The sequence below is a fragment of the Hippocampus guttulatus genome, chromosome 2, assembly GCF_054856545.1.
Source record: "Hippocampus guttulatus isolate MCC_2025c chromosome 2, RoL_Hgut_1.0, whole genome shotgun sequence".
NCBI classification, from domain to species: Eukaryota; Metazoa; Chordata; class Actinopteri; order Syngnathiformes; family Syngnathidae; genus Hippocampus; species Hippocampus guttulatus.
Window position 1 is genome coordinate 26,650,228 of NC_141262.1, and position 244,459 is coordinate 26,894,686.

A 244,459-nucleotide genomic window follows, 5' to 3' on the forward strand; every position below is an offset into this window, starting at 1 on the left:
GACCAATGAGACAATGTCAAGGTCACGTCACTGAACATCAGTAAATATGCCAAAAACCAAGGTTGACCCTTAGGGGCTCTCCATTGTACAATCTAAAGTAGGTACAGTGAAACTCCTTTACAACGAAATCATGTTTGCAGCAAGAAATTTTTCACAACAGGGGTTTTTTCACTGTAGCAAATTTGATCTCAGATATAAACACACATACACACACACACACACACACACACACATACACACGGACAAACGTATGTGTACTCTTTATTTTTATTCCAATAGTGCATAAGTATGAGCATACACTTATTTGACACTTCATAATAGTCAGTATAGAAATAAAAAAAGGGAAAGAAATTGCGAAATTTACGATCAGCATTCACTTTCACCTTCATCAATTTCTTGGAAAATGTATTTTATTTTGCTTCCTCTGTCTTTCATTTTGATCACTTTTACCCTCTTCTGGCGTCAGAGCTCTTATCTTAGCGGCTTGACATCCAAAGGTCTGTTTTGTAGCCATTTTAGCAATGCAACGTTCTTGCTGCGTCTGAAACTAACAATAACAAATACTTCCTGGACTACAGTGTATGTGTAAACCAGTGTGGTGGTTGCTGTTGCCGTTTCCGAACGAAGCAGTAGAGGTCGCTGTTGGATTAGACTTCGTTGTAGTGAATCTCGTCGCGAGGCAAGAGCAGAAAAAAAGATTTCGTATAAAGCAACAGGGGGTTTTTTTCGTTGTATGGGGGGCAGGAGAGTGGGAATGGTGTTAATGCATGAAGATTTTTTCACATTAGGGGGTATTTTCGCCCATGTAGGTTTCGTTGTAGAGGAGTTTCAGTGAATCGGAACGTGAAAACCAACAATGCTCACCCGGTCTTGGCAAAGTTGGTCCAGTAGGTCATGACGACAGCGCTGAGCATCACATCATTCTTGGAGAAGTTGCACGGGAACAAGTCCGTGGCACCGATCATGGGCACCCCGAAAACATACGGTATCTCGTCTCCGTGGGCGGCGTCGGCCCACTCGGGCCGCGTCTCCGTCTGGCAGTGGTGGTAGAAAGTGTAAAAGTAAACGGGCGACTGGAACTCGGCGTGGAGCTTGGCGGTGGCCACCGCCGGCGCCACCCACTGGTGGTCTGTAAACAGCGCCAGCAAGGTCTTGCGCCGCATGTCGCCGTTGTCCCTGTCTGCCCAGTCTGTGTACATGAACTTAATGGTCTCCCTCAGGATGTCTTTGCCTGGAGGAGGAAAGAGAAACTGTGATCAATCATCAGTAAAGCTCGTTGTCAGAGCCCCACTGACACGAATGTGACAGAGATGCACTCAAGGCCAAAAGGTCGAACGGGTCTCTAAAGGAGTGACAGGCAGGGCAAGCGCACTCTCCATCTGGGTTTTTTTTTTTTTTTTGATGGAGGCTTGCTATGTCGGCAGTTGGATTCTGCTCGAAAAGACGGCGCTGTGATTTGAAGATTCCACACTCTGGGATGGCGGGAGACGGCAAAAGCACCCGCAGAGCCTCAAAGCATGGACCTACCATGGTGACAGATCATCCTCATGACGGGGGATCTCCTTTGTATGCCAGACCACTTTATTTGCTTCAGACACTTGAGTGGCTTTCGTCGCTCATCTTTTCCCCTCCCAATGTTGAAATGATCGCTGTTATTTTGTTGGGAATAAAAGCTCTTGGTTGCCGAGTGGTTAGCGCGTCGACCTCACAGTGCAGAGGTTGTGGGTTCGAGCCTGGATCCGGCCTTCCTGTGTGGAGTTTTCATGTTCTCCCCGTGCCAGCGTGGGTTTTCTCAGGGTACTCTGGTTTCCTCCCACATTCCAAAAATATGCACGGCAGGCTGATTGAAGGCTCTAAATTGTCCCTAGGGTTTGAGTGTGAGCGCGGATGGTTGTTCGTCTCTGTGTGTCCCGCGATTAGCTGGCAACCGGTTCAGGGTGTCCCCCGCCTACTACCCGAATCGGCTCCGGCACCCCCTGCGACCTTTGTGAGGAAAAAGCGGATTGGAAAATGGATGGATGGATAAAATTTCTTACCCTCGGGGTATCCATAGAGGTTATCAACAAAGTTGGAGATGGTATAGTCAAATGCCGCCGCTGAGATGCCGTCATTGTCCTCGCTATCGTCGACAAACTTCAGCCCCTCTCCTTGATTGACGCCAATCAGCATGTCGTAGTTCAGGAACTCCCCCTTGAGGCCGTGAGCAGGAAGGAAACGATCAGTGCCGGACATCGCAAGGCTCATGCAAAATATCTTCATTACCTGCTGCATGAGGATCTCGGGATCGTCAGGCACCACGTCTCCGTCGACCACGGGGCCGAAGGCGATGTGGTAGCGAGCCGGCTGAATGTCCTGGTCCACGAGCTCCCTGAAGTTCTTGCGCCTCAGGCAGTCCACCAGGTCAGCCGTCTCGGTGTATGTGCAGCCCACCTTGCGAGCCAGGATCTTGGTGTACTTCAGGGGCTGGTAGTTGACAGACCAGCTGGAGATGGCCGTTCCACTTTGGGCAATGGCCCTGTGGAAGAGGCCTGGAAAGAAAAGGAGACCCTAAATGTTGTCGATTTCACGAGCATATGGAGTGGAATCATCTGCTCATTTGCATTTAAAATATTCTCCAAAGCTGGCGGATGAAGCCTCACATGCGGTATAATGTAAGGGATGCTAATGAGAGGGTTTGGAATGAACTGTCAGACTGCGGTGGTCTCCCTCGTCTTCCTTAAGTCTGTCTGACTCAAGTTCTGTCACTCCGACTGCCCAAGTGGCTCGTTAGGGGGCTGCCCGCATCACTCGTTTTTCGAAACACTTTTTTTTTTCTTCATCTCGCCGCCTCGCTGCGTCGGAGTACCGGCCGCTAAATTATTAAGCCCGGCTGCAGAGCCCCCCGTTTCCCTTAGAAATCAATTACCGTACACTGAGAGAGAAGTATGGCGGCAGAAGGAGAAGGCAGCTTTTCTTCAAAAACATTTTTTTTGGTTTTTTTTTGTGACTCGCCTTCCTCCATTTAGCTGCCATGATCACGCCGGTTTAACCACGACTGTTTTTATTCCAACACCCCTCACTCATTCTCCCTCCAGTGATTCACAACAGTTTTGAGAGCATGATGGCGGATGGTAGACGGACTCCTTACCTGCGGCTCTGGCGGAGAAAACTGGGGAGTGACAGACACATAGCATCGAAAGGGGCCGATGCTGGAGATGGAGACGAGGACGATGGCAGCGATGACGTGATGACAATGAAGACAACATTTTTTAGGGGGGGGGGGGTGTTTGTTTTCAGGGAAGGAGGCAGCAAAAGGAGACAATGGGTTAAGACATGTTAGCATTCGATGGCTGCTGAAGGGGGCTACTCTGATGAATCAACATTTGAGGACAAGTCTTGCAATCCAGTCCAGTGATTCCCAAGCAGTGTGTCATGACACATTTAATCTAAATGATTCACTACAAACAATGTACCTGTGATCATCTATCTATGCCGGTGAGGTGTTGTGACAGGCAGATCAATAAAAATGCTCTTCCATTACCTGTTGCCATTCAGACAAAGGAATGACGGGCTTGCGTTCAACTCAACAGGCTCCAACTTGATCATTATTTTAGACAGTTCTTTTCTGTTTTTGGCGGTGTGCCATGAGATTTTTTTAGAATGTAAAATATGTGCCTTTAGGGTTGGGAAAAACTGCTAGTCGGTGTGCATTCAGCTGTCTCGTCAAGTAATCGGCAGCAGTGGTGCCTTCGGATATGAGTTTAGTGTTATTGTGAATTCCACTTGACTTCTAGACAGCCCAGCCTGGCAGGGCATGGCTTCACTGAGAGGTCTCAACACCTCCTTCTGATCATCAGTATGACACTAGTAGTGGCGGTTCTACGCAGAGGATGAAGAATACTAGTTATTTTTATACAATGCATGTTCATACAGCAATTTGCTTAGCACTGCACAAAGGCAGGAAGAAGATCAGCATCAGCTGGGAAAATGAGTCTTCCAGAAACTAGTTTAAGATAAGATAAGATAAGATAAGAAAACCTTTATTAGTCTCACAATGGAGAAATTCCCAATTCACAGCAGCAAAGTTACGAAAGGGAAAGAAGTAGAACACGTTTAATGAATTTAGTGGGATTTTGTACAAAAAAGTACCGTATTTTCCGCACAATGAGGCGTTTTGGAATATAACCTTCAATGAATGTTTTACAGTGTGCCTTATAGTGCGGAAAATAGGGTCATGCCATAATTAGTTAGTAGGTGCGTTTATGACATGTAGCAGGACATCATACAAAAAAGTAGAACACTGATGTTTTGGGGGCGGTTAGCTGAAAAATCAGAAACACGGTGAGTGTGTGAGCGTCTGGCTGCGGGTCATAAATCGCTCAGATCTGATTCCAGAACAAAGGAGATTGCTCCGTGGGCCTCTCGCTGTAACAGTAGTTGCTAATAGGGAGCAGGAGGTTAGCTGGATGTTGGTTTTTGGTGGAGCCCAAAGCTCAGTGCAACGGACCATTGTGAGAAGCACGGGCTAGGTTATGAGCGCTAATGTCCCCTGTCAGTCCACGGACAAGGGCACAGACTGGATCAAACACGGGCACTGCTTTGAGTTCAAATCCGATGCGGTTAGCTTTAAATGCTCAGCTTGAGAGCGTCACACAACAGCTTCTGGGACTTTTTTCGAATCTGAATTAGACACGTCCTAAATGGTACCACTGCCTTGGTATCAAAGCATTTTGTTCTTGCCCCAGACAGGGGCGATCAAAGACAATTGTACCCTCCGAGTGGTGTGAGAGGATGAGGAGGTTGACACAGGATGCCCCAGCTCCCGATCCAAAAATGGTGATCCTCTCTGGGTCGCCGCCGAAGTGACCGATGTTCTCGTTGAGCCAGCGCAGAGCCTGAATCTGGTCCAGGAGGCCGTAGTTGCCCTTGGCCGACTGGTCACCGGTGCTGAGAAAACCTGCAGACGGAGAGCAACGGCAGCATGACGTTAGCATCTACAGCGAATCTCTTAGTCCCATTGTTAAGAGATTCCGAGACAAGGCCCCCCAGGGGAGTGTCCTGAAGCCTCGTCGGGGGAAAATACTTACGAAATTCAAGGCCATGATTGGACTAGTCAGCCACCTCCATATTTACTCAAACCCACAACACAACCAAGAGAGAGTCCAATGAACGCAACTCAACTCAACTGTATTGATAGAGCACTTTAAAACCGCCATCGCTGCCGCATAAGAATATCTCTTATACAATGCCAGTGTATTGTTTTGTGTGAGAGTCCTGTTGTAGTCCTGGTTCTTTTGTTAACAACCTCACAGGAGGAGTCAATAATCAGGCCAGAAAACAAGTTCAATTTTGTATTCTCACCGAGTGATCTGTCGTCTTAAATTTTAAGCCTTTTCATCTGTTTTTCCAACTGTGTTGGTCCAATATGAGGAAATTCTCAGTTGTGTCTCCAGACCATCCAGCCCTGACTTCAATTGCTCTTATAAAATAGTTCAAATGGGGAGACTGAGTGATGTGTCTGTCATTTGCCCACACACACTGTGGCTAAGAGAGCCCCATGGTGAGAAACACAGGGTCTAGCAAAGGAAACTATAACAGGCCAGTTATTTCAAGGGTCTGCATCATGTAAAATCAAGTTTTTGGAGGTTTTAGCCATGTTAAAAATGTTAATGCCTCACTCATAACAGCCCCAAAGTGGTCTTTTCTTCCAATCAACGATCTCTGAGCATTCCTGCTGTCTGAGCACCAGTTCCACCCAATGCCCTCAAAAAGATTGAGTCCTCAGTCTTACATGTAACAAATCGAGGAGCCACAACCGTACCGCCTCTGCAGATTAAACACAAGACCACTTTCTCGAGCAGCCAGCGGGACTCCTGACTAGTGTATCCGGGAAAGAAACGTGATGAGCGGCCACCTCGGGCCAAGGCGCAGGACTTCCGGGCTGGAGCGCCACTCCTGTGCGCTTGCCCGCATAATGTGTGTCCAATGAAGGCGCGCACAGAGCAGCCTCCCTGACGATTTTCTTACTATTTACTGTTCCATGGGTGGTGCGCATAGCCGTGATACGGGGAGAGGCGGAGTTTCAATGAGCTAGGGTGGGGGTGGGGGGGGGGTTTGGAATAATAGCCACCAATATAACTCATATTGCAAAGGAAATATATAATCAACAACTGTATATGCCTATAGGTAACTTTGGAAAACTTAAAATAACATGATATAGGCCACGGGTCTCAAAGCTATTTGAAAAAACAAAACAAAATAATAATATCGAACCGGTAACATTTCGTTTTTGGAGTGCATGTGGGCAGAGAGGCATGCTCGCAGTTTTCCCAAGACCACATACTCATGTTGTTCAAACAAATTTAATATCTAACAATCCTGAAAGTTTGCCAGTTGTACTTTGACATTTGCCTCCATAATTGCTGCTTAATATCTTCGATTGTTCCGACAAACAGGCCAGTATGTTCTATTCATCCTCTATTGATCTTAATTAGACCCTTCATTAGATGTGCGGAAAAAAAGGTCACCCATTAAATGCATACAGTGAAGGTCCATCATTCAGACAAGGCCTATTACAATCACACAAGTACATAAAATGAAACATCAATAGGGATGTACTCCGCGGTTTCCTTTGAACAACGGCATGATGGCAGAAGCGGCACGGAGAGAACAACTGCAGCAGTCCATTTGAGCCCATCTCGCCGAGCACATTTATTCGAATCTGACAAGACGCTCGGACAAAAGTGACGTTGTGCTGCGTGTGAGATGAAAGCGAGAGAGAGAGAGAGAGAGAGAGAGAGAGAGAGAGAGAGAGAAAGGAGGATAGTGGGTGTTCTGTGAGACCTGAACAGAGGAACACTGTTTCATCCGACTCCAAGACAGGGTGCACAAAGTCCGGACCTCCTTCGCCATGCAAATACACTTTTGCCCTCGAAATGAAGATGTGATGGCAGCAGCGCCCCCTGCTGCTCTGGTAACATAACGAAAGAGCAGATTGATTGATTTCAAATGGACATCGCAGTGCCGTAAAGCGCAATTTTCAAATTGTAAATTTGGGCTATTGCTTGTGTTTGTTAAGAAAATATATGGGAAGAGGGCCTTGGAAAAAAAAAAGATCATATATTCAATCGCATTATTGAGAAGAGGAAAAAAAAATTGCAAATAAGTCAAAATCATCCAGGGAAGCGTCTCTCAGGCAAAAATAGACCACAGAGAGGAGGCGTGGTTGTCAAAACGTGGGCCCATTCATCCGCTATGTGTGTGTTTCTCTCTCCTCTCAAGGGATTTCCTTTTAAGCTTTTTCAACATTGTTTTGATGTCTTCTCAAGCTGCACGACGCGTGTGTGGACGCGAGCGAAAGCAGGCCAGCTCCCGGCAGAGCACACGCGCTTGTTTGCATGCGTGTGTGTAGAACGTGCACTGTGCCCCCCCCCCCCCCCCCTCCCCCGCGAGCTTGAACTCCCAAGGTGCGAGGTGCGCATCATCACTTGAACTGATTTCACCAGCAGGTTCCTCTGGGCCCACGGAGTGCGCACCCACGCACCTCTCAAGGTTGGCAAAAGCTCGTATTGACATCATCAGTTTGTGCAGGTGTGCCTTTTTTTGGTTGTTTTTTTTTTTGAATGGCAATTGGGTGTGCCAGCTAAAAATCCAGCACTGTGATTGTAATGTTTGTTGGTAAAATGCTGCACCACTTGAAAGAGAGCTGGCCTAGATTTTGGGACTCCTCCACCAACCGCCTCCTCCTCGTACTTGGCTGCAGCGCGGTGCACTTGAGCCGAGCTTGGAGCTCGTTCAGCTTGTGTCATTCACGCCGTTTGCCACATTTTGTTGAAAAAAAAAAGCACAATCAGTGCAAAGACTCTTTTGCCCTCGCATGTACATTGCGTGAATCCACCATGCCAGCAACATGAGCTTTTTGTGTTGCTGTCCAAACAAAACAAAAGACATCAATCACACATGCCAACCCAATCGGATTTGCATGAATGATGGCTCTGCCTGATCATTAATGGCTGGCCTCCTTTTGATATAGAAGGAAAAAAAACAAATTTTAATAAAGGCACCAAAAAAAAAAAAGGCACAATTGTATGCCGCCTGTCAATATGGGAAAACGGGTCAAATTGAAAGAAGAAAAAAAAATGTATCCCTCACTTCATGTTCATTTTAGAAAATGGCTGCAATTGACCTTAACAAAAACATTTTTATGTTATTTTTTAAATATTATTTTTTAATTTTTTCATACAAATCGATACCAATGGACTGTCCTGATATCTGCTATTTTTATGCATTATTAACCAATTTAAAGTGTTGAAAATAGCTCAAGAGCCACTCTAGAAACTCTCTTGAAAGGTCACGTGTGGTAGAAGTCACTCTTCCGTCACTCTGCAGGAGACATGAAGTTATACTATTGCAACTGCATGTCTGCAAACTGCAAATTTCCCCAGGGTGGGACAAATAAAGGTTATCTAATTGTTTTTTTTTTTTTAAGATGAGAACAAGTGTAAATAGATACATTTGAGTCAGCCTGTTTTGTTAAAAATGGATCACTGCACGCTTCAATGCAGAAGGAACTGGTCACCCACAAAGGTAAAAAGAATGATGAGGTGTTTGCTAACTGAAGAGGCAAGATGGCATTTATTATTATTATTATTTTTTTAAATTTCCTGCACAGTACGGATTTTGGGGTTGCGAGGGTTCCATCTCAAACCATCCATCCAACCATTCATTTTTCTGATCCGCTTTATCCTCACAAGGGTCATGGGGGGAGGAGGGGGGGGGTGCTGGAGCCTATCCCAGCTGTCTTCGGGCAGTAGGCGGAGGACACCCTGAACTGGTTGCAGGGCACACAGAGATGAACAACCATTCACGCCCACAATCATACCTCGGTACAATTTAGAGTGTTCAATCAGCCTGCCATGCGTGTTTTTGGAATTTGGGAGGAAACCGGAATACCCGGAGAAAACCCACGCAGGCACGGGGAGAACATGCAAACTCCACACAGGATGGCCGCAGCCGGAATCGAACCCTGCACCTCTGCACTGCGAAGCGGACATGCTAACCTCAGCAACCTCAAAACAATGACATGAAATTCGAAATCTGCTTAAGTATACGTGTACAAAAGGTTATTTTCTCGATCGCCAAAGACGACAAAGTGTTGCGCTACATGTGTTTGTGATGAAAAAATACAGACAAAATTGTTTCATCCACTCTTCCAGTCAGACTCCATGACCTTGACAATTACACGTCGTGAAATTACGCAAACGACTGACCCGCTTCTCCGAGCGCGCGGACGACTGAAAGTCGTGAGCGCGCGGGCAACTGGAGGTGTGGGAGGGATAAAGCAACGGTACCAACCGTGTCTTCTGGCGCAGCGCAATGGGCAACGAAGCGAGCAATTTGCAGAAGCACAAAGCGAGAGCACCTGTCAAGACATCTTCGACAGTGTTTATCTCTGAGCGGCGCACCCTTTCTGGAAGGAAATGGACCACGTCTGAATAGCTCTGAATAAGCCGCCTTTCCGCCAAGTGTGAATTCACGTCGCTTCAGCTGGCCGGCGTACGGTCGGAGGCAAATCAACCGTGTCAAAGCTCGCGTTTGTAAATCAGTCGCCGTCACCGTAAAGGATATTAAACGCGTTGCCAGGCCGTAAAGGCCCCATCGATCGGCCGGCCGGCGCCAAAAGGGAGAACGAGAAATGAGAACGGAGGCGACCGGCCACCTTTTGTTCTTGAATGACGTGGATTGGGTAGCGTGGAACGCAGATACGCCGCGCTGTACGGACGAGCGGCCGCTCAGTAGCAACGAGACTTCAAGTCACGCCCGGGGGGTTAGGAAGTGGTCTCAATGAGAATTCGAATGAAAGGAACGTGCCGAGTCAAAAGAACTTTGGTGAAATATTGAAAGGTAGCGAGAGGCTGACACGCCGACTGCCATCAAAGGCATCGAAAAGGCCTTGATGAATAATTTACAAAGCGGCATAAAAAGATGCAAACGGAGGCAGCCCAGACCCAAAATATACAATGTACAGATTTAGAATTTAAATCAAGGCAGCTGCCTTAAAAGTTGATAAAAGATAATGCACATGAAGAGAAATGTTGCTGTTAAGGGAAATGATTAAACTCCTGAATTTCAACAAACAACCGTCCATTTCAAAAACTGCCTATCATCCGGCCCAAAGCACGGGACACTCGCACTCACCCTAGCCAGAGTTTCTCGCTATTTGACTGATTGAAGTTATCAGGGGGAGGCCGGCTCCCTATTTGGCAGGCGGGAGGGGGATACGCTTCGGCTCTCAACCCGCCGGCCTAAAAATACATCGGTGCAAAAACTGGCACTAAAAAATAAGGGAAACAAAAACCGAGATCTTTTCCCAGCAAAATGAAGAAATAGGACGTTCATCCGCTCCAGCCTTCCAAAAACACAACAAAATTGTTGTCGGGTGATTGAAACAGTTTTTTGTCACACTCTCTCCTGCAACACAGATGTTGCTGTATGTCAGACAGCCTGACAGACTCGTCATTGAGATGTCTCAGCTCCTCTCAGCTCATCAGTGCAGCACTAGTTAAGTCATTCTTCGAAGAGGATAAAGAATTTATGCAAAGCACTGCAGTGTAAAGCAGAGGTATGTATTGTACTATATTTCGCCTTGATTACAGATTTTTAAAGTGATCCATGAAATAGAAAAAGAATGCCATTTTCACACTCCTCATATCAATTTAACAATGTGTACCACCAAAAATAGATACGTTTATCCTTCCCCTTTGAATAATATTGGGTTTTCCGCTGCTGTCGTTTTCCTCCGCCCTCCTTCCTCGTTCACCTCCATCTCTCTCTTCTTTCGGCACGTCAGGGCTAGGAATGATTAGTCCACTAATGAGCTCTCACTATCCCTCATTTACCCTCGGAATCCATTCCTTCTCTGATTATAATGAGGAAATGACAAGGGGGCCTATTAAAGATTAATTGGTCTGTGACAGGAAAAAAGTGGAGTGCAGATGAGAGAGGGGGAAAAAAGGTTACATCACTGAAAATAATCAACAAAAGTTAAGCTCTGCGGTTTGTTTTCGCTCCAAGAGTCACTCCGTGAGTTCCAAGCTTTCGCCGGCATCGACAAACAACCATTCACATGTCGAGCTTCGAAACTTGAGAATGGCGACAACAGGCGCGCTAACCACCGCTTCATATGTCAGGGAGGCCGACTTGTTTTTCCTCACAGGCCGTGAGCATCCTCTCATTGTGCCTTCCAAATCAGGCAGATGCTTTGACGGACGAGCGGCCCGCCACACTTGGCAAGACGGCGCTCTGATGAAACAAGCAGAGTGACGCGATGACAACACGGATCGCTTTCGCGGCCTCGCCGGGCCCTCGTGGCGTCTCACTGTCGAGGTGTCGCGTCCTCGCCGAGCCGTCGGAACTCCGCGAGGGGAGATGGAGCAGTTCGGGACGTCTCATTAAAAGACGCTCGCGCTCGTGCCTTTTACTTTTTCCGACACATCTCCGGGATGGCGCGTTAGGATAATTAATGACTTGAAAGATTTCCTCGAAGAGCTCCAGGATGTCCGAGCCCAAATGCTTTGTTCTCACTTTGAGTAAGAGCGTGGCCGAGAGGCACTTTTACCGACGTTTCCCCAAGTGTGCTTTCTATCAGCGTCTGAGGTGTAAACATCTGGACAAAAGGCAGACGCCGTTTGTCAAAGACGCGGCGTCGCTTCGGGTTTCCGAGGACAGGCGTTGATGAAAACCTTGACGGATGACGCCCGGCCGTCTTCCAACGTTGCGCAGAACAGGAATCTCCAAACGACGGCCCGGGGGGCCATTTCTGGCCCGCCGACCAATTTTTCATCGACCTTCGGCATGCCCGGAAAAATATCGAATACAAAAAATGACATTTGACATGGGCCACAAGTTGAGTTCATAAAGGTGAAGGTGGGAAGCGTGAAGAAGGAAGCGTGGACTGTAGAACTTGTCGCTCTATTCGAAGATACAAATAAATGATGAAAAGAGTCACACAATTCATCTTCAAAACACTGCGGTGAATAAAGGGAATTCAATGTGAGAGGCAAAGATAGTTTCTTCCACTTTGTGCTCCGTGGGCTGATTTATGAAGACATTACATTAATGATCCTCAAGAAACTGAAAAATGGTCACCTGACGACAGTTGGCTCTTTTTTTTTGGGTTCTGAATGTGGAGATGGGAGTCGGCTGCTGTGAAGTGCAGAGCTGGATCGATTCTGTGAGAGTCAAAAAACCCCTCTCATGATCCTGTTTTTGTGCGTCTCCAGCAGGTGGTAGAGGAGGGCTTTCCCTCCAGCGTGCTCACCTGCTGCCAATGCGTTCGTCAAGTCAGGATTGTAGTGAAGGACTTCCGAATCGCCAAGTCTCTGTCGGATGATTGACCTTGTTTGCTGCTCGTGCTCAAGTGTTCTTTTCGAGACCTCACGTCATTTTTGCTCTCTTGTCTCTCGCTTGTAAGTAGTGTTAGATATTATTTTGTCTTTTCATCTTGCGCTTGTTTTGTTTCGTGAGATTGGACTCTCGACATTTCCTTCGTATTCTCGGCTTTACCATTACCTTGCCTTTGCGAGGGCTTTTTGTTTATGCATTGTTTTTCCTGGCTCTTCGTGACCCTGCGATTTCTGTTTATACTTTGTCGCTGTGCTTTTGTTGATAAATAAATATTTTTTTGTTCTTTGTACGTTTGTGGGATCCGATCGCCCTTCAGTTTGTCCACGGACCGTGCCCAAAACTGTGCCGACACAGTTTTCACAGAAAGCTGATGAAATGAGACAACACAAACAATAAATAATTCCTTTGTTGACTGACTTTAGTGTGTTTCAAAAACGTTGACCAAGTGGCCCTTCCATCCTTCCTTTTTTTTTCTGTATGCGGCCCTCAAACATAAAAGTTTGGACGCCCCAATGCGCAAACTGAAGCCTTTACAAAACCAGCTGCATTTCAATTCACTTGAATATGGCGGGAAACTTATTTCAGCAGTTTAATCACACACGCACACACACACAAACACACATACACGGGATGGATGGATAGGAAGCGACAGGCACACTAATGACAAGTGAACACACTACACGTGCATGCTTGGCATTTGCAAAGCTTCCATTGAGAGGTTGTCTATTTGTTACATAATTAACATTTGCAGGCACACGCACACACAAACACACATACGCGCACGCCCCTTCTTGTGTAATTAAATCACCATCATATGCGTCTATTTTTAAGCAGCGTAAATATCTGTTGACTCACAAGCGAGGTAAAGCTCACACTGCACACATTTCCACAACGAGCAAGGATATTTACATATTTTGAGGATGTGATTTACGATGGATTCATGATTTTTTTAGCAACCTTGATAAGGGGAGATGGAGGTGGCGCTCCAGATCATCGATTTTTGTCATATTTGGGCTCAGCCGCACGCAAGCGTGATTGTGGCGCGGCTGCTTGAGCTCACGTCACAAATTTGTCTCTTTGATGAGAAGCTGCGAGCGGTACAGGTGTCGGGATCGGGATGGAGATGCGATGAGGGATAGGAGGACCGCGACTCAGGCTTGCCGGTGCGCCAAATCCTATCCTTTCACTTTGAAATATGTCGAGATACGTATCGAATCGTCTTTGATTGGAGAGATAGATCTGCGGAGGAAATGGCATATTCACAGTCCTGACAAGTTCATTCGAATGGACCACCTAAAATGACAACAAAATATTCATTGCATCGTTCCCTCTCTACCTGAGCCATGCCATATCGACTTGAATCTTATACCCACTGCGTTGTAATTTCCCCATTGCGGGACAAATAAAGGATATCTTATCGTATTATCTTATCTTGAACTGAAAAGAAGATTGTTACACTTTCAAAAACTCTCTCTCTCACTCTCTCTCTATATATATACAGTATATACTGTATATATATATACAGTATATACAGTATATACTGTATATATATATGTATATATCCATCCATCCATCCATTTTCCGAACCGCTTGATCCTCACTAGGGTCGCGGGGGGTGCTGGAGCCTATCCCAGCCGTCTCCGGGCAGTAGGCGGGGGACACCCTGAATCAGTTGCCAGCCAATCGCAGGGCACACAGAGACGAACAACCATCCACACCCACACTCACACCTAGGGACAATTTAGAGCATCCAATCAGCCTGCCATGCATGTTTTTGGAATGTGGGAGGAAACCGGAGCACCCGGAGAAAACCCACGCAGGCCCGGGGAGAACATGCAAACTCCACACAGGGAGGCCGGAGCTGGAATCGAACCCGGTACCTCTGCACTGTGAAGCCGACGTGCTAACCACTGGACTACCGGGCCGCCCTATATTTATATATATATACACACACATACTATATATCCATCCAACCATCCATTTTCCGATCCGCTTATCCTCACAAGGGTCACGGGGGGTGCTGGAGCCTATCCCAGCCATCTTCGGCCAATTGGTGGGGGACACCCTGAATCGGTTGCCAGTCAATCGCAGGGCACACAGAGACAAAAAAAAAAAAAACATCCGTGCTCACACTCACACCGTGGGACAAGTCAGAGTGTTCAATCAGCCTGTCATGGACGTTTTCGGAATATGGGAGGAAATTGGAGTACCCGGAGAAAACCCACCCAGGCACGGGGAAAACATGCAAACTCCACACAGGGAGGCCGTAGTTTGCACTGTGAGGTCCACGCACTAACCACTCGACTACCGGGTGGCCACACACACACACACACACACACACGCACATGCACACGCACATGCACACACACGCACACGCACAAGACCAATAAGTGATCGATTCAAAAGTGGGTTAGTTTGAGATGTTAAGTTCTCCGCTGGCATCTTACAATGGTCACCTGCTGGCCAGTTGAGAGGGTGAGGACAGACTTTTTTTTCTCTCGCAGAATGGACAGAAAAACAAAAGCAGTCATCGTGTGGTCGCCAGAACACGAAATGCTGTTCTTCCATCCGTCTACCACATCCTGTGCTGGAAACAAACCAGGATTTACAGTTCCCAAGCTGAAATGGACCGCACCAGTAATTGTTGGACTCGGGTTCCGTCACGGCTTGCCTCCTCCTCTGCATTCACGGATGCACGTCTCTCCGCGGCAGTTCTGCGACGGATGGATGTGTCCCGCGGGACACCTGAGGCAATCACGAAGAGTTGATTGCTGTCCCACTTTCTTCCCGTGTCCGTCCTTTTCCAATCTCACCCTGGCAGGACGCTCGGCGCGCATCCAACTGCTGCCTTGCCTCCATCAGGGCGCATGGACCGAACTCTCGTCTCCTCTTATCCTGGGAATATCGTACTCCCCGATTATTTGCCTTTCCAACTGTCCACGAGGATTTAAATTTGATGATTTATCAATATTCAAATTACGGCCTGACTGATGTGGATTTTTATTTTTTTTTAAGCTGATGCACATTCTGATATTTGACAGAGAAAAATCCGCTAACCTATTTGTTGGCCGATTATTGTTTTTTCAAAGTGATATACAGTAGGAAAATAAACAGATTCCCCCCACGTGTCCTTTTCCACGTGTACGTGATCAGAGAATTGCCAACAGTCCTTCCAAAGGCGGTGGGAGAAAATCAAGAGCACGCCGCAAGGAATTTGAGCACTTGACACAAACTGTATGATAGCAAGAACGCTGGAGGGCCCCCTGCAGTGTTTGGCTGCGTTCACTTCATGCATTATCCATGCGGTGGATCTAATGTATAAATCAACAGCGGGTGCTAATCTGCAATTGTCAGGAAGCAGAAGCTGAGGTTGCTCAGGTTTGATAGTTACCGCGTATAGTGGCGAAAAAAAAAGTTTACACACCCTGTTCAAATGCCGGGTTAAAAAAAAAATTTATTAGATCTCTTCGAGAGAGGAAGCAAAACCAAATTGTCATGTGGTTGCACAAGTGCGCACACCCGATCGTAACTCGGATCCGGTTGTGTTTCGAATTAAAGTCAGTGCACATTTAACATGGCATACATTTAAAACGACTCAGATTAACACCAAGTGAAGTTCAGCTCTTCTAACTCATTCACTCTCAAAGACGTTTTTAAACGTCTTTTCAGACTTGGTCCAGAATTGGTTGGTACTGAATGAGCTAATGGGCTTTGTGGCAACACCGACTACTATTTCGATCTGTTCATAATTGCATAGGTGGAGTGAATTATGAGCAGTTCATAATAGCAGTCAAAACAAACATCTGTAATTTATTTGGGGTTTATCAGAGGCGCTTATATGGTGTCAGGTGTGCCACATCCCCAATTTTAAGAGGGTGTGCACACTTGTGCAACCAGGTTATAATTATGATAATTTATTTTTATTTTATTCACAATTGAGTTGCATAGATTATAGGTGACCTTGAAAAAAACATTGAAGTGATTTATCTTGGTTTCACCTTTTTATATCACAAAAGCCTGCCATTTGCACAGGGGTGTGTAGACTTTTTAAACCAATGTGGGTTTTCATTTGCATGTACATGAGTGGGTGATCTAAAAAAACAAAAACAAAACAAAACTATAAAGCCCCACCCCGGCCTGTGATCCTGCACCATATTCTCTGGCCTGACACGGAGGGCAGGAAGGCAAAGGAAGACTGCCAAGCAGTCAGATCAAGCGCCGAATCCCGTTTGCTCCTTCCGCCCCTCACATCTGCTCAGCCAGGATAACCCCCCACCCCACCCCTCCACAAAGTCACCTGGACATCCACATCGTAACTTTGGACTAGTATTTCAAACCTCGGGGAACTGTGTTGTATCTGTGTATTTTGGAGCATGGGGGGTGAGTAATTGTGCGGAAATGCTCCCAGTGGCCCCAGGTGCTCCTTCAGCCGGGTTTGATGGGATGATAAAGGGGCGATAGCGAGACTGCCGTCAAGTACGCATCCTCCCGCATGAAACTATGGCGCGCCTTTGGAACATACAGTACATGATGGACGCAGCGGCGTGTCGAGTGGCCAGGCACGCAAAAAGGCCAAAGGCGGAGGAATGGGCAGAGCGAGAAAGCGGGAAAATGAGAAACGACGCAGAGATAAGCGGAGATGTCTTCAGATTGTGCTGGAGGGCCGCCGGCACGCGTCAGGGCTTCTGATGTCACCGTCGGGGTGGGGGCATACCCGACAAGGGCACTTTCCCACAGAGATCCATTCAAATTGGACCCATTCGAGTGGATAATAGCTTGATTTTATGCTCGCAAAAAACAGCCTGGCGTGGCAAAAAATTGTAAAAAGAAGTTCACACTGTCCCGCCAGTTTTGACTAAACATGGAGAATGTCGGACTCTAATGGTCACGTCCGTATCGTGGTGATTCCCAAAGTTCTTACAGTCAGGTCCATCCAATTTTCAGCATGCTCAACCGGATTCAGGTCAGGTGAATGACTTGGCCATTGCCAAACACTCCGCTGAGAGCCTTCAAAAACGCTTTTGGTGGCCTTCGGAGTGTGCTTCGGGTCACTGTCCATCTGCGCGTTTGGGTTTGGCTGAATATGAGCCGATATTATTGCCCACTTCAAAATTCATCCAGATGGTTTTGTCAGCAGCCATTGAATGAATAAATACAAGGCGAGCTGGTCCATTGGCGGCCATTCACGCCCACGCCAGGCGTCACTGTTGAGGTGCTTCGGCGCCTCGTGTCAAAACGCGGCAGAAAACAAACGGCGTCCCGCAGTGTCACATTAACCGGGCGGCACTCAAGCATCTCCGCCGCCATATGTTGTTTACCTGCGGCGCAGCGAGCAGACAATTCGCGGCTTCCAAGTCGGTGGGAGCACATTGCGCAAGTCGCTCGTCCGCGAAGGCGTGCTTGGATGGACGAACCTCATCAATCACCCTCGGGATGAACTCAAACGGAGAGCGGCGGCGCGGCGGTCGACCGGTTGCCACGTCCGCCTGTCAGTTTTGAGGTTGGGCGTTCTGATCTCGGCTCCCACCGCTTCACGGTACTCATCCTGGGTGTTTACGTTAGATTGGAGCCTTCTGAGAATATGCCCCAAATACAGTAAGCCGTTCGTCGCCCCCCCCCCCCCCCACCCCCACCTCCCGCGGGGAGGAACGGCGTCGTCCCGCGGTTATCCCGGGAGCGCTTCGCGCGACGACTCAAAGCGCTGTCATCTCAGCGTAAGGATGATCAATCCCGGCTATTAGTGGCCCGCAGTTCCCCGCCGACAACGCTTTTGACAGTGAAACACGCATCCGCCTAATCGGGTCCATAACTGCCGTTTTTGCCGGGCACTTGCAGCAAAAAGAAAAAAAAAGTGGGTCGCGATGAGGAGGGACAATGGGGAGCGGAGATGAAGGAGCCCTGATGAGGAAGGCAGGCAGGTAACCAAAGTGGTAAAGTCGCAAACACGCCATTGAGTAAACACCTGCGGGGATCGCTGATTGACGAGTGGCGAGGAGAATGTCAAAACTGAACAAGGACGACTTTTGACAGCACACGTGTCTGTGTAGGCGTGGATATGTGCATGCGTGATGCCCTATGGTGGCTCTGAGTTGCAAAACGCGACCACAAATAACTAAATACGACAACAAAAATAAAATAACAAACAAAAACAAAAACTAAACACAACAGCAGTTTTTTATAGTCTTGAAATTTTCCAATTGCTGTTGTGATTTTGTTTTTGTTTATTCATTTACTGTTGTGATTAGTTTTTGCTTTTGTGTTTTTTCGATTTGCGGTGGTGATCAGTAATTTTTTTCATTTGCTGTAGTGATGACTTAATGTTTAGTTTTTGTTGTTTTTTTCGCTATTTTTATTATTTATTATATGGTTGTTTTTTTTAAATTTGCTGTTTTGTTTTTAATTGAGTGTTGCAATAATTTTTTGTGGGTTTTTTTCATTTGTTGTTATGGTTATTTATTTGTCATTGTGTTTTGCACTTCAGAGCCACCGTAGACAACAAGATTCATGCCTCATACTGTACAATAATAACGTTTTTTTGCATCAATTCTTATGGATGTTGCTATGGAGACTGAGAATTTAGTGTGCATAATGTACACGTGTAGATGTGTATTGATCTATTGTGTGTGTGTGCGTGTGTGTGTGTGTTCATCATGGCCAATGTGCTTGAGCTCTTCTGTTCATGTGTCTCGAATATTGTCTCAAGTCATGTCAGGTTACTCTCACGCGGCTGCGTGATACCACGTGCGCATACAAACACGTACACACACACTCGCGCGCACACACACACACACACACACACACACACACACATACACACACACACACACACCTGATTCGGAGGACCCTGAGGGGATTAGATTGGCATGGCAACACATAGATGCTGAAATGTGATTGGATAAAAAAAGTGAGATTGACACACTTATTAGAAGCAAATGAAGACAATATATTATCAGGAATAAAGCCGGAAGGCCTTTCAGGTCCCGCTCGCCCCACTAGTATCTTAATAGGAATTCATTAGCTTTTACGACAAGCACGCTTTGTGTGTGTGTGTGTGTGTGTGTGTGTTGTGTGTGTTTAAGAGCAATTTAAAACACAATTAATTCGAAAGCCTACATTTTGTGTGTGGCACTCCTTGGGGATAAGATGGTGCCTTAACTGTGGCGAGAATGTGTAACAAACAAACACACACACACACACACACACACACACACACACACACACACACACACTTCAAGAGTGTGCAACAACACGGGCTCTGCCGCACACTGAAGCGGCTCTGCGGGTTTTATTTTTAGCAACACGGGCAAATCCACCTCCCCCCTCCTGCTCTCCGGCCTCCAACTCATCTCTCTCATGCCACCACTTCTCTCATCTCTCACCCTCATCTTTGTGCGTGCGCGCTTTGATGCCCTCTGCTCCCGCCGTCATTGATCACGTGCAAATGCGTTGTCTCACTTTCATCTCCCTCCCCTTGCGCCAGGTTTTTTCATGACATCTGTCGCCACGGCAGCCGAGCAGCGATGAGGTCAAGTGCCGGGCGGGCCATTATGTATTTAACGCTGCACGATTCCCTGCAAACTCACATGTGCGGGGATCAGGGGGCTTCCTGCACGTCTGCCTGCTGCAGACGATTGTTGTATGCTCTGTTTTTTTTTTTTTTTGCCCCCAATGTCGTTTGGGGTTCCACTGGGGTCCATTTTGGGGTCCTTGCTGTTTTCATTGTTTTTGCTGCCCCTGGCTTACATCTTACCAATGGATGGTCATTCCTTTCACTGCTATGCAAATGACAATCAGATCCTGCTACGCAAAAAGGAAACTTTCTCCTGAAGGCCACTTTTATCGTGTCTGGAGGAAATCAAAGCTTGGATGGCATTGAAGTTTTTCAATTTCAATTAAAAGGAAGCAGAAATTATGGTGTCCATTCCCAGTGGCCCCTGTACCCTGTTGAGTTCGTATGTGTTGCTGCTCCGCGCGTGTTAGATTAGCAGCTGGTTGGAGGTTTTGAATCACCCTCTTGCACTTCCGTTAGACAAGAATACTTTGGTGTTTAGACCGTATAAACAATGCTTAATTCTCTTTTGTTTGTGTCAGTTTAACAGTAAACTTCAGCTGAGGGTGATCAACAGATTTACGCAAGCATGGTCGGTCATTCTCTTGTTTGTAGAACTGCGCAAGCGAGAAATTCTTTTGGCATTCTCAGTCTCCCAATTTAGTGAGCGACACACAGCCTGTTAATCGGAACAATCAATACAAAAGCTCCGTGACTCACCCAGCACACCGAGACGATAATTCATGGTCACGACGATGACGTTGCCGTAGGCGGCGAGGACGCTGGCGTCAAACATATTGCCAGTGCCTTCCATGTACGAGCCTCCGTGAATGAACAGCATCACAGGCTTCTTCCTGCGGTCACGAATATCTGCAAAAGGAGAAGCAAGAACACATCACGGGCTCAATGACACTTCATTGTATCGTCTTTGATTACCGTATTTTCACGACTATAAGGCGCCATTAAAAGTCAAAAATTTTCTCCAAAATGGACAGGACGCCTTATGATGCGGAGCGTCTTGTCTATGCGCTGAGTTCCAAAACCTGACTGACAGCCGACACGCTGTTTATATAGAGAAAAGGCGGAAGTGACTGTGGACAGGCATGCGGCAAAGAAGTCGGCCAATCAGTGAAGGGTGGGCGTGTATATATACATATATGGAGAGAAAGAGAGAGAAAAGGCAGACGTGAGTGACAGGCATGCGGGGAAGCAGGCCGCCAATGAGTGAAGGGTGGGCGTGTAAGTGGACGCTAAAGGGACGCTACAAGCAGGTACCAACACCTGTATAGAGTGTGGCTATGTGCATTGTTGCAAAACAACTTCGGTTTTGGTTTCTAAGAACCCCCGAAAATAAATTCTACAAAGAGACACGCCTACGAAGCTCAGTTCAAACTTCAAGCCATCGGTTATGCTTTTGGCATGCGTGCCCATCTCACAGCAGCGGTGAAAAACCAAGTCAAGCAAATGAACTCTGAGCTTGCCGTTATTCCCGGAGGCTTGACTAAAGAACTCCAACCGCTGGACATCGGCATCAACCGGGCGTTCAAAGTAAAGTTGCGAGCGGCATGGCAACAATGAATGAACACAACTTTACAAAGAGTGAGAGGCAGCGCCGGGCGAGTTACGCCACAATTTGCGAATGGATTGTGGCTGCTTGGACGAACGTGTCTGCTTGCACTGTTGTTCGAGTTTTTGGCAAGGCCGGCATCATTTCTGTGGAGCCACATGGCAATGAGAGTGACTGACAACGAGAGGGAACACGGCGTTTTTGATGGATTACCGGTACTTGCACAATTGTTCAATTCTGATGCAGAGGATGAGGACTTTGATGGATTTCTGGGTGATGATTGATCGAAAAACGTGAGTACATTGTACGATGGCTAAATAAAATACAACGGAACTCCGTTTTGCTTCGTTGCCTTTTTAAAAACGTGTTTTTAGCTTGTATCTGTATGTCTTGGCATGCTACCGTATGCTACAAGCTAACGTGTTTTTAGCGTGCGCGCATGCATGCCGTATGTTTAAGCTGGCGTATGTTTTACCACTTTAAAATCGCGCCCAATAATACAGTGCGTTTTGTCTATGTGTAAAATACAGAAATAGCACCCATTAATGAGACTGCGCCCAACCATACGGTGCGTCGAATGGTCGTGAAAATACGGTACATGTTGCTTTTGATAATAAGAGCAAATTGTAAGGTCGGATGAAACTCCAACATTTGATTGAGGAGCCCTGCTCAACAAAAAGTAGTTTGATCAGTACTTTAAAGTAACAATTTAGGGTAATTTAAAATAATAGCGCAAGCAGTCTTGCTGATTGGGAAGTGATGTGCATCTTCATTACCATCCAGAGATGCTGCAAAAAAATGTATTTCTTGACTCGCATCTTTTCCTCACTGTTGCTTTGTGGGGGAGCAGGGGGGTAAAAAAAAAAATAGCTTGAGGTCATTTCGGTTGTCGATAACAACTGCACAAACAAGCCAAGGTTTCCTTTTGAACGTCTCCAGAAAGTGTGCTGAACACTTGTATCTATTTGTTTTTGGACTCTGATAATGTATCTTTTCAGATCAAGGCCAGCGAGACGTGAATGCAGAAGAGAAGAACTGAGGCAGCGGCGGGGCAGGAAAAGGTAGCATCAGCAATGATGTCTGCCACTGGTAGACAAAGAATGGGAAGAGGTGGGGGGGGGGGGGGGTGGACATCAACATCCAATGTTGGGTGTCCCGCATCCATTCCTGTCCTTGCTCATGACAGACCACCAGCTGTGTTTCTATCCCACATTTCCATAATCCCCCCCCCCCCCCCACCCCCCTCACCTTGGCTCGCGCCTCGACTCTCTTACAAATGCATAAATCAGTGGCTCCGGCGCTGAGCTGCAAGGACGGTTACATCAACATCTTTCTGGGTCAATTCCCCAGTGGTCCATTTCCAGGAAACATATTCTCTCTCGGATGCTTATTGTTGTGCGCTGGCAGGGCTGCGGCAACGGGAAAATGACCCAAAAGTATTTCACGCGAGCAGCAACACGCCGTAATTGTCGTTTAGAAATCGTCTGGATGCCATATTGGCTTGTGATGAGGAGAAAAATCAGCTGTTGTTGCCATAGTGACCTGGCATCACCAACGTCGGTGCTCCAGTCATGCCTTTTCTTTGCATTGGTCTTTACACTTGCCCCATGCTGAGCTATCAACTTTACACAAGGCCCTTTGACTCACACTACACAGTGACATATCGTTCTCTGGAAACAATGCATCCCAAGTACCTGTTTGCAAATCAATAGGATCGATCCCTTTCGTTGACGGACGGCTCCCCTGCAGCTGCATTCAAGCTCCTCTGGCGAAGCACGTATGCAGCAATTGCTGCACATTTACACTGCACTGTAGTCATTGTGGAATCCTGAGTGGAAGCAAAACTATACAACTGAAGTAATGTGGTTGAACGTGTAGTAAGTGCCAACGAGGCTGTGTTTAGAAATTGCTAATGGCATTCTTACTAATGTTAAATAGGAGTCAGCACACATTTGCCTTGATTTCAATTGCCCCTAATAAAGTTCAGCTGTTCCAGGAGTTGCTGAAAATTCCTGCAATTGCTTCCTATGTTGTACTTTATATTTATTGCCAAAGAAAGAGGCACTTGATAGGATGGCAGGATCTGTGCTGAATCCAATTTAAGACGATTCAGACTTAGATTGGTGCAATCTGAATACAGCTGCATCTCCATTCATGAGGATGTGTACACTTTTGCAACCATACCTCAGTTGTGTAATTTTACTTCCCCTCTCGAAAATATATTTTGTTCTCAATTGAGTTGTGCGGGTTAAAAGCTGTATTAATGGAGGGAATGTTTTGAAATTATTTGTCTGTCTTGTTTTTTGATCGCACAGAAACTTGGCAGTCCAAGAGAATCGTCCTGGGAGTGTGCAGATGAAAGCGGTCCAAAATGAGCACAGTAAATACGGCGCAACGAGGGTGAACACGCCGACCCCGCTCGGAAAACTTGAATAAGAGGGGCAGAGATGGCGCAAGTCAGCAGAAGGCTGGCACCCCGAAGAGCCAGATGCTCTCAAGCAGAACGGTAGACAAAGGCACCATTAGGCCTGCACTTGTGTTCGGCTCACCACCCGCGACGAGCCCCGGGACGCCACCTTCTGCTCCCCTCGCCATTCAGCTGCTTGACTGATGACTGATGAGCAGAGTCTTGAAAAGCAACCACATAGCTTCGCCATTCAATCTGCTAGCTTAATGCACATGGCCATTAGCATTTACGTGGCAGCGCTTTAACCCTTTAAGCAACGGATTGAAGACATTGCAGCAACACCAGACACACACACAAAAAAAAAAGTGACATCCATATGTTCTTTATCCTCTGCATAGAACAACACAATATTGGTGCTGTACGGATGAGCTAAAAGAGGAGCTGGGAGAATTTAAAATTTTGGCAGAGATTTTCGCAAGCATTATGGAAGTTGACTTGTTTGATTTGCTTTCACGGGCCACGTAAAATGATGTGGTGGGCCAAATCTGGCCCCCGGGCCTTGAGTTTGACACATGTGCTCTTCAGGATGAGTGGCGTTGAAAATGGATGGATAAAACTATTTCTTGCATACTCTTTATCACGCAACCCACCCAGGTTCACAGTTAGACCCATAGCAACATGCTTAAAAACCAAAATGCTTTTATTCGGCATTCTCCGGCGAGTGACGTCATTTACAGAACGCCGCGTCGCTAGTCAGCCATTATACTGCATTGTTAATTGTCCCATTCACTGGTCTTTGGGATTGTTATCAAGTTATTCGGCGCTGTGTGGCGATGCACTGTTCACATTCAGGCAAAGAGTTGTTTGAGCAGCCAAAAAAAAAGAATCGGGCATGTAAAACGACCAGAAAATTGGAATGATCCACTTTCATTCTCACAAAGCGGATGAATTTCACGCCGGTGCCGATGAGCATTCTTCTTACAAGCCCTTCGAAGACCTCTGTTTTCTCAACCGGATTTGCAAAAAAGCTAGGCGTGCTGATTATTGAATGACTCTGGATGTTGTTTATGAACGCATTCGTTTCCAAGTATTATACGTGGATGTAATCCTGTACGAAAACATTCAAACTATGTGAGTGCATGGATGGAATCATCTGTCATGGTTTACAACTGACAATGCTGGAGATATAAGGTGCGCAGTGGCCAACAGAACTATGTTAGCAATGACAATGTAGGACACTAATACACTATAATGTGTGCTCTCAGTGCTAGCGGGAATATATCGACCAAGTGGGTCATCCCATGGTGCGCAATTTACAGCACGGCAAAGCATCGAAATGCAAACAATAACGCGAGGGTAATACCCGCAGCCTATATATCTTACTGTTCTTCCAATCTCAATGGATCTCGTCTCCACTCCACGTCCGGCCATTCAGGCGCATTATCCGCATCCTGAGCATCTGGCTCGTATACAGTATGTATGTTCCAACATACATCTTGCTAACAACCTCCTCTTTCTGCAACCCTTGGAAAACCTGGATCCCTTCGGATAAGTTCGAAACGTCGCTTTCCCAATCAATTTATAACTGGCCTTGTACACTTTCCATGGTGAGCCCCGCTGTTGTTGTCTTAAAGTGACATCACACTTTCCGGGTTTGACGCTCGTCGGTATCTCACTTCCGGAAAACGATTACTTTGTTGAATATATGGAATAGCAACTATTTTTTTTATGCTTTATTTAATGTATTTTCTTTAATTACTTCTGATATAAACATATTTCGTTTGGGATTTTCTAAAATGACTTCACAGTTGACCTTTTAAAATCCAATCAACTCTAAAAGTTACAGTGCATTTTGGGGTCAGCATATATTTTGGCAAGTAGTGTATGCCCATGTGTGTCAGTGACGAGACGAGTGTCACATGCGTGCGGGTTATTGGGAGGCCACAATGATGGAGGACCAGATTTGGAGAGAGACGGTGATGAATGGGCCCTGATGAGATGCACAGTGGCAGAGCTGGCCCACAGGCCGCGACGCTGCCTGAAAGACCGATCGTTAGTGCGCAATGGATCGCGGGGCCGACTGATTGCAGCCGAGATGTGTTCGTGCGTGTTTGTCTGCATGTGTGTGTGTGTGTGTGTGTGTGTGTGTGTGCGTGAGCGTGTGTACGTCGAGAATGTATGCCAGCTAAGGAAAGGTAAAGTGGATGTGACTGTGTTTAATGGGCATTGAAACGGACTTGGCCTTTAAACATCAACCACACGTGCACAATCTAAAAACATATACGGGGATAGTAACGTAAGCGTAGAGTTTGACAATCGACCAATTTGAAGTACTTGTATCATGACGTCCTTTTCAGTCATCTTGCCTAGCCCTCTGTATCAGCCTAGGTTCTTCTAAGTACCCCTCTGCCCTTTTGACACGTGGTGTTTCACAGGGTTCTATTTTGGGGCCCTGCTGTTTTCACTGTGTTTGCTGCCCTCAGTTCCATCCTTTGTAATTTCTTCCACTGCTGTGCAGATGACAATCAGATTTATGTCCCGCTGAGCAAAAAAAGATGCCTTAAGACCACTTTTGTCCTGTCGCGAGGAAAACAAAGCTTGGATGTCAGAGAATTTCTTCAATTTCAACGCAAAGAAAACAGAAGTTATCATGTTTGGTCCCAGTGGCCCTTGTACATCCCATCCTGTTGTCCTGGGTCCCCTAATGTCTTACCAAAAGCCAAGTCTCGACTGTGGGTCTTAAAATGGACAGGCAAATTGGTGCTGTTGTGAAAGTCAGCTTCTTTCATTTTAGGCAGCTGGCTAAGGTAAAACCCGGCCTTTCTCAGCAGCATTTAAAAATGATCATCCATGCCTTTGTTACATCTTGGCTAGATTACCGCAATGCATTTAATTTTGGAGTCAGCCAGTCCTCCCTCAAGCATCTCCAGTTGGTCCAAAATGCTGCTGCTCACCTCCTAACTGGAGCTCGTAAGAGGGAGCACATCACCCCGATTCTGGATTCCCTTCACTGGGCCCCAGTACATTTTATAGTTCATTTTAAGATTCATTTATTTGTCTTAAAATTTGTAAATGGTCTCATCCCACCTCACGTGTCAGCAGACGTTACTGGAGGAACCGAGATACCGTTTTCAAAAAGTTGAAATGGCCTTGCCCCCCTCTTATCTTCCTGAGCCCCTTCCCCGCTTTGCATGTGTTAGTATCATTCATTTGTGTTTTAATGTACTCTTTTCACTTTCTTTTGTAAGTGGATTATTGGTCTGCATATATATTTTTGTCAAGATTTCTATAACTAACGATATATAACATACCCAAACAAAAATGCTCCGTTTTGAGAAATTCATTAATTTGCTAATCAGAGAGAAACACTGCTTTTGCTGCTGCTGCATTCGGCACAAGAAGCGCAAGTGAGGCAAAACCTACATTTATTTAAAAAATAAAAAAAGGTGGAGCGGATGTGGTGAGGCGGTGCGGCAGGGAAGAACAGCAACCTGCTCTGATCAGGATAAATAACACCTTGAAGAACACAACGCACCTTGGCATTCAAGTGTTTGCGCCTCTTCCTCGCTGGCCTCCCATTACGCGGGATCCATATCAGGTTGTTTACGGAGCCTCCGGCAGGAGCAGAAGCTGCAACTGCCTTGTCCCCCTCCCCGCTGTCTTTGCTCATTTAGGCCAAACAAACTGGCAGCTTGCTTTGCTACTTTTACGAACTAAACCCCCCTACCAGATTTCAGCCTCTCTTTGTTGCCATGTCAATCAAACCTGCCCTGGGCCTTTTTTTTTTAATCCTGTCCCATTCAATTTAAACTCTTCGCAATGGGACCGTTTCTGAAAATTGATCTGTTTTCAAATTCGTCCTCATAGGGCCTGATGACATCATCATTGGTTGCTCTCTGGTCAGGGTGATTATTTGATTCAAATTGTTTTGTCATGTCCGTTGATAAAGATCAGGGATCCACACTATTTTTTTATAGGGGGACACAGCGCCCCCTAACAGAAAATTTGAGAGTCACAAGTAGAAAATTGACCCGAAATTACTGATGAATGCTTTGACAATAAACAGGAACTATCCCGTTTATTTACATTGGCACTGTTTGTTGTTTTTCACTCCAACCTAATTGGTGCCCTCCTCGCTAACTCCATCTCTGCTTCACTGTAGACGATTTATTTTATTTTATTCACGGTGCTCTCACTCCTTACGGAAATCCGCAAATTGAGCGGATGGGCAGGTCGATCCAAGCTTTCGGGTGACACAGAACCAACCACCCGTCTCGTCGCCAGCACCGCATGAGACAAAGACGGCACAAGTGCAGGCGTTCTGGCTTGCTTTCCCTCCTTTAACCTCTTTTTCCTTGCATGCCCCGTGTCGCTTTCTTTGAGCCTTAAGCCTCTTGGACTCACGTTGACCCCCCCCCCCCACACCTCCCACCCCCCTCGCCGCTTCTCTCCCGAGTCTTTCATGTCGGCTCGCTTGCTTTTGTTAACGCACAAAACATTTCATCCATGGATTGTGACTTTCTAAGTATGCGCGACAGTCCCATTTTCAGCCGGAACGGAAAATATTCTCAAACGCACAGAAAGGAGAATCTTGGCTCGTCGCTTTGAGGTCAATAATGGGAGATGAAAATGCTATTTAATTATTTACAATATTCATTTCGATTCGAGAAGAGGTTCCTATCAGGATTTTGTGGAAAATGACTCAAATGTAAGCGTATGTTATCTTATTATTATCATTTTATGTTTGAGCATCATATTATGACATGTTAAGATGACCTAAATACATTCTGTTGTTTAATAATTGCTTAGACATATTTTATGTTGATAGCCTCTGATTGGCTGAAGAAAACGAAAGCAGGAAGGGATTCCATTGCCGAGAAGTGTGTGTTTTTCGATCGTGCTGCGCTGCAGGCGTTTTGAAATAACGCTGCGTTCAAACGGAGTCCATCTCTCATTTTCCCGTTTCTTAAAGTAGAGCCATCCATTCATAAACAACGAACCCCTCAACTTACACAAATATTTACCATTACTTCTCATGCGACAATTCCCATACCGTTATTTTTTTTTTTCGTTTTCTGTCATGAAAAACAAGAGTCCAACTTTACTGAAGTGCCAAGTGAGGACTGTAAATAGTAAAAAGTACATTGAAACGAAACGGCACTATGGATTCGACATTGGAAAGATGGAGGCAGCGGGGCGAGGATGAAACCGCTGGCAGGTTTGGGCAGAAACGAGGGCGGACAACGGGAACGCGTTCCCTTTCCTCGCTTGCTTCCGTCCACACGCGGACGACGCGATGAAGCGTGACACCGTCCTCGGGCAGCCTCCTCTTTCTCCCCCCTATGCCTCGCTCACACGGTCGTGCCCTTAGCCAGCCGTTCACCGGCCGCCTGAGGTCCGAAGTGGCAGAGAACCAGTGAGCAAGGACTGCGCTTTGATGAACACTGCAAGACTTCGATGACTTCCCCCAGCGAAGAATGCATGAATCCATTTCGCGAACGTATACTTGCGGTCCAGTCTGTCCGTTCGCATTCCAAATGCTGATTATTGTGACCCCCTCCAAAAAAAAGATTACATGACGGCATTTCTCATGTATTTTCGATTGAGCTGAAAAAGGAGAAGCTTTGACGGCTCCAGGGAGGCTGTCAGAGAGGGTTCTCCCTCTCGAATGCAACAGTGCTGCCTTAATTGGGACACTCCTGCGACAGCTACTATCCACTCAGGACTAAACACAAGGAGAAAGTAAAAACAAAAGCACCCCCCCCCCCCCCAAAAAAAGAGAGAGAGAGAGAGAGCGCTCAGACTGGGAGAGTGACACTGTGGCTGACTTGTTAGTATTTCTGCCTTACGGTGCAGACGTGCAGGATTCGATCCCGGCTCCAGCCTTCCTGCGTGGAGTTTGCAAGTCCTCCCCGGCCTGCGTGGGGTTTTTTTCCGGGTGCGGCGGTTTCCTCCCATATTCCAAAAACACGCATGGCAGGTTAATGAAACAGTCTAAATTGTCCCTAAGTGTGAGTGTGAACTGGCAACCGGTTCAGGGTGTACACCCGCCTACCGCCCCGGAGACAGCTGCAATCGGCTCCAGCAGGCGTGAGGATAACGGGATTAGAAAATGGATGGATAGATGCATATGTATATATATATTTATCCCACTTTAATGTTCATCTTGATTAGGATCCTTTGATTTAATCTCATTTTAATCATTTTTTTCCTTTGCCTCTGCCACGCAATCTGGATTTGTCGTCGATAAGAGTGTCATGTTGACACAAATAAAGTTGCCATGCTTAAAAGGATTTAATCAAATAATTATGATGAGAAATGGAACCATGTCTTAATGACCCTCAATATCACACTGTAATTAAAACTCAGTTGCACTGCGCGGTATTCTTATCGCCGGCAGTGGTTATTGGAAAAATCCAAAGCTCATACGCATGCATCAACTGTCAACGCCCGGGGACGGGCGAGCGCTTGGAAATAAAATAATCAGGCTGTGAAGGAAACTCGTTCACAATATTAAAAAGCAAAACATATTAATCAAAGACCCTCTTTATTTCCTATTTGTTTTTGCCAGGGGATTTCCATATTGTTGGGATCTACACCTCCCAGAGTCCGAGTTGACAGTTTCCAAATTAACAGCTGGAGTAGGTCATTTGTTTCTGCACTTTAATTAATTGCTAAATGCTAACCTCCCACACTTCACTCGGCTGTCATTATTTCCGTTGGATGGAGGCCACGTGAGCTGTGCTGTCGCCGGAGCTCGATAAGGATGCTCATTTAAAGGCGCGGCCGGGAATCATGTGGCTGGAGGCGACGGAGTCAGAACGGAGCAGAGCGTGTTGGGGTGATGAGCGTGATCAACCCCGACAAGCCTCGTGATGACCTTTCAACTGGCCCACCCGCCTCGTTCGTGTGCGCAATGTTTGGACGTATCACAAAATAAGGTAGCAGACCTTTTCAACTGCTCACTTTTTAGTAGCACACCTGATTGCCGGTGTATACCCACAATATCGTTTCACAGAAACAGAAACCAAACGACCTGCGGTTATTCTCTGTCCAGTGATGCCAGTGACTTACATGTTTTTTCCTTGAATATGTTAATTTAAATTTATTTTTTATTTTTTTTTACAGTCAGGACTAACGTAACCCATTATAGTTCTCTACAAGGTCATAATTGGCTACTGCATAGTAATGAATAATGATGACATTCAGCTCACAGAAATTGGCCACTTTACCATTCATTCACAATCAAGTTGTTGTACCACTCACTGCCTCTTGGGGGCGTCAGTGAGTGACATTTGACAACACTTGTATCGGAAGCATATATATCCATTCATCCGTCCATTTCCCGATCCGCTTTATCCTCACAAGGGTCACGGCGGGGGTGCTGGAGCCTATCCCAGCCGTCTTTGGGCAGTTGGCGGGGGACACCCTGAACCGGTTGCCAGCCAATTGCAGAGCACACAGAGACGAACAACCATCCGCGCTCACGCTCACACCTAGGGACAATTTAGAGTGTTCAATCAGCCTGCCATGTAAGTTTTTGGAATGTGGGAGGAAACTGGAGTACCCGGATAAAACCCACGCACGCGGGGAGAACATGTAAACTCCACCACACAGGGAGGCTGGAGCTGGAATTGAACCTGGCACCTCTGCACTGTGAGGTAAGCATATACAGTGGGGCAAATAAGTATTTAGTCAATTCTGTCTCTCATGGTTGAGCTTTACCCATGTTGGCAATTACAGGCCTCTCCAATCTTTTTCAAGTAGGAGAACTTGCACAATTGGTGGTTGACTAAATACATATTTGCCCCACTGCATATATATATATATATATACAGTATATATACCTGTATATATATATGGGGTTTTTTTCAATCATGATTTTCCTTTGCGCATGTATGGGGAACAAAATTAAAAATGAATTAAGACACGGGGCCAACAACTACGCATTATGCATGATAGAAGCCAAAAGGAAGGAAAACTGGCAAGTATTGTGGGATTTCACAAAATGTGTTTTTGCCTGAGAGAGTGACGTCACGTATGTGCCATGTCGCGTTTAGGGCCACGTGAAAAATCACAAAGGAGGAAGCAGAGAGATTTGTGTTTTCAGGCTGGAAATTCAGTAACTATTTTGCGGATGTGTCAGCTGAAGAAAATATGAAGGTACGTTGAATATTCTGTGCTGTTGACAAAGTGTTATCTAGCTTCAAAAACTGGACGATGTGTCAAATTGAAAAAAAACATTGATGGCATCACATTCGAGCTAAAAGAGAAAGACCCTCAAGGCTGTATGGCTGCATGAGGTCCCCACATTTAATCACCAAATTAATAAAAAATGCACATTATAAATATTCGGCCATGACAAAATACACAGTAAAATATGTCTGGCCAAAACAGACTGCCATCAAACAATATATTTATGTGGATCGAAGACTAGAAAGGCTATTTTAAAATAAAAATAATTTGCCATTTCTGACAAGTAAAACCAGATGGATCTTTTTTTGAAATAACAATACAAACTTTTATTCAATCAAAAAAAGGCATTTATTTTATGTGTAATAATAAAAAAAACACCTCATTCTTTAAAATCACCATTATAAATTTCCATTTAAGTGTTGTCAAGTTTATGTCGACATCTGTTTCATCCAAAAAACAAAGTAACTTCTAATTTGACTTTGTTTGTTGAAAAATAGTTACTTTTAAAACCAAGTACTGTATTCAGTCCCAAAAAAAAAAAACGTTGTTACTTCTTCAAGGTAACTGTGGCAACACCGCTTCTGTAAACCCCCGCAGGAAGGCCATCCAGTCTTGAGCTTAAAATGGTGCTCATCTATTCTGAACCAGTTTGACGCCCTAGGAAAGAGCCTCAAACATGTCCAAGAAGAAAAAGATTCCCTCCACACAACCCCCAAGAGGAAAAAAAAGTGCCAAGAAACAAGAAGGATGATAAAATCAACTCCACTGCTGCAGCGAGGAGATAAACGGCTAACATCCTCCAAGGGGGGCCACAAGTGTCCTTGGATGCCCCCCCCCCACCCCCCGAACCAACCTGATATTATTGGCCAGCGATATATTTGTGGACTGCGGAGCAATTTCACCCTTGAGCTGAGGGATTGAGGTCCAATCATGGTGTGCCTCGTTGTCGTAAGGGCTCATCTACATTTTGGGGACAAGGCTGCCGCGGTGCGTTCAAGGTCGCTTCGGACGTGGTGATGAAAATGGAAAACACACACGGTGACTTCCAGATCAAGAGTGGTCATCTTAGCCATGGTTAACGTCAGCACATTTATGCCCCTGTGTAGATCGTCGCCACCTTGTGATGTGTGTGTGTGGGTGGGTGTGGGTGTGTGGGTATGTGTGTGTATGCATGTGGATGTGTTTTCCATACACACCCCCAAAAAAGACTGGAGAACAAGAAAAAAGGCAAAACATGCATCAAAAATACCTTCGTCTCGAGGCTTGTTGGCTGCAGATTCATCGTGTTTTTTTGTGAGCGGACCTAGGGTTCAGAAAAAAAGGGGGGGAAAAAGAGAAAAGAGAAAATTCAAAAAAGATTACTGGTAAAAAACGTTTAAAAAATGAAAAGACAAAAAAAGAATAAGAAAAAATAAGAAAAGAAGCAAGAGCAAAAAGGACAAAGCAGTCAGAGTTGTTGTTGTTTTGTTTTTGGTGGTTGTTTCAAAAGAGGACAAAAACAAAATGCATCACAGACACATTAATCACAAGAAAAGACACAAGATCAAGAAAGTTGATGATGTCGTCATCTCCTCTTTTGCTTCTCTCCTCCTGCGGGAGAAATGCCCTCGAGCCCTCCCCCCTCCGATCACTGATTAGTGCGTTTGAGTGGGTCTACGAGCTGAGGTGCTGACACTTTTAAGATTTCTATCCCCAAATTTCAACGGAAAAAAAAGATCTGTAGTGGATAATTAGCTGATTTGATACCCTCCCTATTTGAGCTGCTAATTAAGCAGTGAAAGACAATCGGCAATTAGTCCACCGTAGGGCCACACCGTCAACCCAAACCCCCCAGCAGTCTTCGATGACGCTGCTGCGCTGTTGGATTCTATGCCTGTCACGGTTATACGCGTGTTCGGGGGGAAAAAAAAACACGTCTGCGGGGGTGATGCAGGGGCGCACTGTCATTATTCACAGAGTCAGTCAATAATTACACAACACAACAAGAGCGGCTGATTGAGGAGTGCGGGTGAAAAAGGGGGGAAGAAAAAAAAAGTTAATTTGTTCCCTGTCTGCCCACTGGCTGCTTTTGGGAAGAAAAGAACCAAGAAAATCAAGCGTTTATTTGACGTACTTAGGTTACCTTAAAAGAAAATGACAGCAAATGACTGAGTAAGTGACCGTGTGTGCCGTGTATAAGAATGAGTGTGTGTGTGTGTGTGTGTGTGTGTGAGAGAGTGTGTGTGCACGCATGTGTGTATGTGACTATATATATATATATACTGTAGAAATATATATACTGTATATATATGTGTGTGTGTGTGTATATATAAAAAAAAATTCCTCGTCTCACCCCCCCTCGGGTGGTGTCCGTCCCTCATTCAGCTCGGGTCCTCTACCAGAGGCCAGGAAGCTTGAGGGTTCTGCGCAGTATCCTTGCTGTTCCCAGCACTGCACATTTCTGGACTGAGATGTCCGATGTTGTTCCCGGGATCTGTTGCAACCACTCATCTAGTTTGGGGGTCACTGCCCCGAGTGCTCCGACCACCACAGGCTCGACTGTCACCTTTACCTTCCAGGCTCTCTCCAGCCCCTCTTTGAGCCCTTGGTATTTCTCGAGTTTCTCGTGTTCCTTCTTTCTGATGTTTCCATCACTTGGGACCGCTACATCCACTACAACGGCTTTCCTCTGCCCTTTATCTATGATCACGATATCTGGTTGGTTCGCCATTACCATCTTGTCAGTCTGGATCTGGAAGTCCCACAGGATCTTCGCTCTGTCATTCTCCACCACCTTCGGAGGTGTTTCCCATTTTGACCTTGGGGTTTCCAGTCCATACTCCGCACAGATGTTTCGGTAGACTATGCCAGCCACCTGGTTATAGCGTTCCATGTAGGCTTTCCCTGCCAGCATCTTACACCCTGCAGTTATGTGTTGGATCGTCTCAGGTGCCTCTTTGCACAACCTACACCTTGGGTCTTGTCTGGTGTGGTATATCTGGGCCTCAATGGCTCTGGTGCTCAGGGCCTGCTCCTGAGCAGCTAGGATGAGTGCCTCTGTGCTGTCCTTCAGGCCAGCCCTCTCGAGCCACTGATAGGACTTCTTGAGATCGGCCACTTCAGTTATGGTCCGGTGGTACATCCCGTGTAGGGGCTTGTCCTCCCATGATGGTCCCTCTTCCAGCGCCTCATCTTCTGTTCCCCATTGTCTGAGACATTCTCTGAGTACGTCATCCGTTGGAGCCTTCTCCTTGATGTATTCATGGAGCTTGGATGTTTCATCCTGGACAGTGGCTCTCACACTCACTAGTCCCCGGCCTCCTTCCTTTCGGCTTGCGTACAGTCTCAGGGTGCTGGATTTGGGATGGAACCCTCCGTGCATGGTTAGGAGCTTTCGGGTCTTAACGTCCGTGGTCTGAATCTCTTCCTTTGGCCACCTTATTATTCCTGCAGGGTATCTGATCACTGGCAGGGCATAGCTGTTTATTGCCCGGGTCTTGTTCTTGCCATTGAGCTGGCTTCTTAGGACTCGCCTCACTCGCTGGAGGTATTTGGCCGTAGCCGCTTTCCTTGTTGCCAGTTCGAGGTTGCCATTGGCTTGTGGTATACCGAGGTACTTGTATCTGTCCTCAATGTCTGCTATTGTTCCTTCAGGGAGTGAGACCCCTTCAGTGCGGACTACCTTTCCTCTCTTAGTCACCATCCGACTACATTTCTCAAGCCCGAATGACATCCCGATGTCGCTGCTGTAGATCCTGGTTGTGTGGATCAGGGAGTCTATGTCCCTTTCGCTCTTAGCATACAGCTTTATGTCATCCATGTAGAGGAGGTGACTGATCGTAGCTCCATTTCTGAGGCGTCTTGGTGATTACTTGGCTGAGGGGGTTCAGTCCTATGCAGAACAGCAGTGGGGAGAGTGCATCACCTTGGTATATGCCACATTTGATGGACACTTGGGTAAGTGGCTTGCCATTGGCTTCAAGAGTGGTTTTCCACATCCTCATCGAGTTCGCAACGAAGGCTCTTAGGGTCCTGTTCACCTTATACAACTCCAAGCATTCAGTGATCCATGTATGAGGCATCGAGTCATAGGCTTTCTTGTAATCAATCCAGGCTGTGCACAGGTTGGTACGTCGGGACCTGCAGTCTTGTGCGACAGTTCTGTCAACCAGGAGCTGATGTTTGGCTCCTCTGGTATCTCTACCAATGCCCTTCTGTGCTTCGCCCATGTATTGATCCATGTGTCCACTTATCTTAGCCGCAATGATGCCTGACATGAGCTTCCATGTTGTGGATAGACAGGTTATTGGCCGATAGTTGGATGGGACTGCACCCTTTGAGGGATCCTTCATGATCAGGATCGTTCGCCCTTCGGTTAGCCATCCTGGGTGAGTCCCATCCCTCAGCAGCTGGTTCATTTGTGCTGCTAGGCGCTCATGGAGTGCTGTGAGTTTCTTTAGCCAGTAGGTGTGGACCATGTCCGGGCCTGGTGCTGTCCAGTTCTTCATATCTGAGACTCTTTCCTGTATGTCTGCCACTGTTATGGTAACTGGGTTCTGTTCAGGGAGGTTGCTGTGCTCCTCTCTCAGGGTCACCAGCCATTGTGCACTGCTGTTATGTGCAACCTCCTTCTCCCATATGCCTTTCCAGTACCTTCAGTTTCCAGTCTTGGTGGGTCAGCTCTGTTGTTAGGACCCTGCCACTGAGCGTACACTTTCGCAGGTTGTGTTGCGAACAGCCTGTTTATTCGTCTGGCCTCATTCTCTTTCGTGTACCGCTTTAGGCGGCTGGACAAGGCTTGGAGCCTTTGTTTGGCAGTTTCGAGTGCTTCAGGTATGGTCATCCGGATGTAACTCTCGGGTATCGGCCTTTTCATCACACCTCACACCATCACACCACGGTGTGATCGTTACGGTCGGGATCGCCCTCAGTGCTGCATTCACACTTTCCATGAGACTTTCAGGTGGTACTTCACATAGCCGTTGTAATCGGTTTCTAGGTTGCCCAGCTTTCATTCTCGCCATGATCTTAGCTTTCAGGTCAGTTGCTCCCTCGCTCAGCATTTCATTCATTGGGGCTGGCCTCCCAATCTCATCATCTGCATTCATTGGGGCTTGCCTCCCAATCTCTGGTATGACCTCCTCCTCTGATCTGGCAGCCTGGGGCCCTTCACCATGGAACCTGCGTTGTACCTCATCAATCTCAAGTTGTGACAGCAGTTGCCGTTTGTGGATGTTGGAACACTGAGCTACTAGTTGTTTCGTGGTCAACCGTGACTGTGGGTTTCGAAGTAACCATTTAGCCCACATTCTCTGCATGTAACCCCTCTGACTAGGGTTGCTTGAGTAGTAGCATTCCAACAGAGCCATGTTATCGCATCTCGCCCATCTCCGCTTTGTTCCAGTAGCCCATTTTTCATCAAGGTGCTCTGGTTCCCCAGCACCTGACGCAGACCTTGTTTGGCCGGGCGACGTCTGAGCCGGCATGTCATTCATTTTATTGTCTCTCATCATTGTATGAGGTAGGCATTAGCGTGAAGGATCTTGCCCAAGGACCCACACTGGATGGTGTTATGTGCTCATTATTTTTTGCCCCAAGCGGCATTCGAACCACCGTCTCCCGTATGCCAAACCGATGCCTTACCAACTGAGCTATCCAGCCGCGATATATATATATATAATTTTTTTTTAGCAAAAGTGGGGGTTATGTAGCAATATTCACCGGTTTGGTGACACCCCGTCAAGAGGAGCACTTGATGGTATTTGATCGATATTACAATGAGCGGCTGCGAAGGTGAGAGGTGGGAATCAAGGGGGAGGGGGGCACAGAAAAGAAGACAATGGCGCCGTTTTATGGAATGCAATGGAACTTTCATTTCAGTTTTCACACTGTCATGGAATGTAATACGCACCTTTCAAATCCGTTCAATAGAGTTATGATAAACTACTTTTGTCTTGTCTTTTTTCCCTTTCAATGGATTTCATGGAATGATGCCCTCTAGCTATGCCTGTCTATCTGCAGGATTATGCAAATCCCGCCAAGACCAATTTCACGACATAAACCCAAAGATCGGCCCACTTGAAATCGGGTCAAATGTGTGTCGACAAACGTTCAATCGTGCAGGGATTCGGCCTATCAGAGAAGCGGATGACACCACCGCCATGGATGACCCCACCGCCATGGATGACCCTCTGCGTCAGGACACAGAGGAGAAGGGAGGTCAAATTGCTGAACTGTCATGAGGAAGGGGGGGGGGGGGGGGAGCGCCAAAATGTAAACAGATGATTTTGGCGGCCATGTCATGTGAAACCGGGTGTGAACGGGAAGCAAACAAGGCAGACGCGCCGAGTGATGGGGAAGTCGACGGAATGACATTTGCAGAACGGTAATCATCAAGTAGGCGTGAAGGTTAAAGCCATTTTCTACCCACGGAGCCCGCTGCACATTGAATACACACAAACACACACTTTTGTCGGATTAGGTATTCATGCTTTCACCACTGCCAAACCTGACTGCAAATCAGATCAAATAAGGCAACCAAAACAAAAAAAAAGGCATTTTCCATTCATTTCACTGGAGGAAAGATGATTCTCTCTCTCCATATGACCAATATTTCATCTGCACATCTTTCATGAGTGGAGGTAAAAAAAATACATATTTCTAATTCATGATATTTCCTTGAGTCCAGATTCTGTATTGCAAAAATTAGGTGCACTTTTGTTCCCGAATTTCCCAATAGGAGTGACCCAAATTTGGACCTTTTGGACCTCGGAGGAAGCAGTAATAAGAGTACCACATCGACATTTCTCATAAAGTCGACCAAAATAATCCAATAGTTAGACAACTTTATTTGGTCTGTCAACTCCCACGAGTAAACGCCGCACTTACGTCTTCTTAATGAAAAACAGCTTCAACACCCCCCCCCCCCCCCATTCTATTCACTTTGCAGTGATTTCTTAGAACTCCCTCCATGGGTGAAAGGTTTATAAAGGCATTGAAACTCCAAAAAGGATGTTTGCATTCTCAAGGAGAATTTTGAAGACATTGCGGCAAATGGTTCTCACGGATGCTCCGTGTTCTCTCTTCCCAACTGGATGCCGTGGCTGTCCTCCACTTGTACACGAACAAATGGAGACGGCATTTATCTATCTATATATATATATATATATATATACACACAGTATATATATATATATATGAATATGGAGCAGAGCTATCAGTGGTGCTGAAATGTGGCTTTAAATGATTCACAGGCTCTCCCGCATTGAGCACTGTGGGAGGTACGGGCTATTGGTGTGTGCGGGTACGTGAGCGGGAAGGAACTAAGGATGGTGGTGGTGGTGGTGTAGGGGGTGTCGATTTGCATCCATTGCCAATTTCATGCTCAGCTTCAGAGAGCCTGGAGGGAAGAAGAGCTGCCCCTTTGAGGGGCCCGTTGACGGTGGAATCGTCGTGGTATACGTACGCACAGCGCTGCAGCGCAGCATCCCGTCATATACGGTCCCTCATTGCGTGGTGACTACAGTGTGTGTCATTGTGAGAATATCTCGAGGGCTCCTAGATGCGGAAAGCGGCTTGGTATGCAGTTTGAGGTCCATGTACCGGTAGGATCTTCGTTCTAAGTCGCACAACAACTACGGCATCCTCGTAAGACACGTTACAAGCGGAGCAAACTGTGCAGAGGCGCACGCGTATGAGTACACGGACCGCAAGATGGACAGGACCGCATTCACTGCCTGCGTTGTGCATATTTGTCAGCTGGAATATAATCAGTGAGTGCCGCCAGTCTATACTCAATATACTGCACAGTACATCAAGTATATTTTTCAATGGGCAGGCCAAGAGGAGGATCTCGCCCAGCTTAACTGTGAACAAGCAGAGCATTATAGCGTAAGTGTGTGACAAACGGATATTGTGTCGCAATACGTCGTGGCTACTATGTGCTGCGACTGTGAGAAAGGATGATAGCCCACCGAGTGAATGGCAAAGGCCACGTAAGAAGGCCACGGATTTTTTTTTTCTTCGCTGGATATCTGTAATTAGATTATGTTGCTATCAAAACCCCTTTCTCCAAATTAATTTGCTGAAAATGAAAAAAATGAGCTGCAGCAACCGAGTCACTGAAAAGTGAGGACAAAGAGCATACGAGTACAGACCTTGCGCTGGAAATGAGGATATGGAATAAATGCTCAAAAGTCTTTTCATAGCGGGATGTTTTGGGAATGCTTCCCGCTTAAGGTTGCTTGAGGACTTGAAAGTGTCACAATAAAGTTTTCTTTTGTCCACTGTCACTTACTTCCTTGTCCACGTGGAATCAAGAGTTCGCCACAAGATGGCCGACTGCACTTGCTTGAATACTGCTGACCAGGCAGCTCCGAACGACACCTGCGCCATCTTAATGAGATGGAACACAACACCTGCATGACAAATTCCGCCTTGTCAAAGATAATAACACTGCAGTTTATTCAAAGTGTTTGACAGCGTTGCGAACTCCGGTCACAATAATAAACACGTTCTGAAAGCAATCCCTCTCTCGCAGACTCAATCAAACCCGAACGTTATTATTCTCAGAAATTCATGCCTGAAATGAAGTTTTTAAGAGATATATTCAGTCACTGGGATAAATGGAGCGTGCGACGTGGTGGTAACACTCCTGTGATCTTTAATAGAACACAATCAGAGGTACTTCTTGCACCCGCACTTAAATCAGACGCGCTTGCAGATTGTGTGATTATTTAAGTGCCGTTGAAAAGTCAATTCACTCCGCCGAGCCTAAATGGATCATTGAAATGAACAAGCAAAGTCTTATTACGGTCTCTATTGCTCATCTATCGGCGGGGGGAAAGCTGCAAAGGGATAATAGCGACGGCGCAAGACAATGAGAGAGATTATGAGCATCATGTCGAATGCAGGACAAAAGCCCACCTCAGGGTACGAACCACAACTTCCACCCCCACAATATAGCTCGCTAAAAATCACAAAAACTGAGTTTGCTAACTTTCATTTGGAGCCAAGAGGAAAGGCCAAATGGATGCAGCCTTCAATGCCTGATACTACTCTGCCCCACTGTCGGACGGTGTTCCACAGAGTTCAACGTTGGGGCCCCTGCTGTTTTCATTGTATTTGCTGTCCCTGGGTTCCATCTTAAGAAAGCATCGTATTTCTTTCCACTGCTATGCAGATGGCAGTCAGATCTATGTCTAGCAAAAAGTACGATTTCCCCATCAAGGCCACTGGATGGTAGTGAACTTGGACGAAAGAAACCAGAAGTTATGGTGTCTGGTTCCAGTGGCCCGGTACATCTCACACTTTTGACTTGGGGCCCCCTGGCATCTTATCTCAAGTCAATTGTCTCAGATTTGGGTTTTAAATTGCACAGTGATTTGAAATTGGATCCACGAATTGGTGCTCTGGTTAAATCCATCTCTTTTTTTTTGGCAAAGATGAAGAGCTTGTTCCAATCAACTTGGTGCCGACTAAGTAGGCTCTGATCCACAAAATGAGAAACAGACACAATGAAGCTGTGCGCTAAAGTTTGAATAAAGTCTACTTATTAGGGTAACTCTTTCTCCAAGCTGGACTGGGTTCTACCGCCAAGAAAACTCTGCGTTAAATGGTGGAGGGGAGAATTAGAAAGTCGTGTCCAGAATTATGCAGTAAGACACACGGGAGATGAGACGGTCTCTCACAACTAAATGGAGTCTCGGTGAACAAAGTCCTCAAATACGTGGGGACGGTGAGTGGATTTATTTCTGCAATTAATCAAATTGTCGCCGGGCAAAATGCTATTTGTTTGCCTCTTGGTTTGGCTGCAAAACGCATTCGCTTGCTTTCACACACACAAACGTAGAAATTCTTTTTGTGCAGTTTTGTTTCTTTTAGAGACGCAACCGAGTCTGGCAAGAGAGGTAAAAAAAGATGAGCGCGACCATAAAAGGGATTTTTGAGGGCATCGGCAGTCATACATCACATTTTATTGCAGTGGGCTGGCACTCACTTCTTCCATGATTCACTTATTTATATTTTTCCTTCTTTTCTTCTCGCTTATCGGGACATCTCCGTGCCAATGTCGCAGCAGTGTCAGTGCCGCGACGGGCCTGCATTACCGCGTTAGCATCGAGCCGCTCCCGATGGATCTCGAAAGGAAATTGAAATATTGCAAGATTGCGAAGTGTGTGTGTGTGTGTGTGTGTGCGCGTGCGAACCGGGTTGACGCGCGGAGATGAATGGCGTTGCGGATGGAATAATTATGAGCACGCAGGCGGCTACCACGCCCAGGAAGCCTGCCGCTAACGAGGTTGGGATGAGAGGTTGACATGCCGGAGCATCGTCTGGCAGAGCTCCCCGAAACACTCAATCAGGAAAAACGATTTAACCCATTCTTTGTCAGGCGTTTCCAAAGCAGAGTTTGATCTTGTAAGACAGTGGTCCCCAACCCTCGGGTCGCGGACCGGTACTGGTCCGTGGGTCATGTGGTACCGGGCCGCACAAAAAGAATAAATAACTTACATTAGAACAACGTACTTTTTATTTATTTTGGAATCGCAAAGATGTTTTATTTGGAAAATTTACCGGATTCTCTGTTACATCCGTCGACAGCATGTCACTCTTGGCAGGACAGAGGCCAAGGTGCGCTTCTCGGTCACGTGATAGGTTACCGCTAAAATGAAACCCAGGAGCTAGCAAAATGAGTAAAAAAAATAAAAATAAACATCTTGGAAAGTTTCTTTGGGAAGGGGAAAAGGCCCAGCAAGGAAACTTTCAAGAAAAAGACGGCTATTTTTAATAGACAGTATCAGGAGTCCTACTTAAATTTATCTCAACGGGAGATTCCCACGCACCGCACCCACTTTGCATTATATGAGGCGATGGTGAGTCGTATTTTTCATGTACTTTGTATCTTATTTTGAAGGCACATTTAAACATTACCATAGCGACGAGAGAGCGTTGTGGCCAGATAGGACGTTCCCCGTGTCATGATTCGTGTTTATTATTCTGTTTCGAAAATACCGCAGTTTTCATGCAGGTCATCTCATATTATTTTGTTGTATTAATCCGCCACCCCTTAAAGGCCGGTCCCTGAAAATATTGCATGACATTAAACCAGTCCTTGGGGCAAAAAAAGGTTGGGGACTGCTGCTCTAAGACATGCTGAAGATTGTGTAACATAACGTAAGATAAGATATGATAAGATAAGATAAGAAAACCTTTATTTATCTCACAATGGAGAAATTCCCAGTTTCTTAAGCAGCAAACGTGGGAAACTATAAAACAACAAAAAAGAGACTGGGAAAGGGATTTTGATGGCAAAATCCATTTTCGGATATGGGAATCACCTGCTATCTGCAAAATGGGTTGCTGTTTTTGTTGTTGTTTACGCTTTTTGTTGTTGCTGTTTATGCTTAAAGTTGGCAATGCCCTCCGTTTTGGAAGTCTACAGTTCAGTTCAGGTTGGAAGTAGAACGCACGGGGTGAAGCGTGTACTTTGTCTGCGTGTTCCAAGCTAGCTGGGAATGACCCCGCCCCCGACACACACGCCCCCACGCAGAAACCCTGCGACGTCGCCTCCCTCCCATCAATCCAGCGTGACTCTGCAGGAGCAGGAAGAACAGCTCTCGCTATGATGAGAGCAGCCTCCCATGTCGCTCTTCGGGACCGACATGAGGTCCGAGTAGGTTGCTGACGTGATCTCCTTCCAAGGAATGAAGTAAGATCGGCAGCCTCCCGCTGATATAAATCACGTTCAAACCAGCATGAATACAAATAAAAGAATGTGCTTCTAAATAATACAATGAACTAATGGCAGGATATTTTAAAAAAGACCACAGGGGAGACTTTTCTGTGATCAGTGAAGGAAAAAAAAAGTGCAGGCGAGTACTGCAAGTGCGAGAGCAAGTCTGCACTCAAAAGAAAGAAGTCAAATAGAGAGATGTGTACTCTTGCTATCACAGACACATGTTTCCCATGCACCTTTGCTATTTAGATTGAAAAAAAAAATCTATCCACAGTATCGGTGAATATTGACGTCGAAAGGTGGAGGCAACTTGACCTTTGAGGAACTTATATTTAGATGCCCGAGCATGCTCGGTAGATAAGCGGATGGATGGATGAACATATTTTAAATTAAACCAGCGACTAAACTGTTGTGGTAACTTATTATCTGCATTTACGGATGGATAGCAGGGGACAGAATAGGACCTTCCCCAAACTGTTCGAACCAAAATTGAATGACAAACATGAAGAAGATTCGAGGGGCATTAAAAGGGGTCTACTCCATTGCATGATTGATTCTTAAATCTACTCAGAGGTATGACTGACCAAGCTCCAAACTCAATTTAACCAGTTATCCCAATTAAAATGAATTGGAATATCATAAATTGATTCCAACTCCCAAAAAGAGGAAAGAACAAGGCTCTGTACGGTATAAAAATTTGCGATCAAGGAAGGGGATGATACCCAAACAGGGCTCAACTAGAGAGGAAGGACATGTGACATGCCAAGTCTCCAACTCGTCATCAGAACTCCTCTCCATTTATCTAATTTCTAATCTGCTTCTCCTCACAAGGGTCGGAACTGACTTCGGCCAGTAGGCAGGATCCACCCTGAACTGGTCGCCTGCCAATCACAGGGCACTCACAATCGCACCGAGGGCGAATTTAGTCTGCCATGCATGTTTTTGGAATGTGAGACAAAACCGGAGTACCCAGAGAAAACCCACGCAGGCACGGGGACAACATGCAAACTCCCTACAGGAAGGCCGGAGCTGGAATCGAAACCCTGCACCTTTGCTCCGTGAGGTGGATGTACTAACCAGTCGAACACCGTACCGTCCTATCAGAACGGGATCTAAAGAAAACCATTGTGTGCTGCATTCACACCACCAATCAAACAGAACATCTACCAGGTCTCATTTTGGGACAGAAGGAAAATATGAAATTTTAGTTCGGTATGGGGTCAACGACCCCACAAGTGGGGAATATCTGGTCGGCATAAGTAACGAGAAGCCAGAGGAGAGAGGGGTCATTTTGACCTGGTTGTGTCACTCTACAAAAACACGTTGACATCAGTGAGTTCGTTTCCTTGTATGTCAAGGTACGACTGTTCTTGTAGGAGCGTTATTAAAAAAAACAAAAAACAAAAAAACAAAAACATGAGGGTTAAGAAACTTCTTTGATTGATGACAATCTGCTAAGGCCCTCCCCCTTAAGAGTGTTTGGCCAATCACAGCTTTGCAGTCCTATCAACCACATTATAGAGCTGTGCGCGTGTGAGCGGCGATTGAGCCGACTGCCAGGGGGGAGGGCTTGGCGTAGAGTCCCGCCCCCCACCCCATTTACCCGTCGCCCCTCCCACCCAGCAGCCCTGCACTCACCATCCTCCGTGGGCACGTAGACGTTGAGATAGAGGCAGTCCTCGCTCTGGTTCTGGATGTAGCCAGCCGCGACGTCCAGGTTGTCGGTGAACCACACAGGCAGCATGATCTCAGGCAGCACCCCGTGCACGTTTTGGGGGCACACCGGGGCAAACTGGGTGGCGTTGCGGATCTCCTGCCACGAGCCCGGGGCTTCGGGCGGCTGAAAGCGGCGGTCGCCTATGGGCGCCGTGGCGTAGGGCACGCCCAGGTACTGCTCCACCGGCCCCAGGATCTCGTTGTTCAGGTCCTTCTTGATCCCTCGGAGCTTGCCGTAGTTGGTGGTGACTACGGGTTGATTGGAGGGCTCCACTTTTTGACCGCAGGCCACGTTTAAGAGGAGGGCGAGGCCCAGCGACACGCACCAGTCTGCCATGAGGGAGGTTTGTCTTTTTCGTTCACTTGCAAGTCGAAAGAGGTGCATGGCTGCTTACGGAATAAGCAAAAAGTCGGAGTCCAAAGGCGACTGACGAAAACAGTGAGTGGGGATTCGCAGGGCGGGCCTTCGCGGGGGTGCCAGGTCAGTGCTGAATACGAGCCAAGGCTGTCCCAGTCGCTTCCCCAGCCACGGTTCTGTTACGTTCCATCCCTCTAGGTCCCGTCCCGGTGATTTCATCGACGTCTGCACCTGCATTGAGATACAAGACCGAGAAAAAAAAAAAGAGAGTGATTAGCTGAGATCTCTAAACTTACGACATCTTCCCTGAAAGGAGACGAGCTAAACTCAACTGGGTTCATTTAAGGGAAAATCCTTTTGGTGCACAGCACCGTGATGACTTCGCATGAGCCGAAAATAAATCCGGCCATCGGTATGGTGTCACGTGACCCGGGGAACCTCCCGCAGAGTGAGTTCACTCTTCCGCCGCCTGTGCTTTTACGCACCACGGGCCTAATTTGGATTCATTTAAACTTGTCCCGGTGTAACCTGCGCGAGGACGGCACTAACACCCAAAAGTAAATATAACTCCAAAGGTTGAGATATTGCTCAATCTCCCCCGTCAACGGTAAACAATACGGGAGTGGGGGGTGTATTTTAAGCGGTTTTGTTTGTGGCAACATGCATGCACAGGCGCATGCAAATGAGCGCCTGGGAGCTGTACATCCATTCATGTAATCTTCGGTGCAAATCCTCATGTGACACAGCCCGTCACAAATGCAAGGAGGAGATTACAGTGTCACAATAACATTGTTGGGTGCTTACGCAACGGCGCGGGATGCAGGAACAGCCATTCGCAATGTTTAGTGTGCGGCGAGAGCTCTTTTCCCATTGCCACGCTCTCTCTTTGCTTTATCTTCCGGCTTTAATTGCCTAATTTAAAGTTGCCATTAAGCGCATAATTGCATCACCCGCACCCACCGGAGCAACTTTACGCCGTCGTCTTAAGTCCCCTTCTGCCCATTTCCACACTGCCAAGCGAACAGTTTGCATTTAAAAATCCAACGTCCTGAGGAGGGATGGAGCTTTTTTTTTTTCAGACCTGACACCAACATGAGAATTCACTCTTTTGAGTACCGTATTTTCCACACTTAAAGGCGCACTGGATTATGAGGCGCAACTTCAGTGAATGGTCTATTTTGTAATTTTTTTTATACAATGGGCGCATCGCATTATAAGACGCAATCTACAATGCCTCCACTAGATGGAGCTACGCTCAAGGAAACACCAGCAGAACGATCAGATGTCAGTAAAACTTATTTAATAAAGCAGCGACGCAGTTCACGTAACCAACAGCAAGTTATAACTTTGACTCGTTAACGTTGAACTCTCTTGCTGCTGCTCTATTTCCATGTTCAACTGCGTAACCCGATCGCCTTAAGTTTGAACTCTCCGTTGTCAGCATGTCTCGAGCAAGGAGCCATTCTGGGGTCGAAATATTATCGTAATGACCATACACAAGGCGCATCGGATTTTAAGGCGCGCTGTGAGCTTTTAAGAAAATGGAAGGTTTGTAGGTGCGCCTTTTAGTGCGGAAAATACAGTACTCACAAATACCGAGTACCGACACCGCTGGTATTTTTTTTAGGTATAAACTTCATTCGACACAATGACATTGACATTGTGAACAAAAGACTTCATAGAGCGCCAACTACTGCAGAGGAGGACTTACTCCAGGCCAGCTTTTTTTTTTTGCCTCAAGGATCGGGGCTGGTATCGGTAGCCTCCACGAGTACTCGATTCTTTAAAACGAGCCTCATATGGGCCCAATAGAATACCCGGTATCGGTAGGAGAATAATTTAAGGCCTCTCACCCACTCGGGTGGCTAATTTCTGCCATTTACAACCACATTTCTCCTGCACAGGAAGGAAGGGTGTCCTCTAGCCTCTAAAACAAACAACCCCAAAAAAAAAAAAAAAAGAGGTTTGGGCTCATTGAAGCTTAAAACCCGCGGTGTGCGTTTGGTACAGTGCGTTCAGCCGAAATGCATCTGCAGCACCTGCTTTTGGTTCTCCTTGCATTCCCCTCGCTGACAAGCAAGCAGAAAGAAGACACATCAAAAAATAGAAAAAAAAAGAAAAAAGGGGCAAAGCTTTATTTTATAATGCGGTGTCAGTCTAACTGCAAACTTGCAGGGTGCATCTGAGGTTTTCAATGCAAACCGGCTCAATCTAGCAGACAGAATTGATCCAGCTTGTGTGCTCGCAGTGGGCAAGCATAAGTGATTGATGAGGCAGGGACGCAGGGACGAAGATGGCGGACCCGAGAGCTCGGCTTTTGCTGCCAAAACCTGAAAGGGAAGATTCCAGAAGGGGATTGTGCACTCTAAAGTAGGTCCACAAACGTGACACAAAAGCGCACAAGTGGGTGCACCTTTGGTTGACCTTTCGCCGAGCTCTTGTCGTCGCAGGGCCGCCTCCGGGTGACGCCGTGCATCGCAATCAATTTCACCGCACCCTGATTCCATTGCTACGGGGCTGCGAAGGTGGAACGTGTTTTGAGATGCTTATTCAAAGCGTCACCATGGTAACCGCACCGTGCTAAGGTGAAACCTCCACGTTCTCCGTGAATGTTTAAAAAAAAAAAAAAGTAAGAAGTCTAGTTTGACAGCGTCAGGCATAGAAAGCACAGACACCTGATTTCAAATGTGGAGAGTAAAAAAAATGAATACTCCATAGAAGTACAAATATATACTGTATATAAAAATAAAAAACCTTGCACGTATTTGGGCCTAATCGATTAATCGGCCGACCAATTTAATCGCCTGATACATATACATATATATATATTATATTCATGCATTCATTATTTTCATTGGCACGCTCGCACAAAAATAAGTGACATTCCAAAACTGCGACTGTACTGGACATTTTTATAAAGTGCAATATTTGACATCTCGATAAACAGGCAGGCCTCCTCTTTCCGAAGGATATATTCCATTTTGGGGTTAAGAAGGTGTAGCCTCTTCTTTCCAATTACTGCACCGTCCGCACCTCAAGGCGAAGCCAGCCAGTTGGCAAACTCTGCAATGTTAATCACACACCATTTTGCGTCTCCTGCTGTTTAGCCCAGCCTCTCCCTCCCTCCCTCCCTCCCCCACCCTTCCTCCCTCCTCTCTTTCTCCCCCATCAGCCGCCAAGCTCAGCAGCAACTGGCGAGCTTGCTCAAAGGCACAGCAAGCCCTTGTTTTCGCGTCACTCGCATGATGTGTTTTACAGTCGCGGGGATGCTTGTTTGTTTTGCCAAATGAGCAGCCCCCCTCGACTCGTTTGGATTCTCCTTTTTTTTTCTTTCTTTTTTTTTTAGTCTTAAGAAATGGCGACTCAATGCCTTTATAAGAATACAAGGTGTCCCAAAAGCCACAACACACTTCCTTTTTTTTACCCCAGTTTTGTTTCGGGTATCATTCGGACAGACAATTGAATTCCCTTGCCCGTGGTTTGCCAATTGACACGAGGCCAGCGTTTGCAAAAGCGCCGTCAGCGAGACATTTTTCAACGCCAGTTTGAGAAGGGATCTGGCCGACACACCGCTCCGACGCGTCGTACGATTGACGCGATCCATGGCGAATTTCTCCAAACAGGATTTGTTTTTGACAAACCACAAAGCGGACGGTCTGCTACGACCATGACTGATGAAAACTGTGAAATCCTCGAGCAGGTGTTTGCTCAAAGCTGGAGAAAGTCTCTCCAGAGGGCGATGGATGCTTCGGACAGTGATAAAGCTTGACCTGTCGACGAGGTTATTACAGTTCACAAAAATGATTTTCCAAACCAAAACGGCATCTTATGTTAATAAAACTAACTATAATTATGGTAAAAATGTCCTTGGTTTTCATCATTGTCAATGAATATCATACATGAGCTTGAGGGGCTCATTTCAAATATTTATTTTGGTATTGCTGTACGTCCGTACAAATGAAGGAAAGTCCAACACTTGTTTGACAGTTTTATATTACTTGAGCTTACACTATCCTTACTGAGCTTCTTTTTTATTTTCCATCGTGCACTCAACAAACACTCCATCTTAAAAAAAATTAAAACTAATACTAAAACTACTAAAAACAACTACAACGAGGCATTAGTGAAAAAAAATGCTAAAACGAATAATCATGAACTCTAAAAACGAACTGAATTTAAAAAACAAAAAGTCAAAACCAAATAAAAACGAACGCGATTGAAAATTCCCAAAGCATACGAACCCAATGCACTTAATGCTCACTGCAATGTATAAAAGAGGCCAATGGTTACATATTTATGTTTTGCTCTTCAATTAAAAAAACAACCCCCTCCCAAAAAAACCCAAAACATATACCCTGATCCTAAACCGCCAAATAAATCCTTGTTAGAGCGCGTTGAGTAAATCGTCGCAATACGGCGAACAGCCAAGTTATCGGAAGTGGCTGCAATGACTTGGATGAAGATCAAATCATTTGAGCCAAGCAAAGGTTGGATGCGTCATCTCGTAGTCAATTAAGCCCCCCCCCCCCCCCCCCCAATGCTGCAGTTGGCCGTAATTAATGTGTGAGCGGCCTTTAATTAGCACCAAGGCTGCCTGACATTAGTCACTGCCACTCTCAGACTGAGACTTCACCACGGGTACTCAGATGCATACGTGCTGTGTTGCTCCTGCGTGGATAAAGAGACAGTCCAGTGACATTCCGGCAGAACCGCGTGTGCCGGCACACCGATTAAAAGGTTAAAATGGTGCTTAGCAGGCCCAATCGTGGATGACTCGGCACAGGCGGGAGTGCGTTGTGTGCTCGACCATCACCGAGAACAATTAACACGGCGACAGCTGCAGCCGCTGTGACGGGGCACGCTGTCAAATCGGCTGGTCCAGACGGCCGAAGAAGAGACCAGCGCACCCTCCCTCAGCAAATACATCATCGGATTAAGCTTTCTGGTCCTGATTTAAATTTAGCACCTCGACGTGCGGAAAAAAACCCACACACTTTTATGACACGCCTGTAAAAATCTCTTCACGCAAGAGGTCGGTTGTTCGTTAGCACCCCTGACGTCTCTGACGAATTGACTCCTTTATACGAGTGGAAGTGCGAGCGTCGTCGCCTTCTTGTGCTCCAAAGGAGGGTGAAAGTCGCACGCGCACACTCACACTTGCTCAAATACACGCGGAACAGACGACAGCTGTGACATCAGTAGCATATTTAAAAAAAAAAAAAAAAAAAGCTAAGATGGAGATGCAGAACAAGTATCAGTAGAGCACTAGTCTTCATCATTCTTGGCAGAAGATCAAGAATATATGACTGCGAGTATTGTTGATTATCTACTGCAGTGTGTGGTCAATCCATTAAAAGGGTGATAGCACTGCAACATCGGTGCCATTTGGCGTTAGCACAAAGCTAGCGGACCATAAAGCTAAGCTATGAGGCTCTCAAGTGGCTCAGTGACGGTAAGTGAATCCCTTTGAGCACATTTTTATCATGAAGTCATGACTATTCTCATCTTTGCAATGGCAGAATTTTGGCACAGCTCCTCGGTTGGATCCGTGCAGGCGTACCTAATGTGACGTCCGCTGAGAGTACACGATCACAACACGCGAATACAAAGCTTCTGTCTGATTGCGCACCGCCCACGCAGGCTGGCTGAGGCTTTTTTTTTGTGTGTCTGTGTGTCACACTTCCTTCAAAGTGTTGCTATAAATAGACGCAACGTGCCAAGCTATGCAGTGTGATGTGTTATATAAACTCGAAAGGCGCACGTACACAGACCAGTATCAGCGTACTTGGCGGGGCGCTGCATGGATGGACCGATCATCATCCACCCACCATCCACCCGCCTTACATTTCCGATCCAGCTTCTTTTTTTTCTTCTTTTTTTTGTGGTTTTCAGTCCTATTCAGGTCTTTGGTTCTTCTGCGTTTGTTCTTGTTTCCTGCAGTGTTGGCGTGTGGCAGAAGGCACGGCTGACCTACATTTGAGGAGTTGCAGCCGTGCACACCTGAATTCTGCCGGGTTTGATCATGCTTTCATTGTGCTTCCCGTGCTAACTGATCTCAATGATTTCAGCTTTCATTTGTTTTGTCCTCAGCCATCAACTGGAATCTGACATTGTACTGTTCTTCAATGGGTCGGTGTGAAAAGTGGCCTCTTGTAACGCAGTGTAATGATTGACAATTTTTTTCCCCCCTGGAGATCAGCACAGTTTTAGAGTAGAAGACAAAGACTCTTGAATGGAGTTACCTCTATGTGTGTTGCAAACAGTAATGCATGTCTCTCCCTCGCTCTCAAAAAAATGTACATATAATATACTATACTCACACACACACACACACACACATTTACATATCCATCCATCCATCCATTTTCTGATCCGCTTTATCCTCACTAGGGTTGCGGGGGGTGCTGGATCCTACCCCAGCCGTCTTCGGGCAGTTGGCGGGGGACACCCTGAACCGGTGTCCAGCTCTACGCGCTAACCACTGGACCACCAATGTAGATATTATATTATGTGTATGTGGAACAAAACTAATAATTAATTTTAAAAAATACATGAGGAGACACCATTTGACGATAAAGATAAAAAAAAAGATTTTATGTTGTGTTGCATACGCTGACTCTGTGCTGTTGACAAAGTGTTATCTAGATTCAGAAACACTACCAGGAAGAAGAAATCCATAAAAAACAATTTAAAATAAAAAGAATAGGTTCAGCCAAAAAAGGTTGTCAGTATGTTATTTTAAATTAAACTTCATTTTTAAATGTCACTGTTAAAAATATACTTCCAATTAACTATCATAAAAAAGGCATATGCATTTATTCCAAACCCAGTGACAAGTAACATAAAAGTGAAGGGGACTTAGTGGGGTTCTTGTATGTGTCATCTCGTATCTCGCTCCTATCTTGGCGTCTCATCCCCACAAAATCCTTGTCATGCTTTCCTTCTGTCCTACACGAGCTCACCTTGGAGTGTCGCTTTAAATCTTGTGTGAGCACTTTCATCATTCGCCGCTAATCTGTCAGCCGGCACCACCTGAACGCCCCCCCCCTCTCTTCATCCCTTCTTTCCTCTTCTATTTCCGCAGTGTCGCGGTTCAGCACACACATGACGCCTGACGCTCCGGATGAGTGCAGCCACACACACACACACATGCACGCACGCACGCACGCACGCACGCACGCACGCACGCACGCACGCACGGGCTTTGAGATGCAAACGCTTGCTCAATCTCCAAGCAGGGAATGAATGAGGCTTCATTGAACCATTGCGCTGCTTTTCCACATCCAATATGGCAGTGACATTGCCGTGGAGATCTCCCTCTCCTTTGTACTGAAACGTCAAGATCACTGGAGAGCTATCACATACGCTGACGACCACATGGGAGAGGAAAAGCATGCAGGATCACTGCGAGGATCGATAGCGACGTGTGTGTTTCGGAGATGGAGACTCAATTTGACCAACCCACTTGTGCAACACTTGCATGCGGGTCTCTTTACTTAGAGACGAGCGTACAAGGTTACTGGCCTCGGGCCATGAAGATGTGCGCAATAAAATCCTGCAAAATATGTGGCGCTCACTTGCGGGGATACAGAGTTCAATTATTTTTCACCATTTCAGATTTTGGGGGGATGAAATGCATTCTCCAGCTATAGAGCGCCTCATTGTCGGCCGTGAGTGCTTGCAGGTCACTGAGGGAAGGCAGAAGAGGGAGGGAAAAGAAAAATTCAACGTAACAGTCATCTTGTAGACCGGGCTTCGTGCAGACGTGGCTACTTTAGAGCACCACGTTGTCAGCAAGGTTATTAATAGCGAACGAAAACTAACAATATAACTAAAACTAACGTTGAATAAGCATTGTCATTAGGTATTCCGTATTTTTTTTTCATAATCTCCATGTATAGAAAAAAACTAAAACTAATACTGAAGCTAATAAAAACTAATTTAGAAGCATGTTCAAAAAATACAAATTGGAAAAACCTAACTTGCGTTAGAAACGATTGAATACTAACTTACTGACTTGTGTGCGGGCAGTGTGGGACATGGATGGATGGATACGAACTTAATTGAAAAATATCTAAAGTCAAAACAAAAACAACCCAAACATTAACAGTCATGAAAAATCACACCCTTTTAGAACACTGGATGTCACACGACCACCCAGTGAGATATATTCCACCCACTGCATGCTTCAGAGCGCTACGTTGTTAGAGGTAAATTATGCAGAGAAAGATGGATGACCAAGGATGGGGCTTTATTTTATTTTACTTCAATCTGACTGCACAGTCAGCATATGGCTTCACTCTAGCCTTCCCGCTTTAGAACGCCTCATTGTCACGGTGTGAAAAATCCCAATGATAATCCGGTGGAATATGTTCCAGGACATTGAAGCTTCACTTTGGAAAATCTTTTTAATCAGACAAAATGGGCCATTCGGCTAACGCTCTCCGTCAAATTCCGAAGATTGTGATTTTTTTTTCCCCCTCGACTTTTGAGTGCATCCAAAGTAAGCTTGTTTGTCTGCTACACCCTCTCAACTTTAAAACCACCACCGCGAACCATTTGCGAAACAAGGCGCTTGTAACACGCACGCCTGGTGTTTTATTGTGCCAATAAACCGGCTGTGTCTTCCTCGTTTGTCTGACTCGCCGAGGTTTCTAAAGCTGGATGGCTAACAGACAAGCACGCTGATTGAGATAAATGGCGAGGGAGCGATCAACGTGCGGCAGCCATGCATCAGCTCCGAGCGCCAGACGAACGGGATTGATGGAGCGAATCACGTTGCGTTTGTCCTCTCCTTCCAACGCGCTCTTTACTATTCACGGCGGAGGCCCAAACGCGTCGGAGCCAGCGAGGCTCCCAAACGGCCGGCGCCGCACTTCGATAAATAAAGAGCCATCGTAGGTAGTGTCGACTTTGTTCTCCATCCCAAATTTTTCAAAAAGAGCCCAGCGGGGCTCGCAAAATAGCTGCTCGGTGAAGTAACTAGAGGGAAAATAATGCCTTTAGATTTCTTCAAAACAAAGTCCGTTTATGTGAACAAATTGTTGACAAGGCATCCGAGCTGGTCCACCAAGGCCGCAAAACGATTCTAAATTGTCAATATTTTTCCCCATTCAATTTTTTTTAACAAGCAATAAATTTATCCGCAATACAATACACAATCTCAGATTTGCTAAACATAAACGCTTCCAGTCTGGGTAGGTGGAAGTTTGTTTTTTATCCAATCAGATTTCAGCCCTGAGATGTTGCTAGGTCAATCGAAATCTGCCCAGGTGATTTCAACTATAGCAGCAACGACAATGTTTCTCGAACCAATCTCATTCCAAATTTGTCTAACAGGGCCAGCTAGCCCACCCACATTAATGTCAACATTATTTCTTTCTCAGGCGGCAAGGTGGGCGACTGGTTCACACGTCCGCCTCACAATGCAGAGGTACCGGGTTCAATTCTAGCTCCGGCCTCCCTGTGTGGAGTTTGCATGTTCTCCCGGGCCTGCGCGGGTTTTCTCCGGGTACTCCGGGTAATACAGTGGTTCTAGACCTCACTTAACATAAATATATATCTTTTAAGGCAGTCTGTTTTGGCCTGACATATTTAACTGTGAATACATACTGGCAACATTTATAAACCATTATTTACATATTTATTGTGTACATCATGTATAAATATAATCATTACATTTCTGAACGGTAATGCAAGATTTTCTGTTTTTTAAATTTGATGTTCTGGTAGTGTTTTTGGGCGGCCTGGTGCTCCAGTGGTTAGTGCGTCGACCTCCCAGTACAGAGGTTGTGGGTTCGATTCCGGCTCCGGCCTTCCTGTGTGGAGTTTGCATGTTCTCCCGGGGCCTGAGTGGGTTTTCTCCGGGTACTCCGGTTTCCTCCCACATTCCAAAAACATGCATGGCAGGCTAATTGAACATTCTAAATTGTCCTGAGGTGTGAGTGTGGATGGTTGTTCATCTGTGTGTGCCCTGCGATTGGCTGGCAACCGGTTCAGGGTGTCCCCTGCCTACATCCCGAAGACGGCCGGGATAGGCTCCAGCACCACCCTTGTGAGGGTGAAGTGGTTCGGAAAATGGATGGATGAATGGATATTTCTATCTCTGATTGGTTGTGCCGATCAAAACTATTTCGTTTTGTAGTGATAGAGATTGATCAAAAGTATTATTTTAGATTCACCATTTACCCACCTGCTTCTCATGCACGGATGACTAACTGGCGGACCATGTTAAGGGGCCCCTTCATTCACCCCGGAAAAAAACGTTTTTATTCTTTTTTTTTTTAACCCAAATTCTTCACAAAACGCAGAGAAATGGGAGTCGGGGGGATCCCATATAAACTGTTAAAAAAAGAAGGAAATATTGAAAACAAAAATGTGCAAATATGTGAATATGTGGGTTGTAAACTGCAAATATACAGGGGTCAGCTAGTTGGAAGTTGTAATGTCACCAATCACCCCTAGATGGCAGACGTAGCCTATTGGCAATGACAGTGGGACTTATACTGTCCTATACTTCAACCTGAGGCCTAATATTTTGGGGGAACGATATGCAGGACAAATATGTGAGTGGACTTTCGTGGGGTAAAAAAAATTACAAAATGGACTGAACATTAGTTTCCTGTTCAACAGTTTTGTGCCACCGTTGAATTGTAATTTTTTTTTCAAAACCCTTTGTTGTTGGGTGAGGACTGAAAAATGGATTATAAAAACCGAAATATATTATGATTTTGTCCTGATTTAAAAATCCAGAGTTTTAGTTGAGAAACCCATGGCGCACTATGCGACCCCCCCAGTAGCACTGATGAAAACTTGTGGCCCCCTTCAACATTAAAGGTGCCCATCTCTCTTTCTAACACTTAATACACGTCACTATAACACAGATACACGGCGCCACTCCAAAGTGGACTTTCATATATTTGGACACCGTTGCCCTTTTTGCCTTGTCCAAAATGTCTCATTGAATATTTCATGTGCGCGTCGGTCTAACTGTGGCGGGGGGCCCCCGAGCATGCCTCCAATTATGCAGGCTTCCACCACTGAGTCATCAAGGCCGCCACGGGGTGCGGCGGCTCACCTTTGCTGCCCCCCGCCCCCGCCCGCCCGGACTCTTCCTCCTTTCTCCTCATCATCATCGTCAACTCCCTCCCCGCTAGCGACCTTGTGCGCCCTCACTGTTTTGGCAGGGGAGGACTCGCAATTGGCCTTTGCGCCGCTCTCCGTCTGTTTCGGTCTGTCTGCCTCCAAATGACATTAAATGCACATTACATGTCTATGTATAGTAAATTGGAGCAGACAGGAAGCAGAGGGCGGTGCAGTGGAGGTTGGGGGAGGGGGGAGTCGAAGCAGTATTTAAATGGCTGCATTAGCCTGCTGTTAGGCGTGGAGTGCTGCCACGGCTTTGGCACACGCCCCACTGATGAATATGCAGAGCAGCTGCAACGGTGCCCGAGTACGCGCGGCGTGCTGATGACAGAATAAAATGGCGGGAATAGTAACAGCGGAAGCGCAATTGGGTTCGTTTCCAGCAAAAGGGACGCAGGGTTGAAAACAGCCCGGCTTGTGCTGTCACAATCTTGCTCACGCTGAGAGCGTCCATGCGCATCCTCGCGCATGTTAGCATGCTAGCACAAAAGCACACTTAAGTGCATGTTTGATATGTCCTTGCATGGTGCCCTTGAGCGAAGAGGGGATCTACTGTGCTCTTGCATTGTAGGCGGGCGATGTAAAAATAGAGACGCACGGGTCTTCAAGGATCCTCCATTTACATTTGCATGCATGACTTTGTCCCTTTCAATCTTTCGGAGGCTTCTCCCATACAATCCAAAATGGAAGAATGTGGCATCATCAACATAGTGGAACCTGGCCTTTTGTGCGGGGGGTTTATTAACAACAACGGCGTAACACATCCTGCTTCAGGTCAGACTTTTTAAATTAAAAAAAAAAAACGGAATATAAGAACACTTATTTTGGCTACGTGGTGGCCTTTGAAAATTGATTTCCAAATTGTTTGACGGTGACTGTTATTATTCGGGTGTGATATTACTGAGGCCAATTCCGATATTTGGCAGAATAAAATTCTGATAAACAGATTATCTGGCCAATTAATTTTAAAAAATGCAACCGTGATGAATGAAATTGTGTTTTGGGGCAATGGACCTCCCTCACTGTCATGCCAACAAAAAAACAAAGGAAAACATTTTACCGTTTTCCAATCCTTTGTCCTATTGTACTTGTTTCACTTTACAAAAGAGATAAATCCACAAAAAACAGCCGTTTTGGAGGGGAGGGAAGGGGGAACATTTGAATGTCATTATTTTTTATCTTATTTTGTAATGTGTTGCGGTGTAAAAAAAAAGTGTAAAAAGAAAAAAAAAGGCAAAAACAAATATGCAGATTTTTGCCACTTACACAAGTCAACAGCAAATTGTAAAAAGTGTCTCGACTTTTTTTCTAGCACATCCCGATTTTTATGGAGATTTAGAATGGATTTTACCATGTGCTGTAATTTATAGCTGTACGGAAGAGGATTAGGGCCAATGAAGAAAGAAAAAATAAGGTTGGCAAGATTCTCACTTTAATCTCAGAATTCTGACTTTAAAGTGAGAATTCTGACTTTAATCTCAGAATTCTGACTTTATTCTCAGATTCTGAGGAGAAAGTCAGAATTCTCACTTTAAAGTCAGAATTCTGAGAATAAAGTCAGAATTCTGAGATTAAAGTGAGAATCTTGCCAACCTTATTTTTTCTTTCTTCATTGGCCCTAATCCTCTTCCGTAATACGGAAGAGGATTCCGTATAGCTTTGACGTTTCCAAAAGAAAAAAAGAAAAAAATCCAGCTGTCGCAGAACCCAACCCTTAATTCATTACTTCATTACTTAATATATTTGATATTATCATACTGAAAACATGATGTTCTGGAGAAAAAAAAAACAAGGGCAGGTTTGGAATCAGTGCAAAAAAATTATTTTCAAAAGTTTACTTGCATCTCTGATTAAAAACAATTGTAAAACTCTATTATGCAGTCTGACAAAGAGCTACAATTCAGATTCTGATGTGCTTTTATTTTGAAGGCCTGACTTTTAACAGGACGCTGCGCCATTGTCGCTCCAACTTTTCCGAATGTTGCCGAGTAGAGCGAAAGGCTTGTCATTATTGCGCGGGGTTGTGGCGTGGTGGAGGAGCCATGTCGACCAGTTTGAAAGATGATTGGCGGGGGGTGGGGGGGGGTGCACACAAAAGTCATGGGATCGCCGTCAAATTTCAAACTCTGAGCCTTGAGTGGATATGAGTCACAAGTCAAGGCAGTCCGAGCAAATTAAATGTGCTTGTGCGTAACGTTTTTGTGTGTGTGTGTGTGTGTGTGAGGAAGTTGTGAGAAAATATGTGTCTGGGTGTGTGTATAATTAGATCAAATCACACGGAGGAGAGGTTGAAAGAGTAATGACCTAACTTCAGTTTTAATCATCTTATCTCTATCTCTCTCTCTCTCTCGCTCTCACTTTCCCTCTCACACAAAAAGACACACACACACTCACGTTTCTCTCACACTCTGCACTCACATTTCATCTCACACTACATGCACGGATTATTTCACTTTGCACACACACGCTCACAAATTTCTCCCACAAACGCTAACACTCACATTTCTCTCACACCACATAAACAAACATTTCTTTATCGCTCTCTCTCACACAGACTCACACACACAATCTCAAACCTTACTCACACTATGTACCGCTACAAACACTCACGTGTTATCCACACATTCTCTCAAACTACTCTCTCGTGCGCTCTTTCTCTCTCTCTCTCAGCCACACACTCTCAAACGTTACTCATTCTAACATACCTCACATCACACATTCTCTCAAACTGCACACTCATATTTCTCCCTCTCTCGCACTTAGACACAAATTATATATATATATATATATATATATATATATATATATATATATAAAATGTGTGTGTGTGTGTGTGTGTGTGTGTGTGTGTGTGTGTGTGTGTGTTTCCAGTAATAGCCCCTCCACACTGACATTTGTTCCCCTTCACTCAATCTTTTCTTAGTCTTTCCGCCATCCTTGGTGATCCTCCATTTCTCTTGTGTTGACACACTCGCCTTTTTATTTTTTGGGGGATGAAATTCCTTTCAAGCGCCCGGCACCGTCTCAGCCCCAATAACTCAAACAGAGGAACCTTTGATGCATCATTCATGGTTTTGTTCCCTAATGCACTCTCTCTGTCTCTTTCACAGTATCAAATCTCCATCACAGGCTTTTATCCAGCGTTGCAGCTTTGTCCATTCCCTCTTGCTTTAAGAGTCTCATCTTGTTGCCGCAGCCTCGCCCCCTCCCTGCTTTTTTTTTTCCTCCTCATTTCCACCCATGCACCAAAACTCTCCCTTTCAGCTCTTTTTCTTTTTTTCCCCTCATCCTGCATTCCCTTTGCCGTCCCACACGTGCTCATTTTTCAGCCACCTCGCAAGTTCCTCCCGCCATCTCCCGCATCCGCCGTCTCTGGCATTCCCCCTCGAGGTGAGCGGCTGAGCGCTAATCCACAGGCACTCGGAAAGCCATCGCTCATCGCCATATCCGCGGAACCTGTCGTTAAACGCGTCACTCGAAGGTGTCGTGCACGTTGGTGTGCGTGAAATTAAATCACAGGTGAAGAATGAGGTCAATGCAGCGATGAGATCTTTCCGATTTGCAGGCTGGTCTCTGCAGTTTTCGCTGCACTGACAAGTTAAAGATCTTCAAACGCTGATGCGTGCACGAGTGGAGTCCTGCCAGAAGAGAGGCGTGGGACGGGTAGCGTTGACGTGTAGCGGTACCAGGACGTAAAAAATCTGCCTCCACAACCTGCCGCCTCTCAGGAAATCAAAGAGGATAAAGAATATAAGCAATGCGAGTACTGTCATACAGAATGTTGAAATGTATCGCTGCACCACTTGTGTTTGAACACCAGTTGCCGAAGGCAAAGGCAAGGCAGCTTAGGTGATGGAGCGTATTTCACGTATAAGGTAACTCAATGTGCTTTGCGAAATGTAGACGCAATATTTAAAGGCAAAAGAATTCAAGATAGTTTTGAAAAATGAAGAATTTAAGGCATTTAAAAGGTAAGTCGAGAAATAAAAAGTGCGTGCAGCATTAAAGCTAAATGCTGATGCACCATGTTTACTTTGAACACTGAACTCCACTGATTCAGCGGTCCCCAAGCCCCGGGTCGCGAACCGGTACCGGTCCGTGGGTCATTAGGTACCAAGCCGCACAGAAAGAATAAATTACTAACATTACTTCCGTTTTATTCATTTCGGAATCTGAAAGATGTTTTATTTTGAAAAATGACCAGATTCTCTGTTACATCCATCTACAGTATGTCACTCTTTACGCAGATCAAGGTGCACTTCTCGGTCAGGTGATAGGTTACCGCTAAAAAAACCCCCAGGAGCTAGCAAAATGAGTCAAAAACAAACGTCTTTGGAAAGTTTCTTTGGGAAGGGGAAAAGGCCCAGCCAGAAGACAGAAGAGCAGCCTATGACTTTCAAGAAAAAGAAGGCTACCTTTAATAGACAGAAGCAGGTGTCCTACTTAAAATATGGATTTATCGCAACAGGAGATTGCCACCCACTAAGCCCACTCTGCATGATATGCGGCGATGGTGAGTCGTATTTTTCATGCACTTTGTATTTGTGCTGTATCTTATTTTGAAGGCACGTTTAAACGTTCCCATAGCAACCAGAGAGTTTTGCGGCCAGATAGGACGTTCTCGTGTCATGGCTCGTCTTTCTTATGTTTCGAAAATACCACAGTTTTCATGCAGGTTTCAAAGGCCAGTCCCAGAAAATATTGTCTGACATGAAACCGGTCCGTGGGGCAAAAAAGTTTGGGGACTGCTGCACTAATTGACATGAGTCTGCTGACTTCAGAACCCCGACTGGGACCATTAGCATTTCTTGAATTACTGTATTCAGGACCAAAGCCATGCAGTGAATTTTGAGACCAGTATCTTTTTTTTTTTTTTTAATCGATTCGACAGCTGACTGGGAGCACGTGTAAAGTATTTAGACATGGACTAAGAAAGGGTTAGGTATGATTTTCCCATCATGTGCTATCGATCTCATTAAGCTAGCAGCTTGTTTTCAATACAAATTGTGGAAATCTCCAACTACTGCAGTATTGTATTGTAAATACAGGATTTTGGACATAAATATTTGCACTGCGCAACAGCTACCCAGCAACAAGTACCCGTAAATATGTCCTGTTCGAAAAGGATCGATTCTGTTGATCCACATTGTTTGTGCTGCTTCCAACGTTGGCTTTGGAAGAAAAATGTGAGCGAAGGAGGACAGACGGGTAAGCAAGAGTACCGCAGTTTTGCGATTGGTGCTCCAATTTTCACCATCGAAAGGCACCACTGCCTGTTTGATAGTTTTATCGCTCACCTTGGCCCGGTGGAAGCCCCGGGGAGCATTCTCCTCTCACGCCTGGAAGAGTCATATTTAACTTGTTCTCAGCGCTGGGCCCGCAAATCCGCATCTGTCGTGACTGACCTTGAATTAAGGCTTTGACGTGACCAAATGTAACAGCGTCGCAACTGTTGCCCAGGCAAGACTCCGGGGGGGGGGGGGGGGGGGGGGGGTGTAGCGGAGGCACTTGGCAGAGCCGATTATTCCCAAAAACATATTTACCCTCATGCCGCAGTGACAAGCGACAGTGAAAAGCACCCGAGGCTAGTAAACCTGCGTGCGCATGACAGGCCGAGCCGCGGCAGCCGGGAGAGCCACTTAGGCGACTTAATGTGGCCAGACGACAAAGAAGACCGCTCTTCACCCCCCCCCCCCCCAAAGAACATTTCCGCTATCGTCCACACAACAGCAGCGGGTGACACAAAATGCTCAGGGTACCAGGAAACACACGTACTTTTATTTATTTTTTCTCAATGTTGAACGCTTTAAAATGCGTTTCCCAGGAATCCACAGCACGGGTCGAATGATCAACCGAGTAGTTGTACAAAGGGACGGCGGGCTCCGAGACAGGAAGCCTATCCGTGGTATCCGCGGTAATCCCCGAATCAGCCACGTCAGTGAGGTCGCCAGCCGTCCCGTAAAAATACGGAATCGTCCTTTGATTGGGAATTAAATGTTGCGCCCTGTATTTGCGTAATCATCCCATGCGTCTGTCACACACAAACATAAAGACTGAATTGAACAATAATAAACAAAATAAAAGGCGGGAAATAGTCAAGACAGCAACGTAGCCTACGCCTGAGGTCTTCTCCTCTCCTCTGTGCCCAATCCTCTGTCTGTCTGCCTGCACGCAGGCAGCCCAGCCTGCGTAACGCGCTCACTGCACACTAAATATCAGGCTGCGTGGCGGGTTTTAAAAATGTCAACTGTAGCAGTTTCATTTTTTTTTCTTCCTCCTAAAGTAAAGGTGTCCCCAGTTGTTTACATTTACAGCACTTTATAGGCTATTTGCTTTAAGTATTGTCCTTTTTCAGTCAAAATGTCCCCAGATAGGCTTTGCTTAATTAACACCACTTTATACGGATACAATACAATACTCAAGTTCAGGCTATTAAGGGTTTCATCATTGTTAAAAGTGTTCGAATATACATCTTTGTTTAATTTACAGCACTTTGTAATAGCCTATATGCTATGCTAAGGTTCAAATCAAAGCATTTTGGTTTTTTTCATTTAAAAAAAACAAACAAACGTGTTTTGATACATTGACCTTGTCCATTGCCAGCTGCTTAAGCATTACCGGGAGGATGCTAGACGCTAAGCTAACTTAGCTACAAGCTGTGGATTGTTAGCTCCAAGCTACACTAAATCTTTCAAGGAGGGCAAGGGGTAGTTCATCATGCGACACACTGAGCAAGAAGAGAAAAAAGGAGAAAACTAAGAAGCCACGCTAACTGCTAGTTCACGTGAAATGTAACGCGGAGAGAATTCAACTCTGGAAAAAAAAAATAAATGAAACCAAAGCTCCATTGTCTGGGTTGTGGAAGGCGTTTTCTCATAAGTACGAGAAAATATTTGGTTGTGATTTCATTGCGTCGTTTAGCAAAACATATCGGCTAATCTGCTAGCTAACGTCGGCTCCACTTCCCTGTCAAAACAGCACATCTTTGCCTTCATAATACCTACTTCAACAGTGCTTGAAGTCAAATCCAATTCCGTGCCTGGGGATTTGGATGTAAACAGAAAGAAAAAAAAGAGGAAAGAGGCAGGATGGAACAAGAATATAAAGGCAGGTCCTTGACAACAATGACCTCTGAGATCCTTCTAATTGAACAAATCTCTGAGCAGAGACACAGCGTCCCACTTGAGTCAGGCGCAGGCCAAATGAAAAGATGGGGAGGAAGGAAGAGAACGGGGGGTGAAGCTTTTGAGCCACAAGAGGGCCGCCATGAAAAGGTTGCGCTATGCGAGCTGAATGAATCGAGGGGATTGTACAAGAGCGGCATTCACCTCCACCCAACTTCCTCGCTGCTTCAAATCCCATGTCCACCATCTTCAACCTTTCGACGGTGATTTGGGGAGGAAAGAGAGAGAGAGGAAAAAAAAAAACGGAAATATTTGAAATATCTTCTGCCGCTAATCACGAGAGAACTGAGGCCCATTTTGGCCGAGGGACCTCGCTGGCTAGACGGCAGCAAATTGCGAGAATAGTGAGAGGCGTGAAGGAAGCGGCAGAGTCGTCTCTAAAGGCCGTTCTGGAAGGGTAATTTATGTGCGCCCTGATCAATGGGTTAATTAAATGGAGAGCGGGAGAAACGGGGAGGGTCATTGGCACAGAGGGACGGGCGAGGGCTAAGTGGGACAACCGTTTACATCTGGAGCATATCGAGCCCACCGTGGACGCTTCAAGCCGTAATGAAATGGACGAGTTCCACCCAATTCTTCTCCCCGGGGGAAATTGTTCATGTTAGTGATGATGTCAGCCGGAGGATCAATACGGCGTTGCCTCCTTTGGATTTGTCAAAGTCTTGTAAAAAAAAAAAAAAAAAAGCTGTCAAGGAGGCAATCCGTGGGGCGGTCTTGGAGAGACCTTTGGGGGAAAAAAAAATCAATTCTGATATTTGGTCGTCAACAAAATTGGCAATGGGAAGGAAGAGGAAGCGTCAGGCAGACCAAAAATGTGCATTGGTCGTCCAGGATGTTCGGTGTGATCCCCGGTCCGAGTGTTCAACCTGCACGAAAGGCCTGGGAGGTGGAAAGCAGCGCAAAAAAAAAAAAATAATAATAATAATCCTGTTGACTTGCAGGCTTTGAAATGGCCTCTTCCGTTCCTTGCCTCCAAGTCCCTGGAGTGGGAGCCCAAATGGAACTGGAAGGTTTTACGCGGGCGCTGGGGGAGCTCCGCTTTGCTTTCTTCCCATGTCCTGGAAGGCCAGTAGCGAACCCTCCACCCGACCGGCCCCAGCGTCCCCATCCAATCCCGGCAGCCGTTTTCCGAGTGATACGCACTAACAGACATCCCAGCGAGAAATCTGCTTTGCCACTAGCGTGTGATCAAGGTTACACTCCCTTAGCAGGGCTAATTAGGCTGACAAAACCACCCACATCTTTCTTCCTCAAATGCCAAACTCTGTGTCTATACATTCGTGCATCTTTAAGTTCCCCGCAATTTTTTCTTTAATTTAATTTTTTTTTTTTTTTTTTTTGTGCTCCACCTCAGGTAGTTTAAAGATTGTGCGAACGTGACTCATGAAGGGCACGGCATGGGCTTCATTTTTTTTCCCACCAGGATGATAAAGCTGCGGGCCAAGTGGATAGGAGCGTGCAGTAAAGTTCAGTGCCGGCCACTGACATTTACGTGCCGACCGCTACCTGTGCAAAACACATTGGGGCTGAAGAGGGGTCTTTGCATTTGTCACCAAAAGGACACGCTCCGGCCTTGGAGCGCCGTGGATGAACGGTTGGAGCAACACGAACTGTTTTCTCTCAGGCATGGAGGACACGCATGCGGCAAATATCAAGGCCAGAACAACAACAACGGCAACAACAAAAAGTGGATTTCCTGAGAGCGAACCCGAGAGAGAAGAAGCCAAAAGTTTTGTAGCGGCGTCTCTTGTGCGTTTGTGTATTCTCACACGCGCGCATCGCCGTTCATCCACCCCGCCCCCTCCCCGTCGGTTGTGACAGTGACAACAACCATCATGGGCTGCTTGGCATCAGCTGAGCGTGAAAGTCCAATGCTGACACCGAGGCGCTCATTCGTCACTGTCAGCCGCCGTCTCGCCCTGGCCAAAGCGTCAGCGCAGCCACACAAATTGCCAACCCGAAAAGAGCAGACCTAATTCTCCGACGTGAGAACAGGCGTCTTGGTTTCATTATGGTCGCGCCGCCGACGGCGAGCGTAAAACTATTTTTAAAAAGAAGGTATATGGTTGCCGTTGAAAAACACACGGCGGGAGTCTAAAACCCGTGGCAACGGAGCCACACGCGGCTCCGTCAGCCTTCTGTCGTGGCTCTCGCTTTGGAAAATAAATGCTGAGCTTTTCATTTCAATTGACCTTATTGCAACGTTTTGGAATTAGAGCGCCGACTGGCACCCAAAATCAAAGGACCCCTAAATCGTTTTGACTTTCTTTTGGCGTGTTGTAAATACATTTGGTGCACTACCACCAGTGGTAATCCACCAAAAGTATTTGTCAACCCCCCGCGCAGCACCGCAACCCCCAAAATAAAAAAAATTAATAAATCAAGCACAAAATCAAATTGTAGAAGCATTCCTGGCAACTAATATGTGACAGATCGCAAGTTGATCATGCGGCTTCCTTACGCCGCAACACTGATTTCCAGCACCGAAACCCAGCACGTTGACCGCGATTCTATCTTGGGCCACGATACGACGCAGGAATCGAGTTAAGGTAAGCCATTTTAAACTAAAAAGAAAAATGCAGCATATGTTGTCAATCAATCAGCAGCTCGCGCCTGGACTGTTTCCATCTGGAGTGCCTGACAAACTTGGATCCAGCACTCATTTTTTTGGGAAACGTTGAAGAACTGAACGGCACATTTGAACAAAGTTCTGAGTTTTCAAACAGCGGGAGCGAAGCACTGCACACTCGGAGCACATTTCCGAACGCAGCCACTATTCGGGAGACGGGCATTTCGGGTGCGAGCCTGAGCTGCTCTTGGTCTCCGTTTTCCCCAAATAATGCAAATTATACCCCAGAGCAACTTATTATGTATTTTTTTTCTTCTCCGCGACTCATATTTTGACTGTTGCGACTTATACACCGGAGCAACTTACAGTCCCCAAAAATACAGTCTAAATGAGTTCTTCCATTTTTCAGTGACGGCTCGCACTCCGGATCCCCTTTGTGAGGCGGTCCAGGTTTGTGCATGCAAGCCAAACGGCCGTGCGCGATTCCAATGCATGTAGCAGAACAACAGTGGGGAAGTGTGCCACAGAAGAGGGAGCTGTGTGTGTGTGGGGGGCGGGGGGGTGCTAATGTCAGTCATTCTCAGTGGCCGGCTGAACGGCTGCTTCCCACCCCCGCTGTCTGTATCACGCTTTCTATTCAAGATGCATGAAACGCTTCTTTTAATCTTCGCAGGATTGCGGGAGGTACGTGGCGGTGGGCCGGCGGGCCCTGCGGGCAGTTGTGCTTTCTTTTACCTTTTATCTATTCGAGAAGAAGACCAAACAAATGTCCATTGATCCCGGCCGGTGTCACCCGCTCTCAGCCAGGGTGGTGAGCCGGGGAGAGGTGATCAGAGAGAGTTCAGCCCATCTCCAGCCTCCTTAATGAAGCCATTGCTAATAGGCTGAGTGAGGTCTGAAGGCACGGGTAAGATGCGGACAATAGCATTTGAAGCAGATGTTTCATTCACATGGGAGCTTCCTGGAAACGCTCACTTCATTGTCCTCGTAGGACGCGCAAGGCTCTTTCTGTTTTGTAAGGAAAGCAACCGCAGATATTTGAGCACAGTGGCGTCCAATTTGTTTATCTCGTATGTGTTCTCCAGCAAAAAAAAAAAAAAAAGCACCAGCCAAAACTTGAGTCTGTCCCACATTTAGCTTTGCAAAATGTTGCTGCAGTGCAACAAGACACACTGGAGCGAGCCAGGGCTATGTTGGGAAGCAAATTGAACGCGACGTACAAATACACGGTAAGCACATCAAGCACGAACCGCATACAGAAATGATGACCGAAGGCAATAAACAGAAAGGCCCCTGCTGGCTGCACACTTAAGTCTCACAAGTCCATTTTGTCGTGACGGGTGAAGAAGCGCGGCGCTTCCATCTCGCGGGTTTACATGTTACTGTTTGCGTCAATTGTTTACACGGCAGTGCGGCCCTTGCCTTTGCAGAGCAATAATGTAAACATTTATCGGTGGGAGAATGCAAAGGAAAATATGATCAACAGTCTTGAGATGCATGTTTGCACAAAGCGCACCCCTTACGTGGCTTCGGAGGACAATCAACAGCTTCTGGTGCCTTGAGAAGCCATTAATTCTTTCCAGCCTTTGACTCGAAATCACAAAATTGTGTTGAGGATAAAGAATATATGCCTGTGAGTATAGTATTGGGCTCACTAACCTTTTTGAAAATGATAGCAAATTTGGGGGTACGGATTCAATGCAAAGGATAACCAGTTTGAAACACCCTGCACAAGGACTAGTAAATCACAATGTCCGATCCCTGGTGAGTTATTTTTAGAGAAGGTGGCTACCACATTGGAGACACTTGGACCAAACATGTCAAACAGGGCTGAACCATTTTGAAAAATAAGCCTAATTACAATTTTTTTTTCCCCGCCCTCAACATTCCATTTGCGATTTAACACACAATTACTTTTTTAAGGCTTTTCATTCGCGGGTGTTTTTGTCCTCACATCCACAGTGACCATATAGGGCAGGTGAACTGCATGAAAGGCAAAAAAAAAACCAACCAAAAACCCCCCAAAAAGAGTGCTAATTAAGCCGAGCCAGGCTGCGGCTGAGCACAGAGGTCTTCCTTGTCCCCGCTGAATCCTGTCATCTAGCAGGCCCCGTTGATCCGAGCGGGTCACAACAGACAGCAGCCTGCACGGCATATCAATGCGGCCCATTCTTTGTGTGCCGCTTGCATTTCGGGGACCATGCCCTCACAGCTATGGTGTTTCCTGTTTTGCGCTTTCTCGGTCGAGGAAAGAAAGGAGGCCCGCGTGGACGTGAAAGACGAACACCGTGCCACACGCGTGACGCCGCAGTGTGCACCTTCATGAACATGGGACGAGGACTGAGAGCAATTTGCATTCAAGTGAATGAACAGAAGCCCGCGGAAGCCGCATTTCACTACGAGGTGTTCAGTAACGGAGCAGAGGTAAATGTCAATACGTCCCAAAATATGATTTAGGAAACCCTGCACACATTATTTGGACAAGTGAGTGTGCATTTCTTCGGCGTTTAACAGTATGAGCAGCAAAGAGAACACAAAGTGCAGATGAAGATGTGTGAAGCACTTGGTCCTACCTGTTAATTTGGGGTCCCCAGGTGCTGGTGGAGAGCCAGGTTCCCACTGATGTCCTTTCTTATCTCCTCGGATTGTGTCCTTCGCTTGCCAAAAAGCCCATTCAAGCAACAGAGTCTATAAAGATGATTACAAAAAAAAAAAAATTCTAAATTAAAAAAATAAAATGAAAACTAATTGACAACAGCAGTCCCTCCCTTCTAGAGTCGAAGTGGGCGAATGACACCGGAGACTGAACCCACATGCAAACATTAAAATGCGTCTTTAAAAAAAAAAAACGGCCGGGTGGCGGAGGGATAATCAGCAGGAGGCTCTACAGCAGCGGAAGCCGCATCCGTGCGCGCTCAGCCGCCGTCGTCTCCAGCAAGACGGTAGCACATTCGCTCATGGTTTCACCGCCTAGCAGCTGGGTCCACATCGGGCGTAATTCGAGGCCCGGCCGAGCCACACCAGAACCTCCGAGCGGCGTGGACGCGTCTGCGGATACCACATCGCCGAGCAGTCACCTGTGATTGCAACTCGGCTATGCTCGTCCTCCGCGTCGTCGTGGCGGCGAATTCCACAAACCAAACGCCAGAAGGCTCCAAAAAAAAAAAAAGAATCCGGTACAGTTTCGGTGGGCAACTCACGGTCTCTGCTCGTCTGCCGCTGAGGTGAGCCGCCTCGGCGCGCGCCCCCGTGACGTGCGCGTCTTCGCCGGCACGCCCCCGCCGCGCGGGGCACGCGCCGCAGTGTCCTCCCACCGAGCGAGAGCGGGTCGCCATGGCAACGCTTGCCTATGACCTCAATACGACGGCGCGTGATCCAGCCTCAGCATCCTTTGGACGGATGGAAAGAATTGGCGCTGAAGGGGACTAGCTTGACTTTATTTGGATTTTTTTTTCTTCGAGCGCCATCAGCGGGTCGAATTTGCAGCTGTGTGATGTCAGAGGACGTTGTTGGAGCAGATGTCCATTTTGTTTTGGCACAGCCACCAAATCCGGGGTTTTCAAAACTTTTTACACCAAGTACTCGCGAAAAAAAAAACCTCTCCAAGTACCTGCAATAATATTGTGCTTAGTTTGAACATTAACACCAAGCGTAAATGTAGGACTTGTGACATGGTCAATGGCTGGTGGGTCTGAGCAGCACGGGGTAAAATCTCCAAACCTTTATGCAAGCTTTCCTTCACCTCTTTTGGATGCTGTCATCAATTCGAGGGGAGATGTAAACGTGCTTCCTTTAAGGTTTTCGTATTCAGGTTTCTGTCAGTCGATAGTTTGTCATTTTCAATGTGAAAAGAAGTGTGACGTCATAAGACAGCAACTCCTGAGAGCCGCCAAAGAAAATTGTTGAACAAAGGCAAAAGAAGGCCCTTAGCGGTCAAGAATCCATAGTAGCGGAGTCGAATGTTAAAGTTGAGCCCATATTGAGCCACACCTTGAAATGCATTCTGCGGCCAGGGCTTATTTGGGTGGGTTGCATTAATCGGCAGCACCCCCCCCCCCCCAACCCTCTTTGACCTCGTCCCCTTCAAGGGCTGATAATCAGATCGCTTTCAGTGTGTTTCAGTCCCTGAACTCATCGCTGCAGATGGTGGAAACTGTGTGTTGGCAGCACCTGCGCCTCTGGATGCAACACGACCACATGTGCGATTACACCGGCGGCAGTGCAGCCAAGCATCACCCCCACCGCCACCAGTCGATGCCTTTCCAGCCTGACACGGACTTCCCTGATCATCAGATTACACTTCGGGCCCAAGCTACCAAAAACACGCTCAATTCAGCATCCGCTACTAAGGTTCTTTGTAAAATCAGACCAAGAGTAAGATGCCACCAGAGCATGTGAGCAGGCCCCATATGTGGTCATGTCCTTCCAGGCGATAGAAGTGGGCCCAACGTCACAATCTTTTCGGTTTCGCTTGGGAGACAGCGGAGTCCAAGAGAGACATTTTTCCAAAAACCATATTCCATATTCCACACGCCTATGGAACATAAACTATGTGTGTGTGTGTGTGTGTGTGTGTGTGTGTGTGTGTGTGTGTGTGTGTGTGTGTACATGCATACATACATACATACATACATACCTACAGTACATATACACACACACAGTAATCCCTCGCTATAACAAAGTTCATCTTTCACGTTTACATACATATATGCATATAGCCTATAGTGTACATACACACATTCACATCTATATAAATTCATCTATATATATATATATATATATATATATATATACTGTACAAATACACTTACACGTATGTAAATATAGGACGGTATGGGGGCCAACAGGTTACCATGTCTGCCTCACAGTATAGAGGTCCAGGTTTCGAATCCGGATTCCGGCCTCCCTGTGTGGGGTTTGCATGGTCTCACCGGGCCTACGTGCATTTTCCCCGGGTACTCATAAACATTTATGGGAGGTTAATGGAACACTCTAAATTGTCCGTAAGTGTGAGTGTTTGTTTGTTTGTCTATGTGTGCCCCTTGATGGACTGCCAACTGGTTCACGGTGTACCATACTGCCCCGGAGTCGCCTGGAATAGCCTCCAGAATGCCCACAACCCTCCTGAGGTAATAGGACTTTTTTAAGACCACTTTATTCATGCAGGGATGTCAGATTTACTTGTTGATACTTTGCAATCATATCAGCGCTTTTAACTGACCAAAAGTCAAGACAGGGAGCAGTGATTAGTTGAATGTATTTGTTTCCTTTGTGCACCAGTTGGCTTGCACGTAGGAAGGCCATTTAATTGTAAATTCATTTGGGGACCACCAAGCCTTGGCTTGGAGGTCCTCAGGGGTCTACAGACCCTAGTTTGAGACACCCTGTGTTTCAAGGTCTATTTAGCACCACCGAAGCTCACGCAGCTCCACCGAGAATAGACCCTGACAGGTCGATTTGGAGCCTCCATTGGGTAATTTGTGTTTGCAAATGCTCGTCACCGCAATCTTCTAAAACCATTAACCTTTCAGTCGGAGGGGCCACGAGTAGACAATAAAGCTCGTTTTCTCTCGGCTTAATTTACCTTTCCCCGAGCTGAATGACTGACACTCCCACAAAGACGCCAACGCCCCCCGCCGCCATCTTACGTGTTGTCAAAACGCAAGAGGCCGGCCTGTTTTAAGATGTTGATTAAGGCAGTTAGACAGCACGCTGGACTGCTTGCATGATGTCCCCCTGCCAACCGCCACCCCCCTCGCATCTCTAACATTTCACTGAACCTCCACTCCCAAACTTGTGAACAAATCATTCCAGTTCAACGGGCAGGCTTAGCCAAGTTGACGAATGACGTTGAATGTATTAAATTGGCTGGACGTTTTCATTTCCTTTGTTTTTATCGCCGCCTTGGAGAAGTGCAGCCGAGACAAATCGGAGGGTGCACCGGTGCACTAATTTCAAGACGGAAATAAATGGGAAAATAAAAATAATCAGCCCAAGTGCACAGTTAATTGAACCGCTTTGGATGTATAGAAGCTCGCGGCGCGGAATGTAAAACTTGCCCTCATTTTCGCCTCCATTACACCATCTGAGCGGCGCCGCGTTAAATGACGGAGCTGTGCTGGTCAAGACACGCCTCATCAATATCTCGGCTCATTTGCGAACTTAGGAACCGTCAAACTTTATTTTGGGTTTGGGCTTCGCGCGAGCTATGTCAGGATGAATGAGCTATTGTTTGTTCTTTCTTAGAAAAAAAAAAAGTGAAATGCTACCTATCACATAGGCCTCCACAGCAACCGAGTATCCGCTCTGTGATGGGAGTTGAAATAAAAAAAAAAAAGGAACTGGCTTCTGCAGAAAATACATTTCTTCCCCCTGTGATAAAAACCCTCACTGCAAGCAAGTTTCCAAAGCTTGAAGATCGACATTTTGGGCCTAATTGGTGCCAGTGGCTAAATCGCATCTATTTGCATTGATCTCCTTTGAAGAGCCATGCAGATGAGCTTAAGCAGGCTACTAATTATGCTTGCACGACGACGTGGGGAGCCTGCTGGAACTGCAACTGTGTGTGTGTGTGTGTGCGTGTGTGTGTGTGTGTGAGGGAGGGATCTTTGCGGGTGCACAGCAGTCGTTTGAAGTGGAAGGAATGAAAGTTGAGCGTGTGCAGATGCAAACAACGTGACAATGAAGAGTACGACCAGCGTTTAAGGTGCACCAACTAATATCTGTATTTGGTTGTCAACAACAGTGATGCCGGGCACGCATGAGAAAGTCACACGCAACCCGAATAAACATATGTATGTGGAACAAAGTGACTAATTAACAAATAAAATACAGGAAGAGAGCCCATTTCTAGATAGAGACACAGCATACAACTGTGCATTAAGAACGCTTTAGAAAGGTGGAGTCGAGTATTTACAGTTTGAAGTGAAGCATTCTGCAACTTCACAATTTGTATTCCCATCTGGGGGGAGTGATGTCACGTATTTGTCGTGTCAAATCTTGATCACTTTTTCAAACTGGAAATCCAGTCGCTGTTTTGAGTTTGTGTCAGCTGAAGAAAATATGACGGTACGACGCCTACCTGTGCTGCTAGCAAAGTGTTATCTAGCTTCGAAAACACCACCAGGATGTCAAATTAAAAAGCATAAAGCATGTGGATCGTAGCGCATTCCAGCTTAAAGAGAAAGACCCCACAGGGCGGTGTGACTTTATGAGGTCAATGTACATTATAAATAGTTGCCAATATGTACAGTTCAATTTGTTTATGTGAAGTGAAATCCAGAAATACCCCCCCCCCCCCCAAAAAGAAAATAATGACTTATGTTCAGTAAAAACAAGGTTGCCTTAATTTTATGCTCAATTAAAAAGTAAAGGTTATTCTTTCTTAAACAATACTGTTAATTAAGCATGGTCAAAACTGGCTGGGAATTTTATGTAAAGCGGAGTTGTGGGCATCTGGTGACTCAAAAAAATCAAGTAACTTGTAATCTGTTACTTTTAAAATCAAATAATTAGTAACTTAAACGTGTCATTTACATAGATAGGTAATCAGTAAAGTAACACAGAGGCTTGTTTCAAGGTAACTGTAGCAGCACTGGTCACCGCACAAAAGGGCTATTTTGCAGCCAAAAGAATATCATTTTGTTGACATGACTGTTTGCATACCTGAGGCTGTTTTGGTCCGCCGCGCGCGTGCGCGTGTTCCGATGCCAATGACTGGTGTCGCCTCCCTTTGCACACAACAGCCTGCGTAGCGAGACAAAATGTCAGTGGACAGCAATCCCCGTTGTTTCTCGCAGCATCCCCTCCGAATTCCTTCTTGGCTGAGAGCGATGGAACGACACAAGTCGTTGATGTGAAAAGCTGTGACACGCGGGCCCGCAGTGCCTCCGTTTTGTCGGGTTAAACGTCTCTAAGTCGCCATCACGCGCATTCAGATAATTGGCTACTCGAAGTGAGTCAAAACACACAAAGAATGTTCTAACTGGTGCTCACGTGCACGCGTATTTTTAGTCTTAACTTTGCAACACACGATAGGAGCAAAAAAAAAAACCCAACAACAAAACAAAACAGGGCCTTCGATTAGATTTTTTTTCAGCTTTGAGGGCTGTTTTTTTTTTTTTGCAAGTTTCAGAATCACAGGTGACGCCTGTGACTCATGCCAGGCTTGATTCTAACCCTGCAATCATAAAAATGTGTTAAGTAAATAGCTTTGTCTCAATGCTGTTTCAAAGTCACCTGAGGACAAGGTTTGCTTGTTGGGAAATAGTCGAGGATTCTCCATCCTGACACACCTAAGCACAACAGCGCCCTCCTCTGGCAAGCTCTCTGTATGGTGCCTCATTAAAGAGGTTCCAAACAACAAAAAAAACTAAAGCATACCGGTACATCCCCTGCAACAAACATCACTTCACCCTTTCACTATTCCCCCAATTTGCAACTAGCAATGCATAGTGTTAACCCCTCTGCACGGCTCCTTTGGTGCTGTGCCAGTTTGGCGAGATTAATTATTCATACAGAGGAAAGTGCGGTCCTATAATGCAGCCATTCTATGAATAATACATTTTGAATATGAGTTCTGAAACAAAGCACTGACTGTGATTAATGTGATGATTTCACACACACACACACACACGCGCGCGCGCGCACACACACACACACACACCCTAAGTCCCGCCCCCGCGATCTCGGTCAGGTAATGGTTACTTTTCGTTGAGTGACATCAGATTGAAAGATCATGTTTATTGTTAGACACGCACGTTGGAGGGGTTCTTAAGTTTTGACTTGGATGTAACTATTCAGTACTAAAATGACCTATCGAATTCTCCAAATTCTATGAGCAGACTTTAAAAAAAAAAGTCAACGTACATTGTCACACTTACCTGAAACCTTTGATGAAACCACTAATCAACTGAGAATGTGTTCAAGAATTGGGAAAAAAAAAGACATGCACTTTTTGTTTCTGTGATTTTAAGTAGGCCCCAGCACACTAAAGGATGCAGTTGACTCGTAAAAAGGGTCACTTAAATCACTCGATAAAAAGCCAAGTCGGGGTTTAATCATTCATCTGAATTTGAATCTTTTTTTAATCTTTATTGAACAAATCAGAATACAATTCTCAGCAAACAGAAAACAAAACGAACGTGCTACCAATACATACACACATCTGAATTTGAATGGTCCAGTATGCTTGCCACTTTCTGTACGTCATTGGAATACCGGAAGCGGAAGTGAGTGCTTATCCGTGGTACTGTTGCGTTCTAAGGCATTGTGAAATTACGCTTTTTATCACGGGAACAACTACTCTTGGACGTTTTCATGTATGTGAGGTATATATATTCTTTTAATAATATTTCATATAAACGTGACGTTCAAAGTAGTAAATAATATCCTGACATGCAACGGGGTCGTCCGGCTTGAAAGCAAAAAAATCTGGAGTACGTGAAGGCAACATGTTTGCCTGTCTTCCGGTGGTGTGGAGGTCCCAGCAAAGCGATCATGACCGCTGTAGTAGTCCGCCGGCTTGCTGCTCTTTCTGGGGCTTCGGCGGTGGCACTTGGTGCCTACGGGGCGCATGGTAGGAATTCCCCATGAGCCAGCACTGCAACTTGTTTTCTGTTGTGTTGGCATATCATAATATTTCACTTTCTCGTTGCAGGTTTTAAACACAGCGACCCTGATGATTACCAGAGAGTGGTATGGCGCGTTCTCGTCTTCACAATTAAGAGTTTTGTCATTTTTATTTTTTCAGCGGGACACAATGAGTCTAACCGCCCTTTCCTGTGTGTTTATGCAGCTATTTGAAACAGCCAACAAGTACCATTTCTATCACAGCCTGGCCCTGCTGGGTGCCGCCCACTCCAGCAAACCTGCTGTGGTGAGTGAGCTTTTCAAGAAACGGATAAGACGTCTATTTGAAATATGGCTCGTGGCTCTTGTGTGCAAAGTTGGTGATGAAAATTCAGGTGTGCTTTACAATGATTCGATTTGAATAAAGTGACAGCCTTCTCAGCCGGGGGTTGCAACGCATGGCATCATCCAAAAGTTTTGTTTTTGCACAGGAAAAAAAAACTCGTCAGGAGCTTATTTGAAAGTGTTTAGGGGGCCCTGGACATGAATATTGCCAAAGAGGGAGCTCTCCTGACAAGCTGTCACCATCCCTTTTCGTCTGTGCCATTGTAACGTTTCCTCTCTGCATCTTAACTCAGGCTGGCACTCTTCTGATTGCCGGCATGGGCATGTTCTGCGGATCGCTCTACCATCAGGCCATGACGGGGGACCCCGGTCTTCGCAAGGTGGCCCCCGTGGGAGGGATGGCGATGATCGTCGGCTGGCTGGCGCTCATCCTCTGACCTTTTGTTTGCTTGTGTGTTTATGTTGTAATGATGCCTGTATAGACTTTGCTGATCTACTTTTTAGAATAAAAATATAACTTGGTGGCAATGATTGAAATGGATGTGCTCATTTCAATTTCTAAAGGTTTGGAAATGCTCCACAACATTTCAAGTGAGCCTTTTTACCCGCCTCCAAGGTGGTTGAGGCAAGATAAGGTGCAAGGGGAGCCAATTGCAACCTCATATCGCATGTGCACCTCTGGATTTTGCAGTATCTTCCAGTTGCACACTAAATACTGCAACCCTTTGCCCCTCAAATGGCAGACTACTCACAAAAAGTTTGGGATATTTGGTTTTCAGGTGAAAGTTATGGAAAATGTAAAAGGTTCACGCTGCAGTGATATCACATGAAAGTAGGCCATTTTAGTAGAAAGATGCACTGGTGATTTAGTTTCAAACAATTTATTGAAACAAAAGTGAACAACAATGGTGGGTGCACCACAACAAAACATTTCAACGTCTCAATAACTTGGCATGCGCCCTTGAGCATCAATTACAGCTTGACAATGACCTCTCATGCTGTTCACAAGCCGACTTATTGTCTGCTGAGGCATGGCAATGGCATCCCACTCTTCAGAAGCCTCAGATCATTGAGGTTCGGGGGTGCAGAGTTTCCAGCCTATGGTGACTCAGCTGATCCCACAGGCTGTAACAGTCCGTTATTGTAGTGTGGGACCACGGCACACGATAGCGTCTCTTGGATTTGTTGCGTCAGTTGGTCGGTCACCTTTTTTCCTTAACCTTCCATAGTATACTTTTTTTTGTTTTGTCATAGACTCGGTCAGGTGTACCGATGTGCTCTTAAGTAGCTTGTGGTAAAGCTGAGTGACTTGTTATTTCTTACAGGATAAACAATTGTTTGTGGAAGCTCAAGAAGACGGCTGCCCAACAGCACTTGACCAGGGCTGGTTTCCTCCTCGGCTCACACCACCACGTTACAAAATGCACATATTGTGTTCTTATTTTTCAACTGGTAAATTTTCACATACAAATACAAATGTTGCTCCTTCCATCATGAAAGTTGCCTATCCTGGCATAAACTCTGTGTGTGTGTGTGCGCGTGTGCGTGTGCGTGTGCGTGTATGCATGCACGCATTTGTACATTAGTGGTAGGAGCCAACCCATGCTTTCGTGCACATGCACGAAGTGATACTCGCCTCGCCCCTCGTAGCTCGGTTCTCAGTAGCAGCAGAAGCTTTGCTCGGGTGCGTGCGTGCCACCATCCTGCGCCGCTTTTAATCCGCGGATCCTCCCCGGGGAGCAGGACGCCGTTTTCCGGTCAGGCGGCGCTGATCGAGGACCTGTTGGAGATGACAGCTGACCAGGGCGGACTGAAAGGCAGGCAACGAAGCACCCCACGCCCAGGAAGTTGCCGTGTGACCGGTGTGCTTCTTTCCCAGCTTTTAGGTTGCGATTTTGTTTTGCTCTTGCGTGATTGCGAGGCTTGGAGGGTTTCCAGTGCCCACTTAATGGCCCCCACCCGTGTCACCCTCACCTGTCAAGTTAGCTAGCATGCTAGGTGGCTAAGTTGGCAAATAAAACAAATGAGCAGCTTAGGATCAAGCCGACATGCAGTCTGTGATTCCTCTGATCAAACATGTCACGCATATTCCGCCTCTATTTAGCAAGTCACCAAATTAGCCGCAGTGCACTAATGCCAAGAGGGCTAATTAGCTCTGCGATTAGCTTAGCCATCTTGCTAATTTAGCAAGTTAAGAAGGTGCAAAGGCCGTGTTATGTTTGCAAGTCGGGTCTTGTTCACGTTGCACTTCGGCCTTTTTCAACTTCCATTCCATCGCGTTAGCTCACTCAAATGTTACGATGCTCACGGAGATTGATGTCATGCCACTCAATACGAATGGCAGCCTACTCAATCGTAATAATAATAATAGTAATAACAACAAATAATGACGGACGCTTTAATTTGCAAACGCATCACCGTTACATTTCAACATGCTAAACATCCCACAGTGCAACCTCGCGGAAATGCACCAGAGAACCAATGATTGAACTGTGCAATATTTAGCATGTTTACTTTTTAAGAATTTTCTAAAATTATTATTATTTTATTAGTCGGGTGATCAATAATTTGGCCTATTTTTGTGAAATGTTATGGACCAATCCAGTAGCTGAGTCAATGAATTCACGTTTATGCCTTTTCTGACTGTGAATTTGAAATATTTTCCATTTTTTAAATAAAGGGGTGGAAATTTAAAAAAATTATCAGACTCATTGATTAATTAAAAAAAACAACAACAAATAGTCGACAGACTGACTTCTTAAAATAATGATTCATTTGAAGTTGCACAAGGATGATCATTTCTAACTTATATATACTGTTTATATATATATATATATATACAGTATATATTACTGTATACATTTAATGTATTTTTTTTTATTAATTTCTTTTAACCCCCAGAGCCGTCTCCATGGAGTCCCTGATGAGTGCCGTGTCGCCTCGCTCCCTGGCGCCCGGCAAGAAACTCTGCGAGGTGGACTTCCGCTCGGGCGCGTCCCTGGAGCAGCTGTCCACCCAAGTGTCCGAGCTGGTCCTACTGGAACAGGGCGGCTTCAGGGACCAAACCGCCTTGGAGGTCCACACGGCAAAAGATTTCATTTTCAACATGTTAGGTACGTCAAATCCATTTCATTGTCCACGTGATGTGTCAGACAGTCAATCAATCTCGAGGCTTCTAAAACAGCACCACAAAGAAGTTGGAGGGGGAAAAAAAAAAAATCATTCTCTCTTCAGGTTTAGTCCAGAAGGTGGATCAGCGCCTCCCGGTGGCCAACGAGTACCTGCTGCTGTCCGGAGGTGCCCAAGAGGGCGTCTTGGACCTGAATCCGGAGGACTTGGGCAGTTACGCCAAAGGTGCTGACTTTGACCTGGACTTCACCCTGCTGGTGCCGGCCCTCAAGCTGCACGACCGCAATCAGCCCGTCACCTTGGACATGAGACACTCGCCGCCGTGCCACTCGTGGCTCAGCCTGCGTCTGTGCGACTCCAACATCCTGTCCCGCTGGAGCATCTGCTGCCAGGAGGAGAGCGGACTTCCTGTTGAGGAAGACGAGGAGGAAGAAGGAGAAATTGGTAAAAAGAAGTCCTTTGAGATGTTTTCCCAGCTGGACGCTGAGGGAATTTAACATGCGCCCCTCCTTCCTTTTCCCTTTGCCTGCCCAGGGAAAGGCTCTATTCCGTCACTAGACTCCCCTCAGTCCCTCGATGGGTGCTACTTCTCCCCCACCCTGGTCACAGACTGGTTCTGGGGGGTGGTGAGCGAGGCGGTGGACGAGCTGCGCCGGAGCCCCCAGAGAGGCATCCCCACCCCAGAGCGACTGGAGAGGAACGGGCCACTCACGACCGTCATCCTTCAGGTACAATCAGACTTTTTTCGGGCGTCTGTGGAACAAAGTCCTGCTCCTTCAATTGAGTGAGTGATTTTCAACTCTTGGTCCTCCTGCAGGCGGGCTCCAGCAGGGTGCTGTATGACCTCCTGCCCGTGGTGTCGTTTCGGGGTTGGCCTGCCGTGGCTCAAGGCTGGCTGACGGCGAATCACTTCTGGGATGGGAAAATCACGGAGGAGGAGGCCATATCGGGCTTCTACCTGCTGCCCTGCTGCTCGCCGCTGGGCGGGAGGCCCGACAGGGAGTGGAGACTCGCCTTCTCCCGCAGCGAGGTACTTTTCTCAATTGTTCTTGCCCAACATGGCATCGAAGGATGGCCGAGTACCGATACCTGATACCTCGAGCCGAAACTAGCCTTATTTTAAGGTATCGGGTACAGTGTTCCATCAATTTTCGTGGGTGATACATTCCAGGACCCCCCACAATAGGTGAATTTCTACACTGTATAGGGGTTTTTTTCCCAGCGATTTTTCAGACTCCCCCACAAATGGTTTCTACGCATCTAAACATTTGTTTCACCTAATAAATTTAATTTTGAAAATGCAAAATAAATAAATAGCAAGACTGTAAATCCTTGTACTACTGGCGGAAGTTCTTTGTCAAGAAAAAAGAATCATGGTAGTCACGGAAACTAGATTTTGGTTTCCACAACAAGGATTTATTGAATCCAAAGGCGCCTTAACCCGCCAGGATTGCACCTTATGGCTCCAGTGCAATGCAGGATTCTGGTTCAGGTAAGCCATTTTCAACTAAAAAGAAAAACTTGTATGTGGTTCTTTAGTGGACATTTAATTGTCCTCGTGTGCTGCGGGTGGCATAACATGCTTTGCTCACACAAATTTCTGAACGCATCCTGAAATCAGCAGCATGTGTTTCAAATGTTTCCTTGTACCGCATGACACACTCGGCACCAGTATTGAGTTTTTTTGGTGCAAGCAAAACCAAGTCTTACATCAAGTAAATCCTTCTCGGCAATAGTTGGCACGATACTGCGGCAGTTTGACACGCAGTCAAATCATGATATGCGCCAGGGAGAAATTGTTTTTTCACAATTTTTGTTCTCAATGTGTTGTACAAAATTTTGTATATTAACTCATTCACTCCCAAAGACGTATTTAAACGTCTTTTCAGACTTGGTACAGAATTGGCTGGTACTGAATGAATTAAAAGTAGTAGCGCTATTGGTTTTCTGTATCTACAAGTACTCAGTCTCTAATCGCTTCTGTAGTGTTTCACCAAATTTCAGGGTGAAAGAATGACGTTTAAGGTCTTTGTATTGCTGTGAAATGTCAAAACTGGCCATAAGGGTAAAAAGGAGCCTTGTGTGTTGTAAACCAGGTCCAGTTGAAGAAGTGCATCCCGTTCCCCATGGCGCAGGCTTTCCAAGCCGCCAAGGCCGTGCTGTCCCGTATCCTGGCTCGTCCCCGCACAGGTCTCAGCCTCTACCACCTGCGCACGCTTCTCTTTTGGGCTTGCGATCGACTTCCCGACGCCTACCTGTCCTGCCCCGACTCGGACAACCCCGGCCGTCTCTTCCTGGGTCTCCTGGATGACCTGGCGCATTGCATCCTAGGTAAAAACTGCCCAAACTACTTCCTGCCGCAGTGCAACATGCTGGAGCACCTGACGGACGGCCAGGCTCTGCTCGTGGCCCGCAAACTAGCGCACGTGCGCTCCGATCCCAGCGAGCACCTGCGGGCCGCTCTGGACCAAGCCCAGCAGGCGGGCCAGTTGAAGAAGGAGCTGGCGAGCAGCGCCAACGGCTCGCCGGGGCATCACCCCGTCACCGGCATCATCTCGCCTTCCGAGGATAAGCTGGCCCAGCGTCTGCAGCAGCTGGTCACCGAGAACCCCGGCAAATCCATCTCGGTCTTCCTCAATCCGGACGACGTCACCCGGCCGCACTTCCGCATCGATGACAAATTTTACTGATGCGTTTGAAGATGGAGGAAGAAGCCGAAATATGGTCAACGGGGCTGGACGTCACCGGGCTGATGCCGAGGAGATTGCCGACTCCTAACGAGCTCCGACGGACGTACACTGGTGAGGGCTGGCTTTCATCAACTGAAGGCGTGAACACGATGTCGATGTACGCCTCGGGCTCATCACATTTCATACACTCCAAAAAAGAGGCTGCAACATCCCCCCCTTGCGGATTTTTCTTGATCGTTTTTCAATATCATGATCAGTGTGTGACGTTCACCATCAGAAAGCAAGAACGGCGTGAGGATGATGGAACCGAATGTAACATTAGGGAAGAGACCTTCCGCATCTCTTCTCGCTGACGCCCACCCATGTTTCACTTTTGGTCGTCGTTTCTCAGGTACCGAGAATCCTTACATTGCGAGCTCTTCCCTAGCTTCAGCGGACAACGGAATGTACCAAAGAGAAACATGCACAGGACGCGGCCATTGCAATCGCTGATTTCAAAAACAAAAGAGAGACAAACATTTCTCTCAAATTAGGGTCTTGACTCATCCAGTCTTAGGTTAAGACTTTTCTCTTAAATGGCTTTATCTCATATGTGGTGATAAAAGGCACAAGCCAGCCAAGTTTACATACAAAGTGACTGAATTTGTTCTTGGAGCAAAGCTACTGTTTTCTCTACAAGTTGAATGTGTTTACTGCTGAATTGTTGAAGCTACACTCTTTTGTGTGTGTGTGTGTGTGTGTGTGTGTGTGTGTGTGCGTGTAGTGAAGCTGAAGTGACTACCAAAGTGTGCAGAATGTCGACTGCGGTGCGTTTAAAGTAAAAAAACGCAAAAAGACTAAATAGTGCAGAATATACTCGGCACAGTTTTCTTTTGTCATCTTGCTGCTTTTTAGACTCGCGCTGCTGAAATCAAAACTTTTGTTTTCAATATCTCCGAATACTTAAGTGCTAATTGTGATTGTTCTCATTTTGACTGATGACTGATTTCACGTATTTATTATCACTTGATTCTGAGGGCTTGTTCCGTTTGCGCTTCTAGCATTCAATAAATGACGACCTTTTGAGTCACAAAGCACCAAGTGTTATGATTGATTATGATGTCACGAGGATCTGGCATGGTAAGAGCAAAACTGCAGCGCATATTCTCGTCAATAGAGGGCGCCCTGAGACTACACAATGTCCTGTAGCGCCGGGACAGTTGGAACGCAATTTGCATTGGTAATCTATCGCAAAATTTAGGAATACATATCACAAATTTTTCAAAATTATTTATTCACAGTGATGACTTAAATTGGAAAGTGTTACATGTGCACAGTTGTGGGCTCTTCCCGTCAGTGGTCACCCAACCTCATCACCAGATACCAAGTGCACATTCATAATTAAAAAAAAAAAAAAAATCCTCAAATGTGTCCCCAGCCATTTTAGTCGGGGATCTAATAAATCAGTATAAAGCATTTACAAGCACATTAAGCCACTTCCGGGTCTTTAAAGGTTCTGACAAAGACAAGCTTTGTGAAATTCGGCTGGCTTCGGAACTGATTGGGGCCAGATGGAGCTGCATACTAAAGCGTCCACGCTCAGTGCACACGTCAAGAGTGGGGGAGAAACGAAAGAGCTAACGAGAAGGAGATGAACTTGCTTTCCACCCAAATGGCACCAGAGTAGAATGGCATCAAAAGATTAGCCCTGGGGAAAAAATTTAATCAAACACTTGCGCACACACCATCATTTTGTAATTTGTAAAAACTGACAGTATTGACAGAATCAAGAATTGAAACACTTTTTTTGGCCACATATATGTGCTTCAATTCACTCGATATTGTGCTGCTCCTTCTGGTGTACCCACCTTGACCACTGGGGGGCATTACAGGTCAATTCTCCACAAAGGATAAAGAATATCTGCCAATGAGTTGTGTTATATTGTCTGGCTACATGTGTTGCTACGCTGTGCTCAAATATCTGTCCTTGAAAAGGTACCTCAGGCGGCCCATTTTGAGGTATTGATCGGGAAACGGAGCAATATTGTAAAGTTGGATTCATATCCGATGTTCTCATTTCTGTAACAAAACGTCATGGAAAGAAAAAAAAAAGTTCACCGCCAGGCCGGCTGGGAGCAAGGTGATAAACAGCACCACGCTAGTACGTAGGACTCACTATAATCGACATTACAAAACTCCGTTCCTTCCTTTTTCATTTCAACCGTATTTTTATAGCAACACTGCCTACTAGTGTTCAGTCAGAGAACAAATACTGCCGCAGGGATGCTATTCATTAGCCTTTCTATCGCGTTTTCTATTGTTTTTTGTAGTGTCGTAGATGTGATGAAGAGGCGAGCAGGCAGAGTGGCGCAGAGGGACGCATTAAACCGCCGGCAAGAAAACTGATGAGACGGAAGGAACAGATGGATGGAGAAGTCGCAGGAGCGAAAAGACATATTTGGGATCCACCAGAGATTCCTGGGAGTCAACATTTGCCAACGAGAAAAAAATTTGGCTTGCGAGCTCTAATCTCTCTTTTTTTTCCCCTCCTCCTTGTCCCTGTTCCCACATTAATTAAATGTGCATGTAATTACTGTCGTTGAGAATCGGAGGCCAGCGGACGAGATTGGTCACAGCCTGCCTTATCTCTGAAGTCGACGTCACTACTTTGGCTAAACTTTTACCTCCCCCGGGGTGAAAGGCACTCCTGTGTGGAAAAGGGCGTTGGATTGAAGAGCCTGCGCACGCACCTGTTTGCTCTGGCTCCAATAGCTCTGCCGTCAGGTTGAAGGGAGTGGACAAAGGAAAGGCCGAGCGCATGAATAATTCCACTGCAGAGGTGTCGCTTCTCAATAATACACAGTCGTCAAGCTCATTTTCCGAACGAGTCTGCCCAGTCAGCAAAGGCATCTGGCCCGGATTCGGCATGAAGCTGGCACAGCTGGCCTTGAGTCGGCACTGGCATAATGCATGTTGGCCGAACACGGCCCAGGAGTGGCAAAGGAAGCACTGGCTTGACTCTGCCAAACCAGATGAGGGCCAGTTGTGGAGTGAAGTATTTGGGCCAGAAATCAATTTACAACTTCGGCCCGTATATGGCCAGCCAGTATTGAGCCACCCTTAAATGCAGTTTCAGATTTATTTTTTCAACACACAGCCTTGTTTTACAATTGCACACCGATGCGGAATTCCATTCATCACACACACACACACACACACACACACACACACACACACACACACACACACACACACACACACACACACACACACACACACACACAAAAAATGCATAAAAGACACAGAATTAATATTTTTAATAAGGTGCAAATCATTGAGTATCCGCTAGGGGACACTGTTTTGACCAGAGAAGAAGACAACAGCAGCCCCAGTCCGTCACTGAGACAGACCCATGACAGCAGACGCTATCAATAGCACTCTCACATTTACACATTTAATAACACTCTCCTTAGTTTGTAAGGTGTAGGCAGGGATTACATTTAGATTTTATATGCACGTGTAAATGGTTTAAAACTTCCTTTCTTTATAAATCTTGTTTAATCATAAAGTGCATTACTATATTTTTCAATACCAATTACTTGTTAAAGTTTGTACAATCAATAGGATCATTTGCAATGCATATATGTGAATGATAAAAGTAAATAGCACATTTGTTGAAGGAAATTTAAGGTACTTCATGAAATGTTTTGTAAAAGATACGTTCAACATTTTTCAAATGTTCTTGTGCTTTTTTATACCAAAACAAAGGAAAGACATGTTGTTTTGGTTGTTTATAGCAAAGTATGGGATCATTTTAATGGTCCGGCCCACTTGACATCTACCGAGGCCGTATGTGGCCCACCATGTTAAATGAGTTTGACACCAGTGATGTATAGTAAGGTGTTTTTAGCTGAAAAAAAACAACCGTATATATAATAAAGCGTTTTTAGCCGAACCCCCCCCCCCCCGACCATGTATAGGAAGGTGTTTTTAGCCGAAAAAAAACAAACAACCATGGATAGTAGTAAGAAGGTGTTTTAGACGAAAAAAACAACCATGTATAGTAGGGCGTTTTCGGCCCAAAAAAACAACCATGTATAGTAAGGCGTTTTTAGCCGAAAAAAACGACCATGTGTACTAAGGCGTTCTTAGACGAAAAAAACGACCACGTATAGTAAGGCGTTTTTAGACGAACAAAACAACCACGTATAGTAAGGTGTTTTTAGCCGAAAAAACGACCATGTATAGTAATAATAATAATAATATATTATTATATTATTATTATTATTATTAATTATTTTATTTATAAGCATCTTTCAAGTAAGGCGTTTTTAGCCGAAAAAAACGACCATTAAGAGTAAGATGTTTTAAGCTGAAAAAAACGACCATGTATAGAAAGGCGTTTTTAGACGAAAAAAAACAACCACGTATAGTAAGGTGTTTTTAGCTGAATAAAATGACCACGTATAGAAAGGCGTTTTTAGCTGAAAAAAATGACCATGTATAGTAAGGTGTTTTTTGCCGAAAAAAAACGAGCATGTATCGAGTAAGGCGTTTCTAGCCGAAAAAAACGACCATTTATATAGTAAGGCGTTTTTAGCCGAAAAAAACGAGCATGTGTACTAAGGCGTTTTTAGACGAAAAAACGACCATGTATAGTAAGGCGTTTTTAGCCCAAAAAAAACAACCACGTATAGTAAGGTGTTTTTAGCCGAAAAAAAGGACCATTAAGAGTAAGGTGTTTTTAGACGAAAAAAAGTCCATGAATAGGAAGGCATTTTTAGCCGAAAAAAAACAAAACATGTATAGTAAGGCGTTTTTAGACGAAAAAGACGACCACGTATAGAAAGGCGTTTTTAGCCGAAAAAAATGACTATGTATCTAGTAAGGCGATTTTAGCCGAAAAAAAACGACCATGTATAGAAAGGCATTTTTAGTCGAAAAAAATGACCATTAAGAGTAAGGTGTTTTTAGCCGAAAAAAAACGACCATGTATAGTCAGGCGTTTTTAGACGAAAAAAACGACCATGTATAGTAAGGCGGTTTTAGCCGGAAAAAAAGGACCATGTATAGTAAGGCATTTTTAGATGAAAAAAACAACCATGTATAGTAAGGCGTTTTTAGCCCCAAAAAAACAACCACGTATAGTAAGGTCTTTTTAGGCAAAAAAAACGACCACGTATAGTAAGGCGTTTTTAGCCGAAAAAAAAGACCATGTATCGTAAGGCGTTTTTAGACGAAAAAAACGACCACGTATAGTCAAGCGTTTTTAGACGAAAAAAACGACCACGTATAGTCAGGCGTTTTTAGACGAAAAAAAACGACCATGTATAGGAAGGTGTTTTTAGCCGAAAAAAACGACCATGTATAGTCAGGCGTTTTTAGACGAAAAAAAACGACCATGTATAGTAAGGCCTTTTTTAGCCCAAAAAACCAACCACGTATATTAAGGTGTTTTTAGCCGAAAAAAACGACCATGTATAGTAAGGCGTTTTTAGCCGGAAAAAAAGGACCATGTATAGTAAGGCGTTTTTAGACGAAAAAAGCGACCATGTGTACTAAGGCGTTTTTAGACAAAAAACCCCCACCATGTATAGTAAGGCGTTTTTAGCCCAAAAAAACAACCACGTATAGTAAGGCGTTTTTAGCCGAAAAAAGGACCATGTATCGTAAGGCGTTTTTAGACGAAAAAAACGACCATGTATGGTAGGGCGTTTTTAGCCCAAAGAAAAGTCCATGAATAGTAAGGCGTTTTTAGCCGAAAAAAAAGACCATGTATAGTAAGGCGTTTTTAGCCGAAAAAAAACGACCATGTATAGTAAGGTGTTTTTAGCTGAAAAAAACGACCACATATAGAAAGGCATTTTTAGTCGAAAAAAAAGGACCATGTATAGTAAAGCATTTTTAGCCGAAAAAACCCGACCATGTATAGTCAGGCGTTTTTAGCCGAAAAAAACAACCATGTATAGTAAGGCGTTTTGAGCTGAAAAACAAACAACCATGTATCTAGTAAGGCGTTTTTAGCCCAAAAAAACAACCACGTATAGTAAGGCGTTTTTAGACGAAAAAAACGACCACGTGTACTAAGGCGTTTTTAGACGAAAAAAACGACCACGTATAGTATGGCGTTTTTAGACGAAAAAAACGACCACGTATAGAAAGGCGTTTTTAGCTGAAAAAAATGACCATGTATAGTAAGGCGTTTTTAGCCCAAAAAAACCCGACCATGTATCGAGTAAGGCGTTTGTAGCCTAAAAAAACGACCATGTATATAGTAAGGCGTTTTTAGCCCAAAAAAACGACAGTGTACTAAGGCGTTTTTAGACGAAAAAACGACCATGTATGGTAAGGCGTTTTTAGCCCAAAGAAAAGTCCATGAATAGTAAGGCGTTTTTAGCCGAAAAAAAAGACCATGTATAGTAAGGCGTTTTTGGACGAAAAAAACGACCACGTATAGAAAGGCGTTTTTAGCCGAAAAAAACGACCATGTATAGTAAGGTGTTTTTAGCCGAAAAAAACGACCACATATAGAAAGGCATTTTTAGTCGAAAAAAAGGACCATGTATAGTAAGGCATTTTTAGCCGAAAAAACCCGACCATGTATAGTCAGGCGTTTTTAGACGAAAAAAAACGAACATGTATAGTAAGGCGTTTTTAGTCCAAAAAACCAACCACGTATAGTAAGGTGTTTTTAGCCGAAAAAAACGACCATGTATAGTAAGGCGTTTTTAGACGAAAAAAACGACCATGTGTACTAAGGCGTTTTTAGACAAAAAAAAACCAACCACGTATAGTAAGGCGTTTTTAGACGAAAAAAACGACCACGTGTACTAAGGCGTTTTTAGACGAAAAAAACGACCACGTATAGTAAGGCGTTTTTAGATGAAAAAAACGACCACGTATAGAAAGGCGTTTTTAGCTGAAAAAAATGACCATGTATAGTAAGGCGTTTTTAGCCGAAAAAAACCCGACCATGTATCGAGTAAGGCGTTTCTAGCCTAAAAAAATTACCATGTATATAGTAAGGCATTTTTAGCCGGAAAAAAAAGACCATGTATAGTAAGGCGTTTTTGGACGAAAAAAACCACCACGTATAGAAAGGCGTTTTTAGCCGAAAAAAAATGACCATGTATATAGTAAGGCGTTTTTAGCCGAAAAAAAATGACCATGTATAGTAAGGTGTTTTTAGCCGAAAAAAACGACCACGTATAGAAAGGCATTTTTAGTCGAAAAAAAGGACCATGTATAGTAAGGCGTTTTTAGCCGAAAAAAAAACGACCATTAAGAGTAAGGCATTTTTAGCCGGAAAAAAAAGACCATGTATAGTAAGGCGTTTTTGGACGAAAAAAACCACCACGTATAGAAAGGTGTTTTTAGCCGAAAAAAAACGACCATATATAGTAAGGCGTTTTTAGACGAAAAAAACGACCATGTGTACTAAGGCGTTTTTAGACGAAAAAAACGACCATGTATAGTAAGGCGTTTTTAGCCCAAAAAAACAACCACGTATAGTAAAGTGTTTTTAGGCAAAAAAAACGACCACGTATAGTAAGGCGTTTTTAGCTGGAAAAAAAAGGACTATGTATAGTAAGGCGTTTTCGGCAAAAAAAAAGACCATGTATAAGTAAGGCGTTTTTAGACGAAAAAAACCCCGACCACGTATAGTAAGGTATTATTAGCCGAAAAAAACAACCATGTATAGTAAGGCGTTTTTAGCCGGAAAAAAAACGACCATGTATCTAGTAAGGCGTTTTTAACCGAAAAAAACGACCATGTGTACTAAGGCGTTCTTAGACGAAAAAAATGACCACGTACAGTAAGGCGTTTTTCGCCGAAAAAAAAGGACCATGTATAGTAAGGCGTTTTTAGCCCAAAAAAACGACCATGTATAGTAAGGCGTTTTTAGACGAAAAAAACGACCATGTGTACTAAGGCGTTTTTAGACGAAAAAACGACCATGTATGGTAAGGCGATTTTAGCCCAAAAAAAAGTCCATGAACAGTAAGGCGTTTTTAGCCGAAAAAAAAAGACCATGTATAGTAAGGTGTTTTTAGCCGAAAAAAACGACCATGTATAGAAAGGCATTTTTAGTCGAAAAAAAGGACCATGTATAGTAAGGCGTTTTTAGCCGAAAAAAAACGACCATTAACAGTAAGGTGTTTTTAGCCGAAAAAAAAAACGACCATGTATAGTCAGGCGTTTTTAGACGAAAAAAAACGACCATGTATAGTAAGGCGTTTTTAGTCCAAAAAACCAACCACGTATAGTAAGGTGTTTTTAGCCGAAAAAAACGACCATGTGTACTAAGGCGTTTTTAGACGAAAAAAACGACCATGTATAGTCAGGCGTTTTTAGACGAAAAAAACAACCATGTGTACTAAGGCGTTTTTAGACGAAAAAAACGACCATGTATAGTAAGGCGTTTTTAGCCCAAAAAACAACCACGTATAGTAAGGTGTTTTTAGGCAAAAAAAAGGACTATGTATAGTAAGGCGTTTTTAGCCGAAAAAAAAGACCATGTATAGTAAGGCGTTTTTAGATGAAAAAAAACGACCACGTATAGAAAGGCGTTTTTAGCCGAAAAAAATGACCATGTATCTAGTAAGGCGTTTTTAGACGAAAAAAACGACCATGTATAGTAAGGCGTTTTTAGCCCAAAAAAACAACCACGTATAGTAAGGTGTTTTTAAGATAAGATAAGATAAGATATCCTTTTTTTGTCCCACACTGGGGAAATTTACAGCCTCCAGCAGCAAGAATGTAGGCAGAAAGAAGAAAGAAGAAAAAAACAAACAAACACCGTTCAATTAAGTGCAATATAAATACAAAATGGATAAATCGCAGTGCTATTTACAGTTGTTTTCCACATCATTTAATTATTATTAATATTATTGTTGCTATTTTTATTCAGCAGCCTGACAGCAGTTGGTAGGAACGAGCGTCGGTATCTCTCCTTCTTGCAGCGCGGGTGTAACAGTCTCTGGCTGAAGGAGCTACCTAGTGCTGTCAGAGCGGGCTGGAGAGGGTGGGAGGGACTGTCCATCATAGCTTTTAGCTTAGTTAGCATCCTTCTGTTGCCCACCTCCTCCAGAGTGTCAAGGGAGCAGCCCAGGACAGAACTGGCCTTCCTGACCAGTCGCTCCAGTCTCTTTCTGTCCCGGGTTGAGATGCTGCCTGACCAGCAGACAATGCCATAATGGATAGCCGAGGCCACCACCGAGTTATAGAAAGTCTTAAGAAGCGACCCCTGAACCCCAAAAGACCTCAGTTTCCTGAGTAGGAAGAGTCGGCTCTGTCCTTTTCTAATCAGGGTGTCCGTGTTTGTAGACCAGTCCAGTTTGTTGTTCAGAAGAACACCTAGGTACTTGTAGGAGGTCACCCTCTCTATGTCCATACCCTGGATGTTCATCGGTGCTGGTGAGGACTGTTTCCTGCAGAAATCCACAACCAACTCCTTAGTTTTCCTAGGGTTGATCTGGAGGAGATTCTGCTGGCACCAGTCCACAAAGTCCTTCGTCATTCCCCTGTAATCCCGATCGTCCCCCTCTGTAATGAGGCCAACAATCGCAGAGTCATCGGAGAACTTCTGAAGGTGGCAGTTTGGAGTGGCGTGTCTGAAGTCCGAGGTGTAGAGGATGAACAGGAATGGAGCCAGAACAGTCCCCTGCGGCGCTCCAGTGCTGCAGAGAAGCCTGTCAGACTCACAGCTCTGCAACCTCACGTACTGCGGCCGATTTGTGAGTTAGTCTATGATCCATGCTGTGAGATGGTGGTCCACTCCGGCGTTCTGCAGTTTGCCCCCCAGCAAGTTGGGCTGGATGGTGTTGAAGGCACTGGAGAAATCAAAGAACATGATTCTCACAGTGCTCCCAGCCTTCTCCAAGTGTGACAGCACTGAGTGGAGGAGGTAGATAATGGCGTCTTCCACGCCGATGCCAGGCTGATAGGCAAACTGCAGCGGGTCCAGTGCTCACCAGCGGTCGAAGGTGGGCGAGGACGAGTCTCTCCAGCGTCTTCATCAGGTGAGACGTCAGCGCCACCGGTCTGTAGCTGTTCAGCTCCTTAGGGTGGGGGGTCTTGGGCACTGGGACCAGGCACGAAGTTTTCCACAGCTGTGGAGCTCTGCCCAGCTTCAGGCTCAGGTTGAACATGTGCTGGACAATGTCACACAGCTGGTCAGAGCAGGTCCTGAGGAGCCGGGAACTGATCTTGTCTGGACCTGCTGCCTTCCTCACATTCATCTTCCTCAGTTGGTTCCTCACCTGCTCTGTTGTGACGGACAGGCAGGAACCAGGTGACAGACTGGGTTGATGAGAGCTGGTCGAAAGAGGAGGGGGAGGAGAAGAAGTCCTCAGTGAGAGTGGTTGCAGTTGGTGGTTGGGGGAAGGGACAGACGACTGGTCGAACCGGTTGAAAAAACGGTTCAGTCCATCTGCCCAGTTCTTGTCCTTCTCAGTCAATGTCTTTGGGCTGTCATGGCCTGAGATGGTTTTCAGGCCCCTCCAGACACCAGTGACATTGTTGGCCTGCAACTGGTCCTTCAATTTCATCCTGTATATCTTCTTCCCCTCCCTGATCTTTCTTCTCAGCCGAATCTGGACGGCCTTCAGCTCCTCTCTGTCTCTCCACATAAAAGCTCTCTTCTTCTCCTTCAGGAGGGCCTTTATGTCGGGATTAATCCATGGTTTGTTGTTGGAAAAACACCGCACAGTTCTGGTGGGTACGGTGTTCTCCTCACAGAAGTTTATGTAGTCCGTGATGGTGTCAGTGAGTGCATCAATGTCCTCCCCGTGAACCTCGCTGAAGAGTTCCCACCTGGTCGTGTCGAAGCAGTCCCGCAGAGCATCTTCAGATTCCGTGGACCATTTCCTGACCATTCTGGTCACAGTTGGCTGCCTGTGCACCAGGGGTATGTACACAGGCTCGAGACATACCAAGTTGTGGTCTGCTCTTCCAAGGGTTTATATGCCTCCTTGGTATTGGCATAAAACAAGTCCAAAATTTTATTGTCTCTAGTGGCACAGGTTACATATTGCGTGAAGGTTGTTTTTTTAGCCGAAAAAAACGACCATGTATAGTAAGGCGTTTTTAGCCGGAAAAAAAGGACCATGTATAGTAAGGGGTTTTTAGACGAAAAGAACGACCACGTATAGTCAGGCGTTTTTGGCCCAAAAAAAATGACCATGTATAGTAAGGGCGTTTTTAGACGAAAAAAACGACCACGTATAGAAAGGCGTTTTTAGCCGAAAAAAATGACTACTGTATATAGTAAGGCTAAAAACACCTTACTATACATGGTCGTTTTTTTCGGCTAAAAACGCCTTACTATACATGGTCATTTTTTTGGGCTAAAAACGCCGTACTATACATGGTGTTTTTTTTCTTCTAAAAACGCCTTACTGTACATGGTGTTTTTTTTCGTCTAAAACGCCTTACTATACATGGTTGTTTTTTTCGTCTAAAAACGCTTTACTATACATGGTGGTTTTTTTCGTCTAAAACGCCTTACTATACATGGTTGTTTTTTTTCGTCTAAAAACGCTTTACTATACATGGTTGTTTTTTTCGTCTAAAAACGCCTTACTATACATGGTCGTTTTTTTCGGCGAAAAATGCCTTACTATACATGGTCATTTTTTTCGGCTAAAAATGCCTTACTATACATGGTCGTTTTTTTTCGGCTAAAAACATCTTAATATACATGGTCGTTTTTTTTTTTGTTGTTGTTAAAAAGCCTTACTGTTCATGGTCGTTTTTTCCGGCTAAAAACGCCTTACTATACATGGTCTTTTTTTTTCGGCTAAAAACACCTTACTGTACATGGTCGGTTTTTTTCGGCTAAAAACGCCTTAAGACACATGGTCGTTTTTTGGGGCTAAAAATGACTTTCTATAAATGGTTGTTTTTTTCGTCGAAAAACGCCTTACTATACATGGTCGTTTTTTTTGGGCTAAAAACACCTTACTATACATGGTTGTTTATTTTTGATTTTTTTGTTAAAACGCCTTACTGTTCATGGTCGTTTTTTCCTGCTGAAAACGCCTTACTCTACATGGTCATTTTTTTGGGCTAAAAAACGCCTTTCTATACATGGTCTTTTTTTTTCGGTTAAAACCGCCTTACTATACATGGTCTTTTTTTTCGGCGAAAACACCTTACGATACATGGTCGTTTTTTTTCGGCTAAAAACGCCTTAAGACACATGGTCGTTTTTTTCGGCTAAAAATGCCTTTCTATACATGGTTGTTTTTTTCGTCGAAAAACAACTTATTATACATGGTCTTCTTTTTTCGTCTAAAAACGGCTTACTATACATGGTCATTTTTTTCGGCTAAAAGCACCTTCAATGTCAATGTATCTCAACTCAACATGTATGAAGCAACTCTGGACAGAGCGCCTTTTGTTTGAAGCTGCCCGCTTTTCAAGTGAGCAAAAGTATTGGAACATATGTTTTAAATGAAATTAAAGTGAATTAGTATTTAATATTTGGTGGCATAACCCTAACTTGCAGTAACTGCATCAAGCGGCCGACCCATTGACTTTGCGGACTCTTGTGTTCTTCATTTGAAAATGCTTTTGCATTTAAGTGTGTGTGTGTGTGTGTGTGTGTGTGTGTGTGTGTGTGTGTGTGTGTGTGTGTGTGTGTGTGTGTGTGTCAATCTGTCTATCTAGCCATCTAGCTAGTTATCTATCCATCTATCTAGCTAGCTATCAGTATAGGTCAGTATTGCAGCCTTTATTGGCATTGAGCAAAAGTAAGCAGCAAAGGAAGGATGTGTTGTTTCTCCGCAGATGACAAAATATCGATGGACGCCAACTTCAATGAATAAAACAGTGACGGTTTTTGCATAATTGTTTGACATTTGTAACATGTGCGGGGTTTTTTTCTTCTTCTTTTTGCATGAGTCATCAATCCCCTGTGATACATTCCCGGATGTTTTTTCTTTTTTCCCACACGCGGAGCGAGCAAAACACGAGTGTTATTAAACCGAAGCGTCGCCTGCGTGAGCACGCGCCGTAACACAATTGCAGGGCAGCAGAGCTTAAGTGCACAATGCTGTTCACACATACATACATGTGTGCAGCCACATGTGCTGGACGACAAAAAAAAAAACAAAACAACTTTGTCCTCCTCCTCCTCACTCAAGAAAGCGCATTCGGTGTTAAATATTTATTTCACGCATGCTCATGCGCTCGAGCGTGCCGAATGATGATGTTAAACAAACAACGACAAACCAAAACAAAGACCAAGGCCTGCTCTCGAAAATTGAATATTTTCCTCACATTCCGCTGCGGTGTACTATGATCCGGTTATCTGCCACCTGAAGCACCTCTTTTAATTTGAGGTCAACGACTGGATCAATCACGGTCTTAATCAATAATTACACACCGATCGCTTGTAAAGTCATTTGTCACAGCACACAAGCTCCCCGTGGGATGAGGCATGGGAGCGCCCGAGGCTGAACGAGACAAGTTGAGACTCTGTTACGCATGCAGATGCGTCCAGTTTCATGACGACGGGCAGCTCAAGCCCGGGGAAGAATTTGTTTCATGAACATTCTTTTCTTGGCCTCACTTGACACAATCGATGTGATGACATCACGCCTCGGCGCCGTCACGGCTAACACGCTAGCGGTCCGCCAATGCGGTGCCACCGTGGGCAAGAGAAAGGCCACTTGTCCTCACCGCATGATTTGGAATGTAAAATGACAGCACACTGGTGCTGGTTGTCATCAACGGCGGCATAAATCCGCACGTGTGGGAAGCGGCAGTGTGACAGCGCGCCGGGCATTCAATGAGTGCCTTCGCTTATGCATCATCTTGTCGCTGACTTGTTTCAGCGCGGCCTGCTGTCCTCATCAGTTTTCGGCTAATCCCTGCGGCGGCGTCCTGGACATCCACACGGGCACGAACGTGCATGTCGCCGCGTTGGCTCTTCTTCAAATTAAAATGAAGACCAAAAAAAATATGTGACAATTTAGGTAGGTTGCAATGAATTGAATGTGTTTGTCAAATCATCCGCAGCAACCATTTCGCTCTGATGCCATGAATCATCTGGTCTCGGGATGCTTTTGGTATCAAATGTACTAGGAAAACTGTCAGTGTGTGAAATAGCTAACCCAGGGTTGGTCTAATGCTGGGTTATTTATAACCCATCCGTTGGGTTGAGGAGTTGGCCCAGGGTGTTGGGTCAAGATTTTGCTTCATATTCAGTGTGGAGCAAAATAGTGTCCAAAATTCAGCCTGCCTGCCTGCTGAGTCAATATAACTAACCCACCATTGGGTAAAAGTAACCCATTCTGCTCAAAATCCACAGTTGTATTTTGAAAACAGCTGAGTCAAAAGTGACGCAATTATGGTTTTAAAATGTAAAGGACCAATATTTAAGTTGTCTTGACTGAAATTTTGTGAAATTGACCCAAGTAACAATTTGGTCCCAAATTGGGTTCTTTTTTTTAACCCAACTGTTTTTTAAAAACTGTACCCAACAAGTGGGTTAGGAAAACAACCCAGCATTGTGTGTGTGTGTGTGTGTGTGTGTGTGTGTGTGTAGAATTGCACATCATGTAAGATGGTACATGTTAAAATTCAATTTTTTATTAAAAATGTTAAAATTAAATTTACAAATTTTTCATCCATCCATCCATCCATTTTCTGATCCGCTTTATCCTCACAAGGGTTGCGGCGGGTGCTGGGGCCTATCCCAGCGGTCTTCGGGCAGTAGGCGGGGTACACCCTGAACTGGTTGCCAGCCAATAGCAGGGCACACAGAGACGAACAACCACGCGCTCACACTCACACCTCTGGACAATTGAGAGTGCTCAATAAGCATGGCATGCATGTTTTTGGAATGTGGGAGGAAACTGGAGTACCCGGAGAAAACCCACTCAGGCACAGGGAAAACATGCAAACTCCACACAGGAAGGGCGGAGCCGGGATCGAAACCATGACCTCTGCACCGTGAGGTCGACGCGCTAACCACTCGACCACCCGGCCGCCATCATTGAAAGGGTTGGGCGGGGGGGGGGGACATTCACATTTTTCAGGGTGGTTAACAATGCTCTCTCAGCTGTGTTTATAGTTTCCCTTCACAGGCACATTTGTAGGATATCAAGGAAAGCGGCTCTGAGTCCATTACCCCACTTGAAAGATAAGCATGGGATGTGCTCGCCGGTTCGTGCACATCCGAGTCCTCTCGGTGCAGGAGAAGGTCACGAGAGCCTTCCTCCAGGTGGGCCGAGAGTTGCTGATGTACTCGCCTCTGCAGAGGTCACGTGTGCCGTCCCCAAAGCCCACAGGCCTGAGGAAGGGACATCAATTACGGCAGACCTTGGACGCACGCGCCCACCAGAAGGCCATCGGACCACCGCGGCGACCCTTCTAAACTGAATAAACTACTGCATCGGTCGCAGGGATGTCGGCAATGCGTTACTCCAAAATGCGCGCATCTTCCAGTCACAACTAACCTCACGCGTTACTCTCTACTCAGGGGTGGCTTTGATGGGATCTTGGTCCACACAGTGTGTGAGCGTGTGTTTGCAGTACGACAATCCAGCATGCGTGGCGAAGTGACGTGCGAAAGCAGTGTGGCGGTGAGAATATAGATCAAGTTCAATTTCCTGAAAAGTTCATGCGTAGTTCATGTCCCGGTGTGGTGTTTTTCTTCCAATTAACTGTTCTTTTGCAATTAAAGTGCCATTTTTTGGTGTTTTTTGATGTTGTTTGATCGAACCTCAGGGGTGCGACGGAGCCTCTGGCAAGGAGGTTAAGACATCCCCGACTCAACCTGTCATTTAGTTGTGACACACCCGCATGGATGTCACTGGCTGCAGATGACATTGCTTGCCCAATCAGTGCTGCGGGAAATTTAGTTCGCTTAGTGGTCAACGTGAGATGGTCGTGGTAGTACGTCCTGCGAATGTTTTAACACATGCTGTGTCGAGCAAAAAAAGAAATTGTTCGGATGAATTTGTACAAAATGGATTCAAATGCATCACGGAATCTGCATGATTGTTTATTTTTCTTTTTTGGTAAAGTTAATGAAAATTCAGTTCTATTCAGGAGGTGGCGCTGATCCAAATGAGCCGCCTTTGCGCCGCCCGACGGTTGATGAAAACGACATCATTTCAAAGATAATGGAACAGCGGAAGCCGCCAAGCTGTGCCATCGCACCTCTTTACATTTCACAGCTCGCCGTATTAGCCGCGCGGCGCGCATGTGGCATCCCGCTGCCGCGCCACGTGTTCATACATTTATGCAGGGTTTAATTAAATCTACACGCCCGCGGCAAACAATCGCACATGAGCGCGACAAGAAGGATGGTAATTTTATTCTGCATTAGCCAAAACCTTTGGCCGATATCAATTTTAAAAAAAGGTGCAAAGAAGAGGCGGGGAAAACAAAAACGTTGGCCCCGATGACCTCCCAGTACTGCCAACATGGCGGCCAGCTCTGGCACACGTTGCGGCGGCCATGACGTGAGCATCAGACAGCAGGCAAAGCGCAAAAGCAGAAGCACGAACAAGCTACGCAATAAACGCTAATGATTAAAAATGTGTTTTTGACTCAAACGCGCGGTGTCATAAAACAGATGCTCCTCGCCTTTGCGTGCCTGCTGCCGCAGCTGCCGCGCCGCACTTGACAAATGCAAAGTGGAGAGTCTCGCCGCGGAGATTTATGGCGGCGTAATGGCGCGCACATCAAAGCGAGCGTCGTTATGGGCAAAGTGGAAAATAATTGGGGGTGATTTGAAGCTCCCCTCGTTAGCCTTTATGTCCTCCACGATAGCCACAACATTAGGTACACCTCGGCTACGATGACAAAAAGTGCTTCAAAAAAAAAAGCGTCCGCTGAATGCGCTGAAACCACGCCCCGCTCAGCTGTCAATCAAATACCTCTTCTCCAAACAGGAAAAATGGACGCTATTTCATTTCACGTCTTCCCTACACTTACATATAATGTATTGATGTTAAGTCTACAAAGGCCATTCTTTAAAATAAAACTATTATGTTCAATCAAAAAGTTTTGATTTTCCATTAGATTTTTAACTCATTCAGTACCAGCCAATTCTAGACCAAGTCTGAAAAGACGTTTTGGAGTCTTTTCAGACTTGAACATTCCTGGGAAAAGCTGCACTTCCAATTAAATATTGCCAAAAGCACTTTGATATTAACTCATTCAGTACCAGCCAATTCTGGACCAAGTCTGAAAAAACGTTTAAAAACGTCTTTGGGAGTGAATGAGTTAAGAGGGTTTGTCGGCGTCGGCTGAAAGTAACTAACAAAGCAAATTTTCTATGTTACTCATAAAAGTAATCAGCAAGGTAACAAAGTGACTAGAAGGAAAGTGCGGCAAGACTGCAGCGAACCACATTTCTGAGCTGCGGAAATACTAGTCTATCCGCACGCACCATTGAAAGCCTCCGGCAGCGAGAAATTATCCCACCGGGTCGTCCCACCGCAACAGCGCTCGGAAAACCTCCTGTCCAAATGTCGGGATGCAATCTACAGAGGCTTTAAACGGGCCACGGTGTTATTCCTTATCAGCCGAGTATTCCAATGAGCCACATTCAAAGGGGTCTTCCAGGGAAGCGAGCCACAATGGACTGGTATTAAATAAGCGATAATGACTGCTGGGTGTTCATCACGGGATGCGGTGCACACGGACGACCGCACGGACAGCAAGCAACAACTAGATTAGTTATTGACTCGGAAGTCGATCAGGACATTCCGCTGCCAAACTGGACCGTAGCGCAGAGCTGCCGGTCAGCCTCGGGTGCCCACTTTCCACGTGGGGCCTTAAGGGTTAGATCAGCTGTCAATCATGTCATACGGAAGAGACCGTCTCCACGCTAACAGATGTTAGCGTGTTGCCTTCGTATTTAAATCTGCAGTATGTAGATCAGCACCAACCAACCAACCAACCAAGATATGGTTTTCCAGGTTATAATGACCCGTTGACACTGTGCAATATCTCTGCAATATCTGAATCGTCAAATGCCCGAATCTTTACACATTCTGCTGTATGTGTATTTTTTTTTCTTTTTGCACTAGCTAGACAAGGGATGGGCAATTTGAAAGCTGGCAGTGGGCCATAATTTTTCATCAGTGCTACTAGGGGGCCATAAACTACTTAACCAGATGCAGACAAAAAAAATCTGATTTTAATCCAATTTTAATTCTGGTCAAAATGTGTAAAATATGTGATCTTAATATATTTCCTTTTGGATAGGACATTTTTCAATGCACGTTTCAAAGATTCACTATCGTAACCAAAACAAAAGATTTGAAGCAAACAACAAAATGACTTGCACCAAAAAAAAAAAAAAGGAATTCAAGAATGGCACGAACCTTCTGAACAAGAACCCACATTAAGAGCAAGAAATCACTTAATTCAAAATTTTTATTAAAAAAAAGTAATAAAAAAAATAATCAAGGGGCCACTCAAAGATCTGATGATTGTTAAATAATTAAGGTTGGGCTATCCAAAACAAAAAAAACAAAAAACGACTCAACTGTGACTACGTTTACATGCAGTCAATAACCCTTTTAAAACTCAAATATTGGCAGTATTTGTGTTTTTAAAAGTCATGTAAACCCGCGCAAAAATGTAATCTGACTCGGGATTTTAAAAACTCGAATAAGACCCCTGGGTTACCCCTTTTCTAACTTGACTATTTGGTCATCTAAATGCGATCGGGCTACTTTTTTCTAACTGGCTATCGGTTTATGTCCTGCGCATGCTCTTCTTGCACTATCCAAATCTTAGTTCTTGTCGTGTAGGACGCACTTGTGCATCTGGCAGGAAACTCGCAGGAAAATTTTACAAGCAGAGGTAAACAATCACGGCAAAACTCTCAGACGCGGCACAGGGAGCTTTTGGAGCGCGGAGGAAACGAGCAGTGACATGAATACAACGCGTTTTATTGACAGTAGAAAGTAACAAGCGGAAACAACGTCGAGCTGACGGTGTTCGTGCGTCCCCGTTTATATCGGGATATTCAAATGCGGGTTAACTGTCTGCTCACGCATGTAAACGGGTGTTACTCTAAACATTTCACAAACCAGAATTGTGACCTTAAACCGAATATTGACTGCATGTGAATGTAGTAACTGTTGGGAAAAAAAGAAAAAAAAAGCCCCAAGGAGAAGATTCCTCTTCCGAATAATAATAAGCACTTTACCCGCTCCAATCTCCAGGGCGCACTTCTTGCTACATCCCGCTTTTCTCCTCGGCGGCTCCCGGAAAGCTAATCTCAATTTGTTTCACTGCGATATCGCGCCACCGCTCCAGTGTGGGAGCGGCCCCCATTCTTTCCGGGGTTTGTCCTTGCCGCCTGCCAGCCTCGTCGCTCTTGCTCCCTCGCTCTCGTTTTGGCCGACTTAGTGTGTCGCTCCGTAGGCGGCGCGCGGGTGCTAAGCTGCCCAACCCCACCCCTCAGTGATCCCGGCAAGCAGAAATCGACTGCAAAAAGTCTCATTTTCTTTGGTGGTGGGGGTGGGGGGGATAAAATTAGAGGCAATGAATCCTTCAAAACTGCCCCCACCCAAAAAAAGCACCTTCATTTCGAATATCTCTGTCAAGTGTGATTTTTTTGGGGGGCAACAACAGCGATAAAAACAAAATGACCCTGCGAACTGGATGTCAGTTATCTCCCAAGTCGGGAGCGTCTTTGAGTTCTTCTCATGTCGTCCTCGCTTCACCAGGATGTTCTTGTCACTGGCCATGATGTCAGAATCTACTTCTGCAATTCCTTTTTTTTTTTTTTGTTCCCGACTCACATCAAATCTGTGTTGACCTCCTGCATGTCCCTTCAACGTCAATAGGGCACCACACACACACACACACACACACGCACGCACGCATGCACACACACACACACACACACACACACACACACCTACACACACACACACACAGCGTAACGTCAATGCCCCATTTGGCCCTCGCACGTTCCACTTTGACAAACACAACATTCTGGTTCATTTTCACGTTGCTGGCAAATGTGCGGCGCTCTAAGTATGTCCGACATTCATTTGGCTCTGTGATGCGTTTCCGCAGGCTTGTACTTGTCATGTTCCGCAGATCTGACGAATGACAGAGGAGTCTTTTAATGGACTCTCCCGATGACACTGTGTGCGCCTACCCCATGTGTACACAGCAGCAAATCAGACTGGGAGGGTGAAAGTGGCCGGCACCGGTAGATTTAAAAAAAACACGAAAGATGATTCGAATACACAGATGAGTGCCCGATCACAACATCACAGCCACCGTTTAGCGTCGGACGTATGCGGCACTGTCAGCGTTTTGACGGATTGGTGCAGAGAATGATGCGACTGAGCGTCGCTGCGAGACGCGTGTCGTCGCGTTTTTGCGCAATTAAATGTCGTTGGGTGCCACTTTTTGTGTCCAAGCAAGCATGAGCTGAGAAAATAGAGCAGCTACCATCTATCAAGCAGGAAGCACCGCAGACGAATTCTCAGCTACAACAGGCACACTTCCCCTGGTGGGGGGGGGGGGGGGGGGGGGGGGGGTGACAATTTATTTTGATAGATATCTCCTTTTTGTTAAGTCAATATCAACCCAGCAGGGCTCTGAGGTCTGCAAGCTTGGGTCAATCTGTGTAGCAAAGATTTCAAAACATACAAGGCGAAGCAGCATTCAGCTGTTACGCCGCACATAAATGGAAGAAGCTGCAAACAGAAGCAAAGTCAGCCCCGAGTGCACTGTACGCTTTTTGTGATTTGAGCAAGCTAGCTGCAGCCCGGTGGGTGAATGGTTAGCGCAACTGCCTCACAGTGCAGAGGTCGAGGGTTCGATCCCGGCTCCAACCCCCCGGGTTTTCTCTGGGTACTCCGGTTTCCTCCCACATTCCAAAAACATGCACGGCAGGCTCATAGAACACTCTAAATTGTCCCAAGGTGTGGGTGTGAGTGCGGATGGTTGTACGAACCTTTTGCCAGCCCTGCGATTGGCTGGCAAAAGGTTCAGGGTGTCCCCCACCTACTGCTCGAAAACAGCTAAGATATGCTCCGGCATGTTCCGTGGCTTGTGAGGATAAAGCGGTTCAGAAAATGGATGGGTGGATGGAGTAAGCTAGCTTTACAGTCTGTATTTTGTTATGAATCATCTTTTGTTTGAAAACGCTTTTAAATGTCGTACTTTTGATGATATGAAGCACACCGACTTAATGAGCGTATGAAACCATGTCAATAAAACTACCTTGCCTTGCCTTGCCTTACCTGTTGCTTTGGCATGCCCACGAGCATCTGCCAATGCCTTAGCGGGAAAAGAAAACCCAAAACGATTGTGTTGGGAAATGCAGGCTCACGGTGGGAATGACAGGGACACCCTTTTTAGAGTGACAGAGAGAGCAAGAGAGAGCGAGAGAGAAAGAGAGAGGTGGGAAGCTCCGTCTCTCGGTCTCCGTCTCTCATTCTGAGAGGCACCGTTTCTTCTGCTCATTAACCACATTCACCCCGAAGCAGATCAGACTTCTCCAGTCCACTGTCTATCGTGCATACCTGCCAGCTAGCGCCTCCCTCTGCTCCCGCACCTCCCTCTCCCCCCGTCTCTCTCTCCCTCTCGCTCTCTCTCCCCGCGTCTCATTCCACTCATTCATCCCTCGTTCAGCCAGCTGCAAGGCAGCGAGCGCGGCTGAAGGACACGGAAAGCTCGATCCGACAATGGGGGCGTAGATAACCCTCAGCGCTCCTCTTCTCAAGCCCTTCCTTTGGCTTCCACTCTTTGAATGTCACCTCTGGAAGAACGCTCGGATGGAGCGCTCGCACGTCTGCTCACTTGCCCGCTCAGGAACGCAGGACGGCATGAAGGACTCGGAAAGAGGGAGTAAGTCAGGCAGCTTCCTCCTTTCGAACTGATACCTCAGGTCTGATCAGCTTGTGCACTTCTCGGACCGACGCCGTCAACGTGTCCGAACGGTGACAGGAGGACCGTTGACAGTCAGTCTTGAAAGATTCCGCGATTGGTTCAAATGTTGGAGTCAAAGTTCGCCGGCGCTGAAGGAGACAGGGGCTGGATTGGAGTGGAACTGATGTATTTGTTTGGTTAAGAACATGAACCATCCAAACAAAAGAACGCAAGCGAATCCATTCGGGGCTCACCAGATCGGAATCTTCAACAAGCTCCCGTTTCAGCTGGGCGGTTTTTGAGAGCACACCCCTTCCTTGCCTTCCGTCCATTTTCCTTCAGCTCATCGGCCCAAGACAACCGCAGCGCTGTTCCGTCGCCCTGGGTGAACGGGCAGGGGGGTGGCCCGCGGTACCCCCCAAGATCTGGGCGCCAGTGGGCCGCCGGCAGGGCCCGAGCTGGCAAGATGGCCGCCCTTGCCAGCTCCCTCATTCGGCAGCGTCGGGAGGTCAAGGACCCCCAGACCAACCGCCAGATCGCCAGCAAGCGAAAGCCGTGCCCCAAAAGCAACAAGTCGCTCTGCCAGAAGCAAATCCTCATTTTGATATCCAAGGTCCGATTATGCGGCAGTCGCGGGAGAAAAATGGAAAAAAGACCAGGTGAGCTCTACTTTTTAAGCGCTTCTTCTCCTTCTGCTCCACGTCTGCCGGTTTCTGACAGCTGATGGTCTCGGGCCAGATGTCAAATTAATCCTGAGTGCAAAGGACATCCATGCTGTAATTTCCAGTCCAGATCTTAATCCCAATCTGGGAATCCGTCCAGCCTCTCTTTCTATTGGCTGCTGACAAGCCAGAATGGGATCATTTCCTGTCTCGGCTGCAAATCCACTGTCCCAATGTGTGCTTTGCATGCCGGTTGGTTCCGCTCAATAATAAAGCAATATCATGACAATTCCGTTGTAGAGGTGAGTAGCACGTGACCTCGGGGGCCTATTTTGTGATCCCTGGAGACCCGAAGTCTCGCGCGCTACTTTTGCAGGCATCGAAGGCAAGCAGCACATCATTTCCGGTTGTCTTGCGCGTTAGCATGCTAATTGCGCAATTAGCCACTCTAGCTCAAGAAGCTCAATGTCACATTTTGCTCATTTTCAACATCCCGCTCAGAGACATTTGAATCGGAACTTGGACCGGACCAGTGTACTAAAGGAGCATTGACGGATTATGTCCAGTTGAGACACGTGACGCCAATGCTAATCAGTGGCCACCAAACAGCTCTGGCTGCACACTGGATACTTCGTAAGGCAAAGTGAGAGCACCTTGTCTGGGAAACGGTAAAACAGAGGTAAAGTTCAGATCTGAGGCTCCCCAAAGGAAGGGTCTCGGCTGATTGAATTGTATTTAGGGCTGGCGAATGAAGAAGAAGAAAGGAATCGTGATGTCTGAAAGACATTTAACCCTTTCGGGGGCAGCAGTTACTGCAGTGGACAGTTTATCATGTCAGCGTGTTACAGGGTGCCTAACGGGTTCAATGGACTATTGAGAGTCAGGTTGCTTTCCCAGTGGACACACAAATATGTATTTCAAGGTCACGAATGAGATTGTTGTATGTCAATATCGAGATGAGTTTTCTTGATCTTTCTCGAGGAAAATGCCGCTGGAGTTTTTCCGGCGACTCCGCGCGAGGTGCGCTGTGACTGCGGTTGTTATGCGGCCGCGTTTATGCGCAAGGTTCACGGGCGATGATGACGTGGGGAACCTCTAACAGCAGGCAGCATCTACACTCGTAAAATATGTGGGACAGGTCGTGGCAGCGCGGAGGGAAAGCGGTGACATCGAGCCATTGTTGTGGGGAGCGTCGCCGTCGGCGCTTTTTCACACACTGATGGGTTTATTATGGTAATGTGGGGACCTGAGTGAGGAGGCTGAGGTTAGAGAGCCATTATCGGGTTGACCGTTTCATAGATGGGGTCTGTGTTAAGTACCACGTGTGGCAATGTGCATCTTCATCATTCCCTCAAGGAGGCCGTGCACGCATGCGGCCGAGACACTGCGGTGACCTCCGGCCGTCGTTTGCGAGTGCTCCTTCCCGCTCGACGCCCAAGCCCGAGGCTGCGCCTGACCCTTTTTCAGCTGGATGACATCAGAATCAATGTGGATGTCATCGGCTGTTTCTAATATTTTGTTTGGGTTGTGTGGAGGTGTCATCGCGCAGCCAAGGCCGCCCGCTTCCGTGTCACTGCCTCGGAAAACTTTGGCCAGCCGTTGTTTCGCTGAAGGCCGTTTCAGGTCGTTGGTGCATGTGCACGTGCGGGCACGGTGCCCGAAAACTCGAGAGGGCAAATTTTCTTGCTGAAGGGCCAAATTGGATTTTTGGGCCACCTCTGAGGTAAATAAATAAATAAATAAATGTAAATGGTGTTAAATATATAAACATATATTAATTATAACATTATTCATTAATTATAAAGATGCTGAGGCTAAAAATAATACAATAGGAGTTTAACTCATATTTTTAACCCATCTTGGGTTATTTTAACCTCTTTTTGAACGGTGTATATATTTTTAAGTAACAATAATACTACTACTACTAATAATAATAATAAGAGCAATAATTCAAATGATTTTTAAATATATTCCTCTACATATAATCTAACTATATTCAGAATACAATAAAACAATTACAAATATTTTCCCATCATCATTATAATTTTTTGAATATATCAAACAAAATCAAGTAAAATTTATATCTAAAACTAAACTAAATTATGTCTACGTTTTATATTATTCTACATGTTTAATTAATCAGCTTAATTGAATAAAATGTAAATAGCCACTCATTGTAATTGTATTTTCAACAATTTCATTCCAATGATTTAATGAAGTAACAGACAAGAATTTACCAGTATGTTTTCTATTATTATTATTATTATTATTATTATATTAAATTTTCAATGATTATTGATTAAAATAAACCAGTGAGATAAGCTGAACAATTTTTTAAAATAATATGTATCCACTTTTTTATATTACCTCCATTTTAAAATAAATTAAAGCAAACAAATTGCTTGAATTATATAATAATAAATCCAACTTTATGTTCAAGAAATAATTTCTTTGTTATTAACTAATATGTTATCCATCTTTTGATCCGCTTATCCTCACAAGTGTCGCGGGGTCATATTTTAATTTAAAAAAACAAAACAAAACAAAACATTTAACTCACACTTTTTCTGTCATTATTTACAATGAATCAATAATGCAATGAGATGAATGCGCACACAGTCAAATGAAAATGAAGAAACGCATTCGAATCAACCACTTGGAAGACCAACTGGCAAATGGGAGCGCCACAGGCCTCGTAATAACGCATGTGCTGGATGGGGTCGACTTTGCTCACTTCCACCTTAACTTTCAGTGTCTTGTGAGTGATGGATGCGTGCGGGTGGGCCATGTGCCGGAGTCCCGGCCTGACCCACATACCTTCCCTCGTTACGCAAGTAACCGCATGCAACCGTGCAAACCACGAGCCCACTCGTCTTATGCCAAGGTCAACTTGACCCGCGCGGAACTCCTTAATGAAGCGCCTCACGCACGTGCCGAAGGCAAAACACACATTCCGACGGGCGCGCGACGACGTCAGCAGACTGATGTGCTTGCACAAACAAACGATGAGACGCCGTGATAATTGAGGAAGCGGGTGCAGAGGGGAGATAATGTCGCCAACTCCCGTGCGTGCGCTCGTGCGTCCGATATGATCTAATGAGGGCGACTTAAGCCGCCTATTGGATATCAAAGCCGAACCAAAATAGCTCACGTTGTCCTCTGGAGTCGCCGTGCAACCGCGGCCTCGAGGACAACAGCTCCAGTTCTGGTCTGAGCCGAACTGGGTGGCTCCGTCGTCGCTCGCGTCGTCATTTGTCATCTCCTGTCGTGAAGGCACACCGGTTGGTCAAGAATGCGCGGCCGCGTTTTCTGGCTGCGTCGAGCGTCCCACTGGACGGGACCGCACCGAGCAGCAAGCGGCCCTCTTATCAAGGACGTCGGGCCTTCCGCCCTCCCCGCCATGTTTTCTCGCTAAATCATTTCGTTTTGGGCCACAGTTTCCGCAGCTATTGTGTTGCTGTGTTGTATCCTGGCGGCGCCATTGTGAACGGATCAGTGTAAAACAGCGTTGCTGAAGACAGAAGCAGCGAGTCACAATATTAGGGACACTTGAGCGACACTCATGCTGGAGAAACAACGGCCACCGCATCGCGTTGTGTGAACACACTGCGCCGCCTTGTTAAAAGCTGTTAAAAGTTGATGCAAATATTTAGCGCCTGCCATGATGAACATGCCTCCCCCACCACCGTCTTCTGGCTTTTTGATTGATGGTTTGTTTTGCCGCAAAATGTTTTGAGGGAAGCGGCTGGGGAGTGTATCAATCATCGTTATCAGATCATGTATTTCTGCTACTTTTTCCACCCCCCTCCCCCCAAAAAAACACTTCATACCAGGATCTTTAATTTGCAGTGAACTGAGTGCGCTTCAGACTCCCACAGCTAGATGGCAGAATATATATATGTATGTATGTACTGTATATGTACAGTATATACATATATATAATAAAATTAAAAATTCCTCGTCTCACCCCCCCCTCGGGTGGTGTCCGTCCCTCATTCAGCTCGGGTCCTCTACCAGAGGCCAGGAAGCTTGAGGGTTCTGCGCAGTATCCTTGCTGTTCCCAGCACTGCACATTTCTGGACTGAGATGTCCGATGTTGTTCCCGGGATCTGTTGCAACCACTCATCTAGTTTGGGGGTCACTGCCCCGAGTGCTCCGACCACCACAGGCACGACTGTCACCTTTACCTTCCAGGCTCTCTCCAGCTCCTCTCTGAGCCCTTGGTATTTCTCGAATTTCTCGTGTTCCTTCTTTCTGATGTTTCCATCACTTGGGACCGCTACATCCACTACAACGGCTTTCCTCTGCCCTTTATCTATGATCACGATATCTGGTTGGTTCGCCATTACCATCTTGTCAGTCTGGATCTGGAAGTCCCACAGGATCTTCGCTCTGTCATTCTCCACCACCTTCGGAGGTGTTTCCCATTTTGACCTTGGGGTTTCCAGTCCATACTCCGCACAGATGTTTCGGTAGACTATGGCGTTCCATGTAGGCTTTCCCTGCCAGCATCTTACACCCTGCAGTTATGTGTTGGATCGTCTCAGGTGCCTCTTTGCACAACCTACACCTTGGGTCTTGTCTGGTGTGGTATATCTGGGCCTCAATGGCTCTGGTGCTCAGGGCCTGCTCCTGAGCAGCCAGGATGAGTGCCTCTGTGCTGTCCTTCAGGCCAGCCCTCTCTAGCCACTGAGAGGACTTCTTGAGATCGGCCACTTCAGTTATGGTCCGGTGGTACATCCCGTGTAGGGGCTTGTCCTCCCATGATGGTCCCTCTTCCAGCGCCTCATCTTCTGTTCCCCATTGTCTGAGACATTCTCTGAGTACGTCATCCGTTGGAGCCTTCTCCTTGATGTATTCATGGAGCTTGGATGTTTCATCCTGGACAGTGGCTCTCACACTCACTAGTCCCCGGCCTCCTTCCTTTCGGCTTGCGTACAGGAACCCTCCGTGCATGGTTAGGAGCTTTCGGGTCTTAACGTCCGTGGTCTGAATCTCTTCCTTTGGCCACCTTATTATTCCTGCAGGGTATCTGATCACTGGCAGGGCATAGCTGTTTATTGCCCGGGTCTTGTTCTTGCCATTGAGCTGGCTTCTTAGGACTCGCCTCACTCGCTGGAGGTATTTGGCCATAGCCGCTTTCCTTGTTGCCAGTTCGAGGTTGCCATTGGCTTGTGGTATACCGAGGTACTTGTAGCTGTCCTCAATGTCTGCTATTGTTCCTTCAGGGAGTGAGACCCCTTCAGTGCGGACTACCTTTCCTCTCTTAGTCACCATCCGACTACATTTCTCAAGCCCGAATGACATCCCGATGTCGCTGCTGTAGATCCTGGTTGTGTGGATCAGGGAGTCTATGTCCCTTTCGCTCTTAGCATACAGCTTTATGTCATCCATGTAGAGGAGGTGACTGATTGTAGCTCCATTTCTGAGGCGGTATCCATAGCCTGTCTTGGTGATTACTTGGCTGAGGGGGTTCAGTCCTATGCAGAACAGCAGTGGGATGTGGCATCGAGTCATAGGCTTTCTTGTAATCAATCCAGGCTGTGCACAGGTTGGTACGTCGGGACCTGCAGTCTTGCGCGTCTGTTCTGTCAACCAGGAGCTGATGTTTGGCTCCTCTGGTATCTCTACCAATGCCCTTCTGTGCTTCGCTCATGTATTGATCCATGTGTCCACTTATCTTAGCCGCAATGATGCCTGACATGAGCTTCCATGTTGTGGAGAGACAGGTTATTGGCCGATAGTTGGATGGGACTGCACCCTTTGAGGGATCCTTCATGATCAGGATCGTTCGCCCTTCGGTTAGCCATCCTGGGTGAGTCCCATCCCTCAGCAGCTGGTTCATTTGTGCTGCTAGGCGCTCATGAAGTGCTGTGAGTTTCTTTAGCCAGTAGGTGTGGACCATGTCCGGGCCTGGTGCTGTCCAGTTCTTCATATCTGAGACTCTTTCCTGTATGTCTGCCACTGTTATGGTAACTGGGTTCTGTTCAGGGAGGTTGCTGTGCTCCTCTCTCAGGGTCACCAGCCATTGTGCACTGCTGTTATGTGCAACCTCCTTCTCCCATATGCCTTTCCAGTACCTTTCAGTTTCCAGTCTTGGTGGGTCAGCTCTGTTGTTAGGACCCTGCCACTGAGCGTACACTTTCGCAGGTTGTGTTGCGAACAGCCTGTTTATTCGTCTGGCCTCATTCTCTTTCGTGTACCGCTTTAGGCGGCTGGACAAGGCTTGGAGCCTTTGTTTGGCAGTTTCGAGTGCTTCAGGTATGGTCATCTGGATGCACCTCTCGGGTATCGGCCTTTTCATCACACCTCTCTTGGCCTCCGTCAATTGACTCACATCTTTCCGAGCCGCCTTGATCTTAGCCTCCAACCGTCTTTTCCATGGTGGGTAACGTATCTCATGGCTTCCATGGTTGCTCTTATAGCCAAGCATCTCAAGGATCACTGATGCTGAAGCGTATATCAGCTCATTGGTTTCCGTGATCGTTATGGTCGGGATCGCCCTCAGTGCTGCATTCACATTTTCCATGAGACTTTCAGGTGGTACTTCACATAGCCGTTGTAATCGGTTTCTAGGTTGGCCAGCTTTCATTCTCGCCATGATCTTAGCTTTCAGGTCAGTTGCTGCCTCGCTCAGCATTTCATTCATTGGGGCTGGCCTCCCAATCTCATCATCTGCATTCATTGGGGCTTGCCTCCCAATCTCTGGTATGACCTCCTCCTCTGATCTGGCAGCCTGGGGCCCTTCACCATGGAACCTGCGTTGTACCTCATCAATCTCAAGTTGTGACAGCAGTTGCCGTTTGTGGATGTTGGAACACTGAGCTACTAGTTGTTTCGTGGTCAACCGTGACTGTGGATTTCGAAGTAACCATTTAGCCCACATTCTCTGCATGTAACCCCTCTGACTAGGGTTGCTTGAGTAGTAGCATTCCAACAGAGCCATGTTATCGCATCTCGCCCATCTCCGCTTTGTTCCAGTAGCCCATTTTTCATCAAGGTGCTCTGGTTCCCCAGCACCTGACGCAGACCTTGTTTGGCCGGGCGATGTGCTCATTGTTTTGCCCCAAGCGGGATTCGAACCACCGTCTCCCGTATGCCAAACCGATGCCTTCCCAACTGAGCTATCCAGCCGCTATATATATATATATATATATATATATATATATATACACACATACACACACACACACATACGTATGTAAATATACATATATACACACATACACACATACACACACATATACATAAATCTACATATTCACACATGCACACATATGTAAATCTACATACACACATGCACACACACATGCACACGCGCACACAAGTAAAAATTACAGTACATATACAAACACACAAACACACTTACTTAAATATTCGTATACACACACACAAATGCACACACACATACACACACACATATATGTAAATATACATAATACACATACACATTTGTAAATATACATACACACACACACACACACACAGTGGTCGACTGTGTAGTTTTCAATTACAATATGACATCTCACCATAGATGCCAGACGTGTGTTAGTTTCCGCTGACATTGGGTCATATATGTTGGTTTCTCGCTCAACAGTTTTGTGCCGTCCTTAAATGCTCATTTTTATGCAAGAGAGCCCTTTGTACTGGGGAAAAAAAAGGTTCCAATTTTCGTGGTTTGCTTCTAACTCTTTGTTGTTGAGTGAGGATAGTTCTTGCTGAGTTGTTGAGTGAGGTAATTCTTGCAAAATGTATTTGCCGAAAATGAATGACACTATGAGCGCGTATTTTGCACGTATCCATGCAGAATGTCGTGTTTTTGCTATTTGTCATCTGGTTAGGAAGTACGCGGTTCTACGTAACACTGATGAAAAACGGTGGCCCCCTCCACCATTGAATTTGTTCAAAAGAAAAAAAGTCCGGAAACAGTACAATGTGCCAAGATTCTGGTATTTGACTGTTCAAATATTGCAGTTTGCAGAGATATTGCACCGTGTCAACTGTCGTCATGACCTGGTAAACCACTTCATCGCTTTAACGCTTCAGTATGGGTCGTTTTTTTTACCCCTTTTTGGATCAAAATCTCGACCTGACGCGTCGGCTCGAATTCTCAACCCAGCATTTGCTCGGCACCTTCTGGACCCAGCACTCTTCTTCGCTCTTTCACCCAATTTACGTCACTTTTTGACCCAGCGGTTGATCACACGCGGTCCCCGGCAATCGCGATCCCTTAAAAAACAGTGCTGACAGTTCCAGATCAGGATCGTAAAGCCCGCATTAGCATTTTACGGGCAATCAATTTGCCGCATGGTTTGTGCGCAGAAGCCGGCGAGACGCGGGGGTCACATGGCGGCGCCACTTGGGTGACGCGCACACATCCACTCGAGTATACTGTATGTCAACACGCCCCGCGGTGGTCATGAGCCTCACTTTGTCCCTGACCAGCCTGACTCATGAAGTCACACGTCATCTTTGGCCACTCGGGTGCGTGTTTACCTCCCACACAAACAGGCGCACGCTGCCCTGTCACTCATCGTCTTGCCAGAATAAATTGTCCCCAGCAGAAGTGGCTGCGTGCATGCGTGCGTGCTTGCCTTCATTTACTTTGATCACACGCAAGATTGTGGCACCCAAGGGCGGTGTCGGATTCGCTGACAGCCGGCGCTCTCTGACTGATGCCCAAGTGGATCCGCAACATTTTAGAAGGTGGTTACAACAAAACGGAACCAAAAAAAGATAAACCCCAAAACAAAACAAACCAAAAAAAAAAATTGGAAGAAAGGCACAAACGCCCCAATCGGATTGCGCCATCTTTAACCGTCGTGCTTTTCCTCCACTTTGATGACTTTCCTCCCCCGCTTGTCTTTCCTTCCCCACGGAACATTTTAAACATGCACGCATGCATCCCCGCTCTTAAAGCGCGGCTGCCAAGTGAATACGTGCATCACGCTGAATAATGGAGATCCACTGTAGGCGTGTGCGCCCGCACTTTTCAATGTGTATGTACCGCTGTCGATTCGGGACCTTGGGGCGATTCGTTGAGTTCGGAATGATAAGCTAAGATAAGATAAGAAAACCTTAATTTGTCTCACAATGGAGGAAGTCCCAATTTACAGCAGCAAAATTATGAAATGGACTAAGTAGAAGACAAAAAGTATATCAATAAATATGAATATAAAATATATTCATTCATTCATTTTCCGAACCGCTTGATCCTCACTAGGGTTGCGGGGGGTGCTGGAGCCTATCCCAGCTGTTTTCGGGCAGTAGGCGGGGGACACCCTGAATCGGTTGCCAGCCAATCGCAGGGCACACAGAGACGAACAACCACCCACGCTCACATTCACACCTAGGGACAATTTAGAGTGTTCAATCAGCCTGCCACGCATGTTTTTGGAACGTGGGAGGAAACCGGAATACCCGGAGGAAACCCACGCACGCCCGGGGAAAACATGCAAACTCCACACAGGGAGGCCAGAGCTGGAAATGAACCCGGTACCTCTGCACTGTGAAGTCGACGTGCTAACCACTGGACTACCGGGCCCTCCCTATATAAAATATAAATATAAGCATATTAAAAATGGGTGAGTGGGGGGAGTCCACATTTTCAGGACCGCCCAAGTGCATTTGGAAAGGAAAGTGCATAAAACGCTGGACAATTACCGGTAATATGTATTGCTGGCTTGTTTTTGTTTTTATTCGGGATACCTGACAAGGCGAAAAAACGACTTGTGAATTAGTAGGACAACCCGATTTCTCAATAATTCCAAAAGGCCGTACTAAATGTGTTTTTCAAATTCTCGCCACTTGCTTTGAATTGATAAACTGCACCGGGCTAAGAAAAATATTGATCTTTTTCTCTTTTCATTTTGACTTTCTTGGTTTGTTCTTGTTTCATAGAGGTGTCTTTTTTGTATTACACCGCCCCCTGGTGGCCAAAACTGGCATACTGAGAGAAGGAGCAGCACAATGTCGTGAAATGAAGCATGAACTCGCAGTGTACAAACTAAACAATTCTTTGCATTCTATTTTTAAAAAAAACATTTTTGTTGGCATTTTGTACAGCAATGAAAAAAATGACAATGACATTTGGAAACTCCAACTTACACAACATATAACCTTACATATTTTTTAAAAATCAATTTTTGCGATGGAACATTATATTTTGACAAAGTGATTGCTTTCTGCTGAAAAGCATTTGTTGACCCAAAATACTAAACTCTCTCCGCTCAATCCATTCTCGTGAGGACAAGTTCTGCCCCGTGGTGGGCAAGCGCACAGGTGAGTGATACGTCCTTCACTTGACAGACTGTGGTAGCAGCCTGACGGTCCGCACACACGCACACGGAAAATATCGTCAATACTCTGGCTCAGGGGTTTGTTGGCGTGCAGAGCAAAGGCGGCAGAAATTCTTCCAAAACTGGGGCCCCCTTCGTTAAATTATCCATCATGCAATTAGACCCGGTGAGGAGAAAGCGGAAGGGGGTGGGGGGCGAAGACGCTCCTCCATTAACTTTTGCGTTGATGAGGAGGCTGAACTGAGAGTTTTTGCAAACCGCTTTCAAAATCCAAAAACCACGTGATGACATCACATTCGAATGACGGACGGATTTTTGGATCATTCTTTTTTTACAATCAAACCGGGGTGGCATTTTTCGTGCCAAATGGGAGAACCGACAAAGTGACAAAAGGGGCAAAGGGCGTGAGAGATGCTGCGAGGCCCCTCGGGAACATCAGTTCACCAAGGACAGACCTTCCTTGAAATGTATCATCGTTTCAAGCGTTTCGGCTTTATTGGCCATTTTGAAGTGGGACACCACAGCCCCCCCCCCCCCCCCCCAAGCGCTCGGGTGCTGACATTCAGCAAAGGTCACGTGGTGGGCTTGAAAAAAAAAAGAAAAAAACACCTTGCATCTCCACGGCGCATTTTGAGTCGCGCCGTATGCATAAATGCAACTATTCACATATATATTCACGTTTAGCGAGTTTCGCGGGATGTGCAGGCCATGCGCAAGCGGAGGGGATGGGAAAGCATGAAACCCCTCATCATGAAATGCTTGCAAATGATATGCCCCTTGGTTAATTTTTCACATTTGATCGGGGGCCGTCCACTCAAAGCTTTAACAGCAAAACACATTTTTCTCTTGATGACGTTTTGTAGTGCGGAGGGAAACAACACATTGATGGCCATTTTTTTTTTCAAAAGCTGAAGTATTGAGCCCAGGAGCTGAAGAGTGATGCTCTCCGCAGTGCTGACCTTACCACTGACAGAGACATTAGCAACGGAGGCACCCAAGGTGGGAAGGAACGGAGATCCATCTTGGCCAGATGGGCCGATAGCGAAGAGGTAACAAGAGCTAAAAAGACGCTTCAAAGTAGCGAGGAGGAGATGGCGGCGATAGGGAGAAACCGGGAGTTAAGCGGGCCAAGGGAGGAGGGAAAAACAGTCGGCTGAAGGATGGAGATAGCGGAAAAGCTCACTTAAGCAAAGGAAGGTTGACTCACTCAAAATCTGATTTCCAGTCAAATGATCTGATCTCCATGATCTGAACTGCTTTATTCTCACGAGGGTCATGGGGGTTCCCGGAGCTTGTCCCAGCTGTCTTTGGGCAGTAGGCGGGGGACACCCTGAACCGGTTGCCAGCCAATCGCAGGGCACACAGAGACAAACAACCATCCGCGCTCACAGTCACACCTTGGGACAATTTATAGAGTGTTCAATCAGCCTGCCATGCATGTTTTTGATGGGGTTTTTTTTTTGATGTGGGAGGAAACTGGAATACCCGGAGAAAACCCACACAGGCATGGGGGAGATCATGCAAACTCCACACAGGAAGGCCGCAGCAGGAATCAAACCCTGCACCTCTGCACTGTGAGGCCGACGTGCCAACCAGTTATCCACCATGCCTAGATAGATAGATAGATAATCCATATCTATCTATAGATGTCGTCTTTCTAGACTTAACAAGGTAAAGTGTGAAATGGTTGTGCTGTGGAATGGAATATGAATTTGTGCCCTCTGTAGGAGAGATTTGGTAGTAGAAGTAAAAAAAAAGTACAATTGCTGATTCAAATGCTTGACTTCAGTAAACCAATACCAACTCTGAAATGTAAAAGTCACAATTATTTTTATTGTTCATATTGTGATTTATTGTCATTATTGTTGATAAGTGTGCTTTATTTATTTATTTATTTATTTATTCTGCGATTGGCTGGCAACCGGTTCAGGGTGTCCCCCGCCTACTGTCCGAAGACAGCTAGGATGAGGCTCCAGGACCCCCGCTACCCTAGTGAGGATAAAGCGGTTCGGAAAATGAATGAATGAATATTTATTTATTTATGATGAACTTGCATCGTGATCAGACTGAAATGGGAAAGAAAAATCACAGGACACACCTCTGTTGTAAAACTAATTCTGACAATGTCGTGTCGTCATCTACGGAGCTTGAAAAAAAATGACAACAGTACTTTGGACAGAAGTCTCAGTCTTTGTGCTTCACTTTACACTTCTGTCCAAAATTATATAAGAAGGAAGAGATGTTACTGCTCCATCTCGGTGTGACTGCAACGCTCAGGCTTGAGACACGGCGGCATCAAATATTAACGACCTCTCTCCACTCCCCCTCCAACACACACTCGCGCAGACACGCACACGCGTGCACACCCACGCCCTCGGGGCCATGCGGTGGTTTCCTGCGGGAGCATAACATGTAAGATTCATGTCATTGAGGGAAGGCCGGGGAACACCGTGCAAGCGCACGGCAAGGACAGAATGGGGGTCGGGAGTGCGCGCCTCGCCGCTGACATCTGAATGCGGCGGAGCGAGGTTTGCGTGCGGCGAGCGGCAGCGGGAAACACTCGGGGAGAGTCGGTAGGAGCGTTTGCTGGCACACCGCCGAGGGGGGGAAACATCGAGCCCGACTGTGCGCGCAAGGGACGAGAGTTGTGACAAGTGCGCACTTGAGGTGCAGAGTGGGATATTGCACGAACGATACCAGTAATGTGTTAGAAAGTTACACAGAACTCGAATCGAGAGATTCACATTTTCAAGATGGAGATCCAGTCACTATTTTCAACTGGTGTCAGCTAAATAAAATAGGAAGGTACGCTGCCCACTCTGTGCTGGTGACAAAGTGTTATCTAGCTTCAAAATCGAAAAAAATATCTGTCCCATGGGCATCAAGTTTGACACCTGTGCAGCGTTGCATGGATTTGAATGAAGCCGGGCCAGACTGGAGGAGAAATTCTCTGCAAATCAGTTTAATTAAAGAGTAGCGATGCATGAGATTGCACTGGGAGCCTATGGTGCAAAGGATATGATTACACAGGCAAGCACACACAGATTGGGGAGACAAAAAAAAGAAACATGCTAGAAGATTCTGCAGTGAGATTTTTCAGTGGGGGTGGGGCTGGGGTGAGAAGTTGTTTCCCAGCTGTGCTCCTACTTGGAGCAAGGTAGCATTAAGCGGATGATTGATACAGTCTGGATGCAACACGTTTCGGATTGTGAGCCGGCTAGCATTCATCGAGGATGAGTTCAATCACTACAAAAAATAAATAAATAAAAATTTTAAAATCTAGTGAATTTATAGATTTGCCCTCTACCACTAAATCACAATAACGCTTATTATTGACCTTATTGCATCTGTCTCACTGTGAAAATAACTTCAAGCACGTCTACTTAAAAAACAAAAACAAAAACAAAAAAACCCCAATGCATCAACGTTGAATGCTAGGCGCTACGATTGTATTATTGTCCAAGTTTTATCTTGTGTTCTGTTGTATTCTTGTTATTTTATGTTAAATGTTCCAGAAAGCGTTTTGTTACAGCTGCAGCTTTTGCAAAAAGTGCGACATAAATATAGGATGAAGCTAACTTAATTGCTCGGCACAAGCTGCGGCTAGCTAGCTAGCTTGCCCTGCTTAACACTGTCCTGCCACGGCTCCTCGAAGTCACTTATCATCGCCTCCACAGTGGCAAATGAGATACACTTCTCACAAGTATTTGTTATCACTAAAAGAAGATGAGGAGTAGTAATAAATAAATACATAAACAAATAAAAAGAAACCATGCTAATTGCTAAGCTAACAGGAAATATAGAGCAGTGAAGCCACTTTAGTGCACTTTTACTAAACGATGGAGAATATCGAACTATGAACAGCGAATTAGCGGGTAAATTAAATGCGGTGTTATAAAACTTTCTTTTTTTCCCCACAATATAAAACTACATTTGCACCCCCCCCCCCCCCCCCCGCTGTATATGTTTCCCAGTTATGCAAATCAAGGATGCCAGAATCTGCAGGTCACGAGTGAAGCCAGAAAGACGTCCAAAATTAATGAAAAGAAAACAAGGGACGGGCAAAAAAAGACAAATTAAGACAAATGAGCCAAAATCCTCATTGTGCAATCTAATATGTGCGTAATAAACCACAGTGGGGCGATAAGACGCTTCCATGCGCGACATGGCTGGCATTTCCGTAGGTTTGACTGATGGACTGCGGCACATCACTCATCAGAAACGGCCGGTCGGGGCCGATGTTCACTTTGCAAATGAAAGTGATATGACCTGCGGCAAAATTAACAACAACAACAAAAATGACAAAAAAAGTTCTCGTTAGGCATGTCTTAATTGCCTCATTTGGGAGAGAGGAGAGAAAGTGTCGCTTCTTTTTTGCAAAGACTCCTGACACTCGTTAAGACTGCATTTTCAGTCTCCTATGTGTGTGTGTGTGTGTGTGTGCGTGCGTGCGTGTGTGTGTGTGTAGCCTGATTAGCATTGTGCCCCATGTTCCACTGCTGTGGCTTCTGAGAGAGGCTATGACAAAGCAAGCATGGAGAAGAATGAGAAAGGGAGAGTGAGAGAAAGAGAGAGAGAGAAAGAGACACATGAAGGAGGAAAAAGTGCTGGCTCAGCATTGTGCCATGCAGGGTAGGAAGGAGAAGAGAGGCGGGAGGTGAGCGACGTGTACACTCGGCGGCCAAAACATTAGGTACGGCCGCACGTCTCATTCTCTCCGTCAAAGAGCTCTTCGTATCGTTGCTCTCGAGCGGAAAAATGGAATGGTATCTCGCATCTTTCATGTCATCAAAAATCAGATGCAATCACAAAGTTAATTCACGAAAGAACTGTACCGACAGTTTGACCAGATTAAAAAATAAATAAATCAATACTTCACAAAAGCAGAATGACTGTGGTTGCGTCGTCTTCCCAAATGCTTTCTCGAAGCTCCATGAGTGATGCAAGAAATGAAACGAGCTGAGAAAGCATTGCAAGAAATCTGCACACAATGACCTTTGTTGCTGACCAGTTCCTTCTGAAAACCATTTGTGACAAAATAGGCTGATTCAAATATATCTAACCTATTTTAAGTCTTTGTCTGGCAGGCAAGACTTTTTATGGTAGCCTTGTTTCTCTGAGTGAGTCTTATGGTGTTCCACAGGGTTCGATTTTGGGACCCCTGCTGTTCGTATTGTATTTGCTGCCTCTGGGTTCCATCTTAAGAAAGCATGATATTTACTTTCACTGCTATGCAAAAAGGACACTTTCACCATTGGGCTACTTTTGTCTTGTCTGGAGGAAATCAAAGCCTGAATGGCACTAAACCTCTTGAACTTCAAGGAAAAGAAAACAGAAGTTATAGACATGATGCGGCACCCTCTCGGTCTAGAATGACATATGCAGGTTCTTTCAGCAGGGCTATTGTGCCACTTTGTCGCCGTCACTTGTGCCAGTGACTGATGGAGTCTTACACTTCAAGTGTCATCTGGAGAGCATCTATGGACAGGAAATTGGTTTGTATTTGCCCCTTAATGGCTCCTGGAGGAATATTGCCATTCATCTTGGTAGAGGTGTGCACTTAGCATGAAGCGGAGACGTACAACACTGCATTAAACAGCTGAAAGATGGAGGCTACCAAAGGAGGCGGGGCAAAAAAAGCGATACAGAGAGGAGAGGGGAGAGTTAACTGCGCGTGGGTGGGAATTGTGGTTCCTCTTCATTGACTTCCTTTTCATTACAACGGCGAGGTGATCGATCTCCCCGCACCGCTATCATCATCGCCTCCCTCTCGCACCTCCTCGACCTTCATCGCCCTTCGCATCCTCGTCCTCGGCTTCATGTCCCCCGTGCCACCTTATGCAGATACCATCTCCTCACCTTCGCTCGCCGTTCGCTACTTATCTAATCGCATGCAACTGCCCAAATCCATTTCGACTCTATTTGGCCATATCTGCTGCCTCTGAAGACAAACGCTCTTCAACTTGATTGATGGGAAACCTCTATAGCCTGGCGCTAGCTGGAAGGGCAGATCCTGATGTGGCATCAGAGAGTAGCGTCGATTCATTGGACAAGGAAGCAAGAATGCCAAGCTGTGCTCCCCCACCCCCTGCACCCCCGACCCTGCTCGGTGCTAAGTACGCATTTTGGTGCCCCTCACAACTTTTGCTTCTGGAAACTGATGAGAAATGTGCCTCAAATTCGGATCCCAGTTCCAGAAGCAAGTTCCTGTGGCATTGCACTTGCTTTTGAGGCTATTTACACACACCGGACTTTGTATCTCACCCCACCCCCGTCACACCCCCACTGCCGGCTCCTCACTTGATGTACGCCTTTGTCTTCTCTCTCTCTCTCTCTCTCTTTCATCCTGTTTTCTATCTGGCCCTTTATCTTCCTGCTTATCTTCCTCCCCACACACACTCTCTGGCGCTTTCGTCTCCAGCGGCTTCTTTTGTCCCCCAGACTCGATCATTAGGGCCCTTTTTTTTTTGTTTTGTTTTAAGCTTTATATCATTCACTCTCAGGGTACAGTTTGACCTCGTCGTCTGTATGTTTGCCTTTGCGGGAGTTTTTTTTTTAATTGCTCGAGTCCATTCACCTTTAGACATTTGCTTGAACCGCCCATTCAGTGAGCAGTTCTTGACCGCCGGCTATTCGTAAGCTCTCAGCGAGTGATCAGCAGAAGTGGGAGTCAGTCACAAGTCTCAACCTTCAAGTTTCAGATCCCGTCATGGCACAGGTGAAACAATCCCACGCATAAGTCAAAATCATTGAGCCCCTGTGTATGCAGCTCAAATCGCGTCACGTTTGGAACGCACAACCTTTCCATCAGGCAAAGACATGTTTTTCAAAGTGTCCTTGCCAACGCTCTGACAGATGAAGATGAAATGGAAATCCAAAAGAACGGCTCCCGGTTCAATGTGACCATCGTAATCCTATTACAAAGTAGATAAATAACAACATCGTCAAAGCCTCCGGGCAGTACGCAAGCAGCTTGCCTCGTTATTTATTTCTTTTAGACATTTTTTTTCACGTCAACTTCACCCGATAAACGTTTTTGTTTTTTTTTCGAGTCGGCTTGAAGCGGAGTTTGTCTTGCGTGTGTCTCGGGTGACCTCGTGTGTGGCTTTGTACTTTCTCGCTAATTCTCATGGACCCTATTGATTGCCCCCCCCCCCCAAAAAAAAAACGGTTCAGAAAAAGCGAGGCGGTGGCTGATCTAGTGGTCAACAAGAAAGAGAAGTAGTTTATTTTAAAGGTCCTCCATCACACTCGCTCGCTCTTCTTGCGGTCAAAATGATCTCGCCTCGCCCTTGCCTTCGATGTTCTGTCACCATGACTCCACATGTTCCATCATGTGTTTACCATTTGATGCCATAAATGCTGAGGGCTGAAATATTACCGGTTGTAAAATCCATACCGTATATCCACAGATTAATAGCCCGGGGCGTCTCGTGCTTATGGCGAGAGAGTGAGCGGGCGAGCGAGCGAGCGAGCGAGCGGGAGAGTGAGAGAGAGAGAATATTGGAGTCAGTAGGGAGTAACAAGCTTATTAACTGTGGAAAAGAGGCAGGAAGCGGTTTTGTCGGAAGTAGCACGTGGCTGTAGTCAAGCAGGACTTTCTCCAAAAAGCTTCTATGGTCAATGATGTTGACCTTTGCGGCGGCGGCGGCGAAAAACGGTGGATGGCCCAGTTTGACTTTTAAACAATACGGAACATCAAATGCATATGTAGCGTTCCGCATTCTGGCTGGTGTAAAGCCAAAGTTGACGGTGTTCTGTCTCCAGCTGTCGGTCGGCGACAACACAACCGAGGAGGTTGCGTCGCGATACGCAGATCACGCAATGGGAAGGGTCAACCTCTGCCGCAGGGAGACATCAGCTCTGCGCTTGCGACAGTCAGCGCATTGTCGTGGAAAGCAATTACTGCTGCTTTATTTCGAAAGAATTTTGGGAACAAGTCAGTCAAGCGAAAGACACACTGCTCAATTCATGCACAGTGAAAGACGGGGCGGCCTAAAAGTTGACTCCTTTTTTTTTGTTTGGTATCATCAGCATTTCCAATCAGCTCCGAGTTGATTAAAACGGCGCCACGTCCACATTACGTTGTCACCCATCATCCCAGAAGCCCTCGCGAATGCGAGGCGCTAAGCTAACCTGCTCTGTACAATGTCTTCGGGAGCAGCGCCGCGTGGATCCACTCCTCTGTGATTCGGGGCAAATAAGATACACTTGTCACAAGTGGCGCGATCACTAAAGTAGTGGCGAAGCATTCGACACCAAGTGACATGAGACGATAGAGAAGCTAATGCTAATTGCTAACGTCAGCTGTACAGTACAGTTTACACAGAAGTCTGTCGAGAACCGTGTGAGGGCGGCTAGCAGCCAGTACTGAAAAGAAATTTCATGTTACAATTATCGCCAAAAGAAGGCGACAGCTGTGTTGTCAGCACACGCTAAAAATAAAAACTAAACGTAAATGAGGTGACAGCTGACATCAGCCACGACGAAGAATTTTTAAGGTCAAAAGTATGTTAAATATTTGTAATGCCTGCAATGTTATTTGCGATTATTAGCACTGGGTTTGGAGATCTACACAATCATAAGTGTCAACATGGCAGTTTACGTCTTTCTTTTGTCGTTGAAAACGATGACAGAAATACTTCCATGATGAGTTTGACACACTCACCGCGACTGCGAGGTGATTCAATGAATATCCCTTGAGATGGATTTCAGGCCAAGCAGACAAAAATGGTTGCTTTGAAATATCATGTTCTGTCCAAAGAACTTGTGCATGAATACAAAATTTGAAACAAAAAAATGTAATGGCCTTCGAGATGCCGTGGTAGAAGTACAGTTTAACTGTATATTCTGAAGGTCAACAACGGCCTGCTCCAACCGCTTTGGGGTTACACCAAAGCAGATGTGCAAAGCGGCACATGGCCGACGATGTGATTTGAGGCTTAATTTGGGATTAACACTCAGGATATTCCAGATTAACACACTCCAGTTTGACCTTCTGCGTCCGGCCAGCCGACCACGAACGAGTGAGCTTTTATCTGCGGCGCTTTACGGAACGTCGATCTTCCTCGCTGAAGCCCTGGCGTCCAATCGGAGGCCACGGCGTTCTGTTTGTTGACGATTTCTTTCCCTGATTACGGATTGACATTTCAAGCAATGTGAAACGGGCGAGTTGAAATGATTACATTTTGTCGCCGTAAATGATTTACAGAGATGTGCTGAACAAGACGGTGAGAGAATTCGTTCTTACACGGAGGTGCGTTTCGATGAAAGGCTCACGCGCACACGCCGACACGCACACACAAGCCTGCTGCCGTCTCGGGGCAAACTGCCAGCTGCTCCTGTATATCTCTGTTCTCATTCATAGTTGATGTTCCTCATTAAAAGTTGATCGCGGGAACACTTGCGCAATGCTTCTTCTAAGTCGCCGTCTTCGGCTCTTTAGTTTGCAGCGTCCTCGGACTGCGTACGACAGGCACAAGATCATAATTCGGCCGCAAATTGGCCCACTGCGAAACAGAAACCCGATATGAGCGGGACTGCCAAGCTAAAGTGAACCCCCCCCCCCCCCCGCCCCTAAAAAAAAAAATTCACCATTAGGGACTCTTCCGCGCACACTGAGCCCAACGCTTCTTCTTGACACGCTGCGGCGTAAAACTAACTAAAACTAAGACATTGGGGATCCAACCAGAGTGTGCTGTATTAATTTATACTGAACCGCAAAAAGATGGTGGGATTGGTCATAAAGAGAGAAAACGGCGATAATAAAAGGGAGACGGTCACTGTGGATATTTTAGGATGCCGATATGATACGGCAATCGATTGGCTCGGTGACGATCGCACCGCCTCCCGCATAGAGCAAACAACGACGTGCTGTCTCGGTAATCCCGCAGAAGGTCACAGCCGCACGCATCGCAGCGACTTTACTATTTGACCAGTTCCCAGTGCAAATATCAGGACTCTGGCTTTCCTTCCCCATGCACGTCCGTCTGTGTAACCCTTTCCTCGTGTGCTTGCTTCGCAGAGCCGCAGCTGAAGGGCATCGTCACGCGGCTGTACTGCCGCCACGGGTTCTATCTTCAAATGCTGCCGGACGGCACCATGGAAGGCACAAAGGACGAAGGCAGCTCCTTCTGTAAGTGAGCACGCGTGAGAAAGGAGCATCCCGCGATTGTATTATGGGATGTCGCTCATGTGGCATTTTCCTGTCACAACGCCGATTCGGATGGAAACATGAAGTGAGCACAACGGCGAGATTTACGGGCAAGCGGGAGCGGACAATGGCCTCTTTTGGCCGCGGAGCCGCTGCTTGTCCTTTTTCCGTGACGTGAACATTGGCGGGCTGGCATTTGCTGAGCGGAGATTTTGTTTGCTTTAAGGTTTGGAATGGGCCAAGCGGTAGGCTTGAGCAACCCCTTGTAAGAAAAGAGACCATGAAATTGGCCTTTGTCGTGTCTTCTGATGTCTGATCAAGGAGTCTTCAACGGCCTTAAAAACGGGCGTTGAGGGTTGGACTGCAGCCCACGGAAAGAATTATGAAGACACTGATGCTGCAAGAGTGACTCGATCAACACTCTGCAAATATGAGACTTGAAATGGTGTCGCTTTGTGTCGTGCCGCCGTCTGACCGTGACACAGCCAATCCCGTCTTCCCGGGCCAAAAACACAGGGCCACCTGTCGGGCCCTATTTGTCACCCACGCTCATGGACTGCCTGGCCAGTGCAGGCGAGACTTAGACAAAAACGGCCCCAGGGCGACAGTATCACCCTTCCAGAGAGGAATCCGAAAACAGACAACAAAGATTGGGTCAGGGGGCTTTAAGCGCACGCAAGAACAAGCAGCATTCTTGAAATCTCCTCAAATTATTTCGATGTTAATAGTGATAGAGTAGAATACATGCATTTTATAAGAAAGCGGATCCAAAAATGGTTAGATATACCAATCCATCCATAGTCTGAACCACTTTATCCTCACGAGGGTCGCGGGTGCACTGGAGACTAACCCAGCTGTCTTCGGACAGTAGACGGGGTACACTCTGAACTGGTTGCCAGCCAATCGCAGGGCACATAGAGATGAACAACCATCCGCGCTCACACTCACACCTAGGGACAATTTAGAGTGTTCTATTAAGCTACCATGCGTGTTTTTGGAATGTGGGAGGAAGCCGGAGTACCTGGAGAAAACCCACGCAGGCACGGGGAGAACCTACAAACTCCACATAGGAAGGCCAGAGCCAGAATCGAACCCTGCACCTCTGCGCTGTGAGGACGACACGCTAACCACTCGACCACCGTGCCACTGATGGCGTAGTCTTTCTAAACTTTACATAAATGTTTTGGGGATTTTTTAAGTCAGTTTGTTTTGGCCTTATTTGGACATAATAATGTACATTGTTTTATAAACATAATCATGAAATGTGGGGACCTCAGACAGTCACACTTTGCAAAGTGACTGTCGTCAGATTACCCAAGTGAGAAAAGCAACATTTTGCGGTATATGGCTGCTTTGAAACCCATTCTTGGTCCAGAATACGTCCATTTTTTCATTTGAGATGCAGGAACACAGCTGAGTCTTGAGCTCAGGAGTTGGTCCGCCTGTGTTGTGACATGCGCTCACTCACTGGTTGCTGGGTTTCCCCGATGTATACGTGGGTGCAGTCCTAACGGCACCAGATTGGGTTTTCGGTTGAAATGATCGTATTTACGCACGGTGGCTGAGGAAGACAAGGTCGGGCTTTCCACCAGACACCACGTCTAACTGATTGTAACGTGACCATAAGACTATAATCTCATTCCAAATGTTTTTTTCACGACCAATTAAGCGTTCCACTTCATTTGACCCGAAACAAGTCTGTTGCAGAAGGAAAGAGGCGAGCTGAAGATCCCTCAAGACAAAAGGAGGAAAAAAGAAGAAAGAAGAGAGGAAAGTGAGATTGGGGTGATGAAAGCCGTATTGACTCTCAGCGTGTAGATCAGAAAGCCACAAGGAGCGGCGTCATCCTCTGACTTTTATCCTCTTTAATTTGCATCTCCCGCTGTTGGAAGGAAATGTTATTTATCTGCGTCTTTGCTCTGGAGCATGTCGCGCTCGCTTTCCCTCCTTCCTTCCCCCCAAAACCTTTCCATCTGCGTCTCTTTGTCTGACTTTCCCCCGTGCTTGATATCATTCAGCGAGAGAAGAGAAATCAAAGGCTCGGAGAACTGCGAGGAACAAGACGAAGACGGTGAGAGTGAGCGTTTGAGGAAGAGCAAAAGACGAGAAATGAGACGGGGGAGATGGTGTGTCTCATGTCATGGAACACAGTACAGTAGTTCAACTCAAAAACGGAATCTCAAATCATATTTCCCAATTGAAATAATGGAAAAGCCATTAATTCGTTCCAGCTCCCCCAAAAACACCAGCAGAAATTGTTGTCTTCTGCTTTAAATAAGGAAAAACAGCACTGTACAGGTCCATACCTGACACATAATACTTGCAAATTAATATTTTGCGCCTAATCAACACATATCATCTAGCAAAACTGAGATTTAAACGCAGAGACAACCGTCAAATTTAAGTATCAGAAGTAAAAGACCCACCAAGATGCTCCTCAAAAACTCACGCCACCAGCACGGGTGGTCAGGAGCCCGAGAAGTAGCTAGCTAGCAACAGCTACGGCTAGCTACGAGTGCAACTAAACTTGTTGCGGAGTCGCTCCCAAGTCGGTAAGCATTTCCTCCGGTGCGGTGAATCAGTTCCATCTCTCACTAGCATCATACTGACGCGGAGCCATGACGCGGACGCGGAGCCATGCTAGATACTAAACTAACCTAGGAATGAGACCGCTAGTGCGTCGAATACCGCAAATAAGTGCTTCTGTGATTGATTACACATTTTACAGACATCTGGCCTGGCTGGAACCGCATTAAAGCAGAGAACATTCAACTTTGAAGAGCAAAACAGCAGGACAATTAATAAATGTGTTTTGGGGAGAAAATGTAGTTCATCTTTTGTTTTGGGGTTTGGGGAAATGTTTAGTCAGTACGTGGCTGGTCGTTAAAATGTCTGAATAAATTAATAAACTGAACTGAGCTGAAGAGCTTCAGCATAATTCGTTGTGTTCCTCAGAGGATAAAGAATATGTACCTTTGAGCATTGTTATATCGTCAATCGACACGTGTCGCTCCGGTTGGTGTTAAAGAGAAACTTGCTGAATGGTTGATCATGTAAGCAGCGCAATCATAATGCCAATCTTGCCGACGGCGTTTGCTATGACGTGTTAGCATTAAGCTAACAGACTTTGGTCAGTCAATTACACAGCGCGTATTTCTCTCGAGGTAGCACTGTCCCTTGTATTGCCACTGCATTCCAGGTGCAGCACAATGCGGCGGCAAGGTCGCACAATCCCGCCGTTTGCATCGCTTAACTTTGTGTCCCGCTGTCACCACCAACCCCCCCCTTCCTCAACCCCCCTCCTCCTCCCCCCGCATCCAATCTAGCTCCACGTTCTCCTTGCTTATTTATTGTCTCTATGATCTCCAGGCCTCAAATTGACTGGCGGGATTGATTTGGCAACACCTTCCTCCCGTCCCTCTCATTTCCTCTCCCCGGGGAATGACCAAAAAAAGTAAACAATAACTTTTTTTGATGTTGTTTTTCTTTTTTCAGAGTCGATTTGAATAAAACGGATGAAGAGCGCGTTATCCAGGAATAGTGATGATGATGATGATGGATGTGATAGCAAGGCCTTATTTATCGCGGGCTGTGAAGGAAAGTCAACTATTTGTCAGTTTGCAGGCAGAAATTATGCAAAAGACGGCTGAGGGCCCAGCGAAAGTCAAAGCAGCACTTGAAAGGCGGGCAGGAGGCTACAGTACAAAGAAAGCTTGGATCCCAACATTGGATTTTTTTTTTCCCCATCCACGCGCTCTCCCCTCTGTTTGTCCTCCCATTGTGACACTTGGCTCATTTGCGAGAGCGCCTCTTTGAGATGCAGAGATCGATGAGGCAAACAGAAGCAGAGCCCCTCCGGAAAGGCAAGGAGGAACACACGCGGTGGGCGAGGGGCTCCATGTTCCAAACAGAGCCGACGTGACCACAATGAGGCGCTCTCTTTCCGTGAATGGAAAAATTCGGATGCGTTTCCCGCAACGCACCTTCCCCCAGTCACTTGTGTCGACTCCCAAACTTTTCTTCTCCCCATCGCAGCCATGATTGACTTTCCGTCTCCATCCGTGACGCCGATACGACTATGGACTTGAAATTGATTGGAAACTTGCTAGTATTACATTTTTCATTTCGGGGGGCGGGGGGGGGGGGGTCCTTCATTCATCCATCAACTTGAAAATGCACACACGTAATCGAGGTTGATGACAAAAGGCATGGCTGACGTTTGCGCCTGCGCGCGTAATTCCAAGGTTGCCTTTGAATGAGCAAAAATGCGGATTTTACGTCATCCGCTGCACCCGAATGTCTTTCAGCCGCGTGTCCGGCCGGATGACCTGAAAGTCCTTCCATTCCTCCTGATCCCGTCCTCTCAGCCGCTTTCTCACAATGATCACCATTTATTCATTTTTGCGTTTTTTTTTCTCCCAACAGTGCAGTTCAACTTGATTCCTGTGGGCCTCCGCATCGTGGCGATCCAGAGCACCAAGACGGGGCTCTACGTGGCCATGAACAGCGAGGGCTACCTCTACACTTCGGTACGGACCTCTAATGGATCAGCGCAGTGAGCAAACCAGATCTCACATTGGATCTCACTCCATTGCTCCTCATTGAGTGGTCACGAGTAAATAAATGGAGCTTTTCTCTCATTCACAGTACATTTGACAATAACGTTTATCCAATCCAATTGAGCGCTCTTGAAATTAGCCTTTGAGCATACTCCACCCGCCTCTGTCCAGCTCAGAGCTTTAAGCAGCCTCACCAGGGGCAGCGAATCCCCCCACCCCCTCTCACCCCAAATAAGAACCAAAAAGTGCCATTGATAAGTCAAATTTTGAGGCCGCATTCTGTACAATTGTGATTTTGATTTTTTAATTTTTTTTTAACAATATTCATTTTTGCACAGTTGAGAAACCCCGCATTAGTGACCCACTTCTCTTCAACGCAGGGAAAGCACCCCTGCGGAAAAGGTTTGAGAAAATCCCTGCGAGATGACAGGGAAAGGCGGGCAGCCAGATGTGTAGGGGGTGAGGAGGGGAGGGGGGGGTGGTTGTTTCCCGTCCCAACCTTAAATAACCTGCTCTGCTCTTATTCTCTGCAAATGTAACCCTCCAAATGAAAGATAGAGGGCAAAGCTGCAAGAAGGAAATTGAGGAGGGAGGATTTCTTTTCAGGTTTTTTTTCACCTTAGAGCTGGAAATGTGCAAGTAGCGTGGTGTCCCTCGCCCCAGAATGAATCCAAAAGAGCCTCAGTGAGCGCTGGCTCTGCAATGCGGGAAGAGGAGTGATCGGTCCGGGCTGCAAAAGGGTGACCATCCGAGCAGTGCAACCTCATTAAGGGAAAGGTTACGCTGCTAAAACTTGCTGTGTCCTGCTGATCAACTGGCACACTCAATATCCTAACTACCGCAAGAAAGTGGAGAGACACTTTTTAGTGAGGAAGAAGAAAAAAAAATGATTGCAACCAATATAAACAAGGCAATTTAAAAATACTGTATATATTTAAAAAAAACATGCACATGTAAAACAATTGTTGGGTTGAAGTTTACTGCCAAACTAAACATAAAACAGAGGATTAAACATTGTGTATAACACCTTGCCTTACAAAAGTCTGCTAGCTTAATGCAAACACATAATGTAAATTTCCCCAGTGCGGGACAAATAAAGTTTTTTTTAAAAATCTTATCTTAATGGACAAATCTAAAAATGAGCTCACGAACAGCATTTAGATGACGATATTAAGCGACAGGTATTTGAATACATAAAGTACAGCACCACTTATAGACAGACAACCGGACACTATTTACGAGCATATGTATGGCCTTCTGCGAAATTACTTCCAGGACTCTTTCTAATTTATTGATGCGTAACCCAAACCCATGAAACCAAACCAATTTATCATACATCTGAAATTGTTGATTGTAATACAGATGAACCCTTTCAGGGACAGCGGTTACTACAGTGGACAAGTTCTCATGTTATCAGGTTACAGGGTGCATAAAAGGGTTAATTTATCACTTGTGTTAACAAAAAAATAAGAATAATAATAAGGGGAAGATGGGATCTTGAAAAAATAGTCGCATGATGAATCACAGTCACAATATTAAGGGGGGAAAAAATAATTTGGTTATTTTTCAAAATCGTTCAACCCCCATCTTGAAGACAATATTAAAAGCGGATCATTCAAAACACAAAGGGTTCTTGCTCCAACGGGACGAAATAACCTTTGTTAGGAAAAATGAAAAATAAATAGCGCTCAGCTGAGGACATTGTGGCCCATTTTCTTAAACGTGGGGTGGGGTGTGGAAAATCCTCCTGGGAAGAGACAAGAGGGAAATGACGTGTGGCTGCTCTGCTGCGAGTGTGCACGCGTGTGTACTGGTATGTGTGTGTGTCTTTATTATACAGTTTAACACAGCATGACCGCCCACCCTCCTATGTCCTACACACACACACACACACACACACACACACACATTCTCGCCTGGTCAATTTGGCTTCCCACCACATGCCCTCAGCAAAGCTACATGTGCAGTCAGGTATCAACACAGAAAGGAAGGCAGACGTAATTGGGCCGGACTGGTATCGGGGCCTCCACTATCCTCCCCATAGGGAGAAAAAGTTGTTCAACTCCAAACTCTGACAACGATGAACACAGCTTTGACCCTTGGGACCTAACATTGAGGAGGAGGGTATCGAAGCACAGATCGATGCTAAACTATTCATAAACTTTATATTAGATATACAGATATGATATCGCTGAGAGCCGGCTGGCAGGTACCCCAGTCGGGGTCCTGTGCCGTCCTCCACGTCCAACACCTTCATCAAGACTATGGCGCTCGAGTAAAAATGTTGATAAGCTCATGCAGGAAGGAGTCAAGCAAAAAAAACATAAGAGCAGAAAACAAGTTGAATTTTGTATTAAGCCAATAAGTAAAGTCACTCCACAAACACACCCTGGACCCCAGACCACACAGACCACCCGCTAGGCACACTGTCTCACCACTAACATGTGTCCTCTCAAGTGGCGGACACATGGAACCGACAGGAAGGAGACGAGAGGCGACGTGACGGATTAAGCAAAGGTGGCGAGGGGCAGAAAGCGGCCCAATATTTCTTGTACCCTTTTGGAAAATCCCCAAATGCTCGACGAGGTTCTGGTAGTCAAGGTGAGAATCAGAGGACACCACCCCCCTGTGCGTCTTGGCCACCGTGCACCTGTCCAGTTGTTTTCATGATGACACACCCCAGCGTGCACATAGTACGCATGCGCCTGATTGACGCCGGGAAATCCATTCGTCCTCTTGCACCTGGGCAAGAAACATCTGCGACTTCCAATTGAAGTTCCTCACATTTTCCTGGGTTTTTTTTTCTCGCCTAATGCTTATTGACTTTTCGCAGAGGTCTTACATCGAATCCATTTCGCAGCAGAGCGCGCGGGAGTCCTCACGCGAAATTATTTTGTCTGCCTTCTTTTTCTCGCCATCCCCACTCGCGCCGTTGCGAGTGAGCGACCCCAGGTCGCACGGCTGCCTCACGAGCGGAGTTGTGTAACGACGTGCGCGTTCTCTAACTGGCGCAAGTTGAGTGGGGCGCCTCAGCAAACATCTGCATGCTTTGCTGCAGCCAGTTGCACAGAAACGAGCTGAAGCGGATCGAAAATGGCTGCGTGTTTAGAGCACCCTCTACTGAACAGTCAAGAAATTGAAGCAAGTTCAGGGTGTCTTTATTTCGTTCGGGCGACGCTCAAGGTGACGAGGGGTGACCAACAGACCCTTGAAATGATGAGAATTGGCGTGACGGCTCGTCAGAGTAAAAGCTTGGCAGACAGCTGCGCATCTGTCCTCCCCGTGCGCGTGCCCCGTGAATAATGCAATGACTTAAATGAGTGCGTTGTCACACAAAGTAGCAAATCTGACGGCACCCTGGGGTGGGGTCGGTGGGCTGGGCCGTGATGAATCTCTATGCCTGTTTGCGAGTCTAATGCCCAGGTGTTCGCAAGAGGGCATGGACATTTTTTATTTGTGACTGTCCAAAGGTGGATATTCCGCCGAGGCTTCAGGAAAAGCTCCAGCATCAGACGTCCATCTGAAGGAATGCGAGTGAGTGAGAGAGCAAAGAGAGAGAGAGAGAGCAAAGTCCTTATTCAGGCCTTTTCTGCTCACCCGTCACATCAAGGCTCCAAATCAATCCTGCAAATTGGTTTGTTCCCTGACAAGGTTGCAACATGACAGAGGGATGCGAAGGGGGGAGGGGGTATGGCGTGAACAGGGAGAGGTGGAATGTGGCGTGGAGAGGGAAAAACGTGGGAGCTGCAGGAGGAGGGAGAGTTGTGTTGGCGGGGGGGGCTGCGCTGGATGTCCCGCTGTTGACGTATTGCCGGATACAAGCGTGTAAATGTCTGTTTGTGTACTGAAGGCCGAAAGCGGGGTTGCTGGACCATCCAGAGCAACGGGGGGGGGGGGGGGGGGGGGGGGCTCAGCCCATTGTTGTTTGTTACAGCCAGGTAAAGCGCTGTATAAATAATGGCATCCTGTTATCGCGATCCGGTTCTCATGAAATGTGGGCTGCGTTTTCCCCACATTCCCATATCCCAAGTGTGCTATTCTCCCACCTCTCACCTTTGCGTGTGTGTCTTTCAGGAGCACTTCACGCCAGAATGCAAGTTCAAAGAGTGCGTGTTTGAGAACTACTACGTCACCTACTCGTCCATCCTGTACAGACAGACTCAGTCGGGCCGGGCCTGGTACATCGGCATCAACCGGGACGGCCAGGTCATGAAGGGAAACCGCGTCAAGAAGACGAAGGGCGCCGCACATTTTCTACCCAAACTCATTGAAGGTAGATCAATAGCAGCAAGCTCGCCGTATTGATTGTGCATTTGGTATCGAGCCCTTCAGTGGGGACGAATCTACCGCTTCATACCGCCGCTCACATGCCATTTATTAGAGGGCTCATCAACACGATACAAAAAAGGGAGCTGTTTTCCATTTCAATAAAATGCACCACACCCACCAAAGATGCTGATTAGTGTGCGCTGATAGTGAAAGATGTGTTTTAGTGAGCAAACGAACTTGGCTAAAATAAGTTTTGATTTATCCAACAACCAAACAGAGGACCGAAAAATACTGATGTCATTGAACAGTCGCATTTGCTAATACAGTATAGTTTGGGCATCTCTCTTATTGGAGTGAACAAACACTAACAAAATAAGTACAACTAAAATTTAAAAAAAAAAGCATTTTTGTAAACAAAATAAAATAAGTTCAATTATTAAAAAAAGAAATTAAATAACCAAAACTAAAATTCACATTTGTGAAACTAACTGCAGTAACTATAATTACGTCAAAAACATCCTTCGTTTTTATCTTTGTTAATAAATTTCGTACATGAACGATCGTGGTTTATTTTAAATATATTAATTTTGGTATAATGGCCGTACCAAAGAAGCAAGGTTGAACCGTTGTTTGGGAATTGAAGTTTACTTTATGACACAATGCTTGGAAAACGTTTTTTTCCCCATTTGCACTCCACAAATATTCCATATCCGCCCCCCAAAAAAACCTACAACTAATACTAAAACTAAACAAAAACAAGGCTTTTTATCTAAATAAATAAATAAAATACAAACTACAAACCCACTGTAAGTACAAATTAAAACTGAAAAAAAATCCAAATTAAATATAAACTAATGGGGTTTTTTCTTAATCCAACACTATTATAATCCTGATGGGTATGCACTACTAATTCCTAAATGGGCAAATTAGCTTGAAAGGACAACACTCGGAGGCTGACATCCGACAAAAAGATCAAGCATCCACTTAAGTATATTGGAAGCATAGAAACCAAGAGAAAAGTGAAGAAAAGAATAGAATTCACTGTTGGGAATAAATGAATACAATTTCAGTATAATTCAGATGAATTGTTGAAATGTTTTTCTTATTCCCGATATACAGTGGCCATGTACAGGGAGCCATCCCTCCATGACGTCGCTGAACAGAGTCCGCCTCGGAAAACGCCCAAGACCTCCAGTGACTCGCCTGTGCACCAGAACGGCAAGAAAGACCCTCAAAGCAAAACCAAAACTTTGTCGTCCTAGCGCTGTGAGAAACGGGGCTGGGATGAGGATGGACCCCTGGAGGACGCCCGAACAGGGTTGGACACTGAAGAGACCATCCTCCGCATCTACCTTCACGTCCTTACCTCTGTGCGAGTATAATTTGGGAAGCAATAACTCCATTAAGAGGTGTGGCCTTCTTGCCAAAAAGCACTGTGGGGTTGTTTTTCCCCGAAGTCGGTCCAGCAGCTGAGCAAAAAGTCTTCCTGGCATTTATCATAACGGGTGCAAAGGTGGATGCTGATTTGATTTGACTGGTTCCATCAACATCTTCCATGCATGTCAGCAACTTTTTAAGAAGCCCCGTGTGTGTGTGTGTGTGTGTGTGTGTGTGTGTGTGTGTGTGTGTGTGTGTGTGTGTGTGTGTGTGTGTGTTCTTCCATTTACCACTGGTGTGATTTGATGAATTTGTAACTTGTACTCAATTTTTCACTCATCATTGCTCATGATGTTGATCACTACCTGTCAACCTTCCCCAAAAAAACACACTGACACACACACACCAAATGAATATCCCCCCTAAATAATGGCCATCGATCCACTAATGTCGTGAAATTACAATAATACCAAAAATGATGTTGCACTTTACACAAGTAAGCATCTTTTTTCACTTTTAAGCAAGGGAGGACTGAATATAAAGACCGTAAACTTTCAATTCAATGAACCCATTTAATGTTGCCGTCATTGTTACAGTTGTTCCAAGCCGGTAATTGTTGAAACGCCACTTTCGCACCCGGCGGAAGCGTTTTAGACCTTAATTAAATCGCTAAATAGATCTTCAGGTTGCCATGTTTGACCAATCATTCCCTATGGATCACAAAGTCCATTAAATGTTTGACTATTCTCCACAAAGTAATTACACAAATGTTTAATTAAACACCGCCGCTGCTCGAATAGAATTAAGACGATGGGCAGGAATTGCTTGGGTGGAGGTGCGGAAGATTTAACTGTGAAATAGAAAACGAAAAAATCTTGGATAACTACTTCATTCTAAGGGCTGGGACGTTTCTAGGTTGCAATATGTATTTATTTATTTGCTTTAGGTTTGTTTTCAGGGTTAACTCTAGAGGCAAGAAGCTGCAATAGGCTGATGGCAGCGGTTGAGTTTTGAAATGGAGTATGCGTGGATTTGAGGCTTGAAAAGGCACGAGATGAGGTGGAACGTTTGAGGGAGGTCGCGTTGTGGACATTGTAGCGAAAACATGATTTCTTGGTTTTGATGCCGAAAAACAAATCGAATGAAACTTGTATCTCAAGGCACCGCCGTATCACAAATATCGCACACAAGGTTTGCATATCTGCCTCGAGCATGAAAGCGGCGATAAGGGCTACAATTGCGCAGTACTGTAATCTCCTCCCTGGGGAGTCCCTCGCCTCCTTGAGGTGCTGACCACCGCAGTGAGGGTCATCCCAGGCTGAGAGAGATGCTTCCACAGCCCTGTCACTTAAACTGCATGTGGCATCCATGGATACTGTATGAGGTGGACGTAATTTGTGTGTGAGAGAGTCGGTGGAGGAACAATCAATGAGTGACTGGCCCAAAAAAAAAAAAGGCAATAAACGCCATTAACAAGGTGCAGCCACCACCATGTCTGACTTGGGGGGGAGGGGATTGGGGAGGGGGGGGATTAATATTGATATTGCAAGCTCACGTGTACTGTACAGACTTTGATTCGTGTGTTCCCTTGAGTGCGGGTGTGTTTGCGTTACTTTGCGGTGGAGTCCCTAAGCCACATCTGCAATGCAGCAGAAAACACAAAAAAAAGAAAAAGAGTAAGTGTGTGTTTATGTGTGTGTGTCTGGGGGGGGGGGCACTCTGACAAAAGAGTGACGCTGTCCTTATTCTTCAACTTCCAGCCCCCATACGAAGCTTTACTATTATTGTAATGAGGATGATGATTCTGTTTGGATTCATCATAGCGCGAAATGTAGAGATTGTGATTGTCGGACGGCATGCCAGCTTCCAGACTGAACATAGAGTGATCTTTCCATGCACACCCACACACCCACGATGAATTTCTTCCCCCGAAAGCAAATGCACCAAATTCATGTTTCCGATTGGCCGTTCCGTCTAAACCCGCCAGGTTGGACCTCATCCTCCGAGGCGTCTCCCGCTTCCTCACCAGGAACAAGCTCAGAGGACCTGACTGAGCTCCGTCACAGGATTTTAACCGCACAACTCGCTGTCGACCTTTGAAGTGTCTCACGTCATCCACAAAAGTTTTTTGTTGTTGTTGGTGTCATTGTTCTTTGTACTTCCCGGACACCTTCTGCAGAAAAATCATTGTCTTCCAATTTTCAATTCGCTTGAGTCTTCCAGCTGTCAAAGCTACAATGACACTACAGTATTTTTGTATGGAAATATATCCAGTCTAACTGTGTCGAAGTGTCCCCACGTGAGAGCGACACGCAGCGGGGGTGGGGGACAAGCTTGCATGCGCCACAAATGAACTTTGCCCTCTATTTACTCTTGAAGCCCTTCATGGCCTCCCTCAACCTGCCGCCCACCCTTCCGAATCTTCACCCTGCATTTGCAATATGATATGCATTTATTTCTATAACTTCCCTCAAGTCAAAGACAATTGAATAAAACAAACTAATATATTTGTATGATTGTAACACTGGTGGTCAGAGTGATTTTTTTCCCCTGATAGAAGGTGATGAATTGGATTTGAGATTTAATTTATCCCAAAAAAAAAACAAGACGGTAAAAAGGTGGAGGATTTCTTAATTGAATGAAGTGTGGCGAGCGCCGTCAAATTGATTTTGCACTGATAACGTCAACGCTTCTTGCCGATGCGTATGGACCCAAGAAAACAATCCAATTTAACTCCGCCGATAAAAAATGCGAGTCATCTGTTGTCGATGGCCTCCTCGCCGGGTGGATGTTAACACTTTGCTTCTATGCTAATTAAATTGGACATGGACCAAATGGCGGCGGGAGCGGATCATAAATGATGTTGGCATGTTGTTTGTGGTCGCTGAGCGCCGCGTCTCGCTTTTGTTCTACTGGTTGTGGCTTGGCGAACGAGGCCTGAATCCGGTGTGACACGGAGGAGGGACACGCACACGCACACGCGCGCACACACACACACACACACACTCGCGCCCTGGCCGCCCCCTTGTCCGTCGTAATTGGAGCAGTCAGCAGATGGCCCGACCGGCCTGATTGACAGACAACAGTCCGCTCGGACTAAAAGTCACACGGAAGATCTCTCCGCAGGACTTCCGCGGGAGCAGAAAAGACGAAAGAAAGACGATAGACTAGCTAAAAAGAAAAAGGAAAAAATATATATTTTCCGACTTGGAGTTTTGTTGTTTTTGTCACGATGAAAAGAGCAGACTTGTTCCTGTTGGTGTGTTGCGTATGCAGCCTGAGTTCACTGGGAGGTAAGCAACAGGAGTGCGTGCGTGTGTGTGTGTGTGCGCATTCAGTATCATGTGCATTGCCATCCAATAGGAGAACTGTATGTAGGGGCTTTACACTAAACAAATTCCATTCGATAAGAGCCTGATTATTATTCCACATGAAAAAAAATAGTTTCATCAGATAATAAAGATGCCATTTTAAATATATATATGAATGACATTTTGATTGGAGAGGCATCATCTCACTACTAAAAATTGTCGGGTTAGTTCACCAGACTACAAATCAAGCTAATCCAATGGCCCAGTCAGTCCCCAAACCTCAACCCCATTGAACACCCCGCGAATGGTGTTACAGAGGAGAATGCGGAGGAGAGGACCCAGGTGGTTGGATGGATGATTTTGAGGGACTGTGCAAAGAGGAATGATCCAAGATCCCCCTTGCTGTATCCTGCCATCTTGTGAAACACTATTGGAGAAGATGAGGTGTTTGTTTTATTGTCAAAAGGGCCTTGCTCAAAGTATGAACATTGGGGGTGCTCATAATTGTAGCGTAGGTGATCCGATGCAAAATAATTATTTCTTCATGTGGGACTCCCCCCACACCTCCCATTGAATAAAGGCGGTTGAATTAAAGGTTGGCTGTATACTTACACTGTATATCAGGGATGGCAATGGCTAGTGATGAAAAAAGCGGAAAGGGGCATGGCCTGGACGGGGCGACCAATCACAACAAGTAAGACATCATACACGTCCAATCGCAGGGCTGTTTACAATCGGAAGATGGAAAGACTGATCGGCAGAGCTCGTGAAAACTTGACGATAAGGTACCTGACCCCCCCTAAAATTTTCTCAACGGATTTAGACGATTCACAAAAATGATCAATTTAAGAAATAAAACGGCGGATTTCGGCGTATCCGCGGAAAATTGCCATCCCTATTATACATGTGTAGACAATGAACCAGCATCTCTTAGTTGTATTGCCATGAATAAAAAGGACATGTACAGCACAAGAAATCAGCGTTAGTTACTCACCGATTGGATCCGTGATTGGACCCGGACTGATCTCGAACCACCAGGACTGCACAACTGTCTGTCCTTGCTCAAGAGAGTCCAGGTCGAACGGTGGCCCAGATTTTTCAAGTAAGGGGGTCTTTCCCATCCCGTCGTGGCATTCCTGGCAAGCAGACATCATTGTGAAAGTTCACGTCTTGAATTGACAATAACATGGCAGCACTGACCTCGTTCAAGTCATCACAGAAATGTGTCCATGATATCCTCTAGGTTTTGATATTCTCCTCTAACGTGGTCACAAATTAGGATGAAAGTTGTACTTTCGGTCTAGATTGCGCAAAATAATAATTAAATCAATTTTCCTGGGTTGGACATCTCGGGAAGTGATAAAAGATCATCAGTCATTGTTGGGGACACCCCAATTTGATCTTATTTGTCAAAGTACAGTACATCTGAATCAGTGTGCAGGAAAATTATTGGTATTCTTTTCCAAAAGAGTCATTCCCACCAGTTGTGTTTTCCAACTCTTCTCAAAAGGAATTGGAGTTGAGTCTATTATTATCCAATTGCGAAATAAATCAATAAAAATTGGGGTCCCAACGGATTTGATTCTTGATGTTCCTCATCACTGACACGCCTCTGACACGATTTGAAAGCAGAACCAGCACTTGACGATCATAAAGACGGCATTTGATCCCAAATATACACGATCAGCAGCACGTATAGTCAAGACTGGACGCATGAGCTCTTTGTTTGATTTGGAACTGTTCAGGAGCAGGGGATGTCGAGCAGGCGCTAACGAAGCAGGTCTTCACCAACTACAACCTCAAGGTCCGGCCCGCGCGCACCCCAACGGAGCGAGTGGTGGTCCGAGTGGGCATGATTCTCTCCTCATTTGTTGGAATGGTGAGTTCAAATGAACGGATCTGAAGATCGGTGACATTTGGATCGCCTTTTGTCCCTCGTACTTCGCAAAATAAGTTCCGCTGCTTCCAGTAAGCGTCCCCCGGCTCAGTGCCCGTCCCAGCTGTCTGCCTGACATTCCTCGCTGTGTTTAAAATAGCCGGGTCGGGCTCACACACACACACACACACACACACACAGAAACGCATGCGTGGATACTCAAGCAGTGAATCAAGTTTCTCGATTTAAACCCTTGCCAACCGAACAATACATTGCCTTTTTATTCTGTTTTGCTTTCAGAACATGAAAAATGAAGAAATGAGCACCGTCGTCGTCATGAATTTGGTAAGCGCCGATTCAAAACGTGCCTTCCATCCAAACCTTTTTTTTTCAAAGAACTTTGCAAACAGGAGTGGACAGATTACAACTTGTCATGGGATCCCAAAGAGCACGATGGGATCGAGGTGTTGCGGATTCCCGCTGCAAAAGTGTGGCTGCCGGACATTTATCTGATTAACAAGTAAGGCGACTGCATGCGTGCTGAGATTTAAAATGACAACACAGCCCACACATTTTGTCCTCGCCGTGTTTTTTTTTTGACTCGTAGCAACGACGGCGTGTTTGATGTGGCGCTGCATGTTCACGTCCAAGTGTACAGCAACGGCAGGGTGACCTGGACCCCACCTGCACTCTACCTGAGCTCCTGCGGCGTTCGGGTGAGGAGAGAACGTTCTTGAGCGACAACACAACATTTCTGCTTTTTCCCCGATCTAAAGCTTTCCTTTCCGGCCCCCGCCCCAGGTGACGTATTTCCCCTTCGACTGGCAGAACTGCAGCATGCAGTTCCGCTCCTACACGTACGACTCCACCGAGATCGAGCTGCAGTACGCCCTGGATGCGAACGGCAACGAGATACGGGAGATCCAACTGGACGAGGCCTTCAGCGGTGAGGCAACAAAGTACACTCAAGGGGACACTTCATTCTTCATACGTTTTGTTTGCGAGATGAACAGGACTGTTGAAATCTCCATTGTAACTTTACTTTGGAGTCAGCCAGCTCATGAATGCTCGGTGGCACTTTTAAGCAACTCTGACAACTCCGGAGGTAGAAGATGCAGCGCTTCCTCTTCAACGTCGCTTACGTCAGAGTCATCGTCAGTTGTTTTTCTCAGTTACCGCCATCGTGGAAAGTATCAACACAAGCTGAGAGCGCCCTCTTGCGGTTTAATGTGAAAATACCATGTGATGTGTACAATGTGTTAACCATTTCACACATAAGTCGCTCCAGAGTATACTGTAAGTCGCGCCCCCGGCCAAACTATGAAAAAAAAACTGCGACTTATACTCCAAAAAATACAGTAAGTTATTTATTCTTTCTGTGCGGGCCGGTATCGAATGATTCACGGACCGATACCGGTCCGCCGCCCAGGGTTTGCAATCACTGCTATACAGCGCTTCTGTTCATCCACGGTTCTTCCTAAATGCTCGGCAAACAAAACTCAGTTGAGTTGAGCTGTAATAATGTGCTGACTGCGCGACCCCAGAGAGCGGCGAGTGGCACATCAGACACAAGGCGTGCAGGAAGAACATGAACAAGGACCTGTACGAGGACATGAGCTTCTACCTGATCATCGAGAGGAAGCCGCTCTACTACGTGCTCAACATCATCATCCCTTGCATCCTCATCACCATCATCGCCATCTTTAATTTCTACCTGCCGCCCGATGCGGGTACGGTCTGACGCCGGCGCGCCAAAGAAAAACCACGTCCACATCAACGTGCCGATATGTGACTTTGCATGAGATTACCGCAGCAACACCTTGGCGTCAACTTTGCTCTCCGCCTCAGGTGAAAAGATGGGACTTTCCATCAACGTTTTGCTCACCCTCACCGTCTTCCTGCTGCTGTTGGCGGACAAAATTCCCGAGACCTCGCTGGGCGTTCCCATCATCGTCAAGTACATCATGTTCACCATGATCCTGGTTACCTGCTCTGTCGTCCTCAGCGTGGTCGTGCTCAACTTGCACCACCGTTCTCCCAACACCCACATGATGCCCCTGTGGGTCCGCAGGGTGAGATCACGCCACGCGACAGACGACGGGGCGGTGGGGAGGTGAGGGGAGGGGACATTTTCCCATTGGCCCTTAAAGTCAAAGAGATTTCCTTTTCCACAGATCTTCATCCACATGCTGCCCCCATACCTCTGCATGCTGCGCCCCAAAGTGGAAGTGCCCCTGGCCCTGAAAATGCTGCCTGCCCAGCGGGAGAAGAAAATGTTTGCCATCAACAAGGCCGCCGACGAGTACTTCATCCGCAAGCCGGACTCCTCCATCTTGTTCCCGAAACCCAACAGGTGAGGCCACGCCTATAAGCGATGAGGTCATCTGCGTTTCTGCGTACCTCTTCATTATTGTCGGGAAAAAAAGCATTATAATGAGCGCCAAGAGCAAAAGGTCAGTCCGGTAAGGGTCTGTAAGAGCAATTTGATGAGGCCGCACTTTGTTCCAAGATACACACATACACACACGCACACACACACACACATACACACACACTTAACTGGATTTAGTGCATGTCTTGGCACCCGACACAGCCAATTTTAGTTGAATTAGTCTAATGAATTGTAATTTACTCCTTGCTGAGGGGCTACTTTGAGCATGATGCGAGGGGGGGGGGGGGGGAACAGAAGAGAAAAACTTATGAGGCAAAACAAGCCTGTTCTCTTCCTCTTCCGTTATCCCGATGCCCACAAATGAGGGCTAACCCCCCCCCTCCCCCCTCCCATACCTTCCCCTTGCATCACAGAGGTCACACCCTCTTTGCCAGGACCACCACAGCATCGTAAACTCATCTAGTGTTTGAAGTGAATACCAAGCAGGCTGTTTCACGCTCAGGCCGGTCCGGGATCCAAAGCCACACTGCCCTCTGGCGGTCAGTTGTCGAACCACAGGAAAAAGTAAAAGCAAGAATCTGAACTGCTCAGCTATTGCTCCCAATTCTGAAATATACTGAAGTACAAAAGTCTAACTGAATCGTTTGATAATATACACACACAAGCTCTTCATCCTCCCCACACTACAAAATCCAAATGATGACGTCTGTACGTTTTGTCATCTTATGCCGTCCTGAAACTCACCATCAAGACTGTTTGTTTGAACGTAGGTTCCAAGCTGAGGGCAAACCATCCGACCTAAGGAAATTCATCGACGGGCCCAGTAGCTACCTCTCACTGCCCCCCGAACTCAAGTCCGCCGTTGAGGCCATCACGTACATCGCAGAGGCGCTGCAGGCCGAGAAGGACTATGAAGCGGTGAGATTTGCGCCATCGACAAAGAATCTCTTTCATTGCAAAAGGGGGTGGGGGTGGGGGGTTAACTATGCCTCTCTGATTCTGCCTCCCGCATGCGCTGCAGCTGAAGGAGGACTGGCAGTACGTGGCCATGGTGGTGGACCGCATGTTTCTCTGGATATTTGTCATCTTCACCACCGTGGGCACCTTGGCGATTTTTATTAAGGCCAGCCTCAATCGCGCGCCCACCGACCCTTTCTAACACGCCGTTGGAAAGAAAAAGTAAATCAACTTCGGCATTTGTTTTTTGGGGGTTTTTTTCTACTGACTTGCGTGGAAGTGTGAAAGTTGAGGTGGGTCGGCCAAATGTTGCAATCGTTTGATTTTACGCACATATGAATGAACATCGTGACTCTTCGCAGAGGAGCAGCCCGGCTTGAAAACACCAACACACCAAAGCCCGAGCCCAGATTCCAAGTGCGAACCTCAGAACTGTGAGGCAGACGTGCGAATCCGCTAGTTCGATTCTGTGCTAAAAATACTCATACGTGTTCATCCGCGCCAGAGCGTGGATCCGGCATGGCATAAATATTCCGACGCCGTGTCAACAAATAAACACATGAGGCAGAGCAGATGCCATAATGACCCGGCTGTATGCTTTTCATTTCAATGTGTCACAATGCGCCGCGGTGTGTCACATGCTTGATGGATATTCCTGTGCCTAAACTAATCCTCTTTGTATTTAAAGCACTTATGTGTATTTGCACAGGGAGGCTATTCTTACGTCGCAGCTGTGAATAGCTTGTGGAATTCCCACTGTATAGGTGACCTTTCTGTATGTTTTGTTTAGTTTAGTTTTTTTCTCGTTCCGTCCTCAACTCCGCGGTCTGGATGTCAATACGTGCCTGCCTGCAAATGTGTTGTTTTTTTTTTGTCTGCATTAATTTCAATAAAGATCTGAGGTGAGATCATACAAACGGCTTTATGTGTTTTGAGAAGACGCGCACGCGCGCGCGCACACACACACACACACACACACACACACACACACACACACACAAATAGACTCTGATTATCAAACAATGATGTGTTAATATGTTTTATTGAGTGTACCAGAGATGGCGGTCTCAAGTCGTTTGGAATTAGAACGTCATGGTTGCCAATTTGCTTTCACATGCTCCCGTGATACTCAACTATCTTTTATTGGAAATGTGCAGTGAATAGAAATCAGAGGAGGCCCACTACTGGGCCTCCTCTGATTTCTATTCACTGCACACACACACACACACACACACACACACACACACACACACACACACACACACACACACACACACACACACACACACACACACACACACACACACAAAAGCTGGCACTGGTTCAGTTTCCCGCATGGACTTCCCTGACATTCATAGTGTTAATACAGGGCCTGGACGCACAAAGACGTAACACACAGACATATATAGTAAATAATGAATCCAAAATTGGATGAAGAAAAAGAAAGTAGCTCCATAGCCACACCGGTAACATCAGCTTGCCGATTGCGACGTCCTGAAATTGTGGCGGCAAAGACCAAGCAAGGCGATCCACAAGGAGCCCGTCTCATTGAAGCATTTATACGGCGAGCAGGCACAAGGCAGCCGGCCGAGCTAGAGACGTTTTCCCTTTAGCCACCATCAACCTGTGGCTGATTAATGACCCGTTTATGTTTTCCCTTCGGGTAGCTCGGCCGTTGCAAGGTAAACGTGAGACTCTGACCCAAGACACAGTAGCTGAAAGTTGAATGTACAGTATTATCATTCTGTGGAACACATTCTTGCCCTGACCGAAAAACACAGTGCGGTGCCATGCATTGTAATCACCGTGGAGATGTACGGTTCAAGGTGAAGCTCGGGAACGTACATGTACTTTTTGGACCTTGCAAAAGGCACTTGAAAGTCAGTGTAGACTGACCTATAGATCAGGAAATCATGAAAATTCAGTGCACGCCACCCAAGCACGCTCTTCCCCCAAAATATCTCCATCGTCATCGCGCATAACTCACCGCTGGTCCTTCATCCCCATCGGACCAAGACCGCCGCCCCTCCATTTCCTCTTTGTTCCTCCCCACCCACCGTAGCCACGGTCCCGACATTCTCAGATTGGTGCGCACCAACAGGTGTCTGCTCCAAAGGCTTCCCAGTACAAACACATTCCAGCCTCTAAAGTCACTCTCGGCACCAGTAACCAATCAGGCCGTGGTTTCCCCATCGTTGAGGCATGACCCGGAGCAGGCGAAGACAACGGCGAGAGAGCTCTTTGTTGGACGACGAGCTGCCAAAAGGTGCCAAATAGATGAGCGGAAGCATTGACTTTTCTGAGCTGGAGCGATTGGAGAGAGCCACGTCAATCTGGGTGAAGGTGCAGACGGGTGACCTTCGTGGGGTCTTTGGACTACCGCAAGAAGATGATTGGACCACATAACGTGAAGGAGGTTCACCTGAACGTCAACCGACTCGTTATCCTCTGCCTTTGTCTCTCGATGACCACCGGTAAGAATATGACCGCTTTCTAAAATGTTCCTTTCGCATATTTCGGAACAGATTTGGATGCAGGGACGGCAAGATCTCCTCCATAGTACATCCCAAAGGTGTTTGATGGGAGTTCTTTGACCTTCCCCACACTAATTCCTTCATGTTGGAAGCGTAGCAACGCTCATCTACCCCCCGATTGAGTCGATGACGCAGCACCCCTCAATACACGTCCTATATGATCGTTTCATTTCACCAAAGCGGAGATTGTCAAAGAAGGTCAAGAGAGGACTTTGGATTTTTACAAAAGACCCGATACAAACGACGCTGCACCACCCCAAATTTGAGAAAAATCAGTAGTGGGCCTCCTCTGATTTCTATTCACTGCACATTTCCAATAAAAGATAGTTGAGTATCACGGGAGCATGTGAAAGCAAATTGGCAACCATGACGTTCTAATTCCAAACGACTTGAGACCGCCATCTCTGGTACACTCAATAAAACATATTAACACATCATTGTTTGATAATCAGAGTCTATTTGGGGCCCAGATGGCGCTGGCATCCCAGACATCCCTTTGATCCCGCTCCCCTGCTGCATATCAATTACATTAGCTCAGTCACCTTTGCGACCCGCCACACGCCACCAGCACCTGCCCAGCTCACCGCTCGCGCCGCGTGTCCTGGTTGTCCTTCTTTGTGTCTGCCCCTTGTCTTGTTGCGCCACATATTTGCGAGGAAGGTCCAGTTTGTCATCAGAGGACATATTTGGGTTCCCGTGTCATCAAACTTTGTGCAAATCATTGACTCCCAGTTTGCTATCCACGCTCTCTCCTTTGTTGTCGCCATTTTCCTCTCGTTGTGGCAATCCGCTTCTTGCTTGACAATCACGCCATGTTCTCGTGGTTCACTGAGAAATAATAGTTTGGAAACAAGGTGGCATATTCATGTCAACCGCTTGCCGTGCGACAAGCCCAAAATGCACACCTCCGCTCCATTTCCGATCTGCATCACTAATTCGTATCGGCGTCCGTAATTGATCGTGCGTGTTGCCGCAGGGGCCTCAGAAACAGAGCGGAAGCTTCATCAGAAGATATTTAAGGACTACAACTTGAAGGTGCGACCCGCACAGTACTGGGAGGAGAGAGTGATGGTGCGGGTGGGAATGACTCTGTCCCAGCTCGTCAGTTTGGTTAGCGCACACACACACACACACACACACACAAATGCAGTGTATATATGACAAATGGTCATACCTCGGATGCGTGTGTCTACCTGACTACAGAATGAGAAGAATGGCGAGATGACGACCAACGTGTTCATGAATCTGGTATGAGGGTACAAACACACAGAATCACTCCAGCCAAGGTCACTTTTCACTTGTCATGCCCCACAAAACGATTTCCCATTCGAGTTTGTCCTTTTTCCATCTTTTGCTGGGCGCTAAATGACAACTGGGGGAGGGGCTTTAAATTTGAAGCGGTACGAATGAAGTATTGTGACTTCAATCATAATGGACCGCGGTAAACGAGAGCAAAGCTAATCTGCGCGGCCGTTGAAGCCGTACCATCGAGGTCAAAAGTATGACATGTTGGCAGGAGTGGAAAGACTACCGCTTGTCGTGGGACCCGAAGGATTACGACAACATCAATGTTTTGAGGATTCCCGCGAACAAGGTGTGGCGCCCGGACGTCTACCTCATCAACAAGTGAGCGTCCATTTATTTCCGCTGACTTTCCAAATGTTGAGAAAGGCTGACTCGTCTTTTGTTCTCTCCGCAGTAACGATGGGCAATTTGACGTGGCGTTATATGTCAACGTCCTGGTGCACAACGATGGTAAAGTCAACTGGCTCCCACCGGCCATCTATCGCAGTTCTTGCTCGATCGAGGTGCGGTTCAGTCGTAGAGGTCAATCCAGTCATCGTCCCGAAGCTCTTTTCGCCAAGCAAGCTCTTCCATAGGTTGCGTACTTCCCCTTCGACTGGCAAAACTGCAGCATGGTTTTCCGCTCGTACACCTACGACGCCTCGGAAGTGGAGTTGCAGTATTATCTGGACGACGATGGGCAGGAGATCCGGGAGATCGTCATAGACGAAAACGCATTCACGGGTGGGTGAAGGACTTCGCTTGCCCTGAGCCATTGTTCTTGACATCCTTTCCATTCCCTGTGGCGTAACAGAGAACGGCGAGTGGAACATATGCCACAAACCCTCGAGAAAGAACGTCAAGGAGGATCTGTACGAGGACATCACCTTCTACCTGATCATTGAGAGGAAGCCTCTTTTCTACATCATCAACATCATTGTCCCCTGCATCCTCACGAGTGTCTTGGCTATCTTTGTCTTCTACCTTCCCCCCGGAGCAGGTGTGAAACTCAAGTCGTCTCGCCCTTGTCCGTGTAAAAGCGCCTCATTGTCCGTCACACTTGCTTTGTAGGAGAGAAGATGACCCTCTCCATTTCGGTTCTCATCGCCTTGACCGTCTTCATGCTCTTGCTGGCCAACAAGGTCCCCGAGACTTCGCTGGCCATCCCCATCATCGTCAACTATGTGATGTTCACCATGATCCTGGTCACCTTCTCAGTCATCCTGAGCGTGGTCGTCCTCAACTTGCACCACCGCACACCCAGCACGCACATCATGCCCAGCTGGGCTCGCAGCGTAAGTCGGACGCCGAGTGACGTCGTCATCTTTGCCTTTCGGATTGTATTCAGGGTTGCCCACTGTAAATTGTCTTCTTCCATGTCTCCGTGTCCTTTGCGTCTTCCGCTCAAAGTGTTCCTTAACTGCGTCCGTAAATCTCCTTTTTGGTTTTCCTCTTTGCCTCCGACCTAGCAGAGCCATTTCTGGTGTCCGTTCCCAGCTTGGAATAATTTCAACATATCTCAACTTCCCTCGGAAATTGACCAGAGACGTTCCAACTGCTTTAGAAAGCACTCCGATTTCTGACTTTGTCCTTCCAGTTCTTCATAAATTTCCTGCCCAAGTACATCGGCATGACACGGCCCGAGCAAGAGTGTCTTTCGAAGGAGGATTCCGGCGACCAAACGCCCGCCCCAAGCTTCAACGGACGACATCCTGGAGGGGAGTACTTCTTCCGTAAGATCAACCCCGATCTCGTCATACCTTGGAGAGGCAGGTAAAGTCGTACAAATGCGAAAGCAACATTGACTCGGCTTTCCCGCCGCCGCACCCATCTTCAGTACATCCAACAGCCCGTGTCAGTCAAGCTAAGCCCCGCGACCAAGCCACAGCCGCCAGCTCCTAAGCCGCCATTTTGGTTGGGCATCAAGGTCTAATCCCGCTGAGAATGTGTGAAGATTTGTGTGGTGACGATCTGTGTCACACTGAAGTTTATTCCTTCACGCTCTTTATCTCGAGGGGCCGTTTAGAGCGAGGCGCACCATTTGTAGGGAAGACTGTGTTCTGATTTATCTCCTTTTTTTCGTAAGAATCAGCTCAGCAAGGGTTGTGTTGATTCCAACTGATAATAGTCGAAGGGTCCCGTGTCTTCCTCATCCTTGTAGGTGCGAGAGTCCGGTGCGGCTCCAAAGACTTCCGGAGACGGATGGATTCTGTCTGATTCTACCTCCCAACCTGAAGTCGGCCATCGCCGCCGTCACGTACATGGCCGAGCAGTTGAAGAAGCAAGATACGGACGATTCGGTCGGACTTTTTACAACCTCAATTCTCATATTTGAGCCATGAAACTGGATTCATTTCTTTCCAACGGTCCATTCTCTGAATTTCATGAGACTTTTTTTTTTTTTGTCCAATCAGATTTTAGCTAGTCTGTTGTCCCACGGCCTTCGCAATCAGTCTTGTTGGCCTCTGTAACTTCAACTGGACTCCATTAACAGTCAAACTATTTCTTTAAATCCATCCATCCATTTTCTGATGCGCTTAATCTTACGGGTGTCGAGGGGCGTGCTGGAGCCTATCCCAGCTGTCTTCGGGCAGTAAGCGGCGGACACCCTGAACTGGTCGCCAGGCAATCGCAGGGCACAAGTAGACGAACAGCCATCTGCACAAGGGACAATTTAGAGTATTCCATTAGCCTGCCACGCATGTTTTCGGAATGTGGGAAGAAACCAGAGTACCCACAGAAAAGCCACGAAGGCACAGAGACAACATGCAAACTTCACACAGGAAGGATGCAGCCGGAATCGAACCCTGCACCTTTGCGCTGTGAGGCTGACATGCTAACCAGTTGGCCACCCTCTCGAAACAGATCAGATCAAATCAGATTTCAAATACGTCCACACAGGGCTACACATTTGACGATGTCAGCAATCGTCTATACTCTTATTGGTTGGTCTGAGCAAAACTTGTTCCAGACAGTTGCAACATATCCCTGTGTATACATTTGAATAATCAGCATCTCCGGTGATGAGACGTATTTTCATAAATTTTTTTCGTGTTTCGAATAAATTGTGATTGTGAACTGCTCCTGATGATGCATGCGGCACAGCTTGCCAGCTGTTCTCATGGCGTTTTTTTGCACACGATGGATGTTTTTTATGACGGTGCCTGTGTGTGCGCAGATGACCGAGGACTGGCAGTTCTTCGCCCTGGTGGTGGATCGTCTCTTCCTGTGGCTTTTTGTCGTCATCACTACTCTGGGCACTTTGGCCATGTTCTTGGACGCCAGCTTCAACTACACGCCAGACAACCCCTTCCCATAAGAGGGCGTCAAATCACCCTTGTCAAGCAGCGCCCCCCCCCCCCCCAACCCCGACCACAGCCTCCAGAATCGTCATACGGTTGATTAATTTGAACTCGCGACAGTGTATGTGACTTTCTGATGATCTGGGAAAAGTCCCTTTCCTTAACAGATATGCCATTTTTTTAAAAAATCTTTTGTTTTATATTCCTATTCTGGTGCATAACAACACACTCCAGGAACATAATTGGCTTACAGAGCGGTTGAAATGTCACCGACCTATTTTCAGGCTCGCCGGTGCACAGCGAGAGGCGCGAGACACGCTGCGCAGTGCGCACACAACTGCGGCAAATGTGTTATTTTCGCCACAGACAAAAGAAGGCCCCTTGCCATCTCCAGACTGGGACAATGAGCACAAAGGACAACACTACAGTCCACTGGTCCCTGTCCTGCTGCTATTCCGCTCAAGTTGGGCCCTGTTGCATAAGAGAAGCTTTCAGGAGCAAAACAACAGGGATGAAGGAAAGGGCGCCACTCCCCCCCCCCCCCCCCCTTCGGTCTTCAGGAAGAAGCCGCGAGTGGGCGCTTTGCTGCTAATGCCTCATGAACTTCCAGGGACCCTTGTGGGACTTCAATCGTCAGACTAGCCCTCCTTTTCGAGCACTTGAGACCAGGAGGAGCCCACAGAAAAGCGGAGGGGGAAGGAGTGGGGAAGCCCCGTGCATGTGAGAATGCTGTAAGTGCTTGTCTGGGGGCTGATTTAGCTTTTCTTTAGTTGGCCATTGAACAACGGCTGAACCAGCGAGTCAAATGTGTCTTTACCGCTCAATAAAGAAGTGAAACGTGGAGTGCAAGAAGAAGTCAGCGAGGGGGCGGCTTTAAAGAGCAGTGCACTCTTTTTGTGTTCTCTGCAAGCCAAGATCATCAAATAAATCAGGTTACCAATGGCGACAGCATCGGTAGGCCCCAGACTGTCCACAATCCCCCCCTCCTCCTCTTCGTCTTCTGTAATGTGGAAAAGATGCATCAAATCGGGGAGATCCAGGGCAACAATAAGGCATTTCTTGTCAGCTGCGAGGCAAAAAGCAAGACAAAAGGTCAGGGCAAGTCACTGCAAGGCCAAAGAAGCTGGTGGTGGACATTTTTTTATCCCCGCGAAAGTGACCGGATGAGAGATTGCGCAATGTGCCACAGGGAAATGGGACCATTTCATCAAAAGTCAAAGCAAATGACATGCCACAGAAAAGAGCGTCGTTAACAACTTGTCAGAGATTTTATCGGAAAAAGTTAAAGAAATGACTCGGCACATAGGAAAATTGTCTTCAATATCGGCGGGAGCGGATCTCTGAGAGCGAACGACGGTTAGTTGCTCCGCGATCACACTCAAAGTCCCGCCACCGCGAGTTCGACATTTTATTGTAACATATGCAAAATACAAGAAAAACACTGCCCCCGATATTTGCATGCCGCACCCCCGGTCCGGCCCCTCGGTAGTGATTGGTTACCTGTTTTTCAAACTAGAACCACCAGTACATTGGCGCCTTTTCTGTCTGGTCTACATCGAATTAGCATGTTGTAGACTTTGCGGATGGCCAATGTCGCCTGGGCGCAACGGGTGTTCTCAACCGCTGTTCTCGAATTATTCATTCCCCTTTTGTGACCGAGTTTCGCCCTCTCCCCCGTAATCGCCCACCTGCATTGACGTGCTAATTGTGGACTTCAACAGCCCTCCGGCCAGGTAGCCGTCGCCTTTGTGCACAGGCATTTGGGGGGTTAGATGTGCCCAAATTAAATGAAACTTTAGACATGATCAATTTTGCTCATAGATTTCTCTATCACAACTCCATCAAATTTGAAGAGTTGAAAAAAAATCTCCTGCGATTGGCTGGCAACTGATTCAGGGTGTCCCCCGCCTACTGCCCGGAGACGGCTGGGATAGGCTCCAGCACCCCCCGCGACCCTAGTGAGGATCAAGCGGTTCGGAAATGGATGGATGGATGAAAAAAAATCTCAGTTCTCTCAAGGCTCCATCAAACAACGTCCAACCACCCCTCTACTAGTCAACTGTCAATCAAATGCCACGACTATAATCGACAAAAATGGATACTACTTTGTCTGGCAGTTTTCTTATGCCAGAAAGAACTACAATTTTCCAAATGAAGCCGCTTAATGCCTCAAGTGTCTGGAACATACCCCACCGGGTCGTCTGGTATATTCCACAGCCAACAACGAGGCGCTCTAATGCGGACTCGCCAGCCCGTAGCCCCACGATAAGGGTCGGGTAGAACGTTTAAAAAAAAAAAAAAAAAAACTTCCCTCTCTCTCCTGCCTTTACATTTGTGATGTGGGTGCACTCACGGCTGACAACGAGGCGCTCTAAAGAATCCACGCCAGCAGGACGCAAACCCCAAATCTCAGAATTCCCATGACAGTCTTTAATTGGTCCAAAAATGATTCTTTCTTTTACAACAAATAATGTGTCTTTGTTCAGCTGTACATGACCAACAGAGCAATTAAATGTTCTTCCCGCTCAATGGCAGGAGATACAAAGAAACGATGCATTCAAAAACAGAAGAGTAGTTTGGTGCTCTACTAAACCGGCCCACACTTCTCAGTAAGTAATTATGTGAGTACGCTCAAATCACCCTTACTTCAGGATCTCTGCACTTGTGATGACAAACTATGTTTCTAACGGCTCACGAGAAAAACTGAAATGTGCATTTTCCTTTCATTTTCTTTCTCTTGTAGTTTTCCAGCCGCTCATTAGAATATCACTGACAAAGATGTGCTGTAAATCAGCTCCGAGCTGTTTAATTGTCCGCGCGGGGTAGAGGGGCGGTGTGGGGGCAAGATCTGGGTCAGTACACATTTTACACACTCATAGTGGACAAACTATGCAAAAAAAAAAAAAAAAACGCCCGAAATGCCTCATGAGCATGAGAATGTGCGGACAAAAAAAAAAAAGAAAAAAAAGAAACCACGGTGGCAACCTGTTGCTTTGCTTGCAAGTGGAGGTTCATTTCCCAGCAGCCGCCCCACACATGACAACAGCGCACACCCACATCTTGCACGCCCATCCCCAAGAAGAGCCCTCAGAGCTCACACACACACTCGCGTACATACGAGAGCTTTTTGCACACAACTGCGCGACTTTGAAGACATTCTGGAAAGGAGGCCTCGTTTCCTTTCGGGAGAGACAAATGGCCAACTCCGGGATTCAACTTTTGGGCTTCTTCCTGTCGCTGACTGGTATCGTGGGTCTGATCATCGGGACCATTCTGCCCCAGTGGAAGATGTCGGCCTACGTCGGGGACAACATCATCACGGCCGTGGCCATGTACCAGGGATTGTGGATGTCCTGCGCCTTCCAGAGTACGGGACAGCTCCAGTGCAAGATCTACGATTCCATCCTGCAGCTCGACAGTAAGTCGCTACACTTACTATTTTAAGTTGGAGGGGGAGGGAGAAAATTAAAATCCTTGTTTATTATCTTTGCAAAGAGGTCAGACAATTCAACATGGAGACATCTCAAACGTCTGGGCTGAGAGGGGCTCTCAAAACAGGATTTTGAGAGCAGCCTATTAGGGCTGAACAAGTCATCAAAATAACATCCACATCGAAATGTGGCAGAGCACAATTTTCAAATCGTAAAGGGAAGTAACTTTGGGGGTATTGTGGAAATTTGACAATTTGATATTGTGGATAGGCAGATATTTTGCATTTTATGCATAATATGTGACTGGTTGTCATGTCACATCATTGATCGGATCCGGTCACCCCACCTCCATCCCCATACCTATATTTCCTGTGTGTTGAATGTTTATCAACGTTTTGGGGAGAATTTTTAAGGTTTCATTATTATTATTATGTTTTTGCCAATGCAATTCAATGGGTGTCAACTATGCATTTCCTGGAAAACAGCGGGTGTCGACATCACAGTAAATAAACAAGCTGTTTACAATATACAATATACAATATAATACAATTGGTTTATCTTTGGATCGGATCGGTGATGTGTTGTTTTTTTTTAACTCGCTGATTGGCTCCAAAATTTCGATTCTATAAACAGAGTGTAACTGTATGTCACACACATTTTTTTTGGCTTATGTTTTGTTAAAAAAATTAATAAATAAAATACATGGGAATAGGATGTTGAAAGAAATTTATAAATATTAAATTGCAATCGTAATAGAGAGGACAAGAAAAAAAAAAAAAATTCGATTTTTTTCCCAAAATCATTCGGCCCACACGCCAATGACGCAATCGATACAAATACTACGGACAGACAGAGCCAGGTGGTCCAAACTGCTGAAGTCACTATTGCGATTCACTCAGTAATAGAATATCAAATGCGAATTTTTCCATCCTGCTTACTTCAAGCAACGACACCCACGTACGCAAGCACCAGAATAAAAACACCTTTCAATAAGCTGCTTTCTAACGGTGACTTTAGATGTAAGCTGGTTCACACAGCACTTGCCCGCTTCCAGAAGGTTCCACAGGACCTTCTCAAACAATTAGAGGCCCCGCAACAGTACCACGGCTCCCTTCGCTACGGGAGGGTGCTGTTTGTGCGGGCCGGGGCGGACTGGCACAGACTGGTTCGAGGTGGACAGGGACAAAGGAAGGTTCGCCCTGTGATGGTTTTATAGGAGGTGGGGTGGGGGGGGGGGGGGGGGGCACTGACAGATGAGGAGCGAACAGTCGTATTTCAAAGTGTGGCGCCACAGGGTTGTAACCCACGGTTTCGCTTCCAGGAAGAGTTGACACTGAAGCGACCCAACTGGCAACGAACCAAACGGAGCACACACACACACAACAAATAAAAGCAGCTTTTGAATCCATTATTTTGTGCAGCATCTACACGGCTCGTCGAGATGTTTATTCATTGAGCGCTTCCTCATCAGAACATGATTGAATCCCCTCCAGGTTCTCTTCAAGCCACCCGGGCTCTGATGATCGTGGGCATCATCGTGTCCGTGGCGGGCCTGGGCGTGGCCTGCACGGGCATGAAGTGCACCACCTGCGGTGGGAGCGACAAGCTGCGCAAGGCCCGCGTCGCCATGACGGGGGGCATCATCCTGTTAGTGGGAGGTGAGTTTTACGGCTCCATCCGGTGACATCCAATACGAGAAGTGCAAAAATAGCAAGACAACACACACTGTATTTAAGTATAGGCACATGCATTCAAAGTCACAGATACCGCAGTGTGGAATGTCAAGATGGCAACCCCAAATTGACAAAATTAATACCTTCCCGCTACATGCATATTTGGTATTAGTGTGATGCAAAAGGCTTAAAATACAATATAGAACTAACCTACATAGAATATAGATAGACGTACATAGAATTTAGAATATGCTCATATTTAGTCGTGCTGTATAACTTTCCCATGCCCGCAGTGTAGCTTGGCGTCCTTGTAACAATCATCACCTAGAATTGGAATACTCCCTGCTGAAGACGCACAAACTTTGGAATGCGCCAGGCTGAGAATCGGTTTAGGAGAAACGAAAGTTATGATATCACACTTTGTGTCTCGGTACCGCCCTTCTGATGGTATAAAAATGATGTGATTCTCTTCCTGCTTCGCACTCGTGACGCGCAGCCATCGTCTGTAATTCGCGGGTGCCCGGAATATTCTGTTATTAAAAGCTTTGAAGGAATTGTTCATCGATTCCAGCCTCTGTTTGAAGACAGACATTCTCGTCGTCCGAAATTCAACGAACATGCGGAGGAAAAAAGGCCACTTTCCCCCCAACAATAGATAGATAGATATAGATAGATAGATAGATAGATAGATAGATAGATATTCACCTTTTTTTCGCTTCTGTTATGATGAGATGGCATAGATAAGGACTTTATGAGGAAAAAACAACTGTAAACTGTAACAACAACAGCATGTTCAAGAGACGTGCACTACTCACTCCAGTCTAAACAACAGCCATTGAAATACATAGGCTGATAAGACATGCTCTTTTTTTTTAGCTCGCTGCTGCTTATAGCAGATGCTAAGCTAACATCTCTGCTCTATTTGAAAGGTCTCTCTGCCCGGGTGAACGTGGCCGCCAATATTGGCATGCTTTTTTTGAGTGCTCAAGTCATCTGTAAAGTGTTTCTTTTTGACGACAGCTGCGCAAACCGGAAACTCGTTAGCAGTCTCTATCTGTTGATGGTGCCACAGTGTCGTCTGATGGCGATGTGAAGAATTGCAGCCAATTCTGAAACTACCGTATTTTGATAGGGGGACGTTTTGAGTGGACTGGACACTATTTCCAAACTTTGTAAAAATCACAGCTTGAATATTTGTAAGTTAAACAATAAATGTAGTTACAAGAACATCAAAATATAAATTATTGGTGGTCATGGCAATTACTGGTAGTTCACACAACAGAGCAAGCAATTTGCAAAAAGCCTATTTTCACGACAGCAAAACTTAAATGTTTCTTTTGAATTGCCAGACTAAAAATGTTATCAGTTTGCTGCCTTGAAATCCAGAGTTCACCCATTTTTTTAATTGAACAAAAAGACAATGAGATATAATTTATAGCTCGCTATTATTTCCATATATGACATCTGGTATTGCGTTATTTTCATAATTTAATTTTACTTTGTGAGATGATTAATTTTATGTTGGCGTGTTTTGGCCAATGATTTTCTTTGCTGATGAATTTTATGTTTGTGTTTGTGTTGGCGTGTTGTGGATAGTGATTTCCTTTTCCGAGTGGCTTGTTTTTCTGGAAACTGCTGTATGGACTGTTCTGTTTTCTAGGAACTGATTGAATAAATGACCCAACTGTCCCACAACACATTATTAATTTGTACCCCCCCCCCCCCCCCCCTTAGGGCTTTGTGCCATCGTGGCTTGCTCCTGGTTCGCTCACAACGTGATCCGGGCGTTCTACAACCCCTACACTCCTGTCAACACCAAGTAAGCTCGGTTTGTGCTTACACTTAAATCATTCGAGTGTTTTGCATACCGTTCTCATACCTGTCAACATTTCGGAGCGCCAACCTGTATAAACTACCAAAAAAATCCTTATAAAGAGCAAAAAATCCTTATAACATACCAAAGCATTTTATATGTCAAAATAACGGCAACCCCCCCCCCCCCCCCCCACGAAATTTTCAATGATATTGATTGTAGATCTCCATAATACAATGTCTGGTTAATGTCTAATCATCATTCTACTTAGTGGCATTACTGTGTTCAGAGTTGTATTCCTGCGTTACTTTTTTCACCAACTCCAAATGCTGACCCATCGGCTCGAAGTTACAGCATCCATTCATATTTACTTTGGAAATGAAAGCATTCGAGTAGACTAGCACCATTCTGGGCAAAAGCAAACGGAACTACCTGTTAGGGGGGGGAAACGGAAATTGTCAGAATTCGTATGATTTGTGCGATACGGCCATATAGTAAGACTCACCACAAAATCCGTATGAACTATAGCTAAACCGTATGAGTTGACGGGTATGCGTTCTGGTTGATGACACAGGTTTGAGTTTGGCGCCGCCATCTTCATCGCGTGGGGCGGTTCCCTCCTGGATGTCCTGGGCGGGGCCATGTTGGCCGCCTCATGCTCACAAAAGAAGCAAGTCTCCAAGTACCCATCCGTGGCCAGTTCCCGTTCCGGGCCAGCCAACGGCAACAAGGAATATGTCTGAATGTCATCAGTGTTATACAAAGATATCCAAGTGAAAATGTGTGTGGGCCATCACTGAATTACTAAAGGGGGACTTTATGCGTTTAATAATTGCTTGCTTGTGACGCAGCACTGTCTCAACCACATGCGTTTACACAAGTGCTATTCACTATTAGACTACAAGAAACAGACAGGATACAAATTCTAGTCTGAATGGTGAATACAGAATCGTCCACACTTGCACAACCAATGTAGACCTATTTTATAGTCACACATCAGCCACTGGGTTGAAAGTTATTTATTTGGCCAAACGTAGGTTGACTTTTAGATTTCAGGTTTGTAGATGGATGTCATATTTTGGTGAACTATTTTATATATATATACAGTATATACAAGACATACTCCTGATGCATGTAGCTGATAATATGTAGAAATAAAGGCATTGTAACATTTTATGTTTGTCATGTGGTCCGCTTTCCAAAACAGCAAAACCCCAAGTTGGTGCCCAGTATGAAAAAAAAGGAAGACAAAATTCACAAGGAGGTGTTAAAAGTCATTCTCAACATGAGCATGATCACGTGATGCTGTGTTTAGAAAAAATGTTCCCACAACATCCTCTACAAAGATGTTTATTTCCCCGGATGCACATTTGAAAAGTTGACCACTTTCATGCAAACGGGCGGCATAATCCACATCAAATAAAAATCTCGAGGAAAAATAAACACGTGTTACAATTTCACTACCCCCCCCCCAAAAAAAATAAAGAAATAAAAAATATTTTTAAAAAAAACTCACATTATACCAGCATGAGAATCCCCAGACATTAATGACGATAATAATACAGTCAGTTGGTGCTTCTTGTCAGTGTGTGATTGTCTCAGCAAATCACAAGCGTGTTTCCACAAGCTCATTGTGTAAATTGTAACTTCCAGTGTATCGACGGGAACATGACAATGGAGTCAAGACATTCACAACTGTACAGGTTCATCCTGCCACTTCCCCTCTCGGCATGCAGGCAACAGCGGTGCAGTGTCAAAGTACGACGACATAGCCCTTATAAAAGGTAACATACCAAGTTCAAGGATACGCTCTCACAGTCTCCATGCGAAGAACACACGTGACGGGCATCCCCACAAAGTGCAAACAACTTCAAAATTGACAAAATAGCAATTGGAAATGATATTTGTTTTGGTTTGTTTTAAAGCACATTTCTTCACATTGCACAAACAAACAAATAAAATCCGTCATTATTTTGATGTCATAAATAACAAGCTTGCATCCAGTGGATTATACAGTAAGCACACTACCAGTATCAGCAGTATGGAGGACAGGTGCTGGACAACATGTTGCCGTGAAGGCGAAAGCACCATCTTCTCAGCGACACTCTATCAGAAGCTCAGTCGGCAGGTCGCCGTAGACCTCCCACAACATGCGGACCCGTCTGAAATGAGGTGAAATCAACAGGCTGTATTTTACAATGAGGGTGGAGGCTCCCACCGGCGCCCTCTGTGGGCTTTGTCACGCCATCGCTTGGATACGAGCGTGGGCCGAGATGGAGACACTGGGGAGGAGGTCTTTCGGTTCAGGACATGGGGAGAGACACGGGACACTGGCCGTTGTTGTTCATGATGTCGTCCAGTACTTCGTCATCCAAGTCCACTAAAATAAGATAAAATTAAAAAAAATATATAAAAAAAACATAAAAAGAGGGTAAACGGTCAAGATTTAACCCACAACCTCGAGACTGTGGGGCAGACATGCTCATCGTTTTTCAAGATTGTTCAACAAAAACTAGAAATGTTCAATAGCACATTTTTTCATGCGGATACCATTACGATTATTCACTGGAGCGGAGTATTCACTTTTACCAAGTACCAATTCCAGGAGTACTTATGAGACATAACATTTGAAATGTGTTCCAGCTGCAGCTGTTTTGAAAACGCTATATAAATATATATTGCATTGTGTTGTAATTAACAGAATACGTGTGTGTACACACACACGCACACATATACATATCATTATATCGTACACCTATAGTTGTCGTAATATTAATTTCTTTGCAGAGGACAAAGAATAAATGCCTCTGAGTATCGGTAAAGCCTGTCTACATAAGTTGAGCCTCATTTGTGTTCTGTTGCTTAAAGGGTTTTTAAGTCCACAACGTTGATGCTATTCGAAAGTCCGTCTTTGGCATTTCCAATTACGTGTTAGCATTAAGCTATGTTATGTAGTTGTTTGAAAAGCCACACAGTGCAATTTTTTTGAGCCTTTGAGTCTCACCTTTCTTGGAGCGCCCAATCTGTCCCAGCTTGGGGGCCCTCTGGCCAAGCCGCTGGGGGTTAGGAGCATTGGGCCCGCTGCCTTGGCCGTGCTGGGCCCCGGGTCCGGGCTGCAGGGGCGGCCCCGCGGGCTGGATCAGCTCGGGGACGCCAGAAACGCCGTACATGTCTGCAAAGAGGCGCAAGTCCTATTTCAGCCGCTAGATGTCCCCACAGCCAAAGAAGACGAGCTTTGTTGTTGTTACGCTTTACTTCCGGAATACCGCTCACGGTTCAATAAATGCAATGTTGAGCTGTGAATTTTAAAAAAAACAAGATATCTCGTTGGAATAAATTTCGCAAATACTACCCAGTCTATCGAAGTAACTGAACGTAAAGTTATGAAACCACAATTTATCGAGCCGAAAGGACCCTATCGATATTCCTCGAAAAGCTTGGTTCGAATCTCCAAAAGCACAGTGGTCCGTGTAGAGGTTCAATGGTGAATATTACCTGATCACTCCTCAGCTGAGGCCGCAATGACGAAAGGTTGAAAAAAGAAACGAACCTCAGAGCAAACGTGTTGTTTACTGGACTGCGGCTCTATCTCTCTCGTTCTCTCTCTTTCACTTTCTCTCCCTCACCCGAACTCGATGCGCCGCAGAAGGCGAGTGGATTTATTTAAAGGAGCCTCAGTGCCATGGGCCTTTCCTCACTCTCTGCTCCAAAAACGTGCGCGTCATCCGTCGGCTGGTGCGAGCCACACTGCTGCTGACGCCTGTTGTCATTCTCGAAACTTTAACATGAGGAGGTGATGCGTAACTGGCTGCGCACGTCACACATCGCCGAGCGTGACTCAACCTCAGCCAATTGACACGCCTCGATGATGCTCATCCATAAATCATGAGGATGCTTTTTTTTTTTGTCACCTGACAAGCACCGAGGGACCACGCTGCGGGCACATATTGTATCCTGAAGGGCTAATAAAAAAGTAATTTAAGTTGGAACAACTTTAAAATTGTAAATTGTTGACATTTCGGCAACACTGTTCGTTCGCAGAACAAAGCAAGCAGGCTGTATGCTCCAATACTAATTTCTAGTTGTTTTCATACTTTTATCTGTATATTGGAGGGCCAACACAATTGTCCCTTATATTTCCCCACCAACTAAGCAAATTGTTTTGAAGCAAACACCTCGCTTGCTTTGTTGTCATAACTATCATTGTTGCCATAAAAGTCAGTAATTTATATTTTAAAGTTGTTGTTTTATCCCTCCTCCCGCAAATACCAGTTGTGTTTTGTAGAGTGTGCTCCATCCAGCATCGATGTGAGCAAAGGTCACATCCCAAGGTGTGAACAATTTGCTTGAATGTTTGCCGACTTTTGAGGATTTTCAAGTTCACAAGACACTAACGATGAAGTGATTGGGTCAGCAGAGTCACACGGGAACGGGTTGTGTCTACACCAAAACAGTATCGTGTTGTGTTGACACCAAAACAACGCGCTTATAAGAAGCACGCACAAACAGTTGAAGTGGACAAAAGGAACACGGACTTCCAAGGATTTTGCAAGTCAGGTAAGTTGTGGGTTTTTTTTCCATCTGCTTTTTTTGCTTGCAAAAAAAACAAAAACAAGATGACTAATTGAAGACTCCTGAGCTAAAGATTGACGAAAGAAAACACGGCCGTGTCCGGTCTACTGTGTTCCGGTCAAAGTCAGGATGGACTAACAAAAGGCACTCATGCTCGGATGTTAATAAGTCAAGACACTAGTTAGCGTGTGCGCTTAAGGGGTGCTTTGTTGAATCGCTCACAGTGCCTTATCAAGGAAATTGTTGTCAACATGACATGCATGAACGTGTGAAAAAGTACGAGATCGATCACATATTTTGACACCAGTAATATATCCATTGCCCTCCGGGAAATAATATTACTGAGTCTTTTACAATTGTTGTGAATGTCTTCTTTGTTGGCATTGCTTTACTGTATGTTACTGCCACCTGTTGGCCAAGGCTGGCACACCAGAAGGGGCAGCACAATGAATTGAAATGAATCAATGAATCCTGATGTGTTAACTGTTTCCTCATTAAAAAATAAAATAAAATTTAAAAAATTATATCTGCGTGTGTGTGTGTGTGTGTTTGTGTGCGTGCGTGTGTGTTTATTAGGCTGCATGGGCATTTCCATTCACTTCAACAAGAAAAGATGCTTTGAGTTGAGATGTCTCATCATGTGATCGGGTCCCAGCCGCAAAGGCGGCGCATCCAGGAGGGAGCGCAATGGAGCACGGGCCTGTGTGCTTGTCATCAAGACGTGGGAGACTGTAAGTGCATCAGGGGAGTGTGGGGCTCATATGACATCACGTATGATGATCCCACTGGGTGTTGGGATGGGGGGGTGGCTCAGATGACATCACGTATGATGACCCCAGTGGGTGTTTGTGCAGGTTGCTTTGCCCTGTGCTGCCTCCCGGTGTTTACCTGTAAGGTGGCGAGGAAGGCGGGTGTATGTCCCCTTTTGCCACTGCTGGACTGTCTCGGCTGCGTGCCCCCGGCTTCCCTCGCGGTGAGGGCCTCTGTGAGGGAAAAATATGGCATACAGGTGCGTCCATTATAAAATGCCTTCGAGATTTGGGACTGAGTCACCAATGGTGAAATGCTTATTGATTTATTTATTTTTTTAAATTCCCCCAAAAAATTCCGACTCGATAGCCAGCGTGTGGCTTTGGGCTATCATAGCCACTTTAGAGCACCTCATTGTTGGCTGGGACTGTGCATAGAAGATATGGAAAGTGAGGGAAGAGCAAGAAAGGTGGAAATGCTTTTTTTTTTCTTGACTTGACTGCCAGCATGTGCATAATGCCTTTGTGCTGATGTGGCTGCTTTAGAGCACCTAATTGTCTCATGACGATGCCATGATTCAAACCAACTGGCTAAGGGAAACCTGAAAATCCCATTTAGGCAAAAAGAAGAAACATTGAGAAGCGACCGCAGATGAGGGTCGAAACATGCATGAAAACTCATCAAACTTTGCACACACATCAGGCCATATTCCAGCCATCATAGCTTTAAGCGGATATTATTTGGAGCCTCATTTGCGATTTTTAAAAATAATTCAAATAGAAGGGTTGTTAAAAACACTCAGATTTCGAAGATTAACTTTACAGGGACTACCTTTCCACCCAAAGGTGGTTTACAGTTAAAATAATAATTGAGATCTTTGTAAAATTACTGGGCATTAGGGGACTGGTGTGACAATATGTGACTTTTGGAGCCTGGACTGGGCAAATATTGAGAAACAAAGATGCAGGTGGGGGCGGCTGCACTGCAGAGTTGGAGCACTGCCATGAAAGGAGGTGGTTGGTAATGTTGGCTCCTCCGGAGGTGGAGTGGGCCGCGGAGCAAGCGGTCAGACTTTGCAGTGTTGAGATTTAAAAAAAAAAAAAATTGAAATCAGTGCAGAATGCGTGCGAATTTCTCCACTGTGAGACAAAGAAAGGTTTTCTTATTTTAAAGACAAAGATTTGGGCATGCGCTCCATTGAGCGCCATTCGTGCTTTCATCAACTTGAAGCGTCTCTTCTCTGTATCGTTTAGCTCCCCTTCTCTCATCAGTGGAGAGAATCTCGCATCCAGATATGTGATGATTTATAATGCTGGCAGCATTGTATGGAGCTGCGAGTCCATGTAAATGTTCACCTTTGGTTGGAGCCTCCCACTCGCGCTCTCTTCCAGGGGAGTGTGTGGGGCGACTGCCTGTACGGATGCTGCTGCTACACGCTATCTTGGCTCCAGATCTCCAGAGAGCTGAAAAGGAGAGCAGCATCTCACGCCTCCTCCTCTCCGTCCTCCTCTTCCTCAGACAAATACGCGACATTGACTCCCCTGCAGGGAGCGCACTTGGTCTGAACCACAGGGCCTGGTTATCCAGAACAAGTGTTTCCCAACCTATGTAGAGAAGGAAGTTCCACATTACCATGTAAATGCCGGAGTTAATCAGAGGTTTGATATTTAACAATATGATAATAATGGTAATGTATTTTTTGGGGTTTTTTGTCTAGCATTTTGAGAGTCCTTTTGAGAAGAGACTTGATTGTATTTTTGGGTACTCTTTGATGTTGTATAGCAGGAGGAAATGTGGGTTAATATTATTATATGCATATAGGTCTTTGCTGACTCTATTGTAAGAAAGGGTCTGACATTTGATGGGTGAATAAATTCTCGCTCCAACTACCAAGACTCTTAGTTGCTCCCCCTCTGCTGGTTGTCGGGAGAAAAACATAATGGGGGGGGGGGGGGGGTATTCCGATTTAAGCAACGCGATCAGTTCTGCAGACATTTGCTAAGTTGTTGGCATGACTGAATACAACAGGACCTAGCATTGAGCCCTGTGGTACTCCAGTAGACCTAGTGAGGCATTAAAAAAAAAAAAGAATTACCGACTTGCACTGCCTGTTTTCTGTCTGGCTGGTTGAATGTGTTTCAACGGCCACTAAAAATGTTAACATAAATTGCAAAAGTCCTGTGCCACCATTAGGCTTGTTGTCTAACAATGGTAGAGTGAAAATATCCAATTGTTATCATTTCTTTATTAATCAAATTTTCTCCTTTCAGTGCTCAATTGTCATAAGTAACTCTAAAATGTGTCCAGTTGTTCCTATTTTACCAAGTCAAAATAATTGCTGTGAAATGTTATCTGTGGATTTTTTTGTGTGTATTGTTGTACCTAAAATAAATTAAATACAGAGTTAAGAAAAATCTTAGTGATTTCATTTTTTAAAATGGGAGTTGAATATAATGCCTGATTAAGTCATCAAATTGTCCACACAAATATCTCCTGTTTCTGAGCAATACAAGTGTAATACAAACAATGATGCAAAAACAAAAAAAATTTGCAGTCCATTAGGCTTGTGTGCACGTGCACACAGAAGATAGCACTGAACATCCTTGTAACACTTTTCAAAATGTTTTACATCTCGGGGATCTAATCAGGAGAATCAGTCCGTCAAATTTCGGTGTTGCACGCTATTGGACCGGCCCGACCAGTTAGTGCGACGTGGCTGCACGTCTATAAAATAAGAACCGCCCGGGGGCTCGCGCAGCAGTCGCTGTCTCTCCTGACCGGACCACATTCGACTTTCACTCATGTAAGTTGTCCTGCTTTTAACCAAGGATGTGTTTGAATGTTTGCATATGAGTGAAGTCTTCAGTCATGTTTTAGCCTTTAATGTCGAATTGAATGAAATGGTTCAGGTTGACACTCGACCACAAACAAGCTTGGTTGTTAAATCAATAGATGTCCACAATCATGAAACAGTTTCATGATTGTGGAAGTCTGTTTGGCCTTCTTCGGCTCTTACATGCATATGACCCCCACCCCCTCCTACCCATCACCCCAGAGATCGCAGCCATGTCTCACCAGTTGAATCAACCGAAGCCCTTCACCATGACCACCATGACCAGTCTGAACAACCAGTGGACCTCGGACATCTGCGACTGCTTTGAGGACCTGCCCCAATGTGAGCAAGTGTGCTGAAATTCCACATATGCGTATCAATGATGGCGAGACATGATTGAGCGTCAGAGGAACGCTATCAGAGGCTTCATATTGGAGCCGAGCCATTGCGAAGAGGGTTTAGGCACGGTTAGTTCAGCTGCCTTTGATGCGTTGTATGATAAAAGGCACTCGGTGACGTGCACACTTAACAGGGGGCACGATGTAGAGGATGCGAAGGAACTAGGACGTGGAATTCCTCGAGAAATTGCGCGTGCATGCTCAAGTGCTGAATGAAAAAAGAAATTAACGTACCTGTATGTATGTGGAATGAAGTGGATTTCTTTGGAATTGCATAGAATTGAATGATTGGCTTTTATTTTGAAATTTTGAAATAAAATGTAAGTCGGGAGAAGCTCAAGAGCAGAACTGTTAAAATGTTGAAATTACAACAACAAAATCAAAAATTTTACTTTTATTTAGAAATTTTGACAAAAAAATAAATTGCGGTCAATCATAAGATAAACAGTTTAAAGTTGAAACGGTTAGAATCGGTCAAAAAAGGTGGGAATTGCACCAACTAAATGAATAAATCAATTTAAATGTTTAGCTTTTATTTAGAAAATGACATTTTGTGAAAAAACAAACAAACAATAAATGCTCAAAAGCCTAAATGTTTAATGTTGGAACAATTAAAATCGGTCAAAAAAACGAGGAAACGAACCATCCCGAGGAGAAAATTTGAGCATCGCGGCTGAAGGCAGTCGTGATGAAGCGCACCCGTCTGGTTACAACGGTTTTAAACAGAGAACTATGAGAGAGCGCCCACCTCGAACAAAATGCTCTCGCGACTTAACGGTTCAAGATATTGGTTCTTCAAAGGGCTCATTAGAACGGCAGAGGCTCGGGGAAAGCGAGCATGCTGTCATTTTTTTAACTCGGTTGAAAAGTGACGGAATTAGAGCTGGTTTGGGGGAAGAAAAACGAGCACCAGCCGAGACCCTCAAAAGTGTAACTGAGAATGAAACGCACCTATGGCGTGGGCCCACTCAAGATTGCATTGTGGGTTTTCTTGTTTTTGTGAAAACGTTTGGCTCTCCAGGTTGTTTTGCCTTCTGGTGCCTTCCATGCTTCACGTGTAAAGTGTCGCACGACGCCGGCGAGTGCCTTTGTTTGCCGCTGCTGGACGCCTTTGGGGTCATCCCGCCCATGACCACTGCCCTCAGGGTGTCCGTACGCCAGCGCTATGGCATACAGGTACGCACCAAACTACAAAAGAGAGAGGAAAAAAAAAATCGACAGTTGGATAGTTTCGAAGATAAAACCATTGTTTCACCTCACCGATATAGAGATATACAGTAGATTAAAAAAAAAAAGGGCTACAAAATTTCAGATTTTTGTGACAAGTTTCTATTTTGAACTGCACATAATTCCTTCGCCCTTGTGTATAAGGTACGAGTTCCAGCTGAAAAGAAAAATGGCCTCCGTGTCTGTTAGTACCCTGTTCTTCTGGACATTACACATATCGGAATTATGACGGGTTCAAACTTGGTTTTCATTGGCACATTTTCTCACATAAACTGGAGAGATTTTTGTAAAAGTCTGATGAAAGCAAGGTTGAATCTTTTGATCGTCATTCCAAAAGGTGCCGTGCGTTTGGCACCAACACAACACGGCTCATCGCCAAAAATACTTTTTTCTTTTTAAGCTGGAATTAGATCCTAAAAGCAAAAGAAATGGAATTATGAACAGTTCAAAATAGAAGTTGCTGTGAACACAAAACCTGGCGCCAACTGGAACATCTGAAATGTATTTGGGGTAAGCCGCAACTTGTAGTGTGCTAACTCCCGATGAACACGAGTTTAAATGTGATTGTTTAATTTTGAACACGGGCGCGTGCACTTTGAAATGTCCTGCCTCCATTCAAACTGGTATTGTGTGCATTTTGCCCACAGGGCACTGTTTGCCACGACTGCATCTACGCTTGCTGCTGCGGCCCGTGCACCTGGTGCCAAATATCCCGTGAAATCCAAGCCAGAAAAAATCCCATCACGTTCGTCAACATGGTGCCCTGAAAAAAAATATATATAATAGATAGATAGATAAACCCTGACGTCCCTCATCCCTCACGTCATCACTCAAGCTGAGAGCACATTCTTGGACTTTGTGTCTTTTTCAGACAGCAAAGCTGAAATCTGATCTGATCTCATCCGAGTGCATAGCCACTCTCGGAATGTCACCAGTCGGCTGATTGAACTTTAGGATATGTCACATCACGTACTAAAGCTGACCTATGTCTCCTGGCCAAAAAACCCAAAACAAAACACTTCAGTCATGTTATTGTGATGGAACAAAACCGAGTCAATAGAAACAAAAGGATTATTTTTATTAAAAATATTTTTAATAAAGGTAAAATATTCCAGTCCATGGCAATGTTTCTGTTTGTTGTTGTTTTTTTTAAAAATTGGAATGCACTAAGCATTAAGCACGAGTAAAACATTTGCAACAATGGTTTGAATTCAAGTGTGGAGTCTTTTCAAGGCAAACGCGGAACTTTCCGAAGCTGTCTCCGCCGGTTTACGTGAGCGCCGGAGCATCGTGTGAAATCGCTGCAAAACGACGGCATCATAAAACGCCGCTGAAAAAACAAACAAAAGCCGCTGTCGGAGGAGCACGCTGGGAATCCAATGGGCCACGATCGTGAGATGTGCGACAATTGCGGGAAGGAAGCGTTCGAGGGCCAGCGAGCGCCCCCGAGACTTTTATCCGCATTTGGCTTCCGGATGGACCTTGAGAAGGTGTGAATAAATGTGATTATTATTGTTGTTCTGCCTCCATTCAGGCCCTTTCGCTTAATCACTGGAGCATACTTATTCTCGGGCACATTTATTTTCCCTGTGCTTCGCGTGACCTTGTCATTTCCTGCGTCACTGCCGCTCCCGTCGCACTTTCTCCCGGTTTGATTAAAAGCCCTCAAGAAACTTCATGGAATTTTCCAGAAATTCAATTTCTCTTGCTTTAATTTATCACGTCGAATGAGAATGAGCGCACGCTTGCCACCAGTTAAAATGCCGCTGATAAACCCAAAACAAAGTTCTGATGTTCCAGTAGGCTTTTTCGGTTACTTTCAAACCGAACAGGAGTCAAAGACAATTGCTTGTTTATTTAAAGGCAAGCGCATAGCCTCAGATAACTTTATGCAAACATACAATGGGGAAACTCCACAGGCATGCGGGCTAACAGTTAGCATCTACAGTACGCGGCCGTGTTGTTCAATTTTCAGCAATGGATATCTGGACACAAACAGTACCGTAGAACATTACTCACATGCATATGTTTGAAGAATGAACAAATATTACTGCCGTGCATCAGAATGAGCGGCACAAAAAGTGTGTGTGTATGTGTGTGTGTGTGGGGGGGGGGTCGCAAATGTCGTTTTTAATTGTCAGATTCCTGATGAAGGATGTGGAAACCAGCCCGTTTTTCACGTCATCTGCCCGTAATGATTTGCGCTTCAGAAATTACTTCCCGGTTTTCAAGGTTCGCCGCCGCCACATCACATGATCACGACGTCACATTTGGACTCTGACCCAGTAGCTTGCGCTTGGTGCGAAAGGGGATCACGGAGTGAGTCAGCACATTTGTGGATTTTAAAACAACAAAGGTGAGCTGATTGAGCATTTCGCACCACTTATCTGCCTGTTACTATTATTATTATTCTTTGTGGATTCGTTCACTCCATCATTTAAAGCTCGGGATGGTTATAAAGGCTGAGACCTTTGGACGGGCAGGTGCTTAAAATTCCATGTGCCCCATGAAGGTTTGAAATGGTGTGAAGGGAATGATACACATGCACGTGTATAAAGTTGGAATGTGCTCTGCTCGGCCAGCTGATGGCTTACCAGGACTTTGCGGATCCTGAGGTCCTCGATCTGGCACCGGCTTTTTAATTATTCATCGGGTGAGGACCAAAACACATGGCGAGGCTGCATTCAGCCATTTTGGTCGCCGGCTATGGAATGGCCTGCCAGAGGTCATCGGGTCTGCAGATATTGATATTTTTAAGAGGAGGCTGAAGGGATCCTCATATGGTTTCTCTGTGCCTCAACATGTATTTTTTTTTAAATATCAGGGTCATTACAATATGTGTGCATGTTTTATGTATGTGTGTGTGTGTGTGTGTGTGTGTGTGTGTACATAGGCATGCTTGTAGGAATATATATCTGTGTATGTTGAGAGGAGGGGGGGGTTCTCTTTTTATTTTGTTATTTGATGTTTTAACTGCACAAGACTTTGAGTTGCATTTTTATGTATAAAAAGTGCTACAGAAATAAAGTTTGATTGTTTGAATATGAGGGATACTTAGAAGCTCCATAAAATGGCAAATGTGTTGGATTGTGCCCATTTCTAAACGGCATTGTTGCCATTAAAGTTGAGCTTATTAACTCATTAAGTACCAACCAATTCTGGACCAAGTCAGAAAAGACGTTTAAAAACGTCTTTGGGAGTGAATGAGTTAAGTACATATGCATATGAGCTGTGCTTTAATGACTGAGAATAAAAGCCAACATCTCTTCATGTCTTACCCACGCAGCTGCCCGTCTCCCCCAGGACATGTCCAAGGGCATGGCGGCGATCCTTGCCGCGTTGGCCTTCCTGTCGCTGTGGCCGGCTGGGTCCGACAGCAGCAGGATCCTGGTGGTGCCGGTGGATGGTAGCCACTGGATCAACATGGCGGTGATCCTGAAAGAGCTGCACTCCAGAGGACACCAACTCACAGTGCTGCACTCCCCCAACAGTTGGTACATCCCGACAAACGGCTCCTTTTACACTTCAGTCACCGCCACCATGTTGGAGGACGGCAACAACAAGGACTATTACAATCAAGTCCTGTTGGATGTGATCAAAGTCCGCCAGTCCGCCGGCTTCTTGAGGACCTTCTACCAGCAGGGCTTGATCACCGACATGCTAGCGAGGGGTCATAAAATTCTTGCGGAAGCAGCCACCGCGATGATCGATGACCCGGTTTTCATGAAGAAGCTACGGGAGGCCAAGTTTGATCTGATGCTAACAGACCCGGGCCTGACGGTGGGGGTGCTTCTGGGGAATTACCTCAAGTTGCCGATGGTTTTCAACGTGCGGTGGATGAATAACGGCGAGAGCCATTTTGCCATGGCTCCCTCACCGCTCTCCTACGTCCCCGTGTCCGGAAGTGAGCTCCACGATCAGATGGATTTTCAGGGAAGGCTTAAGAACATGTTACATTACATCTACAGTCTCATTGAATTCTACTTTTACATCAACGCAGCGTACGCAGATCTCTTCCAGCGCCACTTTCCTCCCAAAACAGACTTGCTCACCTTGGAGCGAGCAGCGGATATCTGGCTGGTGAGGTCCGATTTTGTCTTCGAGTTGCCCCGCCCGACCATGCCGAACGTGGTCTACATTGGCGGCTTCCAGTGCGCAAAGGCCCTGCCCTTGCCTGCAGATCTGGATGCCTTCGTGCGGAGCTCAGGGGTGCACGGGGTGGTGGTGATGTCGTTGGGAACGCTGGTGTCAGCCCTGCCCCGCGATGTCACCGAGGCCATCGCGGCCGCGTTCGCTCTGATCCCCCAGAAGGTGGTCTGGAGGATCAAGGGAGAAAAGCCTTCGTCCTTGGGCAACAACACCCTGGTGGTGGACTGGCTGCCTCAGAAAGACCTCTTGGGACACCCCAAAACTCGTGCGTTTGTTGCCCACGGAGGGACCAACGGCATGTATGAGGCCATCTACCACGGTGTTCCAGTTCTGGGTCTGCCGCTGCTGTTTGACCAGTTTGACAACCTACTGCGGCTGAAGGTACGAGGGGCGGCCCGGGTGTTGGAGGCCAATTCGCTCACCAAGGAAGGCTTCCTCGAGGCTCTCAGGGATGTTCTGGACAATCCAACCTATCGCGATAACATGCGGCGACTCTCTCGTCTCCACCACGACCGCCCCATGGCTCCCTTGGAGACTGCCATCTTTTGGATCGAGTACGTCACCAGGCACAGGGGAGCGTCCCATCTGCGTCCGGTCGCTTACAACCTCCCTTGGTACTCCTACTTCTGCTTGGACGTGGTCCTTTTCATCACCGCTGTTGTGGTGGCCTTTGTGTGGGCTTCCACAGCCATTTGTAAGGCCATCTGCTGTCGGAGGTTCGGGACAAAGATGAAACGGGAATAAAACATTCGTTGACCGACTGACGAACTTGAGCGTGTATTTTCAACAGGGCACTTTTGTTTGTTTCTATCTGTTGTCAAGAAGCACTCATCTGATTTCATTTGGAATGACTCGTGATTCCTGCAGCCTGGGAATCAAACCGCAGAGCAATGTTGGAGTACAAAAGGCGAGCGGGTCGAGCTCGCCCGCCTGTGTGAGGTGGGAGTGTCTCGGGTCAGTTTTTTGTTAGTCATGTTGGATTGTTTTTTTTTTTGTTTGTTTTAATCAATAAATCGGTCTAGGGGCATTTTCAAGGGAGCAAAATGAGGGATTGGATATGAATAAGCTTTCCCTTTTTAAAAAATACTTCCTGAAGCCAATTGTCTCCACACAGCCATTCTTCCTAAAGACAATGCCAATTGTGTTTCCCCTCTCGAGCCGTGCCGCAGCAAGTGGCATAACCCTGACCGCGCCAAACCCCTGCGAAGTCATTTGTGAGATATCGTGATTTGTGCAATATTATGAATACTGTACCTGAATGGCTCCTGTGGTGTGTTTTGGAGTGGTGTGTCCATATCAAAGTCATGTCTTTTAGAGTTTCGACTAATTACAGACACTGTCTGATGAAGCCATTTTTTTTAACAATCAATAAAAAATGTTAAAAAACTAAAAATAATAGAATTTGAATCGATAATGTATCACACAAGATTGTGTTAACTCCTACATTGAACAGCAGATTGGCAGCTCGCAGCGTGGCCGCCGTGTCTGTATGTTTTTGTTCAAGCCCAAAAGGCGTTCTCCCGTCTCAGGATGTTGCCCTTAAAACCCAAGAAGTTGACTTCCTGTGGAGGAAACGATCAAAGAATGGACAAAAGTCGCTCCAGATGCCCAGTTGCCAGCACTTGTTCAGCGCGGGTCACTCGACAACAAGGTCTAGGCTGAAGTCGCAGCGTACACTTTTGAAAGGCACTTGATGGTGATGTTCTTGCGCCCTGTGCGGCAGGGTTTATTTGTCCCCTGATGGATTATGGATGCTTGGAAAATTGGTTAACGGGCAACCCAAAACCTGAGCTTGACCTTTCCCATGGGAACACGCCATCACGGAGCGCTTGCTCTTGAATGGCTCGCAGCGCATCACGTCGAGGCGTCCGGCGTTCGACATGTCCAACGACAGCTGCGGCCTCCCCTTGGACACGGACGCACTGGGCCTGACTTGCATCTACGGCCTGGTCTTCACTGTGGGCCTGCCCTGCAATCTGCTGTCCCTCTGGGGGTTGTACCATCTGGGCCGCTCCGGTAGCGGTGGCTGCCAGCTGGTCTACATCCTCAACCTGCTCCTGTCCGACCTCCTGCAGCTGCTTACCCTGCCCCTGTGGATCCTGTACCTGCAGGACGCCCACCGCTGGCGCTACGGTCAGCTCGCCTGCGAGCTGGTGGGCTACGTGTTCTACGTCAACGTCGACGCCAGTGTCATGTTCTTGTGTCTGATCGCGCTGGACCGCTGCCTGGCCATCGTGTTTCCACTGAGCAGCCGCAGGGTGAGGACGGTCCGGGTGGCCGCCGTGTCGGGCCTGGCGGTGTGGACGCTTACGTTTCTCTTCTGCCTGTTCGGACTCTTGCCATCCGTTTTTGACTCGGAGCGACTACTGTGTCTAGAGCGCTACCCTGTCAGCCCCCGATATGCCCACTTCAAGATCACCACTGTGGCTCTGGGCTTCCTGTTGCCGTGCGCTATACTGGGGTAAGCTAAACCGCAAACGGCTACGTCCCAGCGTCATGTGTCATTCATTTTTTTTCCATACTGCGCTTGCAGCTACACCTCAGCCCACATCTGGGTCACACTGCGACACTCCCCCTCCCTGTCAGCCCACGAGCGTCACAAGATCGTGGGCATCCTGGTGGTCATCACGGTCAACTTCATCGCCGTGTTTGGACCGTACCACCTGGTGGGCGGCTACAGATTTGTGTCTTTACTGCAGGCCGACGAGCCCTGCACGCTGGAGCGCTCCATCTTCTTGCTCTACCGCCTATGCTACGGGCTGACCAGCCTCAACACAATGCTCGATCCCCTCTTCTACATTTTCCTGTGCCCTGATGCACGGCTGGAGCTGCAAAGGTCGCTGCCCTGCTCCGGGCGAGGCCAAAACGTTGGCAAAGTGACAGCCGGGAGCAGCAGAGCTCATCCAGATGCACACGAGCAAAGTGGACAAAATCATGTTTCCGCTGCCTAAAGGCTTTGAGTCCGGAGAAGAAAGATTCCAAAAACACCTCTGAAAATTCTGACTGACATCTTGCATTCTATTCAAAAGAAAAAACAAAAACGGAACTTTATTCTACAGTGAGGGGAAAGTAGTAGTACTGCATGAAGAAAGTACTTTGTGCTGTACTACTACCCCCCCCCCTCCCGAAGAGATTTGATGATGTCACATTTATTTCAGGGTTTTTAATGGGCCAAAACTAAAGTCGGGATGAGGGATTGGTTGATTTAATATGTTGGTTTTTATTGATGCCCCACCGACCCCAAAATGTAGGTATACACTTTTTTTTAAATGATACGACAAGTTATTTCAAATTATTTTGAAAGCCTAATAGCTAAGATCAGCAGATCCTCAGGTGTCATGTCAACGAAATACAATTTGTGGAAAAGTAACAACCATCACCAACGCATAACCATCGACTTTGTTGCAAATGAACTGTTAATCCTTTCATGAGTATTGTCTGAAAAACTCAATTCAAGGCATTTTGGAGGAATAAATGGCAAGATTATAGCAACCGAGTGTCATCGGTGCAGTGAACAAGTAGAATACTGTACATCCCGCAAAAAAAATCAAATGAGAGAAAATAAAGCATCCTGGAGTGAATTTTAAGCATTGTTGCACAAGTACATGACACAACTCTACTCCGCCTTTGTGACGAGAAGACTTTTTTTTTTTTCCACTGGAGGAGGCGTGTTTTTGATTGCAAGCCCCTTCTTGATGCCACCGCCATTAAGGTAGAAGTCTCAACGGAGAACGGGATGCTGAAGCTCTGCGTGTTCTGGGTTGCTCTCTTTAGAGCCCGTAAGTTATGTCATTGACAACCATTTCTGCAGAAAATGAAGCAAAGACACGGAACTGTCCTTCTTGTGTGCATTTCAGATGGCAGTGTGCTTTTTGCCAGCCTGGGCGACCAAGTCACCCTGCCCTGCTACTTTGCCCCTGACGCCAAATATCTGTGCTGGTACAAGCAGGTCGCAGGCGACAAACCCCAAATCGTGTTCTGCTTCTACGTCTATACACTCGACTCCCACAGTCACCAGATGACGACGGAATTCAGCAAGCGGATGACAATTCACGCCGGACAAAAGTCCTTCCATCTGAACATTTCCAACGTGCAGCTCTCGGACACGGCCATGTACTACTGCGGGCAGAGCCATCTCAACGTCATGAGCTTTGACAACGGAATCTTTTTGCTTGTGAAAGGTATGCCACCTCTTTGAGCCTTTAACCCAGTGAAATATTCTGAAACAAGACGGTTGTACAGACATTTTTGGAGGTGTGGGGGCATATGCTCAAGCTGTGTTATTTTTGTTATTTTGACTTCAAAATGGTGCCGCGTGAGTGGCGCCTTTCCAGCAGCTCCTATATTTTGTTGTTCTACTTCTTTATGATTTATGATTTTTATGATCGCCGATCGTTGTTATTGATTCAACAACACGTCGGAGATTCGGCCGCGTTTTGGCAAGACGGTGGTGAAAAGACGCTACCTCCGTTCTTGGCTAACCTGCCGGCTAATCTCTTCCGCGTTCGCTCGCCCCCTTCACAGAAGCGCCGCCGCCGTCGCCGCGGCAAACGTAGCGGTCAGCTCGTGAAGCTAAAACGGGATCTGAGACACACTTCGATCACTCCGGCGTGGTGTGCCCTCGACCCCGTCGCCTCGTGCTTGCTAACAGTCGTTGGCTCTCCCATCGCGCCACGGCATTTCTACCCTCCACGCCTTTCTCGGGGAGGAATCCAGCGAAAGCTTTTGAGGGAATTCCCCCGGGCTCGGCGATCGGAAGAGGCAATCCCTCCCGTTGCTACTCCCACAAGGATCGCGTTGTTAAACGCCTGGTCGCTGACGAACAAGACCCATATTCTGAGGGACTATTTCCTTTCCAATGACTTGGATTTCCTGTGTCTGACGGAGACTTGGGCAGGTACTGGTGAGTACAACGCTTTGCTTGAATTGTTGCCACCTGACTGTGGTTTCCTCGAGGACATCAGGCCGTGGTGGAGGAACGGTGAGCATCTTTAAGAACAATTTCAAATGTAAACGGTGCACATTCACCACATCGGCCACCAGCTTTGAAGCAACCTTCGTTGAAGTCGGTCGTGTTTTCCCGGTGCTCTGTGCTGTCATTTACCGTCCTCCTAAATACAACAAAGACTTTTTAAGCGACTTTTCAACCTTTCTTGCGGAAATCAGGCTGAGATATGATCATATCCTCCTAATGGGGGATTTTAATATCCATGTGTGCTGTCCGGAAAAAACGCTAGCAAAGGACTTCTTAAGACTTATCGACTCTTTTAATTTCGTGCAGTATGTGAGCAGCCCGACACATGAACAAGGTCATATTTTAGACCTTGTCCTTGCTTATGGTCTACCGGTGTCAAATCTGGAAGTCCTTGAAAATGGGATTTCTGATCACATGGCAGTTTTATTTGACGTAGTCTTATCGCATGCTGCTGTGAAATCTGCCGCTCCTAGTTTTAAACGCCGAATTTTTAACCCTCGCACTGCTAGTTGTTTCTCTGATGCCTTTAATAACCTTTGCGTACCCTCGTCGAACACAGAGGAACTCACCTCTTGGTTCAACTCATCATGCCGTGCCATCCTGGATTTGGTGGCTCCTTCAAAAACTGTGCTCCCAAAACCTAAACCCTTGCCATGGTTTAACGACATTACCCGTGCAGCTAGGCAGGGGTGTCGCAAAGCCGAACGCAAGTGGAAAAATGACAAATTGCATGTCTCTTATCAAATTTGGAAAGACTGCTGGCGTAACTACCAGCTCACAATAAAAGAGGCCAAAAGAGAATATCTGTCGGACCTTATTCAAGCTAACCGTCACAACCCACGCGCACTATTTAAAACGATAGATTCTGTACTCAAACCCCCTCTGCCTACTTGCTCGGATTCTTCACCCGAGATGTGCAACAGATTCCTTCAGTTTTTCATTGATAAGGTCTCTACAGCTAGGACTCCGGTCTCAAATACTGCATATGACCCCTCTGTCCATGTTCCATGTTCAGCTGTGCAAAATTCTTTTGAAACTGTGTCCTTGGCGCTTTTGGAGGATGTAGTTCGCCAGACAAAGCCATCTGGCTCCCCTTGCGACTCTCTTCCCCCGCACTTCTTTCAGGAGGTTCTCCCGAGTGTTGGCGCATCAGTCTTGGATATCATCAACAGCAGCCTCTCTTCTGGTGTAGTTCCCCAACAGTTTAAACATGCTGTGGTCCAACCCTTGATCAAGAAACCTGGTCTTGATCCAGATGTGCTGTCAAGCTTCAGGCCCATTTCCAAACTGCCTTTCATTTCCAAAATTCTGGAAAAAGTGGTGCACATGCAGTTGAAATTTTTCTTGGATGAACATAACATCTTGGAGGTCTTCCAGTCAGGTTTCAAGACGATGCATAGCACGGAGTCAGCCCTGTTACGCGTTTCTAATGACATCCTCCTGGCAAATGACTCTGGAGACCACGTGCGTCTAGTTTTATTGGACTTAACTGCAGCATTTGATACCGTGGATCACAGTATTCTGCTGACTCGTTTGCAGCACTTGGTGGGCATTGGCGGCAGTGCTCTTGAGTGGTTTAGGTCCTATTTAGCTGACAGAACCTTCTGTGTCAGCCTTGGCTGCTCTGAGTCACGCACTGCTCCCCTGTCATGTGGTGTTCCACAGGGCTCAATTCTGGGGCCTCTGCTGTTCTCGCTGTATCTGCTCCCATTGGGTTCCATCTTAAGGAAACATGGTATTCCCTTCCACTGCTATGCAGATGACTGCCAGATCTATGTCCCACTGAGCAAGAAAGACGCCTTCTCATTAAGGCCACTCCTATCCTGTCTGGAAGAAATCAAAACCTGGATGGCACAAAATTTCTTGAGATTCAATGAAAAGAAGACAGAGGTGATATTGTTTGGTCCCAGTGGCCCTTGTACATTCCATCCTGTAGACTTGGGCCCCCTGTCTCCTTATCTTAAGTCAACAGTCTCAAACTTGGGCCTTAAACTGGACAGTGATTTCAAACTCGATCGGCAAATTGGTGCCGTTGTTAAATCCAGCTTCTTTCACCTTAGACAGCTGGCCAAAATAAAACCTTTGCTCTCACATGAACACTTTGAGACAGTAATTCATGCCTTTGTCACATCCCGGCTCGATTACTGCAATGCCCTTTACTTTGGAGTCAGCCAGTCCTCCATTAAGCGCCTTCAGCTGGTCCAGAATGCCGCTGCTCGCCTCTTGACTGGTACTCGTAAGAGGGAGCACATAACTCCTACTCTGGCATCCCTTCACTGGCTCCCCATTCATTTTAGAGTTCTTTTCAAGATCCTCTTATTTGTTTTCAAATCTCTGAATAATCTCGCGCCACCTTACCTCTCTGAGCTCATCCGCCCCTACACACCTGCCCGGCGCCTCAGGTCTGTGGACCAGACCTTATTAGAAGTACCAAGAACTAAACTGAGGCTCAGAGGGGATGGAGCCTTTTCTGTTGCTGGTCCCTCTCTCTGGAATGACCTCCCACTGAACATTCGGCAAGCCTCCTCGCTGCCCATCTTCAAAACCCTCCTCAAAACTCACTTGTATTCTTTGGCATTCGACTCAGCATGACTTAGATTTGTTCTTGGTTTTACTGTTTGGTGCTTTCTACCGCCTTTATTACCGATTTGTCTTACTGTTTATTGTGCATGTTAAATTGCTCCATGTACAGCACTTTGTATGCAGCGATGGCTGTTTGAAAGTGCTCTATAAATACTGTTGTTGTTGTTGTTCTTCCTTTCATAACTTTGCTGCTGTGCATTGGGAATTTCTCCATTGCGAGACTAATAAAGGTTTTCTTTCTTATAAAAGAAAAAAAAAGCGTGAGAAAGGCACCCGTCGCCAAGGACACTTTTCTCATCTAGGACAAAAAGGGTGGTGCTTGAACAATAGTACCGGTCTGTCTGCGCTCAGAACTGTTTGGAATAATGAAAAAAATAATCACCCAGAAAGATCAAACATTTATGTGTTATGTGTGCTCATTTTGTAATGCAACTAAATTGTGTTCAGGACACGTACAAGTTCAGTGCTTTTTTTTTTTCGTTTCCCAGTATTTTTGTTTTGAGAGAATTTCTCTTAAAACTTTTTTTTGTAGCAAGGAGAGGAAAATTCAAGTCACTGCATTCTGATGTTTTTTTTAAAAAAAAAATTTAAAACCCCACGCCTGAGGAAGAACAACCTATCAAAATGAAACTGAGTGATCAATGAATCATTTGCCAAGCGCTCATAAGAACTAAAATATGGTTCCTCACTCTGACATTATTTTCGTTCTGTTTTAGAATCTACTCGCCTGTCCGTCCTCCAGCATCCAACGTCCATCACAGAGTCCCCGGGGGGGTCTGCCACACTGAACTGCACCATGCACCCTGGAAGCAGCGACGGGGTGCACACCGTCTACTGGTTTCGAAAGGCCTCGGGCGACTCCCACTTGTTGTACGTCCACTCGGAGATCAGCAGCGGGTGCGCAACGGCGTCGGAGAAGGGTTGCGTTTACATGCTGTCCAAGCGGGACATCACCATGTCTGACGCCGGGACGTACTACTGCGCCGTGGCCTCCTGTGGCGAGATCGTGTTCGGAAAGGGGACGTGTTTGGAGATCGGAGGTGGGATGCTACGGTAGAAAAAGTGTTTCTGGAATGAGAAAAAAAATAATTAAGCCACTACTCTCATGTTGTGTGTATTCTCACAGGTGATAAGACATTGACGGAAAGAGTGTTGACGTACTGTGTGCAAGCATCTCTGCTTGTGTCCGTCGTTGTCAATGTCTTTCTGATGTATCTCCTTATCAAAAAGAGCAGGAGAGACAACCTAGTCCCAGGTGATACACAGGACTTGATGTTTTGTTTTTTTTAATACTTGGACAAGGAGAAGGAAATTGTCATTTGATTCTCTTAACAGGGAAAATACCACAGCCAAACGATCCAGAAGACAATAGGGACGACGAGGTTGGTCCGCTAAATCCTTTGGATGAAGACGCGCACCTTCCCGCGCACTTTTCACATTCCAAATTGTATTTGCCACAGAGTGAGGACGCCGCATCTTTGCCATACGTGGCTCTGGACTTCAAAAAGAGGCAGTCCAACAGCAGGAGACACAGGGGCCCAGAGGACAGCGTTTACTCCGGATTGCGACTCAAACAGGTGGATTGATCAACATCTGCAACGTCAATCCCGCTTGATGCCCAGCAGTTTTTTAACATGTGAGACCTATAATTAAAAAAAAGAAATAGGACAAATGTTTGAATTTTTTTTGGCCGTTATTCACACAAACATGAAAGCAACAAAAATGCTACAAAATAAAGTAACTTGAGGACATCTGGGTGTCTGTGGAAAATTCAGAAAGGTGTTTTATGGTGAAGCTTTTCGTTTTCAAATTAAGAGTGGTTAATGTTTCATACTGAACCCATGTGGTTCTCAGTCTTGGCCAACCCCAACAGGATGTTGGTGTGGTTTTGTTTGTGATGCTTGCTCCATTTTGCAACATTGTTTGCAGGGGTCATCAAAATAACACACATGGCCCAATTTGGGGGTATGAGACTTCTGCAGCGTGCAGGAAGCACATTCATTTCAAAGCTTGCTCAATTTAAGCGATGGAAAGTTATAAACACTGAAGCCAAACATGGCAGTCGAGTGGTCAGCTCACAGCGGCGCCTGACACACATTAAAACCATTTCATGTAACAAGTGGTATTTTGGGATGCATCAACACAATGCTGCCCTACATAGCCTCACATAATGCACATGCCAGAAACAGTCACTGTGTACACATCACAAAAAGTTATAAAGATAATGGGGGTTTTTTTTTTTTTTAAAAGGATGAGCTTAAAATGTACTTGACCGTTCCATGCGCTGTAAACAAACGTTGCACTGTCCTGAGTTGTTGAATACATCTACATTTAAATGCCATGAAATCAAAGCTGAAGTTCGGGGACTTTTGTCTCATATTTGTCTTTTGATCTGAAACCCAAACGTCCTCAGTATACAAGAGATAGAAACGAGTTGACCTTGAGTTCCAATACTTTCGGAGGGACCGTAAATTCACCTGTTTCGGTTTAGGACATTTTTCTAATTTAGCCCGATTAGCTCAATTTTTGAGTCCGTTTTGAGTCTCCATATTGTGGCCCTCCCTATATTTCATTTAAGCTAAAAAGACCAAGTGACACTATTTTGGGCATTCATGGCCATCATGGCAACGTTGACAACCGTTTCCGCGGCAAGCCTCGAAAGTGACTACGTCACTTCAGTCCATTCGGCAAATGAGAGGGTGTATTCTGCTGCCTTGTGGACATATGGCATCATTGCATCAGTCCAACAAACACGTCTGGGTTCACAAAAGTAGGTATTCGGGGATTTCCAGCGTTGACCATCATGTCACGTGAACAAATACATGAAAATAATTGCTCACAAGAAAGCAACGTCGAAAAGGAAGCTGTTTATGGCACTATATTCAAATATATTAGAACAAACTACACTATGTAAATGGGGGTGCCCAAGTCCAATCAATCCTCAAGAGCCCTGATCCAGAATGTTTTCGATGTCTCCCTCCCTCCTTCAACATCAACACACTTGATTCAAACACGCAGCTTATCAACAAGCTTTGCAGAATCTTGACAACGATCCTGATGATTTGGAATCAAGTGTGTTGGAGGAGAGACATACAAAATAAGATAGATCGGGGCTCTCGAGGATTGGACTTGGCATCCCTGATTGACATTGTGTAGTTTGCTCAAATAGATTGAAATACTTAACTAATTCACTCCCAAAGACGTTTTTAAACGTCTTTTCAGACTGGGTCCAGAATTGGCTGGTATTGAATGAGTTAAAATACTAAACGGCACTGTCCATGCAGTGAGTTTACTTCTTTGTCAGACAATGACAAAAGACAAGTACAGTATTTTTGTTATAAAAAAAAAAAAAAACTTTATTCATGCAGGTCAGATTACAAAGCGTGTTTCCTACTCATGAAACATTGGCTAAATGAAAATTGTTGACTAAACCAATCTAGTTGTTTAAAAGTGAGAACAAGCAATCAATCTCATTTACAATTGTCTCCAACACAAAGGGAAAAAAAGGTGTCATGTATCTTCAAACACTGAGGTCCCCCAAATTTTTGGGACCTCCACTACAAACAGTATGAAAAAAATACAAATACTTGAAATGGTTTCAACTCACAGCAGATGTGCTCCCCCCTGGACTTACCTGATTTTGGAGCTTTTTGGCTTGTCCATGCCCTCCCCCACACCAAGAGGTCGTTGACTGGGCTGCGGTGCGGGTCGAGCTACAAAACGGAGGCGAGGCCTTTGCTCAGTTTTGTTGTTGTTTTTCGGAACAACACTGCTCAATTCGACATTTTTACGAGGACATCGTCGAGATTATCACTTTTTTTAAGGGGCACTGTTGGGTGTTTTTTCCGCTGGGTTTATTTTACAAGACGGCACAAATCATTTGCAGACAGCGTATGTTGGTACAGGAGCGCTCCGAGCAACGGTTTAAACACGTTCAGTTACACACGTTTCAGTGCTCACGTCAACAGGTTTGTTTTTGTTGAGAGCAAAGTGCTTCTCCGCATTTAATACCAAGGCGCGTCGACATTTAAACTCACAGGTTTGACTAGGACCTGCCATCTAAAAAGTTCCAAATTAGAAGCCTATTTTTTTTTTTAAAACGCTTTTGGCTGCAAAGACTACAGCTTCTACATCACAATGAAACAAGCAAGGAGGGATTTATGTAAAAACTGGACCAAAAACAAGAAAACAAAAGACGAAGACGTCGGCATATCAGTTCCTTTACATTGCAGGGGAACATTAACGCGCTCCGCCGAAGACAGGAAGTGGATAGCGTCACAAACATCCGATGGTGGCGAGAGGCGACGAAGACGAAACGACGATCCTGGAAAAGAGCAAATAAGAGTGAAGGGTGTTGGCACACAGCCCGAGACGCCATGTGCTTTTGGTGTGACTCCGTACGTTCGAACCGGAATCGCGTGGCCTCGCCGTGGCTTTAAACCGGACGGATGGAGAAGAGTAGCTCAGTCCAAGAGTTTAGTTTAGTTTAGTTTAGTTTAGTTTACACCCTCCACATGCGGCTCTCTTTGCAAGCTCTACGTTGTGCGGGGACCGAGTACAGGTTTACATTTCGGCTTTTACATTCCCGACTATTCTCACCTTAACTTCAAATGCTGGGGCCTCGCTTAATAAGCGTAGCGTGCAGGCGGCGGCGGTGGCGGAGGCGGCAGTCGCGGTGCATAGGGGTCCCTGGGCCGAGGAATTCCGAACGGTGGGACCCGGGAAATGGGAGCGATACGTGAGCGCTCGTAGGCATAGCCGTTACCGGCAGGAGGAACGGGCGCGTTTGGCGCTCTGCGGTGGGGGCTGCGATCTCGGCCGTAATACGCCGACGGAGGAGGTGGGGGAGGCGGCGGCGGGCGACCCTCGTACGGGTCGAGCGGGTTCATGAGACGGTCTCGCGTAACGCCGGGAGGGGGAGGAGGCGGCGGAGGCGGTGGCGGCGGACCGCCCGGACCCATGCCGTAAGGACGGGCTCTGTACTTTTCGTAGTAATCGACCACACCGTAACCACCCCGATCGCCCTCATAAGGACGCTCGGGGTACATAGCTCGCCTGGGAGGAGGGGGTGGCAAAGGCGGGGCGGGGTAACCGGGGCCCATAGGGCGACCTCTCATGAAGCCTGGTGGGGGGGGCTCGGGCCTGTTTCCTGGGAAAGGTGGAGGCCAAAAGCCACCACCGTCTGGGGGAGGAGGGTACTCCTCCTGCTCTTCACGGGGGCGACTTTTCGAAATCTGCACGTGGATCCGTTTACCTGGATGCAACAGGGGGAAAAAAGCTTAAACTTAGATAATGATCAGTGTGACACAGGCACGCCATGTGGAGCTCTTACCGTTAAATTCTGTATTGTCAATTCCCTGGATGGCATCCATGGCCTCATCAGAATTTGGCATGTGCACAAAAGCAAAATTTTTAATAATGGCACACTCCGTGACTTTGCCGTACTCTTCGAACAATGCACGGAGGTCTTCATCCATTCCCCTTTCCACGTTGGCCACATGCAACTTAACCGCGCCGTAGTTCTTCCCGTGGCTGGCCTCCACGTTAATTGGCGAGCCGTGGAGCTTGTGGAGGTGCAGGGCCTTGATGGCTTTCGTAGCGGCCTTGCGATCATCCATGTGGACGAACGCGAAGTTTTTGACGATCGAACATTCCGTGACTGTGCCGTGCTCCGTGAAGAGTGCCTGGATTTCCTCCTCGGTTGCCTCTTGGGGCAGATTCCCGACAAATATCTTCACCATGTTAAACGATCTGTTTCAAAGTGTAAAACAAATGGAAAAAAGTATCGTGCTATGTGTGGGGCTTATGTATGCGTGGACAGCATGAACACTTTGAGAGGCGGTGGATCATCTTTGATGAATGGAGGCGGTAAATGGCCCCTTTGTCTCCGCAAAATGGCTACCATTCATTCAACCCTTTTTACATCAATATCCAGACTTTGTGTAATGCGAATTTTCTGTCATTCTCATTGTGTTTTTTCATCAACAGTGCAGCTTGTCATTCAAAGATAGGCTTTTTAATAGTTGCATTTTTCAGAAATATTAAGCCACTCTCACGCTAACCGAATGCGTTAGCTTCGGCTAGCGTGCTAAAAGCATAACGTCTTTGAAAGAAGCAAAGCATGTTCAAACGACCAGAACACAAACGAAAAGCTGTAAAAAACTTTTGTGGAAAAACTACATAAAAGCATTTCAAATATGAGATTTCAGAGTTGTCGCCTACCTTTTGTTACCAGCAGCAACCGGCGGCCCTCACTAATAAATAACCCCACTTCCGCTTCTTGCTGAATCTGAGTCTTTACACACTGCCCTCTATTGTTCGGAGGAAGGAAATGGGTTCATCAATGTAACGGTGTAGCAACTACAGTAACATAATTAATTACGTAATCAATATTTCAGTCTTCAGCAACCGGGTGTGGTTTACCTTGGTCCTATTATGCGTATTTTAAATTGAACCCCGTGATGTAACTCACAGAAAGGTGTAGGTACGACTTGTCGTTGGATTAATGGCTAACTGTTACTTCCTTTGACCACTTTGCGTGATCGCGAATTTTCCATCCTTTGGCCTGGTTTCAGAGGCGCATTAATATTGTCTATTCGAAACACTATGTGCGAGGGAAAAGTTAGTTTTGTGTTCCATGTAACAGAAACATCAAACACTGTTCCAATGCAATAAAAAAGACCCACTAACATTGTATATTCTAAACCACTATGTGCGAGGGAAAAGTTAAAGTTTTGTATTCCGTGTAACAGAAACGTCAAACACATTTCCAATGCAATAAAAAAAGACCCACTAGTATTGTATACAGTATTCTAAACCACTATGTGCGAGGAAAAAGTTAAAGTTTTGTGGTCCGTGTAACAGAAACGTCACTGTTCCATTGCAATGAAAAAAGACCCACTCAAACAGCTTTTTCAATTCTATATTCTGAATACAAAGATGGTTGCAGTTCACCTCAGTACTGTAATCCTTTTCTGTGGTGCTATTGTAGAACTTTTTTTTCCCAAATTGCACTTCAACGCACCACATCGTCCTTCAAATCCCTCCCCTGTCTCACGGGGTGGCGACATTAGGAGGAACTCTTATTTCCCCAAGAAAAGAAAGCGTTGTGCAACAGTTTTTTTCTACTTATTCTCGACGCAGAAAGCGCGCTAACAGGTGCGAACCTAAGGTAAGACCAACACATTTCCAGCGTTCAAATGCTTCTTAGCTCTCATCAGAAGTCAACTCTTTCCTCAGATTTCCTCACAATGAGTGTGTCCCAGACAATGGAGACAGAAGAGGACCTCCTGACATGCCTCCGCATTAAGTTCTACCACCCACAGCAGCAACGCAAAGGTCTTTATAGTCTGCTTCCACTGGGAAACAGAAGCAAACATTTGGCAGATGAGTTTGTCCGCTTGGGGCGGGATGCCCAGTCTTGCACCTTTGCCTTGGCTGACGCCCGGGTCTCTCGCAAACAATTGGCCCTGCAAGCTTACCGCACAGCCGATAGCCCAGACTTGCTGTTCAGCCTCCAGAATCTGTCTCAGACAGTCAAAGTGTCCGTGAACGGCACATGCCTGGACTTTTTGGGAAGGGCGGATCTCCCGAGCAAGGCCCTGGTCCGTTTCGCCGAGTACGAGATTTTGATTATCAGGGAGGCCGGTGAGGCCAAGCAGAGTTTCGAGGTGGAGCTGGAGGTGCTCCCTGTGCCTCCTTCCAGAGAGACGGGCACAATGCCCAGTACCTCGCCCATCATGGACACAGGCGCATCTTTGATATCCCACCAAGAAGTTCAGGTCCCTTTGGAGACAGATGAGACGCTCATGTTCAGCTGACTTAACAATTCACCATCTTTTGGGACATCTGATACGCTGTAGTTTTTTGAAAAGCATCACTGCAGTAGTTTTATACTAACCAGGGGGGAAAATGCTCTGTACTTGCAGTGCTCAAAATTTTTTAAAAATAGTTCTTGGAACCTTACACTCATGTTTTTGTCAACACTCCTTTAAAGCACTGAAGTGGCAATTTGTGACAGTAACCATTGTGACATTTTTCTGCCATTTCACCGCCCCCCTCCCCCCCAAAAAATAATCATTCACCATTATTGAATGTAAGCACATCTTTATCTACAGAGGACAAAGAGCAGTCATAATAAAAACAACATATCAAATCTTAAAATGTGAACATTGTCCATCAACCTCCAAACGGTGCAATAAAATATTGAAGTGTTTAATTTGAAAAATGCAAGTTCACTCCGGGTGATGACTTCATATTCATTTCTCCCTGAAGGCAAGGCACAAGAACTGTTGCCTATCAAAAAAAGGGGTACCCCAAAAAGTTCGTAAGTGCATATTCCATCATAAAAAAGGGCACATCACTGTGGCATAGTCTATGTGTGTTGCCTATCAAAAAAAGGGGTACCCCAAAAAGTTCTTAAGTGCATATTCCATCATAAAAAAGGGCACATCACTGTGGCATAGTCTATGTATAAACTTGAAATGTTTCGTGTTGGCATCCCTGAGTAGCGAATGTCTCGCATGACTAAAAATTCTCTCTCCAGAAGGCTTCAACTGCGAGGTCATCGGATCCCCAGGTTTCCTTCAGTGCACGTCTCTCAAAACCCCGCAGACCCTGAATTGAGTCCCAGCAGTAGACAGGCCTGCAGACAAAATGGGAAAGCTCATTTACTAACAGCCAACACCACCATGAAACTTAGAAAACCAGCTGAGCTAAGACGAAACTCAAAGTGATCGCTCTCCCTACCATGAACTCGACGTCCCCGGGCGAGTCTAACAACCTAAAAAGAGCAAAGACTGAGAACACCAAGACATAAATCCATAAAGGGTTTCATCTATTACAGATCAAATCACCGCGACAGCTGACCGAAACGGCTATGAACTGAGTGAGCATTTAATAAGTAGGTGCCGAAAGATCATGAATGAGCCTCGTCTAATCGCATGCTTATTTTATTAGGCGCCAAAGCAGGGAGTTTTGTCACGTGTGCGACCAGAATTGAGTTGAAACAAAACAAGTCATTTCTCAGCAGTGGGGCTGACCACACCTACCCGCTGTCGAGCTTCAAACCGGCCGGAGAGGACTCATAGCGAAAGCATCTCCACACCGTGATTATGATCTCTGCCTGCGACGGATGGGCAATGACTTGACAGCTAAAACTCGTCACGTTTTTTTTCATCTTTTTATTAAAAAGCCTTCCAACGAGAGGGGGAAAAAAAAGGCAAGCTAACTAGAACCATACACAACGTTGCGATATCAACGAGGGAAAACAGACAACATACGAAGAGAATTATCAAGAGAAAACTAAAATTTTGATTTGACATGCGTACAGGTCGGACAAGTAATCCACTATTTTATAAAACGACACAAGTGTAGATGTGTATAGAAACACTCCGACGCTTTTTTTGGGGGGTTTTGTAACTTCTCGGGGAAACCAAACTCAAGTCTACACAAAAGCTACTTTTTTACAAAAGATTGAACATACCATCTTAACTGATGGTTGTAATGGCGGTATTCTACGGCCTTGTGAATTGAAAAAGATCGAAAAGTAGTGTAGTAATGCGTCACACCGAGCTAAGCACTGTAACTCAAAAAGTAAGAATTTGAAGAGTAACACAGAGGAACAGAAAAGGCATTGACAACTCAGATATATACGTAAATGCAACAAGGAATCGCATGGTTTTTTTGTTTTTGTTGTTTTTTTTATAAGAACGTCGCTGTCCGCAATAGAGTATCTTCCAGTAAGTCTCCGGCGAACGCAACGCAATCCACCATAGACGTGCGGGAGCGGGGGGAGCGTATAGCACCATGCGCATCAGCAGACGGCGTTCTTGACATATTCTAAACCTGGAGAGAGAGAGCATACCACACGTCAAGGAAGGGGTTTTACTCAAGATACACGCAAGACTGCGATTTTCTTCCGTGCTTTTTTTTATTTTATCACAGCATACCTTTTTACGCTCGCTAACACTGAATGGATGTTTCGATTAGATCTGAGCGAATTTTTGACGGGTGATGTTCTGAAGCGACATTCGACTTCATACGCGTCTTTTATCGACTAGTTTGGTTTGGACTATTCGCACTCAAACCCCGTTTTTTTGCTCACACGTGAAGCCACTCACCGCAGTGTTAAACTCCCTGGGCCGGATAGCCAGTGTAGTTGGGTTGCGGCGGTGTAGGAACAGGACCGGTTGGTGTATAGTTGTTCCGGGGATACGGCGCCGCATACGGCTGAGGTTTCATCTGCGGGGTGAAGCGGGTGCGCTCGTAGGAGTACCCGTTACCGGCCGCCGCAGCAGGCGGGGGAGGAGGATGGGGGGGTCGCCTAATGGGGCTGCGGTCGCGGGGCATGTAGGGCGCTGGGGGAATAGGCCGGCGGTCGTACCCTTCGTGGGAGCCCATCCCAACACGTTCTCTTCCCATCGCTGAAGGTGGGGGTGGTGGCGGCGGTGGTGGGATGGCCCCAGGACGCCTATCGTCGTAGCCCGGGGCGCCATAAGGACGGGCGCGGAATTTCTCGTAATAATCCACCACTCCATAGCCTTCACGCTCACCGTAGCCGCGGTCGTACATTGGCCGCCTCGGAGGAGGCGGCGGTGGGGGCGGGGGCGGGTAAGAGGACATGCGCCCCCCGTAGGGAGGCTCGGGATGGAAGCGGGGAGGATGAGGAGGGGGATAGAAGCCTCCTCGACCAGGGGGTGGCGGGCCAAAGTCCTCTTCACCCGAAGCCCATGCGGGCTTACTTTTAGACAGCTGCACATGAATGTTTTGTCCTGGGGGAGGACGGGGAAATGGAGATTAACACTGGGGTGTCACATTTCAACCATGAATTGGGTTTCATCACTAAACATAAAACAAATGCACATTATGATAGTGTGTCTCCACATATTTAATTTACTAATCTTCGTGTAAAATCTTTAGCTCCAAGTGCAGGTGACCACTAGGTGCCACTGTCAAGTTTGAGTCATTCCAGAAGCCCCAACGAGCGTCACTAAACTTTATCAGGCTTCTCTGGTAGGGAAGACCTATTCTCCGAACTCATGTTTTGACTGCAAACTCTGTAATTTGCTTACCTTGAAAAGTTGTGTTATCCAGGCCTTTTATGGCATCCATGGCTTCGTCAGAGTTGGCCATGTGAACAAACGCAAAATTCTTCACGATAGCGCACTCCGTGACTGAGCCATATTCTTCGAACAGCTCTCTGAGCTCTTTCTCAAAGCCCTTCTCCACATTGGCGATGTGGATCTTGACCGGGCCCTGGTTGTTCCCCCGGCTGGGCTCCACGTTCATAGGTCTACCGTTTAGCTGATAGAGATTGAGCTCGCGGATGGCTTTCGTGGCTGCCTTGCGGTCATCCATGTGCACAAAGGCGTAGTTTTTGTATTTGGCGCATTCTGTTACAGTGCCGTACGGTGTGAACAGTGCCTCGATTTCTTCCCTCCCTGTCTCCTCGGTAAGGTTTCCAATGAACAGCTTCACCATTGTTACACCGCGGTTTGGCCCTACACGTGGAACAGACGACAAAAGTGAACATCTACCTCGAAAAAACGAAGACGACGCGGCCCAAAAGGCCACTGAATAACAATCAAAAAGACCCAAAGGGAGTTTTACGTGTGAGTACCCGCTAAACAATCCGCTTCACAAGCCAATGATAATGCTCGCCACAAAGAAGCTCAGATGTTAGCCACTTCCTGATTAGCAATATCCCAACCGTTGCTATTAGCAAGCTAACATTAGCATCGCGCTACAACGGCGTGAAATGTGGCTAAAGACTAATTAATTCCAGATGATTTATTGCTCTTACGTTAAAGGGTTTGGGATATGATACACATTTAACACAGATGATGTTTAAAACGATTAAATAAACCAACCGTACTCTCCAATTGTCTTCGACAGCCCACGTTACTACTGCGTCGAAACTGCTAGAATACGTAACTCAAAGGCGCACACCGGCGAACGAATGAAGTTCTTAAATCCGATTGGCAGGTCAACGGGTCGCTCAAAATATCTCGCACGCGATTGGTCAAACAGCCAATTTCGCTGTCGACTTGAACGTGCGTCATTTCCGATTTCAGGGTCGCCCGGTGTAGCAAGTTAGCAATGGAAGTAATGTAGTCATGAATGTGATTCTGAATCCGACCAACAGTCATTTCAAAAGCGACTTGCAAAGCCGCAATACGTAAAACATACACGCCTGCGTCAACGTTAAATGCACAATTCTCTCACAACTTATAACAAACATGGTCCTCTCACGTTTACCACTATGATCCTTTGCTGATGGATGGCTTTAAATTCTTTGTGAACATCATATTATGCCAATGTAGAGTGTAATGAAAAGGTACCGCGTCCTTTGAAATTGGGCATTACAACAGTGCGTGTGTGTGTGTGTGCGCGCGCGAGTGAGTGAGAGAGACTGGTTAGCACGCTGACCTCACAGTGCAGAGGTGCAGGGTTCGATTCCGGCTCCGGCCTCCCCGTGCCTGTGCGAGCGCGAATGTGTGCCCTCGTATGCGTGTGCCCTGAGATTGGCTGGCAACCAGTTCAGGGTGTCCCCCGCTTACTGCCCGAAGACAGCTGAGATAGGCTGCAGCAGGCCCGCGAAACTCGTAAGGATAAATGGTTCAGTTAATGTAAATGGATAGAGAGATACACACACAAAATATAGGGGAAGAAAAATCAATTATGGAGAAAGTAGGTCGGAGCTGCTGCAACAGCCAGCCGAAGTTGAAATAAGAATATCACAACGCATTATTCATATCAATCTGTTCTGGTTCGGTGTTCGAGGGGGATGTATACTGTACAGTACTTTGTATTGGTACCTCTGTTTGATGTCCAGGAGAAAGCGCCACAGGCAATTGGGCTTCAAAGAACTGTCCTGACTTTTTTCCCCACTCAGATTTGACGGCTTTTGTGCCAAAATGAAAATGAATTTACGTGTTGCAAATTTAAACTTGCTTCCTACCTTGTTAAATCACACATGATTTTGAACTGTCAAGACCAATCATTAATAGGAACCCAGGGGGGCGGGGGGGAAGGGTGAGCTTGTCAAACCTTTATACCAAATAATGAAAAGTCCTTTATTGCCATCAGTACACGAATGCAGACAAAATCTGACAAGAGAAGTGAACTGTACAACCATCATACATGCACACATACAAAGTGCAGCCAGCAGTCTTTCAACAGGACGTGAGGGTTACAGATACAGGAGGGAATACAGTACTCACACAATGAGGTATAAATGTACACAAACTTGCACACATGCAACTGAAACAAAACGGTACAAGTGCTCTCTCACACTCTTAAAAACACAACACACAGGTGAGCAGTAATGCCAAACAAGCAGCATCCGAGTCATCTCGCTGCAACCGCACTCACGTTCGTCTGCCCACTTAATTAAAACCTTTGGCCATACGGATGCTAGCCTGTTATGCCCAAACGCTGCTCGGCAGACTGTGGAAGTTGCGAGCCAGGGAACCAACAACTGCCTTTCTCTTGCTCGACTCGGACATTCAGTGTGTACGTTAGCAGCGATTCTATTGGATGAAACCAATGGCTTTGTAAGTCCCGTTTCCAACACCCTCCCCTTCATGCACAGGACAGGCACCCCCCTACTAATGGTTAGCCTAAGTGTCATGCAAGTTAGAAAAATAGACTGCAAACCCACAAGACCGAGAAATCAAAAGTTCATCTCCAGAGTAGGGGTTGATTTCACTTCCATTTTTTATTTTGTATTTTCTAAGATGTGGAAATAGCAAGAAAAAAAAATAAGCGGGAACCAAGACAACAGTAACATGAGCAGAGAGCCACTGAGGGGCCCCCCAGCTCTGAGTCCACTCGCCCAAACCCAAAACGGACACCATGTGTTGCGGCCCCCTACGCTTGTGCCAGGCGGGCAATCGCCTGTTCTCACACCTGGTTTTTGTGTGTGTTGGCATATGTGGCTCTCATCTCATTTGAAGCTGTCCCAGTCCCACAGTTCTTCGTCCCCACCAGGCCTTGCGCAACGGCAGCATACACCCGCAAGAAGGCGGTCGCCCCTACATGTGCACCCGGAGCCGCGCGCCGCCCGTGGTTTGTCGAGATCGCGGCTGGAAGCTAGCGCTATTTCTCTTTCATGTCTACGGTTGAAGTCTGCAGTTTGTCACATTTAGAAAGGCATCCCGGCCACCACTTTGGGATGTCAAAATGGGTTGTCTGACGCATCACCTCAACCCCCGTCGCTGTTTCAATTAGGATGCCTTGGGATGGGATAAGGCCCCGGGCTGTGTTACGTATTCAGCCCTGCATTTTCTACGTTTCTGTGTTGTCCATTCTATTTGGAATGAGGAAAGTGCCTTGAAATCAGGTCGTTTGGCACCTTACTTGTGCGCCCTCAACCCCAAGCCACTCCCTCTAGTACTATATCTTCCTCACTCTAACACTCCCTCAGTCAGTCAATCAGTCAGTTCTCTCCTAGCGACCAAAAAAAAAAAAAAAAAAAAAACACACTTCCCAACTTTCCTCCCAAGATGAAAACAAAAAACGTATTATTTTTTTCAAATTCAAGGCACAACATCAATCAATATTCCAGCCTCTGAGTTTGAGCACTGCGACGCATCTGCTTTGTGTATCACTCGCCAGTTTACACCCTCTCGCGCCCGCACTGCAACGCTGTTGAAAGACGCGCGCGTCTGAGACTGCCGAGTCCAAACCAGTGATCAACAATGAAAGAAAACAACATAAGAGAGACGAGATAATCTAGTCCTTTTTGTTGTGTCTCAGCATTTTCCTTCAAACTCAAGTCATACCCACCAGTTCTTTTTTTGGCAAGCTATTTTTTTTTTTAAATAAGCACTAGGTATTGATAGATAAGATATAGCATGCACCGTGGGGTTTTCATGTAGATGCGTCGTTTTTTTTCCACTGTCATAGTATGGATTCAGGAATTGTGTCAGGTACTTTTCACTCATCTGTTTAAGGTTTACGTTAATGCAAGCAGGGACAGTTTGCCATGGAGTCTTGCTCGAGACTTGGGTTCGCGAGGAGTGAGGCGGACTCATTACGAGACGCCGTTGACCAACGTTACAGCCTCGCTGGCTGGTGTCGTGCCTTTGCTGGGTGAACGCTGAGAAGGTGTTTGCTCATCCGTTTTGCTGCTGGTCCCATTTTCCTGTGTGTAGAAAAGAAGAAGGAGAAAAAAAGTACCAAACTGAGCACGGTTCAATAATAAGTTTCATACGCATAATTTGTAAAACATTTTCTGCCAGTACCTTGGGTTCAGGACCGGTGTGGTTTTCCTTCAAGGGAAGGTTCTGTCTGCTCTGGGACTCCGGACGGGATATGTAGTCGGCGACGGTCACTAAATCATTGAAGTAGTTTAGAACAACTGTCTACTGTGCATGCGCTGACAGGAACTGATAAAACTGGGGATGGCTGAGTACTGATCCCCCGCAATCGGTATCAGGCCGATACCGGCCTTATTTCAAAGTGTTGGGTACTCGTGACGGCGGCCGATACCAAGGTGACCGTTTCACTATCAGGAACTAAATGGCACGCATGGCTGACAGAACGTTTTTCAAAGTGAACTGTGCCCATGTCAAATTTCTCACATGCCCATTAAAATGCCATTTCTGTAAATATATGTATGCTGCTAAGATTCTTATTAGGATTAACATTCTTAATTAAATGTATCGGGCCCTGCAATGCATTCTGGGAACTTCTGGGTTTGGGTAGAAACGACGCAGCCGTGCCAACTGCAAAGTGAAAGCTCATACGGGCAAAGTGTTGCAGTGTTCCATGTTCATTTTGCTGTTGACAAAACAGTAAATGTCATAAAGATTTATTGAGAAATGAGTGATGAAAGTTTTGATCCATTTTAAATTGCCTTTGATGGGAACGTTGCTGAGCTCGGCTGCTACTGCGCGTGATATCACGGGAGTTAAAGCGCGAGTACTTTTGTAACTCTCTAATAGCGAGCTTGTCAATGACGTGATAGAACGTGGGTCCATTAGCATCTAGCTTTGTTGCATTCCGATCACCGTAAAAGCTAGCCTTCGATCGCCACAAAGAGTCGGACACATTCGGGTTTGTTTGGTGTAGTAATCTCAGCAATGAGTCTTGCATTTTTTTTATGTGTTCACCTTATTTACAGCTGAGCACCAGGTGAATTATGTCAGATTTCCTTTCTTCTCCTACTTCTTCCTTTCATAACTTTGCTGCTGTGAATCGGGAATTTCTCCATTGCGAGACTAATAAAGGTTTTCTTATCTTATCTTCTTATCTTAGTCACAGTACTCCATTGTGTCAGTGCCCCCCAGTGTTCAGACCGAGAAACCACAGTTGAATTAACCAGTGTCTTCAAAACGAAATGACACGTGTGTTGCTAAAACCGTGGTTAAATGGTAGGCATTACTCAATGTTATTTGAAGCACCGTTGTATTCAATTTACCGTATTTTCACGACTATAAGGCGCCATTAAAAGTCTAAAATTTTATCCAAAATGGACAGGACGCCTTATGATGCGGAGCGTCTTGTCTATGCGCTGAGTTCCAAAACCTGACTGACAGCCGACACGCTGTTTATATAGAGAAAAGGCGGAAGTGACTGTGGACAGGCATGCGGCAAAGAAGTCAGCCAATCAGTGAAGGGTGGGCGTGTATACATACATATATGGAGAGAAAGAGAGAGAAAAGGCAGACGTGAGTGACAGGCATGCGGGGAAGCAGTCCGCCAATGAGTGAAGGGTGGGCGTGTAAGTGGACGCTAAAGGGACGCTACAAGCAGGTACCAACACCTGTATAGAGTGTGGCTATGTGCATTGTTGCAAAACAACTTCGGTTTTGATTTCTAAGAACCCCCGAAAATAAATTCTACAAAGAGACACGCCTACGAAGCTCAGTTCAAACTTCAAGCCATCGGTTATGCTTTTGGCATGCGTGCCCATCTCACAGCAGCGGTGAAAAACCAAGTCAAGCAAATGAACTCTGAGCTTGCCGTTATTCCCGGAGGCTTGACTAAAGAACTCCAACCGCTGGACATCGGCATCAACCGGGCGTTCAAAGTAAAGTTGCGAGCGGCATGGCAACAATGAATGAACACAACTTTACAAAGAGTGAGAGGCAGCGCCGGGCGAGTTACGCCACAATTTGCGAATGGATTGTGGCTGCTTGGATGAACGTGTCTGCTTGCACTGTTGTTCGAGTTTTCCATCATTTCTGTGGAGCCACATGGCAATGAGAGTGACTGACAACGAGAGGGAACACGGCGTTTTTGATGGATTACCGGTACTTGCACAATTGTTCAATTCTGATACAGAGGATGAGGACTTTGATGGATTTCTGGGTGATGATTGATCGAAAAACGTGAGTACATTGTACGATGGCTAAATAAAATACAACGGAACTCCGTTTTGCTTCGTTGCTTTTTTAAAAACGTGTTTTTAGCTTGTATCTGTATGTCTTGGCATGCTACCGTATGCTACAAGCTAACGTGTTTTTAGCGTGCGCGCATGCATGCCGTATGTTTAAGCTGGCGTATGTTTTACCACTTTAAAATTGCGCCCAATAATACAGTGCGTTTTGTCTATGTGTAAAATACAGAAATAGCACCCATTAATGAGACTGCGCCCAACCATACGGTGCGTCGAATGGTCGTGAAAATACGGTAAGTCTTGGCACTTCACTGTATTCCTTGAAAACAAGTTGCACTACCACATATTCTGACTGGGACTTTTTTTTGGCCACTGGGTCATTTGTGTTTCTCTTTATGTACGTAATGAACAAATGGATAAAAGAAAATCGCCATTAATTTCATGCAATTTTAACAGAAATGCTTTATTGGGATGTGTAGGTCCTTATTTGAAATGATCATTGGTTTGAATAGAAATTTCATGAATCAAAATTACTGGTCGGGGGGGCATGGGGGAGCAGTGTCAAACATCCCTCGATAAAACATGTCAGCTTACCGCTATCAGTCGGCTGCCGATCGCAGCTGGACGAGTCTCCCTCGGGGCGACTGCCACGGTTGCGGCGGCGGCGGCTTCGGTTGCGGCGCTGGGGTCGGGCCTCTTCATCTAAACGCCCGACGAGAGCATACAAGTCGAGGGTTTTTGGACCTTCAGTCTCTGCGGGGTCGAGAGAACGCCGGCAAATTTCTCACCCAGCCCGTTCTCACTGGGCCCGGCCTGGCTATCAGACTCAGCCGCGGCGTCCATCACGCTGGGCTCCTGGTCGTTACGGCGGCGGCGGGAGCGTCTCCGGCGCTCCCCTCCCGTGCCTTCGCTGAGGTCCGCGTCTGCCAGCTCTCCCTCACCATCCAGCAGGGCGTACGGGTTACTGTCAGGGTCCCTCAGCACTGGAGATGCCAAAGCGCAGCCGTTTAAATGACACGTGATCCACGTTTAAAGACTTTGCAGCCAACCGTTGCTCTTGCACAATTAATCACAGACTACCTGAGCTGATCGAGTTGGCGGGTTTGGACCCCGGCCCGCCGCGGCCTCGTCCGGAGTTGGAGCCCCGCCCCCGACCTCCCCGTCTGGAACTTCGCTCCTCTCCGCCGATACCGCGGGGCCGCTGGTCACGCTCGTTTACTTCCTCCGATTCCGAAGCATTAGACAGCTCAGAGTTTGTGCCTGCAGAGGAAAAGAAAATGTTCACTCTTCTCATGAAGTGATGAAATGAAAGAAAGTCGACAGGAGTCATGCTTTGTATCCGTACCATATCCAGAGTACATGCTGTTGGAGGCCCTTCGTCCCCTGCCGCGTCCGCCGTAGGTGCGAGAAGCGTGGAGCGAGTTGCTGCTCTCGTCGGTCAGGTAGCCTTTCTCTCGGTCGGGTCCAGCGGGCCCACTTCGATTCTGAGGCGCGCGGTAGCCCACCCCAATCTGGCGGAGCTGTTCGTCAATTTGGAGACGCTCGAGGCGCAGCTGCTCCACTTCCTTGAAGCATGTGGGGTGGGGAAATATGGCAAGATGAGGTGCAATTATAATGCTTGGTTGTGAGCAAACATTACTGTATTCCCTCCACTGCTCATAATTCTTGTTAAGCACACAAATTGAACAGCAGGTCCTGCAGGGTACAATGAGGGTCGTCGCATCAGCACTTTGGGTTCACGGCAGTAGTAGTTTCAGTTTTCCACAAACTCCGATTCCATTACATGGCTGCGATAAAACTACAATTTCATTGTACTGTACACAAAAGCAACCTTGAACATCAACTAAATTGTTTTTCATGTTTTGAGTGCCTGCGTGGGTTTTCTCCGGGTACTCCGGTTTCCTCCCACATTCCAAAAACATGCATGGCAGGCTGATTGAACACTCTAAATTGTCCCGAGGCGTGAGTGTGAGCGAGGATGGTTGTTCGTCTCTGTGCGCCCTGTGATTGGCTGGCAACCGTTTCAGGGTCTCCCCGCCTTTTTCCCGGAGACGGCTGGGATAGGCTCTAGCACCCCCCCACCCCACCCATGTGAGGATAAAGAGGATCGGAAAATGAATGAATGAATGTTTTTCATTGACTAAACGTAAAGCGGCAGTGTCACCATTCAATTTACTCCCCCGCCCCCATTTATTTCTCCTTAAGTATACTATGTTGAGAACTACAAATTGCTGAACGAAATGATTTAACAGCTACACAAATGCAGAGGTGTCTAATTCAGGTCCAGAGAGTAAAAAAAAAACCGCCACGGTTTGGCTTTTGCCACAACAGGCAGGTAAGTTGGAGCACCTGTGGCTCAAGCCAAACTGGCAGGGTTTTTACTTTCTGGACCTGGATTTGACACTTCTGTGAAATGCGAATGTGAATACTATTTCGGCAAAGACATTACTGTCACACAGACTCGCACTGGTTGATGCGAGTTTCATGACTCCCACAACATGGCGGCCGCTCCAACTTATCCAAGCCGCGGGGCGGACACGGGCACTGCGGCGTCTAATGTATGTATACGGTGACAGCTGCCTGCCAATGACAGCTGTACCTCAAGGGAGGTGGGATCAGGGGCCGAGAGGGGAATAAGGCACAAAGAGGGCCTGGGGGATGGGGTCTGCTGCTAATTTTGGAAGCTGAGGGTCCAGATAGGTGTAATCTAAAGCCACAGCATGCTGGTCACCCAATCCCAGAGAGGACTATTTATAAAAGCACATGAGGTAAGGACAAAACGTGGCACACTCAGCAAGTTTAGGGCTGGGCAAGGGGGGGGGGCAAAAAGTGATACTACGTACAAATCCGCCTTCACTCTAACTTGATTTTTAAAAATATATATTTATAAAATCTTGGTCACCGGTAGAGGGCATCACACGTGAGACACACTCACCTGGAGGTAAGACACGTGGTACTCCAGCAGCGCCTGTGCATTGCTGATGTTCTCCTTCGTCCCTACAAACACGAAGGGAACCATGCCCTGATATGGAGAAAGGAAAAGACACAGGAGTTTGGATAAGTGTCTCTCTCTTTTTCCCGATGATGTAAAACACACAGGGACAGCATTTGGTATGGCTCGGAATAAGTGGGAAACTAAGCAGAGGTATCAACTACAGACCATCAGTGGAAATCACAAGTAATCTACAAAAATAAGATCACAGCCAAGTGCCAATAGCCAGCAAAAATGGAGCGCATTGAAAACAGTGCCAGTGTCAAAGCAGAAAGCACAGTGAGCACCTACAACCTGCTGCATTTAAGACAATTGTTATTTTCAAAGTCGACGGGGGCTTTTAGTTGACCGAGGGGTTGGGGGGGGGGGGGGGGGGCGCAACGGTCCATTCACCTCTTTGTTGCCGGCAGTGTCGTCCCTGCCTGCCCCCTGCCTGCCTACCTCCTCGCGGGGAAGCTTTTTGTCGTTGTCTCCCTCGATCCTGACGCGGACCACGCCCGACTTGTCCACGATCTCCTGTATGACTTTGCCGTTCTTGCCGATGACTTTGCCTGCGCGAGAGACGGGATCAGAGGTCGTGAGGACAACGTCCCTGCCATCATGAGCTCCTTTGGGAATGCGTTCTCACTCACCTACAAGGTCCCTGGGTACCTGAAAGTAGTCTTCTTTAAATTCAAGATATTCTCTCGCCTGCTTTACCGCCTCTGGAGTCTGCAAAACAAAGCCAAATTCAAACAAGAGGCCAAAAGTGCGACTCTGAAAACCATCGTGACCATACATCACGGCTCCCGACGTACCTCTCCGTAGATCCTGAAGGTACAACTCTCTTCTTCCAGCTCGATAGCGGTGACACCGGGGACTTTGCGGGCCTGCTGGATGTTGGCCCCGTGAGAGCCAATGGCAAGACCCATCAGGTCTTCTCTGACACAAACCTCCTCCTGGTATGCCGAAGCTAACTGCTTACTTGTCTGAAAGACAGCAGGCGTACGGGATAAACAAAATGGGGGGGGGGGGGGGGGGGGGACTCGTGTGCAGAGACCACGTGACAAGGATCGCTTACCTCCAAATGTTTGGTGGCTTCCTCGTTACGGGACATTAGCATCAGCTTCGTACGGATGCTGCGGAAATGCATGTCGCTGAGAAGGGTGGCGCGCTTTATCGTGGTTTCATTTGTAGACTGGTGTGGGTAAAACACAAAAAGGATTACGGATATGCGACACCATCGCGCTTGGGTTCAACCCCATTCGAAAAGTCACATTGTCCAAAAAAAACATGAGGCAGACACCAAAAGTACTAACCAGCACTATGAGCTCGTGTGTTTGGGCACTGAAGAAGATGCAGTTGGCGCCGATAGCTTTCCTAAATTCTTTGTGAATGTTGTCGCCCGCACAGCTGTTGATGACAAAAGGACGAGAGGGACAGCGGCGCTGGTAAGACACCGGCATCGCTTCTGGCAACAAAAAGCAGTCAAGACACTCACATGTCCCTCAGGTCCTCTGGGACACTGATGGTGACTTTATGGAAGGAATTTCGCGAGGAAGGGCTGTTGGGGTTCAGGGGCCTGATGCGTTCTGCTGTGACAATCTCGTTGTAGGTGGCGTCGCATGCCGCATATTCGATCACGTAAAACTGGGGGGGTAAATTAATCAATTTTTTCAAATCACATTTGGCATTATGATGGCACTTCAACTAGTCATACTTTCCAATGAATATTAAACAAGAGGGATACACTCATGAAATGTCAAGTCGAGGCAAAACCTTTTGCCTACATTCAAAGAAAGATGCTAAATGATGAACTGCTGCTTTTATTTACCTCGCCCTTCATCATTCGGACCCGGGCCAGCCACCAGCCACATGGCTCCTGTTCATTAGCCCGGGAGTAAACCTGTGAGCAAGAGACAAAGAATACAGAATGACATCAGGTCCATTTGTGGACGTTCATCAAATGATGACTCCTGCAAGAGGGGAAAGAAAAACAAACAAGTCGCGTGGCACAGAATCCGGGCGGCTGAGTCCTTACCTCCACCTCCTCTCCTTCGCCAATTTCCTTGTTGTAGTCGGCCGGAGGAGGCAACCGCACGTCGCTGAAGGGTAACTGTCGCTCCGGCTGCCAGCTTCAGTGAGACAAAAACACATAAAAAGGCCAATGCACACATTTTTTTCCCCTCAGGCTCCACAACAAGTCTTCTCAAATAAAATTAAAAATGTGTATGAAAATTGTGGAAAATAGGGTTCCCCAATTTGCTGGTCTCCTTTACTATCAGAGTGAATATGAAAGAAGATTCAAAACATCCCAATAAAGTGTAAAAAATAAATAAATAAACTTCCCCATATGTACAATTATGGTCTTTCATTTTTTTTAAAATCATGTTTTCTTGTTCTTGCACTGTTCGCTTTTTGTGTACGGAATTTTGGATGTAATTTTAGTGAGGCCTGTTTTAAAATTTCGTTACTTTGCTTTTACATGGGACTGGCTGTTATATCTTTTTCGTATCGAAATCCAGATGTGAATATTCAAAGTAGTAATATTGAAATGAGGACGATAGTCATGTGGCCTTTCCACGCTCGTGCTGCATGTAAATCTCAGTTCAACCAACTACAATTTTCCTTCCAAGTTTGGCGTCGATCGACAATCAAAACCAGCAGATTACAATCATCCTGCGGTAGGCAAGAGAGAAACGCGTAGCCAGCCGCTGCTGCAGAGACAGCATACACTCAAAAAATCCGCTTCAGTCTTCGCTGGCAAGTATATACGAGCGATACACACATATTACGTTTTAGAACGTTACGTGACTATATTTATAATTTCTAAATTACCAGTGGAAAAAAATAGCAGAGCAGCCAACCCGGCCTATTTCTGTCGCAACGCACGCCTTCCTCGACTGCCACTATCTTTTTCTGCATTAATAAAAAGTCTTACAATGTAACATATTGTGTAGCGACCCCGGCATAGTTCATATCGCTGGAAATTTACACATCACACCGCCATGTAATGCATCGACACATATACAAACATCGGGATGTATGGGGGTGAGAGGTTAACATCCGCCCCCCCTTAGCCACACAACACATCCATCCACATTCCGAAACAATTATCCTTACTACGGTCGTGCATGGACAAATTGCTACAGAAAAATACACTGTGATGCAGTCAACACGCGCACACACGCAAATACTTCTGTTGTAGCACAAACTTATTTATCATTAAAGTACAGTTGCGGTACAGTGTGGATTTAAATATGTTAATCGCTGACTTTGTTCATGTTGATTGCTGTCACTATGTTCTACAAAAAATAATCATAAACGACACTTTCCCCATCCTTTCGGATTTATATTTTATTTTGTCTTTTTTTTTTAACCCAAAGTTATCACACCTTTCGAGATATCTTGCAAAAATATCGAGATATTCAATTTTAGCCATATTGCAAAGCCCTACTTTTAAATCTCATGATCTCGGTTGGTGCCTGCTTCTAAATGCTGTGCTTTTAACGAGAGTATGTGAAGCGTAGTGTGTTACATTGTGTGTGAGATGCACAACATATCAGTGATTGATTCCATTTTATTTTACAACAGCTAGGCACTGGTAAACAACTACCGGGTAAATGTTTTTTTTTTTTGGTTTGGTCTCTCATTAAACCCCCCATATAGTACCGCACCCTCAAATTTTGGATTATTTTTTTTTGGTAATTATTCACAAAATTTTACAGCGAGCAAAGTTCTACTTAACAACGGCCATGTGTTTCATTCAAGGCAGAGTAGCGCTAACATGCTCTACGAGAAAGTAAAAGGAGGCCTCGACAGCGAGTGGGGGGGGGCACCTACCAAAAACAGCACAGGGCTGCCATGCCCCTCCTGCCAACCCTGCATACCGTGGACGAGCCACTATTTTTAGGGGCACCCTGAGCTGCGCTGCACTCAGAGCCAAGTAGATAAAAAGGGTCCAGAGTGTGCGTTGGTGGCGCGGGTGGGGCAACCACCAAAGAGGGCGGGTGGGGAGGGGGTCTTAAGGGCTGTTAGAGATGTGTATGGACAGCTGCATTCCAAGCACAGGTGCCAAAGAGGAACATTTTATAGTGAGCATTTTATAGTAACTCAATCGCGTGACTGCTTTTACACATGCTCGAGGGATTCAAACTTACTTGTTTTCAAAGACAATGGTGAGCGAGTCATCGTGGACATCCTTGATGTACCCCTAAGAGAGTGAAAAGAAAAATAAAAAGAGGGTGCGCATTTTTTATTGCCGCAATAAGTGACAAAGAGATGTGGGTGATGTTTTCATTCAGTGCATAAACAACATTTGGCTTGTAAGGAGAAGAGTTTCCACTTTTTTTTTAAAGAAAGCAGACACGTAGCAGTGACACAACCTCCTTGACTGTGATTTCTGTCAGCGTGGAAATGTCACGGGCCGAACATACTCCGTTCGTGAGACTGCAGGTCTAGAACGGGCACGGCATACAGTCTGGATATGTGAATAGAAAGCCACTGTGACTGGAGAGCAACGTTTACGGTGGCAAACCTCAGCAGACACTTCAGCATGCTGAGCCATAGCGCGACATAGGCTAAGTGGTAGTTGTGGCGTGCCTCATTGTGACACTACCCTATAAGGGAGATAGCCGTGTCCAATTTGGCAAGTCATGAATTCACCTGCTGAAAAATGTGTGTTTCTCACTCCAGGAGACAAATTACTTGCCACATACTGAGAGTCTAGAAAGAGTGGAAAGGTCAAAACATATATACACTTATTTACAGATGTTCCTTCAGGAGACAGATGCGCGTTAGATTGACTGGGCGTTTTCCTGACGTGATTCGAAAGGTGGGGGCCATGTCATGATAACACCACGTCCTCACGTCAGCGGCCACATTTTAGGACCATGTGGTGATCAAAACTGTAAATCATCACATGGGACAGGTGCTCCACAGCTGTTATGTGTAGACGGGTTGACGGGCACCCTATTGTCATACTTGCAAGGAAATACACCTGGAAGTGTTAGTATTAAAGTTATCGTGACATCAAAAACTGGTTCATCATCCACAAATGTGGGCTCATGTGGAGTAGGCCCAAAGTGTCACCCGGTAAAAGCCAATGACAGGTGAAGCTGCAGAGGGAGAGTAAATTTAGGCGCGGGGGGGATGCAGAACACCCAACAACGCGGAGGTGCTGAAGAGCACATGGGAGGAAGGGTGGCGAGACATTTACTGAGAACTGAGAACTAAAATAAGAGACGTCCTAAAAGTTATGACTACAAAAGCAATTAGGGGGATAATGTTGCCATTCCACACCATCCTTGACTCAGAAAAGGTTCAAAATCACTTTTCAAAAATTTTTAAGGCATGGTTGTTTTCATTCAGAAAGCAATTTAAGTGCAATCAAAACACGTGACCGCACAGCCATGTGTCTTAATCGTTTGGCAGAATTGAAACTGAAAGCGACAAATTCATTTGGTTAGCTTGAAATGTAGCATCCCCCTTAAAACAATACTTTCACCACAGTTGGACCAGGTACACGAAGTGCCACTTTTAAAAGGCACGGGTAACACGTAATGGGGATTGTTGCGTGGCCGTATCGAAACTGGGCACAAATCACGTTGACAAGCATGATGAGAATGGCAACGAGCTCACGCTAGCTGCGCTTAGCTCGTGCTAGCTGCCCACCCCACAATGACCAACCGTGCCGGGACGCCAAAGCATCCTCCTTTGATAAAAGCCCACTTGACTCGGGTTCATATCGCTCAGGTGACCGAGTGACGATATATGCCAGCGCTATGGTTCAACGAGCAACATGTTAAGTTATTGCAAAGAGCAAAAGTTTGTTCGTGGCGAGCAATAAGCTACACCGAAGCCAGGTTACCTTATAGAAGGCCCCATTCGAGCCGCGAACTTCCACGGCCAGCCCGTCCATACTCGCCGGTAGCTCCCCACGACTGTTGTTGTCTGAAGCCGCTACGACTCCGTGCGGGTCGGGTAACGAAAGCACCCCCAGCTTCGCCGGCAGTTCGCCGCTCCCCGGCCGCTTGTGGATGTCCAGTGTTTCGGGTGGAGGGAGGAGGTGAAGGGGTTGGGGGAGATGGGTGTGATGGTGGTGTCAACGCAGGCGCCACTTACGGAGAGCACCGTGCTCGTGCTCGGATGTGCTCTCGTCTCAAATGCCGCCGGCGGGGCAAAGAGCACGGACACGCGGCTGCGTTAAGTGTTGACTTGTCGGGTGGGGGAAGCACAGTGACGACGCTCCGGTAGGACGGTTAATTAGCTGCCAGGCTAGCTACTATCAACACCTTGATCCAGGCAGTAGCGATGCTAGTCACGGGTAGCCTCCAAGTGTGGCGCAGTCGTGCTGTTGAATAAATGAGGGGGCAAGCCAGTCCGTCAGCCTGCCGGGTAATGTTCACAGACGTTCCCGTCCAACGGAGATGTCTGAGCGGCGGGTGGGCGACACCTTCGTGGAGCGGGTAGCCCTCTCCAACACGCGCGGATAGAGTGAATCAGTGAGGATCTGAATGACCTCAAACCCCCCGACAGAGTCCCGCCCATCACGGATGTCTGCTGTGTGATTGGTCGAGAGCCTTTGAATCAAATGATTCAAGGATTCAAAGGCCTTACATTCTGAAAAGGTAAACAAGGAATCCCCTTATTTTCAAGTCAAATCAAGTCAAATTTATTTGTGTGGCCCTGAATCACAGAAAAGTGGCCACACTTGGCCAATATTAAACATCCCCTGATCTTAACAGCCAGGGGGGCACTTTTTTTTTTTACAAAGGCATCTCTTGCATAAAAATTACCATTCAAGGGCGGCATAAAACTGCTGAACAAGAATTCACAATTCATCAAATCACTGCCAATGCAAATAAGGATAATTGCTGTATTTCATTACAGTACAGTATAGCTATTTGAATATGTTGATCAATTTTTGCACACTCGGTCAGGGACAGGCAACTGAAATGGTGAACGGGCCCACAATTTTTCATCAGTGCTTCTGGGGGTCCAGGAGCACTGATAATGTATTCTGAAAATGAAAAATAGTTTTAAATTCAGTTCGCATGTGCCATTTCTTATCCTATTGTCCGTGAGGCATTTAGGGCGACTAAAAATGGACTCAAACATGTTGATTGGGTAAGGTACAGTTACACATAGCACCATAAGTGCAGCACCAAGCAGACCAGGTATGGACCAGGACTGATGAAAGGAAGCAGCTGGGGAGATTGGAGAAGCTCACACATGAGGGGGAAGACCTCATTGATACTATGGAGCTCATGTGCACTTGGGCTGAGGATTGCACAAGTGCACCAGACATGCAGAGTGTAAGATATTTGAAGAACTTTAAGTTCTAACCGTAGTTAGAATAGAATAGAATACCCATTTATTAATAACTGTAGTATAAAAATTGGAATGCTACTCCTTTGTACGATACAAAAAGAGGAAAGAAGGAAAACACAAACAAATATTGCAAATGAAAATAATGAAAGAATTAGAAGCAATTTAGGTAATTAAAAGTCCTCTTTGTTTTTGTTTAGTTGTTTTAATGTGAAGTCCTCTTCCATGCCTATTTCCCGACGTCACACGAACTGAAAAAACACTTCACACGCGTCGATGTTGTATTCTCCCGTCTTCTCGCGAGAAATCAGCAGCGTCCCAAAGCGTTTGTTACCTCGTGTCTCTATTTGGCCAATCAGAAGGCCTTTCTCAGGCGCGCTTCTTGAATCAGGAAGTTGCCTCCCTCCCGGTAAGACAGGAGAAAAAGAAGCAAATTTCAGCCAAAAATGGGTGATGAATCGGTGGCCGCTGGCGGATTGGCGTTTGGAAACGATGACAATGTGTATAAACAGGGTGAGAAAACAGACTAGTGTTGTTTAGTTGGTTTGCCATTGTGATCAAATGCACTCGCGCTTGCTAACAAGATAGTAACTGTACGTCGTTGGACAGTTTTGGCCTCTTTTCCACTTTGTGACATGACAGAGGAGGACCTGAGCCAGAACCCCCAATTTTATAAACTCATGACCAGTCTGGCACATCATGTGGATAAAACTGGACTGACTCGCCCACTGAAAACGGATCTGGAGAAGGTATAAACAGGCAATCATAGAGTAAACTCCATCTGCAACATGTTTTTGTCCCTGCCAAGTATTAGTTTGTTATGTTCTCCTCAGTATTTGTTCCTATTTTCTTCAGGCTGAGCAGGAACTGCTGAACCAGCGGCGAGTCTGGCTGCAGTCCGAGAGCCTTCACAGAGCGCTGCAGGAGATGAGCCAAGACCACAGGGTCAGGAAGCATCATGTTACTGTATCGCCCGACGAGAGCATGGTACAGTACAGTACGAACATACGTTCCAGACTTGAACAAACATCTATGAGTCAGTTACAACAGGTTTCTTCTGTGTAGTTAACATGTCTCCTTTTTCACATGTTCTCAGCTTTACGAGACAATGGAGAAGTGCCTTCTTGTGACCCAGTGTGCAAGAAAGCTGGATCCGAGCAACACCACCAATAAGGACCGGCCTTCCATTCTGGGTTTGACCCCGCAAGATGTCATGGCACTCATGCCTTCTGAGAAAGTATGTGATCAAAACATACTTTAGTAAAGTGTGGATTGTGCCAATGCTGCTTGTAATTTGCAGAATATACAAAGAATGAAGCAGATTTTACCCGGAGAGCTGGAGAAACACCTCAAGACAAAATGTTTTAGTTTCCTCTCCTACTATCGACCTGAATGGGGTGTGCTTCCTTTTTCACACATAAATGAATCATGTGATGATAGCCTCTTGTGTATGTGTTAAGAGTGTTGAATTTTATTGTGTTATTATTTTTGCTTAGAGAGACAGAGTGACTCTCTGAAGACCAGTCAGTTGTCTCATCTCTCTGCGCAACTGGATGAAGACAAAAAAAAAGTTGAGTGTCTGAAGGAAAGCTCCTGGGAAAAAAGAGCGCTCCTCCAAAGGCAGACACAACTATACCTTTCTGTAAGATGCATTCAGGACATTTTGTATTCATTACAGAAACTCATTCATTGCAAATAGTTTGAAAAAGTGCGGAGGTTGGTATTTCAAACTGGTATTTCCACCCTGCAGGAAATGACAAATTGTGTCAAGCTTCTTCAGTCTTTCATCCTGGAGAACCGCTTGAAAATCCAGCCTGATTTGGACAGGAAGAAGTTGGACTACTTTGAAGGCAAATGCGAATTAATCTTGCAAAAAATCATGTAAGCAGTTGAATCGCCATCTCCTAATAGGTTGGGCTGTGTTTTCAGTTTAAAAATAAATAAATAATTTCTCTGATTATTCCTTCATCATTTTTAGGGCTGAAATGGTTGCAATTCAGCTGGAAACCTACACAACTGACTCGATTTCCGCCCACAAAGAAATAAGGCAAAATGAGTTTTGGGAAATAGAATTTTGAACATTACAGCCTGCTTTTGAAAAACATGTGGTTCATTTTTTTTCTTTTTATGCCTGAATTGCAGAAAAACCCTGGAGTCGGAGCTGGCAGCCTGCCAGGCGGAGAAACAGGTTTTAGAGTCAACGTTGTCTTCCTTTGAGATCTTGGGCAAGGAATTTGAGGCTCTGGCTGCAGAGTATGGAGAATTACGAGAGAAACTTGAAATTAAAAAATGGGCTCAGAAGGAATTTACCAAGTACAATGCCAAGTGATGATCCTACCTGAAATGGGGTTAGCAAACACTCAATGACATGACATAACATGATCAAAACCCCTCAGAATGTTTTGAATATATTTGTACAGAATTGGATTCAATCTTTGTAATATTTGTTCATGGATTTACTTACTGTATACTTTCCTTGTGTTCCCATCATGTACTGAATGAATAAATATTAAACAAGAGTACATTGCCTTTAAATTTGATGTGGTATTATGGTCCAGGTATACTACACATTAGTGCGAGATCATCTAATTTCATTTAGACTTTACATACTGTAGATCTGATCGGATTGGCAGAAATTTTGCTTTTTGTGCAAAATCAGTGATTGGCATCGTTTGCCCATCAATCAATGATGTCATTGATTGGATCTGAAAAATAAGATATGACAGCAAACGCGTTCTCGTTCACCCCAAGAATGAAGTGATGCTATCCGTAATAATCCAAGGTTTCTGCGCATATATGGTTGGATATTTTTGCAATATTTTAAAACTTGGAGCATTTTGTGGTGGAGGGCGTTTTTTTTAGGATAATTTTGGGGCTTATTTGAAAATGATACACAATTAATTTCGCTGTGTCTCCTTTTTATGCAAATTTCGGATGTTCATGGCATAGTCTTATCCCACCTCACCGAATAGCAGGGGTCGACTACAGTAAATAAACAAGTTGTATAAATGGATTGGTGCGCTCTTCTGATCGGATCGGTGATCGTTTATTTATTTTTAACTTGGTGATCGTCTTTAACGTTCTGATTGTGGAAAGCCTAATTTCAATGAATTGCTCTAAAAATATTCATTTACTCCAAATATGAATTATTTGCAGCCACACATGGAGACATACAACAATAAAATGTTTTTGCACGAGATAGCAGAAAGTCCCATCGACCTGTTTTCCGCCTTCTGCCATTCATAAAACGAAATGATAGCTTTATTCAACAGAACATGCCCCGATTTCATTAAACTTAAACTACGTGTGACATTTTTGTTTTGTGTTGTGCTGTAACATTTTTGTCAAATACAGTATGTGTCTTGCTTCCGAAACCCGGGAAACACCGCTAATAAATGTAAAAACAAACGTGAGAAACGGAATGCTATGTAGTGCACAGTAATCTCCACAAGAGGGCATCATTCTCCAGGGAAACATTGCAATCAAACCCCGGCGACATTTTATTTTCGCTGCACGCCGGTCGTGGGTGAGAAAAGCCGTGTTTTCTCAACCATCTCTTGGGTCTCGCTAGATTTTCCAGCGACACAACCAGAAGTGCGTGTATGGGGAGCCGGAAGTGAGCGCGAGGAAAGCATCCCGCTTGGCCACTCCCCCTTTTGGCCTCCTCTCATCAGCATCACGAGAAGCGGCCGCCCCGCCTCACGACGTCGAACCGCTGCCGCTGCCTGGCTGGCCCACATCTGGGTGCCGGGACACGCGTCGTGGGTATTTATATATACATACAGTATACCTCTCGAAATCACTTTGGATCGCTATGTCTGAGGTCCGGAAATTCACCAAGAGGCTCAGCAAACCCGGGACGGCAGCGGAAGTCCGGCAGAGCGTGTCTGAGGCGGTGAGGAGCTCCGTGGACCCGGTGGTGAGCAATGAGTCTTTTTTTTTTTTTTTGCCAAGCTAATATGCTTTATTACGCCAAGAGACAGAGGCATCCCCGCTCGAAGAAGCAGCCCCTTTCTGTCAGTATATATTTTTTAATCTGTTGTACGTCCGCGAAAGTTGAAATTTGCATTGAAGTAGCATCAAAATGGACGGGGAAAAAGTACTGGAATGTTTTGTAGTGTCCATCCACTGATAAAGTGCATTGAAACACAATTTCGTCCAGTCTTCCCCAGCTCCTTTTGTCTGCCAGTTGGACAGGACATTCTTGCCTTGTCATGTCTGATGGACTCAGCCACATGGTGCAGTGAAGCACAGTGTAACCATGGCCTCATTCATTCATATGTAGCGGGGGTTTTTTTTCACGAGTTAATAGCAGCCATAGCTAGCTGCAGTCATGAGGGGATTAGGCGGTCAGTGGTTTGAGGCAATCATAGAATAACCCTGCTGACCCAGCACTGTGGTTGTGCGCGGATTTGGTTCCACTGTGTCAAAAGCACTGCTTTGCTTACTCTGATCAGTGATCACCTGGAAAGTGCCCCTTTTTGTAATCTGCTGTCGAGCGTAGTACTGGTTTTATAAGGTAGAGCCTATGGTGGATTGATGATTTCGATTTGACATGAGAATGCAGTTTGGAGATTTGGAGGGAATTCCCTCAAATGTACTTCCTGTGACTGTGTGTTCAGCAATGTCCTCTCTTTTTGCCCCTCGAGGGTATTTTTGTGGTCTGTTGCTGTATGCTTAGACTCCTTGTTTGTTTGTCTGAACTGGGGTTATAATACTTTATGATTTATCATTTTAAGATAAGATAAGAAAGCCTTTATTTGTCTCACAATGGAGAAATTCCCAATTTACAGCAGCAAAATTAAGAAAGGGAGAAAGTTGAAGACAAAAAGTATATAAATAAATATAAAATACAAATATAAGCATATTAAAAATGGGTGAGTGGGGGTGAGTCCAGGTTTTCAGGACCGTCGATTCAATAGCCTGACAGCAGTCGTCCGTTTATTTTTATTCGCTTTAGCATTAATTCTAGTTTTTGTTTTTTAAAGGGGAAGTCAAGTCCAAAATTGTCTTGATAATAATATTTTCTCTCGACCCTTACTAGTCTGAACATGGCATTACGATTAATTTTCCGTTTGTGAAATATGAGTTTAAGTAGTAAAATCCACCCGTATTTATCCATCTCAAGGGGCGGCCATTTTGTCACTTCCTGTCACCTGCAAATGACATCGCAGTTGCTCAGGGTTCAACTGTTTTCCGAGTTTGCTCATGAGGTGTTGGCAAGCCGAGGCGTGATTGGTCGTTACCTGAGCCCTGAGCAACTGTGAGTCATTTCCAGTCGACAGTAAGTCGCAAAATGGTCACCCCCTGGGATGAATATTATTGTGATGTGAGTATGTGCAATAAAGTCAACTGCAATTCTCAGACTGTTTGACCTTCCTTCTTCTATATAACGAAACAAATGTTTCACTATAATTGTAGTTAGTGTTACGTCTATGAGTGTGTGATGTAGTTGAGTTAGTTTGTGTAAAAGCATTTTCATTTTATTCCGTTTCAATATTTTTTTTCAATGTTACCTTTAGTTGGTGTGTTCGTTTTAGTTAACAATAACATACTAAATGCAGTGTTTGTCCCATATATGCACATTACAACTATTAAGGAGAATCATGATATTCACTGGACACGGACGATGTGTACGCATGCACAATGAGATTCATTGTATGAAGTGTGTCCGAAATGTTCCAGGACTGGTTGGATTAAAAAAAAAAAAAAACTCCACACGAGGCAACAAATGATGCTTTGCTCATGTTTTTCTGCTATTGTTGTTGTTGTGTTGCTGCTGCTCATTAACTGCCCCGCTGTCGGGCTTGTCGTGCTGGTGAAAATTTGGTTTGGTGTGCTCATCCGCTCGCTTGCATGAACGCACATGTTGCCTCTGGAAACCTCACCGATATCATCCACAAACCCCATGCAAGGACCAGGTGTGTCCTTTATAAGCCAGTTCTTATATTCTGCTTATTATTTACACATAGGTAAAGAAAAGTAGAAAAGTCTTTTGACTGCCTGGCCCCCTCCCGCAGTCGCCTTCTTGTGTGTAACATGATCCGCCCCGCTGGCGCTGCTCAAAGCTGGCCCGTGACTTGCGGCTCTGTGGTTGAGCTCGTTGCACATGACAGGAAGGAGAACTGCTGCTTTTGGGCCCGAGCGTGTGCGCCGACCTCAGCAGACTCTTGCTGTAAACGTTGCACACGTGTGGCCGGGCTCACAAAGTGAAAAGATGTGAAAGCATTTATTTATTTGTGATTTTTTTTTAATCATTGCTGTCTAACTACACGGTGGAAATATGGTTTCAATTGATGTTCGCTATGCTGACAGGCAAAGGACACGACAGATTTTCTCGGACCCCAACATGCTTAGACAAGCGAGGACGAACCTCACTTCTCTCGGAAACTCAAAAAGTGGAAGTTATAAGATGGCATCCTGTGTTACGTTGCCTGCGTTTTCATGTGTTCACATTTTCATTTCCATTATGACTTCAGGGTAGACTTCAGAACGCAACACAACTATCTGACTTGAATCCCCCCCCCCCCTCCCCTCCCTACCCAGGAGCAGCCCAAATTTATCGAGCCTCTGGACTACGAGGCCGTGGTGTTCCAGAGAAAGGCTCAGATCCACAGCGACCCCCAACGAGACCTGCTGCTCTGCCCCGTCGACGATGTTTCGGTGATGTCTTGTTTCTTCTGTCCGCTTGAATGAGGTGCAGCTGCGAGCCAATTGGCTGACACAAAAAAAAGGGGGATGGCAACCAGTGACGGGAGGGAAAAGACATATAAGACAGTCTTACTCAACCAGACTTTGGATTGACACACTCCTAAAACTGTCATGAACTGCGTGAAATGAGCCTCCTCTTTATGGAAAAGAACATTTCCATTCAAAATAAAGTTTTGGAGCAACAGTCTACAATTGGGAAAGTACAATCAGCGTCTACCATTGAGGGAGTTTTTGCTCCAATACTAACAACAAACACACAATTTCCTTTTTTGCTGTTTTGGAGTCCAAATTGGACCACACAGAGGTAGGACCCCCCCCTCCCCCCAAAAAAAAACAACCTTCTCTAAAATAAGGTCCAATGCAACGAAGCCAGACAGCACATGTGTTTTGATTTATTCAGAAAACTGCTTCGACCCTGAGACAATCTTGTGACGCTTGTATCTTTTCCACTCAAGTTTTTTGCGATTTTTTAATTTTTTTTGGTTCTCACCGTGTGCACGCAGGAGTCCCAAATATCCAGACAGAGGCGGACCGTGGTTCCCTCTGTGCCCCAGAATGCTGAGCGGGAAGCCAGGAGTCTGTTTGCCAAAAAGGTACGACAGCGCTAACTCCTAAAATGTGTGTCTGGTTGAAAGGATCATGACGTAGAAGAACATGGCTTGAGTTTCAAGAATGGGTTGAAAGTGAAAGTCAACACCCCCAAAAAATGTTCTATGTGTCTCCCCGATTCAACCACGGCATTCTGATTAATACTGAATTTGTGGCGTATGAGTGAAGCAGCAAAATCCACCCTGTTTTTACCCATTTCAGGGAGCGGCCATTTTGCCACTTCCTGACGACTGAAAATGACTTAACGACCCGTCACGGCGCACCTCTTCGGGAGCTGAGCTCCGGTTGGTCGTTACTTGAGCCCTGAGCAACTGTGATGTCATTTTCAGTGGACAACAAGTGGCAAAATTGCCACTCCATGAGATGGACAAAGACGGGGGGGATTTTACTGCTTAATATGAATCAGTTTGCCGTGTTTAGACTAGTGGGGCTGCCTAGAACATATTAGTGTAAAAAATAAAGAAATAAAAATGGGGCTTTACTTCCCCTTTAAGGAAAGCATGCAGCATGAGCGAAGCTTCGTAGTCATAACTGGCAGGACTTTAAGTTGTGTGATTTTTAGTAGACTTCTGCCAAGCTGCGTTAAACAGATCCGTGTGTCCTTGTCATCTGCTCGGCGAAGCACTATTAAACCTGGTTTAGGTGAGGTTTCCCAATAAGTGCAAGGAGGCCCTTTTTTTTCCAACAATGCCCCAGAAACAACTCAACTTTAGTCCAGGCCCAGTGAGTCACAGTCAGAGGACAGAATTTTCCTGCAATGGTGTGCTCCTGTTATTAGATGCGTGTGCGTGTTTGTTTATGTGTCTGGCAGTGCATCAACATGTACAAGACCGACTGGCATGTCATCAACTACAAATACGAGGCCTATTCTGGCGACTTCCGCATGCTACCGAGGTAAGGTGGGGGGGGGGGGGGGGGAGTTGCGTTTACTATCGCGGTGGTGGTTTGCAGCGGAGTCGAAGTGAAAAGCTGAGAGCTGCTTTGAATAATTCTCCCCTCTGCCTCTCTCTTTCTCTGTCTTTCCGTAGCAAAGGCCTCAAGGCAGACAAGCTAGCGGCTCACGTGTTCGAGGTTGATGAAGATGCCAAAGATGAGGTACGGCATGCATGGGGGGGGGGACTCATTTGACATAACCGAGCTTTCGATCATCATGCATGCCTCATACGCACGCCACGGGGTATCCAACTGATGCGCGGTGCTTGAGTCCGGGAAGCAATGCGATCACACAGGGCCGTAAAAACCAGAAGTCCTCTGTTAATGTTCTATAAATAGCCCTTATTGATCTTCCCCCGCTGCCCTTCTGGCCGGATGTGCATGGATTCAAATGGAGAAATTGGAGAAAATAAATGCCGCTCTGTCACAGGGGGGCGGGCAGGCGGACGCGTGATGCGCTCTGTTGCTTCATGAAACTGCATCATTGCCAGCGTTACAATAATTTAGTATTTTTCAAGATAGTTTTTTTTTTTTAAATTCACTTAATTTTGAAGCATTTTTAGAGCAGGCTTGTCTGTTGTTATTGGTTTAATTTTTTTTCAAAAATGCTTTGTTTTAGTTTAGGTTTATTAGTTTTAGTTTTTTTAATATACGCAGTATATGTCGAGTGCAAGATATCTTCTGTCGGCATGTACAGCAAGAGCGAGCTAAATGCATTGAAAATGAACCTCAAAAACTCATGTGTCATATTAACTAACAAAAACAACGGACATTTTTGCTGTAACCATAGTTTTAGTTAGCAAAGGCAAAATGTAGTTTCACTTGGTTTTAATTTTTGGTCACAAGCATTTTCGTTGCCATTTCATGTCATTGAAAATAGTTGTTCAAGTATGTTTCGTTACAGTTTTAATTCCTGTTTTGAAATATCCTCGACGGCGCATTTCCGAGAAAAACAACATTGATATCGTGTGTTTGTGTTGCGTCAGGACACGTCGTCGCTGTGCTCCCAGAGGGGCGGCATCATGAAGCAGGGCTGGCTTCAGAAAGCCAACATTAACAGCAGCCTGTCTGTCTCCATGAGGGTGAGTCGCCATCACCATCACCACCGTTGGGCTGGCACACAAAACGACAACAGACCTTCCACGCCAACCGTCGTCCTTGCAGGTGTTCAAGAGGAGGTACTTCTACCTGTCCCAGCTCCCGGACGGTTCCTACATCCTCAACTCGTACAAGGACGAGAAGCACTGCAAGGAAACCAAAGGCTCCATCTACTTGGACTCTTGCATCGATGTCATTCAGGTCGCCGGAGCGTGAATCGCACTTTTGAGTTTACGACAGCACCATCCACTAGATTTTCTTATTTTTTTGACATGGGGCGGGCTTTAAATCTGCTTCTCCTCATGCCGCGCGTGCGATTGCCTGCTGCCAGAAAGCTTTTTGTTAGATGAAGCTACTCACAAGATGAATGGGAAAAGACTCATTCAGGCTAATGGCCCCGATGGGAAATCTTGTAATTTATTCCTGTGCGTGTGGATTAAGTCCCAACGCCTCCCCCAGCGTTCATTGATGATATGAGTTTGTGAATCCTGACCCGCCTCTACCTGTCCAAAGTACATAAATCTCCCCTTCTCCTCCAGAGCCCGAAAATGCGTCGGAACGGCTTTGAGCTGAAGATGCAGGAGCGCTACAGCCACTTTCTGGCGGCCGACAGCGAAGCGGAGATGGAGGAGTGGGTGACGACGCTCAAACAGGCCCTGCAGAACAGTACTGAGGCCTGCCAGGAGAGGAGGAATGGAGGCGAGTCCTTGGATGGTGCCTTGGGTGAGGCGAGGGAAAGCCATTTTGAAAAATAATCCAATTTCGATTTTTTTTTTTAAACTCAACATTGCAATATTTTTTTCAAGGCCCTCGTCCCATGTAATTTTATTATATATATATTTTTATATATATATACAAACACAGGCAATAAGTTAATATGTATTCCAAAAAACATTTATTGTAAATATATATATTTTTTTGTTCTTATAGGCAAGGCAAAGCAGCTTTATTTATATACAGTACAGCACATTTCATACACAACTCAATGTGCTTCACACAAGCAAGGAAACAACACCAAGTTTTTACAAACCTAAGTTAATGACACTGGTAAGCGAAGCAGAGAAAAACAAGGAGCTTACAAAAATGACTTCAAGAACATACAGTATATTACACATTAGCAAAAAAAAAAAAATTCAAAAGTAAGGACATGAAGTAAGAGTAGGTTTCTAAAATAACTAAAAGAAAAAAAATATTTCAAATTGTTTAGAAAACCTAAATCAGAGGCATGGGTGGGAGGGCGGGAAGTGAAGTTTGGAAGCTGGTTTTAAATATTTAAACTCGGGGTTGACTTTGATTTCTGTTGGCAGCTTATTCCATTTGCGTACAGCACAACAGCTACATGCAGCTTCGCCATGTTTACTTTCAACTCTGGACTCCACTAATTGACCCGAGTTTGCAGAGTTCAAAGCCCTACTGGGCTTGGATTCAAGATATTATAAGAATACTGTATACCCAAAGACAGTTTATTGATCTACTTCAGTTACAATTATTACCCACCAATTTGGCTTGCAGCCATTTCAAGCGTTCACTATGACAACGTCACCAAATTCAAGTGTCATAAATCAGATTCCAACAATGACGCAAACAAATCCGGGGCTTCATCATTTCCACTTACCATGAAAAAATTAAATGTAAACGTGTCGTTGTTTAGCCCGACAAGAAATGAATACGGGTTCCTGTTGATTTAGTCTGCATCATGACTGATTCCCCCCCCCCCCCATACCCTCACCACTGCCCAATCCAATCAGATGATGACACCACCAGCCAAGGTAAAAGTGAGAGCCCGCCAGAAGGTCTGGGGAGGAACCTACAACCCGAACTCACAAAGGTACAGATACTGCGCTGCTTTACTGTGTATACAAAGGCAGAATTGCTCAAAAGATTTTTCTTTTCGGCGTCTTTGCTGCAGGCCACTCGACTGTGGCTTTTCTATCACTGATGAAAAAGATCGCCGGTGATGGTCTGCAGAATAGACGAATAAATAGTTGGGTGGGGTTAGCATATGCTTGCACATTGTTGGTCCATTTTTCTTTTGAGATGCCTTAATAACGCGTCCTCATTGAAACGGATCCCAGAAACGTCTCTCAACCTTTTTTTTGTGTAGTACGCGAGGGAGACAGACCAGCTCAATAAGATCAACCGGAACGAAGGCAGGCAAAAGCTTTTCTCTCTGGACCCTGAGACACAGGTAGGGGTGGGGGTGGGGGGGATGCTCGTCCCGTTATTTATTGATGTGTTGAAAGTATAACCATTTGATCTTTTCTCATCCTCTCCACAGAGGCTGGATTTCTCCGGCATCGAGCCGGACGTGAAGCCGTTCGAGGAGCGCTTCGGTCGGCGTATCGTGGTTGGCTGCCACGATCTCACCTTCAGTCTCCAGGGCTGTGTCAGCGAAAAGGGTGACGGCGTCCTGACCAACGTATGCCGTCACTCTTTCGCTTTATTTGTCTGATAAATGTCTGACTTGATTCACGAACAATGAAGAACAGCCCCCCCTGCGCCCCCCCTCACCCTTCCCTCTTGCTCATTTTCAGGTGGAACCCTTCTTTATCAGCCTGGCGCTTTTTGACATCTCCAAAAACTGTAAGATCTCCGCCGACTTCCATGTGGACCTCAACCCGCCCTGCGTGAAGGAAATGCTGACCGACACCGCGGGCCAGCCGTCGCCTTGCTCGGACTCCGAGGGAGGCGGCGGAGGAGGAGGAGGCAGGCCTTTAATGAGCGGGGACCCGGCAAATGGGGACTGCCTGCCTGTCCTTCAAAGAGTGTCAGAGGCTCTGCTGCATTTCCCTACGCAGGTACAAACGTGGCCGTAAGCGTCGATCAGGGACGAGAGTTCAAGGGCAAAGCTGACCTGAAGCTCACAACAGATTTCGCCAGCGTCTTCTCTTCTACTCCAGGCCATTTTTTCCGTCACCAACCCCCATGCTGATATCTTTCTGGTGGCCCGTGTGGAGAAGGTGTTGCAAAATGGCATCACCAATTGTGCTGAGCCATACATCAAGACCTCTGACATCAACAAGGTCTTTGTTTCCCCTAAAAAGACACTTAATATACGGAACATCATGCTCATGGCTGATTGTCTCGTATGCCGTCCTCCATGTCATCCCAGACCGCTCAGAAGGTCCTCAAGGCAGCTAAACAGACGTGCCAACGCCTGGGCCAGTACAGGATGCCCTTTGCTTGGGCTGCGAAGTAAGACGGCGGCAAATTCCAAACATTCCATCGAGATGAGACTTTCAGATGTTGCCACAATGTGTCACCCCACCAGGCAGGTGTTTAAGGACGCTCAGGGCAGTCTCGACATGGACGGTAAGTTTTCTCCTCTTTACCGCCAGGACAGCGGAAAAATCTCCACTGATGACATCATCAAGCTGCTGGCTGACACCAGGAAGTGAGTCACGGACCTCCTGTACTATTTTAGCTTTTATAATCCCTCTGGAAATGTCTTTTCCTCCCCATGCGGTATTTATTTATTTTTTGCATTTTATTTTAATGTTTGTCTTGATTCCAGACCTGAGAAGAGCAGGCTCCAGACCATCCCGGGACAGCTGAATGTCACCATTGAGTGTGTCCCACCCGACTTTTCAAGTATGTACTTTTGTTGTCAACACACCGCAACCAGCATAGAACAGCCAGATTGGCATCAACTCAATCTGGCTGCTCTATGCTGTTTTATGGGAAGGTTATGCAGATAAGACACACCGTCTGATTGAAGTCAAGAGTGGTTATTGTCACGCCCTTGTCCGGAATGGTACAACACTATCTAAAAATCACACATTGGGGCAGCAGTGCGCTTCTGTTGCGTTCTGGTGTCTCTCTCTATTGCGCAATCTCTGTCTTGAGAGGGAAGTTGTGTGGTGCAATGTAACTGTTTTCGTTCTTTACAGTGCATTTTTATTCAAACCCACTTTGCTTTTGCTTTTGGAGCGACGGGACATGTGGTTAAAATTGGAATGTCTGAACCCCCCCCAAAAATGTGTCCATTCATCATCTGGTGGAGAACAGATTCATGATAACCAGCAATTAGAGGCTTCGCTCTGATCTCTTCATGCGTCGGAGAAAAGGTTCTCACACTGAGCGGGATGATCCGCTTCAGAATATGCTTGAATTCCGATCGCAGAGATTTTGATCAAAGAATAGTGACACGTGCCAAGAGTATACGATTCCTGCCATTGGAATGCAAACAAAATAAAACGTGGTGTGTACATGCTTCCCTCCCCAGACACGGTGACATCCTCTTATATTCCCGTGAAGCCCTTTGAAGAAAGCTGCGAGCGCGTATCCGTGGAAGTCGAGGAGTTCCTGCCTGAGGAGGCCAGGTACAACTACCCCTTCACCACCTACAAGAACCAACTCTACGTCTATCCTCTGCAACTCAAATATGACAACCAGAAAAGCTTCACCAAGGTGCGTGCACCTCACAATCAACATTCCCAGGGGAGGATTCACAGGTTTTGATTCATGCGAATGCTTTTACCTACGCTAGGCTCGAAACATTGCCGTCTGCATACAATTCCGGGATTCCGATGAAGAAGGTGCAAGCCCTTTGAAGGTGAGCGGCACGCAAAGCAACTCTGTTGGCTTTGTTGTTGGACTTTCAAAGGAAACGATGAACACTGCAAAAGTGTCTCATCAGAAGTACCCTTGAAGGGGCAGGAATTAAGAAGCCAAAATGAGGGCTCAGTGTTGGTTCCTCTCCTGGAGACATGGCCACATGTGTCAATTATTTAGGGATGGAAAGTGCCGTCAAAGCACAGGTGATTGTTGTTCGTACTTGTCCTGATTTTTTTTTTTTTGGCCTCATGTTGTATCATGCTGGTTTGAAAATGCCTGCATATAAGATAGGAGGCAGTAGCTGGCCCCCCGCCTTCAGCCCTCACACTGAAGCAGGTAATCTGGCTTGCCATCAGACGGCTTATCACCACGCCAGTCTTGCAGTTTTGCTATGATGGTACGAGGAAGCATGTTTCCACCTTCTTAAATTGGAAGCTGGAAACTCCTCCTAATACCAGTGTTGTGTCTGTTAACTCATTCACTCCCAAAGACGTTTTTTAGCGTCTTTTCAGACTTGGTCCAGAATTGGCTGGTACTGAATGAGTTAATGTTGTAAAAAAAAAAAAAAGAAGCTTCAAATTTGCTTCATGAACCAGTTGTATTTTTATGACTCCATTGTTGCTTTCAATAAAGTACTTTCAGTGTACTTTCAGCCCAATGTTGAAGAGAGAGAGTGCCATGTAGAGGAGTCACTTTAATGCAGTCATAATTAGAACAAAGACAAATGTTGGGAGCCAACGTTTTTGGTAAATTTAGTCTGAGCCATATAGGTTCGCTCAGTCAATCAGTAAAAAAATAAATAAATAAACGAATATATTTTTGTGCTTCAGTGCATCTACGGAAAACCAGGAGACTCACTCTTCACCAGCAGTGCTTATGCAGCTGTCCTGCACCACAACCAAAGTCCAGAATTTTATGATGAGGTGAGATGCTTCTGAATTGAAAAAAATAAATAAATAAATATATATATATATATATATATATATATATATATATATATATATATATATACTGCATATACTGTATATACAGTGTATATATATATTTCACACGCATATAGAGGGAAGGAGATTTTCAGTATAAGACAGAAGGACCCCATATGGCCTAAAAATTTAATGGATAGAATTGTAAGACACCCCCGCCTGCCCCCCCACACACACACACGCAGAGAAATATCCCCACCCCCTGCACGTATTCCACTGACATGCACGAGCACACAAGATTTACAACTGTATGCTTCAAATCACGGGAACCAAAACAATGCTTCAGAGACAGATGGGTACTTACGTGTCATAGATGCCTGCCTCATAAATTGCTGAGTTCTGTTGTCAAAACATTGACTTTGAAGTTCCATTTTGCTCATTTGCTACCCCCTGGTGGACTTTCCATGGCCTTTGTGGTGGCTCTGGAATGTTTGACCCCGGGGTGGCGAGGAGAGTAGCAGGAATGGAGGATACCCATTCATCACAGTGCTGTGTGTTTTTATATCTTTTGTTAAGAGTTTTGAGAGTCTTTATTGAAGCACCAATGCTAGTCTGCATGTTTTATAGAATATAAAGTACTCATTTTGGTCAATAGATGGCAGTACAAGACCACATTTCTGCTTGGGTTACCTAAGGTTGTAGATGACTTGGAGTGAGTGCATGCTCACAGCCATTTTCTCATAGCTAAGTCGAACTGGCACAGGACAGCGTCACAGACTCTGGTTCGGACAACATTTTAAATGTCATTCAACTCTAGTAAGATGACCATTTTTTAGTTACCTGAGGATTTTTAATGTGATGTCTTCATAAATCAGCCACAGAGCACAAAGTGGACGAAACTATTTTTGCCTCTCATTATTTATTTTTATCTTCGAATATCGAGAAAAGTTGTCCGGTCCACGCTCGCTCTCACTCTGGCCAAATTCACCTTTTGACACAAACCTTGTGGCCCATGTCAAATGTCATTTTTAGTAGTCAATTTTTTTTTGTTAATCAAGTGGCAGGCCGTAAATGGCCCCCGGGCCATATTTTGGCCGTTTTACATGTTTCCCTCCTTCCACACACAGAATCAAATGATCACAATCGTTATCAGGCTCCTGCAGAGCTTGCTGATGTGCTGAGCAATTGAATTCAGTCTTGGGGGAGAGAGACATTTAAAAACAGGCGGTATACCAGCCCTCGAGGGCCGGGGTTAACTGCTCTTGAAAGGAGTGGGAGCGAATTCTAAACGTTTTAAAATGTTTGTTGACACCGTAGAGGAAATATCAGCAACGTTTATGATCACGTTTTGAATTTAGGATCGATAGATTCGTTGCCAAAAAGCAGGGTTGGCAACTGGGGTGGCGAGGCGTTTTCTGAAAGTGGCGGCTGCCACCCCGTCACACCGCGTCAGCAATACATGGCCTGTATATTGACTGACTTCATGATGCCACGCAGGTAAAGCTGGAGTTACCCGTCCACTTGCACGAGAAGCACCACATCCTCTTCACCTTTTACCATATCAGCTGCGAATCGAGCAGCAAAACCAGCAGCAAGAAAAGAGACGGTGTGGAGTCTCTGGGTATGTTTTTTTTTAAACCATTTTTTTTTGCACCTGACGCCTGTTGGCATTCATCATTTTCTTGCTGGTGTGTTGTCAGTCGGTTACTCCTGGTTGCCTTTGTTGAAAGACGGCAGGATGCAGTCAACAGAACTGCAGTTACCCGTCGCTGTGACCCTGCCTGCCGGATATCTGGGTCAGGACAGCAGAAAGGTTTGTGGGGAAAAATAAAATAAAAATACATCACCGCATTTGCATCTTGCTCACGTGCTGACGCTTAAAAATGTCAACATCTACACAGTCTCAACCAGATATCAAGTGGGTGGAAAATGCCAAGCCGCTATTCAAAATGAGAAGCCGTGTCGTATCGACAATATATGCTCAGGTAAAAAAAAAAAAATCTTCAAGGGTGCACGTTTGCCTGGACTCTCAAAATGAGTTGTGTTAATTCATGTGTTGTTTGTGTCGGGTCAAATTTCAGATTTATTCATCCGAGAGTACCCAAATTGTAACTATTGCTTCATGTGGCTCACACAGTATGTCAACCCGATTCCTTTACTGTTTGTGTTGGGCCATATTCTTGGACTTTCTTGAGATTAACCAAATTGTTGGGTCAAATGAACCCAGTGTTGAACTATTGGGTTATCAAAATATATATCCATGAGCAGCTCTGATGAAATTTTACGACGGGCAGCCGCAACAGCTAGCAACATACCTATGGCACTTTTTGGTGTTATTCATGTAACCCAAAAAGTTGGTTCGGATTGACCCAAGTAGCTGTTTTGTTCCTTTTTGAACTAGTAACCTGGTTACATGAACCCAAAGAAGGTTATTTTTCTGTTATTTTAGAGTGTGGCCATTTGACGGTTTGCTGTTTTGTCCCCAGGACCTCCATCTCCACAAATTCTTCCTGCACTGCCAACTCACGAGGAACACCTCAGAGGACACCCGGGCAGAGCTTATTAAATACCTGAAGGTCAGACTCTTGAAGGATTTCGGGTGAAGATGTCGCGAATGTGCCGTGAGTTCTCCTTTCATGCCTCTGTCCTTAGTGCCTACACGCCATGGAGACGCACGTCATGGTCCACTTCCTTCCCACTGTGCTCATGCAACTTTTTGAGGTGCTCTCAGCAGCCGCCAAGGAAGGCCAGGAGATTGCCGTCAACTCTCTCCGGTCAGTTCATCGCTTGCCTGTCTGAAAATGCGCCCGGGCCATCGTTTGCATTCCATAGTCACAAACCCGACGTCCTTCTCTGTCCCTGCAGCGTGATCATACATATCGTATCTCGGTGTCACGAGGAAGGACTTGAAAACTACCTGCGCTCCTTTGTGAAGGTGTGGCTGCTCTGTGGCTTTTCATAGGGCTCGGTGTTCATTTGTTGACTTTTTTTTTTTTTTTTTGCTCTCTTCTCAGTATGTGTTCATATCCCAAAACCCCGCGCCTGGGAAAGCGGCATATCCCCACGAGGTGCTGGCCACGGCGGTCACCGCCGTCCTTAAGCAGACGGCGGATTTTAACACCAGCAACAAACTGCTCAAGGTGCGAGTTGTGATCGCGACAACGAACAGCAGGTGGCAGACTTGCCTATGGAATCACTTTTCATATCAGGCTTGCCAGTTGATTAACCTTTAGAAATTCGCTTGCCGTAATCAAAACCACTTCCTCTTCTTCATTTTCATCTGTAGTATTCTTGGTTCTTCTTTGAAACAATGGCCAAATCGATGGTCCAGTACTTGCAAGAGGACCACCGAATGAAGGTTGGTACTTCTTCATCATGCTTGCATATGCGCAGCAACCAATTTCACGTGACGCGACGTGCTTTCAGATGCCGCGAGCCCAGCGCTTTCCCGACACTTTTCATCAGGCCCTGCAGTCCCTGGTGCTGTCCATCATGCCTCACATCACCATTCGCCACACGGAGATCCCCGAGGAAGCCCGCTGCGTCAACCTGAGCTTGGCTAATTTCATCAAGGTGCGCGGGGCCAATTACAAACCTATTCACAGTGCAGCTTCACTTCATCTTCTGGCCCCCTTCTTGCTCCGCAGAGGTGTCTGACCTTCATGAACCGGGGATTCGCTTTTGGCTTGGTCAATCACTACATGTGCCACTTCAGTTTCAAAGATCCCAAGGTACGCGCGCACACAGTCACTCGCAGCAAACGTGTGCCGCTTTTGGGTTTTTCGGAAACATTCGTGTGCACACGTTTCTCCTCCGCAGGTGCTGACGGAAATGAAGTTTGAGTTTCTGATGGTAGTGTGCAACCATGAGCACTTCATCCCCCTCAACCTGCCCATGGCCTTTGGGCGCACCAAGCTGCAGCGGGTGCAAGGTGAGCAAACTGCACGTGTTGAACTCCGATTGAAGGCCGCAGGTCTGCCACGTCCTCACCCGCATCCCCACATTGATCCGCTATTAACCGTTCCACTCTCTTTGCCCACTTCGTTAGGAACGTGTTTTCAATGTCATGCAAAAAAAAAAAGAATGACGTTGTTGTTTTAAATGGCATTTGATTGGGCCACATAGTGCAGGTAGCGTGTCATCGCAATCCTAATGTTGATGCATTTTCTGTACTGTAAATGCTGCATGAATGATGAATAGCATCCCGGATATCTTGATTTGTACCCAACACCCTTCCCGTCTGTTTTTTTTTTTTTTTTTCTTGCTTGTGGTCAGATTTTATTCCGTACGCGACGGAGCTTTTTGGCCCTGTAGGTAGGTGATGCTCACCGCGCCGTACCTTTACCTCTGCCTCCCGCCACGCGCGATCACCGCCACCTCCTCCGGCTCTCTGCACCCTGCACTCTCGCCTCCATTAACCCTCACTCGCCGAGTGCACGGTGCCAATGCTGAATGGATGCTTTTGTCTCGTAGAGGAGATGAGCTTTGCTTCTCTGGGAATCCACTCACATTCTTAATGGACTCGTTTCTCTCTAACGGGGTCCGACGTTAACGGCGGCCCGATGGCCCGGGGCCAACTGAAGTTCATTTATGCTGGCCCGACCAGGGCACCAATATAAATGTCATAAATGAAATGAAGACATTCTTGCCTTTTTAAATATCTAATATTCAATCTTTTTAATTTTGTACACTTACATTAAACAATCATCTGCGATGTGAATCATCTGTGCACGTTGAATTGCCGCCATTCATCGACAAATTGTGCGCTACGGACTCGCGTGCATCTTGGCCGCCGAGTCTACACGCCTCACTATTTCACCCACAGGCAGGACAACCTATATGATGATAAATTTTGTGAGATATCGTTTTAAATCATCTAGATCTACATACTGGGGAGTAAGGTGCATGGATATTTCTTAAGCGGCTGCCCTGATCTCCCATACTTGCATTCATTTTGGCCACTGAAACTCCACACACAAGATCATGTTACTATCCACAGGTCGGCCTCCACATATAGTAGCATTTTGAATTTTGTTCAGTATTGTTGAAAATCCAGGCCAGCGCCAATTCTGGCAGGGCCCCCACAACTTGACTCATAAAGGTTTAATGTCGGACCCTTCTAACATTAGTTGTTAAGTTGAGGTTTCGTCTGTAGCTGGGCCCCGATGTCGATCGCTGCCGTTCGATCTACTTTCCAGCGGGTACTCGGTTATCTGGGATGCGCTGCCTGTTCTGATATTAACACAGCATTATGGCCTTGCACTCGGTTGCTTCCTGTCTTTAGATTTCTGCTCATCTATGCTGGTATGGAATTATACATTTCCCGTGTCAGGAAATATATAATGAACTGAATTCTCCTCCCTGAATATGTTCAGACCCTTTCAGACCCTTTTCAAGTACAGTCAATATAAAATGAGGAGCTGGGACTAAATGTGTGGCGTCTAAAAAGACATCTAAATACGTCTTTGGGAGTGAATGAGTTAATGAATCATTTTGTGTGAGGAGGGGGGGGGGGGGGCGGGGGGTCTGAGCCCGACACACGATCAGCCACAACGATGCTCCCACTTGCACTCACGATTTAGTTCAAGCGTAGACTTTGCAACGGAACCGTAATAAATAATACCGCACGGTACTCTTTGATTGTGTCACTCAACTCACCTCAACTGTATTTATAGAGCACTTTCAAACAACCATCGCTGCATCCAAAGTGCTGTACATGGAGCAACTAACATATACGACAAGAAAGCAATAGATCAGTCACAAAGATGGTAGTGAATCGGTTCTGAGATATTTCACAAGAAACCCGTCATGAGGTTTCACCTTGTCCTTATGTGCTCTGAAGGCCTCAGTTGATTGTTTGAGCCTGACCTGCTGTGTTTCCTGTCCCGGGGTCACCACAGAGCAGAGTCTGGAATTCAGCCTGACTGAAGACTACTGCCGCAACCACTTCCTGGTGGGCCTGCTACTCCGAGACGTGGCTGCGGCCCTGCAGCAGGGACCCGAGGTGCGGCAGCTGGCCGTCGGCACGCTCAAGAACCTGCTGATCAAACACGCCATGGACGATCGCTACACAGCCTTCAAGGTGAGGGTGGTGGCAGACCTGACGCTGACCTCAAATGATATATATATTTTTTTAAACATGTCGTGCAACATGGATGTGTTTTTGTTTTTATCAGAATCAGCAAGCCAGAATCTGTTTGCTCTACCTGCCACTGTTTGAGTTGCTTTTCCAGAACCTGAAGCAACTCTCTGCCCAGCCATACATTTCCAATCTCAACGTGAGTGCCCCTCGAAATGAAAATGAGATCCTGTTCAGATTCTTTCGACAAAATGGAAATGTTACTTGCAAAGGGCTCGAGAGACGACCTTGTGTCAGGCGGCTCCGCGGATAGCAGGAGAACCAGCGCTGCTCTCGACAAGGACCACAGTGAGTTGACCGACACCTGCAAACCGCTCCAGGGGAGCCAGTTGAAGGCATTCAGACAATTTTAATAGATAGCCGTCGCTTATTTTGGCGGTGATAGAATTTGTTGTCGTTATCAGGCCTGCCGCTCCTGAATGGCCACGTCGTGAGGAGGGAAGACTCCAGAGGATCTCTATTTATGGATCCCGGGACACCAGATAGCATTGATGTGAGTTTTTTTTTTTTTTTTATAGCCGCTGTATTTGGCGTCGCCCTGGCAACCTCTAAACTAGATTTGTTTGAGTTGTTAATCATCAATAAAACACATATAAACTCACGCAATGTTTTGAATGTCATTTCGCAGCATTTTGAATGTCATTTATGGTGTTTCCATTTGCATCCTAGCTTGTGTTTTGAGGGAAGCTTAATGATTTACTTCATGAGAAATGTTCAAGTCGCAGACATTTTTTGTTACATGTGCAGTTGCAGCGACGTAGTTCCACCGTGAGCAGCAGTCCCGGGCCCCGCAAGAGCAGACTGGGCCCTTACGAGATCAGGGGCCTCCTCCTCACCTTTTTACATGTCGTCAAGACCTTGTCAGAGGGTCGGTGCACAGGCGGCATGACATGCTGAAAATGACAATTAACATAAACTACAAGTGGTTTTGTTTTGTTTTTTGTCCACAGACACTCTCATGGCCTATTGGAGCAAACTTAACCCTCAAGACGTTATGAACTTTCTCAGCTTGCTTGAGTGAGTAGCTTCTAATTAGATGTGAAAAAGGTCACTGATGGTCCAAGAACAACTTGAAAACACTGAAACTGCAAGGCTAAACTATGCATACTTGCATCGCAGGACCTGTCTTGTTCAGTTTCGCTACATTGGGAAAAGGAACATCGGCAGGTGAGACGTGACAGCAGCGGTTTTCCTCAAAACATGTTTTGTAATTTGACTGAGACCCCCCCCCCTTTTTTTTTTGCTTGTGTGCCATCAAGGAGTCAGGAGGTGTACGCGTCCAAGTTGTTCTCTTCTGACAGGAAGTCGCAGACAATGCCGGCCATGCGCTGCAACCGAGCCAGCACTATCCAGACCAAAATAAACCAGTTTGGCAACATGGAGGCCTCGCTCACTCTCAACATAGGTGGGACACGCACTGTACGCAGTGTTGGCACTGTACGCAGTGTTGACACCGCTGGGCTACGTCATTAACTACGTGACTGCCTGCATGTTGTAATGCAATCCAATGCACTGGATAGTTTAAAAAAAAAAGTGATTCAGAAACAGCACAGAAGGTTGAAGTGCACGCTGAGTCATGTTTGCCAGACATTCCCTGCTCATAAAAAGTGTGTTCGCCCTTGTCAGATACGCATGGAATTTGTAGACAAACATAAAATTCTTTTTAAAGCCATTTAAGTCGGGCTAAACGATTTAGAAAAAAAAATGAATCACAATTTTTTTCCTCCGTAATATTGCAATTGTGATTTATTATATGATTATTCTTTCAAGGCACTCAGGTTTTTTTGTTGTTTGTTTTATTTCGCACAGGCAATAAATGAATCTGTATTAAAAATAAATGTATGGTTTTATAGGTTTGGTCACTAAAATAAAGGTAAACAGTTTATGTACTTGGATTAGAGTTGTTAACTTACTGAACACTTTGACTTGAAGTCCTTTAACCGTGTGTGTGTGTGTGTGTGTGCGTGTGCGCGATTCAGGGATGGGTGCATCCGAAGCGGAAATCCATCACCAGGCTCTGCTCGAGGGCAACATTTCCGCCGAGGTCTGCTTAAGTGTCCTGGATGTTCTTTCGCTTTTCATCCAGTGCTTTAAGGTGCGCGCGCACGCTCGCTCTTTGCTGCATCGTAGCGAGAGCCGTTTCTCATATTTTGGCCGTGTCCTCGTCAGAACCAGCTGGCCGACAGCGAGGGTCACAACGCGCTGATGAGGAAGGTGTTTGACGTTTACCTGACCTTCCTCAAAGTGAGCCCATCGGAAGCCGCCCTCCGGCATGTGTTTGCCGCGCTGCGAGCGTTTATGAACAAGGTCGGTGAAGCTGCGGGAACGAAATGACTCAAGATGTTGATTTTGAGTCGTGACACTCGCGATGAGTCACTCTGAACTGGGTTGAGTTCAAGATATCTCCCAAAAAAAAAACCCAAAATGACCAAAATGCTCTCTGGTCAGTTCCCCGCAGTCCTGTTCAAAGGTCGCGTGACCCTTTGCGAGCTTCTGTGCTGCGAGGTGCTCAAGTGCTGCGTGTCCAAGATGGCCTCGCTGAGGGCGGAAGCCTCGGGGCTCCTCTACCTGCTTATGAGGAACAACTACGAGTACACCAAGAGGAAGACCTTCCTGCGCACACACCTGCAGGTAAAGCCCAAGCCCAACTTTGCTTCTGGCCCGGCGACGTTTCTCCTTCTCTCGTCTTTCTCGCCAGATCATCATCGCGGTGAGCCAGCTGATCTCCGACGTGGCGCTCAGCGGAAGCTCGCGCTTCCAGGAGTCGCTGTCCATCATCAACAACTTTGCGAACAGCGACAAGGCCATGAAGGTATCGTCTGCATCTTGTCCAGAGATGCCGATCACGAAAGTTATGACATTCGTGTTTTCAAACTGCAAATCCGTTTACGATTTTGAGTTTGTGTCAGCTCAAGGAAGCATTCAAGGACATTGCCCATTCCTGTTGACAAAGTGTTATCTAGCTTCAAAAACACTACCATCCATCCATTTTCTGATCCGCTTTATCCTCACAAGGGTCGCGGGGCCTATCCCAGCTGCCTTTGGGCAGTAGGCAGGGGACACCCCGAACCGGTTGCCAGCCAATCGCAGGGCACACAGAGACAAACAACCATCCGCGCTCACACTCACACCTAGGGACAATTTAGAGTGTTCAATCAGCCTGCCATGCATGTTTTTGGAATGTGGGAGGAAACCGGAGTACCCGGAGAAAACCCACTCAGGCCCCGGGAGAACATGCAAACTCCACACAGGAAGGCCGGAGCCGGAATCGAACCCACGACCTCTGTACTGGGAGGTCGACGCACTAACCACTGGAGCACCAGGCCGCCCAAAAACACTACCAGAACATCAAATTTAAAAAACAGAAAATCTTGCATTACCGTTCAGAAATGTAATGATTATATTTATACATGATGTACACAATAAATATGTAAATAATGGTTTATAAATGTTGCCAGTATGTATTCACAGTTAAATATGTCAGGCCAAAACAGACTGCCTTAAAAGATATATATTTATGTTAAGTGAGGTCTAGAACCACTGTATTATGTTTTTTTAAATTAAAATAAATAATATATTTTGTTAATTTTTTAAAAAAGTGGCCTTTATTTTCTTTTGAACGAAAACCTTTTGAAGCCAATTCATCAGTATAACAGCGAAGTTACTTTTTCAAGGTCACTGTGGCATCACTGATCCCGTCAGCTTCAATGTCTTCAGTCCACAGGGTTCCCCTCGGAAGTGAAGGGTCTAACCAAGCGTATCCGTACGGTGCTGATGGCCACGGCCCAGATGAGGGAGCATGAGAAAGACCCGGAAATGTTGCTGGACCTGCAGTACAGCCTGGCCCGGTCTTATGCCAGCACCCCCGAGCTGAGGCGCACCTGGCTGGACAGCATGGCTCGGGCGCACCTCAAGAATAACGATCTCTCCGAGGTCAAATTCACTCGTCTGTACCGAGCTTTCTGCAATCGGATTCGGATTTGCATTCACGTGATGGTGGTTTTCTCCACAGGCCGCCATGTGTCACGTTCATGTGGCTGCGCTGGTCGCCGAGTACCTGCACAGGAAAAGTATCCAACCCATTTTCAAAACATACTGTGGCATCATTTTTTTTGTTTGTTTGTTTAACTTTTGCCTTTGCTTCCCAACGGGCAGAGTTGTTCCCCAGCGGGCTGGCCGCGTTTAAGAAGATCACGTTTAATATCGAGGAGGAAGCCGCCATGAAGGAAGACACGGGGATGCAAGACGTTTATTACACCGAGGTTCTTTTTGACAAAGCGCCGGCGCCAAGTGTTGACCGTCCCGAAATCAACCGTTTTGCTTTTTCCCGCTTCTCGTCAGGAAGTCCTGGTGGAGCACCTGGAGGTCTGCGTGGAGGCTCTGTGGAAAGCCGAGCGCTACGAGCTCATCACGCACGTCGCCAAACTGGTGATCCCCTGCTACGAGAAGCGCCACGATTACGAGGTAGCGGCACGGCGATATCATTGCATGTCGTCAACTATGACTGTCCGTCCAACGCAACCGCGTCCTTGCAGAAGCTGAGCCGGCTCTACAACACGCTGCACAGAGCCTACAACAAGGTCATGGAAGTGATCCAAACGGGTCGCAGGATGCTCGGGACCTACTTCAGAGTTGCCTTCTATGGACAGGTGGATTTATTATTACCGTATTGGCCCGAATATAAGACGGTGTTTTTTGCATTGAAATAAGACTGAAAAAGTGGGGGTCATCTTATATTCGGGGTCTAGACATTATACCCGTTCACGACGCTAGATGGCGCCCAATATCATTGAAGCGAATGCTGAACTTGACTCCCCAGGCCTAAGCGAACCCCTGTCACGAAGAATAAAAATAAAAATAGCGGTAGCATGAAGAAGAAAAATAAAAAAATAGCGGTAAGAAAGAAAAGAGAAGAAAATAATAGAAGAGATAACAGAAAATGGAGAAAGCTCAGGAGAAGTTATGGTGTAAATTTCAAGATGCTTTTTCTCCCAAATATATTGTTACAATCATTTGTTTATTTTCTGTATAAAAATTAATTTGGTGTTCAAAAAGTCTTTTTTTCAAACTTGAGTCTTGAAAAAGAGGGGGTCGTCTTATAATCAGGGCCGTCTTATATTCGGGCCAATACGGTATTTTTTTTACTCCATCAATGCGTTGGGGGTCTTGTCGTAAGATCGTGAAACTTTCGACTAAAATGTGAACACAATATCGGTCAATACATCTTACTCACAAAAAGTCAGTTGAACTTCATTTGACCTTCTCTAAAGTTGTCAAAATTTTCAGTGCTTTTTACACAACTTCCCATTCTCTCACAAGAAGCTCATCACCAAAATTTCCTAACATCAACTACTATCAGCCCTACAAGCCACTGTGTGTTTTTTTTTTCCGCAGGGCTTCTTCGAGGAGGAGGACGGGAAGGAGTACATCTACAAAGAGCCCAAACTCACCGGCCTTTCGGAAATCTCCCAGCGCCTGCTGACGCTCTACGGGGAAAAGTTTGGGCCTGAAAACGTCAAGATCATTCAAGATTCCAACAAGGTGCATCCTAGTTTGTCACCAATCCAGTCTGGCCCAAAAAAATAAAAACAAAAACCAAGTCATATGAGAGCTCGCGTCCCTGCAGGTGAATCCCAAAGAGCTGGACCCCAAGTTCGCCTACGTGCAAGTGACCTTCGTCAAGCCCTACTTTGAGGAGAAGGAGGCACCGGAGAAGAAGACGGATTTTGAGAAGTGCCACAACATCAACCGCTTCGTCTTTGAGACGCCATACACGCTGTCGGGCAAGAAGCACGGCGGCGTGGAGGAGCAGTGCAAGAGGAAGACGGTGCTCACAAGTACAGTACACACATCGGCTCGGGGCGCCCGCAATCGAATCACGACCACGCGGAACCGCATTTCAGGGCGTATCTATTTCGTTCAAATGCACAAGCCTTCATCAGTGTACAAATGGCTGGCCATTAGTCTGGTAATTGAATCTAATGAGCTTTTTCTCAAGAGAGGCTTTCCTCCTTTCCACTCTGCCTGTTTCAACGGCTTTGTTACTTCAAGTGCGCGTTTCCTCAACTTTACAAACGCAAGGCATCCGTGTATACATCCGCATGTAACAGACTGGCGACTCAGCGTTTCTCTCGGTTTTCCCTCAGCGGCCAACACCTTCCCGTACGTAAAGAAGCGCGTGGAGGTGGTCGGGGAGAAGCAGCTGGACCTGCGGCCGGTGGACGTGGCCATCGACGAGATGAGGTCTCGCACGGCCGAGCTGCACAAGCTCTGCTCCAGTGCCGAAGTGGACATGATCCAGCTGCAGCTCAAACTGCAGGGCTGCGTCTCCGTGCAGGTCAGACGCTTTCCCGTGTCGGGTCGCCGCGCGTTGCCGCATGTTGTCATGGTCATCGTTGCAGGTGAACGCCGGGCCCATGGCCTACGCCCGAGCCTTTCTGGATGACAGCAAGTGCAACCAGGCCGGCAAGAAAGTGAAAGAGCTTAAAGACGTTTTCAGGCAAGTCACCCGGGGAGTGGAGCAGATCAATACGGGTAATTGGAGACCAGTGAATTGAGTGTCGCCTCTTCTGGTAGACGTTTTGTGGAGGCCTGCAGCGCGGCTTTGGATATCAACGAACGTCTGATCAAAGAAGACCAGTTTGAGTACCACGAGGGCCTCAAGGCCAATTTCAAAGACATGGTGAAGGAGCTCTCTGACATCATCCATGAGCAGGTAACCCCGGGTTGCGACCGGTTTGCTTTCGTTCCAAGCCTCCCTTTCTTAAGCAGGCCCGGACAGCTCTGGCCATACCGGTGTTACAGTAAAACTCCTCTACAACGAAATCATGTTTGCAGCAAAACATTTTTCACAACAGGGGGTTTTTCACTGTAGCAAATTTGATCTCAGATGTACACACACACACATACACACAGAAACGTATGTGTACACGCACACACAAACAAATGTCTACTCTTTATTTTTATTCCAATAGTGCATAAGTATGAGCATACACTTATTTGACACTTCATATAGTCAGTGTAGAAAGAAAAAAAGGGAAAGAAATTGCGAAATTTACGATCAGCATTCACTTTCACTTTCATCAATTTCTTGGAAAATGTATTTTATTTTGCTTCCTCTGTCTTTCATTTTGATCACTTTTACCCTCTTCCAACGTCAGAGCTCTTCTTATCTTAGCTGCTTGACATCCAAAGGTCTGTTTTGTAGCCATTTTAGCAATGCAAAGTTCTCTCCGCGTCTGAAACGAACAATAACAAATACCTCCTGGACTACTGCGCATGTGTGAACCAGTGTGGTAGTTGCTGTTGCCGTTTCCGAACGAAGCAGTAGAGGTCGCTGTTGGATTAGACTTCGTTGTAGTGAATCTCGTCGCGAGGCAAGAGCAGAGAAAAATATTTTGTATAACGCAACAAGGGGTTGTTTCGGTGTATGGGGGGCAGGAAAGTGGGAATGGTGTTAATGCATGAAGATTTTTTCACACTAGGGGGTATTTTTTGCCCATGTAGGTTTCGTTGTAGAGTTTCACTGTAGCGTTGTTGTAAGCTAGAGATATTGAGCAATGGTGCAGAAGAGACTCAAACACATCATTTCCCTTTCCCCTGTGGTTCCCGAAAAATGTATTGCAATGTCACAAAAAGTCAGACATGCCAACTTTGTGTGTGTGTGTGTATATGTGTGTGTGCCGTTGCAATCATTTGTGCAGTCTGTGTGATTGTGACATCAGGGCACCCTCGTTCGTGTTCAAACTAAGTGTTCTAACTCGACTTTTTCTTTTTCCAACTGTGCTCAGCTTTAAGGAAAACAGGTAAAAAAAAAAAAAGAAAATGAAACAAAACTTTCAAACAAATATCATGACATTTCATTTGTGATTTGACTTCGCATACACGTGGGGTTTTTTTCTCTCTCTCTTTCGCAGATCTACCAGGAGGGCATGATGCGCTCGCTTCTGAAAAACTCCCTCAACGTGTTCCGAGCCATCAGCGGCACCTCGGCTGACCACGGCTGAAGCTCCGAACAAGAGGGACGCCTCTCTTAGCCCGTGCGATACAAGGCCAGGACGCGAGGCTGCACCTCGACCGGATGAGCACGTTTGGGGTGTCACGGTCAAGCCGTAACTGAAGAATGTAGAGCGGTATGTCAGATTGGAGTGATGCTCAGATGCACTGCTTTTTTCTATTAAACTTTTTTTTCAAATGACGACACACCGCAGAACTGACTCGTGGGCGCCTTTCCAGTCCAGGCAGGGCAGCATTTTCTTTCACCCTGACAAAGCTGCAAATGCGCCTGCACGGCTATTCAGCAAGGTTTGACTTCACCAATCAGTAATGTAAACAGACGGGTGATGTTGAAACAGAGTCAAGTTGCTTCAAATGTCAACAATGATTCATCCAAGACTGGACCTGCGTTGCACCTGGAAAAGTTGCTTGCATTTTATGCTATTCTTATCCAGTATTTCACAAGTGCTACACTGAATAATAGCCAAGCAGGTGTACATAAGGTGTCCTTCATCACCATTTCATTCTGTGGTCCTGCTTGTAAATACCACGTATATTTATATTTGTCACATGTTGGACTTTGGAGTCCCAATGTGTGGTTGTTGACCTTTTTTTTTTGTCGTTGTTGTATATTGCATTGTAGACAGTATATATAAATTTGCTTTTCACGTGCACTTCGTTGTACAGTTGTCTCCCTCCCCATTAAAGCAAGTGAAACAAAAGCCTTCCTTCTTTGGACAACAGGGGGATTGTTAAAAAAAAAGAAAAAAGAAAAAAAGGTGTCTTCTGTGTATTTGACGCACATGGTTAACCTCGTGTGCCCCCCCCCCCCCCCCACCCGGCGTCTTCCCATGCATGCAAACAACTACAGTCAGTGAATATAATACATTCGTTCAAAACGCAAGCAAACAATGTAGTACAGACACCATCACACATGAAACGGACATCGCTGCGTTTTTGTGCGCAAACTGTTGCGCGCGTGCAGTGTGGGTGGGGATCGTGTGAGGAAACTGCCGGGATGGACGACGCGTCACTTTTCCACGCACTCTCCACCCCCCCCCCCCCCCCATCTGTCGTTTTCCCGGCACACAAGAACGCAGGGGGGGATAGCGCGTTGTTCTCTCTAGCGTTTTACGACGATCGTCCTCGGCGGTTGAAAATATGACAACATGAGCGGGAGCGAAGACGTCGGCCCGCAAACCGTTCGGAAACAAGAGAGAACGCGTTTAGCGGTGGCCGTTTTCTTCCACTCGGTCCTGTCTTTTGCGTTCCACGGCGAAGCAGGTAAGAAACTAAGCGGTTTTATTTCGGTCGGCAACACACGTAGAGAGCTTTGCACATGGACTTGGGTTGGTCGGCAGCTCGACGGGTTTATGGCATCAAAGTACAAACAGACGCCGTGAACTACGCACTTCGCCGGATTAAACTGAAATTAAAAAAAATGCTCCTCGAACGCGATCTACGGCCACTATTCTTTTTTTAGACGTTCGTGCAGATGTGTGGCTGTTCATGGATTTTCATCGAATGTGTGGCAGTTTCAGTGTTTTTGTTTGTTTTAGACGCATACCATTTCGGTCCCTGTTGTAAACAGCCGCTGCCAAATGAAAAGTGTGTTTTCTCTCGCTCGAAGGTAGCGCAACTCACTTACAGCACAGTGTTTGGTTCCAGTTCGAAAATCTATGGAAGAGTATTACATTCACCTGAAATTTTTATTTATATACAGTATGTATATATATACTGTATATATATTTCTGAGTAATTTTTTTTAGGTGGCTTTGTATTTTTCTGTTTCATGGAATATTTTTTTAGGCTGAGGGTAACTTTGCCGAAAACGTCTGAAAAAAAGGTGCACCCAAAGTAAATTTGTAGCTATTCATGAACCATTTGGATGATCAGCATAGTTTTGGTCTCTTTTTGAAATATGCAAAATTTTCATTCATTTTGGGTTTTACATATTTCTCCCAAACAGTCAGAATCTGTGTAAATGCTCCTGTCACTGAACTATGGATGTTTGAAAACAGGGGAAAAAAAAGGCAAATCTTATGTTCATCTAATTTCTTTTCACAAAATCTGCCTTGAAAATGAATTTTGAATGTTGATTGGGACTTGAAAGCACCACAGGATCAATGCTTGAGGTCTCCCAAGTTCCAGTTCAAATTTGACAATTGTAAAATGTTGGGCACCATTCAAATCTCCAGAAATTCAACTTTTAAAAGATGGATAACATGTTCACATGAATACTCAGCTGACGACATGCATCAGCAATTTGTTTTGATAGATGACAGAGGGGTCCTCGGTGGGCCGTCCTAACTTCAAAGGGTTAAATATATTTTTCTTTTTGTTAGGGTGAGGAATCCGTTTTCAGATTTTTTTCCCCCCTTTTTCGGAATATTTATTTATTTTGTAATTTTGTTTCTCAGAATTATATATATATTTTCAGTTTTTAAAAAATATTTCTATCCCCTGGGGTGGTCCAGTGGTTATAGCGCCGACCTCACAGTGCAGAGGTCGTGGGTTCGATCCCGGCTTCGATCTTCCTGTGTGGAGTTTGAATGTTCTCCCCGTGCCTGCGTGGGTTTTCTCCCACATTCTAGAAACATGCATGGCAGGCAGATTGAACACTCCAAATTGTCCCCAGGTGTGAGTATGAGTATGGATGGTTGTTCGTCTCTGCGATTGGCTGGCAACCGGTTCAGTGTGTCCCCCGCCTACTGCCCGAAGAAAAGCTGGGATAGGCTCCAGCACGCCTCACGTGAGGATAAAGCGGATATGTATTACAAAACCCAAACTCTGAGTCTCATTCCCAACCTCAAGTTGTTCTTCATCTGGAACTTTGCTGACAAGAACTCACTTTCGGACTGCTGGGGTCAATTTGGTCACAAATGCGCCACCATCGGGCATAAACTAATTCCTGTTTTTTTTGGTTTTTTTTTAACACCTCATGCCCAAAAGGTCGTCTTCCTCCACCGACGGAGCTATCGCACAAGTGGCTTGACCCGTTTACGGTGAACGTGTATTGGCGGAAGCCCAGCCAGCTGCCGGACTGCTGCGACGTACAGTACAGATATGGGCCGCACAATGTAGGAGACGCAAACAGATTCTTTTGAGATGCTTTTGAGGTGTTCAATGACTCAAATGTTTGTTATATTATTTATTATGTCAGTTTTGTACAGAATGGACAAACTTTACGGAGACTTTTCTGACGGATGAAGCTGGCTCTTCCGGCTGGAACATCACAGTCCGAACTGAGGAACTGCAGAACTGCGGAAAGAGCGCGAGTACGCCGGCCTCCATAATCATTGACGCCCCGCAACCTCGAGGTATAAAATACGAGGTCGTGGGTCGACAACTTTAAATAACTCACTATTTAAACAGAGAGCCATGTTGCCTTTCATTTTCACGCGATTGTAAGCTGTCATGTGTGAGGTGTTAGCATTGTTTGAGTTTAGTGTAATGTAGCATGTAGCATAAAATGTTCAGATTTTGACTAATCCAAAATAAGTCCAAATATTTTATTTCAATGTTGCAGGGGCACTATAGTCTTCACATATCATTTTAATAAATACGTGATTGTTAGATGTCATCTGTTAGCGTTAGCATTATTTTGAATATAGTTCAAGTAGCATGTAGCATAAAGCGTAAATATTTTGACTCATCCAAAATAAGCACAAATATTTGATTTTAATGTTGCAAGAGCACCATAGTCCTCAAATTTCATTTCAACACACGATTTTAAGATGTCTTCTGCGAGGCGTTAGCATTGTTTGTTTTTAGTATCCTTCATGTAGGATGAAAGGTTCAAATTTTGAATAATCGAAAACAAGTAAATGTTCATGTTACAAGACTACCATAGTGTTCAAATTCAGAATCATATCTGGAAAAACGAATATAAATGTGTAGTATTCCTTATTGTCCAAGTCACAGAGAGCCACAGCAGATGACCACTCAAACGATTTTTCATCGTCAACAAAAGTGAGATTGATGATGTTGTTGATATTTTGCTTGTGTTTTTCACGTGACCTTGTTATAATTTCTGGTCAAGTATTTGCACATTTGTAGCTGTAATTCTCCGTGATTAGCGGTTAGCCGACGCCAAGCTTGTGGAATTGTCAAGTTGACCACTTGATTGAAGACAACAACACAACACCTGGAGGGCGATGCCATCCAGTCAGTCACTTCTTGATTTTTTTTGGACTTGACAGCTCAGTTGGTGACAGACTTCAAATGTTTATACCGAGCGGACATGACGGATTGTTCCTGGATCCCGCGTGATCTCGCCGTTAACCTGACTCTCTCTTACAGGTAAGGACAAATGTACAAAGGCTGAGTAAACATCAGGCAAACAACACATTTGGATCGTGTGCCTTGATCCCCCACCCTCACCCCCACCCCTCCGCCTCTTCTCTGGTCGTCGCAGGATTTGTGACAGCTCTGCAGAAACCAGGCAAAGGTTGCAGGAGTGCAACCGGCCTTATCGCCACCGGGGCAGGGACGGCTGCTACCTGAGCCCTGACTTTGTCTTCGAAGACCTCTGCGTGCTCTTAAGGAGCAACGCTTCGATGAGAACGTTTAAACCTCCGGGAGGTCTGTTCCGCATTCATTTTGTAGATGTCAAAAGTACACGATGGGAATTGTGCCAAAGACGTTTGCTGTCTTTCCCTCAGCGGTTGACCCCCCAAAGCTGCGCGTTAGCGTTGAAGGTGACAAGCTGAACCTGAACTGGACCCCCCCGGAGGTGTCCAAGGACTGCAGTTGGACCTACGAGTTGTGCTACAGCAAATGCGATGAACACGAGGTACTTTTAATTGAGAGTTTAACCCTTTCATGCACCACTGTAATAACCGCTGTCCCCGAGAAGGTAAAAAACAAACAAACATGCGATATCTTCATCAGTGACTTTGTTCATCTTTTTGATACCTAGAAAAGCGAGCGCTTCATTCCACATGGAGAGACGAGGCAGATTGCCTACGACAGAAGGTGCCGGTATGAGCTTCGTTCTCGGGTCACAAGTGGCAGCTACTGCAGAAAAATGCAAAGCGACTTCAGTGCAGTTGTAGTTCATGGTGAGGAAACATCACTTTACTAATTCGACAGAGTCACAAATTTGCTTTTAAATTTGCAGCCAGATCTTTAAAAAAAAAAAAAAATTAAATATTGAATGTTAACATTCTTATCACACGCATACCAGTAATATTTGGCCATAAAAAATATTATTTACTGTGGTTTGGTCTCTCTTTTTATTCAAAAGGTTGCTAATTAAATGACTCAATGTTACCCCCACCCAAAACAAAATCTATTGTCATTCTAGCCTATGATAAAATGTTTTGTTGTTTTTTAAAACGGTTTTATTGTCATACTCAAATACATTCACCAAAGAAGCTCAACAAAAAAGTAACAAAAAAAAAAAAGGAAAAACAAAAGCGCATGTACAGTACATGTAGACACACATGTATACAGTATACACGTATATATAAACATGCATGTTTTTGTGTATGTAGTATATTTATACATCAACAAATATATACACACACATATTACATACTGTACACATACGCATACATACACACGTCCCGTGTGTGTGTGTGTGTGTGTGTGTATATACTGTATATATATATATATATATTTTTTTTTAGATAGATAGATAGATAGATATATGGGTACATTATTCATACAATTGGGGTACGAATAATTTCCGTTTTAATAATTTATTCATACCCCAGTTGTATGAATAATTTGGACTTGGCTGTCTAAACGGTCACACAAAAATCGGGTTATTTTTCCTGTAAAAGTCCTTTTCTTCTTTGAACTTCAAAAGTCTCTCCATCTAAATTGGGATTATTTTATAGATGATCTTCTTTTCCGCCGCAGGAGTGAATGAGCCCAGGGTATCACTGACAGCAGTGGCCATCGCCGTCAGCGTCGTCATGTCCGTCGGGGTCCTTTTGGCGTGCTATTGCTTCAGGAGGTGCGCTCAACAAGTGTGTGTGTCAAAGTCTCTAAAGAATTTGGGTCTAAAGCTGGCATATGGTGGTGTCTTGGCAGGCACAGGGCCGTTTTCTTTCCCGCCATACCCGAACCATCAGCAATATTAAAGGACATGATGATGAGTGGAAGCACGGAAATTAAAGTAAATAAAAATATTTGAGTCCATTATTTTCTGACCACCAAAGCACTAACTTTGTACTCTTTGTTCTTTTTTTTAAAGGCTTCCGCAAATTTTTACACCCCTGTGCCAGAAGCCATCCAACCGTGTAAAATTATGACAGCTCGTGAAGTCATCACCCCCCGTGAACTCATAAAACACACCCCGCAGGAGGAGCTTCCGTGTTGATGAGAAGCTCAAATGGTTCCAAGTTGGATCACAATGATATGGACCTTATCATCCTCAAAGACTATGCCAGTCAGGGCGTAGAACGACTGTGTTTTTCACTGGCCCCGGGACTTGTCGGCAGGATTTGTCAGCAGCGTTCATGTGTAACTGCTGCATTAGAAGAAAGCAAAAAGCTGCTGGAAGAGTTTTTACATGTGGATGACCCCCCCCCCCCCCCCCCCCACCCACACACACACAGACACGAGATTTTAGGAGATTTTTTTTTTTGCGTCTGTCCAACTTGCACTTTGTTCAACTCAGGAAAGCCGTTATTGTCATTACAATTAAATTATATGACCGTCTCCCTTTGTATATGAAACACATAAATAGATCAGCGAAGACAAAACCGTCATCATTCAAAATGAACGGAGCTGTAATAGCCCTGTTCCCTTGCTCATTCACCATACACTATGCGACCCGCTGTTATAGAGTGCAATAAAGGAAACATCCATCCATTTTCCGAACCGCTTGATCCTCACTAGGGTCGCGGGGGGTGCTGGAGCCTATCCCAGCTGTCTTCGGGCAGTAGGCGGGGGACACCCTGAATCGGTTGCCAGCCAATCGCAGGGCACACAGAGACGAACAACCATCCACGCTCACATTCACACCTAGGGACAATTTAGAGCGTTCAATCAGCCTGCCATGAATGTTTTTGGAATGTGGGAGGAAACCGGAGTACCCGGAGAAAACCCACGCTGGCCCGGGGAGAACATGCAAACTCCACACAGGGAGGCCGCAGCTGGAATTGAACCCGGTACCTCTGCACTGTGAAGTCGACGTGCTAACCACTGGACTACCGGGCCGCCGTAAAGGAAACATTAAGTCGTCAAATTTATTTATGTAGCACTTAATTACAAAAACGTCTCAAAGTGCTTCACATGCCCACAGTTGACAAATATTAACGTCATCCCCTGATCCTAACCCTCCAGGAGAGCAAGTAACCCCCCCCCCCCCCCCAAAAACCATCTGGGCTAAAATGAGACACCTTGAGAAGGGGCCGCAGATGGGGGAATCCCCCTCCCAGGATGACCAGGCTGCAATGGATGCCAAGTGGGCAAAATTTTACACTTAATATGATGCTATACCGAAAGAACGAGATCCTGGATACAAGCGGAAGAAATTTGTTTTCTCTGCAGGGTGTCCGGGCTCTCCCTTTGAGATAAGGTGAGAAGCTCGGCCATCCGGGAGGGGCTCAGAGTCAAGCCGCTTCTCCTCCACGTCGAGAGGAGCCAGATGAGGTGGCTCGGGCATCTGATTAGGATCCGACCCTGGATAAGCGTTACAAAATGGATGAACGGATGGATGGATGATGCTATACAATGCAAGCTGAAAGAGTGTGAAAGTCCATTCAATCAAATGAAGCGCGACAGGAAGACGCCTATGGTGAAGTGGGTCCCGGCCCACTTGGTCAATGAAGAAATCTCCATAGCAGCACCTCGGAGGATGTGGTCAAGTTACTTTTGTAAGGTTTTCAAGAGATACTTTTTGAAAATGAGAGAGGGTTGAACACAAAACACAATTCATATTTCCTGACATAACTACAGCTGCTTACACGTTCAAAGTGTCTTTCAAAGCACGTTATGGGGAAACTTAATATCACCGATTTGGGAACTGGTAGTAACGGTTCATAAGTAAGAATTACTTGCCCTTCCCAACGTGGCCGCCACGCAGCCTTAGATGCCCCGTCTCGCTTCCTTGTTTTCCACCAATCACACAACACGCTCGAGC

At 46.0% G+C, this 244,459-nt stretch overlaps 19 protein-coding genes and 2 long non-coding RNA genes across 36 annotated transcripts in view; 15 read left to right on the forward strand and 6 right to left on the reverse strand.

Annotated features, from left to right (window-relative positions):
* nlgn2a (neuroligin 2a) overlaps positions 1-70,080 on the reverse strand; it is a 73,824-nt gene extending 3,744 nt beyond the window's left edge. Inside the window, exons 1-9 of one of the 5 annotated variants that reach the window (XM_086105070.1) lie at positions 69,989-70,080; positions 69,362-69,476; positions 45,455-46,121; positions 33,353-33,406; positions 20,654-20,803; positions 4,751-4,936; positions 2,263-2,528; positions 2,037-2,190; positions 865-1,231 (exon numbers count right to left, since the gene is read on the reverse strand). In XM_086105070.1, coding sequence (XP_085961196.1) covers positions 865-1,231; positions 2,037-2,190; positions 2,263-2,528; positions 4,751-4,936; positions 20,654-20,803; positions 33,353-33,406; positions 45,455-45,917 — 1,640 coding nt within the window. In that variant the 5' untranslated portion in view covers positions 45,918-46,121; positions 69,362-69,476; positions 69,989-70,080. Of the gene's footprint in view, positions 1-864; positions 1,232-2,036; positions 2,529-4,750; positions 4,937-20,653; positions 20,804-33,352; positions 33,407-45,454; positions 46,122-69,361 lie in introns of all 5 variants that reach the window. The other 4 variants (XM_086105069.1, XM_086105068.1, XM_086105072.1 and 1 more) reach the window with 4 other exon arrangements.
* Positions 70,081-76,078: 5,998 nt separating this feature from the next.
* Positions 76,079-77,234, forward strand: tmem256 (transmembrane protein 256). Its single transcript, XM_086106035.1, has 4 exons — positions 76,079-76,365; positions 76,447-76,484; positions 76,585-76,665; positions 76,997-77,234. The coding sequence occupies exons 1-4, from the start codon at positions 76,287-76,289 to the stop codon at positions 77,138-77,140; spliced, it is 342 nt and encodes a 113-aa protein (XP_085962161.1). The 5' UTR covers positions 76,079-76,286; the 3' UTR covers positions 77,141-77,234.
* A 1,030-nt stretch (positions 77,235-78,264) lies between these two features.
* Positions 78,265-83,598, forward strand: tmem102 (transmembrane protein 102). Its single transcript, XM_086105073.1, has 6 exons — positions 78,265-78,565; positions 79,605-79,816; positions 79,938-80,276; positions 80,367-80,560; positions 80,650-80,862; positions 81,929-83,598. The coding sequence occupies exons 2-6, from the start codon at positions 79,615-79,617 to the stop codon at positions 82,520-82,522; spliced, it is 1,542 nt and encodes a 513-aa protein (XP_085961199.1). The 5' UTR covers positions 78,265-78,565; positions 79,605-79,614; the 3' UTR covers positions 82,523-83,598.
* A 20,419-nt stretch (positions 83,599-104,017) lies between these two features.
* Positions 104,018-137,181, forward strand: fgf11a (fibroblast growth factor 11a). The gene is made up of 5 exons (XM_086105074.1): positions 104,018-105,030; positions 125,356-125,466; positions 129,910-130,013; positions 134,118-134,316; positions 135,432-137,181. Exons 1-5 carry the CDS (start codon positions 104,838-104,840, stop codon positions 135,572-135,574), a joined length of 750 nt encoding a protein of 249 aa, XP_085961200.1. The 5' UTR covers positions 104,018-104,837; the 3' UTR covers positions 135,575-137,181.
* Positions 137,182-138,791: 1,610 nt separating this feature from the next.
* chrnb1 (cholinergic receptor, nicotinic, beta 1 (muscle)) lies at positions 138,792-145,114 on the forward strand. The gene is made up of 11 exons (XM_086106036.1): positions 138,792-138,982; positions 140,746-140,879; positions 141,177-141,221; positions 141,287-141,396; positions 141,484-141,592; positions 141,678-141,822; positions 142,421-142,606; positions 142,725-142,948; positions 143,051-143,229; positions 144,039-144,186; positions 144,290-145,114. The coding sequence occupies exons 1-11, from the start codon at positions 138,922-138,924 to the stop codon at positions 144,425-144,427; spliced, it is 1,479 nt and encodes a 492-aa protein (XP_085962162.1). The 5' UTR covers positions 138,792-138,921; the 3' UTR covers positions 144,428-145,114.
* A 1,479-nt stretch (positions 145,115-146,593) lies between these two features.
* chrnb1l (cholinergic receptor, nicotinic, beta 1 (muscle) like) lies at positions 146,594-151,362 on the forward strand. Its single transcript, XM_086106037.1, has 11 exons — positions 146,594-146,699; positions 147,736-147,869; positions 147,963-148,007; positions 148,276-148,385; positions 148,459-148,567; positions 148,640-148,787; positions 148,858-149,043; positions 149,115-149,338; positions 149,641-149,816; positions 150,205-150,343; positions 151,222-151,362. Exons 1-11 carry the CDS (start codon positions 146,615-146,617, stop codon positions 151,360-151,362), a joined length of 1,497 nt encoding a protein of 498 aa, XP_085962163.1. The 5' UTR covers positions 146,594-146,614.
* Positions 151,363-154,369: 3,007 nt separating this feature from the next.
* Positions 154,370-159,436, forward strand: cldn7a (claudin 7a). Its single transcript, XM_086105081.1, has 4 exons — positions 154,370-154,763; positions 156,270-156,434; positions 158,184-158,268; positions 158,837-159,436. The coding sequence occupies exons 1-4, from the start codon at positions 154,382-154,384 to the stop codon at positions 159,003-159,005; spliced, it is 801 nt and encodes a 266-aa protein (XP_085961207.1). The 5' UTR covers positions 154,370-154,381; the 3' UTR covers positions 159,006-159,436.
* Positions 159,437-159,596: 160 nt separating this feature from the next.
* On the reverse strand, positions 159,597-164,988 carry LOC147209300 (uncharacterized). Of its 3 annotated transcripts, XR_015100210.1 has the most exons (4): positions 164,940-164,988; positions 163,723-163,817; positions 161,267-161,434; positions 159,597-160,642 (listed from the first exon to the last, which is right to left on the reverse strand). It is a non-coding gene; the product is annotated as an uncharacterized LOC147209300 (long non-coding RNA). The 3 variants fall into 3 exon arrangements; XR_015100211.1 differs by lacking the exons at positions 163,723-163,817; positions 164,940-164,988 and adding an exon at positions 161,813-162,097; XR_015100209.1 differs by lacking the exons at positions 163,723-163,817; positions 164,940-164,988 and adding an exon at positions 161,758-162,082.
* On the forward strand, positions 162,657-165,998 carry LOC147209301 (placenta-specific gene 8 protein-like). Its single transcript, XM_086105082.1, has 4 exons — positions 162,657-162,819; positions 163,411-163,565; positions 163,689-163,843; positions 164,976-165,998. Exons 2-4 carry the CDS (start codon positions 163,463-163,465, stop codon positions 165,147-165,149), a joined length of 432 nt encoding a protein of 143 aa, XP_085961208.1. The 5' UTR covers positions 162,657-162,819; positions 163,411-163,462; the 3' UTR covers positions 165,150-165,998.
* A 138-nt stretch (positions 165,999-166,136) lies between these two features.
* Positions 166,137-169,167, forward strand: ponzr4 (plac8 onzin related protein 4). Its single transcript, XM_086105083.1, has 4 exons — positions 166,137-166,387; positions 166,640-166,759; positions 167,837-167,991; positions 168,690-169,167. The coding sequence occupies exons 2-4, from the start codon at positions 166,651-166,653 to the stop codon at positions 168,807-168,809; spliced, it is 384 nt and encodes a 127-aa protein (XP_085961209.1). The 5' UTR covers positions 166,137-166,387; positions 166,640-166,650; the 3' UTR covers positions 168,810-169,167.
* Positions 169,168-170,324: 1,157 nt separating this feature from the next.
* ugt5g1 (UDP glucuronosyltransferase 5 family, polypeptide G1) lies at positions 170,325-172,952 on the forward strand. Its single transcript, XM_086105075.1, has 2 exons — positions 170,325-170,398; positions 171,329-172,952. Exon 2 carries the CDS (start codon positions 171,349-171,351, stop codon positions 172,933-172,935), a length of 1,587 nt encoding a protein of 528 aa, XP_085961201.1. The 5' UTR covers positions 170,325-170,398; positions 171,329-171,348; the 3' UTR covers positions 172,936-172,952.
* A 155-nt stretch (positions 172,953-173,107) lies between these two features.
* On the forward strand, positions 173,108-175,772 carry LOC147209304 (G protein-coupled receptor 4). The gene is made up of 2 exons (XM_086105080.1): positions 173,108-174,652; positions 174,725-175,772. The coding sequence occupies exons 1-2, from the start codon at positions 174,072-174,074 to the stop codon at positions 175,140-175,142; spliced, it is 999 nt and encodes a 332-aa protein (XP_085961206.1). The 5' UTR covers positions 173,108-174,071; the 3' UTR covers positions 175,143-175,772.
* Positions 175,773-175,841: 69 nt separating this feature from the next.
* On the forward strand, positions 175,842-181,543 carry LOC147209305 (uncharacterized). 2 transcript variants are annotated; one of them, XM_086105078.1, is made up of 6 exons: positions 175,842-175,970; positions 176,049-176,372; positions 180,466-180,789; positions 180,876-181,004; positions 181,085-181,131; positions 181,210-181,536. In XM_086105078.1, exons 1-6 carry the CDS (start codon positions 175,928-175,930, stop codon positions 181,333-181,335), a joined length of 993 nt encoding a protein of 330 aa, XP_085961204.1. In that variant the 5' UTR covers positions 175,842-175,927; the 3' UTR covers positions 181,336-181,536. The 2 variants fall into 2 exon arrangements, with proteins under 2 accessions (XP_085961204.1, XP_085961203.1); XM_086105077.1 differs by having other exon boundaries at positions 181,085-181,543.
* A 1,535-nt stretch (positions 181,544-183,078) lies between these two features.
* On the reverse strand, positions 183,079-186,057 carry LOC147209306 (RNA-binding protein 4.1-like). Its single transcript, XM_086105079.1, has 4 exons — positions 185,972-186,057; positions 185,082-185,500; positions 184,349-185,003; positions 183,079-184,073 (listed from the first exon to the last, which is right to left on the reverse strand). Exons 2-3 carry the CDS (start codon positions 185,488-185,490, stop codon positions 184,375-184,377), a joined length of 1,038 nt encoding a protein of 345 aa, XP_085961205.1. The 5' UTR covers positions 185,491-185,500; positions 185,972-186,057; the 3' UTR covers positions 183,079-184,073; positions 184,349-184,374.
* Positions 186,058-186,794: 737 nt separating this feature from the next.
* tifa (TRAF interacting protein with forkhead associated domain) lies at positions 186,795-187,714 on the forward strand. Its single transcript, XM_086105091.1, has 2 exons — positions 186,795-186,920; positions 186,989-187,714. The coding sequence occupies exon 2, from the start codon at positions 187,000-187,002 to the stop codon at positions 187,567-187,569; it is 570 nt and encodes a 189-aa protein (XP_085961217.1). The 5' UTR covers positions 186,795-186,920; positions 186,989-186,999; the 3' UTR covers positions 187,570-187,714.
* A 121-nt stretch (positions 187,715-187,835) lies between these two features.
* On the reverse strand, positions 187,836-191,695 carry LOC147209308 (RNA-binding protein 4.1-like). 6 transcript variants are annotated; one of them, XR_015100212.1, is made up of 5 exons: positions 191,620-191,679; positions 190,822-191,250; positions 189,871-190,521; positions 188,498-189,595; positions 187,836-188,393 (listed from the first exon to the last, which is right to left on the reverse strand). XR_015100212.1 is itself a non-coding variant. In XM_086105089.1 (5 exons), exons 2-3 carry the CDS (start codon positions 191,228-191,230, stop codon positions 189,878-189,880), a joined length of 1,053 nt encoding a protein of 350 aa, XP_085961215.1. In that variant the 5' UTR covers positions 191,231-191,250; positions 191,620-191,679; the 3' UTR covers positions 187,836-188,393; positions 188,498-188,531; positions 189,871-189,877. The 6 variants fall into 6 exon arrangements, 5 of the variants coding, with proteins under 5 accessions (XP_085961215.1, XP_085961212.1, XP_085961214.1 ...); XM_086105089.1 differs by having other exon boundaries at positions 188,498-188,531; XM_086105086.1 differs by having other exon boundaries at positions 187,836-189,595; positions 191,625-191,695.
* Positions 191,696-192,811: 1,116 nt separating this feature from the next.
* fxr2 (FMR1 autosomal homolog 2) lies at positions 192,812-206,578 on the reverse strand. Its single transcript, XM_086105092.1, has 17 exons — positions 205,937-206,578; positions 204,228-204,280; positions 202,109-202,202; positions 201,902-201,973; positions 201,569-201,717; positions 201,387-201,480; positions 201,149-201,265; positions 200,886-201,056; positions 200,721-200,799; positions 200,482-200,639; positions 200,032-200,118; positions 198,442-198,661; positions 198,177-198,356; positions 197,885-198,079; positions 197,691-197,798; positions 194,998-195,086; positions 192,812-194,897 (listed from the first exon to the last, which is right to left on the reverse strand). The coding sequence occupies exons 1-17, from the start codon at positions 205,985-205,987 to the stop codon at positions 194,787-194,789; spliced, it is 2,028 nt and encodes a 675-aa protein (XP_085961218.1). The 5' UTR covers positions 205,988-206,578; the 3' UTR covers positions 192,812-194,786.
* Positions 206,579-207,776: 1,198 nt separating this feature from the next.
* On the forward strand, positions 207,777-209,893 carry haus4 (HAUS augmin-like complex, subunit 4). Of its 2 annotated transcripts, none has more exons than XM_086106039.1 (9): positions 207,777-207,909; positions 208,039-208,145; positions 208,252-208,383; positions 208,493-208,633; positions 208,697-208,793; positions 208,893-209,038; positions 209,147-209,277; positions 209,375-209,443; positions 209,539-209,893. In XM_086106039.1, exons 1-9 carry the CDS (start codon positions 207,843-207,845, stop codon positions 209,723-209,725), a joined length of 1,077 nt encoding a protein of 358 aa, XP_085962165.1. In that variant the 5' UTR covers positions 207,777-207,842; the 3' UTR covers positions 209,726-209,893. The 2 variants fall into 2 exon arrangements, with proteins under 2 accessions (XP_085962165.1, XP_085962164.1); XM_086106038.1 differs by having other exon boundaries at positions 207,778-207,909; positions 208,006-208,145.
* Positions 209,894-211,056: 1,163 nt separating this feature from the next.
* On the forward strand, positions 211,057-237,083 carry dock11 (dedicator of cytokinesis 11). Of its 3 annotated transcripts, none has more exons than XM_086105093.1 (54): positions 211,057-211,315; positions 213,943-214,059; positions 214,611-214,700; positions 215,528-215,610; positions 215,745-215,811; positions 216,636-216,731; positions 216,814-216,948; positions 217,287-217,470; positions 218,496-218,575; positions 218,852-218,935; positions 219,026-219,166; positions 219,282-219,545; positions 219,648-219,770; positions 219,860-219,942; positions 220,019-220,141; positions 220,262-220,338; positions 220,973-221,157; positions 221,237-221,302; positions 222,135-222,227; positions 223,725-223,848; positions 223,928-224,040; positions 224,129-224,212; positions 224,714-224,803; positions 224,880-225,001; positions 225,093-225,162; positions 225,242-225,367; positions 225,514-225,585; positions 225,654-225,800; positions 225,875-225,958; positions 226,047-226,158; positions 226,503-226,541; positions 228,128-228,309; positions 228,404-228,505; positions 228,579-228,654; positions 228,771-228,859; positions 229,114-229,234; positions 229,317-229,383; positions 229,486-229,533; positions 229,626-229,771; positions 230,346-230,461; positions 230,536-230,673; positions 230,815-230,997; positions 231,065-231,178; positions 232,084-232,299; positions 232,379-232,436; positions 232,522-232,628; positions 232,708-232,830; positions 232,902-233,015; positions 233,761-233,907; positions 233,993-234,203; positions 234,513-234,703; positions 234,768-234,865; positions 234,943-235,081; positions 236,283-237,083. In XM_086105093.1, exons 1-54 carry the CDS (start codon positions 211,211-211,213, stop codon positions 236,370-236,372), a joined length of 6,255 nt encoding a protein of 2,084 aa, XP_085961219.1. In that variant the 5' UTR covers positions 211,057-211,210; the 3' UTR covers positions 236,373-237,083. The 3 variants fall into 3 exon arrangements, with proteins under 3 accessions (XP_085961219.1, XP_085961220.1, XP_085961221.1); XM_086105094.1 differs by having other exon boundaries at positions 230,542-230,673; XM_086105095.1 differs by lacking the exon at positions 226,503-226,541.
* Positions 213,756-216,015, reverse strand: LOC147209312 (uncharacterized). Its single transcript, XR_015100213.1, has 3 exons — positions 215,886-216,015; positions 214,598-214,685; positions 213,756-214,114 (listed from the first exon to the last, which is right to left on the reverse strand). It is a non-coding gene; the product is annotated as an uncharacterized LOC147209312 (long non-coding RNA).
* A 351-nt stretch (positions 237,084-237,434) lies between the features above and the next one.
* On the forward strand, positions 237,435-243,033 carry il13ra1 (interleukin 13 receptor, alpha 1). Its single transcript, XM_086105096.1, has 10 exons — positions 237,435-237,645; positions 239,314-239,441; positions 239,525-239,681; positions 240,564-240,663; positions 240,779-240,945; positions 241,026-241,156; positions 241,283-241,424; positions 242,230-242,326; positions 242,404-242,488; positions 242,567-243,033. The coding sequence occupies exons 1-10, from the start codon at positions 237,531-237,533 to the stop codon at positions 242,690-242,692; spliced, it is 1,248 nt and encodes a 415-aa protein (XP_085961222.1). The 5' UTR covers positions 237,435-237,530; the 3' UTR covers positions 242,693-243,033.
* Positions 243,034-244,459: the final 1,426 nt, after the last annotated feature.

What these genes read in the sequence shown, in the direction of transcription:
- fgf11a (XM_086105074.1), top strand. Translation starts at nt 104,838, where the DNA reads ATGGCCGCCCTTGCCAGCTCCCTCATTCGGCAGCGTCGGGAGGTCAAG. An exon ending in GGACGAAGGCAGCTCCTTCT is followed by an intron (nt 125,467 to 129,909) that starts GTAAGTGAGCAC and finishes TTCTCCCAACAG; the next exon opens with TGCAGTTCAACTTGATTCCT. An exon ending in AGGGCTACCTCTACACTTCG is followed by an intron (nt 130,014 to 134,117) that starts GTACGGACCTCT and finishes TGTGTCTTTCAG; the next exon opens with GAGCACTTCACGCCAGAATG.
- ugt5g1 (XM_086105075.1), top strand. Translation starts at nt 171,349, where the DNA reads ATGTCCAAGGGCATGGCGGCGATCCTTGCCGCGTTGGCCTTCCTGTCG.
- il13ra1 (XM_086105096.1), top strand. Translation starts at nt 237,531, where the DNA reads ATGAGCGGGAGCGAAGACGTCGGCCCGCAAACCGTTCGGAAACAAGAG. An exon ending in ACAGATATGGGCCGCACAAT is followed by an intron (nt 239,442 to 239,524) that starts GTAGGAGACGCA and finishes TTATTATGTCAG; the next exon opens with TTTTGTACAGAATGGACAAA. An exon ending in GTGGAAGCACGGAAATTAAA is followed by an intron (nt 242,489 to 242,566) that starts GTAAATAAAAAT and finishes TTTTTTTTAAAG; the next exon opens with GCTTCCGCAAATTTTTACAC.
- fxr2 (XM_086105092.1), bottom strand. Translation starts at nt 205,987, where the DNA reads ATGGACGGGCTGGCCGTGGAAGTTCGCGGCTCGAATGGGGCCTTCTAT. An exon ending in CGCCAACTCGATCAGCTCAG is followed by an intron (nt 198,080 to 198,176) that starts GTAGTCTGTGAT and finishes TGGCATCTCCAG; the next exon opens with TGCTGAGGGACCCTGACAGT. An exon ending in TCGGCAGCCGACTGATAGCG is followed by an intron (nt 195,087 to 197,690) that starts GTAAGCTGACAT and finishes TCAATGATTTAG; the next exon opens with TGACCGTCGCCGACTACATA.
- tmem256 (XM_086106035.1), top strand. Translation starts at nt 76,287, where the DNA reads ATGACCGCTGTAGTAGTCCGCCGGCTTGCTGCTCTTTCTGGGGCTTCG. An exon ending in TGGTGCCTACGGGGCGCATG is followed by an intron (nt 76,366 to 76,446) that starts GTAGGAATTCCC and finishes TTCTCGTTGCAG; the next exon opens with GTTTTAAACACAGCGACCCT. An exon ending in CTGATGATTACCAGAGAGTG is followed by an intron (nt 76,485 to 76,584) that starts GTATGGCGCGTT and finishes GTGTTTATGCAG; the next exon opens with CTATTTGAAACAGCCAACAA.
- dock11 (XM_086105093.1), top strand. Translation starts at nt 211,211, where the DNA reads ATGTCTGAGGTCCGGAAATTCACCAAGAGGCTCAGCAAACCCGGGACG. An exon ending in AGACCTCTGACATCAACAAG is followed by an intron (nt 219,771 to 219,859) that starts GTCTTTGTTTCC and finishes ATGTCATCCCAG; the next exon opens with ACCGCTCAGAAGGTCCTCAA. An exon ending in CCAGCAACAAACTGCTCAAG is followed by an intron (nt 225,368 to 225,513) that starts GTGCGAGTTGTG and finishes TTTCATCTGTAG; the next exon opens with TATTCTTGGTTCTTCTTTGA.
- chrnb1l (XM_086106037.1), top strand. Translation starts at nt 146,615, where the DNA reads ATGATTGGACCACATAACGTGAAGGAGGTTCACCTGAACGTCAACCGA. An exon ending in GTCATACCTTGGAGAGGCAG is followed by an intron (nt 149,817 to 150,204) that starts GTAAAGTCGTAC and finishes TCATCCTTGTAG; the next exon opens with GTGCGAGAGTCCGGTGCGGC. An exon ending in AGCAAGATACGGACGATTCG is followed by an intron (nt 150,344 to 151,221) that starts GTCGGACTTTTT and finishes GTGTGTGCGCAG; the next exon opens with ATGACCGAGGACTGGCAGTT.
- tifa (XM_086105091.1), top strand. Translation starts at nt 187,000, where the DNA reads ATGAGTGTGTCCCAGACAATGGAGACAGAAGAGGACCTCCTGACATGC.
- haus4 (XM_086106038.1), top strand. Translation starts at nt 207,843, where the DNA reads ATGGGTGATGAATCGGTGGCCGCTGGCGGATTGGCGTTTGGAAACGAT. An exon ending in TGACAATGTGTATAAACAGG is followed by an intron (nt 207,910 to 208,005) that starts GTGAGAAAACAG and finishes GTCGTTGGACAG; the next exon opens with TTTTGGCCTCTTTTCCACTT. An exon ending in CACTCATGCCTTCTGAGAAA is followed by an intron (nt 208,634 to 208,696) that starts GTATGTGATCAA and finishes TGTAATTTGCAG; the next exon opens with AATATACAAAGAATGAAGCA.
- LOC147209305 (XM_086105077.1), top strand. Translation starts at nt 175,928, where the DNA reads ATGCTGAAGCTCTGCGTGTTCTGGGTTGCTCTCTTTAGAGCCC. An exon ending in GGTTGCTCTCTTTAGAGCCC is followed by an intron (nt 175,971 to 176,048) that starts GTAAGTTATGTC and finishes TGTGCATTTCAG; the next exon opens with ATGGCAGTGTGCTTTTTGCC. An exon ending in AATCTTTTTGCTTGTGAAAG is followed by an intron (nt 176,373 to 180,465) that starts GTATGCCACCTC and finishes GTTCTGTTTTAG; the next exon opens with AATCTACTCGCCTGTCCGTC.
- cldn7a (XM_086105081.1), top strand. Translation starts at nt 154,382, where the DNA reads ATGACAACAGCGCACACCCACATCTTGCACGCCCATCCCCAAGAAGAG. An exon ending in TTCCATCCTGCAGCTCGACA is followed by an intron (nt 154,764 to 156,269) that starts GTAAGTCGCTAC and finishes AATCCCCTCCAG; the next exon opens with GTTCTCTTCAAGCCACCCGG. An exon ending in TACACTCCTGTCAACACCAA is followed by an intron (nt 158,269 to 158,836) that starts GTAAGCTCGGTT and finishes TTGATGACACAG; the next exon opens with GTTTGAGTTTGGCGCCGCCA.
- LOC147209308 (XM_086105086.1), bottom strand. Translation starts at nt 191,230, where the DNA reads ATGGTGAAGCTGTTCATTGGAAACCTTACCGAGGAGACAGGGAGGGAA. An exon ending in GGATAACACAACTTTTCAAG is followed by an intron (nt 190,522 to 190,821) that starts GTAAGCAAATTA and finishes GTCCTCCCCCAG; the next exon opens with GACAAAACATTCATGTGCAG.
- LOC147209301 (XM_086105082.1), top strand. Translation starts at nt 163,463, where the DNA reads ATGTCTCATCATGTGATCGGGTCCCAGCCGCAAAGGCGGCGCATCCAG. An exon ending in TCATCAAGACGTGGGAGACT is followed by an intron (nt 163,566 to 163,688) that starts GTAAGTGCATCA and finishes GTGTTTGTGCAG; the next exon opens with GTTGCTTTGCCCTGTGCTGC. An exon ending in GGGAAAAATATGGCATACAG is followed by an intron (nt 163,844 to 164,975) that starts GTGCGTCCATTA and finishes GCTCTCTTCCAG; the next exon opens with GGGAGTGTGTGGGGCGACTG.
- LOC147209306 (XM_086105079.1), bottom strand. Translation starts at nt 185,490, where the DNA reads ATGGTGAAGATATTTGTCGGGAATCTGCCCCAAGAGGCAACCGAGGAG. An exon ending in TGACAATACAGAATTTAACG is followed by an intron (nt 185,004 to 185,081) that starts GTAAGAGCTCCA and finishes TGTTGCATCCAG; the next exon opens with GTAAACGGATCCACGTGCAG.
- tmem102 (XM_086105073.1), top strand. Translation starts at nt 79,615, where the DNA reads ATGGAGTCCCTGATGAGTGCCGTGTCGCCTCGCTCCCTGGCGCCCGGC. An exon ending in GGAGGAAGAAGGAGAAATTG is followed by an intron (nt 80,277 to 80,366) that starts GTAAAAAGAAGT and finishes TTGCCTGCCCAG; the next exon opens with GGAAAGGCTCTATTCCGTCA. An exon ending in TCACGACCGTCATCCTTCAG is followed by an intron (nt 80,561 to 80,649) that starts GTACAATCAGAC and finishes GTCCTCCTGCAG; the next exon opens with GCGGGCTCCAGCAGGGTGCT.
- chrnb1 (XM_086106036.1), top strand. Translation starts at nt 138,922, where the DNA reads ATGAAAAGAGCAGACTTGTTCCTGTTGGTGTGTTGCGTATGCAGCCTG. An exon ending in TGCCCCTGTGGGTCCGCAGG is followed by an intron (nt 142,949 to 143,050) that starts GTGAGATCACGC and finishes CCTTTTCCACAG; the next exon opens with ATCTTCATCCACATGCTGCC. An exon ending in CCGAGAAGGACTATGAAGCG is followed by an intron (nt 144,187 to 144,289) that starts GTGAGATTTGCG and finishes CATGCGCTGCAG; the next exon opens with CTGAAGGAGGACTGGCAGTA.
- ponzr4 (XM_086105083.1), top strand. Translation starts at nt 166,651, where the DNA reads ATGTCTCACCAGTTGAATCAACCGAAGCCCTTCACCATGACCACCATG. An exon ending in CTTTGAGGACCTGCCCCAAT is followed by an intron (nt 166,760 to 167,836) that starts GTGAGCAAGTGT and finishes TTGGCTCTCCAG; the next exon opens with GTTGTTTTGCCTTCTGGTGC. An exon ending in GCCAGCGCTATGGCATACAG is followed by an intron (nt 167,992 to 168,689) that starts GTACGCACCAAA and finishes TTTTGCCCACAG; the next exon opens with GGCACTGTTTGCCACGACTG.
- LOC147209304 (XM_086105080.1), top strand. Translation starts at nt 174,072, where the DNA reads ATGTCCAACGACAGCTGCGGCCTCCCCTTGGACACGGACGCACTGGGC. An exon ending in TTGCCGTGCGCTATACTGGG is followed by an intron (nt 174,653 to 174,724) that starts GTAAGCTAAACC and finishes CTGCGCTTGCAG; the next exon opens with CTACACCTCAGCCCACATCT.